This window comes from Melopsittacus undulatus, chromosome 9 (assembly GCF_012275295.1).
Source record: "Melopsittacus undulatus isolate bMelUnd1 chromosome 9, bMelUnd1.mat.Z, whole genome shotgun sequence".
Classification (NCBI taxonomy): Eukaryota; Metazoa; Chordata; class Aves; order Psittaciformes; family Psittaculidae; genus Melopsittacus; species Melopsittacus undulatus.
This window is the reverse complement of record NC_047535.1, coordinates 25,046,852-25,326,738: the sequence shown is the minus strand read 5'-3', so window position 1 is coordinate 25,326,738 and position 279,887 is coordinate 25,046,852. Positions and strand designations below refer to the sequence as shown.

Below are 279,887 nucleotides of genomic sequence, written 5' to 3'. Positions count from 1 at the left end.
CCAGACCCACTGAGCTGTCTATGTGCATCACAGCACTGTTCCACGTGTGAGCAGCGTGTCCAAGCAATGACTTTAAAGCACATGTGCCCTGAGTTCCTCTGTAAATATGCACACTGTGCCCTCAGTATTCCTTTGTTTCACAGTAGCCCTGGAATCACACCAATGAAACGCTGTGTTTGCTTCTAGTATCCAGGGCATCAAAAGTGCATGTTAGAAAAGAACTTGTTTTCTGTTCAGTTTGATGCTCTTGCCAGCCCTGCAGAATCCAGACACATGAACTCTTTCTCACTGTCATCTCTGGTCTTGCTCATGAATAGGTAACTTCACACAGTTCATCACAAATTAAGGTTTTCACATTATCAGAATTTGTCTGATGCTGAAAGGAAAATATCAAATTCAGTAGAAGCTCAGCAGAACTGAGACCATGGAGTCAAGCATTAATACACGCACCCTCCACCTGAACTGAACTGAAACTTCCTAAAGCTTTCCTAGAAAGCTTAAGGACAAGGAGGATGCTGTCCATCAAAGTGATCTCTGAGGGATGAGAAATTCCACCTGGTCACGGACCACAGGCAGCCTTCATCCGGAATTTATAAAACCTACTGACTTACAGCTCATGTTTATGCCTTTGATTTTAAGCCAAATTATTCTGTTTTTCCTGACAACCCTTTTTGTTTTAGGTAGAAACCTTAATATGACAATGTGACATGTATTTAACTAAAGGGCAGATTTAATTAATCCAAGGTAGGTTTAGGAGCAGAGCAGATCACACTCTGTAGCTCTTATTATTTCATCAGCCAACTTAATCTCAAATAACAATACTGGCAGCTCCTTACTGCATCTGTTTTCGTCTATTTATTTATTTTTAATCACAAGCACTTGTGGTTTATACCCTCTTCTGCCAAGCAAATCATAAATACACTGGAAAGTCATTTCAAATCCTTCCTTACCAATCTTTTCTCTCACTGTTCCCATTTTGCCACTGACTTCCTCCTTCCTCTCTAAAAAGCTTCAGCAAAACTCAAACCCCAGCAACAGAACTGAACGTTTTCCAGACAGTCTTTCAGAGCAAGAGGCAGGGAGTCTTCTTCACCTCACGAGCCTGCTGTCATGGAGCTGGCATTACACATGCACAGGGTTCTCTGCTGAGACTGGCCTCCAAGCAATGCAACATTATCACCTGGCAATGCTGAAGGACACACCAAGGTCAAAAGAAAAGAAGAAGAACCCAAACCAAATAGCACCAGTGAAGCATTCTCTGCCCAGAAACTTCACTTTAGACAAACAGTTTTAAAAGCTGGACAGAAATACAACGCATTGGATGTTATCAATGCAATTATGCCCTCTGAGATGAATTTGCGATGCTTAATTGTTTAAAATGAAAGAAGCAGTTTAGATAAAACAGAAAATGACATCACTCAACTAAATCTTTTAATACCATCAGCCTCAACTATAAAATCCATCCTTTTAAGCAGAGCATACTGAGGATTAAGCTGACACACTGAAATGATTCCTGAGAATACGCTGGTTGAACAGAAATCTAAATTGCTTATATGTAAATCCAGCAAAAATACCTCAACAACTAAGATTTGCAACCTTAGACACTAATGGAATTTGATATCATGTCACAGCTTTTTGATAGCCCAGAGCTAATGACTCAGTGCCCTTGTGCATGTGCTGCTTTATGATCTCACGTTGAGATAACAGGATTTAAAGGAAAAACATCTCAGTAATGATGAAGCAAACTGTTGAGGTAAAGTTCCCTAGAAATGACAGTCAGGTACAAATAGCTTCCCTCCACTCCTCACAGCCTTTCAACACTCTGCCATGACCTCAGCTCAGCAAACCAAATGGCTGGTAATGACAGGCCCCTCTCCAGCCTCACACCTCTGCTGTTCCTCACACCAAACATACAGACACTAGAGTCCCCTTTTAACTGCTTAGATGGTACAAAAATGCCAATTGAGAACTAAACACCACTGTCTTACTATTTTCACTGTAGCAATTCCCAAATCAAATGGTCCCCATCAGTGAGAATGACATGGTGCCAGCTGGGTTTCACAAACCAATCTGCAGGGGAAACGGAGAGGGAAGGGAAAGCTGCCTTGGTGCTGACATCTGGTTGGCATGCTACTTGGTGCTCTGCCACAGCTCTCCCACTGTCTTAAAAGGGAAGTCTTAAAAGTGGAAAGAGTTTCTTTTATCCCATTTTCCTGTGCAATCTTCCAGCACCAAAGCAGAAGTAGGGGCTGCCTCAATAAAGTCTAGGTTCAGCATTTAGCACAATATCATCCTAACCTTCCATTCCCTGTAGTTTTTAGACATTATTTACAATGTCAGAATTCCCTTCCCCCTCCTCCCTCCCTCCCTCCCAACAAAGTACAACACAAGCAATTCCAGCAGTTGTCTTCTCAGGATGTGGAGCTTTGTACAACATTCTTTGAAATATTTTGGTGTGATTTTTACCTCATTTTGGGATCACCCACCACTAGTGTCCCTGTTTAGAAGCCATTCTAAGCTTCTCACAAAAGCTAGCACAGAGTTTTGCACACATGAAGATTAAAATAACGTGCAGCCCATCTTCAGTATTGCAGGACTATTCCTGTGAAACAAACAAACAGAATTCAGTATTTCTGCTCCGTTACACCTAGTACCATACAGCAGCATGAGCTTTTGGGACATGCAGTCCCTGAAAGTGTTCATACACCATGTAGATGAGGCCCTCAGTGACATGGGTTAGTGGTGGCCTTAGCAATGCTGGGGAACAGTTGACTTAATGATCTTAAAGGTCTTTTCCAACCTAGTTGATTCTATGCTTCTATTCTACAAAAGGTACTCTCAACTCTTCCAGGATGGCAGAGTCCAGCCCTGGCAGCCATGCAATGCACAAAATCAATATATGGCTTAGAAGGAATTGTAAGAATATCTACTGAGCATTTAAATTAACAAAAGTCACAAAATTCCCCCAGGGACCAATAACAAGCTAACGTTTCCATGTGTCCTTTGCAGAGTTCCTAGCAGAAGGCTCTTTGGCTCAGATCACCAGAACTACGTAGATGCCCAAGCTCTCTACTGGAATCAAGGAGAATTTGGAAACTACCTACTTTTGTGGATCTAAATCTTAGGAATCCTGTGGAAGTAAAATTCATCTGGTTGCTTACATGGCAGTGATCCCTGTATAGAACGACTGACACTAGCAAGGTACACCTTTGCCCTGTATTTGATACAGTGCTTTGGTGTCAGTTCATTTCAGATTTGATTTACAAAGCCACCATGAGATTCTACTTTAGGAACCATTCCCTCCCAGATTCCCACCTGGACAGTGGAGTTCAGTGAGGACTTTGGGGAGCCAAGGCTGGAGTACCTCATCTCAGGAGCATGATCCCCTGACATTTCATATTACTCAAGCTTGTTGCATTTTCTAGGCTCACTAGAAAAAGACAAGTATTTATTCTGACATTTTCTAGCAGGCAAGAAAGTAACAGGGCCAATGCCATGGGCTAGGTAAGTATTTCAATCTAGCATGAGGTCATCTTGCTTTACATCCACTATATGCACAGCCAGAGCTAATTGGTGATGTGCTCAGTGCTCCATCACAAGCTCTACCAGCAGTGTTTGGCATATGGATACTGTTCACAGCCTCTTCTTCCATCTCCTATGCCTGTGTATTGAGGCAAAGCACCTGTGTTTTGGCAGATGCATTTAAAACTGGGCATGAATTTCCACAGCACTGTTAAAGTTACCTGGCAATAAAGCTAGCCTGAGCAAATACCTTCTCTGGCTCTTCCAACATTTGCAAGGGAGACTCTGGCAGAGTGACACCATCCTTCTACTTGGTTCTTACCAGATCTTGAGACCAGACTTTGTTAAGGAGCTCTGTCTCCTCTGTTAATTGCAGCCATTAGAAGGGCTTGTTCCAAAGTACATCACCCCACCTTTGGATGGGAGGGAGCTCCTTCTCTCATTACACCAGTTCATTCCAGACTCTGCAGAGCTCAGCCCAGCAACTCAGCCTTTTGCATTTGAGCGATCAGAATTTTCCCTGGTGCATTTTTGCATTGTATTCACTCTGGGGATCCGTGATTTGTATGATTTCCAGATGACCGCGGTCCTTTACCACACTAATACCTCAGCTGAGTGCATCCTATGTAGTGAGAAAGGCACTTGTTTGGGAAAAGAAATGCAGAAGGAAATTGCTTTGGCAAAAGATTCTCCGTCTCATTTCTAAAAGGAGCAGCTGAAATCAGGGCTGTAAGTATCCCTGCTCCCTCCTCTTGCCCAGCTGTTCTTTCTCTGCACAGGTTGCTCACCTCATGTTGCTAAGCAACATGCTTGTCTCACATACTTTGCATCCCAGTGCAGAAGAAAAGAGGTCAAAAAAAGATGCTGCAAGGACAAAATGATGCTGACAAGTAGGGAGCATAAACTTTTTCCTCTCCTCCATCCCTTTTCTCTCATGCTCAATGTCTTTCATGCTGCATTAAATCTCATCTTGCCGCTCTCCACCAAAGCAAGCAGCACAATCCCTGGTAACCGGAGCATATTCCCAGGATGACTATTAAAAAGAAAGCAGAAGGAAGGAGATCAGCTCATGAACCATATTCTTTTCTGCTGAAAACTATTGAGATTTTCTCTGAACAAATAGCAGGACTCCCAAAGTACTGTTAACAAATACTTAAATCTTGCACATGCCACAGGAATCTAGGAGAGGTTATAGACACAGATCATTACGTATTGTGCAACAATGTAAAATCCATTTTCCTTACATCTCTTATTATCAATGGTTTTAAAATTTGACCATAAAGCATAACTCCCCCCAGGCAGCAATTATTTCTAATGCAAGGTCTCCGCGGTTCCTGAACTCTTTTTTTCTCCCATTCACCTACACACACTTTGAACACTTGGAAGAGATGATAAAAAGAAAACTGACTTCAGCTATTCTATGAATCTGAAGGTAGCATTCCCATATGCTGCCCTGCTCCTGTGCAGTCCAGTGAGTAGAGACCAATCTCACAGGACTGTGTTTTGAAACTAACCAAAGTTTACCCCCTTATACATAGACACATGCTTGTTCTAGGCAAACCCCCTTCCTCTGGCAGATCAAGTACAATGTTTTGCTTTCCTTTAGCAATACTGATTCCCACTCTTTTTGGTCTACAGCTTACAGCACTTCCCGTGAACCATCATAGCATCAAACTTCCATTAAACAGACCACAAATGCAATATAGAAGTGCGCTTCAGTTCATGCCTTCGTTTGCAGTACTAATCCATTAGCAGAACACGATTCCTGGACTCAGACCAACAGTGGTAAACTGATCCCACCTTGGAAATAGATTGAAACATGGGTCTGGTTCTGAGCCTCAGTTTACCATCAGTACAATAGATGAAAATAGTCCTTTGCTTCTGCACTTTATCTATTTAAATATACAGTGCTCAGCAGAGTGGATGACTTTTGCTGCTACAACAGCTACACTTCAAAGAGATAACACATATTTGCCATCCAAACTACCTATAAAACAGCCAAACTTGGTGACAAGATTTTGCCAAATCAAAACCAAGATTCAAAAGACCCAAAGATTTTATTACAGAATGAAACCAACCGAGCATACTCCCGAAAAAAAAGCATCAAAGACAAATTTATCTAATTCCAGCTGTAATTTTCTAATGCAACTGGAAGATTTTCACATCTTCTGAAAATTCCAGGCTGAGGCACTCGTGGTTGAATGAAACATTTTGCTCGGCTCTATGTTACTTTCTGAAGAAAGAGCACAGCACAGCAATGGCAGTCGATACATCAGTACCCCAGCAGTTTCACAACCTGAATGTGTGTGATACTACAGCGATCAGACACGATTAGTAATGCAGCATTCAAAACAAATACATGTCCCCCACTCTGTTCCCTTCCCTATGGCCTAGCATGACCATGGTACACTTTCTATCAGTCAATCACCCTTGTTTCCTCCTGCAACTTAACTGTAAAAGCTGTCTTTCCCAAGGTAAGGAAAGACCCTAAAAAAATTATGAAGGGGTGGGAAGTCTCCCCCATGGCCATCAGTACATACCTTCTCCAGCCAGAACGTGTGAGTCCCTGCTCCTGAGTAAGGATCCTATGGGCTGAAGCTGTCTGGAGTTCACCTTTCCCAACTTCACTTTGCCTCACAGGTTTCTTCAGTCAAAAGTTCCTCTAAGGCAAGGCCCAAGACCAGGTATCTAATTCCACTCTGTCTGTGCACTGGCTGCCATACAAGCCATAAATGGATTTACAGTTCATGAGACCTACAGCTACTGCTGTGTTCCAAGAGACTTCAGTTAGTTTTCTCATAAGCATTCCTCTATGGCGAGACAGGTTTCTATCTTGTAACATGGTGGCATCTTCACGTCAAAACAGAGTAAATATAACCTGTACTGACTCGCAGTATTAAAAATAAAAATACATATATAAGTAAGAGGAAATAAGGTTGTGCAGAAAATACACAACTGTGACTGAATTATAGGAGACACTTGATTTGCTGAGTAACACGAACAATGGGGAAAACAGAAACAGGATAACATTTAGGGTGCTTTGCCCACAGTCATAAAAGTAATATATTCTGTTTCCAGTTCTAGCTCCTGGTCTCAGCCTGCAGGCCCAGAAAAACATTTAGCTATATAGTAGTCATTGTTCTTCACTACCACACTATTTTGTTTCATCTGCTCATTCACTGAGAGAGTAACACAAATCTCACCTAAGAGGACAGCCATAGGCGTTCAGTTCTGACACACTAGTGGTTAAAATGGATGTTTGCAGGAAAAATGTGTTTTCACAGCTAGTCTTTCAAAATAGCAGTGCAATCCATCGTGCGATCCTGTTAGAATGCTCTTCAAAAGCATCAAAAGAGCTCAGTGGAGAGCCAAGACCTTTAGAGCTAATTTAAGGTGATTAGAGGATTAGTGGGTTTAGGTTGACAGAACTGTGAAATACAAAAAGCAGATTTTGAGGAGGCAAAAAAATATCTGAAAACTATTGGCCATATGCATGTAACAGAAAATGGAAATCTCTCTGAACTGCTCTGGAAATTCTTGGAGAGGGCTGTTCCTCACACACACCTCTCACTAGCAAGGAAAGAAATGCAGACGGCAGCACAACTGTTCACTGCTGAATTCCTGAGGAAAGGCACTCCTATAGCATCTAACCCCTAAGAGATTTTTCTGTAAGGCTGCACCTTCAGTAAGAGCCATATTGAAAATTAATGATCCAAAAGGATGCAAGCATGTCTGCTGACACCATCCACATCACAAGACAGTCGTACATACCAAAGAGGTCAAGCCCGAAGGTGTCTTCCACTTTGTATCCTATACAAAAAAAGACCATTGAAGGAAGGCCCTGTACTTACATCTGAAGTTGCCTTCTCTCTAATCAATTCAGTCCATTTCAGCCATATCTTGCCTAGCAAAACACCTACTGTGCTCCAAATTTGAAATCTTTGAAGCCAAGAGTTCTTGTAGCCAACCATCAACAGCTGCTGGTTAAAAGCCAGGAAGCCCAAAAGAAACAGAAGAAAACTAGTACCAGCCAAGCCTTCCAAACCCAGGCCTGCATTTTCACTTCTGGAAACAGCAGTGGAGAACAAAGCAGGATGTCCTCAGGGGTGCAGCAGGAGCCCCCAAATGCAGGGGTGTGAGGAGGTGTGCTAGCAGCAGCACATCACCCTCTCATTAGCAAGAGCCTCAGCACTTGTGGGCAACACCAGAAGACTGAAGACAAGAGTGGAAAAGGTATCTAAAATCCTCAATTTTTTATAAGGGAAAAAAGCAGTAGCAGGTCAAAGTCTATTGTGCAGTACATGCAGGTCTGGGTACTGCATAATGCTATAAACGTGCTATTTGGATGTTAAACTTACAGCCCATTTTAGCTGTAACCAGTTCTGTTTCCAAAGACAAACTCCTGAGAAGCTCCCAATGACTTGGCTTCAGTGTGTGCTTGAGCCCAGAACCTTCCTGTGTGCTGGATGCACCCCCAGAGCGTGAGCAGTAGGTCAAGGGAGGGGATCCTGCCCCTCTGCTCTGCTTTGGGGAGACACCCCCTGCAGCCCTGATCCAGCTCTGGGGCAGCAGCAAAAGAGGGATGTGGAGCTGTTGGAGCGAGGCCAGAGGAGGCCATGGAGATGCTGTGAGGGCTGGAGCAGCTCTGCTCTGGAGCCAGGCTGAGAGAGCTGGGCTGGGGCAGCCTGGACAAGAGAAGGTTCCTGAAGGGGAGACCTGAGAGCAGCTCCAGTGCCTAAAGGGGACTTATTAGAAAGATGGATTCAGTTTTCAGTAGGGTCTGTTTTGATGGGACAAGGGAAATTGTGTTAAACTGACAGAGAGTAGATTTAGCCTAGATATAAGGAAGACATTTTTTATACTCTGGGTGATCAAATACTGGCACAGGGTGCCCAGAGAAGCTGTGGCTGCCCCATCCCTGGCAGTGTTCAAGGCCAGGTTGGACACAGGGGCTTGGAGCAAGCTGCTCTAGCGGAAGGTGTCCCTGCCCATGGCAAGGTTGGAGCTGGATGAGCTTTAAGGTCCCTTCCAACCACAACCATTCTATGACGATTCTATTTTACTGTTGTGTCTATTAGTGGATTTACTCCATTACAGAGAGACACAGAGAGTGTGTGTATGTAAAAAAGACATGTATAGTTTCCTAAGGACTGTCAAGCAGTGAATGTAGACAAAGCAGAAGTGTCACAAGAAGTGTTGTTAACAAAAGAAGGCCCAGACATAAAACAGGGAAGGTAAAAATGCTCTAAAAATGACTAAGGTTTGGAAGGCTGGCCTAGACAATTAACAGTCAAAATACTCACAGGCCTTTGATGTACTGGCCTGCAGGGTTTAAGACTCTCTTTCAGCTCTCACCTTCTTATCTTCCCTGTACTTACGTTCTAGTGAGTTCCAGCAGTGTGGGGGACTGCTATGCAGCTTTTCAGTCCCTTGGCCTACAGCCAGGCAGTACTGAGCAAGGCAAGGAAAACCTTCGGAACAAAATCTGGTAACAATCAGCACAAGCTCCAAACATTAGTATATTTTCCTCCCAAGAGAACATGTTAAATTAGAGCTTTCATTATTCCAGTGAGGGATGTCACAGCCCAGTTGAGGCTGGGCGATGGTGGTGAAGCATCTAATGGGCAAGGATTGCCCTTTCATTCACTGGTGACACTTTATTTAACACCAGCTATTAGTATATGACAGCATTTTCTATCAAGGGTGTCTTAAAAAGGTCAGAGTCTATTACTGCAACTTGTATATATGAAGACAGGCTCATCCCTTAAGCAACACTAATATCCTACTACTTCCAGCCAGCTTACTCCAAGTACAGCTTTATTCTGCCAAGATGGAGGCAGAAGCACCAGCCACCAGCAGTCAGACACAGAGAAGATGATTTCAACAGCATTTTCTTCTTCCTTTCATCACCTCTTCTGTAAATAAACATTCACAACTACAGCACATCTCCTGCTTCCAGAACAGGTCCTGTCAAGGCCTAGCAAGGCCAGGCAAACTGTTTTTTTTAGAGCTGTTGGTTATAATACCATCTCTTCTTATGTAAAGAATTATTGAATGGCTCCTGATTTTGCTTGTTATACTGATCTGAAAAGTCTTTAGGTACCTAATTCCCAACCTAAAGGTTGTGTACTCTGTGTTCTTTTCATCTCATTAACTATGAGTTGTTCAGCTGATCCTTTGAAATCCCACTGGATTAGTCTTGTTGTCTTGGTGGAATGCTGCTTTTCAAACAGCAACTTGGAATACCCAAAGATCGTTGAAATTAGTCGTGGTTTAGGACTATTATTCATACTAAAGTTAACAAAACATAACTGGGATTGAATGCCAAGTATGTTTTTAATATGCAAATCAGAACACTGTAGAACAGAAACTGAGCTCAACCCTTTCATGGCCACAAATACCCACCAAGTTTTTCACTTTCAATTAAAACATTTCATTTGTCAATAAACTTTATGAAAACTTCGTCTGACATTTCCCATATTCTTCTGTGAACTCCAGAGCAGCTTTTTTTCAGCTCATTCCCATCCATTTATTTCAGTTTCTCGCTTTGATGAGGTCCCATTGAGAAAAGATGATTTTATACACAAAATGGATTAGCCAAGACATTGTGGGCTTTGTTAATAACTAGAGAGCAACTGGAAAATGAAGAGCTTGCTAAAGCAAAATAAAGCACTTCAATGTTGATATGGACAAATCTGCAATTGACTTCCATATATACTGTAGGTAAATGTATTATACTGCAGGGCTGAGGACACTCAATTTATGGCACAGCTAATTGTATCTATTTCCCAACAGCATCACTACAAAGCTTGTTTTCCTCCTTTAACCCAGCCCTCAAAGCAGGCATCCGTAAAATGGCACAGGTGAAGCAGCTGTGAGTGCAGATGTGGCAGCTTTCCCTCTTCAGAGGCAGTGATGAATCGAGATAGGCTCGCACAATCTCTGACACTGCAGCACAAAAACCACGATCTGGACACCAGAGGTCCTGCTGTGCTTGACAGTGCCATGCAGGAATGTTACCCTCTCCATCTTGCAGGAGAAAAAGGGCCAGTGCTTGCCCTTGAAGCAGCTTCATTTTTATCACTGCAGAAATAGGTGAGGACCTATAGGAAACTAAACCAAACATGTAACAAACAAGCATTAAGCATACTTGTTAATTAGAAAGACTGCTGCACAAGCCTGTTGTACACGCTGTCAAGTTCATCAAGTAGCTGACAAATTTAGAGTTGAAAAAGCAACCCACTATAAAGGACTGGATGGGGCTTGGAGCAACCCATTCTAGTGGAAGGTGTCCCTGCTCATGGTAGAGGTTGGAACTGGATAAGCTCTAAGGTCCCTTCCAACTCAATCCAGTCTGGGCTTCTATGGTAAGATTCTATGACCACTTCTCATGACACAGTGGCACTACACAACCAGAGCAGTGTGCTGACGGGAGGCATGCTCTAGGAAACTAAAATTCAGAGGCAGATGTTTTCTTTTTGTCCAAATATACCTTGGTGTGAACCCTTTCAGTCAGCACAGGAAGGGCTCTGAAGTTCCGTACCAGCTCAACAACACATCAAGAAAGTGGCATGTGTCACTTTGAAGGGAGACTCTGGGAGAAGGGCTGGGACTTGAACAAGCAGCAGCAGGGAAGCTTCAGGAAAGGCAGGCTTGACAGCACTTCACTTCTTCTGATTGTTCTGCCCTCCTCTGTCAATGACACATACGCAGACACTGACAGCAACAAAACCCACCAGGGAACAAACTGCCTGCTCTACTCTGAAAAGGCGTTACACTGGTAAAACAGCAGCTGCACCAACAGGTGAAAATGAGCCCTATTTGCCACATTAAAGCTCTAATTTAATTTAGCAGAAAATCACTTGCCAATCAAGCAAACGTATCAAGAGCATTTTCCCTTGTGTCTGGCCACGTCCAGAAACCACAGCTACTTTGTTTGCCATGCACTACTTTAACACAGTACCAGTGAAAAACAAAACACACTTTCCACTGCTACAGTATTTGCCCCTTAAGACTTATTTTGCATTTTCTATTTAGGCCTGGTCTTCCCTGGTCATAATAATAATCCTGATAAGCACCTTCACTACAAACTTGCTGCATGTCTTCTTGTAAGACACAAACTTTGCTCTTTACAACTTCAGGTATTTCATTTCAAGCAGTGCTCATCTGAAAAGACCTCAATTTGCATGACCCAGGAGCACAGCATGCTGTGAAAGGCTGCCACTACCACTGTCCTCAGCTCATGATTAAGAAATGCTTTTTGAACTAAGGGCTCACAAAGGCCTCCTGCAGCTTCCCAGGTTTCAGACAAACCTTTGACACCATACAAAGTCTGATGCCCATACGCGTATACAACATTCAAACCAGTGATATCCCTAAAATAACTTGCCAGATGCAAGCTGTAGAGAGATTATTTGGCAGAATTACTAGTAAATAATGATTTTATAAGTATTTATATTTTAAATAAATGTATTTTAAATATCAGTCCTCAACTGTATTATTCTGCTTTGTGTGATACCTTGCCTTCCAACTCTCTTTTGTACTGCTTTTGTTTAGCTCGATGCTGGAAGTTGACCTTTTATTACAATGAGAAACAAGGTCTTGGGCAAGGGAAGTACAAAAGAAATGGACCAGAGTAAAATATGATGGATTGCTTGAGTTATAACATTAAACTGCTATTGCAGGCATTATTCCTCATAAAGCACTCTCTTAAACTTTCTCCATGTAAAAGCAGCCTTTACATGTCATAGCATTATATTCCCTGACAATTTACACATTCTAAAACACAACTCCAACCTGAGTCTTATAAAGGATGGTTTAATTCCTCCAGAGAAACTGTGAAAGTATTAAACTCTACCTCAAATACGTGCTATGCCCTCCCTCCATGGCCCCAGAAAAACAACCCAGAGCTACATGTCCCAGATGTGCTTGCATGAGGTTTAGCTACAAAGGGGCCACTGCAAAGTGGGTACTGCTGAATGCTACTAACTCTCCAAAGAAAATCCAATCAGGTGATTCAACCAGTGGATTTGTTTAGGAACCAGTGAATAAAACCATCCTGGCTGTAGCTGTCCCTCCACACTGCCTCCCAGGGGTTACAGAAGCACTGCGCCAGACAGCATTGTTCAGATGGCTTACGCATGACTTCATTCCCTTGAGATGTCATTTCACAAAACTAGCAGGAGAGGTCCAAGCTGGCAGGAGCACCCACAGAGAAGATTGTATGGCAATGTCCCAATGGAACATCCAATTCCTTCATACACTGATCCAAACACTACAGGGGAGCAGGGGCAAGTCCTACTCCTGCAAGTTCCATCAGCCAAGTGCATCAATATGTGCTGAACGAAGCAGTAACAGTCTTCACTAACTATGCAGAAACAGTAAGTTAGGCACCATCTTTTATGCTTTGCTAAACTGTGACCAGGCAGGACAGAAAGTACATCACTATTATGCATAGCATATTAGGAAATTTCCTGCAGGCAATCCAGAAAAATCTAAGGAGTATTCAAGGGGAGCATCCCCCAAGTCAGACCCTGAAAAAGCCATTTTAATCATGCTAAAAAACTTACTATGTTCATAGAGGAGCTCTATGAATAGGATTCTCCAGAGGACTCTGCTCCATTCCCTTCGAAGGATTTAACAGAAATGAATCTGGAGTCTTCTTGTAGGATCACAACAGCTCCCTTTATAGCCAGCAGAATTTATCACCTGGGAGCCTTTGAGTTCAAGAAGCAGGTCTCTAGCAAATCCAGCCTTGCAAGAATGAATCTTCTTGATCTCAGGAGAGACAGCTTAATAATGCATCCATTTGTGTGTGTACAAGAATCCAATAATTACTACCACCAATTACTCAGTTCTATGCTCACTGATCAGAATCCTCCCTCAAAGACTTTGCCATCCAGATGTGAAACTGCACTTTTCCTTTTGATGCCACATAGAATTTTGCACTATTAGGCCAGCCTGTTTTTCTGAACAACTCTGGCTGCTTTGTCTTGCTCCCATGATAGAAATATTTCTGGGAGCTGGTGTACACAGGTAATAGGTTTTTTTCCAGGGACTCTTCTTGTAGGGCCATTGGAGTAAGTTGCAGTTTGTAGAGTGCCAATCCACCACAATGCCATTGCTTTCTCACCCTTCTGAGGAGCCATTTCAGCCATCACTGGATGACATCCATTCCTGCACTGGGGTGATACCAGCTTTCTAACAATTCTCAGCCTTATTAAGCAACAGGCTTCTAAAACCCCATAGCTGTGACAGGTATCATTTACACTCAGGAGCAGTGCAATGATTTATGAACTGTGGAAGGTAACTGCAGCATCATAATTGCTCTTCCTCTAAATTTGCTCAGAACAATGAAGACACTAATGGTCTCATTAACCTAATATTTCCTTAATGCCTATATTATGTTTTTGGCAGACCATGCTTCATTACTTACTCAATTGACCTCTCTTTCTTTCACAAACAAATAGCTTCTTGCTTGCCATCATGTTACCAGTGCTTGGGGTAAATACTGAGATGAGACAAGAAGGGAAACCACTGTTGAACCACAGGGAAAAGAAGTTCTAGTGAAGTGTTCAAAACCCCCAGAAAGTTAGAGACTCAGAATAAGACAAAAATTGGACCCATTTTTTCTGGGTCACTGTTCAAACAACTTTCCCTAATTATATTCTAATTTGTGTGTGAGTGTCTCCCTTTCTACATACAAAGAGGCACTCATATATATAAAACTAAAGTGTGCTCACAGGTAGGCATAAATGAGAATATCCATTCCGAAGTTTTAAGAGATTCAACTAACACCATAAACAAGCAAGAGACATAAAATGGCCTGGAAATCACTTTTGGGAAATAACAAGCTAGCTGACTGCTCACTACAGGTACAACTCCACAGAGAGTAAAATAAGTGATTTACAGACACTGAATTATCAGCTGATGCCAGAACTGGTAGTTTAGGTAAAATCTTTCAAAGCTCTAATTCATTCTCAGATGATGCTCAGTCAGGAAGTTTTCCCTGATACTGAAAAACCAAAGTGCAAAGCTCACCAGCAGCTAAATGAATAACAGTTTATACTCCAAATCAGACTGATAATATGTGAACCTCTGCAGAAAGCCCAAGTGCTGACATAATAAAAGTTGTTTCATCCATCATGATTTAAGGATTTGATGAAAGTAAGGATTTTTAGGGAGAGGTACAGTTTTGGTTGGGTTTAGACCAATAACATTGGGATGAAGAAAAATGCTTATTTTGTTCACATAAAAGCTTTCTTCAAGAGTGAAGAAGTTTTCAAAGTTAGATGCAAGTTGAGAATGCTTGCTGAACTTCCTAACAGCCAAAACAATTAACTCTCTTCTTCTAAAACAAACCTCTTCTTTTCCTACTAAAGAGAAGAGGTACATGTTCAAGGCCAGGTTGGATGAAGCCTTGGGTGCCATGGTTTAGTGTGAGGTGTCCCTGTCCGTGGCAGGGGGGTTGGAACTGGATGATCTTAAGGTCCTTTCCAACCCTAACTATTCTACGTTTCTAGGTAATGCACCAGTGCCACCAGGAGCCACCAAAAAAATTTCTCCTCTACTCTGCTTATAAAGCCAGGAAAACAACAACATCTCATTTACGTTAGATCCTTTGGGGCTACTGCAGGAAGCCCAAAGGGCTGAGGTGCTCTGCAACACCTCGCTCTGCTCCTCACTCCTAGGCATGCTGTACCAGTTCAGGGACTTTTTCTTCTTTTAGTGCTATTCAATGGATAGATTCTTTTAATCTATTACTTTTACATGGTCTTCCAAATTCCACATCGTTCTAGACATGTCTCAGGCTATTTCCATCTGTTTTCTGGATAGCTTTGGATTCTGACAAGTTCTGGCATAGAGAAGAAATTTATTCCCTCTAATCTTCTAAATTTTCCTGAAGCAATTACTTCCAAAGGCGTTCAGATGTCTGCCTCTATCTTTGGTGAACTCTTAGCTTATTAAGGTAGAAATGCACATGAGCTGCTGTCAGGGAACAGTAAAGTTGAGCCAGACCAGAGTCTATCGTAGCTGCTGAATTGTTTTGTCAATTGTATACATTACTTCCATCGGCCTCCTGTGTGACTTTACCATGTAAAGTAATGCTACAGTTGAGGCTTTAGAGCTCTGATTAGATTTATTCTTTTCAAGTGCTAAATAATTTTGCTGCTCACTGTATATTGTTTAAGCTGTGGCATTAACAGCCGTCTTATGCTATAAATTTGGCTTCCAGTAATCCGCAGCAGAGTCATGCAAAGTACAGACTGGATGTACCTACTCTTTTCCTCATATGAAGGCAATGGCAATGCCAAAACAGAAGTGAGATAATGTGGATAATGTAAATACAGATTGAACATGTGTTAACTGTGAAAGATGTCCCTTGATACACAGCCCTGGTGAAAACCATCCCTGACTTATCACAATGTCGCAGCATTAATGGCAGCAGATATTGTCAAAGCTCCTTAATGTCTACAACGTTCATGGCAAGACTCCTTTCGCCATTCAAAAGGTCTTGATTATGCTTCTCAAAGGAAAACAAAACTGCTCTACAAACATTCTGTACGGAACCACAGCCTGTTTTGTTCCCTAAGCTTCACCTGACTCTTTCCTTCCCCCCTTCTGCTCCTCCAAGATCCCCCCTGTGACCTTTCAGGTTTTTGCGCAAATGCACTTTATGAAATCTAGAGAGTTTAATTCTACCTACATCCTCTTTTATATTATTAGCTGTAAAGACTGAACTTAACGCTGCAAAGCACCACAATCAAAGCTGTGTGCAGTAGTCACTCCTGGAATGACATGAATCTATGCTTGTCAACAGACAAAGTATGGAGGCATCTGGGGAGAAAAAAGACCAAGAATTAAACTCCAACTAAGAAAGCAGAATATGCAAAAAGAGCAAGACATCTGCTTGCAGCCAAGACAGAACAATCATGAGCAATCTTCTATGAGAGAGAGATAAGCAGAAGGCAAGAAAAGAGGATTATATTGCCCCACTAGATCTTAACATCACCTTGGAATAAGTCATTGTAACCTAAGAAGCAAATACTATATTCCAGCTGACTGATAAATCCTGGTTTGCTTTGATAAGGAAGACGTGACACTGCAGCATCTGTTTCTTGAAGAAAACTGCTAAACTAATAAAGTTACAAAAAGCCACCGTATGATTTTTCACTAGCTGAGTGAGCTATGGAGTGATGCAGTAGTGCTGCTGCAGTGCCTGCTTTTGGGTAACAGAGAAGGAAACCACTTTGAGTATACTAGTGCTGCACACAAATGCATACTGCTTGTCTCCAAATGGGAGCAAAAAGCAAATTCATATCCAAAGGGATGTTTTTTCTGTGCTATATTGCTACCAAAAATGCATGTAGAGTACTTCTTTGCAAGATAAGGTTCATGTTCCTTACTGGTGAACAATCTACTGCGCAGCAGGTCTACAGTGTGAGAAAAAATCCACACCAGTAGTATCTTAAAATGGATAGTTCTCACAAACTGCACTCTGCAGTCTTCATCCATGAAAAATCCAACTGATAGTGCTCCTGTGGGGTGTAACAAGAGATGGCTGGAGGCTTGAATGGCTCAGCTGAAGAAGCAAGGTGAGATCTGGTTAGTGATGACTTCACGCCAATTCTGAAGCATTGTGGACATGTATCAAATAGCCTGGCTAACATCTCACAACACTGATGCATCTTGTTGCAGTACACCCCCTACAGAGCTAACAGCACACTATTGCTGTATTAGACTGGGTTATCTGTGAAGAAGTTGTTGCCTGTCATGTTTATCAGTGATAGACAAGCATACCTGTACATGCTTGGAATTAACATAGCAGCACAGGGCAGATTAATCAGGGATTTGGGGTTTCAGCTGGGAGAGAGAGGTTGCCCTCACTGGAGTTGGTTAGACTTTGCTGTTCTGTACAGATGTTAATGTTATTTGGCTCTAATGAAGCAGACCTCTGGCACTAAGGGGAGCAGATTCCAATGTGCTCCTGGACTTGTCAGTGGTAATTCAAAACCCCAAAAATTCAGGAAAACTGTATTCTGCTTTCTGATCTCCCACCTGCACAGGTTCTACTAATCCATTTCCACCTTGTGTTCCGTGTCTATTAAGCAAGAGTAATTCTTACCCACTGGTGAACAGTAAAGTTTAATTAACATTTATAAACTGCTGCCTAATACTCATGTGGAATTAAACAGAGAAAGAATGAATATTGAAGAAAACGCAACTCAGAACAAAGCTGAATGGAAAATGTAGGGCATACAGACATGGATCTCATTTTCCGCTTATGTGCGGAACAGTTTGAGGTACATTTTTAACCTTCCATTCGTGTAGAGGAGGAAAAATAGCACAAAACTTTAAATAAATACCAGTTTTTAAAATAGGTATGTGTGAGACCAGCTGGCATATTATCCAACAGGGAATACAGTGGCCCTCTTTACTTTGTGGTGTCACTTCTCCATCTCCTGCTTCCATATCACCATATTTTTTGTTTCTTGTCCCCACAGTCTGTATTGACATATCTGCTTGACCAGCTCAGAAAGCTTTGCCAAAGTCCACCACATTCCAGAGGGTAGGGCTAAATGGGTTTGACTGCTTCTGGTGACCTCATATGAGGAACATGCACAGTGACTAACCAGTGTTCCTAGATTTGAAGCATGAGCCTGTCAGGATTGATACAAGCTACAAAAATCAAAGGAACTAAATGGGGGATGCAAGTTGCTAACTGTTGCTTAGCAACACTACACTGATGTCACACAAATCATGACCTTAGCAACAGAGTCAACACCATTCACACTGCTATCTGCAAACACATCATCTGGTGTGGCAGAGTACAAAATAACCCAATCCACAACTAGTTTATGCTGGCTTGAACATGCACTACAGATGCTTGAACACCACTCGTGGGCAAAGAGCATGTCTGCCTCCTGATAAGCTCTAGGAATGCACATGGTAATTAAAGGAATAATCTTCTTTAATAAATTATGACCTTAAAGAAACAAACAGTGGCAGAAGTGAAATAATTAGGCCATGACTCAATCAGATTTGCATGCCAGATATTAGAATTCTATTGAGAAGGCAATTTGGACTAGGGAGACAATAAATTGTTTTATCTCCTCATGCATCAAGCCTACTTTTTTTTCTGTTTCTCATGCAACATTTATATTCCATAATTTTCTCCTTTAATTACATTTATGAACATAGTAAGTTAGAGCACAAACATTTTTTCTGTCCTTTCAAAAGAATTCCATGGTCCTTCACTAAATAGCAAAACTCAGCTTTTGAGATATAAAATCCAAACTAAGTTTCTCAGTATGATGACAAAAGCTTAAATATTTCCTATCAAATGTTATACATATCTATATTCAACTTTTTTGAACAAACATTAAATCACATTAAGTTTTGCCTTTTTTCCCTTTAACTGAGAAGAATTATTTCACTTAATGTCAGCTTCTTATGTGGTGTGAAAAAGAGAACAGAAAGCCAGAAAGGTCTTGTATTGCAGACCTCTGAGTGTGGAAAGCACTTGAGAAAGCTGCTTGCTCAAGGCACCCCCCAACAAGAGTGTTCTTTCCACTAGGCTAAAGCAATTCAAGGATGCTGCTGTGTAGACCTTAACACAATAAGCTACAGAAGATTCCTGAATACAAAATGCTCTCCACCTCTGGGTTTGCTAAATCAAACCCTTAACTTTCTCCTCCACATCCTTCAGAGATCCAGACAAAACCTGGAAATCTGGTCTCTTCCCACCTGCTTGCTCCCACTCCTAGTAATAATAACAAAGAATTCCTGATTTCCTGAACACTAAAAAACTAAGGCCAAGCCATTGGCCTACACTAAGCCGAAGCTTCAGCCTAGCCATCTGCAGCCAAAAAGCTTACAGCAACAATAATTGGTCTTCCATCCTTCTTCTACAAGTCCTCCTGATTACACAGATAGTAGCATACCTGATTGAAGAGTTTAGTCATGGAACTTAAACGATCCCTTCTAATCTTGGATTTTTTCCTAGTTTTGCAGCCTATGTAGAATCCAATAATAAAGTCCTCTGATAAATGCTTCCTTAGATATTTACTTCTTGAACTTTAACACTGACCCAGCACGACTCTTCCCTGGTACCTACTTCAGCCAAGTAAAAGAAGTCAAATAAGAATGTCTCACATTAAGCACGTAGCAGAAGTCAACTATTTAGTTGACATAATAGATAAAAGTTCAAATTGGAGTAGCTGGTCCCTAGCTGGAACACAAGCTTCAGCAGATACTAATGACAAAATGGCCATATTGGAGTAGTGGTAGCTTGAGTCTGCCAAATGGAAAAGGCAGCTCAGGAAAAAAAGGAGCTATCCATGACAGCGCTGCAAGAGGAAAAATACTGTAAGCTTGAATGGCTATTTCAAGTAACATCATTATTTCAGCATAATAGTTTAAGGGACTTTCATGGAGCCTACTGCTAAAAGGACACATTAACATTTGCCAGCAGATCCTCAAAGTACCACAGGAGACTATGTTACACCAAGATAAGTCATGTTAAATGCCATAACTGTGGTTAGAACAAAGAATGCTAGTCCTCAAGAAAATCAACACTTATGTTCCACAGCACTGTGACAAGAGGTCAAAACTCCACCTGTGCTCAAGACAAGAAACTGATTTGATGAGACACACTGTGTCTCCTTTACTGGAGAATCAGCCCATTCCCAAGGGTCTGCCAAACTGATCTGAGAAAAAAAATCCACATCAGTAAAATAAAACTACCTCTTTCCCTACCTTCCAGTCCAGAAGTCATCAGTTATCTGAGGGCATGGTGCAAGGACCTCCATCCAGCCAGAGAGACAATCCACACCAGTGAGTCACCAATTCCTTTTCTCCCTCTGCACATGAAATGAAAACAAAATCTTACCCATTTCTGCAGGATACACCTTCCCAGGATAAACAGGGGAAAAAGAACAGAAGAGTGTTGCCAGTACCAACAGGTCTACAGTGGCTAACACAGTACCTGGTGGTCTGCAGAAAGTTCAGGCTTCTGAAATCAGGATTCTAATAAAAAGAACCCTCTAACTTGAAACAAGGTTTAGCTTCAAGCTACTGATGTGGAGAGTGCTTGAAAATCTATTTTGAGCATATCTTCATGGCTTAAATACAGGAATAAGTTAAACAATATTATAATTTTAGTAAGAATCTTAGTATTGATTCTCAAGTCATGACACTTGGAGTTGGAATCTGTTAGGCTATTTTTACTGTTCATACAGAAAGGAAGCCTGAATGCGCCCTGAAAAGCACCTAAAAGACCTAAGTACTTTTATGGGTAACTCCTGTACCCTCAGGAAATCTGCTCATACTAACAGTTCTGGCTCTTCATAAATCTCAGGAAGTGAAGCCTGCTGACAGCGTTATTCTTGGGCCTGGCTTCCTACTGATGACATCTCTTTTCTGACTCCACTGCCCAGCTGAGCTGCCTGCTGAACTGTGATTTACTGCTCTCTAGTCTGTGGCTCAATCATATTAAATCATCACTGTCACCTTTCATGTCACCCTGTGCTTATTGTCATGAGAGCTGATATTACCACTGAAGGTCTGGCACACCTTCTTATAACTTCAAGAGTTCTTCAACGCTCTGATTGGTTTTCCTTCCCTACCTTTTCATTACTTCTTCTTACAGCTTAGATTCTGCACATAGTCTAAGCAGCCTTACTGCATTTACTATCACATCACTGGAAGGTATTCTGCTCTCACAAGTATATTGAAACAGGTAGAAGCAAGTATGGTGAGGAATTTACCCAAAAGTACTACTGATATTACACAGGGTGCTGCCACAAGACTGAAAGTATGGACAGCCTCTTGTCTTGCCAGTCAACTTCTAAATGACATAAGAACAAACTCTGAAGGACTGTAGTCTCTGATCAAATTTAAATAGATTGTTGTGATAAATACTGGAGGCAGTGATAGGACTTTAAATCATCAAACCATCAAAGCTATCTAAAAATAACCAACTGCAGCTTGCAGCCACTTGATTCCAATTTATACTTTAAACAACTGAGGGTTCAATTATTTCCAGGTTGCATGTCTGATTTCCTGCGTTTTATACACTGGGACATTTTATGCCGTAAAAAAGGAACTTTGCCCATCTCTCACTTCTTTGAAGGGCCAGTCAAAGGAGTGCTTCAGATGTTTAAAACTACCAAAGTGATGGCTTGCTCTGCTGCAGTAGGCAGAGATTTTTGGGAAAGGTTGCAGAAAAGAAGGATTCTTACATTCTCTGCAACCTACCATTTTTTGATACAACCGTACAATGGCTCAGCTCTGCAGTGGGAAGTGCTGGGCTTTGAAAACATCATGACAGATGTCTAGTTCTGCTTAAACAGCTCCAGCAGTTTAAAGTGAAGATAGGCTGTAGCCGAAATGCCTGCCTGTGACTTAGAACACCCACTACTGTCCCCTGCAGCTCTTTTGAGCCCTAAGACACATCTACAGTAACATGCCATAGAAGCACTGGGTTAACAATGAATAATACGTAAGCACGCACATGAATAAAAGCAATCTTATCAGTTCATAGGCTATGTCCCAAGTGCCCTAAGCCACCATCAACTAATCCTATTGAGGAAAAAAAAAACAATCGTACCTCATATACAAAAGTTCCACAACTTGTAAATCAGTTTGTCCACTACTTGCTTTCCAAGAAAGAAACTCTTCAGCTAGCCTGTCTCTGCAGATCCAGCAAGGTGCTCTTTGCATTTCCCCCACAACTACAGTGGTTGTTATCAGAAAGCACATGGCACACAGACATAGCAGCATGCCAGCAGAGAACAGGGATGTAACAGGTGGAATGTGAGGCATTCCAAAGGCTTTCCATGCTCTGTATTGCAAATGATGCATCCTATAGGTACTGCTTTACATTCTTTTTAGCAACAGTGTCTGGTTTTCTGATCACATTGCTGATTCCCAACAGTCATGTTTTCCATGCTAGCATGTTTCTCACCTGTCATTACCAGAGAGGAGAACTTGCTCTTCTCAGTTGCCTGTCCTTGAACAGGGATGGGAGCCACAGCCTCATCAGGAATTCAGCTGAAGAAATGAACATTTCTCTTATCAGGGCTCCTGGCAGCTACTGATAAGCTGTCTTTTTCCTCTTGTCTACAGCACAGCTCTTAATTTTGCATTATATTTTCCCTGCACTATCAAGTACAAAACAAGAACTTTTTGAGCTTTCAGCTGTGCTTTTGGCATCGTATTAGCACACTTGCCTTTTACCTCTCCAAATATCAGGTGAGTACAGTAGAATTCAGAGTGTAAACTTCATGCAAAGGAAAAAACCTTCCTCCTTCCTTGCAACTGGCTCCTCATGTCAATATTTAGATCCTTAGGGACCTCCTTTTGTCACATTCAGAAGTATCCTATTTAAACACTTATTGGTGGGATATGAAGCCTTTCTGTCACCCTAGGATTTTCACAGGCAGAGAAAAAGTAAGTGACTGAAGGTTACCTAGATCTTAACAGCTTCAGAGCAATCACTGTTGTACTGGTGACTCTCCTCCCTGCTCCTGCAGGTTTTTAAAGCTACCAGATTGAGGTAGGCACTTACTCATGTTCAGTAAAGAAGCTGCTTCAAGTCCCACTAAAACGTTGCAACCCTTTCCTACAGACCTTTAAGTCAAACTTTCTGTATAGATGCTTTTCTACACTTCAGCAGTTCTGCAACAACTTCTACCTCTTCCAATTCTCTTTTTCCTGAAATATAGCACAGTGTGTCTGTTGCAACATTAAAGTCAGAACACTTCCCTAGAGTGGTATACCCATCATTGCCCTATACCTTCCCAATTTGTTATCATTTCACCGACTCTGCTCTTCCCTTTGCATGCATAACTCACACTAATGTCATATGTCACATTGCACAGCCAAGGTTGTGTACACTTAGTATCTGCACAAATAAGAAATGCACCAAAAAGGCACTGAATCAGGACACAGCTGCAGGGCCAGCATAGATGTTTTTCAAAACCACTATTCTGTCAGAGACTGAAGGAACATCAAGGAGATGGCTCACATTAACAGCAATGGACAAGCTATTTTCTAGCAGCTCCTTAAGTCATCCATCATTGGCCTGGCATGTCATAACTAAATCAGAACTGATCCTATGAAGATTTTGAGCCTTCTGAACTATTATAATCTTTAACATGTGTAAACTGCAAACTGCACGTAGAATAGTAAGTGTTGGGGCTGGGATTCTTTGTTAAAGGTGCAGGTGAATAAATACAACCCAAGAGTATGCTTGGAATAGAAGACCTCTAAGTACTGGCAAATGTGGCTTCGCCTTCAGCTGCACCTGCCTTTATATATTCAAAATATACCTTGGTTTGATGAGTCATTCCCAAAAGCTTTACCCCAAGGAAAAACAGTCTTCCAAGAACTCTGAATTCTGACATGAACTCCTAGAAATTACATCTTCAGGAACTCTCCTTCTGGGAGCACTGGTGAGGGGATGACATTTGCAGTAACTCTGGCCCATAAGCAACAGCAAGAACAGAGCAGCGAGGAACTGATTTCTGTCTCTAGACCAGCAGGCATGCTGCAAGCAAGCAAAAAGACTAAAATATTTGTCAGATCCTTCACTTCATCTTTAAGTCTTTAAAAATTCCAGTTATCAATTGTGCAACGCCTACATCTGCGTAAACCTGTGTTAACGACTTAGGATATTAGTACCTACATAGAGCTCATTAGCTCCACAAAGGGTAGCAGTCTGTTAGCACTGTGTCACACACTGAGATCATGCACTTCAGAAGAGGCTGATTAACAGAGGAGATACAGTTGGGTTTAGAGACTGGTAAATCACAGACTGGTTGTTTAGTTTATTGCCTCATTCAAGACATTCAAACAATTAGAATATATGACACAATTAGAATATATGACACAGCTGTGCTGAATTATGTCTACTTTTGTAGTGTCTGACAATTACAATACTCCACCAAAGAATGCAACAGTGATTTCTGTGTGATACTGCTGAAACAGACTCACCTCAGAATAAAATGTTCACTGCCCAGATTGACTGAAATAGGTATGTGCTGCCCAAAGGAAATTTCAGACTCTACTGCAAATATAGAGTATATAAAATGAACATCTACAGTAGAGAAAGATTCTTCCAAGCAGTTTGAAGCATGGATCTCCATCAGAAAAAAAGAAGAAAGAGAAGCAAGCAAAAATATAATACATTGTGTAATAATATAATGGTGTAAAATAGTATGCAAGAAGAGAACTCTCTCTTTATTCATAACTATGAATTGAAGATGCAAATGAAGAAAAAGGTATCTGAAAGGCAGAATCGGTTGCAAGACTAATCCTTCCTGAAGGCCTTTTTCCTGGTAATTTTCTGGGGTCTATTTCCCCTCCTCTAGAGCAACTCTTCCCCAGAAGCACATTTTTGGGGGAGAATATGAGATTTGAAACAGCTATATTTAATTTACAGAGGACCAAAAGTATTTATGCATCCTGGAAAGTGTGACACTTATTTGGACACAGGCGGTTTGTTTTCAGGTCCTTCTTCCCAAAAGCAGCATAAGTGCCCTGTAATCAAAAGCAGTCATAGAGAGGGGCTCAAATGCTTGCCTGGAAAAAGCAGTGATTGTTTTGCCTGCCTTTATGAAAAAGATTATGGTACAACCCCTTTAAAAATGTTTTCAACCCTGTTAAAAACAGTCTCCAGAAACAATATGTACAGTTGTTCCTATTGAAAAGTTAGAGATGTGTCAGAGAGAAAATTACTCGGGGTGGGGGGGATGACACAACAACCATTTCCCACTCAAGAAAGTCACCTTGACACATACAGACTTAACCACGCTGGCAGAGTTGCTTAATAACAGTTGTACATTCACTTGCAATGAGGGCTGCAACCCACTGTGGTGCAGTTAAAGAGAAATGAAGGGGCTGGAGAAATAGCACACCCAGGTTTTATGGATGGAAGCTGTGCAGTCATTTCCTATCAAGTCTTCACAAATGAAAAAAGCAAAGTAAAGGCCACATAACAATTCCCCCAGTACTTGTTGGGTGTTGATTTTCAAAGGTGTTTGGCTGTTCTTATGGTTTTGAGGCAAGATTCACCCTAGCAAGGGCAGTAAAAAAAGCCTAGGGGCATTGAGGAAGCTGCTCAAGCCCAGGCTCTGCTCCTATCCCTTATGACACATTTCAGATCTGCAGCTGAAAGCAGCAGTGAATGACAATGAAGGTGGTGATGGTGGAGACTGGAGAAAAGGCCAGAGCAGCAACTCCAAGACAGGACAAAACCAAATTGGCAAGACACTGGTAGGCACCAAGCACTTCAGGAATCTCACCACCTTCAGCAGGTATCCAAGTAGGAGTTGAGGGCTCTGGACCATAAGGCCCAGTGGTGTACATGTTCCGCTGTTGTACGCCAGCTGGTGACTGCTTCAGAACAAACACAAAACAGCCATGAATTTCAGGTACTAGAGACATCAGTCCCTGAACACTTACACACTGTCTTAGAGGGACTTGGAGCACTTCAGGATTATTATTGGACTAACATTCACCTGTCCTTATGTTTGCATGCCCCCTTTTTGCAGTAGTTGTCTCCAAAGGATCACACTGTACACAGTGAATACACCTGCAGGAGCTGTGTTTTCCTGGAAGCAAGCCAGGCAGATATGATCCAAAAAGGTAATGTTTCAGAATTATTATTTAGTTGCTCCTTCCAGTTCTAGTTCCCTCCAGACTGTAAAAGCAATGCTTATCTAAGCAGGCAGCAGGCAACTGCTCCAGACTATTCCTCTTCACCAATAGACTTGATTATCAAGTAGAGATCATCAGATGCTCTTTGTGAAGCATTCATCCCCATAGAAAAAAAAGCAAGCCCATCACAGCTGAAACATGCAAAGTTCAATCAAGTTCTTTGTTGCTGATGGCTTCAACAATAACATGGTCAAATCCAGGACCTACCTTTGCCTTTGAAGTAAGGATTCCAGTAACACTGACACAGAGTCATAAAGTCAGGCATGAGGGTAGTGAAATGCCAGTACCTTCCCGCATACCCCTGCAAAGGCACTTTCCAACACCAAAGTGGTTAAATTCAAACCCCTAATGAAGATACAGCCTGCCAAGACAGCATCCTACTCCCTGGGCTCTCTGTGGCTTATACAAAGTGGAATAGCATTAACAAGAGAGAATAGTCTGTCAGCTAAGCTGCTTCCTTGATGGCTGGGAGATACACATTGGTTGATATGCCCTCAGATAGAAGCAGGAACTCAATCCAGGTCTCCCACATTATGGAAAACATGAGCCAAGAGTTAAATTAGGCCAAAAATAAGGAAAAATAAATATATAAAAGATAGAGAAGGAGAGCTACAAAGTTTTGTACATGATACTTCAATTTGGCTTGTTCATTTCTTCCCTAGGTTCCTCCTCAGATTTAAATGGAAATGTCCATTTCAGGATTCCATTTTTTTCTCATTTCCCCCCTGCCTAATATTTTAAATGCAACCTTCCCCAAAAAAGTTAAAATCAACAATTCACACAGTATTCTTACAGCTGAAGGCCAATGCTGCTGGCGAGTGGGAATTGCACTGAGCCCAGAGGATGATGCAACACCAAAGCATTCCTGGATTACACATTACATCCTAAAAGCATTAATTTTATAGGCAGGAATGGTCCCATGGGGATGGAATATACCAACAACAGATCTGTATTCCACTGGCTTTTAGGAAGCTATATAAAGTGACTGTCAGACCCCACAAAACACAGAACAAACCCGAACTCCCCAAATAAAATGCCTAGTCAGATCACTTGCTTTTTAATGGTAACAATATCCCCCGACACAGGCTTTGCACCAAGTGCCGCATTGCATGGGACAATGGCTTGGAACAGGCAGACACAACATTCAGGTAAGGAGCATTGACACCTCTCTCCCACCAAAATGGACAGCCCACAAGTTCATTTGTATGACTGACACAAAGCATGTCTCACCACGCTTCAGCACACACTCTTTTGCAGCATCTCAGCATTCATCCTCCATCAGAGATTTTAATCAAGGGTGGCAGAGCTCCCAAGATATTACCCACATCCTTTCCAAGTGGCCCTACAAACACAACTATGCTGCCAGCTGAAAGATCAGGAAGTCTCCATTCAGCATGGACAAAGGAAGGAAATGAACTCACTACTACTCCTGGCATAGATGGGTTCATGTTTGAAGTCCAGAGCCATGATTAGTGACACCACTCTGCCCAGTTAGAACTAGCAGCCTGAGCTTTCCTCCCACAGGAGGTGGAGTTTCACTGGTTTCCCTGCATGTGACAAGAAAAGCAGAGTGAAGCAAGCTTTCCTTATGATGGGCAAGAGCCTTGCTGTTCAGACTTAAACAGCACTACCATATTTAAATAGAAAGGTGCAGATTCTCAGATAATATATTCTATCAGAGCTTCACTAGGTCCATAAAGTTGTGTCCCTTTATCCAAAATAACTACCTTCCCCAAACACTTTCAAGATCCTGAAAAAGATCAGGAGGAGGCAGGAACTGCTGGTGGAAACCGAGGTTTGACCCAGCATTACTCTAATGTACAGCAAAACAGAGCAGTTTCAGAGAGAAAATCAGTTCAGTAAGTTTTAATGCAAATTTGTCAAAAGGCAGTTACTGAAACATAATTCCCTGCTGCTTTATTCATCTAGGAAAGTCCAATAATTAGAAATGTTGTAAAACTAATTTGTCCTAATAATATTCTTGTACTATTGGCACAAATTACTTTTTTTATAAAGAAAGTTATCAACCAAATGAAATTAAAATACTTCCCCTAAAACAAGAAGATACACCAGATATTTTAACATATTGGTTTGCAACACGGAGCACAATTGCCAAGAGAAACATTCCCAAACATCTTCTGTTAAAGAGACATTATTTAATTAGTTATTCTACAAAGGCAGCTTTGGACCTGCCTGACCTCCAGTGTAGCAGAGACCATATACACCAACCAGTTACAGCCACGTAGAATCCCGCAGTTTTCATACCTGATACCTAATACATGTTTATCTGGATTCAGCTTCTATTCACTGACCTACACGTTCCTTCAGTAAAGAATCTTCACATCATCTCCTTGACATCACTGTAAATTCTTCTGTAAAATCACCCCTGTAAAACCAGAGTAAATTACTTATTAGCAATGAAATCCAGAGGTTTGGAGGTTTTAATGTACATGCATTATTCAAGTTAATGCATTCCAGGTGATCCTCGCTACTTCACCAGGCAAAGCTGAGCCTGAGAAATAAGCTATGCAGATTTTGGCAGGGTCGGAGCCATGCAATTCTCCAGTGGTAGAAGCAGAACACACATTTTCCATTCTCTTGCATGAAATGTAAATATCTTTAAGTTTTGTGCCTTGCTGAATAATAGCTCCATTTGGTATTTTTTATAAGGGAGTAGGAGAGCATGTGCAGGAGAAAAGACATGGACATTTGTGGATGTTTGTATCCTATAATCAAGCTACCACAGAATCAGAATCACAGAATGGTTTGGGTTGGAAAGGACTCTAAGATCATCCTGTTCCAGCTCCCTGCCATATGCAGGAACACCTCACACTAGACCATGTTGCCCAAGGTTGTGTCCAACCTGGCTTTGAACCCTGCCAGGGATGGGGCAGCCACAGCTTTGGGCAACCTGTTCCGGTGCCTCAGCACCCTCATAGGGAAGAATTTCTTCCTTAAATCCAAGCTGAACTTCCTCTGTTTCAGTTTAAACCCATACCGTGGGGAAGAAAATTAAAAACCTGAAGGAGCAGACCTCCTATAGGCACTTTTGGAAGCTGAAAGACTACTTGCAATGTCAGTGCTTGGGCAGCCAAAGCCTTTCAGTTCAGCATTAATCAGGTTATATTTTAATCAAGAAGAAATGAGTGACTAAAAAGTCTGAAAAGTAAGCAAAAGCAGTGGATTTAGAAGTAAAATTGTTTCATTAAAGTAAATTTTTAAGTGCGTTGGATGTGTTCGGGCATGAACTAGTTTTAGAGGGGTTTTGGTGAAGGCTTTATCCTAGGTGAAGCAGCTTGGCAAATAGAGACTGTATTGTTTTACAACTCCACTTATGATCACTTAATGAAAATTAACAATGTGCATTATTTTTAATTAATGTGCATAATTAATCTGCAAAATCTTTATTATTCTCAAGTTCAGGGTGGAATTAAACTGAAAGGTGGCTGATGGAATGAACTCGAGTATACACCATATCTGGACTACACTGCAGACACACCATGATTGTGAGCGGGGCTGGTTCAGCACCCTTGGGTAGGAGTAGTGTGTTTCATTGACAGAAAACATGCATTTGACATTGTACTTTTGCTTCTGTAAGAGTTCTGCACTGTACACCCAAACTCAGAGCAGAAATCAGAGCAGAAATTATGTAGAACAAGACAACATGAACACATCACAACAATTACAGCCCTAGGGACTGAAGAGCTATTTCAATGGGTGAAATTAGAGCTTGCAATAGATTAGTGCAACAAGTGCAAGGTCCTGCACCAGAGTCAGAGCAATCCCAAGCACAAATACAGGCTGGGGGAGACTGGATTGACAGCAGCCCAGAGGAGGACTTGCGGGCTGCTGGTCAATGACAAGCTCACCAAGACCCAGCAGTGAGCACTTGCAGCCCAGAACCAACTGTCTCCTGGGCTGCATCCCCAGTAGCATAACCAGCAGGTTAAGGGAGGGGATTCTCTTACAGTTCCCTGTTACTTAAGACCTAAAATATGATGGAATTAGATCTTCTTTATGTGTTTTTGAATTCCTTCACGGATTTGGAGAGTTGCTGGGACTCATAGATGACTCCACGTTAACTCTTCCAGTCCTGAAACACCTTTATAGCCTTTTATGTACTGCCTTATGAATTCTCTTCCATCAACTCACAGTAATTCAGATAGGTGGAAGCACCTTACACCATATTACAGATTAATCCACTTACACTTCTGTTCAAATACTATTCAATGATTGCAATGTATATATCAACTTCTCCACATTGTTAATTCTACTCTATTCCATTCTATTCCATTCCCTTCCATTTCTATTAACATTCCACTCCCCAGACGACTAACCATCCTTGCAAGTACTAAAGCCAACCACAGCTACCCTAATGTCATCTTTAGAATTACTTTTGTCTAGACTAGCTGCTCAGCTAAGCTGTACCATGGAGAGGGACTCTTCATCATGGACTGCAAATCATAGGACAAGGGGTATGGGTTTAAACTGAAACAGGGGAAGTTCAGCTTGGATTTAAGGAAGTTCTTTACTGTTAGGGTGATGAGGCACCAGCACAGGTTGCCCAAAGAAGCTGGGGCTGCCCCATCCGTGGCAGGGTTCAAGACCAGGTTGGACAGAACCTTGGGCAATATGGTCTTGTGTGAGGTGTTCCTGCATATGGCAGGGAGCTGGAACAGAATGATGTTAGAGTCCTATCCAATACTAACTATTCTATGATTCTATGTATATGCTAGTTCTATTAGATATAGTATACATATGCATTTATTTTCAGGAGTTATTAGATCTTTACTAGAGTTACTTGGTCACTGTCATTTGAAGTTGAATATCTCAGTTTTTTAAAACTACCCCCTTAAAAATTCCTATATCTGCTCAAAATGAAATTCTAAATTTAGAAGCCTGAGTAGTAACCCCAAACTCTGAATCCTACTCAGAATTATTGCATAGGCCAGAATCACTAGAGAAGACCAAAAATTTGTGCTGCGTTTTAATATCCACAACACTAGAGGACACATGACAATTGTTGGTTTGATATAAGAGTAAAATAAACCACAAACATTACACAATAGAAGTAATCTTGTTAGTGGGAAGTGTGCAATCATATGCATAGCATTGTCACATGGGTGAGCTGACCTGAATGACAGGCTTACTGGTATCTTTCTCCAGATGCAGGTACTAAATAACAGTCCTTCTCTCACTTTGACTGTATACATCAGTCAGATACACCATTCATAGAATCATAGAATTATGGAATAGTTAGGGTTGGAAAGGACCTTAAGATCATCCAGTTGAACCCCCCTGCCATGGGCAGGGACACCTCACACTAAACCATGGCACCCAAGGCTTCATCCAACCTGGCCTGGATCTGGCTGAGTCTGCAGAAAGATTCTGTCACAGAAAATGATGCAGCAGGAGGCATCAACAGGTCAATGACAGAGAATCCCAAAGCACTGCTACCTTCTTTGCCAGTTTCAGACACTTCCTTGTTGAACTCCTTCAATGCTTATAACATCCGCAGAGTTTTGCTCTCAGCCCAGGCTGAACGGCATTGTGTAACAGAGCAGTTTGGTATCACAGAGAATAGAGTGGTGGAAGAGATAAACATGAAAGGAACTACAAGCTAAGAAAGAGCCTTTGATATCCAGCAGGTTCTCAATTTTTTCTGAGCCAGAAATACTTAATAAGAGGAAACACATTTGCAAAAAACACTGTTACCCAATGCTCTCCATGCTGCATGATTATCTGAAGCAAATCATTGTCATTGATGAATTCAGACAGCGAAGATTGAATGCACTTAAATACACAATGTGAGAGCCATAGAAAGAGTTCAAGCAATGTTTGACTGGAGGAAATAGTCTCTAACATATCTTTAAATCTAGTTCTCCACTACAACTGTCATTTATCTTTGAGGTTCAGTGGCGTATGTGAAACTAGTTAGAGGATTCCCTCCAAGTCCCTAGTAGAAATAGAAGCTGTGTTAGGGTTTTTTTAAAACATCACTACAAGTCTTGAGCTTGTCTCAGCTTTCAGCAGAGCTCCATATGGCTCAATACTCCCACAGCTGCCAAGCAAAATACATTTCAGCAAATCCACTTGAACTTTGCATCAAAATGACTAGAACTTGGAAGCCTATGAGTAGTGCCTATGAAGGCTCATGTTCAAAAGGCAACACAAAATACCCTACAGAAGCTTTAGCAGTTGCGTATACATGAGAGATGCTAAAAGTATATTACATATCTCCAATTCACTGAACCAAGAGCAAAGAGGCAAACCAGGGCTAAGCCACCTGAGACTATGAAGCTTATGTTGGAATAGAGCTGAAATTCATCATTTTTATCCAGGAACTTTCCCTTTCAGAAGCCTCCAACACTTATTTTCTAATTAAATATGCACCATATCACTAGTCTCTTGCTCACGTGCCTTGGAAATGTCCATCTCTTCTTCTGAAGACTACAAAATCTACAGGGTACAAAACTGCTAAAACACTCGTAAACAGAAGAATTCAAGCAGAAAGAAGGTGGATCCTAAACACAGAAACTGTGGGAGCACAAGACTAAGATACACAACAGACATCACAGACATCTTGCTCATTACATATCGTTGTCAGTGGAAGCAAGGAAGTAGACAGACAGCTGTACACCTTCCTTTTCTTGCTGTGGAATACACCTGTCCATCTGGATCCACAGAAGCCCTGATGCCAGGCGAGATGCTGTTTGCCTCACCCTCGCAGAAAGGCAAAGTCTTCCCTCAGGCATTTGGAAGGAATAAAATACACTGAGTAGAAGGAGCAATTAGATACATCTGTTGAGTGTTTGCCTCTCGCTTTGTGCTAAATGGGAAAACGCTGCTCGCATTTGTAAAGCTGTAACACTTGTCCCATTTCAAATGTCTTTTCTTTTGCCAAGTGAACTCTCAAAAATTAGATATTATTGTAGAAAGCACTGCCTAATGAGCCAGTGTCATTTAGAATATTCAGATTTATATTACTACCATCCAGTTTCAAGCCCTAAAAGTGCCATTAATAGGCTTCAGAAATACATGGGATGGTCACAAGGACAATAGACCTGGGTTACAGCTGTTCTTGCAGCTGCCATAAGCTTCACATGCTCCAGAGATGACAGTGATTGATAGTCAAATTGCATTGCCAGTACTTTTCTGTGTCAGGCTCATTATTAGACACAATGCCTTGGTTGCTCTTGGGAATTTGCTTCATTTAGCTGTTCCCAAGATGGATCCTCCCATCCCCATCAAGTAAGTTCACACAGTAGAATAAGATCACAAATACATACCAGAAATAAACACTTGATGCAGTATGAACAATACAACCAATAATATTTGATAACAAATGAAGAAAATATTATAAGATGCAACCACTTACTTAAAGAATCTATTTTAAGGGTTGCCAAACTTCTCATGAGTCACCTTTTTGCATTGCTGTGATTTCACCTTTTAAAGAAGACTTCTATTATATTCATATTATAATTAACAGTGGACTTTTTGGTAATAGATTCTTACATTCACACGCATATTCCAAATATCCTTAGTCAATGCTTCTTGTTTTACATAGAAATGAACCAAAATTCTGTTCCCACACCACCAGTCAAGATGAGGAACAAATACAGACTCCAGCCAAACTGAGCTTCTACACGCAGCAGCACACCTCAGAACCTGGTCAAAGAAATACAACATTTTCACAGACTCCTCCATTCAGATCCTTCCATGTGTACAGTCCTAGAGACTGTGGTTGGTATTTACAGATCACTAGTTTCTGATTGTTTGTAACATTAGAAAAGCATCACAATGCAGCTGTGACCTCACTTGGACTATTGTGTGCAGTTCTGGTGTCCTCAACATAAAAAGGACATGGAACTGTTAGAACAAGTCCAGAGGAGGCCACGAGGATGATCAGGGGACTGGAGCACCTCCTGTATGAAGACAGGCTGAGAAAGTTGGGGCTGTTCAACCTGGAGAAGAGAAGGCTGCGTGGAGACCTCAGAGCAGCCTTCCAGTATCTGAAGGGGGCCTGCAGGGATGCTGGGGAGGGACTGTTCATTAGGGAGTGTAGTGATAGGACAAGGGGTAACGGGTTGAAACTTAAACAGCAGAGGTTTAGACTTGATATAAGGAAGAAATTCTTTCCTGTTAGGGTGGTGAGGCAGTGGAATGGATTGCCCAGGGAAGCTGTGAATGCTCCATCCCTGGCAGTGTTCAAGACCAGGTTGGACAGAGCCTTGGGTGATATGGTTTAGTGTGAGGTGTCCCTGCCCATGGCAGGGGGTTGGAACTAGATGATCTTGAGGTCCTTTCCAATCCTAACTATTCTATGATTCTATGATTCTAAATACAATGGGAATAGCAAGCAGCGACACCTACAGAGATTTCCTGATTCAATATTTCCATTCTCAAGGATTCAGTCAACTGTTTAGTAAATCCTTCATTCTGTTTTTCTTGACTGGAATCAAGAAAACTAAGCTTTTGCCTAAGAAGACATCTTTAGAACTAAAGTCTCAGTTTTGTTGCTTGTTTCTTTTCTTCTTCGAGAACAGAGATCAGAACAAGTTAACCCTGAAGAAGCAGCAATTTTCCCCCAATCACCAAGTCTTTACAAGTATTTGGAGTTACAAAGCAAATGTTTGACAGAACCCATGACATGTTTTTAGTTGCTTTAATGGTAAATGGCCATAGGAAAGTTACTCAAGTCTGGGGAAGTGACCTGCAGTTGTTGCACTGCTCTGGAGCAGAAAGCCCAGCACTGCCATGCACACCATGAACTGTTCAAGCTTTCCTTCGTGATGATCAGGAAGTCTGGAACCTTTATTTCCCATACCAACAACACTGCCCAGGTGAGAAGCCAGTGTCAGAAGCTCAGACTGAGAAGGCAGATGCTCCTTATCTCTCTGGGGAAAAGCGTAGTGGGCAGAAGAACTTGTAAAAGGACACAGCACTACCACAAGCCCTAGTTCAGTGAGGAAAATTACCTGATCCTGTCTCTTCCTTTGCTCCATCTCATCTAGCATTACGAACATGTTTGCCAGTGCTCTGCTTCCTCTACCTCAGGCTTTTCGTGCCTGTAGCCAAAATGCAATTATAGCTGAGATACATGGCCAAGAAGAAAAAAAGGGAGAAAAATAAGGAAAGGTCTCTGTTATATCTCTGCCGCAAGGAGGGGACCCACACAGGCTGCACTAACCTGACCTTAACAGTGACACTTCATACCACAGCAAGCAAGATTTAAACAGAATCATAATCTAGAAATACCATAGCACTTTGATCTGGACATGCACAAAATGAAACAGATTAAAACAAAGCCAAAGGAATAACATTCTTCTGCTGTCCATTAGCAAAACTATAATTAGAGCTTTAGAAGTAGTCTGCTCTTCCTCACTTGGTAATTGCTGTTATCTTTGAACATCCTATTGAAATGTCTTCAAAAGTTTCCCTTTGCAGTGTGAATGCAAGCAAACTTTAAATGGAAACATAAAAGGATCAAATTGCCCACCAAGTAAACAACCTATGAGATTTTACCAAATACGTTCGAGCTGCGCAGGATGCAGATGTAGATGTATGTGGATTAATATGAGAAATTTCTAGATACAGCATCTGCAGCCACTTAAAACATTTCTTAAACAGAAGACAGAACTCGAATTCAGTGTTACCATCCTTCATGCTGTATCTTTTCTTCCTTTCATTTTCTCCTGTTCCAAACACTCTCATTTCAAACACAGATGTTGCATTGGTATTATAGCAGGTAGCAAACAGAACTTGGAACACTTGCCCTTGCTGCTCTCAGTGCCCTGCTCACTGCCTCAGTAACTGTGCCACAGTTGGGAGAGGCAAAGGAAAGCAGCCCCTGGCACATGTGTGTTGAATCATGCTCACTACAGATGGAGGCTTAAGCTAATTTAGCTATCCAAACCTCCCTATCTCTCCCAAGACTCATAATTCAGACATATTTGAGCATCTTATTGCAAGGATGTGAAAAGACCCTGGCATTAAGTCAGTATTTTAAAGGAAGTTATAAGTTCACCAAACATCAAGGTGCTGTAACTTCTCTGTGAGAAGAGTGGTACAATTATTTTATGTAGACAGAATAGTATATTTCCCTCCATGGAAGTCAGATTTCCAAATGAGTTCATTTTTTACTTGTTTACCCTATTTTACTTGAATCCACATTCAACAGGAGATTGTAGCATCAAAGGACTTTTTCTCTGACAAGTTCTAGGCAACTAGCTTGACATGGACAACAATGAATCACCTAAAGCATACAGAGCATGTTCTCCTACAGATTACTCTTAGCAGCCAGACAACATGGGTCTGTTTTATCTAGTACTTGTTTCATTCCTCTGTATTTCTGCCACCAACCTGAATCTATGTTACATGGCACTACCTCCATTGCTGTCTCTCTGTGTGCACTAGCACTTCTGTGGAAGTCCAGTGCAGATGCCAGCTTCAGATCACATCTACTCTTGGCAGCTTGCTCTCTTTCCATGTTTAGATATAGTGACAAAAAGAAGTGTTCCTGTACTTAAGCATTCTTCAAGACTCTACTACACTCAGGGAGGGGGGACAGAAAATCTGCTGTTTGTGTGAATGAAAGAGAAAAGATACTTCCACTTTAGAGGAAGAAACTATGGCTAAATTGGAACCAAACACCCCAGATACTGAATATGTTTCCATCAAACTGGTTGATGTCTCTGTCAGGTTACACATTACTAAACATTTGTTACCATCAGGACTGAGGAAAACAGAATGGCAGAAAACCCATTTACAGAAAGGAAAGAAAGACAATCAACAAAAGAGAAACTCTAACGTGCTGCTGGTGGTTTGTGTCTCCCAAAGCAGCTCTGGATACATCTTGTCAAGCAAAATACAGTACAGAGGAATGGGAAGATGTACTGAAGGGACAGAGTGCTTGGGGAAGAAGAGGCTGCACAGGGTAGCTCCAATGCCCTATTCCATAAGTTCTTCCTGGAAGCCCGTAGCTTTTCTGGGTTCTACTCTACTGCAGACAGCACTAGAAGGTAGGAACACCCAAGTGAGCTTTAAAGGAGGACATGATTCTATGATTAGTATCAATGCCCTACAGTACCACAGAACAATGATCCCTGTTGGAATGCAACCTCAGAAGGCAGTCTGTAAGCTGTTACAAACACCTTACAGATCTGGCCCTTCTCAAAAAGTATGAGCTAAGTGAGAATTTATTCCATGAAACACTTTTATAGCACATAAACATCAGGCAGAAGTGTCTGGATGTTGGCCAATTGAAGCAGAGCAAGCTTGGCTTCTGAGAAACAGGATAAGAAGCACAGTCCTATCAAGTATCAAATGCACTCAGCATAGTCAAGCACTAGGCAGAGGATGTGCATGCTGCCAACTCAAGACTTGAGAGCTTTCAATGGTAAAAACATCCGAAAATTAAAGTGAAGTTTGCAGGTAAAGGTCAGGAATAAAATGCCATAAGATTCAAAGCATCAAGTAAGGAAGAAATAGCCCAGTGTTTCCTTCCCAAGTACGTTTTGGCCTCCCAGAGCACTAGACCGGATTTTAAATGTCTGTAAGTGGCAATTATGTGCATACAAAGGCTTAGACAGTCATTCCAGAGAGCTCTGGAAAACCTGCCAAGTTTCATGTCTGGAGATTCTTGAAAACTCAGAGGCTGCAGAATGATCTTCACAGATGTTCTGCATCTCTTTTCCTCCATGACAATCAAGTACATTACTCTTCAAATATGCACAGATTCTAGATGCTCCATCCCTGGCAGTGTTCAAGGCCAGGTTGGATGAAGCCCTGGGTGACATGGTTTAGTGTGAGGTGTCCCGGTCCATGGCAGGGGGATTGGAACTGGATGATCTTAAGGTCCTTTCCAACCTTAACTGTTCCATGATTCTGTGATTCTATGATTCTTCACATGTACCCATTGTGCCCACTGCCCCAGTTTACAATCTCTATGTCCTTTCCTTTTTGATTTTTAAATTATCTCCATTCTCACTGAGATAATTTCCATTCCTCAATGACTACAATCACAATCTGAAGCGACCTGTTCTAAGACAGCAGGAAAACAAAGTGGGGGGAAAAGAAAGCAAAGGCACATTTTTCTCCCCATTACATTCTAAGCCATTCAATAGAAGTCAATTCAGCGAGCAGAAACAGAAAGGGGAAGCAACATGCCTCATTTGCCACCATCTTTGCAGTAGGTCAGCATGACTCAGAAACACAACTCTATCTCTGAACCACCATTTCCAAGCTCTCTGTTCAGCAGCACATCCTCCAGCTCAAAGTTTATAACAGTTAGAGTTTATACATGGTGAAGACAAAGGAGTCTTGGAAAAGTAAAGATGCATTTACACTGCTGCATTATGCTGCATTTACACTGCAGTGTAAACCCTAAAACCCTTTGAGCATTTACATCAAGGGAGAATGAAATTCCATCCTTGATTAAACAAGATTAGCCTTAAATTAATTAGACAATAATGACTTCAATGCAGAACAAGGCTCTCAGTGCTTTATGTGGCAGCTAAGCAACACCAGCTCCATGGTTCGCACTCTGCTGTACATAGAGCAGCCCACTGCGACTGATGGAATCAGGACTTCCCCAGTAGATCTCTATGCAACTGCAGCAGTATTTCCTGGGACAGGATACCTGTCCAGTATTCCACCTTTGTGAGCCACATAGGATGACTTCCATGTCAGCTTTGGAAATAAAACAAATACATCTCATTACTAGCTGTAAGTAGTAGGCACTTGGTTAGGGCACTGGTAGAAAGGTCTCTCTTTAGAAAAATGGCCTATGAAGTAACCATGAATTAACCCCTCCATCTAGTGAGCCAGTGAGCAACATGTCCTCTTCCCCCTCACCTCTTCCTTCATGTCAAATCTCCTCCAGTTTATCATGCAAAGGAGCACTGCTCCAGATAGAGTAACAGACCTTTGCATTCTGTCTCCACTGCAATCAGCTTTTTCATTCCACACTGACCCTTTTCTAATGAATCAAACAAAATGAGCTCCCAAGCAACTACTGACTTGGCACAAAGCCCAGTAATAATCCACATAGATTCTGCGTGATGGCAGAGAAGGACTTTTCTAAGGTTCTGACATGCTTTTTCTACACCACAGTATGACCAAAACCCAAGTGAAATGAGGTATTTACACAAAATGTGATAGAGCTATAACTCCTCTCTGCAAGAGTTTCAGTTAAAAACCAACCAAATAGAAACCCCCAACCAAACCAAATCAAACCAAACCCTCCACCTCCCCAAAAATCCACACAAGTTCATGGAAGAAGTCTTTCAAATGAGGAGACCTCTGTATCTTATTTACTTCATTCTTACATTCTTCTCTAGGCATTTGCCACTGGCCTCTGTTGAAAATACAGTATTAAGTTAAATAGTCCCTTTGTCTCATGCAATGAAATATGCTCTAAGTTCTAGCCATAAATTACACATTAAAAACTTAAGCAGGAATAGTTCTATTAACCAGTATTTGTTTCACTCAATAAATCAATCTTTTCTGACAACCAGCACTTGCAACCTTGCATGACACAAAAGAGTGGTTTAGGATATAACACACTTATGTGATTTGAGGCGTAAATGTTGTAGAAAAACTCCTATATACTGATGACCAGATTTCTTGTTATAGCAAGAGTCAGGTATGGTCAAGTGGACACTGAGATTTGAGCTTTCCACATTGTTAAACTCAGAGAACTATCTTTAACCAACACTGAGGTAAAGCAACTGAGTCAAAATAAAAAAAAAGTACATTATTTGCACACACAGAGCGCATAATATATAATATATAATATATGCATTCAAGAAGACATTACTACTGTTCCTCAGCTTATTACTTGAACAAAGAGCTGTTACATATTCTCTGATCTGGTTACATTATTTGATTTCAAATTCCCATAGTTGGCCGAATCCCTACCTGGATTACAAAGTGCAATGTACAGCACTGCTTGCAGCTGAACAGAGCAGCCAGAGATGTTTCCAGTGTCTCAGTTTCCCTTTTAACACTAAGAAACCACCTCACCAATGTCATCTTCCCAATTACAATTCAGGTGCTGGTATATAGTTATATCATAGTTGATGTCATTTACAACCTGTTGCTTCTTTTTGACAGCTTGATATGTTTTAAAATACATACCAAGTCTTACATTCATAATCTTAGAAGGTGCTTCTTAAAAGAGCTGGGATACAGTGGAAGCTATTGAATTCTCATAGACATGAAATGATTTACATACACCCCCTACAGCATTTATCACATTGAAGTTCAGAGCCCAAGAGGTTTCTAAGCTCTATTGGAATAATAATAATAAACAGAGCAAAGAAATTCGGTTCACAGTTTAATACAATGTAATATTTTTCTCCTTTTCAGATTCCAGAAAGCCACATACCCAAAGGAAGATGTGTACCTCCTCTGCCAGCAGAAGAGGGTATCAGCGTCCTCTGATACGGTTAGGTTTTCTGGTCAAACATTGCCATCCAGTGGCAGGAAGAACGGTGGTGTCAATGCCAGCTACAAATCCTGCCCATTTTCTCAGTGCCATCTGGTCCCACAACGACACGGGCAAATGAACAACTTGATTTCCTTTCCTGCTACAACATACACTCCTACTTTTACATGAGAGAACAGAAAGATGATGCAGTATAAAACCTCCTCGCTAGAAGCACTTCCTCAGAGCAAACACTGAGTTGAAAGGCTTAAATTATCCCTTGTTTTTTAACCTCAGGTAGTACTTTCCTGCTACTAGACTGACACTTAAAGTAGCTTAGAGCCTGTCCAGGCTTACACTCCAGGCTGGAATCGGAAATGAACACTTGACCACTGGAAGCAGACTGAGAAACCCTCCTCAGTTCTTCACAAGTTTTCCATGGAGAGATCAGCCTCAACCTGACGGACTGGGAAGAACAACCCTGAAATTTAGCTGCTCTGAAACATTCACAACTCCACTCCTGAGCTCCTGCCAAGCACATTAGCCCTGTTCTTCCCCTTGGGACCTGTCTTTTCATACTGTTTACACCCTGAGAAAACAAGGGTCTGCAGGAAACAGCTTGCTGAGCTGTGAGCAGCTCTGGTCAGAGTCCTTGCATAGGTGCTTTTAGCACTTCACCCATTTTCCCCTCTGTACTCTGTAGCACTAGACTAGAGGGTAGATTAGGTTAGACCTTAGGCAGTTCTTCCCTGTGAGGGTGCTGAGGCACTGGCACAGGGTGCACAGAGAAGCTGTGGCTGCCCCATCCCTGGCAGTGTTCAAGGCCAGGTTGGACACAGGGCCTTGGAGCAAGCTGTTCTAGTGGAAGGTGTCCCTGACAGGGGTTGGAGCTGGATGAGCTTTAAGGTCCCTTCAATCCAAACCACTCTCTGATTCTATGATTGCTTTCCTCTGGGTGAGGTTCTACAGTTCAACTACTTCTCAGCTCCTCTCACAGCTCACCCATTTCCCAGCTGTCACTGGAATAACAAGTCTAGTCCAGGTTCTTTTCCCCTACAGGAAATCTTCATTTGAAACATCTGATTAGAGAAACTCAAAACAGTTTGTTAAAAAAGCCCCACACAAACAACCCCAAGAAACCATAAGGAAAGATTTGCAGGAGGATACAGCCGCATCTTGCTGCTACATTGTCAGGAAAAGGATTCAGGACTGTTAATCAGAAACTCTGTGTGTGTGTGTGAATAAAACCCATGAGCTGCAGAACTCCCCGAAGCTCTGCAAGAGTTACTGACCTTTTACCAAAATCCTCTAATGATTCTAATCGTCATTCTTAAGAAAATATCACAGAAGAATTTGCATCTCATCTCTCCCAACAGGGCTCCCAGTCACAGGGATGCACTCAAAACCATTCTGAGGAATGGCCAAGCTGGAACACTTGTTCCAAACGTTAAATCTCTCACTCTGGTTTGGTTTTTCCCTTTTGGAATAGTGAGATCCACCATTTCAATCCAAGTTAAGCTTAATGGCTAGTTCGTCTTTGCAAGCGTACAGCTCTTGTTTAACAAACTGAATGCAGTTTAGAATCTTTAGACACATCAAATTATTTATTATTGTCATTATATTAAAAAAGTGCTTATTAGAGCAGATGGAGGGCTTATTGCTTCAGTAGGATAAGACTAAATTCCTTCTATATCACAATAAATTTAGTGGGGCATTTTAGGTCTAAAATAAACAGTGGTTGGTTTTCCTTAGAAGGAAACTCCTTTAGAAATAGCTGAAAGAATAAGAAGTGTTCAGTTTAAGCAGTAAGGTTTGGGTATGTATGAAACCTCTATATACATTGCACATCCTAACCCCATGTGATTTTTACTTGGTTGTTACTTTAGTTCACAAGGAAAAAAGGGTCATTATAAATGGAACTGGAATTCATAACTGAATTCATAATTTAAACTGCAGGTCGAAGGAGGTGACCCTGTCCCAGCTCTGCTCTCGTGAGACCCCACCTGGAGTACTGTGTGCAGTTCTGGTGTCCTCAGCATTAGAAGGACATGGAACTGTTGGAACAAGTCCAGAGGAGGCCATGAGGATGATCAGGGGACTGGAGCACCTCCTGTATGAAGACAGGCTGAGAAAGTTGGGGCTGTTCAGCCTGGAGAAGAGAAGCTGTGTGAAGACCTCAGAGCAGCCTTCCAGTGTCTGAAGGGGGCCTATAAGGATGTCAGAGAGGTATTCAGGGACTACAGCAATAGGACAAGGGGTGATGGGTTCAAACTAAAACGGAAAGTTCAGGTTAGATACAAGGAACAGGTTCTTTCCTGTGAGGGTGGTGAGGCACTGGAACAGGTTGCCCAAAGAAGTGGTGAATGCTCCATTCTTGTCAGTGTTTAAAGTCAGGCTGAACACAGCCTTGGGTGACATGGTCTAGTGTGAGGCATGCCTGCCCATGGCAGGGGTTGGAATTGGGTGAGCTTAAGTCCTTTCCAACCCAAACCATTCTGTGATTCTAATTCCACAGATAGCACATATTCTCCTGTATTATTGGTAGTCTTTAGCCATAGCATGGAACCCTCGTTTCACAGTCATTTATCAAAAGGTATGTAGAAAAATGCCATTCAAATAGCAATCTAAATGTACATGTTCAAGGACCAAACACAGTGAAAAGTAGGTTTGTGCATTAGAATGAAATCTAATTTCTTAGAACAATGTTGGCAGAGGCAGGTGCCGCCCTGGCAAAGTTCCCACATGTTGCAGAGCCTCGAGTGAGATAACTGATTTAGCACACACACAGAAAAATAGAACTTTCATTTTGGGGAAGGCAGAGGGAGGGGAGAAAAAGAAACAGGTGAAGATGAATTATTGCTTCCCCAAAACTGCCTTTCTTTCACAGCTACTTGTATATAGAGTCCAGCGGCTTCATACATCTGGAGCCCACAACAGCAACTACACCACTCAAAATTCCTAGATCTCCATGGGTTTCACCAAATCAGGCAGTTCCACTAATGCAGAAAAATGTGCAGGATGCAGGGCCAGCAGATGGGTCAAGCTTTGGAACAAGTTCCACGTAGACTTGGAAGATAGAAGAGTAGGTTTAATCAAGCTGATGAGGTGACTTAAAGGATGATGTAAAATCAGCCAGTCAGTGAGACATTTCATTTGGTTTTCCACAGTTTCAGACCCACTAAACACACGTTGGTATGGATAGCCTAAAAATACCCTGTCTAGAAGGTTGATGAGTTGCTTTATTGGTTGGTTGGGTTGGGTTTGGTGTAGGGTTTTTGCCAGCGGAAGCTGCTATCTCCTTCTAATCCATAAAACTCATGCAAAAGTTGCATGAACACCAAATAGAGAGCATCAGGTACTGTGGAAATTGCTAGGTTTAATGCCATCAGTAACACTTGAAAGTTAAGCAAACAATGAGTTTACCCTAAATTCTACACTCCTCATTTATCGTCAAATGTTTTTGAGCAAAATCTCGTCATTTCTGTTTGTTTATTCAAGTCTAAGAGCTTGAAAATTACAATAAGCCCTCAGCTGAACCTCATTCATTTCTGAACTTCATGCATTTCTGTAACATTTACAGGCTTCCCTACAATATTTGTTACTGAGGTATTTATGCACCTCAGGAGAATGAGAGATTTGTTTTCTTACCTCCACAGCATTGCAAGAATGCTGATATATCTTTGCAGATGGGGAAGGTCACAAATCCCTGATTTGGCTGGGAAGGATGCCCAGGCCTCCAGTCTCTCCTCACGCAGTACTAAGAACAAGGTTGCTACGTGCCTTCCATTTTAGTTTTAAGGATCCAAAGTATCTGTCAGTGATATTCTATGATTCTGTGTTTAAAGAATGGGTATATTTTGCTTCCTTTTTTTGCTTACACTTTTTCCTAAGGTAAAAGTCATTGAGTAGTCTGACCAATCCAGCTTTAAGACCTGTGTAAATTTTACTGCCATTTGAAGTTCCAGGCAAAGGTAACAGATTGCACTGAATTGAGTGTTGCACAAACATGAGCATTATCCAGGAAAATTATCATCTTGGAGTATGCCAACGTGAGCAATAAATAGAACAAAGATGAGGCGCAGGAAGGGAATGAACAAATAAAGGCAGTGTTTTATACTGCCATTCTACCTTACACAATAGCCAAATCTACGTATTGTAGCTTAGGATGCCCTCATGCAATTTAGGACTTCAGCTTGCAGGATTCTTCTAGCCCAATGGTTTGGCTGAGCCAGAGTCCACTGGTGCTAAAAGGAAGCACTTCCCTTCATTGTGATCAGGTGTCATCAGGGCTAGAAGTTGGCAACCTACAACTTGATCAGATTTCAACACTACAGACTGTACTTAGCAAACCAGCAGCCCCTCAGTCTAATATTAGTAACCACATTGATCTTTGGTGGATTTTTAAGACATGAAGACTTCTACAGCATCTAAAGGTATAGCAGCTTGTTCTAAGTACCAGATCGAGGTGGAATAAAAATACAATGATTGTTTAGGAGAAAAAAAACAACTTCCCACATTTCACTTCTTTCTTTTATTAAAGGAAGACAGAATCAGACAGCCTTCAGAGAGAGGAATTCCTAACAGGTTTTCAGAATTCTTTAGCATAGTTTTTAGGTAAAAGACATGAATGCTAACAAGGGAAAGGACCCTTCAGCTTCCCTACACAGGCACATCCAATAAAATACACTTCAGAAAATTGTCAGTGCTTAAAAAAGAAAACCTTAAGAAAAGCCAAGCATCAAGAGCATTTCTTATGCTCCAGAACTTAGAAAGAGAAGAAATGGAGTAGTAATTACAGAACTGAGCACACAGAAAAAGCAGAATGTGCTTGCAGAACTTGAAGAGGAAGGCAGTTAAAAACGGGGGAAACATGGGGAAGAGCTCTCCAGGACTTAGATCATCAGCTATGATCATTAAGATACAACTTTTACAGGCATCAGATGAGCAGTTCAAAATACTGAGGGCAGCTGCGAATGATCAACCCTATATTTATTATGCATGGCCTGCGATCAGATTATCATATCAATCAACCATAATTGAAATTTTCAGTATTAGAACAATGTAATTGTTATTTTGCAATTCAAGAAGGGCACTGCTGCCTGCATAACAACTAACCAACTACTTGGTGTGACTACTACTTGAGCTGTTTAACCTTCATGAGTACCAGACAAAAACAATCACACTGCACTGGGGGAAGCAGTCAGTGCACTGGAGCATAGGGCTGCCTGCTCAGAAAAAACTCAACACCCTGGAGAATGGGCTGATGGAAACCTTATGAAGTCAAGAAACATCAATGCAGAGTCCTGTACCTGGAATGAAAGAGCATCACACGATGGCAAGTGCTGGAGGCCAGCTGCCTCAATGGCAACTTAGCAGAAAAGGATCTGGGACCCATCAGATGATAAGTCGAATATAAGGCAGCACCATGTCTTTGAGGCAAAAAGGGTTCACCACATGCTATTCAGTATTAGCAAGAGAGCAGCTAGCAGAAGAAGTGAAGAGATTCTTCACTTCCTCCTACACAAATAACACCACAATGAGTCTAGTGGAGTACCACTACACATAAGATGCTGAGTAAGGCCTTAAGATGACTGAGGAGCTGCAGAAAATGCTAAAGAGAAGCTAACGGCAGACCTGCCTCAGAATTGCTCTACAAAAGGGTAAGAGGCAACAAAACCAAGGTGCAGCAAAGGAAACTTTAATCACACATAAGGAAAAATATTCTTCATAATGGGAGTGTTCAAACACTGGAATAAGCTGCCAGAGCTATAGCAGGATTTTGTCGTCAAAGATACTCAAACTTGACTGGGCAAGAACCTGAGCTAATTTCAAAGTCAGATCCAAATTTTACACTGGCCCCGTTTTGAGTAAGGGATGGGACCAAATGACCAGTTGAGATCCCTTCCAACCTGAACTATTATATCAATCTACAGTATATCTCTCTCACATTCCCTGTTAGAACTCAAGGCCTTAACTGCTCAATGGCAGCACTCTTCAGCACAGCTTAGAAGCTCATTATCCGCAAAGCTGGAACAGCTTTGAAAAAAAGAAGCTTTTCACAGCTTCCCAGAATGAGAGGGAAATGGCCTACCTTATCAGTGTGATTTAACTTCATATTGCACTTAGATCAATTAGATTGCGGATGATGAATGCACTACATCATCTTGGTGTAAAACACAGAAGCACATCTGAAGCCATCAGGAAAAAAGCAGAGAATTTCTCAGGCACTGGTCAAACTTCTGGCATGCCAGGAGCAAGCTGAAACAGTACGGAATAAACCTTCAGCTAGGCATTTATGGTAAAATTATTGGAAGTAGCACAGGAAGGGAGGTGGCAGAATAAGTATCAATGTAAGTTTCAAACTTAAGAGTACATGGTTTTAGACAGGTGATCTTTGTGACTGGAAAATAGGATTATAAATAGCAATATATTCACAGAGTCCTCGAATGGGTTGGGTTGGAAGGGACCTTAAAGGTCATCTAGCTCCAATCCCCTGCCATGCACAGGGACACATTTTTCTGTGATGAATAACAACTTAATGGATTCATTCCTTCAGCATTTTTGTTGCAGACTAAAAGCTCAACTAAAGAAGGTGTCTCGGTAAAATCCTCACAGGGACAAAGATCCGGGGGGGGGGGGGGGGGGGGGGTTTCACATAGGTAGTACTATGTACTACATAACTAAGAACCATCAATCTGTTCATTGATGTTATCAAGGGGAAAAGGAACTTTGTGCCTCTCCATCAGGATTTTGCACAAGTCTCACCATGTTGGTATCCTCACAATGAGAACAGAGCCTTACTGTTCTTGGCTCAATTCAGAAAAGACAACTCTTGCTCTAACCTCAGGAAATGGGTCGGTGGAAACCTTCAAGAGACCTTTAAAAGGGCCCTTCCAACCTCAATGATTCCATGATTTTGTGATCTTAAATGAACATCAACTGCTGTTCTAAACTAGCCAGAGAAGTCATATCTTCTGTTCATTTTTCTTTCACATGAGGGATTATTACATGATAGGGCAGAGCATTTCCAGGAAAAGAAACCAACAAAACCCCCCAAAACCACTTCCTGGTATTAGAATTGCATGTGATGCGCATACAAGCAGCAAGTGTCTTTTGCTCTCCAACAAACCAGATTCCTGGACAAAGCTAAAGGGAAAACTCAAGGCCAGCAGAAGATAGTTCAAAAGGCCCTTATTTTATGGAAGTAGAAGAAGTCTCTAAGTCACAAGTTAAGCCCAAAATGTAGCTGGAAATTCAAGTGAACTATCTGCAAATAGTTCCTAAAGACAGAGCAACCCTGTTCTATTCTTTTAATACAAGCGCATAGCTAATAGAACTAGTGCTGATGTTTTCCAAATAATCCAATTCTGAGTAACCATGAACACCAGAAAACACGGACAGAAAAGAAAAAGAGGGCATGTAGCTACATTAAACATTCTGTTTTTCCCAAAAATATTTCCTAGGACAAACAGAAGGAAAATAAAGTTCTTAATTTTTATCAACCAGCATTTATCTCCTCTTCATGGTTTTCCACACCATAAATCAGATTATTCCATCCTTATTCCTGCCATGAAAATACTGGTTTTAACTGTAAGCACTCCCAGCTGAAGGCCCTAATCAGAATTCATAGCAGCAGGACCTGCATTCATGGTTTCACACTGTGGAAGGAGTTTCAAAGGTGATGAACCTTACTCTTTCTACCTCCTTGGCTCTTGATCCTGTGGTGGCTGTATGAGCAGTTCAGATTTCCACATGTACCCCGCTATAAGGGATGTCTGTCACCCAGGGAGGTCTCTATTCTGCAGCACTTCAGGTTAGGAGGTAAAGCAGATGGGGGATGAAGCAGCAGCAAGGTGAAAACGTGCTATATCCATACGTATGTTTCCACCTTAACTTCCCAACAGTAAGAAACAAACATGTAATTCCTCATCTAAGATCTGAACTGCCTGTCTTATTGTCGTGGTTTAAAACCAAACTCCGCACAGCTCGTTCACTCACTCCCCCCCTCGCTCCCCCAACTCCCGGAGAGTTAGGAAGGAGAATCCAAAGAATGTAGCCCCCACGGGTTGAGATAAGCACAGTTTAATAGCTAAGGTATAACATAAATCACTACTGCTACTACTACTACAAACAATAATGATAAAGCCAATAACAAGTGAAGAGAATACAACACCTCACCAGCCACCGACCCATAACTCACCCCACCCTGCCCGACCGAGCACCGACCAATACCTCCTCCATCCCCCAAGAGCTCCAGCCCTTCCGGGTCTCTCCCGGTTACATCCTGGGTATCACGTGCTATGGTATGGAATACCTCTTTGGCTAGCCTGGGTCAGGTGTCCTGTCTCTCCTTCCTCCCGGCCTCCCTCCTCCCTGGCAGAGCATGAGCTCAGAAAAGGCCTTGGACAAACCAAACTTTTGAGCAGTAACTCAAAACATACTTGCTATCAGCAACCGTTCTCAGCCCGAAAGTCAAAACACAGCACTGCACCAGCTACCAAGAAGGAGAAATATGACTGCTACTGCTCAAACCAGGACACTTATCTAAAAAGGATTTTATTTCTAAATCCTTTTCCTCACACACTTATTTTAATACATATTTTCAAGTTAGAGCCATGTTTTAAACACTCCTGTAAGTATGTATGCATATACACATTTAATGCAGTATTCTACTTTGAAAAAGTCAGTACATGAGTGAAAATGAGAATCCCCTTCCCACCTGCATAGTGCTTATGCTGGATTTAGACAGTAACAGTTCCTCTAATAAATTGATTATGAGGCTCCAGCTTCTAAAGAAACAAGCTAAACCCTATCTTTGCAACTTCCCAATGTATTTTGTGCTCTGTTTCAAGTAGCGCCTGTGTTAAACATTTATATTCTTGTCTACAAAACCTATGCCTGGCTAATGTAATTCTGTCAACAAGACAACTATGTATTATGTTCTAGTTACAGTGAGAGAATCTCTGCCATTGGTTCTGCAGCATCATTCTTATTTAATGTACTCCTGAGAACCTAACTCATCTTCGTGTTATGTCCCAGAAGAGAGTGTTATTCTTTCTTTTCAACTAGGAGCTCCCTATTACCCTTTTTCAGATACTTTCCGTGGGATCAATATGTTTTGCTGAGATTAGAAATAATAAGTCACTAAATGAGAAATAATAAATAGAAGAGAGAATGCTTTGCATCACACTTAAGGAACAGATAGACAGGCAGAGTTGATGGCATCTGCAAGGAAAACCATTTTCTTTATTGGAGGGATCAAAGTGCAGTCCCCAGGCCACTAAAGCCTGCAGAACAATGGGACAGGCAGGAGAAATTCCCATGCTAAACAAACCCTCATTTGCAGCACATCACCATACAGAAGTGTGTTAAGCCACAAACACCTGTGGATCTGTGATCAGAGAACAAGGGTGTCTCCCCAGGCAGTTATTGCAGCCTCAGACAGAAGCAAGATGTGTTCCCACACTCAACAAGCCTGACAGGAGTTTAGGGTTCTGGTGAAAGCATTTATCCAGTGGGTAAGCAAAGTGTCATCTTCAAGAGGTTCTGTCCCAGCTTGAGGAAAACCAGTAGCTGAGAAGTTGGTTCCCATTTGAGTTCCATCTAGCTACAGACTGACAGAGAGCTTTGAGGCGGCAGGTTTTCAGAAGGGAGACAGGCTGCTCTTGGACAGTGTTTATCCCACACTGCTACCCCACTTCAAAGTCTGAACAAGACTAACAAACAACCATCCCTCCCATTCTACCATGTTAGATAGCGGCAGTTTTTTCTGCATCCTTCCAACTTGTTTCTATGCTATTTACTTGAGGCTGAGGATCTCTTCTCCTTCAGGACCGTCACAATCACAATCCAAACTCAGAGGCTCAGTGAATTAAGTTTAGTTCCTGGCTTCTCTTGTAAGGTATTCTAGTCTAATTAGATTTTAGCTTTCATTTAGAGTGTTCATTTACCACACTCTGTGCCTCACTTACTAACAGCCACAAGCATCTCTTCACTGGAAACTACTATTTTTCTAGAACTACTTTACTGGAAAACAGTTTTACTCTTGCCTTTTCTTCTAAAGCTGCTCCCTGTTAGACAATGCTTCCACATCCCCAGCCCCCCGTCTGCAAAAGCCAACACGTTATTTTTATTCAGCATTACAACATAGTTCCATTTCCCATCCAGACTGCAGGAATCATCCTGAAAATAAGGTAATGGGGCACAAAGCCAAATGCACTGACTTTATTTCCTCACCAAAGTCAATAGCATTGCGGAGACTACAAGCACCTCCTGTCAATGCCATTAGTAAGGAGATCAACACCTATCAGGACAAACAAGCCATTCCTTGCTCTCATGAATCAGAAACCGAGTTTTCTGTAACTTTAATCCTTGGGTAATTCTTTTACATTCCACTTACATTAACTAAAAATATTTGTAAAATGACAAATCAAACAAGTACCTCCTTCGGGTTATGTTGCAATTTATGTCTAAATGTTAAATTTGGTCAATTTCTTCTTTTTTTCAGAATACTTCTGGTATTACAAAAAGTCAGCCCCCAAGGCAATTGAGATAGCCTGACTGGAGCAGTATAATTGTTTCAATACATATCTCATTCCAACTAACTCTAAATACAAGATGCAATCCAGTTGTAAAGCTGCACACTTCCCCTCTGGTAGGCTGCATCCCCAGAGGGTGAGCAGGAGGTCAAGGGAGGAATTCTGCCCCTCTGCTGTGCTCTGGGGAGACCTCCCCTGCAACCCTGACCCAGCTCTGGGGCAGCAGCACAAGAGGGACGTGGAGCTGTTGGAGCGAGGCCAGAGGAGGCCATGGAGATGCTGCGAGGGCTGGAGCAGCTCTGCTCTGGAGCCAGGCTGAGAGAGCTGGGCTGGGGCAGCCTGGACAAGAGAAGGTTCCTGAAGGGGGCACCTGAGAGCAGCTCCAGTGCCTAAAGGGGCTGCAGGAAACCTGGAGAGGGGCTTGGGACAAGGGCCTGTGGGGACAGGCCAAGGGGAATGGCTTTAACCTGTCAGAACAGGGGAGACTGAGATGAGCTCTTAGGCAGAAGCTCTTCCCTGTGAGGGTGCTGAGGCGCTGGCACAGGGTGCCCAGAGAAGCTGTGGCTGCCCCATCCCTGGCAGTGTTCAAGGCCAGGTTGGACACAGGGGCTTGGAGCAAGCTGCTCTAGTGGAAGGTGTCCCTGCCTGTGGCAGGGGTTGGAACTGGATGAGCTTTAAGGTGCCTTCAACCCAAACCATCCTGTGATTCTTTTCACTTGTTCATGTACAACAGCCTGCCAGCTAGGGCACTAGCTCGCCCTTGGAGCATAGCCCCGAGTCCTTGCTCTGCCTGTTACACACATACTAGCAATCCTATACATATTAAGTGTTTAAATCAAATTATCTCAGATCACAACTACCACAGTAATCATAGGCAACCACCCACAGCATATGCTTTATATCACATCAACACTGATCTAAAAGAAAACTAAAAATGGTGGGAGAGACATCACTGCTCCAAGTCTGACACTGGTAAATAGCTATTAATTCAGGAAGCCAAGTGACTTCTGTGACATCCTGATAAAGACACACCATTGCTCAGTCCCTGTCTCCTGGAGAACACAGCACCTTTACTTTCCTTTTCCTGCTCTTCCTGGCAAACATCTTTGGATGTTTACCCTCACTAAAAACAATGAAGTAAAGCATATTAAAGTATATACTACTGTTAATATGATTAATACAGATAAGTAGAAGGAAAGAAAGAAAGCAAACAACAAACTAACTGAAGCAGTGCCAGGCAGCACCTCCTACACATATTAAGGTGATTTGCTATATACTCAACACTGACAGAGATGGAACAGTGCCTGAGGCCACCTCCTGTAGCACAATTACCTCTAATGCAGCAAAATTACTCCAAGTTGATCACTTAAGATACCCAAGTGGACAGCACTATAATGCTTGCTAGACTGTTAGGAACTTTCAGTGGCATCCAAATAAAGGACACTTTAGAATTCCTGATACTGTAACTCCTAGGATGAGGACCTATAGGCTCCTTCCTGTCACAGCTTTGTGATATCTTCAATGTAAACAGTTAGTAGGAAACAATGTGGACCTGTAGGCAATTACTCAAACAGCTCCTGTACTTACAACAGTTTGGTTTCTAGAATTCTTCAAATGAACAGATATTATGTACATACTTCCCCTCTTTGAACAACAGCCTCTCTCAACACTCTGGAGAGATAAAGAGCAAACCTACTTCCCTTGTCAAAAACTAACAGAGATAGATGAATCTTTGGCTCCTCAACCAAACCAGACAAGGACCCAAGAGAAGAGGTTCTGCAAATGCAATTTGGTCTTACATTAACTGAACTTGCTTATTTATTGTAAAGCTTCTGGATCCCACCCCCACCTAAGTGTAAACTTAGAGAAAAAGGGATAAGCCATGTGAATCTGCATGTTTGTCTCTGGATAGCATGCCAACTTTTTCTTTCATTAGCTTTCCCATTCGCACTTGCTGCTTTAGCCCATGATACTCCATATGCTCAGCTTTTTATTATCAACATTGTGTAGGAACAGAATTGTGTGCAGCGGCCTCTGTGTACACACTGGCTGCCCTCTCACATGCTGCCAGTGTAGCAGACCTCCAACAAACAATAGAGAGGTGGATTCATGCACTGGTTTCTAGCTCTAACCCTTCACCAAGGCCCAGGGTATGTGGAGGTTACAGCAGCAGATGCGTAACAGTCCTGCACATTCTGCAGGTTCCCTTTGCTTGACTCGAACTAGCAGTGGCATGCAGAATATATTGTGGACAGCCTGTTACTCCCTTTTGCTACCACGTTTTGGTTGTTCACTTTACCAAAGTCTTCATCCACTCTTCCTTATGGATTTGTTTCTGCATTAAAGCTGCTCATTACAGAGATTAAAATGACCAGATTAATATTTAAAACTATATCTATCTTCAGCTGTACAAATTCTAGCTAAAGCCATCCAAGCCATGCTACTCTGCTTTCTGAATCAGAGAGTGTGCTGCAGCTAATTCACATCAGAAGAACTCTAAATATGTGAGCAATAAGGAGTTAAAATGCCCCCTTCTCCCAGCAGTGGACATCGGGCTTTGAGCAGAAGAGGCAGAGCTTGCAATATCAAAGCCATAACACTAATACTTGTTAAAGCAGCTCTACCTGGAGTGAGTACCTGCCACCCCGAAGATACAGGCAAGGGACACAGGGCTAATCTAGAGGAAGTAACTGGGGAAGAGCATCACATTCAAATACAATACCAAGGCCATATTAATTCTCCAGATGGAAACATACACTGCAGGCAACTGTGTGCCTGCAGCCCTGTGCCACACAAGACCAGGGAGTTCCCACAGACCACTAAAGCAAGAGAGCAATTTAGTTCTATTTATGCATTCATACAATTTCTTTATCTTAGCCTTGCTGTGTGCAACACAGTTATACTCCACAAACTGCTTAAAACCAAAAGATTTCCCCTGTTTGATTTGGAATCCAAGCCAAGAGCATGCCAACACCTTTGGCATTTGCTTCGCTGCCTGGACAGCCTTTATGGGGAAGAGATGGCAACACTGAATGGCTTCCCACAACTGCACAGGCCAGAATCGAACACTGTCAGCATATCAGAATGGTGGAAACAGAAGGCATACAGTCAGTAGAATGTTAGAGAGATGCTGTTCAATGTTTGTCTTCCACCCACTGTGAGAATACGAGTTCCTATCTGCAGGCTCAGGTAATGAGAAAGCTGTAATTTTTCTTTGCTCTTTCATCCCTTTTTATTTATGTACTCTTTCAATAGGGCACATCTGTCATGTTCTGATGAACTAGTTACAAGTTGTAAAGTAACTCTGAAAGTTTAATGAATCTTCAAACATTAGTCAAAACACACATTATTTCTACTCCTTGATCTTTTCTGTAGTTTTTGTTTTCTCTGCTTCTAAAAACACATTTTCTTTCTTTCAGTTCCCTCTGTGATTTGGATTGTGGAAAATAAATTACTAAGGAAATAAAGATAAAAAACCCAGCAGCAGAGCAGTCACACTAACTCACCACAAAAAGAAAGCTGCATTCAGGCTTTGAATGATATTCCCTCCACTTTGCAGAAAAAACAGCTAAGGTTTCAGTTCTTTCAAGTGAAGTAATTTCAGTGCATTTTCTACATTGAAACAGATCCACCATTTGAGCCACTAATGTAGATCTTAATAGCAGTTAGTTACTCTGAAGCTCATTAGGATACCAGCTCTGTATCCCCTATTCCCACATGAGTTTCTTCCCACAATATCTACTAATTTTAATGAAAATTTGTTTTGCGACTGTAAATGAAGCAATTCCCTACTTCAGGTCAGAAAATTTCTACCTCTGGTTTTCATATCATTAGTGAGACACAACAGTCAAACTAGTGACCCATTATCAAAATACACTCATCTACTGGAGGTTGCTCCATCTAGTGGCTGCTTGCACTGGGTTTAGTTTTACCCACTGCCTTGAGTTTCAGCTTGCATGCATCACTTTCTAACCCAAAGACCTACCTTGGGAAGCTAGATGCTGAATGCTGTGGAGAAACGTGGTATGTAAGAGCCAAAAAAGCACACTGGAAACAGCAAACATAATTACTGAAGGAAAGAGATGTGTAATCACAGAGCAATTAGCTGGCAATCAGCTTGGAACTGGGAAAGCAAACACCTCCTCCAGGGTAGGAGTCTTGCAGGTGTTACAGACTAGGAAATGCCCAAAGGAAAAACCCAGAGGATGCTGACCACTTACCAGCCTGGACAGCAGGCAGAGATTCAAAACATCTATCAGTCACTGTGAGACAGATTTTAGCAGACCTTTCAGAAGGTGTTTTGCAGAACTCTGCTCAAATGCAGCTGGCAGCAGTAGTCTTCCAAAGAGACATGGTGAAGACCAGCCCATAGTAACACTTCTTCCCACTGACCAGTGCTGCTGGCTTTAGGAAGGAGGGGCATTTACAATCACACTGCAACTCTTAGTCTGCTGTTGTGTGCACACCCCATATTGCTCTTTCACTTCAGTAAATACAAAACACCCCTCCATTCAGCCCACAATCTGGTCAACAAGAAACACAAGAGTGAAATGAAACAGCCTGGTTGAGAGGATGCCTAATAAAAGTCAGCACCGACTACATACCTCTGATCGGAATAAGAAGAAACGTAGCAAGAAGCAGAAGAAACTCTAGAGATTCACCAAATTGAGGAGTGGAATTCCATGCCAAAACCAAGATAAAAGCAGTCCAAATAATCTGAAAATCCTGAGAGGTCTAAAATCCAAGACTTTGCTGGTATTTACAGCTCAGAAGTGTGTCTTGGGATGATAGATGAGGGCTAAAACTGAAAATTTATATTTTTAGTTACAGAGCATGTTTTCATGCATTCTTCCCATGATTTTACTACAGTTTTGTTGGTTTTAAAAGACCTATTACCTCATTTTAAAGGTTTTTAACTTTATAAAGTATATCCCTACAAGTTATTCCATCGTACGGTGTTTAATAAGGGACGTTTAAGGGTGTTTAAGGGGACGGCACACTTGTGGAAAACGTGGTTCTCTCAGAAAAGCCTAAATAAGGTATTTTCCATTAAAAATTACAGAGAAAATCACTGACACACCTGACTTGTCAAGGTGACCACAGTGGATCACAGTGCCCTTCCTTAGTACCTAACCACTGGAAACAGGGGCTCTGAGAAACTGTGGAATCACCATTCCTGGAGTTCTTCAGCACATAACTCCTCCAGACGCTGATCAACCCAATCCAGGTTGGTCCTGCAGTGAGTGGGACTATTCTTTAGTAAGATGATCACCAAAGGTTTCCTCCAACCAAAGTTATTCTATGGTAAAAATCTGTAAATGCTTGTGGGCATAAGAAGGCAACAAAAAGTGTTATACACATTCTACAAAGCCCAAACATGAAAAATGCAAACAAAAGTTACCTTGCAAATTGGTAACTGATACCTTGCTAAAAGGATAAAAAGGTTACTTTGGTCTCAAACTATGATAAGGACTGGTTTTACCTCTAAATTTTACTCAGAATAGTACAGAAATAGCCTGCAAAAAAAAAGAATTAGTAAAAAAAACCAACCCAACCCCAAACCAGTCAATAGCTCACAGTCTATTAAAAGCTCTCATTTTCTGCTCTCACTTTGTGATTCTGCCACCAGGAGCACACATCCAACTTTAAGACTTGTTCTCCAAGATACTACAACCTAAAACCACTCCATAAATGATGTGGAACTCGTACATCTGCAAAAGCACATGTTAAAACCACTATACATTCTGTATCTGTGCGAGAATTGGATAAAAGTGAAAATATAATTAGGAGACAATAATCAAGAGCATGAAGAATAAGTGAGACAAGTCACTATAGGCAAATAGTTAAATACATTGAAAAGAAATGTGAGCCATGTTTACTAACTTGCAACCACAATTTCATCCACATAAGAGTTGCTTATTATTCTGCATACTGAACTTAGGGAGAAATTGAAACAAGATAAATAGGATACTATGGAGGGGAAAAACAGTGGAAGAATGAATACACCATTGATTAAAATGCATGCAGAAATAAAAACATGATTACATTCCTCTGACATGCAGCACTGTGTGCAGTTCTCATGTCCTCAACATAGGAAGAACATGGAGGTTTTGGAGCAAGTCCAGAGGAGGCCATGAGGATGATCAGGGGCTGGAGCACCTCCTGTATGAAGACAGGCTGAGAAAGTTGGGCTGTTCAGCCTGGAGAAGAGAAGGCTGCGTGGAGACCTCATAGCAGCCTTCCAGTGTCTGAATGGGGCTGCAAGGATGCTGGAGAGGGACTCTTCATTAGGGACTGAAGCAATAGGACAAGGGGTAATGGGTTCAAACTGAAACAGAGGAAGTTCAGGTTAAATATAAGGAAGTTCTTTCCTGTGAGGGTGGTGAGGTGCTAGCACAGGTTCCCAAAGAAGGCAAATGCTCCATCTCTGGCAGTGTTGAAGGCCAGGTTATACAGAGCCTTGGGTGACATGGTCTGATGTGAGGTGTCCCTGTTCTAGATGGCTACTTTAATGCACATGAAACCAGAGATGGCATCTTTTTGGTGCACCACATCATTGCCCTGAAGTTAGCAATATTGTACCTGTTAGCTGGCAATTTAAACATAGGCCCCCCTTGAATCCATAGGTAAGAAATGGATTCACACTCTCAAGCACAGACAGTGCAGGAAGTTAGCAAGCAAATTCTACCTAATTTTTTTGCCCAGTGAGCTTTTTGCCTGAGTCAAGGGCACCACCATCATCTGACAGAGCTCTTCCTATAGCATCACCCCACTAGCCCCTTCACTTCTTATTCCACACACATCACAGCATGTGATTTTGTAACTTCCCCTCCGTTATTTTGTGATAGCAGAATTTCATTACACCATCTCTGTTCAATTGGGAAAGCAGAGTAAAGTGCTTTAAATGTGAGAGAGAAAGTGGTTCCTCAATACACACAAGCAAAACAGCTTCAGAATTTTATTTCCCTCAGAGTACTAGCTCCAGTATCCCATGAAGGAATGCTCTGAGGCTTTGGAGAAATATCCTGCAGGAAACACAACCAGCCCCTGTCCCTTCCTACTGAAAAGATGTTAGGAGAGTGTGCAGACATCACAAATAAGTGAGCTCTCCTATCAGGTCCATATAATTAACTACATATTCATTCCTGAAGATATAATTCAGAATTAATGTGTGTACATGTATATATAATCTCATACTGTACTCACACACGCATCCATTACATGCTGAACTTCCTGAAGTAAGGACTATCTTGCAGCATCCAAGATGACAAGCTTTGCAGAAACTTCTTCAGAAAGAAAAGTGGGGAGGGGGAGGAAGCAACCGCATGGTCCTTTCATCCCTAAAACTCTATCTCTTGAGAAAACAATTCAGTTTCTCTTACTGAATTCAGTGAACAAAACTGGACTCAAGTTTCACCTCCTCCAAGTTCCTTCAGGAACTAAACTAATTTCCTTTCCTCTTAATACTGGCACACTGCTAGTGAAAACAGTTGGACTTTCCTCTGCTGTGGTTTAACCTCTGCTGGAAACTGAAGTACCAGGCAGCTGCCTGCTCACCCCACACACACCCCCTGGGATGGGGAGGGTAATTGGGAAGCAGGTAAATCCTGTGGGCTGAGATAAGAACAGTTTGATAACTGAACTAAGATAATATAATTGTAATGAAAACAGAAACAACATTTTGTGGTCTGGAATACCCCTCTGGCCAGTTCAGGTCCCTTTGGCTCTGCTCCCTCCCAGCCCCTCCTCACTAGCAGGGCCTGGGGCAGTGACGAGTCCTTGGTTAGGTCAGCTCTTCTGAGCAACAATGCAAACATCAGTGTGTTACCAGCATTATTCCCAAACTAAACCCAAACCACAGCACTGTACCAGCTACTAGCAGGAAAACTGACTGTATCTCAGTCGAAACCAGGACAATTGGCTAGCTCATATCCATCCACAGAGACAAGTGGGCCAGCACCAATCTGCATGTGTTGGTAAAATTAATGGAGAATTACCTACATTAAGAGTTATGGTGTGCAGGGAATAAATAACATTTCTGTTGCCAATTACGCTAACATAAAGCCAATGTTCAATTGATATGCATCAGAAATAAAGAAATACAGGAGGAAACAGCATTCTGAAGCACAGCATTTCTGGAAAAGTGTTTTCAGCAGAGCCAAGTGTTAAAAGCTCCAAAGCGGAGATGCAGATGACTTCCTGCCAGTGTGTCAGATCAGCTCTTCCCAGAAGCATTATTAAGAATACAAACAACCCAGCAACCCACCCCTCCGCTTGTTTACAGTCTTTACAAAAACTACAACAAGAAATGCATTGGATCATCACAGATTTAAAGAATAAAGTTTGGTGCAAGTTTAGCTTTCTCCTGTGGAAGCTTCCACAATGCATCCATGGTTTGGAAACTGATTTTTCTTGTATCTTCTGAAGCAGCCTGAAAAAACCCTAACTTCATCTCTATTGCTAAAGCAGAGTACATAACCTGTATGTGCATCTCTACATACATGTATGGGAAAATGGAAATATTTTCATTAGGAAATGACTTGCCATCAATCAGATAGGATCTTTTAGTTTTGGATGATGTCCCTTAACAACAGAAAAGATGAAGGGTTTGGAAGAAAGAGGTTCAGTCCCTCCACTTCCTATCCTCAAGTGTTCCACATGGCGAAGTTGAGAATGAGTTGAAAGATACCAAAGACACTAATGACAATGACATTTTTTTTCCAGCTTCCTGAACAGGCTTGTTCTGTGAGTCCAATTGCATGTCAGACACCATCATGATTTGTAAGCCAACAGTGTTCCCTGGCTCCCAGCTACCCCCAAACTATGCAGAGAGGTTTAAGACTGTTTGAAATAGGGAGTTCATGATGAAAGTATGGTTTTGAGCACCATATTTTAATACTTAGCCGCATAATAAGACAACCTCACACACATATATTTTTAGCTTTCTATTTCTCTCTGTTCAATTTGGATTTACAAAAAACCTCTTTGTTTTCTGAAAGGGACTTACTGCCTGCTCACCAGAAAAAAAAAATTAATGTTACCCAAGTTATTTTTTCACTTTAATAACTTATTTGTTGTCATGGATTCCAGTATTTCTTTTTCTACTTGAGAAGCAGTGACCTTGAACAAGCATATTACCAGAATTCTTTATTTATTGATCTATTTTCACCAAATATTCACCACTTCCCATTGAACACATCCTACTACAGCTGATGTGTGGAATTCAGCTTACCACTGTCTTTCAAAGAAAGTTTATGAAGTGCTTATATTACAGTTGTGACCTCAACATACAGAATGGGATCAGTTTCCAAATGTCATGATAATATTACGGTAGCTTTTGCTTAAAACTGAGAGTCCAACTTTTCTTACAGAAACGTGAAGATAAACTATGATGGATCTGCAATGTGTCTCTGAATTAGTCTAACATTTGAGTATAGTATATGTTTGAGTATAACTTTATTCCAATGGAAAAATAATCTTTTCATATTTAAATTTGATCGTATTATAACACGTTTTAGTGTCTTGCACCATAATCTCTTTTTGATAAGTGCGTGAACATTTGGTTTCTTCACAAAATTCCCACTAGGAGAGATGTGCAACACTTGAGGAACCTGCCCAGAAAGGTGGAATCTCTGTCCCTGAAACAAGACTTCCAAGCCTTGGCTAAGCAAGGTCATGACAGATCAGATCCAGGAATGGCATTAGTCCCACTTGGACAGGAGACCGGACTAAATGGCCTCTAGATGTTCCTTCTAACCAACATTTCTACAAGTTTCCTTTGCCTCAACTGTATAGGTCACAGAAAGCAAATACATTTCTGATTCTGGTACAGAGAGACTAGGGTGTGATAGCTCAGATAAACTGACATCTACTACCCACTGGGAGGTGGATGATCAAGTATAGGGAATGGGCAGACTTTTTGGCCTCTCACAGGCTTGGAATGTCTGTGAGTCTTCCTGCTGGCTGAATACAAAACCTCTGCCCTTTAGCAAAGTACTTTCTCCCTTCTCTAGACCCAAAGGAGCTTTAAAATGTCACCACTCCCTTTCATCTTCTGGTTTTCCTCACCTGGTTATGGCTGACACATATTCAACCCTCGTAGCATGATACAGCCCTCTTGAGGACTAGAATCCTGTTTCTTATCTAGACTGTTTTACCTTTACTGCTCAGTTTCTCTAACAGTTTTGCTTTATCCTGTTCCAGAATAAATCATCCACTGTAAGCATAAAGGAACACTGAGCATGTTTATAAAATAGAATTCATTTCCCTCTTTATCATAAGTGCCTGTCACAATCTACAAGACAAAAATCAGGCAGTTTCACAGTCACAGCAGCCAGTTTCTCACATCATCATAGGTGATGTTGCCTATTTTGAGATTTCCAGGGAAATCATCCCAAAGCACAGACCTTTGAGACTGTAAGGGAAGTTTCTGACAGTACTCTTAGGAATTTCAAGTTAAACTTTCTGATGCAAATGTGCTTGGCCTAAAGCTGAAAACCTGACCACCCAAATGAACAGGTAGGATAATGGTTTACACTTCCACAAAAAAATTCCTGTATGTACCCAGCACGTTGAAACCATAATGGGAACCATATTTCTATCCCAGTGCTCTCTTTAGCAGAACCCAGCACTCTTAAGACTGTCCAAAAATAGATAAATCTTAACTACAGCATGATTAGCAAAGAGAATAGTCTCAGTTCTAGCTATATCTTTTCTATTTTATTCCCCTGTTACTCAGAATACTAAAGCCCCAACTGCACTATTCAGAAATCAAGCCACAGACATAACAGTGCATATTCCTTGGGGCACTCAGTGTTGTAAAACTAAGAGTGATCTTTCACAGGCAAAGCTGGTTGTTACCCTTGCATAAGGGCAAGCTACAGGATACATTACACCTATATTAACTGGTCACACAGACAATAAGTGAAAAATTGCCCTGTATTAAACACTCCACATCTATATAACAATTTCATTTTTAGTTATTTCCTCCTTTACATATGTGGAGAAAGTTATGCACAGATCAGTTGAGTATTCTGTACACAGTGGTGATACATAACGCTGCTGAGAATGAAAAGCCATCTCATGGTCATTCCACTTCATGTGACTGGAACACAGTGAATCTCCTCCAGACTTCTTCAACTTACTTCACAACAGTGAAGTTAAAATTTGGTCAGTATGTCTGGTGTTGAATTTCAGAAGGGGTAAACTTCACATTGTCTAAACCAGAAGTGAAAAGGTACAACAGGTACCTCAGCTACACAACAGGTCCTAAATTTTATTCCTTGGTCATGCAGTAGGTTTTTAAGACATTATTAGCTTGTTGAAAGCTACATGCATCAGTGACTACTAACATAATAGCAAGGAGTTAGTGACAAAGTGTAGACCACCTTTACATAATATCCTTTTAACTATCAGAATGATAGTTGTCATTATCCAGGCAAGAAGAAACCCTCACTATTACCCTAGGTACTTCTGGTAGCAACTCGGTATTAGAGATATTAATAAAAAATGTTCTGATTTAGTATCACTTAGAACATTTCTGAATTGTGACAAGATCATTTACACTGCATGTGTGCACAAGGTCTGCAAAATAAGATTACAATAAAATAAGTAGCAGTAAAAGGGGATAATGAGGGATAATAGAAAGTTTCTGACATTTTGCAGAAGGAAAGAGAGTTATTCCTACAATGCAGACAGCATTTAATGGGAAAACAAACCTTGACATATTACTGGATTTGCCAGAATGATATTCAAATCTGTGGTGGTACAGGGGATACTGTCATCTGTAAAGATATTCTGTGAGCACTATTAGAAGCAACAGGTTTTAAGCAGAGAATAGATTACTACTTTCAATATTATCTGCTAAACTGTTAATGTTCTTCTGAATGTATTTTGTTCTCTTAACAAAGATCAAATTATCTGTAGCATCACTGTTGTCTTGTTAATAATGAATTTCTAAAACCCAAGAAGAGATGCACAGGAGCTCAAAGCATGTGACAACCAGTGTTCCCAGTACATGACACTGTCGGTGGAAGGCACAGTTCCCCTGAGAGAGAGGGTCTCTTCTCCTGAGTGAGATCAGGACTGGAGAGGGGGGATGGCTCTGCTCACACATACCTGAGGCTTGAAAACAGCCCAGAGAACTGTTATCTTAGAGTTTTATACTGACATCACTGTCATGCACTTTTATTCCACAGAGCTCACTATCCTTGTTCTCAGTTTAACTACCTTGTTAGCTCAACCTTTATTTATGTGAAGTATAACCCTAGTAAAGACATTTTCCTACATTAGCAAATTGAGTTCATTCTTTCCAGGGAAGCATTGAGCCAAATTACCATGAGATATAATCACGAAATACAATAAAATGCAGTGAAATACAGTGACTGTGTTCCAGCCAAATTACCATGAAATACAATCATGAGATAACTCCCCAGATATGAGGCCAGTGGGAAAATAAGAGAATCCTGAATTTCCCTGAGAAGCAGGTCAAAAGATAAAGTATCAAACCTGGAAGTAAGTACATTCAGAGGCCAAGTATTTCCAGAATTATAAAAGCAAGGACTGGTTTAATTTACTTAGGTAGTACCTAATGTCATATTTAACATCTCTAGAAGCCACAGCTAGAGCTTTCCCTTATTTGTGCCTGCATTTTAATCCAGCTGCAAAGTCTGCCTGCTCCTCTTTAGTAAATTTGAACTTGATTAACTTCAGTCAGAGGTGAAAATTCACAGATACAATACTAAGCTTTTATGGACATCTTTAGTGAAGTTTAGGTTATGAGTAGAGAAGATACTCAAATTACCATTCTCACTGAGGGAAAGACTGCAGAATATGGTCATAGAATCACAGAATTCCAGACTGGTTTGGGTTGGAAGGGACCTCAAAGCTGATCCAGTTCCAACCCCCTGCCAAGAGCAGGTACACCTTCCAATAGAGCAGGTTGCTCCAAGCCCCTGTGTCCAACCTGGCTTTGAACACTGCCAGGGATGGGGCAAATGGTCAGAAGTTTCTAGTTTGGGCTGGTCTAAGCATGAGCATTAACTAGATGTTAGCATGTATATAAAGATATCGTGTCTACCTCTTGCCGAGGTAACAGGCATGAGCCTGAAAGAGCCTTCACCTCTTGCAGAACCCTCTTCCAGTGTAAAGCCTCTCAGCATGATTCAGGTGTTGGCCAACACCAGCATAGAGAAGGTTCTTGACCAGGATTGCTCTGACCACCTGGAGGACCAAAGGACTGCATGAGAGGGTGATTTAAACAAGATCCAAGCATACATTTAATAAATTGTCTTTATCATTATTAGAATTGATTACTGAACACTTTATTCAAGAGCAGAAAGATGGCCTTATTAGCATCAGGAAAATAGCTTATGACTATAACACTTCTGCACTGATAGAGGTGCATGTTTTGGGAAAGGATATTATTCCCCTAGCCTGAGGGCAGGAATATGGGGATTTCCCCATTTTCCTGTCAGCCATGGAGGGGTGACTGGGAGGGGTGTGGGGGGGGGGAGAGAGGGAATCGTGCAAAGAGATGCAGATTTGCTGTATTCTTTGCCAGTTTTATAGACAACACGGTTACTAAGTGCCCAACAATGCTGTTTGTAAAAACATCATGGCACAAATCCTTTATGACTCATGTAAGATACAACAAAATATTCCTTTTGAATCCGCACGAGGTTTTCTGCAGCATATTTCTAGACATTTAAAAAAGAGGGGGGAAGGGGAAAGCACAACTTTAAATAAAGGAGTCAAAATTGGTAAGTTAGTTGCTTCCCTTTCTAAAAACCCAACCCCTGTGTGCATGTTTAATACAAAGCAGATGTAGTGGACCTACAGAAGTTACAAATAAACAGTTTGGCTAAGACAGGCCAAGATGAGATTGCAATGATGATCCATTGTAGATCTCAAATCTACATTTAAGATTTGCCAGGTCTTCAACTAGTTTTGTAAGACGGCTCCACTACAAAAAACTGCCCCGTACCAAGCTACTTCAGAACACATGCTCGTTCCCAGAGCCAGAGTGATACCCCTACGGCTAAAGCCAAGTGCTGGGGTGATCGCAGGCTGGGATTTGACTTCTGGTGTTAAAGGATGTGAATCTGAATTTACACAGAATCTGAATTCAGATTCACACCTTAAAGGATGTGAATCTGAAGCCTCCTGGTGTTACCTCGGATAACACCGCCCCAGCGCTCAGGGCAGCTCCACCACTACCATCATAGGTAATCACTGCGCTGGGTCCAGCGCCAAGCAGAGCCGTAGCAGAAGAGTAGCGGCGGCTGCCGCGGCCTGCGGGGATGTGGTGGGTCGGAACGGGGCGGGACAGCCCCGCCCGGCACAGCCCCGGGACCCGATTGCCAGCTGGAGGCAACCAGCTGAAGGCGCGAAGCTGAGGAGCACCGAGGAGCGCGGCTGCCGCTGTCCGAGCGGGCCCTACACCGCTGCCCTCCCATCAGCCCCGGCTGCCCGAGCCCCTGGAAGCCGGTCCCCGTCCTCCTCCTCGCTTTGCCGGTGAGTGAACGAGACCCGCGGGGGCGGGCGGGGAATGAGGAGCGAGCGGTGGGTCCGACGGCTCCGCACCCGACTCGTTCCAGCTGCTAACAGCGGGGAACGCCGCTTGCTCCCTCGGCACCACCGCGCTGCACAGGAACCGGGGCTCCGGCGAGCACAGCCCGACCGCACAAAACCCACCACGTTTTGCTTCAGTTTAGACCTAAAAGGTGCAGCAGCGCCGTGCAGCCAGCCCCCGAGCGCCGAGGTGATGCTCGGATGCAGCAGGAAGGGATACAGATGGATAAAGTCCAGATTCTGCATTATACTTAATGGTCACACTCACCACTTGACTGAAGGAGGTTAGGGTGAGTTTCTGTCTACCAAATGGCAAAATGCTTCTGCACTCACTTTAAGCATCCTTCTTTTAACAATTTATAAGTAGCCATAAAAGAGTATGAGGCTGAGGAAAGGAGGGAGGCCAGGGTCATTCTTTGTTAGAAAGAAGAAATAGTGACTTCATTGAAGAAGAGGAAGATTTGTCTGAACATTAATCCTTATCCCTTTCTGAAGGCAATTGTACTTTGCAGGTGGGGAGAAATCCCAGCTGCATTCACTGCCATACAGGAATTGGACTTTTATTTATTTAAGAAAAGCCACAGCACATCCTAAGGGGGTGAGTGGGAATGGGGGCTATGGCATATATAACATGCTCTAAACCCATACCATAGGCAATTCTTGAAGTAGTCTTCCCAGCAGTTCCCTCACAGATAGCAAGCAGGGATGATGGAGAGGAGCCAGGCTTCCTAGATAAACTGCTTCTAAACTGCTCACTTCAAGGCACCAGCCTCAATGTGTAAGAAACCTTGTGCTTCCCCAGTTCATCTTAACCCTGTTTAATTCAACGAGCAACACTAACACTGCCTGGAGAAAGACAGGAGGTTGCTTAAGTTGTAGATAGATAGACAGATAGATAGAAAGAAAAAAAGGAAGACTTTGGGCATTCAATGGGTTATTGCTAAAAGATGAAGGAGCTCATCATATTTCTACAGAAAGGCTGCCAGATGTTTGCAGAGACAGACAACTCAATCTGTATTCCAAATTAGAGACAAAAAACAATGGTCTTCACATTAACATATCTGGTTGCAGCAAGTGAGCTGCAACCAAACAGGGTTTACTTTTATTAATAGTTCAAGGAGGCAGCAAGTCCTCACAAACCATGGGATTTCTAAACTTGTGCATTTTTGTGGGGATGTCTTTTGTATAGCTTAAAAACACATTAAATTCAGTTGGGTTGAAATTCAAGTTCATTTTGGTAAATCCCTGAAGAAACTTTGTATTAATCAGCACTTGGGTAACTTTTGAGGGGTGGGAGGGAAGAAGATTCACAGTATGAATCTGATTTTGTTTGACCCTGAAGGATTCAGTCTGGTTTGTATGATGTTCAAAACACTACTATGTGGTCTTTTCTCTGCTCCCCCCCCCTTTTTTCAATAGTTCCTAATACATATTACAAAGGCATTTCCTATTATAAATTGCAATATTAGTATGATCATGAACTACTTTGTGCTTATCAGACCATGCTAACTCTGAGGTAAGAGGAGTCCTAGGATTTTTTCCCTTTTTTTGAAGAATAGTAATATTGGATTCTTCAACACATGTACGAAGGGCTAAAGAAAGATAACATCTTAAAGGATGTGAATCTGAGCTTGAGAAATCCATCTTTGATAAAGTTCAATTACCTTTGTTGTAAGGTCAGAAGTTTTCTGGAAGTTCTCTCTACATCCAGCATTTCCTCTGAATTCAAAGAAGTTATCCATAGGTGTGTTCATCAGGCTTCCCAAATGGTTAACTTATTCTCTATCAGACAGTGAAGCTCCCTTTATCATAAGATCATAGAATCACAGAATGGGTTGGGTTGGAAAGGACCTTAAGCTCATCCAGTTCCAACCCTCTGCCATGGGCAGGGACACCTCACACCAGACCATGTCATCCAAGGCTGTGTCCAGCCTGGCCTTGAACACTGCCAGGGATGGAGCATTTACCACTTCCTTGGGCACCTGTTCCAGTGCCTCACCACCCTCACAGTAAAGAACTTCTCCCTTGTATCTAACCTGAACTTTCCCTGTTTCAGTTTGAACCCATCACCACTTATCATATTGCTACAGTCCCTCTATTGGAAACCATCAAACTGCATAGCAGATACAGCAGTGGGGTTTGCAACCTCAGCCTTTAAAGGACTGACAACTCTTGCTTACGTACATTATTCTGTGGCTAGTGATTCTCCAGTAGTGACTCACCAAGTCACTTGGGAACAAGCAGACTGATCTCCATATTTGAATGATGGGTTGAGTTACATTTTTAAATGCATTTCTGATGCACAAAGATTACAAGCAGCTAGTTTTACAGTTCAGCAAGTGTTGGACTAAGTAGTTACCCAAAGTGGAATCCAAAAAACTCTGAGGATGTTTTGCTATCCCTGTATGAAAGATGTCCTGGTGTAGAGAGCTGAATTAATGGATTCCAATAACAGAATAGATCCCCAGTGAAAAAGCACCACTGCAGCTACTCAGCTTTAAAGGCACCACAACACTGGAAAATTCCACACATTTGTAACAGATTTTACACCTAGTAGTTTTGATTACTACATCGAGGTAAAAAGATGTTTTCATCTATAAAAGCAGTTATTTAATAGATCTAATGTATAGCAAAGATCTCTTTTTACAAATAGTAATGGAGCAGAGAAGGTAAGACTTCTGCAGCACTGCACCATGTAGTGACAATAGCACTTAAGTACTGGTTTGTTAAGAGATCACACTGATAATGAACTAGATGCTGCTGATGATGTTTAGGATAGCAGGGAAAATTAATATCATCTCTGGGAGCCTTAGGATTTGAGTCCTGATGGGTTCCGCACCATCAAAATGTGGGGGGGGGGGGGGAATAATCCAGGCAGAAATACTACCACAGAAACAAGACTGAGGTTTTTGTCATGGAAAACCTAACATTTAGTACAACTTAGAACAGAAAACTGAGCCACTGGAACAAGAGTTTAACAGAAGTCTGAGCTTACATTTTGAAGGCAGGAACAGTCTTTGGAACGTGTCCATCTTTTGTTAGCTCTTTTGGGTTTAATGCTCAAATACAGACCCAGTGTTTAAGATAGTTGCTCAAAAATGCCAGCCAGAGGAAAAAAACCAAAAACAACCCAACCGTATCTATGTCCTGATAATGTTAAGACACAGACTTAAAAAAGACTTTTTTCAGAAAAAAAGTACATAGTTGTCATAGTACAATCGTATCTAGAAAATGGTTCAAAATTGTTTAATAAGTACTTGATTATACTGCTGATTATACTGCTGAACATCAACAGTATACATGAACAACAACTTCAACTTAGGAAGGTTCTGTATTAGTATATAGAAATGAAAATGAGTGATCAGAAGACAACAACGTCATATAGCTGGGGAGGTCGGATAGGACAGGATACCAGTGTAAAATAGAAACACCCAGCAGACAATAGGTTTCCAAGTCTCATTGCACACATCCACCACTTGAAAGATACACTTTCAAGCTCTCCTAGTTTAGGTGACATGACTGGTAGTTCAAACTTGGTATTTCAGATCTCTGCCTACTAATATTGACTCTATTTAGGACACTGAATATAAAACCACTCTCTGGTCCAGGTCTGTATTCCTCAGCATGATTAGAGCTGTCAATGATGCATATTCAATAAGAATTTAACTTAAAAAAATATAGAAAAAAAACCAAAACCATAAACTTTCAGGGGCTGGGACTGCACAGTTTTGCTGACGATTCTTCAGGTAGGCTTAATTTTAAACTTTAAGACATCAAAGAGAGAAGTTTACCTGCTTGCCTAGGATTAGGAGATTCCAGTGGAAATCTAGGTGCATACAGCTACTTTCCCAAATTGTTTTCAGAGTGTTCCTAAAGAAACAAGAAACAGCAGGGAAGTTACTGCATCCACTAGTTCTGCTGACACTGAGCCTGCAACTGTATTCCCGTAAATTCAGGCTCTTGAGATTATGAATCATGTGCAGACGTTTTTCTCTTCTTAAATAAGAAGTAGTGTTTCCCTAGCCAAGATTCTGTCTGCAGTTGAATGCCAGGGGATATTTAATATTTTTTCCTGATATAATATTTTTTCCTGTAGTTTCTATATTAATCATACAGGCCAGCTATTAAGCTTCCCTGCCCCCAGAAGAAAGGGCCAAGGAGGGATTAGGAAAGACTTGGTAAAGCTCAGGAAGCTACAGTAGAGGACTGAAAAAAGAGAACACCATGGCTTTGGCACAGAGCAGGACATATTGAAATGCACAGGAAAATACACCTTCTAATAGTATCCTTTGCTTTTCATGCCTGCTTTCAGCTCTTGATTCATGTCTCCAGGAGTTACAAAACATGGTTGAATATGCATCAGTACTGGAACAATGGAAATTCAAATAAGAAGAATGTGATTTGGGGTATGCAAACTCCAGAGCAAAAATATCAAAGCCATAGACACTCTGTCCTTCGTTGTGCATGGAAAAAGTGATGCTCTCAAAGGTCAATTCTCAGCCTAAAAAAAACCAACGTTAAGAATCCAGAACAATGTCATGGATTAGTAGATACTGTGAGAGCTTGCAGACCTTTGTAATTCACCTAGGCTTTCAACACTACCTGTGAGTTCTACAGAGAAGAACAGAAAAGAGATGACATGCAGTGAAATCAACACCATAAATACAGCAGGGAAAAACAATTTCAAAGGAACTTTTGCATAAACAGCATGTAAAATCTGAGAGTATTAATGATAAACTGTTTATAGGTAAGGACATACCTAGAGTAAGACTGCATGGCAAAAATGGTCATTATTCCTTAAAAAAGGAAACAGTATTAAAAATATCTTTGCCCTTCACTACTACCCCCTAGCCTTTGACTACTTCTCTGTGTTTCAGGAGAGTGGTCAGGCTCCTAACCCCTCTACACCAAATCAAGCTTCGCAAGACTCTATTCAGTTTTGGTGTTTAGCTTCCCAGCTTGGCATGGCCCCTTCATAATTCAAATATTATTTGGCATGAAGCTGTTTATCATCTCTGCAAATTCATTAGGACATGCATGCCTATACAAGTCAGTGCTACTTCTGCCACTATGTTCTGTTCACACAAGGATTTCACTACACAGGAAAGCATTCTGAATGCACATTAAGATTCATTTCTTGGCTATATACCTTCCATAGTAAAGGCAACTGTCTTTTCTGAGCAGGTATTTGATATTTTGCTGTCTATTGCAAATTACTAGTTACGTGAACACGTCCTTAGACTAAAATATTGGTATTTTGGATTCAGTTTCTGGCTTTGACAGATTGTCACTGCTCTGATCATAATTTTCAGCAGAAATTATGCTCTGATACCCCTTCTGATCAGCTCCTCCTTAGATTTTGCGGGATTTTTTTTGTATATTGTAAACAATACCTACTACATATACCTCTGGGCTCACACATGCTCAGCATCATATATGAACCATACAGTAAAAGCTGTATTTGTTGTCATCCGAGATGATCAAATAATCAGCTTCATGATGACAACAAAAAAGCAGAACACAGAGGAACGCAAGGCAAACACCAGACCCAGAATGGTGTTCACAGGACAGACTGCCCTGTCTCAAGGAAAGGAGCTTTGACTGCACCCTGGTTACACTACTGAGAGCAAGAACCTCACAGGAGTACTTCTATGATCCATCTTTGCTTGAGAACTGGTCCTTACAGTGCGAGTCTAAGTTTTGAAACCGACGTCATGTTTGGCAATGCCCAAGAACAGAAATGTAATACCAGGTGGACAGATGCAAAGTCGCTATCATCTTCAGCTCAGTAACGGGGTGGATTAGATTTGTTTCACAATGTTTCTTTTACAAGGCATTTCTCCATATAGACAAGTCATAAGCAAGTAGTTAGTCATGCTTTTCATGTCAAATGGCTTCAAATCAGTATCCCTGTATTCAGTTGTGCCTGTGTAGGCATAACTGAAGTTAAACATCTCAAACTTTCAATCATTTGAGTGTGAAACTGCATTTGTACCATAAGGTCATAAGCCTTCATATTTTACAGAAATAACTTGCTTTTGACAGGTTATCTTGTTTGTCCAGTTCCCCTGCAGTGATGTATAATTGAACTTATTAAGTCAGAAAGTGACTGTCTACCCTGCCACGCCACAGACATGCAGTAATAGACTTTCAGACTAATTGCATTCCTCCCATGCATGTGAAGCACATCATGCTATCTTAATGTGTAAATCTAACAGCAACGCATACACTTAGTAGCTACCCAAGGATATGAGTGCAAAGTGAGTGGAAGATCAGTGAGTGGAGAGAGGATCCAGCACCGTATTCTTAATCCAACAGGGAGAACAGTACACCAATAAGGCAGAAGGAGGGTGAAGGTCAGAGCACCAGAGACAGAAGGGTCTTTTCACAACCACACTCCAGCATCTTAATCAAGATTTGAGCATAGCCAGCGCAACGAGACTCAGGTTCAAGCACTCAATTTCCTCACAAAATTCAGTGCTTGTTATAAAAAGCTAAGGACTCAGGATACATGGATGCAAATAAGGAGAGCATGAATGGATATAATGCTTTGTGTTATTCATACTAAAACTTTAGACCACCACAGCTTTCTGAAATAAACCTTTTGCTAGCAGAGAGCTAAAACTGTAGATCTTTTCATCCCCACTAAAGCCAGGACCCTCAGCCAAATAAAAGCATAAAGATCAGGAAAATCCGTGCTGACAGCAGTGTGTAGCCTGCAAATGTGACTGATGCATGTGGCTATAGAAGCAATTGCTAAAACTCTGTAAAAACTAAGCCCTGAAAATATGCAGTATAATCACATCAAGCACCATCTACAAGCCCCAAGCAGAACTTTCACTTACATCTGAAAACCTTTCAGCCTGTCCAAACATTTGTTTTACTTGAATTAAGCTTCATTTACAAAACCAGATCTAACATTTCCTCAGATTAATAAAACCAGAAATATTTATCTTCAATCCTGACAGCCTATACACTAATATCCAACAATATAAATAAAAAATAGCAATAGCACAGTAGAATCACTGACTGAAAATATCCTTACACAAGCAAGCTTCAAATTCTGTATACCATACAGTTTTAGTAATACTTTTTTTCTCCTTGAAAGACTTCACAATGTTACTTAAAATCTTCAAGTTCCCTTCACAATAGGCTCTGCATTCTATCATAGAATCATAGAATAGTCAGGATTGGAAGGACCTCAACATCATCTAGTCCCAGCCCCCCTGCCATGGGCAGGGATACTTCCCAAGGCTCTGTCTAACACCTTGAAGACCACCAGGGATGGAGCATTCACAACTTCCCTGGGCAACGCATTCCAGTACCTCACCACCCTAACAGTAAAGAATTTCTTCCTTATATCCAATCTAAACTTTCCCTGTTTAAGTTTTAACCCATTACCCCTTGTCCTATCACTACAGTCCCTAATGAATAGTCCCTCCCCAGCATCCCTATAGGCCCCCTTCAGATACTGGAAGGCTGCTATGAGGTCTCCACGCAGCCTTCTCTTCTCCAGGCTGAACAGCCCCAGCTTTCTCAGCCTGTCTTCATATGGGAGGTGCTCCAGTCCCCTGATCATTCTCGTGGCCCTCCTCTGGACTTGTTCCAACAGTTCCTAAGCATTAGAAGACCATTCACAGTGTCCTGCCCATTCAAAGCAAGGATTTCAAGAGGCCTTCAGTTAAATTTAAAATTAGTTACCATTTGCACTCCCAGAGATAATTGAATAAATATGTCTTAGGAATGATGATGTGACCACTTTACTCCTTTCATTCTGCTTTGTTCTTGCTCTGAAATGATACAGCCTGTTCACCACGCTGTTAGGACAAGTGACTGAACAGGAGGAGAAAAAGAAATGCAATAATCATATAGGATTGGACCATACACTCTCTTTGGAAGTGGAAGTGTGGAGAAGGCTTCAGAAACAAGCTGCCTGCTTTCACTCTCCCCAGAACAGTACTTTCGCCAATCACTACTGGCACACTGGAGACCTGAACTGTTTCCCAGGGCACCCAGCTCCTGAAATTAGTATGCAGATCATCACTACAGCAACGCAGACAGCAATTTTCTCTCTGCAGACTAGTCTGTGAAGTAGATTTCAGCACATCTGCAGTAGTGTCTATTAGCTACATTAGTTCTGACCTCATTTTTCCCCAAGACAGCATTTACATCAAGAACCACTAAAAATTCTCTAATACCAAATGCATGCAATACAAGTTCATGCAAAACTAGACAGCCAGATGTCTAAATCTGCTGGTTAAGAGTTTCTTCTCACAAAGGAAAAATCATAATAGAAATAAGGAATAAAAGTATTTATAAGTCAGGATGTTCAATATGTTTACACAGTAAAGGATTCATTTATAACTCTCACTGCCTGTACAATAAGTATGTGAGTGGAAGAGGCCAATTCAGTAAGATTGCCAAAATTTGACAGGCCAGACACTAAAGCTTCAGATTATGTAGTTTAATAGGTTTCTTAAGTGCAACACAGTCAACAGAGGTCATCTGAAATCAAATCCTACCTTCTGCCTTGACCTTAGTCTGATGAACGAGAACTCTGTTCTAGCTTAGCCTTTGCCTGTTGTAGCTGTGGTTTCTTTAAAACCTATCCATAAGAGATATACCAACATCTGTTTCTAGAGACTTAACTCCCACTTAGTCAGGGCTTAATAGGTTGCACCTGCACTAATGAGTCAGGAAGGCATCCACTTGGCATCTCTCAGGAGATTCTTCTTCCTGGGAAGAATTCTCACTATGATACAATAATAAACAAGTCTTGATTGCTGATTTTCCTTGTAGAAAAAGCTCTTTACAGATAGTAAAAATTAAAGAAGACATTTCCTGGTGAGATCAGGTTTTAGAAATTCCAAAGAGCTACCCAAGTCCTTACACTGATTGTTTTCATTAAAATCTGCTCTGTATTAGTGCACTTTGGTTCAATGAAATGAAAGTGAAACTGTCCAAATGTTGCAACACATTTATTCAGTACTACTGCAGTTCCTCTGCTGGGAACTGAGTTACAGATGAGGAGTTAAACCAGTAGCTCCTGAACTGGGGTACATATACCACAGTCTACAGCCACTACAAAATGGTGTGTGCCTCAACAAAGAACAAGAAGTTGCTATTGCAAATAGTGCTCTCAGGATGACTAAATGCTGCTCATACTTTGTACCATCAACTACTAATGATGATGGTAGGAAGCTTAAGAAAAAAAACCCTGTGGATTATAATCTTTCTTAAAGCACAGAAGAGGTGATCAGTGAATTCCATGATATGGAGCAAGGCTTATTATTTTCTAGTTATCTTCCTGTGGACAAAGTTGTGGTAAAATGTGCTAATTCTACCAAAGAGTGGCAGTGGTGTAACAGTCAATGTAAGTTTAGTGGGCAAGACTGTGACAGAAGGGCCAGAGCTCCAAATACAGAGCAATATTAGAGGGTACTGACCAATAATGTAACATTTCTGCAACTAAATCAAACTTCTCTGCATGCTCTTTTGTGTGCTGTCACTCTTACTTCTTAGGAGAAGCTTACTGTTTTCTCTTGTACCACACTGCAGGCATGGAGACGCTTTCCACTTAAGAGTGGCTTATTTTCTCATGAACGTACTCAAACCATAAATTACTCTGAGCTTAACAAAACTGTGTTTGGTGAGAGAATAATTATAAAGTCATCATTGCAAAAGATCATATGTGAAAACCATAAATCTTTCAGCAGAGAAAATGTAGTGTTACTGTAAAGCTTCAATATCCTAATCCGGTCTCAAGATCTACCCACTTTAGACAAGAACAAACGGTTCTTGCCAGGCCATTCCAGTGATTAATACTGTAGATCATAGAATCACAGAATGCTTTGGGTTGGAAAGGACCTTAAGATCATCCAGTTCCAACCCCCTGCCATGGGCAGGGACACCTCACACTAAACCATGGCACCCAAGGCTCTGTCCAGCCTGGCCTTGAACACTGCCAGGGATGGAGTGCCGCGGAACGGACTCAGTCAGAGATCAATGTGATCAGACAAAAAGCCATTTATTGCAAAGCATTAACTCCTTATATACCATTGCTTACACACACCTACAACAATTTGGCATATCATGATTGGATACTTGTCTTGAAGACCCTTAGTGACTAACACATAATTAGGGTTTGCTATGTGTTTAGTCCCAGCTCCTCTTATTTCCAATTCACTCCCCACTTTAATACAGCAAACAGCAACAGCAAGCGTGTGGGAATGACACAGCCTCTCAAAGCTATGGTAGGACACTTCTTGCATACATTTCTTGGGCAGCTGAACAACTAGCAGACTTCAGCCTAAAAGACCCTATATTTATATACATTTGAGAGACTGCAAGATGCATATTAATGCTGAAAGATCCTATTGTTTTCCCTGAACTTTTATTAGTTTGTATTTGAAATAAAGTAGGCCTGCCATCTTTAAATATTTGAAATCTGTGGGTAGGAAGAGATCACTTATTATGTGTAACTGAACAACTGCCTACCAGTGAAAACAGGCACTGGCTGTGGCCTTAGAAGTTGTTTGAGACTTTATCAGCTAAAGATGTGTACTGACTGGAGTCTTTATTGCTTAGAATGCATTGTCACTTGACATATTTGAAGTCCCTTCCAACCCAAACCATTCCATGATCCTTTGATATGGTACCCTATTATGGGTGGATAATTAAACCCAACCGCTCTATGCTCAGCCTATTAGATGCAATCTGTAAATAATGACTGGTTTGTTGAAAACTATTTAGTACAAAACACGTTAATTTGCTTTATATAAACATATTTTAAATTGGTTTGCTAATATGTATTTTATGTTATGGCTCATGATAGCTATTTGATCACTGAATAACAGACTGGTTTGGAGGTACCTTAAAGCTCATCCAGCTCTAACCCCTGCCACAGGCAGGGACACCTTCCACTGGAGCAGCTTGCTCCAAGCCCCTGTGTCCAACCTGGCCTTGATCACTGCCAGAGATGGGGCAGCCACAGCTTCTCTGGGCACCCTGTGCCAGCGCCTCAGCAACCTCACAGGGAAGAGCTTCTGCCTAGGAGCTCACCTCAATCTCTCCTCCAGCAGGTTAAAGCCATTACCACTTCAATGAGATATAATAAGGTAAAACAGCAAGAACGGAAATTCCTTCTCCGGATTCTGTGGTCAGAATTATACGAAGGCCCATGAAACACCTCTGCAAACCATTGTGGATTGGTTCATGGAGCTTGCTCCAGTGCTTTTCACAGAACACAAATTAAAATGTTGTAAAACCATGTTATCTGGGAGAGCCCTAAAAGGGACAGTGCTGAGCATAAGCACAGATTAATTATTTTATTTTAGTACCACAGTGATTGAGCACATTTCTTTTCTTTTTTACAGTTGTGGAAATAAAAGTCACAAAGCACTTATTTTCATCCAGGAGAGTAAACCAAGACTGAATTCCCAAGGCCTGGGCATCTTCTCTGATTTTCATTCTGTGTTCCTGTGGAAAAGATGTCAAAAAACACTACAGACAACTCAACTATCAGTCAACCAGCTGTTCTAGGTGTGTTCCTGGGAAGCATTTCACTCATCACTATTGTTATGAATATATTAGTACTATGTGCTGTGAAAACTGAAAGGAAGCTGCAAACCGTTGGCAATTTATACATTGTCAGCCTCTCTATTGCAGATCTGATTGTTGGTTCAGCTGTTATGCCCCTGAACATTGTTTATCTCCTCAATTCTCAGTGGATTCTAGGCTTATCAGCCTGTTTGTTCTGGCTGTCAATGGATTATGTGGCCAGTACTGCATCCATTTTCAATCTCTTCATATTGTGCATTGATCGTTATCGTTCAGTTCAGCAACCACTGAAATATCTCAGGTATAGAACAAAAAGGAGAGCTTCAGTAATGATTTTGGGGGTTTGGTTGCTCTCTTTCATGTGGGTCATCCCAATCCTAGGATGGCATGTTTTTGCTAACCATGGGAAAAGGAAAGTAACCGAAACCAAGTGTGAAACTGAATTCTCGGAAGTCACCTGGTTTAAAGTGTTGACAGCCATTGTGAACTTCTACATACCCTCTATCATGATGTTGTGGTTCTACTATAAAATATTCAGAGCTGTTAGAAAACACTGTCAACACCGAGAGCTCATCAATGGATCACATCAGCCTGTCTCAGAAAAAAACTCCAAACATCATTGTAAGATGGACAAGCAAAACGTTTGCATTCAAAATCAAATCTTAGATGAGAACAGCCCTCCAAAACACAAACAAATCTCCCCTCAGCCTGAAAATATGGGGGCAGAGCTTCAGTTCAGTGATCCTGACAAGTCTTCAAAGACATTCGTTGGCAAGAGTAATAGGAGAATCCTTAAATGGGGCTGTTTCCCTCTCACCACTGCCCAGTCTGAGTCAGGCCAAGATAAAGCAGGAAAGAAGCATGTGTGTGTAACAGAAGAGAACAAAACTGAAGAGGAGACTTGCTCACAAGACAGTGACTTAAGTGATGCATCAGACAGCCAGACTTTCACTGATGAGGTACCTAACGGAGAGGGCTCCAATCCTAACCATGAAAGAGCTGGCAGTCCTCAGGAAAAGACGGAGAACAGGGATTTCAAAGGACTGTCTTACCTGAGGAAAACCTGGCAAAGTCTGCATGCCCATTCCAAAACACACACTCAAGGACTGCATGTGAACAGGGAGAGAAAAGCAGCTAAGCAGTTAGGGGTCATAATGGCAGCCTTTATGTTGTGCTGGATTCCCTATTTTGTATTGTTTATGGTAATAGCTTTCCATGGGCATGAAAGATTTTCAAAGTTACACATGTTCACTATATGGCTTGGCTATGTGAACTCCACCTTGAACCCATTCTTGTATCCTCTTTGTAATCAGAATTTCAAGAAGACATTCAAAAAGATCTTTCACATTCACTGATATTGGTCTCATTTTTGTCAGCTTAAAAGCAGCTAAAGATTTCAACCAACCAAAATGTTCCAGTTTGAAAGACAAACACAATGGGCAACAAACACGACTTTGGAAAACTGCAGTTGATAAACAAGTGTTAGTAAAAGTGGGAAGTGTGCATTGAACAGCTCTACACATTTGAAGAGGAACTAATTCACATCAGGAATATGAAAAACTCAGGGGCTATCTCGGAACTGATACACTGCTTACAACTTGATATTACCTCTTTTGTCATGTAGAACAAAAACAATATACAAATAGAGATCTTCAGTGACTAAATTTTCAGCTACAGCAAAAGAAGATATCATGTTTCTGCAGTTGAACAAATATCTTTTCTCTTTAAACTTAACTAAACACGGGAACATTGCTTGTGAAGTGAAATGTGCACGTAGAGGTACTTTGCATAGTCTAAGAAAGAAGCTTCAGCTGTTTAAAAAAATCTAATCTATTTATTTATAGCTTCAATCAAATCATCAACTTTTTTGAAATGTCAAGTCATCCTGTAACCTACTGCACCTCTAATACTGTGCTTGCTTCATCTAGACTTGTACATGTTAACTTCACTGAAACAAAAACAAACTGGGTTTTACATCCTGGATATTTTGCTAAGACTTTCCGACTCAACCCAGTCTCACTGTTTATTCAGGAAAGGTATGCTGCTGTTTCTAGACTCACAGAATATAGCTGATTGTAGACAACATGTATTTTCTTCTTCCTATAAGCTGGCAATTAACCTAGGTGTGCAATGGCACTACTAATCCATATACCCTTATCTTGTAGTAGGCAAACTCTAATTATTATAATGAGACAAACTCATGAGCAACAACTCAAGCTTGCAAAACCGAAAATAAAACACATGAACTGTGTTTATCTTTTCTATCCTTTATAATTAATTGCATTTTATGAATCATGCTATAAATGCTGTAACATTTCAGGAGAAACTCGCAAAAATAGAATATATTGGAAGTGATCTCAGGAAGCTGTGTAAGTACAACCTACAGCTCAAAGTTGGGCTGGCTTTGACATTATGTCATGTTGCGCAGGTCCACAACTTGAACAACAAGTATCTGTAAAACCAGCTTCATTGAGCTCAATGTAGAAATAATGTCCTTATGCTCATTTTGTTGTGCCGATGAATTCATCACCTGTTGAATACTATTTTGGTTCTGAAATTGCTCAGTTAGCGTAACAACAAAGTCCTGATGTAACTGGGACTCCTTCAACTGAGTACTGTCAAGATTTTGGTGGGATGGGTTGAAGGGATGTTCTATGTAGTATCTTCATTCTCACAAATTTTGGATATAATATACTAACTAAATGCAAAGTATTATCCTCTGTCAATTTTGTCTGAAATTAAACAGTTGTATTTAAAGTATTAAATGTTAAATGGAGCCCTAATATATTTGCATATCAATAAATTGGAAACATGTTAAAGGAAGAAACTGCAGTCCTTTTTAATGTATCATACAAGGTTCCAAGATTAGCTGACTTTGGTTTCAAGTACCATGCAGGAAAAACTGCAATTAGGGAACTCAAATCTAGGAGGAAAAATAAAGAGACAGAATATAGAGGCAGCAAAATTCATTCCAGAATTAAAACTTTGCTACTGGAAAAGCTGCATCTGCTCAAATAGCAAAATACCCCTTATTTTGGACTACAAAGCAGCATCTTTTGAAACATATGCTCTAATCCAATGGCCTTTCACAAGCAATTGCTCAGATTCACAGCCATTTTTTCTACTGTGATAGCAACAGCAACTCCAGCCATAATGCACGGTAATTTAAGTGATCCCAGAGGAAATAAGTCAGCTCCAGTTATTAGTGTAGACAATAACAGTCTCACAATAAAACAATAAATAAGACAATAAAACAATCTCACCCATGGGTTACCAGGGTTACCAAGAAGTCTTATCTTTTCTGACTTTAACATGTATTAATACACGAAATGGCAACTTAAACAAAATCAGTGAAAATTGGTTTAAAAATTTATGATTATAAGAAAGACTACCTCTGGTACAACTGAAACACAGAACCACTAAACCTGAGCAAATAAAGCTGCATGAATATTTTGTAATTTCCCTTCACTTTTATCCATAATCATATTCTGTGTTAATAATAAAGACAGAGTAAGTTGTGATCATGGACTTTTCTGATGTGATATTTATAACAATAAAATAGGAAAATGGGATACTGTCTATTTGAAATTTCCAATTGAACAACATCAAAGTACATAACAGGGTTTATCAGTTTATTTTACTGAATAGACAATTCCAATGGCTCTGGATGTAAGAGAAGCAGAGGAAAGCAAACTAGGGTAAAGTATGGAGAACACTACCACCACGTGAGGCCAAGCCTCCTGACAATACTCCAGGCGTGGTTTCCTGTAAAATATTTCCAATGCTTGCCAGTGAACAAACAAAGTCACAGGACACACACAGTTAGGAGAACATAATAAATTCCTTGAGATTTCTTGGACTGCAGCTCTACTTTGATTAAGGTGTGGTGAGAACAACCAACTGTTCTGGAGTTCAAGGATTCCGAGTTGAAAGAAACACAACACAATAAAGAATAATAACTAGTTTATTAATACAGTAAAGAATATCTCTGATGTTTGGTTATCTTACCAACCCCAAGGACCATGTAATGATGATCAGGAAACCAGCTCCGAGAAACATCATCACAGTGCAAGGTGACAGGCTTAACCTTAATGGGCATCCCTGTGGAGACCACATTGACCTGAATGGTATGAGATTCTGCCTCTCCACAATGCATGAGGCTCAGGCTTTTATGCTAACAAAAATGCACACTCATTCTGACACAGGGGGCCAGCCTACATTGGAAGAAGTGGCTAGCAGTATTTAGAAAGCTCTCCAAGGGTTGGGACTTTTCCAGGAAGTTCTAAAGCAGAACTTTCCAGGAAAGAACCAAAGCTGGACTTTCCGGAGAGCAGCCGAAGCAGGACTCTCCAGGGAGGAGCCAAAGTGGACAAACAGTAGTCTTCTGTCTTTCTGTGTTTCACCATGGACCATTATCTACTGTCCCTGACACACCAGCCTAGCTTTTGAGAGGCAGAAAAACACATTCTCACTTTTTTTTTTTGTGTCAATGGTGACATCTAGTGGATAATGGCAAGAATTCTGAGCTTCTGCATCAAATACCGTGTATTACGGAGGTCTATTAAATGAGCGGTGCAATTAGCAAATACATCCCACTATCTAATCCATGTTTCTTTTCCCACATTATTTTCAGGAAATGCAGCACTCGATAAAGGAAACATTAGCGTAGGTGCACATTTTGGCTTCATTCCGTCAGCTAAGCTCCATTACATTCTTTGTGAGACCACTCTGTGATGCACTTTGTGATAGCACAATAAATGAAAATGGCTGAAAGATTCACTTTAAAAATGTATTTCTAATCTTAAAATATTAATATAGAAGCACCAGAGACGTGAGTGAAAAGTTCTAGAGAAGATCCCACATTCTGCAGATTGCTGTTATCTTCCCACTGCTTACCAAGCATGCTGGAGTATGAGCCTTCTAACTTAGCGGGGGTAGCTTAAGTTCCCAAAAAGGAGGAGTAAGAATAAACCTGAAAGTTTCAGTACATGCATTCCACCAGAATGAGAATTACTTCATTTGCAAATGTCACGTTAATTCTACGCATACATATTCATTTCTTGTTTATTCATGAAGTAAAATGACAAAAGAATTTATTTTCATCAGATTATTTGTATATTGAAGATTAGAAGACAAAAAGAACTATCAGTGTTAACACATTGTGAGAAATAGCTCATAAAAATAGTTTACAGGCCTGATACCAAGTTCCAAATTAGCTTTAAAAATCATACGTACCTGACACCGAAATAAGGCGTCTCTACATGGTCACTTTACAATCATATAGGAAAATAAAGAGTCAAATGTGAGATGCACACCCTACACATGCACAGACACACAAGCACACACACTAGGCTGCTACAAAACCGTGATCTGAGATCTGCAGCAGTTAAAAAGTGTAAGAGCTCCTACTGAAACAATGTATGGTTGTGTATGCTCACAGTTTAAAACCACATTGACACATGGCAAGTCTAATTATGTTCCCATTTTTAACAATAACTGTATCCGTTATGATTTTATGCTGTCTACCTAAATATCTTGGGTTTAAACTTAGGTATGTTTCCACTAAACTATTCCTTACAAGAAACACACAGTACCCACTGCTGCCCATGTTATTAAATTGAATGCCTTGAGTAAAGTCAAATGCCTTTTGTTGTGATCTGGCAGAACTTAATTTTCCAAACCAACACAGACCTAGGACCTGACCTCAGGTCTCCTGCCTGGCAATCTAATTTCCTCCTCACCACACACGCATTATACTTCAACTCTGTTCTTCAAGGGGTAATAACTGTTTCTCTGTATCATATCAAAATGCTCAAAGGAGAGGCACTGTGCCAGAGAAATGAGCGATGACAGAACAGTTCTGCCAGGTTCTGCTTGTATCCTGTGGTCTTGTTCTTCAAAAATGGTGTGTAAAATTCACTTAAATCCTAAAAAGGAAAGCAATCTATGAACCTAAATAAGTATTATTTTTATCAAACTTTTAATAGAAGCTAAATGAAACAGTTCTGAGAAGTTATCTTATCCCAGACATGTTCAGTCCATATTCCCTAAGAATGGTTGAGTTTGAATCTGCTTCTATTTTATTCTAATCTTCAATACCAGGAATATTTTCCCTCTCTGTAAAATTTTGCTTGGGGAAATTGAAAGTCCTACCTATGGAATTATATGCCAAAACCATCAACAGTATGTTTCTTGATTTTAGAGAGCCTGCCTTCTAGTTGATTGCTGTTCTCATGTTTATTGCAGACACTTTTATTTGCTTGAAGGAAGATGTCACAAGGTAAACCATACCTACAACAGTCAACTCCAGCATAAATCTCAATGACCACTGGGCTTTGGTGGTGCCCATCAGGGCCCCTCCTTAGCTTTGTTATAGCCACTTTCCAGAGGATCCCAGGCACAGAGAGATCTTTGACTGGGATGCCTCTTTCTTTTATATCTTAAGACTTCACTGTGGTGTGCTCATATGTATACATCAGCAGTTTCATGTGTTTATCTCAAGGTCATTTCCCAGGTCAGCTAGCCTGTGTAAAAATGACAGTCCATGACTGCAAGCCTATTAGGTGTATCGCCCATACTCCCGAAACTACAACTGTCGTGCAGAAATCTAGGTCTGATTTCAGGTATGACATGTCTAGTTGAGATACTACACGGATGTGGGATCGTAGAAGAGCATCCCTCTGCCCTGTATTGGTATTATTTCTCATGACCAATGTTATGAGCTGACAGCTGTTTCATAAACCACATTATAAAACTTGAACCAAAGACTGAATCTAAGCTAGGGTATAGTCCGGTGGAGACTGGGGTAACGACATTACAGCTATTGCGATGGAATGCCATCAGCATTCACTTTATATTTAATGTAAAAAGATACTAAAAGACCCTAAAAAGTGACATACTAAAATATTTCCCAGCCTTGGGGAAATAAACTGCAGAACTGAGTTATAAAGTGTCCAAGAGAGCAAAGGTACTACCAATAGTCATTAAGTAGCATGCAGTATGAGGAACTGCAGAATCTGAGTATGCAATTCAGTTAGAGTCAAGGTACAGCATCTCTAGAAAGCTTCCCAAGTTTTTTTCCAGTTTATTTATGAAATTCCTGGAAAGCTTAGTTGGCTCATTCTCCACAGGAAGTCCTCTACCCAAACATCAGGTATAAATATGTGTATTTAGCAGCACAGATTTCCTCCAGTGCTGCCAGAACAGTTGGATTTATATGACCTTACCCGTGGTCATCTGGCTGCTCATGGTGGCTCTTCCTCCAATGCTTACTCCCAATTTTGCTGGCCCTTTCTGCAATCTGGGTGCTACTGCAGCCTTCTGTGCTCCAAAACAAAGGCAGCTCTGGCAAATTTGTTTTCCCTGACAGATAACTGACATGAACTGCCTAAAGAGGAGATGCTTGTTCTGTAGAAAACACACTTTGTATTCTGGATATGTGAAAATGGATATGGACTGATCAAGACTTTAGGTTGGAAGGGGCCTCTTGATGCCATGTAGTCCAACCTCCAGCTCAGAGCACGGATAGCTTCAAAGTTGGATCATGTTATTCAGGGGCTCGTGCAGTCAAGTCCCCAAGGATGGGGATTACAAAGTCTCTGTGGGAACTGATTCCCACGCTTAAGCAGCCACATTCGGCAGATTTTTCTCTACATGTTCATTTGGAATTTTCCTTGTTTTGATATCCACCCTTTTCCTTCCCACTTTTTGCTGTGCATCTCTAAGAACAATCTGCCTGTTTTCTCCACTTCAAGCTACTCAAGACCCTCTTCGGCCCCGACTTCTCCACACGAAGCAAACCTGGCTTCCCCAGTCCCTCATATATACACTACAACCCCTAGACAGCGTTAGTGACCCTTGGCTGGCCTCCACGAGTCTGTGTTCCCTCTCTTTTACCAAGGAGGTTGAGGGAAGACACGGAACCGGGCACCTCGCTCCAGGTGCAGCTGCATGGCTGCTGAGGAGCAGGAAACGGCCACAGCCGACCTGCCACCGGCTTTCCGCTCACAGCTCATTCTCACAGAGGATCCCTGAGCAATCTCTCCCTAGGACAGCAGTGCGGTACACAACCCACAGCTCCCCGCGCAGGGAAAGGCAGGTTTTACAACACACCGCACCCCGTGTCCCTCGCGGAGCGGCCCTCGCCCGCTTGTCACACGCGGCTGCAGCTGTGGAGACGGGAGGGGACGGGCTGAGGTAACGTTGAGGTAACGTTGAGGTAACGTTGAGGTAACGTTGAGGTAACGCCGGCGCGCATCAACGTGCAGGCCGCTCCTCCACAGAACTCGATCTCTCCGCTAAGACAGTCCAGCCCCGGGCACTACGGACGGAGACGGGAGAGCCCCGCCCCGAGCTGAGCGAACCCTCCCATGACGCCTGCGTGCCGCCAGCCGCCGGTCCCCCGTGCTTGCCCTCTCCTCCATCACGTGGCCGAGGTAGAGTGACGTCACTTCTCCGTGCCAGCAAGCAATGCCGGAAGTGTGGAGCGGGCAGCCGGTGAGCGGATTGTGTGTGTGCTATGAGGGTGCTGTACCCAGCCTAGACCTGCCCGACTTCGGGCTCCCGTTTCACCCCCGCGCCCCTCGAGGTCGGTGTGTCCCGGGGGTCTCGGGCCGCTGGGACTATCCCCTGCCGGCTCCCGGGTGTGAGCTGCGGCTTCAGTCAGGAGCAAATGGGCGGGCAGGGGCCGCGGCGGTGTGAGGGCTGAGAGGCGGCGGGGCTGCGCTGAGGCGGGGGCTCGCGGGGCGGGTCATCCCCAGAGCCGCTGGCGGCCCCTGTCTGTCAGTGTGGTTGTGAGAAATAGGGGAGACTGCCCCGAAAACGGGCTTGGTGACGGACACCAGCCAAGAAGCAGCTCTGTGGAGATGTAGCGGTAGGAAATAGTGATTTACTTTGTCACCGAGATCCAGAGGAGTTCTTCAAAATGGTGAAGACGGGACCACAGAGTCGAAAGTTCCGTAGAAAAGCTGTAGATTTTAGGGAATTACGTGAATTTGGTGTAAAACCTGTAACTTCATGACAGTTTTAAATGCCGTAGAGCTGCTAATCGTACTTTTTACCACAGGTTAATTATGTCTGTCAAGGGGAAGACAAATATTCGAAGTCCTGGCATGTTTTTCATTTAACATGTTTCTCCATTAGATCAATTTTAAGTGCTTGCATGCTTCCGAGCAAGTGCTGGAACTTGGACACGGGGTAGTGCAGTCCTGCTCTGGGTTATCTGCGCTGCTCACATGTGTTAAATGTGCTCCCAGTGAGAGAACTGAGAAGTGCCTGAGGAGCTGTGGTCAGTCTGGTCACTTCAGGCACTCAAAGCTGGGTCCTTCTGAAACTCGAGGTTTGTTCCCTGTATAAAATGTTGGTGGTTTTGTTTTTTCTTTTTTTTTTTTAGTCTTTATAGTTGTAGTCTCCTAATGACCATTAGTACTGTTTGAGGCTGAATGGGTTCCTTCATGCAAGTTCTACAACATGTATACATTTAATCTACAGGATTCTAAATTTTACTACATAAATTTACCTTAGCTTACTGATCTTGCATTAAGAAAGCATGTGAGTATTAACATTAAAGTACATTAGAGAGTCTTCTCAAAAGTGCTAGCACATCAGAGGTGATTTTATGTGCTTCTCTGCATGTGCATAGCATAGTGAGGCCCGCTGGTTTCATTTCTTCAGTTTTACAATAACTCTTTAGGTGCACCATTAATGAAAATAACAGGGTGTTAAAATTTATTCCCCGTGGATGCTTTTAGGCACGTATTTTCAGTGTCTGTTATGTCGGTGCTGTCAGCTGGCTGCTTGCTGTGTAAAGTGACAATACACACAAGTGTTGGGTATGTCATGTACTTACTTGGGGTCAGGGGAGAAGCAAAATGAAAGCTTTATCTACTTGAAAAGTTGAAAAAAAGACGAGTAAACTTTCAGTTAGAATAGAGCTTGTCTTGGCAAGGAAACGAACAACTTTGTGTTCCTTTTTGTTATTAATTTTCTTAATAAGTCTTGAATAATACTTTCCCAAGCTTCTGATAAAAAGGGGAGAGGGATGTTAATGGCTTAATGTTGAGTAGGTGGCTACTGAACCTTCCAATGGAAATTTCAGTGTGAAAGCCGTGGTATCAAGTACTGTGTAATATGACTGTTACTGGTATGATCTATACAACAAACAATTGTTTGCCTGGCTTATGCTAAGCTTTCTGTGGCATTTAGTTGCAAACAAAATTTTGTAAGGCTTAAGACCCATGTTGTAGTGAAAGTTAAATGTTTGCTACTACTGCTACATCTTACACACAGAAAAGAGTTTAAAGTTCACATTACCACCAATTCCAGCAGCTCTTAGAAATTAAGAAAATAAAAAAAAAGTGTGGGGAGACAATAAAATGCTGTATTTACAACATGCCAGTTAAGGCAAGGGTCATGAAAAAAACGAACCATTCAGCTTCCACTATGAAAAATATGGAAAACTTCAAGCCTGTGTCCAAAACTCCACATTCCACAACTTACCATCAAGTAAGGAAAGCATTTATGGTAGAAGGAGGAGATGAGCTGTATAAACTGAACATAAAAGGCATAGCTGGGTTACACTGTTAAGGAAGTATTGCTTAAGGAAAAGCATAACTGTCTTTCAGAGAAGAGCTAGTGATTTGGCAGTTATTAAGAAGTTCAGCCCACCTCTTGTTCCCTTCCTCATGTTCCAAAACCCATGAAATAAAAGCATGTAAGTTCTTGTTTTGTTGCATAAGTTATTTCACAGGACAATAAAATTGAACTGTTCAAGCTTCAGAACAGTAAAACTGTAGTGCAATATTTAGTTTGCTCTTTGCTAGCTGTAAGACTTCTCTTGGGCTCAGTTTCCCTTTGCTAGCTTTGCTTGTTAATTTGTAGAGACTTTAATAAGAATGTTCAATTCTCACTACAGGCTGAGAGTGAAGACCTAGCAAAATGAAATGTTAGTATCCTAAATAATAGGAGAATTCATGGAATGTCTGTCAGGAAATCAAATCCTTCTATGCAGCTTGGCCAAACAGAACATATACTTGCCTTTCATAATTTTACACACAAGAAATTGGAAGGACTTTGCTTCATCCTTTGAAATGACCTCAGATCAATGATTTTAAAAAATTAACTTAGACATTGAAAGGAGTAAGGCTTTCTACACTTTAACTCAATAAAATGTATTAAAATGAAGCTTTGAGTAGTTGTGAGTAATACAGTCAATTGAGTAATACTTACCAGGTGTATCTTCTCTTATAGCACTCCGTTTAACAGTAGTCATTAACTAAAATCATGGCAGCTGCCAGTAGTGAGGTGCACCAGCCTGGAGAGCCTGCAATCTCAAAGCTGCAGTTTGCTCCCTTCAGTAGTGCCTTGGATGCAGGATTCTGGCATGAGCTAACCCAGAAGAAACTCAATGAGTATCGACTGGATGAGACCCCTAAAGTTATCAAAGGATACTATTACAATGGTAGGTAGAAACAGAACATCCTGCTTAGTAGTTTGGGTTTCTTCTGTCGTTCTTCTAAGTATTTGATATTTTGCTTCCAAGCATTAGATTTTTTGCTGAAAAGTTAGAAAACACAGCTGGGTGAGCTGTGAATTGTGATGTGTCTGTGGGTAATTTATAACTAACAAAAAGAGGGAAATTTAGGTATTTCAGTTTAAAAGAAGCTTGTTACTGCTTTTTGTTTAGGTGATCCTTTGGGTTTGCCAGCTCGCTTGACACTGGAGTTTAGTGCCTTTGATATGTAAGTACGTACCATGGTTTACCTTAATTTGTACATGAAGACACTAATATAACTAAGATAGGAACAGATTTGGTTTATATTGGTAGATTCTAAAGTTGTAAATCACTGAAATGGCTTTCTCTGCTTTGCTTGGCAAGGATCCTGGGAGCCTAGAGAGGCTTTGTGCATTTTGCATAATTTCTCATGAGATATTCCATTAATTGTTATATAAAAGCTTTTAGGTACAATACTGAAAGTGTATGCAGCAAAGAGATTGGAAGAAAGCTGTGACATTGGAACAGGAATTTCAGGTTAAGAGAAAATGGATGATACCATGATATTTGAACTCTCAGATGTTATGATGAACATCAAATTATGAAAGGTCAACTTATGTCGTGTTTAATTACGCCTCCTGTTGTAATTTTCTGTACTTCTGTTTCTGTACTCTCGGCAGTCACTTTAGACAATTATGAAGAGTTCCTTTTCAGCTTTCTAAAGTTTGGAAACTGCATCAGGAGTATTTATTATGTAACTTTAACATTTGCTGTATTTGAGTTTCAGCAGTGGTCAAAAATATATTGGGTTAGGAGAATGGTGTTAAAGGGGTCAATGAAATCAATCAGATCTATAAGTTAAGGGAATATTTCAGGGGTTTAACCTAATTTACATTCAAAAAGGGAGGGAAAATACATACTGTATTTGCAATCAGCTTCTTCCGCTGATGATGTTACAAACTATAAAAGCTACTCAATTTTTGTCTGCTTTAGGCTTCCTCTGGTATGTTTTTTAGCCATAAATTTTTTACTGAGCAGCTCTTTATATGAGTAAAATACACCTAAAGTTAAGTCCTGATTTTTTTTTCTTAGTGAAAAATCCCATTTGTCATGGATAGTTTATATTTGATGAGAATTTTAAAATCTTCAATCTGTGATTTAATGCCACCTTGTTTAGAGAAAATATAGATGCCTGATGTATTTTTTAAGTCATAATGTAGATTTGTATTTGCCTGGGTTATTATACCAAACCATGTTCAATAAAGCATTATGGTCATAAAAATGCTTTCATTAGAGCTGTTGTTTACTTTTGCTACCGTACCCCATTATTTGATAATGTCAGGGCAACTTTACACTGTGAAGTAGCTACTACCACTGATAGGTTTTTTCTTTTATTCAGGAATGCTTCAACACCAGCACATTGCTGTCCTGCTTTAGGAACATTGTATAATACCAATACTTTTGAGACTTTCAAATCCTGTGATAAGAAGTTGCTTCTGGAAAAAGAAGCAAATGAGGTAAGATTAAAACTCAAATGAACTGGTAAAAAGGACTTGGAAATAAGCAGTGAAGTGCTTTATAGTTTCTGTGCCAAATATCGGAGATATTTTCCATGCTCACTCAGGATTTAACTTATTCTGGAGGGAGTAGTTTGATGTTTGTTTTTCACTGATCTTTTACAAGAGAGTAGAAAGTAGTTAATTATTCTTGGAGACTTCATTCAGTGTTCTACTAGGCCACATTTTAAGTTAAAGGGTGCCATTTGAATTCTGGAGAGCATGCTTTTAGCATTTGTTTTGACACGCAGAAACCAGCAAATGCTCAGTTTAAACTTTAGATTACTGTAGTACATCTGTGTAACAAAGTAATAGGGAAGCTCCAGAAGAGCAGAAAGACTGAGCTAAAGCAAGGAAAAGGTGGCTGTCAAAGGAAGGGACTAGCCTGCTTGCACTGTAACCAAATTAAATGTCATGGCTTGGTGAGACATGAAAGTCAAACTAAGGCAGTATTTTTTCACGCTGAGACACTTTGCTTTGACCAGTCCTTGATTCCTGTGATTAGATTAAATAACTTCTTGTCTCACCAACGTAAAATGTACTGCCTTTAAAGGCAGCTGGAAGAGTTAAAGATTTCAGCAACTGTTCTCATCCTACTTCTGCTTTGTTTCTCTGCCCTTTTTCTTCTGTCTTGTCCCCACAATCACTACAGATATGGGAATCAATAAAATCTGGAGCTGCTCTGGAAAACCCTATGCTCTTGAACAGGTTCCTGCTGCTGACATTCGCAGTGAGTAAAGCTAACACATCTCATACTGAGAGCATTGTAGTGGAAATGATGAAATAGGTTTGTCTGAAATGCTGTGTTAGTATTAGCATATTAATGTTATCAGGATCATTCTCAGACATCTTAAAATGTCTGAAAGCATTTTAAAAAACCCTAAAAAGCCATTCTTGTGTACAGATACAGAATATTTTAGGATGAATCCTTTAAAAAATGCTGGTGCCATCTCAATGTTTCCTACAAATGTATAAGACTATCTGATGACCTTAGAGTTGTTAGTAAAAGTAGAACAGCTGTTTTATGTTTAACAACTTGAAAGTTTCAATCAATAATGCTCCAGGTGACAAAACTTGAGGTAGCTTATGCACATTGTCTGTTTAAGTCTGAAATAAAAACAGAGAAGGGGAAGTCTTCTAGTATTTTTTTTATTGCTTTCTAAAGTCATGACACAGTGCCTTATGAAGTGTGGAGAACTGTGGTTAATATGGTTAGTATCATCAGCCGTCAGTGTTATGATCAGTATTTGAAACCAGTATTTACTGTGATTGATGTATTTATTGTCTAATTTTTCCCTTTTATTTTTTTTTTCCCTAGGATTTAAAGAAGTACCACTTTTATTACTGGTTTTGCTACCCTGCTCTCTGCTTTCCTGATGGAATTCATGTAGTTCAGAAACCAGTGTGTCTTGGTAACAGATTTCCTTTAAATCAGGTATACTACATGTTGTGCGTCTGTAACACTAAGCAGTTTTCTGGGCTGTAAAACTTAATATTTTTGTTAGCACATACTGAATTAACTTGAGAATCTAATTTCTTTTAAAATCTTCACTTTTTTTAATTTCCATGTAGTATTTTTATTCACCTATTTTTACATTATTATATAAAATCTCTCAGCTTAAAATCCCTTCAGCTGTATTGATTTGTGGCATACAAATTCTTGAAGAGGAGGTTTTGTATATTCTCATTTTTATATACAGCTTATCGAATATATGGGTTTTGAAACTCATCTTTTTAAGAAACTTTATTAAAAGAGCATCCCCCATTAGAGCTAAATCATGAACAATTACAAGATTGTTAATAAAACACATAGTTGGACAAGAAAAAGAAGTGGATAATGGAGTATTACTTCTTTCTAGGAGAAAAGTTAGCAAATTTTTGCCGTTTCTTTCATATTACAGTGCAGAAGGATGAAAAAAAGGCTTGTTTTGCCTTGTTTGCTCACATATGCCTTTTTGCTTTGCATAACTGTGAATGTCTTTCTAATGGCATAATAATCAATAAGAAACAGTTTGGGATTTCTCAGTGAAAACTACTTAGTTCCCTTCTTCTCAGAAGACCCTCATTAATTCTGTAGTAATAAGTAGTGCAGAAATACCTGGCATGATCCAAAGAGAGTTTCAACGAAACACTGAAAATACATATAATAAATCAAGTGAGTCTCAGTCCCTGTGCTAGTAGAGGGGTAGAGGGTCAGATTTACCTTCTTATAAAGCTACTGTGGTTATCAGAATAAGTTTTTTACGTTAATGCAATTTCTATTGGTAGATCAGTTAGCAGCAGTGATAATGCTCTGGTTTAAATTTGCATTGACATATGCTTTTTTAGCAGCTGAATTTTTGATCTCAGGTATTGTGGTCATAATGGGCTTTACAGCTTCTGTATCAGCTGCATTCTAAGATGGAGTGAGCTACCCTTCCCTGATCACAGAATCCTTGGATAGTCAGGGTTGGAAAGGACCTTAAAGATCATCTGGTTCCTTCCACTGCTAAAACACTGTGGTTCTGCATAAGATGGTTAAAACTGTTAATTACAGGTGGCTTTTTGCTTTTAGATTCAAGCACTTCAGAAAGCCTATGATGAACTTTGCCAGAAAGAGGGGGTTACAGCCTTGCCTTATTTTTTAATAAAGCATCATGACAATTCTGTTGAGATATCTCTACTGAAAAACTGGGATGGTTTCTTCCAAGACCAAGAGGGAAAGGTAATGAGAAATTTATGTCCTTTTCTAACCTAAAAATGTTTAATTTACAAATGGTTTGAAAAAGCTGTGGCAAACACTTGGCTGAAATCTAGTGTCACAATGTTTTAAACATTTGCAAATACATGAAAGATGCGTGTGAGCCTTCTCTGTCCAGCAGTTTTATATTAAAAAGGCCAGATAAGTTGTACTGTGAACTGAATATATCCATATATCCATATATATGAATATGGATAGATGAATTCTCATTTAGAGCAATTTTATTTGCAGGTGACAGTTGGAGTTTATGATCCATGTAACTTAGCCCAATATCCAGGATGGCCACTGAGAAATTTCCTGATCCTGGCAGCCTACAAATGGTATTTATTTAATTTTTTCCCACAAAGATTGTTTATGGTTGACATCAAATTAGCATTGCTCCCCCCCATGGTGCTTTACTGGTATCACCCACCAGAGATTTAACTTTCAACATTTTAACTTACCTTTGGTGATGTTGATTTTGCATATTATTCTGTTCTTTACTTCTGACATTCACAAGTTCCTGTTATTCCTAACCCTGACATTCATGCATTTACCTGGAAATGTTTCAGACCCTGCGGTCCCTTATACCTGTTTCAAACAATGGCACAATATCAAGAATGAGAAGGATCTTGCCTGGGTCATGGCAGAGTATGTCATGTCACCTGATGTGTGCTCTAGTGCTTCAATGCTTTTGATTCTGCTAAATGCTGTTTATTTGGCAGCATTGTAAAAATGATAGAGGGCAGTCAGTGACATTTTTAGAGCTATGTCACAACAAACTAGTCATTTTCACATCCTCAGCAATTGTTTTCTTAATTCCTGATAGGAAAACCAGTGTTCCAGTACTAACAGAAAAAACTTATTCAGAATCTGCAGAGTCTCTGTGAAACAGTGAAAAAGAAGTCCCTTTCCTATTGAAGAAGTTGCATGCATCTCTATATTTTCTTTTTTAATGGTAGGGGCAGCTTTTTCCAGTCATTTGAAGTTCTCTGCTTCAGAGATAGGACCATGCAAGGGGTGAGAGATATAACACACAGCATTATATTTGAAATAAAACTTCCAGAGAGAGCCCTTGGCCCGGGTAAGCCACTTAAAAAAATTCTTTCAGTTGTTTTTTCTCCCTCCTCAATCACTGTGAAGATGGAAAAAATAAATGAATACTAAGTCATTGCTTATGCTGAGGTATTTTAAATGGATTTGAAATGGTTTGAATTTCTATTAAGTATCTCTAAAGGAAATAATTTATTCTTAAAAACCCACCATATTGTAGTAATTTTTTCCTCCTTCAATTGTGTTCCTATTTTACAAAAGAAGTCAAGTCTTTCTGGTGTCATATGAAACACAAACTCAGGCAATTAGCAAGTAGTTTCTTTCTTGTCAAATTTGTATGCAGTCCCTCAACTAGAGAAAATGCATATGCTAGTGAATTTGTACTGCAGACTTTCTGTACATGGCTAAAATGGTAGAAGCCTGCTATAGCATGCAATTGTTAGTCCAATCCCATAGTGATGTAGGCAGATGTATTTTAAAGCAATGAACTTGTAACATTAGAAAATAATCCCAAACTTAATTTATGGATACAGGGCAGCATCACAAAACTCCTCTGCCTCATTCAAGAAGTTGTGAATGCTTTACATTATTTAGTTATTATAGAGTTATTATATAATATTAAATAATTATTATAGAATTAGGGTATATAATTCTATACTGAATTTACAGATGGGGCTTAGGGAACATGAAGATGATTGATCTTGGCAAAATTTATGAAGTTCCTAATGCTGATCTTCCTTGGTTTTAAACATAGCAGTGTGTTTGACATTAAATATCCAGAGGCTTGATGAGGCGTTTGACATTAAATATTTAGAGGCTTGATGAGGAATGATGCCATCTCTGTCCAAGGTTTGAAGCAAGCTGGACAGGCAAAAGTAGCACATTTGGCACCTGAACATAAAGCACTTATCCAAGAAGCAATGCTCTCAGCTGATACAAGGCAGCAAAATATGTATTGTAACATATACTAGGTGTTAAGATACAGATTATTTACTTACAGGTTCAGAATTTGTGGAATTTTTTTCCAACAGGGTTAACAAAAAAAAATATTTTTTTTTTCCCTATCCTGTGATATTAACATTTCAAATTTCTTCCTCCCCCCCCCCTTTTTTTTTAATATGTCAAATTAGATTGTCCAAAAGCTGTTGGATGGGAGAAAAACCAAAAGGGAGGGATGGGTCCAAGGATGGTGAATCTCAGTGAATGCATGGATCCAAAAAGGTTTGTTCATTATCTTTTATATTCCTGTAGTGTTCCTTACTTGGGTTTAAGCCATTAGCAAGTTGAAATGTGAAATGCAAGGACTATTTGTCTCTGTTAGGTAATAATCTACAGGAACACATAAACTCTCTATTGTTTTGATAGCCCTATTGGGGAAAAAGGCTTTAATAGGGCAGAGTGCTCTGAATGCAGCAGAAATGTTTGCAGTTTTTGACTCTAGCTCAAAATTTCAAGTGCATTATATTTAAACTGGAGTGGATATAGGTCACAGTGTTACAGGCCTGTGTGTTTCATTGAATTCTATAACCTGCAGATTATTAATCAAAGTAAGCATGGAGAAAAGTTCAGCCTGTGTCAGAGTGTAACAGGAAAGAGCTCAGGAAACATGACAGTAATTTTTATCATTTTTCACATAATCTAGGGTAAATGGCTTGAAAAGTCTAAGCTATACAGCCTCTTGGCTCATCTGCTTTCACTGACTTTGAAAAACTGCAGGAGCATGGTGATCTAATGATTTAGGTTACCATAGTTCACTTATCAAAGTCAGACATTTTGGTCTTGCAGTTGTGGCAATTCATAGTACATTCATAGACGTTAGAGAAGGTTCATATGAGGGCTCTTAATTCTTTAAGTAAATGTAATGTGACCTTTATTTCTGTGTATGCTCGCTTCTCTTAATTCCCATGGAGACATGTTGGTAATATGCCAACCTTGGCAACTGCAATCTTAAATCCTTATTAAACAAACAGTTTACTGCACACTGCAGATTTTCTTTATGATGTATAAAGGAAAGAAACCATCAGGAATCTAAGAACTGTGATGACCTGACTTGAGAGTTTTAACACCCTGTCTTCTGATGATATAAAAACCTGACACTAGGCTGAGCATGGATTTCCTATTTCCTTTTCCTTCTAAATTTTCCCCACAGAAGATTGCACACTTTTTTTAGGGATTAGTGTAATATTTAATGTTAAGGACAGATGTAACTGAATACAGAAACCAGATAATTTAAAAAACAAACAGAAGTTTATGGACAAATGGTCTGTGTCTTATCACTCAGCTTAACGGGAATCTTGGCCAAGGCGCTATTTTTATTTTCATGCTTGCATCAGTTTTTTTACCAAAATTTGAGGTTTGTATTGTTACGTTTTTGAGAAGCCCTTACAAGCATGTTCCAATTCCTAAGGAAGTATCTGGCTTTAGTAGACTTCTACACCAAGCCCAGAGTAGCCAGCTGGCACACTCCTGTATGCCCTAGCTTTTGAAAGAGAATGTTTTCTTAGCAGAATTTCCTAGTTAATAACCATCTTGTCAAATGTCTGCAAACTGGTTGGTTTGTTTGTTTGTTTTTAAGCTTCTGCTGTCTTTCTACTCTTGTTTCAGTAGTGATTTACTCCTCTGTTTTAAAGCAGTGTAGTCACAGCTTTTATAAGCAAAGTTCATTAGCAGTGTTCTGCTGACACCTTGTTTACAAGGAACCATTTGTGTATTTACATAAAATTGATGTTTGGCATCTTCTCTTTGCATGTTTTTCCAGTTTAGCTGATAGCCAGAATGGTTAATTTTTTATGGGTAGGACCCTCATGTGTCACAAGAACAAGCAGTGTAAAAAATGCCTTTTCCTCATCTCCTTTACGTATACCTTGTTATTATATGGGAGTATGCTTCTGGGAGTTTGGTTTTTTATATTACCTATATACTGAATTGTTGAATTCTTTCCTTAAAAAAAAGAAGGTATTGAACTTGTTGAGATGGAATAGAAGTAATTGCTTTGTTGCGGAAAGACAAAAACAGTCAGAAGTGTGTTGCTTTTTTTCATGATATAGGTTAGCAGAATCATCAGTGGATCTGAATTTGAAATTGATGTGCTGGAGGTTGGTGCCTACTCTTGATTTGGAAAAAATTGTGTCTGCCAAGTGTCTGCTGCTAGGAGCCGGTACACTAGGTTGTAGTGTTGCAAGGACCTTGATGGTAAGTCCCGAGTTAATCTTAAAACCAATCTGCTGTTTCTCATAAATTCTATATGATTTTTGGGGTTTTTTTTTAGCAGCTGCAATGGAATGTAAGACAAAAGTTGAATTCCTTTGTATTAAAATAGACAAAATTGATATTAGTTGATACTACTAATTGCAGGGAAGAGGTGAGATCTGTAGCTGATAGAAGTAAGTTCTGATAGTAGTAGAATAGTAGATAGTAAGAGAATCTTAACAGAATAGTATTCTGCTTTAAATTTACATTAAAAAGATTGAAAAAGAAATTCTGGAACAAATTAATGAGCAAATTCACAGTGCAGCACTTGTAAATATCAGCACAGTTACTTACTACTTTTCTATGAGGTTTTGAAGGATTACTGTTAAATAACATATTCATACAGACCAAATTTTCTGTTCTTTCAGTGCAGGAACAAGGTTGCTTCTGTGAGTAGATTCAAAAGCTTTTGTAGCTTGATCTTTCTTAGAAAAATTGGACAAAACTCTTCCCGAGTTCCTGGCATTACTCAAAAGTATACCCAAAAGCCCATCATACTTATTGTCATTTATATTACTTTCTTGTTTAGGGTTGGGGAGTCAGGAAGATTACATTTGTGGACAACGCAAAGATCTCTTATTCCAACCCAGTACGACAGCCACTGTATGAGTTTGAAGATTGTCTTAGTGGAGGGAAGGCCAAGGCACTTGCAGCAGCAGACAGATTACAGAAAATCTTCCCAGGAGTGGTAAGATTATTACTTAAAATGTGTTAACATCTTCCTTGGAGGAGAACCAGTGAGTTTAAATGACTACTCCAAATTCTAGTAATTAAGCATTATTACAAGTGGAAAAATATCTGTTAGATGTTATTGAGACAATGTTGTAACAGTGGAATATAATTAAGGATCATCTGAATAATCTTGTAGCTTGCCAATGGTGAAGTAAACTTTTCCCTGTCTGGTATGTCCTAAGGAACTTTCAGTAATGGCAGCTTTTAATGCCATGTTCTCTGTTTCTGCTCTTAAATGTGAGTTTAGACCCATTAGTTATCTATTATGGGAGCAGGTCTTGAGGGCAGTAATAATGGTTGAGATTTCCTTTTATCTTTTACACTTATTTCCATTCTTGTTGGAGTTTTTGTTCTGCATTAGAGGCAAATATCTTAATCTTTAACTTCCAGAAAAGGGAAGTACTTTGTAGCAGCCTGGAGAAGTGTTGGCCTTTGACCAAAGTACTCTTCATTTGGGGAGTAACAACTTACTATCAAAATCAAGTAGCTGAAAGGGAACAAGACAAGATGTTGTTTTAGAAGCTTTCGATGAAAAACCCATCAATAGCAGCCTTGTCCTCTGACTCCAGGGTTGTGCATCATATGAACATTAGCCAGTGTGCATGTTCAAACACACCTGGTTTTCAGTGCTGAAAAAAGTAGATTAAAAAAATCCAACCTTGCAAATATTTACAGTTCTCTACATTTCAGTCTTTGGGGAAAGAATTGATCTGGCCTGCAATTTCTCTATCATGAAGAAAATTTGTTATGTTCATTTGACATACATGTGATAGAAGCAGGTCAGTGGTTTATAGCTTTTGTTTTGGACTTGAGGCTTGGAACTGATAGCTGTAGTTGCTCAGCTGGCAAACCGTATCTTAATGGTTCAGTGTAGTAAGAATGAGTTATGTATACTTACAGTGCAACTCTGTAAGTAAGAGTTATGAACAGTGGGATATAGATTGTTATTGTTGATGATGATCAGTGCTGTGAACAGCTTCACAGAATATAATTTCTAAACAATTTCAGGTTCATTTAGTTTGACCCAAGGATTGCTCTGTGCATTTGTTCTGTTTTCTTCTGTTGATCTTATGATTGTCATTATTATTAAAACAGTGTTAATACTAAGTAGTAATTCAATGAATATTTGAATATCAGTGATCCCTGGTACGTAAAAATACTAAACATTTCACTTTCAGAACTGTATACAAAGAAATCAGAAGAGGCTCTCCGAAAGTTCCTTTAATTGTATTTACCCTTACTGCACTGTAGAGTATCTGTCACTTGGAAATTATTAACTATAGAAATCCTAAATAGCAGTATAAGTACAGAAAAGAAAGCATCTGTGTGGTATGACCCAGAGCACTAACATGATGCTAACTAGGATTTATCACATGATTTTTTGCTTTTTGAGCCGGAGAAAATGAAAACAGGGCTATTAAGAAAGAGTAGTTTTAACTGAAAGAAATAAAAGCTGTTTGTGAAATCCTGAATGATAGTTTTGCATGTGTAAAGATCAGAAATTGGTGTCAGGAGTTTTCCTGTTAGAAATAACCAAGGCAAAAAAAGACCAGGCTGTGCTCTGGCATCTTGAGATTGGGATGAAGCTTAAAACGGTAGTTAGGTATAACCTGCAGAAGAGTTTCCAGTAGTACGGGGAACCAGTAACAATGGTTTAGTGAGTCTATATCAATTAGTGTTAGGGCATTTGATATACATAGGAAAAACCCCAATGTTAATAGCATATACAACATGCAACCCACACTGTACATAAGGAATTTTTCCTTTACCGTACACCTCAAATATTCTGCATCCCCCACTGCTTTCTTAGCAGTGTTATGCATTCTGTTATTTTCTTATGCTGTGCATGGGTCACATCTGATCAGCCTTCAGTGGTACTTAAACTTAGTTTCATAGCTTTGTGCACAAACGAGGAGAAAGCTATTGTGCAGACCCCATGTACTCTTATGATAGACTGTTTCTGAAGAATTTTCAGTGAAAGTTCTGCAGTAACTCATAGAGAATAGGTCTCATGTTTGACCATCAGTAAATATGCAGAGAAAGAACATCTTAGCATTAAAAACAATTAATGGGGCTTAACAGTAAAAACTGTGTCAAGCAGTTAATATCATGCTGACAGCATGCGAGAGGGGTGAGATTAAGGCAGCAGGCCAAGCACAGGAGCTGATAGTCTCTAATTAGTCTGGGTAAAGCCTTAGTGCTTTGTGACCATTTGGACAGTGAAGCTGCTGTAACTGGAAATTCTTATAACCCAGCTGACTTTGCTAGACTTCTCAAACTGCAGCTGTATCTGCACTGCAGACTGCACTACTGTTCCTTACCAAACCCCATACTCAGCAGTGGAAATGCCTTTGAATAAAATGATGAGTTGTACTGCATTTTGAACCTGCTTCTTACTATCTTACTAAAGAAGTAGCCAGAGCTGTCTCTTGCTGCTTGGAAACCCACACAGTCCTTTAAGACTCTGGGAATCCAAGCAGCAGTGCTGGTTCTGAAGGAGTTTCTGAGTATTTGGGTTTGTATTTCTGTGCAATTCACTGGCAGTCTAATTTCCTTACTCTGATTTCAGTATGAATAGTATTTTGCACACAAAATGCAGTTTTTCCTCATTGACTTTGCAATGCTGACTGCTCAGTGTGAATTCTTCTTTATTGTTTCTAATTTTACATCCTTTCTAGTTGGAAGAGCAACCACCTCATCATCGCAAACAAAACAAGGAGGAATGCTTTGGCAAGGAGCTTTGATTTGTTTCTTTCCACTTCTAAGAATATCATTAGCTATAGCTTAGAGTTTTACAATAAAAAAGAAGGGAGGACTTGGAGATAGCAGTATTCATGGATTCACAGCCTTTCACTGCAAGTAGGTAATGCACAGACTAATTTAGGTAGCTGCTGTGTAATTTAACTTTATTGTGTCACACAATCATTTCCTGAAGTATTCAGACAGGGAACTCCAGTGTATTCAGCATTTTATCATCTGTTGTTCTGTACCATATTGTGGGCACTTTTTGTAGCTGTTTCCAGTGGAACAATTTACTGATGGCATCTTCATTTTCTGTGCACCTACTGCCTATGGCAGAAATGTGACCAGGTTCGTATGTTAAAATCCATTGAGCACAGATACCTTCAAAGTGACGTGAGCCATGGTTTAACCAAAATGCAGAAAGTGAATAGAAATGTGAATAAAAATGAGAGAGATGGCAGCATCGTAAATTGCAATTTCTTGATGTCTGTGTGCTTTAAACAAGAGCACTGGAGTTTGGAGCACAGCTTTGGTCAGCTGTCAGTCAAGTGGTGAAAAGTTCATCATCTTTTATGAGTTTGCACATGTCAACATACAAGCCCTTTCTTAATAGAAACATGATTCTAATACTTTATAGGGTGATAACTAAGTATTTTGGTTTGGGTAATTTAAAATCATTTATTAGTATGAAGGTTCTGGTTGTAAAAGTGTACCTCAGCTGCTTTTGGTAGTGAGTGGTATTTTTTTTTCGTGAGACAGTTACTTGAATAAAATGGAAGCCATTAACATTACTAGATGTGTGTATTGCTACAGCTACAGACCCTGGATAGTTCTGAATTCTGGGAAGATGTTAGTATTTTACATACCTTGTTACCATATTTCTATGCAAACAGTGTTCAACTTACTTGTTTACTTATTTTGTGGAGCAAAAATCCCCAACAGTGTCAGTTATACTGATCTGATCAGTCAGCACTTGTTTGCAGTACAGGAGCTTGGTAAGTTTATCCGTAAATATACTTCTCAAATACAGCATGGATTAAGTTTTGTGTTTCTGCCACAGGTTTTTGGAGGAGATGATGACAATGAAGGTAAAACCTCCCCCAGCAATTACCCAGTGTCTGTGCTGCTGACACAGAGCTGTCCCCAGTGGAAAACAGTGGAGCTGCCTTGTTAACAGCATACTAGATCACTGTGGGCTTCACATTTTTCCCCTTGGAGGTGGGGGGAAGCAGGGGGAGGGGGGAAAGATGCATCCTTTGGTATGGTTAGTGCAGACCTTACCTAGATTTATTTCTCCAAGCTGCTCTGTTTCTCTTTATCATCAGGGATATTTATGATGTTCAGAATGTATACTTTACCCTTGTGGTTGTTGGGCTCACCTGGATTTAGGAGTTGTGCATGTAATTGGTCAATTCAAAAGCACATTCCACCAATCCTCCTTTCCTCTCTTCCCATGTAATGTAATGTATGGTTCACCTAGCTTTTAAATTTTGGCATTTAAATTCTTAGTTGCTCCCTGCACAGTGAGAATCAGGGAGACTTTGGCAAGGCAAGGCCTGTGCTTCTGTAACATGCATGAAAGATCCGTTATTCTCTTATAGCAGATGGCTGACAGATTGTGTTAACGTATTTCCAAGTGAGCGAGTTGATTGGTTTGTATGTGCATTGTGTATGTGCTTATTTGGCTCTTCAGCCATTTTCTGCTCAATATGCCTTGGCCAAATACAGTTAGAAGAAGCATATGTTTCTGCAACAGGAGCAAGTTCTTTCAGCATCTGCATAGTGCAAGCCTCCAGACATCCAAGCACTGGAGTAACAAGTCTCATAAGTGATTTTTTCCTAAATCAAATTCACATATGGTGGGTCAAATTACATGAAGATAATTCCAGACTATTGTTGTTCTCATAAAGAATTTGAAACAAAGAGAAGAATGTGTGATACTTTGCATCTGTCTTACAGTAATTGAATGAATATGCAGTATCAGAAATGTCAACAGGCTATAGCTTATATTGTGTATGAAGTGGCTGCATAGATTAGTCCAGGACAAAGGTTTTAGATAAGTTTAATAGCATGATCATAATAATACGTAAGATGCTTGCTTTTGTAATTGTAGTGGTGTTAGTAAGCTCTGGGATTAGGAGCAGTCAGCTATCTCCTTGGGATTTGCCAGACTTAATAAGCCTCTCTGAGAGCCTGGGCTTGTTAGTTCAGGCACCAAGCTCCCCAGACATGGTTAATCTGCTCTCATGGCCCAAGTTAGTGTGTTTGCATTGAGCTGCTTTGCTCTGGATAAATAGAGCTGAGAGTGACACTTCCTCAGAAACTTTAGCATTGTACTTTAATGCACAGCACTGATATGCAGGTGAAAAGAATAAATACACCATTCTGCCAAACAGCAGTTTAGTCTGTACTCCCCAGTTTTGTATGGAACATTATAATAATTCTGTTCAGTCACAAGGTTATGTTTTTAATGTGATGTTTTCTGTCTGTCTCCATCTAGATTTCAGAAGGCTACCACATGAGCATCCCTATGCCTGGCCACCCAGTGAATTTTTCTGAAGTAACAATGGCACAGGCTCGGAAGGATGTGGCTAAACTTGAAGAGCTTATTGATGCTCATGATGTTGTTTTCCTACTAATGGACACTAGAGAGAGTCGATGGCTTCCTGCTGTCATTGCAGCCAGCAAGAGGAAGGTATTGTACTATACCTTGCTAATATCCTTGTCAATGTGTTTTAACTTGTGCATATCAACTGGCTGTGTCTACCTAAAAGAACTTAATGGGGTATTAAAATATTTGGCCAATCTTTTGTGATTGTGCAGAATGTTTTTCTTGTTTTCTATAGCCTCAAAGACTCTGTAGATGACAAAAAGAGAGTGTTGGGAAGAGAAAATAGAAACTTTTGTATCGCAGAATGATACGAGTTGCAGGAGACCTCTGGAGGAGATCCGGTCCTATTCCCTGTTCAAAATAGGGCAAATTTACAGCATGTTGCCAGGGTCTTGTCTAGTCCGTGTCTTTTGAGCATCTCCAAGGGTACATGTTTCACAGTAATATTAAGAGAAATAATTTCATAATAAGAGAATCATACTAAGGAGGTCTAAAGATATTAATGGTTGACTGATAGGGGGTGTGAGTTGTAGAAACTTATCTGAAACCATGTTTTCAAGTTAGATCTCAGAGTGTAAAATGAGAAAGAGAATTCTGAACTTTAGAAGTATGCTAACACTTTCCTGGTTCAAAGTTAACTGTTGTTTTTTTTTCTCATTGCCTTACTGGAAAACACACTGTTGTGCTGAGCAAATGCATCAAAACTCTGGCCATGACTCTTACCCAGGTAGTGTTGAATGCTTCAGCTGTTCCTGTAGCCTGGAAGTTACATCCTCATGTTGCAAACAAAGAAAAATTGAGAGAGCTACAGTACATCAAGTTAAGATGGTGAATTCTTGTATTAAAAGAAGTGTGCAAAGCTTTATGGCTCATACTCTGTATATGAGATCAGTAAGACTGTAAGCATAAATGTTTCTGTAGTCAAAATGTTTAAAAGATCTTTTGTGGTCATTACATAGACCTGGTCATATGAACCAGATTGAGAAATAAAGCATAAGATAAACAAAACTTTTCCAGGAGAGTAACAAAAGCATATGGGAGATTTGGGGGCTTTTTCCCCTTGTTCTGCAGATCTTACTGAGGATTAGATATGAATAACAGAGCCTTGACTTCTGTGTGAATGCTGTTCTTGAAGACGGTGTGGCATCCAGACTTCTCCTGTGAAAAGAACATGGTGAATCACACTGGATTCTGGAAGCATCATCTTTCTTCGAATGAATGCTGTGTTGACAATATTCTTATGCTGAAGTATCCAACTAAATGATCCTGAACACTTAATTCCCTTGCTACCAGGATCTAGATTTTAGTAAAACATCTCAAGTCATCCTGATATTTCTTAATTGGAGTTGTGCAGTTTCATGTTTGCTCAGTTAAAATAGCACAAAATCAGAAAATGCAAGTATTAAGCTTTTAACATGTTGTTTTAACCACAGTGCACATCCTGTGTTTTGGGACATAAATGTAATGGTGTCTGTAGCAATTTATTAAGTTTTGAACTTAACACAAGAGTAAAACACAACCTACACATGACAGCTGGTCAGTGTTGTTACCAGATCTTTGCATTTCCTGACTTCTCTGATATTTCAGCTATGACAACTGTTGTTTCCTAATAGTTGTTAGTTGGTTGTGGTTTCTTTTGCTTGTGTTTATTTCCAAAACAGTTGTACAGTAGAAAGGGGAGAGAGTGCAGGTTTGTGGTATTTGCAAACTAGTTTTATCATACATTCCCAGTATGTTCCCCTTTCTCGTGAAGTTTATGTACAGATGAGTTTAATTAGATTTCCTCTTACAGTCCTTTCCAACCCAAACTGTTCTATGATTCTACGGTTCTACTTAGGACAGAGGAAAGAATAAGCTACAAGGTTGAAAATGAATATGCAGAAATTATTTGAGATGCCAAGAATGATGATGAAACTCACAAGCTTACTTGTCAACATGGCTAATTTTTGACAGCTTCCCTCAGATTCCCCCTTTTCAAGAATTCCTGGCTGTAAGAATGAAAAATTACAACCTTGCTGGGCTAAAATTTCCATTCAAAGTATCTGCATATGAAGCAGTATCATGCCTTCCTTCATGTTTTACTGGTGGCCATCACTAATATGTAATTGATTTTGTGTTTTCCTGTATTTAAAGCCTTGCCTGTATACTTAGTTTAAGATTAAATCTTAGTTTAAATCTGTTAGTTTAAGTACTGGTTCATGATATCATGGTCATAAACTTCAGATTACTCTAAGCATTTGTCACAAACTGCAGAGAAAGGGAAAAAATGACAGTCTAATTGTTCATTGCAGCTGCTTCTGCTTCCCATGTGACTAAACAGATGCATGTGAAGACCATAAGTAATCATTAATCGCTTTCCTCACTGAGCAGAGGTTTTCTGGGGTAGCAGACTTGGATTTAATTGCTTTGTCACACAGGAGTGTTTAATCAGTTATAGTTTAGATTATGGTGAACTGAAAAGACTACATATAGAGTTTCAAATGACATGAGAACTTGTTATTGATAGCCACTGTTGTACTTTAATGCCACCTGGAATATCTGAGCACTTAGAGGATCATGTAAGTGATGATACAGAATATGCAGCACCTTGAAAATAAATTCTGAGCTGGAATGAGAAGAGGTTTTTCCAATAATATTAATTGTTATATGAATATTTGACCAAATTTGAACATATGGATGTTAGCAGCTTCAGTAATTTCCCTGAGACACTGTGTGTGAGTTGATCTGAACCCCGCTTCAGATGTAAACTGCATAGGTCTGTATAACAATTGGAGGAAGTTGTTGGTTTGTATCATGTTTCCCTGACAGGCACAGAAAAAGGTAGCGGTTTGTGGAATTGTGAAATAGACTTTTGTTGTGTTTTTGATTCTTCTAAATGCTTGATGGATGGAATTTTGCACCTCTTGGCCAATCTGTTGGTCATGGCTATGGTGGTGGCTAGGCAGCTAAGAGGTTGTTCACCCATCTACAGCATGTGGGTTTTTTTTTGACATTTACAGTAAATAAAACCTTGAGGCCTTTTTTCCCTTCCTGTTTTAGCTCACTTAAAATCTGTTGTTCTCTTTCTTTTTGTTCACAGTTGGTCATCAATGCAGCATTGGGATTTGACACATTTGTTGTTATGAGACATGGACTAAAGAAACCAAAACAGTCGGAATCTGGTGTTGCATGTTTCAACAACACTGCTGGTTCTTCGGATCTTTTGGGGTCATCACTCTTTTCAAATATCCCTGGCTATAAACTGGGTTGCTACTTCTGCAATGATGTTGTGGCACCAGGGGATGTGAGTAGAACCCTATGCAAATGGTGATTATATATCTCTCTTGTTGTAACTTGTTGGGTTTTTCTTTTTATCACTTTTAAATGGTGTTTCATGAAATGCTTTGGTGTATGTTGATGTACACAGGATTAAGAAATAGCTCATCTTTTATTTGGAAGATCAAAGGCACATAACTGAAGGTGTTTTGTGTAGCAGGGTGGCTGGTTACTTTTGAGTTACTTTTTTCTTTCCTTTAGAGCTGTCTGTCTTTGTAGTCCACCAGGGATCGAACACTGGACCAGCAGTGCACAGTCAGTCGGCCTGGGTTAGCCATGGTAGCTGGAGCGCTTGCAGTGGAGTTAATGGTCTCTGTTTTGCAGCATCCAGAAGGGTGAGTCATTTCTGATTGGTGTTCAAAAGGTGTTCTCTGAGAAATAATGTCTATTTAATAAAATTCTTTTGGGAGAAGGAGGAAGTACATATTGAGTAGAACAATTCTGTAAGGTGTAATGTTAGCCTGTAAGTTAATGTAATGAATAGGTCATTGTATCTGCTGTATTAGTGTAACTTAAAAGTGTTTGGGAGGACTGATTCATCAAATTTTAAGTTCTTATCTTAGAAACCTGCAGTTTTCTCTCTTTTTAAGTTTAAAAGTAGGAAAGTTCTGCAACTGTTTCAAAAGAAGAAAGTATTCCTGTAGGTGGATCTTGGCCTTCCTTTGCTCAAGACAGTGTTTGAGTGTAATGAGGAGCTATCCAAACTCCGCATATCACTCTGAAGGTCTTCAAGATAATCCTAATATTGTGAAATCTTATTTAAAATTAAGTGGATGTGATGCAGAAATTACTCTGAAACTCTGCAACCTGAAATTTAGGCTTGTTTTCTGTCTTTAAAATCTGTGAAAGAAAAGGTGAGTTAGAAATTGGATATGAGTATGTTACAAGTGTCTGAGGACATCTGAAAGGGGGTTTTATATTCCTGTGCTGAATCTTAGTTACTATGAAACAAACTTTCCAGATAGGTTCCCTTCCAGATTCTAAACTGTAAGCTGTAAAAAATGTCTTGGAGCTTACTGGAAATTCTGACTATGTTGTCTTGTTCTAATTTTCCTGCTTGGATTTTTGGCAGGGGTTATGCTGTGGCCAGCAGCAGTGACGATAGAATGAATGAGCCACCTACTTCTCTTGGACTTGTTCCTCATCAGGTAAATAATTTGAGAGTAAATCCTTTCATTTAAAAGCTGGGAACTGATACATAGCAAACATCACAGATTTTTCCTCCTTACCAGAAACGTGCTGCATGCTGCTTTCATTCCCCGAAGGACTGACTTTCCATATTCATTGGAAAATATAGATACAAAAATGAAATAAATCAATCACACAAGGTAGTTGTGCTCCTGTTGTTGTCTCTCTTACCTGTGGGCGCAGAATTCCTGCTACCTACTTAGCAGGAATTAGTTTGGAGCAAGCAGCATGTGAATAAGGCAACCTCATGCTTGTCTGTTCCCCCTCAGAGCTGACAATATATACATCTCCAGGTTATTTTTGCTCACTTTTTAAATCTCCTCTGACTGAAAAAACCCAAAAATGGACTCCAGCCAGCTCACAAGAATTACAGTTGTCCAAAATATTCACTATTTCTGTTGCTACAACCACAGCCTTTATTCTTCTACTCAAGCCAAACTCTAGTTATAAATATGGTAAGGATACAGTTTTTCAAATTGCTGGATAGACTTGGGTTTATTTGTTACACTGGTGCAGGCCTTCAAAAAACTGCCTGCTGATCTTATCCCTATGATCCTTTTTCCTGTGATACTACCATTTGAAGTATTCTGTGCCTCTTTCTTTGTGTTGCTGAGTGACTCTGCTTGGATGGTGCCATTGTATAAATAAGTCATTTATTGGTTTCTCTGTGATATTTTTATATTCCATTGGTTTTGTTGTGTTGGGGTTGTTTTTATTTTTGCACCAAGAATTAAATACCTATTCAGAAAAAGTGAAAGCTACCAATATGTTTTCTTTGCAACATCCAGCTAATCACAGGCTCTACATAAAATTAGTCTAATTGTGTTCATAATGTTAGGTAGTAACTAATATTTACACAAGGCTCACCTGATGCAGTGGGGTCCCCCTGGGTTTTCTGTCTCTCCAGTAATTCTGGAGTGTCTCCAGTTCTTTCTTAGGTGTGTGTCTCCCATACCCTGCAAGTTTTTCTCCTTGTTACTGTGGGCAGGATTGGTTGGGAATATCCAGTTCTTGAGATACCCTCAGTGTGAGGCTTTTGTCCTTGTTGGCACTCGCAGTTTTCTCACCTGGAAGATTCTTGACTCTTCCCATCTTTGGCACTCATTGATAACTTTAACAATGACTGACAGGTTACTTAGTTATAATAGAGTGAACTCCCTTATCCTGTAGGTTTATCTGGTTTTTATTACTTATCTCTTTATTATTAGTTAAAATGCTAATGCTGTTGTGAGCCAAGCCCACCCTTTGAAAACTGCTGCAGCATATCTGAGGGAGATTTTTTTTGACCTTTCATATCTCAATAAGAAGAAAAAGCCAGCTCTAAATCTTGTTCATTTGCTTTATTTCAATATGGTGACTGTGCTCCAGACCTATGGAAAACAGATCTGTAATTTGAACTTTCTCTTAAAAAGTGATAGTGAAGAAGTTGCTCCCCCCCACCCCAAAACTAGAAATGTTACATCAGATAGGAATATTTTTAATTAAAAAAAAAAAATCCCAGTAACTTTAGAGTTTTCTGTTTCTACTGGAAAAATAATGATCTCATCATCAGGACATACATGTACTCTGAGAATGTTAACTGTCCAGTCAGTCCTGTCTGGTTTGTTTTATACCTCCATAATATTCTACCTGCATTACTGTTCTGGTTTGGGCTATGCTTTACAATATGATCCATATCAAATATGTATTTTAATCAGAAAACTTTTCATTGAAGAATGACTCCTGTCAAGCCTTGACTCTGTTTTAACGTATACGTTTAGTGACTATTATCAATATCTTCTCTTCTAGATATTCTAATACAAATATGAATAAAAATAGACATTTTTCTTTCTCAAATACCATGGCATCTAACCCATTTATAAAAGGGTTAAATGTCACAGTTTTGCTGGTTTCTCCTAGGAATCACCCCTGTGTTTAACTTTACATCACGGCTTTTGATTTTGATTGAACTTTGCAATCGGAAAGGTCAAACTCCAGGTGGTGCTGTGCCTCTATTAATGTTTAAATAACATTACATTTAGATAGTTGGGCCATTTGTATCCAGAAAAACAGCAATATATGTTGAGTGTAACTTGACTGCAGGTGTTATTTGGAGTCACTATCAGAACAGCATTAACCCAGATATAGATGTCCCTGTTGAAAGACGTCTGTTTGTTGAAAGTATGTCTCCAATTCATGTCAAATTTTGTTTTTTATGGTGGTAAAAAAATTGTAATTTGTTTCATCTTCCAGATCCGTGGTTTTTTATCAAGGTTTGATAATGTTCTTCCAGTCAGCCTGGCCTTTGATAAGTGCACAGCCTGTTCTACAAAAGTAAGTCTAAGTTTGCACTTTATTTTTTTTATTATTACTGAATGATGTTGCTCTAGGTCAGTCATAGGGTGTTGAGGAGTGCTTTGTATTTGACATTTTCTCTCCCTTAAGGCTTGGAATATGTGTTCTCACTTCAGCTGAAGTTCTTTTGCCCTCATACCTTTCTCTTTTAGCTGTCTTCTGAATTTCTTTGGCATCACCTATATATGCTATATGCTATATCCACATAATAATCAGTCAGCTGAAGAAGCCAAGCAGAGCTTAGAACCAACACATTTGTGAGAAGTGTATCACATAAATACAGTCAGTATCTTGTAGCTTTGTAGGAAGGAACAAAATTAGTATCATTTCAAGTTGGTTAAGAAATGGTGTCTGTTATCCAGTGTATAAATATATCCTTTTTAGTACCATTACAAATACGCGAAGTTACATAAATTTCTGGTTTATGAGACAAAAGAAGCACATAAAGAGCACTTCAGAAAAATAAATTACTTCCATAACATTTTTTTATTGAAAAGCCTGTTTCATTTTGACACTAGTGTTGACAGTCCTGAGTCACCTAATAGCTTTACAGCTGTTGCCTGGATCTGAGCTGTCCTGCCAGAACACTGGGGACTTGGACTTGGAGACCCATAGCCCACTAATGGATCTGTGTGAGGCCTCTTCAGTCTTGTATTGTTTTCCTGTACTATGGCTTTGAAAAGACTTTTCTGGCAAATTTTCTCTGTAGTGGGAGTTCAAGAAGTTTTGACTGGGATCACTCAGTGTGAAGATGCAAAGGGTTTGACTCATGATTTGGACTGCTTGGGAGTGCCATTAGTTTAGTTCATTTTGATGTACCTTGAGAGTTACTGCAAGATGTTCTTTCAGTTCCTTTCACTGCACTTGTCCTTTCAAAGAGCTACAAAAAGCTCTCGAGGCACTAGAATTTGTTCTTTAGAGGACTTGCACCACTTCTTTTTCTGCAGAATTGCTTTAATTTCTCTGTGCCATCTGGGTACATTTGACAAGTTTTGAAGGACTATTAACGTCCATTTTCTCCTCCAAAGTTGAAGCACTAGGCTTAAAATTGCTGTTATTTTTAGAAACATGTATTTACCCTCTTGAACAGCTGAAAGCTCAGCAGTAGCTAAAACTTTCTGATGATGGAGCCTGAGAAGTTAAACTGCTAGAATAAGATTTTTTTATCATCTCTAGTTAGAATGTACTGATATATAAAATCAGTAAAACCATACGTCTATGTAAACAAATTCAATGCAGGTATCAGTTCTTTGTGAGCAAATCATTTCCTCTTGGAGGTCATTTTCCAGAGAGCCCTGTTTTACATAAACAGACTTGATGATTTAATAAAAACTGCCTTGGATTTTAGCAGCTGTGCTATTCCCAGAGAGATCACTTTTCATGTGGTTTTGGTATTCAATTACTTCTGTGCTGAAAAGGTTGCTTCATCAGCACACGTATTTCCTTACAGTAGAAACACGGCCTCTGTTTACTTTGCTAACTTTGTATTTATTAGCATAAGACTTTGTCACCCTGTATTATCTGCAAATCTGATGCTGATACTTTGAAATGACAAATCCAATTACAGTTTAACTGTAGTCTTTATGTTGGTTGTTTTGTTGCTGCTGTTGGTTTTATTTTGAATGCATTGATTTAACATAATTTCATCCTGATCTATGTCAGATTTACTGTAGATCTAAACTTTTAGCATAGAAGTGGCTTTTCTGACATGATTGAATTTGCTGGTACCTTATCTGTTTTCCTCTTTCTTATGTCAGCATTCTCCTTCTTGTCACTGTAACTCTTAAAATAATGAATTAGGAATTTAAGAAGAATCCTGTATATCCTTACGCCATCCAGTACAGCTGGATGACTTGAGGGAAGCCGCTAATGATCTGCATGCTTAGAGAATAGATTCCATTTCATTTTGACTCACAGTCATGACTTCATTTCTCTGTTTTTGAAGCTGAAGAGCCCAGATGTCCAAGCAGGCAGCTATTCCTTACACAGAATTGTCTTAAACAGGCTGCATGCCAGAGAAGCTTCCTGCAGGCAATTGTTCAGGAATTTTGGGATGGTCGCAGCAGTAGGAAACCAGTCTATTTTTGGTCTGGGCCTGATTTTCGTTGTATGATTTCCCCCTCTGTCTTATTCTGGTTCTGCACAAGCACGTGCTAGAATGGAAAGTATCCCTTTTTAGAGCAAACAGCACTGCACTGCACTGCCCTGGCAGTTGAGTAGTGGGTCTTAGGAGCAGTGTAAGCTCTTCTGATGGGAGAGTCCAAGTTCTATAGTATAGATCTTTATTTGTAGTAACTGTTTTCCTTACAGAATCTGCCAGTTAAGCTGTCTGATTGGTTCTGATCCTCTGCTACCTGATCCTTGCAGGCAACTTGTTAATGCCCTAAAACATGAATATTAAAGTATGTATCTATCTTAATGCAAAACTGCTAGTGTTTAGATTTTAGTGAGAGTAATGAAAATTTTCCTATTACTGTTCCCCATTCTCTTTGTGTGTCATGGAATGAACCAGGAAAGCTCGTAGGTTTGGAGTTTAATGTCAGAAGATTACTGCTGCTTAGCCACTTGGATATGCAGCTGCCCATTCTGTTTCTACGTATTGCTCGCAGACTGTTTCTTCCAGAGGCCAGCTTGAATGTCCATGTGCTAGAAGATAGCTTATTTGCCTCAAAGAGATTTCTCTCCTTCCCCTACTAAATTTGTTCTGACATGTAATTATCTCCACTATCAAAACAATAAAGCAGGAGACACTACGATCAGGAATGGCATTCTAGGCACTATGTTACAGTTTCTGTTTTCAGTCAGGATATTTCCCTACCCTTGCAGATGTTTTCCCTTTTTAACATCCCAGGAATATGTTAAACACTTTTGCTGTGACATTTACTACGTGCCTGTGTTGCGTAAATTATTCATAATTATTTCAGTTTGGAAATCTATAATCATGTAGACATAACAGTGCTTTTATTGTTCTCATCTGGTAACTGCTTTGCATGCATTTTTGCTTTAAATGGTTCTAATTGGTTATGATAGTAATCTGCACTGTTCAGTAACTTCTTTCAGTTGGGATAACTTTTATTCCAGCAAAACCCTTCGTATTTGCCCTACCTGCATTGAGAAAGGACTTTCATAGTTGCATTCTCCCAGTAACAGCATATTACACGATCTATCAAGGAAATTCTTTTATCTTTTTACATTATACACTTCTCAATTCAAGCATGTGTTGATATTAGAGAGGTGTGAATCATGGGGGTGAGAGGAAAGCCTTAGTCTTTCCTGTACTGAACCAAGTGAACTCTTGCACAGCTTGCAGAAATGATGGAGGAAATGGGGTAAATGTTTGTCCTTCAGGAATGAATGCTGCAAAAATGTAAAAGAATGTTTAAAAAGAGTTATTTATGTAACTGTGCTGTAACATTCAGGCTATGTAATTGAGTTGACTTACAACTTCCCTTATTTCCTGAATTTGCATATGTTAAAATTAGACACCTCTATGTACAGTGCAGCATCTGTATTAATATTGGATAGATTCATTCAGACTTAAAGAATGCATCATTAATATACTGAGACATATTTTCAGCATACTGAGTTAAATATAATGCTTTTCTTAAGGTGGCAGAGAAATTTGTTTTATAAGTGACTTACAGAATGTATCACTTTGGTTTTCCTCTTTGAAAGAAATGCCCCGTTAGGTGGGGGTAGCAGAAGGTGCCATTATCTCGCCCATAACGTTGTCAGTCTCAGGCAGACTTCTCTGGATATAAATTTTAATTCAGTAGAGAATTTAAATAACATATTTTCAAAATGAGTTATGGTGAGCGTGGTTTTATTGGTGGCTGCCTGAAAGATAGAACCATAAGATCACAGAATGATTTGGGTTGGAAAGGACCTTAAGATCATCCACTTCCAACCCTCTGCCGTGGGCAGGGACACCTCACCCTAGCCCATGTTGCCCAGGGCTCTGTCCAACCTGGCATTGAACAGTGGGACAAAGAATGGTTAATGAAGTCCATCCTAAATAGAACTATTATCTGTACTAAAAGGAAAAGTAAAAAGGCATACACAGTACAGTTTCTGTACCATCAGTAAAATTAATTTTCACATTTTTAAGTGTAAGAGACGGGGTTTGAGGGGAAGAAGAAACCTGCCATTGTTAAAAACAGTGACTGATGTTTCTGACAGGTTGTATTTCTGTGCCATTTAAATTAAATTCTGTGGCTCTTAGAGGTTTTTTGGTTTTGTTTCCCAGTATTTCTTCTTTCTTAAATTTTAACTACAGTTAATTAATTTTAACTACAGTTTAGTAAAAGACTATCAATCAGTAAGAAAGAGATGGCTTCACCACAAGTTTCTAGTATTGACATGGTCAATATCTAACTTCGTCTAGAATACCATTTTTACTTCTTCTAATGGCAGCCTTATGCTGCCTTGTCATCTCTGTGAAGCTGTTGCACAATTCATTCTGTGTCAGTAAAAACCAAAACTAAAATGCTCTGCCTTAAAATACTGCTGACAGACTCTCACGTAAGACTTGCAAAACCAAAGGTGGTAAATACTGAAGTGGGTAAAAGTAGGAGCATACAGTATATGCGGTGATGGTGTGGTGATGATGTTCATCCTACCACTGCTCAGTGTTCAAATCTCACCAGTTCAAATCTCATCCTGGAGATTTCTTTCTGGAACTCCAAAGGCCAGTTGTTGAGATGAATATATGAGGTTTTTGCTTACTTGCAACCTGAGCCCTTCTATTCCCTTATTTATTGTTCAGCTATTCCAAGGATTTGGTGTATATTCCTCGCAGAACACACAGACATAATGTGCTTCATGTCTGCCTTGTAGGCTTCGAGATTTTTATTTGGAAGCTGAGGAAGCACTTTAAGTAAATAAAAGAAAAAAAAAGCCCACATGTGTCTGGCTGGAACTTATCCTATTCTTTAATACTAGTGACCAGTATAAGAGTTGTTTAATGTGTTGATGTATTTAGTGCAATAATTGAGAAAAAAGTATTTGTTCCAATCACTTCCATGCAAAGAAGGTTAATGGTCTGAGTATATATATGTAAGAAAAACTTGAACCAATGTGAAAAATCAAGTCTAAATCACATGAATGCAAATTTTCAGGCCAGAATATGGTCCAAAGAATTCATTTGTCAAAATCATCAGTACAGATAAATACTTCGCATTGATACAGTGCAGCACTGTGTGCAGTACACAGTTTCAGCCATAATTCTATCTCTACACATTAAAAAAGAATGCCAACATGCAACAGTGAGAAATTAGAACTCTGTCAGTATTCCACTCTTCAATGGTCAGGTCTTGTAAGAGTTATCTCATGGAATTGGGTGAGGATGTGGGAGTCCCATTATTTCCCCCCCTAATTTTTATGCAAATAGATTTTGTTTTATTATAATCTCATATTCAAATCATGCTAAAATGTTGAATTGTGGTATTTAAATGATATATAGTTTACATGGGTTTGAGTTACACTTTTAATCTTGTGATTCCCATCTCAGGGATGGCTACTACATATTTTCTCGGATATTTTTTTAGAGCCTTCCTATTTTTAAATGTTACAGTTTTTTTCTTGGGTGCTCTTCTGCATTCTTCTCATTGCAGTCTTTGACAGGAGTCTCTCTACATCTATTTCTCTTTTATTTGATTAAACTTGACCAATTTTCAGCCTCACTTTATTGGGCAACTGTTCTTTTGTTTGCAAATGCCCATGTAGGCATTTTTGGAGAGTGTAAGTTTAACCTTTATTCAGTCTTTCCACATTTTAACAGTGGTGCCTGTATCTGTGTCTTTGCAGAAGTGCTTCTGGTTATGAAATTGGAAAAAAAAATGAAATTGAGTTAAAGATGGTAAAATAACTGAAACTGATGAAATCCATTAAATAGGTGTGGTTTGGGGGAAAATGCTGCTTTTCTTCCAGTGCTGTTTTGCATAGGTATTGTAGCATAATAAAAACTTCTCTCTAAAATAGTCTACAAAATCTGGATTTTTGAGCTAGAGATCTGGATTTAGGAGCTATTGAGCAGCTGCAATTTCTGCTGAAGGCACTGATGGGTTTGGGTGCTTAGTGTCTGGCAGATCTTGCCTTATTGTTGAAGCACTGATAGCAGGGGACAGCTGATGGCAGGATGGAATAAATGACTTCCTATGGAGTACCCAGTTGTTAACTGGCTTTTTGCTTGCTGGAGTCAACGCATCAGAGGTGGGCCACTCCAGTCTGTATAGATCATGCTGTGGAGACAGCCAAAATGGTACTGAGTGTGAGACAGCGGCTTTTCTGTGAGAACTTTAGGGAGTGGGGAAGTGTCCTCGCTTCACTCCCAGCACTGGGGATTGTCTGTGGAAAAGGGTGCTGTTTCTGACTCGTACTTCAAGGCAGAACTGAGTGTTCAGCACATGGGTAACCAACATGATCCAGCCACAACTTGTCAGTAACCTCCAACGTGACAGGGGAGAAAACATGGCTTTCTGCAGTTGCTATACAATAGAGAGTGACTAATGCCAGGATGAACTGGAGCCAAGAATGTTGTAACTGCCGATGAGCTAATCAGCATAAATTTTGGACAGGAAGCAGAATGAGGATAAATAAAGTTGTAAATATTCGTCCAGTGTAAAATGTGGAGAGAGCAAGAGATGGCTGTTAGGTGACGGAAGGATGTACCCGTGTATGGAGAGGTCAAGACAGATGATCTAATGATACTGTCTACTTGAAACTCTTCTGTTGCTGTATTCCCAGTATCTAAACTAGAGATGTTTATTTTCTTCTACTCTTAATCCTTATCCCCTGCCTTAACTTCTATTTACTAATGCTTTGAGGTGGGGAATGCCTTAAACTGTACACCGTCCAGTAGAAAGCCCTTATATTGACTGTAATCTGAAGATGTCATTTTGTTTGAAATTCGTTGGGAGAAATATTTTAGAAAAGGAAGAGTGGCAAAAATGAAGCTCTCAGTTCTGTCTGTAGTGTTAGTCTGTCACATCAGGGAAAATGGTTACTTGTGTACGCAGCACATCAAGGTTCTTGCAGAACAGCGCAGGATGCATGCCTGAGAAGACCATGCTTAAATTTACATCTCTTAAATTTCTAAGGACTCTTCTTTCCTCCTTTTCATGAGTCAAAAGAAGAAACTGGAAAGACCCAAGCTAAAAAATCTTATTGAGTCCTTTTAGTGAGTTAATAATCCCTTTTCTGTCCATTGCAACTCGGAATCAATGTAAGCAATAGCAACAAACAAAGCACATCTGTATCACTACATTCCTGCTCTAAATTAAGCCAGTAGCTGGTTTTGTTTCTTAAATGAATTTTCAGCTTTTTGTACTGGGATTGCTGAAGGTTTTATACTGATTTGCTTTAATTTTAATGCTGATTATCTGGGAAGGCATGGAGACAGTTGTGTCTGCAGAGGGTGTTTTATTATTTGGACATAAGCCAAAAATTTGGACAAGGCCTTTCTTGACTTGTGTTTTGTAACCTTGCAGCGTTTTCAGAACAGCCTTCTTCAGCATGCACCTGCAATACAGCCTGCCTCACACCTTTGCTTTATGATCTTGTTCTTTATCATGTCTGAATGCACAATTCTGAATGACCATTCATAGACACATTTTAGATAATTGGAGTATTGTCAAAAGATGAAGTGTCTTAAAAGTCATTTTTGTGTTCATGTAGCATTATCAGACTTCTCTGTGCCAATGTCATGAACAGAGTCCCTGAGAAATCAGTGCTCTTCAGGAAAGGTCTGTTGCGTGCTTTTGCATAAGTGTATTACAGGATCACCTTATTAGTCTTTTATAACTTTTTAGGACCAAATGGTCATAAAAATCAAGAAATGAATGAAAAGGCAAAAGTCTAGGAGCTGAGGATTTTCTTAAGGAAACCAGAGTTATGGGTCTCATGATAAAATTGGGAACACGAGCAGTGCTGCCTGTGCAACTGCCTACACCTAAGATCACAGTGGCTCATGTGCCTCATCATGTTCTCACTTAGAAGGATCCTTCACAGCATTGTAGTCTTTCACTAAACTTCCTGTTTGAATAGCAGATACATTGAGCTTTGAAGAGTTGAACTGGCAAGGCTTTTACATGTCTTCTTTTGTTTCCAAACAGCTGTTGAAACTGAAATTGTTCTTTCCAACATGCTAACACCCACAGTAGTCTGTTCATTGTGCAATGCTTGTGATAACTGCATAGTTAGCAGTGTGCAGTAATATATCTAGGCATGTAAAATTCCTGAATAGAATATTGAATCTGGTGGAGTTTCTGACTCTGAAATGTTTAGTGAAGGTCTGTCCCCTTATGGGGAAGCCAGGGTGGGAAGGGCAAATGAGCTGTCCTTTTGGAGTGGAAAGTGCTTAAAGCCAGGAAGAGCATAAAACACAGCAGCTGCATTGTTCTGGCAGCAGGATATACCCATGTGTCTTCTCTAGTGTAATCAATAAGTCTGGTAGCAGAAATTTCTTATTTTCCTGGAAAGTAAACACCACTGTTTGGAGCTCTGCAGAAGCTAACTGCTTAGAAAACAAAAAATCTAACTCAAATGGAAGTACTGGGAAAAGATTAAAATCTCTGTGACAGAAATGAGGCATAAAAAGTGAGCCAGTTTCACATCAGTGCCCAGGTTCTCAGGATTTGGAGTTTGAGGTTTGTATATTGACTTAACCAGAAATTAACTTTTATGCTATAAAGCAATCCTGGAGCCAGAGTCTTTTTCTGAATGTCTTCCTACCCAGCAATTGAGACTTCTTTGTGCAGAATGCTGTTAAAAAGAATATAACACCAGGGCCACACATCTGTTTCTTGTTTCAAAACAAGTTCTTTTACTCTGAGCCTCTTTTTCTTTTTTCCTTCTGCCATGAGACTTGTTTTATTTTCCTTCAGTAAACAGACAAGAATAAAGATTGCTAATGAAATGGGTTACTGTGTATCACTTACACAAAGAGCTTTAGCAAGACATTAATTTGTCCCTGTTGTGATAATGTACATCCACAGATTCATTTTTTCCATTAAAATGCCATCATGCAAAGAATTGCTTGTAGCTCTGGCTCTGTAAAATGGAGACTGGAACTGAGCTTAGAGCATCAACCTGAGAGGAGATTTACATGTGTTAGGCGAGAGAGCGTTTGTCACAGAGGCAGTGTTTGTCACAGACATGAAATACAGAAAGCAAGTTTACTCTGGAATTCCCCTGCTAAGCTCTAAAAAGTGACCCACAGGTGAGAAAAAGATTAGTTCCTTCATCAGCCTGCATTGCTCCAACTTGCCTTGCTAGGCAGAAGAATTATGTCCTCCTAAATCATTTTGTTGCTGTTGTGCAGTTTTTTCTGCTTGAGAAAATCAACTGCTGCCTAGTGACATGTTGCTGAATGCTGCTCAGTGACACTCAGAAACAGTTTATGAGGGTCTTTTGTTACCCCTGAGGTCAGATAGTAACTGACCTGGAGTACAATCATAAGAAAAGTCATAACATCTCTCAAGTAGTTTTCTCCTGTAAAAGCTGCCATTCAGAATGATCCCATTGATACCAGGTGTGGTATTCACAGCAAAGAGAACTAAGAACTGAAAAAGCAAACTCCTGCCAAACACGGGCCTTTACGTTTTGCTGGGCATGATAAAATAGGAGAAAATTTCCTTTCCACACAGCAACAATTGGGCACTTACTAAATCTGAAAGCATTCTTTAGCAATGTTTTGTGCCAGTTTGATGTCTAGCCTGGCTTTATTCCTGATGACCTGCAGAGTATTCCTGTATAGTCTTCTGGTGCAGGAATTTGAGAGAAGTTTTATTTTGCTGCTTTCTTTTGCCTTTGTGAGGTATGTCCAGTGGCTACTAAACAAATAGGTGCCATGTTACTTTTATCAGAGGACAGTTGTTACTGAGTTTGTGTAGTACAAGTTCTAGGTGGGCAAGTCAATGGTGTTTATCCCTTTATGGTATTCATTGAAAAATTTTAATCGTTGCAATAGGAAACAAAGTCCCTGAGGGTGACAAAACATTCTTTCAATTGCTGCCTGTATTAGAAGGAACATATGATTGAGCAATGCACTCAATATCCACCGTTTTCCTCTTTTTGTTCCGATTTCTACACTGGCCATTTATATCCCACTCAGCTACCACCAGGCTCAGTTAGTCTGCAATACATAGGGTTTGTGGATTTTTTGTCCAGTGACCCACGCACCTCATCAAAAATTAAAAAAGAAAAAAAAGGTAAGGAAAAATAAAAAGACTTAAAAACCACACAGGAGCATATCTTTGGGTTTTTCATCCCGAGATAAACACACCAAGACAAGCTCATCTGACTGCTCACAGTGCAATGTAGAGAACTGGGCAACTTCAGCATTCCATCTGAGATAAGAGGTTTAGACTGGATATAGGGAAGAAATTATTTACTGTTAGGATGGTGAGGTACTGGAATGGGTTGCCCAGGGACGTTGTGAATGCTCCATCCTTGGCAGTGTTCAGGCCAGGTTGGATGAAGCCTTGGGTGATATGGTTTAGTGTGAGGGGGGTTGTAACTAGATGATCTTAAGGTCCTTTTCAACCCTAACTATTCTATGATTCTATGATTCTGTATTAAGACACTTAATGGTAGATTTCCTAGTCTTTTCCATGCTAATCACAATAGAAAGGGCACTTGGATTTAATAACAGTTCTTCCAGGTGATTCATTCACACCTAATGCTGGACATTATGAATGTCAGTGTGGTGCTGCAATCTGTTTTGTGTGAGCATGTAAGTATTTATTTGGCTGTGGCAAGGTATAAGGTTAAGCATATCTCTGGAATAGACTAGGGCAGTTTACACAGAACACCCTGGCACAATGAAGTAATATACTCGCTGAGGAAGCAATACTTGAGAATTTAGTTTAGTTAGTTGAGCAACAAAATCGAACAGATTTGAAGACTATTTGATAAGTGTCTCACATGTAGTAAGGTTGTACTCTGTTCCCTGCTCTCATCATAACGTTTGCATATCCCATATTTTTTACCTCTGGGAAGAGAGATAAAATTCTTGTCCCTGCATTTCTTTGATACGCTGCAATACTGTAGAATAAGGCCACAGTTTCAATATACTGTGAACTACAATGCGGCCTACATCACTCCAGAGATGTCTCATAAGCTCCCTATTGTGGTTCCAACAAATAAAAGCAATAGCAACACGTTTGCTGATGCAGATAGCTTTGAGGACTGTATACAAGCAGGGCTGTGAACATCATCCAGGTTTGTCAGGTGATGTCTGAATGTGGTGTTTCAGATGGAGCACATCTGGTTGCTTTATTAGAGTTTTGAAGCAGTATAGTCATTAAATGTATGTGTATATCCACAGTGCAATTTTGCTACATAATGGAATGGAGGACTTATCTCAGATGGAATGCTGAAGTTGCCCAGTTCTCTACATTGCACTGTGAGCAGTCAGATGAGCTTGTCTTGGTGTGTTTATCTCAGGATGAAAAACCCAAAGATATGCTCCTGTGTGGTTTTTAAGTCTTTTTATTTTTTCCTTACCTTTTTTTTCTTTTTTAATTTTTGATGAGGTGCGTGGGTCACTGGACAAAAAATCCACAAACCCTATGTATTGCAGACTAACTGAGCCTGGTGGTAGCTGAGTGGGATATAAATGGCCAGTGTAGAAATCGGAACAAAAAGAGGAAAACGGTGGATATTGAGTGCATTGCTCGATCATATGTTCCTTCCACTTTCTTGCTACCTGCTTTCACAAAACTTGCAGACTCATCTTTGATGTTTATCTTCTCTTTCCTCAATCTCCATCACACTTGATTGAAATCTAATGGTAATGTTTTATCAAAATGGGCAATGGGTTCAGCCTTAAACAGGAGGAGTTCAGGTTAGATACAAGGAAGAAGTTTTTTGCTGTGAGGGTGCTGATGCGCTGAAACAGGCTGTCCAAAGAAGTGGTAAATGCTCCATCCCAGACAGCATTCAAGGACAGTTTGGACAGAGCTGTGGGTGACATGGTCTAGTGTGAGGTGTTCCTGCCCATGGCAAGGGGTTTGGAACTGGATGATATTAAGGTGCTTTCCAACCTAAACCATTCTATGATTCTATGAAATCAGCCTGTGAAAGAGTCATTTAAGCTATGTCTATATGCAATAAAATTTGTCATGGTTAGGGGTTTGAGAGGAGCATAAGTTAAAACCTTCCTCGCAATTCTTGTGCTAGTCTATAAGATTCTCACAGTGAAAAATAGGGAAAATCAGAGTAGGAAAATAAAAAGGCCTTTAAGATACAGTGGTCTCAGAACCATAAATCTCTCGAGATTGGGAGGATGTTGGACTTGGACACTTACTCAGAGAACTTTTCGTCTGTCCCAGCATGGTTCTTTCGCTTAACTGATGCACTGGAACAGTCTTTTACTGTGTTTTGTGAAACTCGAATGCTCCTTTCATGACTTTGCAGCTAAGTTTTTCTACTTCCCATGTTGTCTGTCTTGTTACAAGCTTAAAAATATGTTTAAACCAGAAAACCTTAAACCTCACTTCTCTTCCCTCATACCTTCTCCTTTCACCACCTTAGAAATTGAGTTGGTAGAAGTGGTAGATCTTTTCTCCATAATTTTTACCTGTTTACAATATGAAATCATTTTCTAAGTATCCAGAAAGATTGGACTTTTATTTTGTAAGCAAAATACGATGATGATGAATCACATTCAGGACTTTAAAACCTTTTTCTGTTTGTTTCTTTTACAGGTCCTTGACCAGTATGAACAACAAGGGTTTAATTTCCTAGCTAAAGTTTTTAATTCTTCACATTCCTTCTTAGAAGACTTGACGGGTCTGACATTATTACACCAGGAGACACAGGCTGCTGAGGTAAGAAAATGCAATTAGGATAATAAGAATAAAGAGATGGCAGTAAAGTGCGCTTGGTTTTATGCTCAGCTGTATAACCATGTGATTAAATGAATCACTGATAGCATCAGCAGTGGTGCTTGATTTACAGGATGATTTACACAAGCCACGTGGATAATCCATCCAGTAAGATAAGATGTGTCCTTTTGATGTTATAGAGTAAGGAATATTGTTGGATGTGAGAGATCATTCTTTTTCTAAGAACAGATGATGTGATGCAGGTTGACAGCCAGTTAGAAATGTGCAGCACTATTGTTATTACTCATTTTATTGTTGTCCCATTTTGTGAAATACAGAAATATTTTAAGTAACAGTTGTTGCTTGACAGTTCTGAATGTGTATCAGGAGAGGTCCTGTCTGTTAGTCTGTTCCTGTGGCAGTGTAAGCTGCAGCTTGTGTAAGCATTACAAGTATATAGGTACTGATTGTAGGTAGCCACAGTCTTTACACAGGTTCCTACACAGGTTAGATATTATCTTCAATTAGTTTAACTTATTATGTCTGAGTTGTCAAGAATTGCTTTTAAATAAACTAAGTGAACCTATGCTATATGTTGTAAGGAAGTCAGGAATCTTTTCATTTCAATCTGAAATGTTATTATTATGCTGCCTGATGGATTATTATATGGGGAAAGCAATGCTGTTTATTTCTCTACTCACAGAGGTTGTAATGTGAAATGAAATTGGGGTATGTTTCTCTCTCATGGGTGATAACCCTGTGTAAAGACATATGATACTGAGTTTGTCCCATAAAAAATGAAACAGGAATCTGCCTTACTATGGTATTTGAGCAGTGATGTGTAATCCTTCCTCTGTCTGCAAATGTCTGTGCTGTTCTACATCTGTAATTGAATTTTGGTGGAGTCATATCACGTGGAAGTTTCTGAAGTTGGCTTTGAACTCTTTTTGACTCTTCTGTTATGTTCTGCCCCTGCTGACTCTGAAAGAGGTGGTTTTGTTGTCCTCCACTCTGCATTATCTGGGGCAGTTTTTAAAACTGAGGTGCGTAAGAGAGTGCTTTCAGTATGTTTTCTGCTGAACTATTCCTGTCTTTTGAGCTCATTTTTCTCATGGAGGGCAGATTGTGTCATTTATATTGCTGAGTTTTAGAACTGTGAAATGGTTTTTCAGGTTTCTGGCTGCTTTTGAGCTGCTGTTGGCAGAATATATTCTCTAAAATGGAGATATTAGGTTTATGAAGAGCAGTGCTCTTGAGGTTGGTTTAGGATATTCTTGATTTCTGGATTTCTAAAAACAGCAACAAAATTAGTGAGAGAGGTATGGCCCATTTTTATGGCTCCACTTGTGATCGTTCTGTTGAGAAGTTACTTGCCTCTCTGCACTCAGACTCTTCAAAGAGATTTTGTGGATCATTGTTGGGTTTCATGACCATCAAAATGGCTCCTAATAACTGAAGATTTTCCTTTCCTCCTAGCTAGGAAAATTTGACCAGTGCCATTGCTCCACTGTAAAGAAAATGGACTTGTAAAATTACATGTCACCCAACCTTAAATTTGCCACAGCAGCATCATAATTATATTGCAAGTTCTGCATATGAAATAAGTGGGTTTAAGTACCTGGTAGGGAAAACTGATCTGAAGCTACTCAATCTTCTTTTCTTAAAGGGATCACTCCTAAAATGTCAGTTCATTGAGAGTGTTTAACAGCATGCTTGCTTAGAATATTTTGTTGTGGTCAGAAAAACAGGAGGTTTTGTCATACTGGTCTTATACTTCAGCATATTGCATGTAAAGTTAAATCACACACTTAACCTTCCTGTTTTTTTTAATTCACCTAACAAATGCTTAGCTGCCTTCATGGTGTGTGTACAGGAGGGCTCTAATGAGCTAAATACTAAACTAATTCTATAAAATAGCTTCTGAGTTACTTAAAAAGAGAGTGGGTAAGTCATGCATGTTCTGGAGGAGTGGCTTGACTACATTAAATAGAATTGGTTTGGATGGCCTGAAGCTTCCATGAAAACCTTCCCTCTCTGCATGCTTTGTGCTTGCCCGGATCAAAGCAATACAATTTGCAGTAAGATATGGAAGACTTTCCACTTACTGAATATCCTTTTTGCTTACATTGTTCAATTTCCTGTCCCAGAGCTGAGCTGTTGACCTAAGTGTTAATGCCATCCTGACATCCTTGACCGTAGCTTTTTAAAATGACTGATAAGAACAGAATTATAACTCAGTGTGCAACCAGAGTAGGAATCATAACACTGATTTAGGTTGTGGTTTAAAATTCATTCCAATTACAGAGCTTTAGTCAATAGAGCACCTATTTTTTTAGCATAAAATGCATCAGGAAATTACAAATGCTCTACATGACTTACTTAGCATGACAATTTACTTAGTAAATAATAAAATTAGCAAGTGTTCCTATTCAACCTTGAAATGACAGTAAATTTCAGGCATCTGCTTTTTCCACATCTGGCTTTAATTTAGGTTCTATTCTTGGGTTTTTTTAATACCAGTTAGATACTTATGTACAGCTTCAGCAAGATGCTCTGGTGACATGCATGGCTGTGAAGGCCAATAGGAGCTGTGGGAAACTCCCAGATCAGCACTTAGACCTTGTTTCCACTGGATGCAGTTCATTTTGGGATCTGGCCAAGCTCACATAAAAGCTGCACTCTTGTTTTCCAGAAAGGAATAAGGAGACAAAGCTAACTAAAACCTTTTCACTTTATGGTAGTATATGCTAGTGCTGGTGAAACAAGTATTCCAGAAGAAAATAAAATATTCTGATGTTTGTAGATGTGGCACTTAAAGACATGGGTTAGTGGTGGACTTAGCAGTGATGGGTAAACAGTTGAACTTGATGATCTTAAGGGTCTTTTCCAGCCTAAATAATTCTATGATTCTGTGATACTGTTCACTGTGTAGTTGAGTTTAATAACAGGGCTTAAAATAGAGAAAGCCTATGGATCTCTCTAATTGTTAGTCAGAAATTGGAGGCATTGATTCGGAGGCAGAACAACAACTAACTGCATTACTACCAGCTCAGAACTTGGCTGGGCTGCCCAGAAATGGGTGCATATCATAGTGCATCTCTAAAACCAACGGGTTTGCTTGTCACATACACCAGACTTAACCCTGCAAAGTGTATTGGGTTTTGCTGGTTTGGAGAGCTCTTTTTATTTAACCTAGTCTAAAATTACAGGTTTCCCGATACACACTCGACTGCTCTGTGTTAACGATTGGTTTGTACCAACGAGGCACACTTCTGGAAGTGAAAGGTGACACATTAGTAAAACCCATGATCAAGATAATTCCATAGTTGTGGAAGAACCATTCCCATTTGTAAGATTTTGTAAGAACCTCACTTCTTTAAGGATACTCATTTTATGGTCACCCTTTTTCTTCAGAAACAACTGACAGTGTTCTTCCAGGCCCAGTTAAGCAAAGTAACTGAGCTTATCCTTATTTGAACATATGTAAGTGCTCTTGAAATCACTGGGAGTGAAGCACCTATTGACAGATATTGGTAGAAGGAGCAATAACAACAGTGAAGAGAGATTTTTACATGAGTTTGCTGTAGTGTGTGTAATTGAATTTCTATACAAGACATTTTCAAAAATGAACATAATTTCTCTCTTAAGAAGACCCAAGTATAAATGTACTTTCTTACTTATTCCTAAATTACTTGATGCTTTAGGAAGCTTTACTATATTCTATGCTTTATTGGGATGAAAGAAAACCATAAAATGCATAAATACATGTTTTATGACTGATTAAAACACAAGAAGTGGCAGAACTTTTGCAATCTTAAGAGGATCATAAAGAATTCTGCAAAATAATCAAATCCAGACCAGAGTTCATGTTTCTGAATGTGATTATAAAGGTCAGCTAGCTGTGATTGTAGAGTCTGAATGGGATTATAAGGCTCAGGAGGTCATGATGTCTATGTTATTTCTCTTTAGTAATTTTATACTTAAAGTTCTTTTGTTTCTTACAAAGTATCTCTAGTTTATGACAAGTTCTTATGGTCAGCGAATGAACTCTGCTTGGTATTTGCAGAATCCCCTTGCTGTGCTGGTGTTCTGTATCCCAAATGATTCAGATTAGAATTCCTATCCTATAGAAGGGTAGGATTAATTTTTAAAACAACACAAAAGCAAACCCTAAATCACGCCACGAAAATCCTTTGAGCTCTTTGAATAAGAGAAAACATAGAAAATCCTTTTTTATTCAGATTCTGCTCTTGAAGTTTGTGCCTGACCATTTGTACAGCCATTTTCTTGGGGAACAGAGTTTAGCTGTATAATAGGTAGCCGGTATTAAAAGTGCACTTTGTGCTTCTCCAGACTGGGAAGAAAATTAAGGGTTTCCAACGTGCTTTGCTCTGAAAAATAACCTTATTTCTGATTCTGCATGATATTGTGCAGCATATGTGATTCTGAAACAATAACATACAAAATAAAAGCAAAAATAAAATCCCTAAACAAAACAGAAAATCCCAACTTCAGCAATGCTAGAACAGTCAATCCTGTAACTCCAGCATTTGTTTCTGGTAGTGGGCCAAGCAGGATGCAGGATTGAAATTTGCTTGATGTTAATGAAAACTCCCTACAAACTGATGGGTAGACCCGAATTAGTATTTGAGACTTTGCTGTGTCTTTGAGCAGTTTTGTTTTCCTTCATGTTCTTAATCTGGTGTGTTTCAGGAGAAATTCACTATGACATATTCAGGCCTGCCCTGGAATCTTTTTCCTAAGAGCTTAAGAGATTAATCTGGTTTCTTTCAGGAGCCGGGTTGTTTCTTTCTTTTTGAGTTTTCTCATGATATCCATTAGTGTCATCATTTTCCTTCATTCATCAAACAGTATTTCCCAGAGCCTCAAATAATGGTAATTTTTTTCTGCAAATGAATTACTGGTGAACATGGTCCAGATGAAAAACGAGTCTCTGTTATGGTAGTTTTTTTAATGTATGCAAATTTCAATGCATTCTGGTTATTATGCTTTGCTGTTACATGCCTAAAATAGATTATGTCCTTCATGCAGTGCTTAGCTGAATCTGTGGTATTTCTGCTCTTGAAATTTTGCCAAGGAGAGGTGATTGTTACATCAACACAAAACAGTTCAAACTGAGTTTTATAGCCTTTGAACACACGCAGGAGTGGTCGTTTTACTGATACCTTATGCTGCTCTTTGAAGCATGTAGAAATATCTGTGAAGTGTTTCCTCTGTTTTCATGGAATCATAGAATCCCAGACTGGTTTGGGTTGAAAGGGACCTTAAAGCTCATCCAGTTCCAACCCCTGCCACAGGCAGGGACACCTTCCACTGGAGCAGCTTGCTCCAAGCCCCTGTGTCCAACCTGGCATTCAACACGGCCAGGGATGGGGCAGCCACAGCTTCTCTGGGCACCCTGTGCCAGTGCCTCAGTACCCTCATATTTTGTACCATAACGTGATCTCTTTGTCTTTCCCCAGATAACTTTCCTGGTGACTTCACTTAGTATAACTAATAATGCTCAATGCTGTTCCCAGGACTTACATCATCAGCCTGTGTGCTCAAATACCTGTGTTTCATGTTGGTTTTGATTAAATAATTATTTGTCCCTTCAGGACAGGAGGGGCCTTTTGCAGTCATTCTACTTGAAGCCAAGGGAAAGAAGAAGGACAGTTAATGGTAGGGTTGTACGGAATGGAAAGATTTCTTTGTGTACAGGAATGCTTCAAGGCAGGTCTCAAGGTTGAGGGCCTGCCAGTCTTCTGAGCTGAGAGTCCTGTAAGACCAGAGCATAGCCTGTTGTAGTTCCAAATATATTTGCATAATTCAACCCTCATTAATGTGTGAACTCCAAAGAGATTTGAAAAGTGGGGACAACAATAGAAACACTACCCATATCACTTCAAATTATTAAATCTGTGTTGTCATGACATGCTTTTTGAGCCTGTCTCAAAAATAGGAAACCACTTTCTAAATTACTTACAAATTTTGACTTGGAAATGCTGGCTGTAAAAGGTGCTTCTGATGAGCTGTGTAAGTTGATAGATACATTAAACTTATGTGGTTATTAGTAAAATGAAATGAAACTCTTCAAATTCAAATGTAAGAATACTTGGGACAGAGAAAATAATGAATATTCAGTGTAAATACATATATAAAACATACATAATATATATAAAATATTAAAATAAAATATATATTTAAGTATATATTTATATTTTATTTAAGCATATATATTTTATTTAAGCTGCTTTGGTATCAAGCTGGGGGTTTTTACTTGAAATTTCAAATATTAGCCTAAAATCCCTGCAAGAAAGGGAATGATGGCATTTGGGTGAGCAACAGGTCATTTTTTTTTTCATGTGTTAAACTGTGAATTACTGTCATAGTGCCAAAACATTGATAGAGTTTAAATCTATCTCTATATAAAATTGCACAGTAAATCTTACATAGCTGTAAAATGGAAAGTCCTGCTGTGAATAAATAAATCAGGTTTTATGTGAGGGGAAAATGCTATGCAACAAATAGCTGTAAGAAAATCAGTCTTAGGACTATAGCAGCTTTCCAGCTGCTATGAAACTGCTGTAGCACTAATATTTAGTCTGTTTTATTCAGAACGCCTGTGCAGCTTCTGAGTGCTGGCTTGTGTAGGTAATACCTCTGGAGTGTTTGTCCTCTTTACAAACAGTACTGATTAGTGCAGGTTAGTACTGTTCAGTAGCAGACATTCCCTACCTAGAGGGCTCAAAGTGTCTGTGCTTTCTCATATCTCCTGTCTTAACAATTCCAGCACCTTAAGTACAGCTGCAAAGGTACACTAGTTTTCCTTTTTATTCTAATTGCTCTCATGAGATCAGGATCTAAAAGAGGTGAAAACGATGCTTTGTTTTGTGCCATGATGGTAAATGATATTAAATTATACTTTAAGATTTTAGAATGTTTTAATGATGAACACAGCACCCAGAGTTTTCAAGTGAACTGCTGTACTGAAGCTGTAGAATCTGAAACATGGGTTTGTTGATGTCTTTAGAAACTTATCATGCCTCTAAAGCATTTAGTGTTCTTAATTATATTTTTTACTATTGCCTTCTATGGAGCAGAAGGAGATGTACCCCTGGTTTTTTTCATCAGGATCCACCACAATGAATTAGTGTTAATATGACTGAACAGGTTCAATATTCTGGCCTAATTTCTTTGCCAGTATCTGACATTACAGGGTGAAGAAGTTACAAATTACTTCTGTGACTGAAGTGGCTAATCTAGTGAATAGGGACTTGGTACATCTAAAGCATCTCAGCAATCTGGGGGTGCCCTGCTATGGCACTGAGGGCTTCAGCAATTTGAAGGTTGTGAAGGGTTCAGAGAAATGATTAACAACACTTACTAAGCAGTTAATAAGGAAGCCACGAGAATGCAGATGTCACATGGACTGAAACCCACTTAGACAGAAGTGCTGCATAGTTGCTTGCATTATGTTTTGGTGTAATTCTCCATGTTTCTGTTTCACCTGCCCTGTGTATAGCTAAGGGAATACTGTCTAGAGCATTTTGACTGCTCTGTCAGTCAAAACACTCTACTAATCCAGGCACAAAATGTAATCCTGTATGATCTAAAGAAAAGTGATCAAACAAGTTAAAAAAATCAGCTAAGTTGATCATGGGGGTAGTTTGCAAAGTGCTTTTCTTCCTTCTGTGTAACAATTATCCAGAGTTTTAAGGTAAATGCTGAATGACCATGCCTAAAAACTGATACAGGATTACTGAAGTGGTGTATCCCTTCAAAACAGTGCAGTCATGAGCATTTAATTTCTTGTGAATTCTGGCCTGATCTTCTAGGAGTCTCATACCTCGAAATTCATAGGGAGTTACACACTGAGATCCTCAAACCTTTCTTCATAATTGGATCTCAGTTGGGGGGGACTTGTGGCCTGTTCTCTCCTTGTGCTGTATTTTGACTTCTCTGTGTCTAGAAGAGGACTACTACTTTACAAAACTAACCATTCGTTTGAGAGGTATTTGTTACCTGGCTATTAAGAGCCCCTGCTGACAGTCTGTTGGGCTAGGCCCCAGTTTCAAATGAGGTGTGTCATTACTAAAACAATATTTGGCAGATTGAGTATATGACCCGCATTCTCTCTTTTTTTCTTTTTTTGGGGGAGAGGAGCAATTCTCTTCTAGAAAAATTTTCGAACCATGTTGGCTCCTTTAAAGGAAAAATCTCCATTAAAGAAGGGAGAAGAAAATAATTTGGGGATTAAATCTTCCCCATTCCAATCTATTTTGTTTCAATGAAGAATGGACTGTTCAAGATGCATTCTGTTATTCTCATATGAAGAATTAGACATAACCCAGCCAAACATGCTGATAAACTTTGTTTTATAATTAAGAACATAAATTACGCCATGTATATCTTGGTGCAAGTGAACGGTTGCAGAGTATGTGGGCCCTGGTAGATCATTCAAGTAAAAAAAGAAACGAAGTTTGCTGCTGGACAAATTACTACCAGATGCAGATTTCAATAAACACATACTGCTGCAGCCTTACCCAAAGGTGCTATGAATTCCTTGAGGCAAGTCTGCCTCTGTATTCACTAAACTGCTGAATGTTTGACTGTTAATTGAGTGACTGTATTATGTATGAAGACATTCCATCTCCCACCCCTTCCCCAGTTGTTAATGTACTCTCTTCATCCTGTAGACCATTAAGTGTTATTTGCAAGAGTATGCAGCTGTTAACAGTATTTGCATTCTTCTGGCAATCAGTATTTCCTCTGGAAATGCCTCTCAAACATCTCTGAAGGCATTTGTGTTATGAGTTGTGCAAGAAAGCTTGTGCTGTCAGTTATCACATATACCAAGCACACTGGTATTTCATTATTGCCAGCATGTCATTTTGACTGCAAGACTTTCTGTACAAATAGCAGTAGCTTTTTTGTCCAGCTTTGTTGGTTTTCCTGTAAACATAGGTAGAACTAGTAACTGGTAAAAAATGAAGTTGATATCAATGCAAAGAATTGTCCAAAAATCATGTAGTTTTACCACAGCTTCTCTTTAATGCCAGTGATTGCTAATCCACAGTCAAAATCGGGGCAAGTAAGCATTGCAAATTTTAATAACAAAAACATTAGGACCTGTTCCTATCCTCTGTGGAAATCCCCTTGGTAAACTACTGCTCAGCTTAGATTGTCACAATGTCTTAGGGTTTCTTTCTTTCTGATGTATGGGATAATTTTACCAGCAGGAGTGTTTCAAGATTTACATCCATATTACTACTGTAATGCAAATGTTGTTGTCTAAAATTGATGCTAATCTTGCAGAGGTTCATAAACCGGGCAAATTTGAAGCCTTTCAAGTTAGCGCCAGCCTAGCTCTTACTGCCCTGAGTTTTCTTTCTGTTTGATTCTGGCTATGTCGCTGGCATTTCCACTTCAGTGAATATCTCTATAAAGTGTTGGTATTTCCTTTGCTTTGCTTAAGTTCAGGTTCTCCTGAAGTTCCCTTTCTACAACATCTTTTTCTTGAACACTTCATAACTTTGCTTTTAGCTGAAATCTGCTGTGCAACAGTCTTGGTTTTATGGAATAGGCTAGAGTCCTGGAAAGACCACCTGACAGCTTGGGAGTGATAAAATTAATGACCAATTCCATAGTTAAAACCCAGATTTGGTTCCAAGATGAGTCTGTTTGTTTCTGAGAAGATAAGGATTGGTTATCTTACCACTTCAGTGATAATTTTTCCTTAGCAATGACATCCCTTTGTTGATATAAGGGCAAACTGATGGAAAGTCATCTCCTTGTAAATGAAAGATGTCTGACCAGATAAGAGATGTCAGAATAGTCTATAGCATTATTCATACAATTAAAATGTTACCCGTAGAAAAACAATTTTTAAGTTTGAGTACATAATATTTTGGTATTTCGAGAAAAAATGCTTTAGGATGAACTTCTGTTTTCTTGAGCTTTCAACCTTTAAAACCCCCACTCTATTCATTAAATACCTGCTCCAAATGAGTGAGGAGTTGTCGCATTCACTAGGTATTGAGTCTGGAACACTGGACCTGAACTTCACATGTGATACTTCATAAAGCAAGAGCAGCTTGTGAGTTACTGAATTTATTTTTATATACAGGAAAACTTCTCTCTTTCTAAGGAGTGCTGGTGATTTCTAGTGTTTTAACTGTTACACAGCAACCTTAAAATAATGCAGTTTTACTGGATAAATAGTAGTGGCATTGATAAGAGGTCCTTGACATCCAAGAATATACTCTTAAAAATTAGGTTGAGTTGCAAGCCTTGACATGAGTAAGAATATCTATGAAGCAAATCTTACTAGTTTTGTCTTTAACTTTCTCAAGTCATTGGCACTTTGGCACTGAAGGCAGGAGGGCTCATATGTGCTCTATTTAAGTACTTACTATACATGAATAAATTTCTGTCATTTTATAGCACTGAATCAAACCTATCTGACAATGAATTTCATGCCCTGCAAGTTAAGTGTGAAATTACAGCATCAAATTGAAAGAGACCTTTAAGATCATCAGGTCCAACTGTCAATCTGGCACTGCCAAGTCCACCACTAAACCATGTCCCACATCTGCATGTGAAGAGATAGTCAATCATGACACCTGCCTACTATTGACTTTACTTGACTAAAGGGCAAGTTTAATCTCTTTATCAATGAGGGAGGAGCCAGGGGAAACTTGACAGCAGAGTGAGATCCCAAAAACATGTGCTATGAATGAATGCTTCTCAGTGTGCAAGCACGGTGCTATTTGCTGGATTCCACAAGGAATACATAGTTAAGGAAAAGATACAATCTGTGATTTAGATGGAACTGAGTACTAAGATGCTTATTTATTTTGTTGTAACTCAAGTAGAAAGAAAAGTCACAGAAATAGAGAAGGGATGCACAAGGAAACCTGTAAAGAATTAAGTAATTACTTTCTAACCTCTCCAGGGAATAGGGGTTAAGAGATACAGTTTTAAAAGTGTTTATGTTGTTGAAAAGTTTATTTATCTAGTGTCTGCTGAGACAGTGCGCCAACAACAGCAAACTCCAATGCAAGTTAAAAAGAAAAAGAGAAATCTACTACTGGAAGAGAATCTGAAGGCATAACAAAACTATTTAAAATCATTACAGTGCCACAGCTGGTTTTGCTAACGTTTCTTGGTTATTTTAGAAAAAGAATAGTCTAAGTTTTAACTCCCTCTGTCTTCTCACTTTGAGTAACTGTAGTATATGGAGTCTGCCCTCCTATGACTCATTCTTCCCACAAATACTATTTCTTTGAATAGCCCTTGTAAAAACATGCATGTCGTATTAGTTGTCTTAGTTGGCAGTTGTGTAGACTTTTTTCTTCCTGGGTGAGTGATTTATATGTACTAATCTCTGGATCTGCTTCTGCCACACATGATGCATACCAAAACAGTGTTAATTCCGTACCTATGATCACTGTGCTCGCATGTTTGAAAGAACAGAGCTGGCTGGTAGAGTATATCAGTCTCTTTCTCCATAGGCAGTGGCCTTACATCTAATAAATTCTGGTATGTTGTGTGTGTTTTCAGGGTTTAGATAGTCGTGAAGTTGAGGCTTGATTTTAATTTGTAGTAGAATTTTAAAAGATAATGAACCAAGAAGGAACAAATGCAAGCTGTTATTTCCAGCCTCCAAAAGAAACCTCTTTACATGATTTTGGCTTGCTACAAGAAATAGTAGAAAGAAATACGGAAGCTAAATGACTGAGACTTATTCCGATAAAGAATTAAAGAGCATCTGTTGTAGCTTTCATATGTGAATGACTGCTGGGTGGTCTATTTTAATGTTATCATTATAGGCAGCCCTGGCAATATTCTAAAGACCAGCCACAACTGTAGGCTTTCTTGCTGCTATCACAGCAGTACTTCACATTTTCTCAGATGGCACAATGGGACAGGGAAGCTCCTGTGAAAGAATTCCATACTGAATTACATACACTCTGTGGGTTTGTCCAACTGTGCTGGTGTGCATTTGTGACATGTGTGGTTATCAATATGGTCAGCATCCTCTCCAGCTGTCTTTGGTTCCCCATGGAGGGATGAATTAACTGAGGATAGTTTTGGCTTGAGTCCAGACTGTAAACCCCATGCCTTTAGATGGGTAATGAGATACTTGAAATCCTGCCATTCTTGGAATTACGGGGTTTGTGTTGGTTGGGACTACTTTATTGAGATTTCTGCTTTCTGGATTTAATCTGGTGTTTAGTATTTGGATCAAATTGCTTAATGCATTTAATATGTAATTTAATATTGCTTAATGTGTGTTTAATATATAGTTTTATGCTTGCTGATTATATTTGGATTACTTAACAAAGTAAAATCTTGGTTAGAGCTGAAACATGTTGATGAAGTTCAATGAGCTGACTGAATTTTCTTGTAATACAGTAGAAATTGGAGATTTGGGAGAAGGAGGTAATCCTTGCTGTTAAATATGCTTTTAGTTAAATTGGGGCATAAAGCTCACAAACATGATATTTCCATCAACTCAAGCAAGGTTGGTCATAAAAAAAAATCTTTTTACAATGTAGCATTAATAACATCCTTATATGTAATAGCTGGTGGAGAATGCTGCGTGAGTTTTCAGGACAGTACTGGAAAAAGGTAAGTCTCTTTGGAAAACCGTGCTAGGATTTCGGCTCACTTCTGAAAGATAAAACTTTCTTTTCATAGAGAAATTTCTGCACTGAAGAATGACTATTGTGATCATTGAATCTTTTGCTTTCAACAGAAAATGGTGTTCCTAGCAGATTCATTGAATCTGCTCTCTTCCATTCATCAATTCCATGATTTTTCTGTATTCTCTTTGGTTTAAAAGCAAAAGGAAAGAATTTGTGGCACAGGAAACTGCATATAGAATGAACTGCCTATTTAGAAATGTTTTTTCAATGTAAAAGGATGAGGTAATGGAGTAAAACATAACCAGAAAGCTGTGATGTTTGACTCAGGTATCAAAACCAGCTTCATAGTCTTGGTCTTTATTACACTTCCTTTAAAATGGTTGAGGGGCTCTGGTTAGCATATCTGTTTCAGGAAGAGTATCAAGAGTACTCTGATTTCATATTTAAATATGGGATCTGATTAATACTTCAGGCATTCAAGAGAGCTATAACATTAAGACTGTTGTTACTATAGTGAGATGCTATTACAGACATCACAAGACCTGTTGTACAGAGAAACGTGATTACTTTGGATTAAAGAAATTGCCACGAGGCTTGAAGGATTTATACGTGCTGCTGCTTTGGGTTATATGTAACTTCATTATTTTGTTGAAAATACTTAGATCTAGAATTCATGAAGTGCAATAGGTGATGAAATGAATCAACAGATTTGACAGCATTTATCTAATGCTGAGTGAATGAAGAGTTTTGTTGTAGTATTCTTTTAAGTCTCCAAATTGCTAGATAATTTACAGAAAGTAATGTGCACATAGAAATGAAACTAATATTCTAACTGGAGCAACATGCATCAGCGTTGACACTGTGCAGACATCAATTTAAGCCTATTTCTTAAATGGGTTATTGTATGCATGCACGTGAGAGAGGAAATGGCCTCTTTTTCTGTGTGTTTTTTTCTGTGTTTGTGGAGGAGGTGTTGGTGGGCTGGATCTTTGAGACAAAGCATGGTGAGGTCAGTGTTAGCAAAAATGACAGGAGGAGGCACAAGGATGAGTGACAACGATGCCAATGCACTGGTCCTGTGTGTCCTAGAAAGGCGAGAACCAAGTGCCATTGGAAATCTGGGCTGTGCTGTCCTGCGGACAAAGGGTTGGCAGCTGTTGTAGTTTGAAAGAGGTCTGGAGCTTGCTGAAGTGCTTGGTAGGCTGAGTGAGATAGTTTTAAACGTCCTGAGGTTATGGGGGGGATAGAGTTGTTCAGAAGAACAGAGATTAAAAGCCTCAGGCAAAGCAGAAGTGAGGAAATGTGGCTTTAGAAACAGAGGACTTAAAATTTGCTCTTTTTCTGCAGCATCCTGGACACTTAGTCACAGTGTATTTAGAAGAGACAAGGAGATCTAAATTGATAACGGCACTGGGGTGTACTGCAATGTCTCTTTTTTATGTGAATTTAGAGTTCAGTGAATGCATATCATGTCAATTTGATTGTTCCATTAATCTCAGTTATATCAAATTGGCTGCAATGAAACATTGGTTTCATTAACCCCACTCAGAGACTATTGTGACATCTATTACTCTAGACAGCTGTATTCCATTCCATTCTATGGAGTACTGCAGAGATGTTTCAAAACCATTATTATTTTAGCAGCTGGTTAATTACAAATTCTTTATTGGGTTGTTAGAGTTAGCTGAGCAGTCACCGTTTGCTCTTGTTACCATGATGCAGCGTTTGTGTTATGTGCATTAATGTGTTAATAAATCTGAATGAGAAATGAGCAATAACCAATGATGAAAGGCTTTTAAGTTTTGAAACAGCCTTACAACATTTGTTTCTTACAAGCAGTGCTATAAAAAGAAAATATGTAATGGCTGAAATTGGTTTTGAGTTGCATTTTACTCTCCCTCTATAATGTGACTCAGGAATTTAGTTATGTAAAAATATGACTAAATTGCTTATGCCTTTGAGGTAAAAACCTGGATGGAATCCAGGGTGAGATTGGATTTCAGTAAACTGGAAAAGTTCTTTCCCAGTCTTTTTAACTTTGAATTTGGGACAAATCTACATCAAAAGCTGGAATAGGCTCCTCATCTCAGTATTCCACGATCAGGTGGGTTTTTTTTCTCTTCAAATAGTGTCCAATTGCTAAATTAAGCTGTCAGCATTAATAAATCATTCCTCTGCAGATTAAAACCTATAATTTTTCATCTGTGTTGTTTTGTGCCTTTGGAAGTATAGCTTTTAGGGCTGTGGAGTGAATCCCTGGGTAGACAGAGCAAAGAGAGGGTAAAACAGCACCCATGTGCATGCTGTATGATTTGTTAGGGTGACATGCTTAACATATGCCAGAGCATTTGAAAGTGAGGTATGAACTCCTGTTAACAATACGCTATTTGGGCTATTTCTCTTATGTAATGAGAAGTCAAGTGCGGTTCCTGTCACAGCCTCCTCGCATGAGTGGTTTGTTTAAGCAGTCTGATACCGTGTGCAGTGCAGGAGGTTTGAGGCACAGCAGCACAGTGCCTGTGTCTGCACTCACAGGAGCTGTGAGCAGGTAGGGAAGCACAAAGGAGGATCCTGCAGAACTGTGTGAGCACTGTCTCAAAACCAGACCAACCCACTGACCAGCCTGGTGTTGGAACTGCATGTGCCTTGCCAGTTAAAGAGTGTGGAAAGTGTTGCCTTTTCTCAAGTGCCACTCGCTGACTTGCAAAATCTGTGTTCCAAAATGCATTGGGATATATCAACTTTTGATGTCTTGTTCCATGATGTACAGGGCATTCCAGAATCAAAATCTTAAACTGCCAGCAGCCCATTGGTTCTCTGTGTCTTCAGAGTCTGAGGACAGAAGGGAAGAACAGAAATGGTCTCCTACCAGTATTATATGTTAATATAGGCAATTAGGGAAAATCTGTTAGTCCACACAATGCAACAGCTGGAATTCATCTTGCCTTGCAAGCTTTCAGCTAGTTTTCCCACTGTATCCCACCCAAAGGTATTTTAAAACTGTTTAAAGGAAGACAGCTCTTACTCTCCCTTGTGCTTATGCTGACTTAGCCACAGATGTTGTTACTATGTAAGCCACTATTATTATTCATTTCTCTTCAATGCTTTCCTGATTTCTCTTTTGCTGTGATGACTGTTTTGTTGTTGGGAGATGGAACTATTTCATTCATGGGCCACAAATGTCTTCTTTTAAGTACTGAAAACATCCTTCCACTGTGTTTTTCCAGTTTACTATAAAATGCTCCAGTCCTATTCCAATAAAGTTTTGTTTCAACCTTCAATTCCCTGCCTATGGCAGGGGGTTGGAACTGGATGATCTTAAGGTCCTTTCCAACCCTAAGTGTTCTATGATTCTACTTTTTCACCCATTTCCGAGGTCATCTGTAATGTCTCTGTTTGATTCACACCTCTTTGCCTTAGCTTTGATTGTCTGCTTTGTATCATTGGCATGTTTTATTTGTGTGCATCTGCTTGATTTAAGTTATCTTTTCAACTTCAGATTTACAGATTTTCTTTCACAATAATCTGAGTACATCAGTGATGTGGCATTTATCTGTGCAAACACTTCTATTTTCAGCAACTACTAGACAGCTTCACTGGTTTGCATTAGCAATACCATGAAACCATTAACTGGTTTATATAATTTATTTTGCTTAGTCTTCAGATACTTAAATTTGTTCTTTACAAAGACCAGTATGTAAGGTCAGGATCAAGTACTGCATTGGTGTGTCATTTGTTTCTTTTGATTATTCTCTGTGTAAATGGCATGTGTGCTTTTGTTTGCATGCACATGGCAGAATCGCCGTGCCTTTGTGTTAATCCTTTTTCCCCTATGAAATCAATGTAGTCGTCTGGTTGATTTCTCATTCTTCCTGTCCAGACAGGCATCTTGCAATAGTTGTATTCCGTTGAGCAATAAGAAATTGTCCATACCTGTTTTTCTTGACTGTTAAGTGTCAGGTGTAATTTAACAGTCGTTTGGGGGAAATACTCTTTCAGTCCATTGCCCCTTGTCACCAACTTCTTCACCGATGGGACAGTACTGTTCTAATACACAGCTGTGCCAGTTCCTGTTACTTCTCAGGTTTGGCAATTAAACATCAAAGATACAGTTAAAACACAAACAGTTATATAGACAAATCTTTCTATTTTCTTTTTTAATTTATTTTTGCTCCTTCCTGCCCAAGGCTGGTATTTGATCTAATGTAATTTCATGGATTCCTAAGGAAAATTAAGGCTATCCACATATCGATACCTTATATATATATACACCTTACCAGATCTGCCTTAAATGCAAAGCAACCTCTGTCTTTTTTCTTTTTGATGTTTTTATGCATTGTCAAAAATAGGTGTCTGCTTTCACTCATAGTGAGGTCTAACATAAGTCAGTCCATCCAGTTCTGGTCCATACACTTTCTGTCAAGATTCTATATTAGGGCTTTCTATATTTTTAATTGAAGTTTGTTGGTGGTTGTTGATTTTTTGGTTTTGGGTTGGTTTTGTTGTTGTTGGTTTTGTGGGGTTTTTTGTTTGATTTTTTTTTTTAATTTTATTTTATATTTTGTGTGAATCTCCTAAACAATTCTATTATTTCACCAGAATTCCATTAAATGAGTGGAGCACATGAAAAAGCTGGACTGAATGCAGTCTTATTGCTGTTTTCTGGTGCCTAAAGGGGCCAACAATAAATCTGGAGAGGGACTTTATACAGAGGACTGTAGTGATAGGATAAGGGGAATGGCTTTAACCTGCCAGAGGGGAGACTGAGATGAGCTCTTAGCCAGAAGCTCTTCCCTGTGAGGGTGCTGAGGCGCTGGCACAGGGTGCCCAGAGAAGCTGTGGCTGCCCCATCCCTGGCAGTGTTCAAGGCCAGGTTGGACACAGGGGCTTGGAGCAGCTGCTCCAGTGGAAGGTGTCCCTGTCTGTGGCAGGGGTTAGAGCTGGATGAGCTTTAAGGTGCCTTCAACCCAAACCAGGCTGGGATTCTGTGATAAATGTGTTGTTTTGCCATTATGAAGTCTTTTGTATTAGAAGTGTTTTCAGCCTCTTCAGTCACATGCGGTGTTGTTCGTTACAAGCTGGAGCATGTTGATATTCCTGTCTATGTTTTCACCCCCACACACAAAGAGGAGAAGAAGCCTCTTCTCTTTCAGACTGCTTGTATGTTCAGCTCGGATCTCTCTGTACTCTCATACCCTCAACAGAACAGCCAAGCAGCTGAAATACTGGGGAGAAGTTTGCAGTATTATTCTCACATAAGTGTAGTTTTTATCTCTGGCAGTTGAGTATCTCTTTACAGAAAAATACTGGAAGTTCTTGGAATTACAGAGCTATCACATTGCTAGCCAAATTTTCCCTGGCTAAGCTGCCAGTTGATCTGAGTTTTATGTGGTGGTTTTTCTGATGAGAACTACTGTTTGCCCTGTGATACTCAAGACTTATTTCAGTTGGGGATCAACATTACATTGTTTGCAGAGTTAGAATGTGAATTCTCAGTTATGGAAGTCTGATCAGATCATAGCTGGTTGCTCATCTTGGAATTTTGCGATTTAATTCAATTAAATGCCAGTATATTAGTAATTTTAGCAGAATGTTCTAATCCAAAATGAAAATCAGATGTTATTCAAGGAAATAGGGAAGTCCAGACAATGGGTATTGTATTTAGGTTACCAGACTTGTGTTCTTTAGCTTTTCTAATTTTCATTGTTTACATTGTAGGCAAGTCTTTGCTCATTTTAAGGAACAAAACTATTAGTTTAAAACTTTTTTTTTCTTTTAATTCGTATCCAAAAATATTTCTCTGGCGTTGTATAAAAAATCGGGTCCTCTGGAAATTCATTGCCCTCATGAATGGATTCCTGGTGAGCGAGGAATTTTTATGACTCCCTTAAAAAACAATTGCAAGCATTCCACAAATAAACAATGCATTGATTTGGGGGCCATTTTTATGAGTATTTTATAATAATTTGTTCTCCAGTGTTTATTTCAGTATGGTATTTTGTAATTCTTAACTTCATTATACCAAGAATTCTCTTGTAGCAGCAGAGAGAGTAGAGCTTTGGAGCATGAGGCAATGTGATTCCAATTAGCAAGTGCAGATGCGGGACCAAGTATGACATTACTGCATGGTTTTCCATGGCTCTGGAGGAAGAGCCAGAACAGTGCAGTTACATAGACCAGCTGCTGTCTTCTTTCTGCATTTTGCAATTATTTTGGCAATTTTGATCTTTTTTCCTCAACTATTTTTTCCCATTAATATATTTCACATGTGATTTTGGTTTTGTTTTCTTGCTTCTTTCAGGGCTGGTTTTGATGAATAATCAATCATCATAATAGTTAATGAGTACTGGCTTTTTCTGTCCTGTGCATAAACTGTGGCAAGTGATAGTTCATCTTTTGCTGGCTCAATAAACCAGTGCACCATTAACATGACAGCAGCAGCTTGTGATACAGCAGAAACCCTAACGTTGCTGATACTGCAAAAGAGTTTTGCTTGAAAACTTGGGGGTAAAGGGGAATTGCCATGATAGGATTGTTCATTGCCCCAAGGGAATGCTGCATGCCCAAGGAAGCTGGCCTTGTTGATTTTGGACAAGATTTACTTTCTACTGCTCCATCTGCAGATAATCTGGGAGATCCTGTTATCCCCAGAAGTACAATGTTTAATTCAGATCATGTTTGGTTACTGCAGTATCTTTTCTGACGTTGATTCATGTCAGTAATACTTAGTTCACCCTGAGTGAGCTGTAACATGTAGAAATGGAAACGTCTTCTGCAGCCAGTATGAACCTGCTGCCTGGGCTTTCAGGCTGACGTTTCAGCCTTAGTTTCCACTCTTCTGTCAAACCTGTGTCCATCACTTCTTTTCTCAGCAGGTTTTTCTCAAGGCCTGTAATGTGTTGGGTAGAACCGAGAACTACAGAAATGTTACAGTGCTACGCTGCCCTGGGCATGCAAGTAGACTGTGTTCTGTGGCTGGGAGCAGGAGCTGGGTTAACAGAGATGACTAAAGCTGCCTTCTGTATCGGCACATGAGTAACAGAAGTTTAAAGCATAAATATGGACATCTGTACAGAGCCCTAGACTGATCACATTTTGTAAGATCTTTTTCACTTAAGGGAGCCTGGCAGACTTTCAAAGGTTACTGCTGTCAGCAAATTAGAAAATGCAGACATACAAATCAGAGATAGAGTGATCTCCTTCCAACTAAAACTATCTTAACCAAGAGCAAAAAGTCACTCTGTCAAAAACCAGATTGTGTCTTGGTTGTGCAGAACAGCACAGCGATAGCATCAGAGTGCAGATAGGGCAGATCATGCTCTGGAGCTCCCAGGGCTGAGAAAGGGTACAGGATGCAGCACTACTCTGTAGACACTGGGATTTGCTCACTGTCAGTGTTACAAAGATCCTCACAAGGATTCCTTGTTGTTTGGTCTGAATCAGTGCTCCTAACTTGTAACTGTGCCAGGCTGGTTTATGTCATGGTTCAGTACTGACTTGGCCTCAGCAAAAAGATCAAAGCAGTGAGGGTGTAAGCATCAGAGTAAGAACAAGTAGGTGTACAAAATGGGTTCTTGTTGAATGTTTTGAAGAGGGTAAAACATTGGTGGTTTTGTGTAAGTTCTGGCTTGACTAGAGTCCGTGATTTCTACTTCATCCACAAACTTTACAGAGGTTTTATTTCGTCAGCATAAAAAACCTTTCCAAAAGATAAAAATTTTCATTATAGAGGAGCAGTGAGATCATCTTCATTGCATACTTCTCCACTCTGGTGTTTGGATAAAACTCACAGGGGCAGAAAGAGGGTCATTAAAAACCAACACCTCTTGCTGTTATATTGCTCTATTAAAAATGATATTTTTAAGTTTCAGTTGCTAAAGTATAACTATAGTTGTAGAGATTTAGAAATACCTACCTATTTACTGGCTAGAAATGCCCTTGATCTCAGATGATGCTGCTCCGACTCAGCAGATGCAAAGCTGTCATAGCCGTACAGTAAGCAGCCTGTTGGCACCCACCAGTGACACATCTGTAATGATGAACAGTCCCTTCATAGTGGGCTTTATGCACAACAGGAGATCTCACATCCTCTCTGCTGACTGGGAGAGGCATCAGGGAAAGCTGGTATTACAAAGTAGGGTGTCAGCAGTTCCAAGTGAACTAGGGGAGAGGAGAGCAAATTGAAACTTGGAGGTAATCTAGATTAGTAATACAGTACTGAAACCAAGAGCCTTTGCACATTTCTGTTGCAGCAGCTGTAGTTTATTTAGCTGTATCTTAAAACTATGCGTATACTGATCTGAACTAATTTGCAATTCCTTTTGCAAACCCCTCTAAAGTATTTCTACCATAACTCTCCAGATATTTTCCCAGTTAAACACTGGCAAGTAGATTTCTTGCTGCTAAACTGTTGGGCACTTCTGTAGAGAAGCAAGTGGGTAAATGAAGTATCTCAGAGAAAGCAACATGCTCATGTTGCATTTTCCTCAAAGCTCTTCACAACACAAAGTGAATGTGCAATCTCTGTTTGAAATAATTAGCACTGGGGGATTTTGGTACTTTTATGTTGCATTAGCTTTTGATCAAAATTTCCCTGCACTGCCTTGTTTAATTCTGGCCATCTGGATTAAAAGGTTCTCTTAATCTTAAATACAGATTGTAACTCTTTCTTTTGGAGTGCGCGGCCATAAAATTATGGCAGCTTTCCAGCTTTCTTCATTAAAGCTCTTTTTATTACGGTTTTTGGGCCATTAAATGATTGTTATGCACAATGAGTACTTGATTATAATTTGCTGAAGCTGGGAATTGGTTACAGCAGTAATCTAGTTCTGTAATTAAAAGAGGGCATGTTTATACCTGCTAAGATCTTCTGCAAGCTGTGAAAGGGAGGGAAAAAACAGAGTTGAAAGGCAACAGTTTCTGCTAATAAGGCATTTAAGCATTCTAATCTGGCAGTGTTTTGTGCTGTATTGCGGAAGCGTGACTTTCTGCATAATAACTTCATCTGAACCAGAAGTTGAGGTGGTGACAGAGATAAAAGTATAGCTTCATTTGTAGTAAATCTTCTCCCATCTTTTATTTTTGTTTTCAGTTTAGAAAGGAATGTGCATTTCTAGCAGAAAAGGAGCAGTCGGGATCCTTGGATCCTATCCAGGGTTTGGTTCTGCTAATGTATGTTTTTTGTCGGGGAGTTTAACAGTGCTTGTGTTGTTTTTTCACCTGTAAGGTTTTGAAAAATTGCTAGGTTGAAATGTTTTTTAAAGTATTTTCTTATTGGATGGGGGAGAAGGTGATTTACTTCTGTGTTTTGGCTGTTGTGGAGTTGACAGAAATGTCAGCTTGTCTTAGCTGCATGGTTGAACGGGTAGGGACAAGAAATAGCATAAAATAGATGCTGATGAGTTTGATTGATTCTTAGCAGTCCCTTATTGATAATTAGAAGTATACATGTGATAACTATAATGAACTTTGGAAAATATTTCCTTAGAACAGTGAAGTTATGTGGCAGCTTTGCAACACTTCCCTGAGTTGTGGTTACCCCATCACCAACCACTTGGGTGACATGGTCTAGTGTGAGGTGTCCCTGCCCATGGCAGGGGGCTGGAGCTGGATGATCTTGAAGTCCTTTCCAATCCAAACCATTCTGTGATTCTGTCTGCACCTGGAAAACTTCTCTGGGAACTGAATCTGTGGAAGTTTGGTGAGATGAAGCTGCTTAATGAAATAATTTCATTTAAAATTTTACAGGTGTGTACTTGGCTGAGAGCAATTTTCTACCACAGCTGAGAACTGGAGACATGCAAACAGTGCGTGCAACAAATTCCTGTCTTGAGATTAACTACTAGTCTGCAGTGTGTCAGAACTTTGCTTCTAATACATTCTTTCTCTTGCTCTCTCATATTAAGGAAATACAATGTGCCTTATGGGCTGAAATAGATTATGTTGTAGGCTGTGGGCTAAGCAAGATGGAATAAAAAGTAATGAAAGCTGCAGAATTAAAGTTCCCACAAAATCTAATCAGAGTTGTTGGTGATGTAATCAGGAGTTTTAGTCTTGCTAAACAAGCAGGGAATACAGACTGGAATGCAAACAGTACTTCATGCTGTTCTGTCTTCACTCAGTGTAGTGAACCCCAGTGTTCCAACTACCAAAGCAAGTGAACTGTGCAAGTCTTTTGAGGGTAATTTAAGTACCTTGGAAATTCAGAGTTACCTGAAGTATCCCTTGTCCTTTCAGACAAAGCTTTTCCTTTTCATGATTTTTTTAAAGCATTTGTTGATTTTGGAGAAGGTAAAAGACATTTCCTGTGAATCTCATTTTCTCAATGGCAAGCCCTTGCACTTCCCTTGCCAGAGCTTGTTTCATATGTATTCTGTCCAGTTTTCTTTTCACATATGTGAAATAACGATTTGGCAAGTGGTAAACAGAATCTATACAGCAAAGAAAAAAAGACCTGTCTTTGGGTTTTTTTTAGAAGAAATTATTTTTGTATGAAATAATCCTTTCATTGAAGTAAATAATTAAAGTTAAAATAAATAAGATCTTATAAGAGATTGCACAGTAATTATGTAACTTTTAAGAAACAAGAGTTCAGGGTAATGAAGTATTTTCATTTTACTAGGTTTTTCTTGGAGAAGTCTAGTATCATGTGATGATATACCACAGTGTGTGAGAGAAGCTTGCTGGTACAAAATCCAAACAATACAAAGTCATTTCCAAAGACCAGATGTTTATCAGTTCCCCCTTATAGAAGGGAGCAGAAAAGGTTCTTATGTGAAGTTTGTCGACTGGACCTGCAGTCTAACTTCACAGTAGGCTTTCAAATGGACTGACTGAGCACTCGTGTATGACCCAGAAAGGATTTCCTTTTGAAGAAAGAAAATTGCTTATATGGCTGTGCATAGTCAATAACCAGAGCATTACCCATTATAGCTGTGAGAAAAACTAGCTAGAGGTATTTCTGTTTCAATAAATATTTGCTATGGCTTTGGTTCACTATGGCCCACCCATGGAAAGCTTCTTTAGTCTTGTACATTGAGATTTAGTGCACCCTGGGAATTTAGAGTAATGGTGAGCAGACTTCCTATCTCCTCTTTCCTAACCCTCTTCCCTTTGCTGTGTTTTTAAGAGGTATTAGGGGTATAGGACAGAGGGAAATTCCTTTTGTTTAAGACAGTAGTTAAAGTCTACAATAAAGTCATGTGAACTAAGTTTTGCCAAGAAGAGCGTAGTTAGTAGGCCAGCGCTTACATCTCTATACTGTGACACTGGTTTCTCAGGTCTGCCTAATTTTTGTCTATGTCTCTCTTTGCTAAGTTCTCTGGAACAAGTGCTGTATTTCAGTTCATTATTGTTCTGTACAAGACAGGGTGGGATTCTGGACTTTCTGAAACACAAATTAGCATACAGCCAATCTGATCAAAAACAAAAATCCAAAATCTCTTCCTAATACATATTCCCTAGAGTTCAACCTCCTAAGAAGAGAAAGATCTTGGAGAATGACAAGGATATCTGTTGCTGGGGGGTTTGTAATTAGATTAATTTTAAGGTCCCTTCTAACCCCAACCACTCTGTGATTCTATGTGTGTTACTTCAACACTGCCAGGGATGGAGCAGCCACAGCTTCTCTGGGCACCCTGTGCCAGGCAGGGCCTTTCCACCCTTCATAGGGAAGAATAGTTACCCTGTTGAATGTGGTGCTTGTGGAAGTTAGCCACAAGAAAGGAAGAAAGCAAAACCTAGTTTACAAAAAGAAGAGAAAGACAAAACTAAATGCTGATGTTTATTTCTTCTCTGATGGCTCTAGTAACAAAACAGAAAACTTCTCACATTGAAAGCGCATGTTCTTACCTGAGCATGTGTTCTTTCACCATTTATTTCTCTAGTCCAGCAAAAAGAGACATATTTTACCAGTGAGCTTATTTAGCATCTATTGCAGCTTTGCTCTGTTTTTTGTGCCTGATTATAAATGCATATCTACCTGATTTGACATGGACAGTTATATTCTGACAATAACATAACCAAAAAAATCATGGTAAATTAAAGGGTATTTTGATTCATTTTAGTTCTGAAATGTAGATGTCAATGTATAATTTTAGCAAGTAGCAGAAGTCTTTTCATACTGATGCACAGGATCTTGTTGCTAATAGAATGATGTTAAGGTCACTCCTGTGCAAATATTATGTGGGTTTGGGAGGGTCTTGTGCACAAAGGCTTCTGCCACCAACCCTGTTCTCTGACTAGGGATGACAGAGAGACTGTGGCTGTCGTGGTGTATTGACAATGTAGTTAGGGGTTTGGGCATAGTTTTTTCATGATTGTAACTTTAAAATGCTAATTTTTATTCCTGCAGTTCTTTCCATAGTGCAGACAGGGTTCCCTGTTCCTGTTATTTGTATTTAGTTTAGGTATTTGTGTTAACATTAAATGCTTAAATTAGAATTCAGCAGTATTTAGTAGTATTCCTCTTTGATGTCGTAAGTTACAGTTAGTGTCATTACTGTGCAGTTATTGTCCCATTTTAAGGGCTGTGTTTTAACAGTTTAAAACAATACACAGTTTTTTGTAGATATCTTTACAAACTACAGCTCTGTATGATTTGGTCTGTTGAAGTGGGAAGGGAGTTAGAGTAGATTACACTTGAAATATTTCTGTGATGCTTACAGTAGTGCTGTGTGTTTTGGAGATGAAGGATTCATTGGAGAAGTGAAGCCTCTGGGGTATTTCTCAATATCTGTCAGAATTTTCACATGCAGTGATCTTCTCTGAGATCTTAAACTCCTTGAACTTACCAAATGCTAGTGAACGGCTTTGGGTTATAAATATAATTAACATAGCTGAATCTTGACAGAAATTCACATATTCAGTTTCTGAAAACTCTTGCTTGTGTAGCTGATTTCTCCAGCTATCCTTAGGAATTTCTCTTGGGAAAATAACAGGAATTCAAACTTAGTAAACAAGTGTGTGAGTATTCCAAAGTTTGATTCCTAATTACATAGCCTTACACTTGACATTTCATCAGTTACCACGTCCCAAGTGTAATGGGTTTCACAGTGTTCTCACATTCCCCTCTGCACGGGCAGAGGAAGAAGTCATTTAAAAAAGAAGTATCCCTTCAGCAAATGGCCCCCCTGTATTGCCAGTTCTCCTTTAGGCCATCAGTTGATGCTGCTCCTTCTGGAGCTCTGTCACATTTAGCTGACTAGCAGAGAAAAGAAGCTTAAGCAATGAAGATGTAGGTGATAAATCAACTTCTTATTTATGCTTTGTTGTGTTTTGTTGCTAAGGAAGGGATTGAAAAGATCACAATATAAAAGTTGCATTGGAATTGGCTTGCATCTGTTTTTCTCTGTTCAAAAGTCAAATTTCATTGAATTGTATCAAAGTACTCATCTTCAGATATTTTGAATTGTGGGATAAAAATAGCACTAAGTGGGGATTTGGACAGTGGCTTCTGTACACACTTCGCTCCCAAGCTATGCTAATGTGTAGGGCTGTGTCTGACATTTTTTGCTGCTGTTATTTGAAGGGAGGTTTTGTTTTTAGTACTTCAGCCAAACTGATAGGGCTTCATGTTTGTGGAGTGTTGTATCACGATTTAAACAATGTATTGTGAGTCTTCAGAAATGTTAGGTAAATAATCCGAACCTGGAAGCAGCAGGTTATCTTGCCCTCTGAGTTGATACAAGAGACTTAGCATTTTCTGAGTGCTGGTGTTGTTATTCATCAAATATTTGAGTAAGAGAGAAAAGGGGAGGGATTTGGCTCACCCTCACAGATGTCTTCCAGCTCTTCAACAAAACAGTAGCCCTTGCTTGTCTTTGTTTCCATGGGTGCATAAGAGTCATAAGAAAGCAATTTAAAAAAATCAACCAAGTATGGACATGGAACTGGAAAGTAAACTCACTTATGAGACTTGCAATGGTGTTATGAGGAATCATCATAGCTGTATCTGGCTAGTGTCCGCGGAGCAGCCATAGTGTTGGATTCACGCTTCCCTCCCTTTTCCTTTCCACTGCATGCTTTTGGGTGTGTGCATTTAGACTGCTGGGATGCCATCAAGGCTCGTACTGGGTTGGCTTGGCTTTTTAGTTAGCTGGCTACCAAGCCATGGACCAGAATTGTAGCTGTGGCAGGATGGTCCTTGAGAATGTGCTACAAAGATGGAATTCTTTGTTGGAGAGGTCATTTCTATTTTGCATGCAGGCAACTGTAGAGGTACTTCTCCGGCTGTGTGCAGATACAACCCTCTGAATTATATAAAATGCTGCCCAAAATCTAGCATATTAGAATGTATTTGCACATGAAAACTCAAGTGTCTGGTGTATTTTGTGTTTCAAAAATGAAGAGGTAAAACTTTCTTTGAGAAGGCTCAGTAAGTACTGGGTTTGAGAAGTATTTATGCTTTCTTCCTTTGTTTTATTTGTCTTAAATAGAAAACTATTTAGCAATCAGGGAATAGCTCTTTACTATGTACAAGCTGTCTTCTGGGAGATTTTCCCAATTAAATGTGCTGGGTATTTTAATATTTGGAGCAGAAAGAATCAAGTATTGTTTGGCTTTAAAGATAGGCTTTTCCTGCTTGGAGGAAAATAATCTTAAATTGAGAGTATGTCTTGGCTTGTTTGGACTTGTGAGTCTCAAGTAATAAAACAAGCTCTTAACTGTTTGTTTTGCCTGAACTTTTCCTCCTAGTCAAAAAAGTAAGATTATACCTGTCCATTGTTTCATTTACTGTAGTATTGTCATGGGATTGTTTATAGGGAAGTCACATCTTTGAATAGGTATTGAAACCTGGTTTCTAATTAAGATCAAGGTTAACTTAAAGGAAAGGGGCCCTTTGCAAAGCAGCTCTGATTATAAGCGATAAGACTTGGTTTGTATGAAGCTGGACAAAACCCATTTTGCTGTTTTGAAGAAAAAGCCTTTAGTGACAAACGTTTGTAATTTGGCAAAGCAATAGTCTTGCCTGTTGTCTGCTCAACAAGAAGGAGGTGAGGTGTCCAGATTTTTCCCTTAAATTAGCAATGCAAACAGAGGTCTGGATACTGAGAGACTTTTTCAGAGAATCCTGGGTAGTAGGATTGGTTTGAAGTGATGACAGCTGTCACCTAGGAGGTACTGGGTGCTTGTATGCAAGAGATAGATGTTTGTGGGTTTAGCCTTGATTTCTGTCTTGATGTGTCAAAAGAAGTTGCAGAGCTTGTAACTGGTTCCTTATCAGGTGTGAGTAACTCCTGAGGATGAGCACAGTGACCTTAGGCCAGGCTGAGGAGAAGGATTAAGGTGGGATGAGTTCCCTTTACGGTTATGTGCAAACTGGTTTTGCAACACTGAATAAATAAGCATATTATGTTTCCACAGGCACCCACAAATGACTGCTCAGGAGGTACAGAGTTGGTTGGGGTTGACCCAAGGAAAGCCAGTTTTCTCTGCTTGGTTACTCTGGCAGATCTGCCTGTCTTTACATCACACATTGCCATACTTCATCAGCCACCTGCCTCCATCTTGGTGCATGTTCCTTAGTGGGGCGTGGGGGGGGGGGGCAGACTTTTCAAGATCTTCTTGCCCTCTTCAAGTACCCGAGGGGTACAGAGTAATGGAGCCAGATTGTTCCTGGAAGCCCATGGTGGCAGGACAGTTGTAGCATGGGAAAGTCTGCTTTGATACGAGGAAAAAGATTGTGTGGTTTATTTTATCATGAGTGTGGTCAAATACTGGACCAGGGACAAAAGAGAATGTGAGATCTTCATTCTTGGAGATACTTGAAACTGAACTGGGCAAGACCTGGGTCTAGTTTCCCTCACCTTGCTTGGTGTGGGCATTGCAGTAAATGACCTCCAGGTGCCCCAACTTAGTTTTTTCTATAATTCTAAGCAAATGTATAATAATTCTTGTAGAAGAACATGTATTGTGCTTAAATCTGTCATTGAGCTCAGGTCTTGTCTCTTGCCAAGCCTACGCTTCTGAAAGCTGCAGTCACACCATTTGAGCTACACTATTCATATTGACCTCAAGTGTTCAGCCATGCTGCTTAGTTAGCAGAAACTATAGTTGCTCTTGATTGTATTGCTTGATTAATTTTTTTATATCATTTTTATAAAAATCATTAGAAAACCTTTTCATTCATGGGTTTGAATGGAGTTGATGGCATGGAAGGGTAAATGGGTTTGCTGCAGTAGAAAACAAGAGCTAATTGTGCAGATCGCTAAATGTTCAGAGACTTTTCACCTTGCTTGGCTTTAAATGTGCTATTAGGAGACAAGTACTATTATTATCCACGTCAGTTATTCATGAATACTGCTTCTGAAATTGAGCACTGTGTTGACACGTGAAAAAAAGGTCACTTTTTGCTAAACTTCAGCTTGACAATTATGAGAACTTTCTCTGGCCTGACAGACCTGCTGTTTTCCCCTGTAGCAAAGCTGCTCTTTCTGTTTTGTCAGGACACGCAGTTTGGGAAAATAATTGCTGTTCCAAATTTAAAAGAAGTCCTGCTGGACAGCATTGTTCCAATGTCTTTGTATTTGGAGGAGTAACTCATGCTCCTCCTCGTGGTTTCCACTGCTAGGAAAAGACCAAAAATGATTTTGATCCTTGCATTTGCTCATTAGTAGAATATATTCTCTGTCAGAATGAGACTTCTGTTTGGGCGTGATAGGACTGCCCTGTGCAGTCTGTGGAAGCAGAGCTGACCATAACCATTCTGTTCAGGCTTGTCATCAATGTAAGTTAATAACTATGGCCCATAAACCTGGGTTTTGCAAAGTTCTGCCTTAAAAATGATTGTGCTAGACCACATTATCACTGAATTTAGACAGGTTGTTCCCACGTTGCTGCTTTTTGTCCAGAGACACAGTGTTGCTTGTAACTGTGCTGAACAAGTCTAAACGATGTTGAGATTGTGTTTAGTAATAAACATACAAAACCAGTTTTGAACAAGTCAAAAATCTTCCACGGAAGCCAAAGGCAGTTTTGCTCTTGACTTACCTATAAAGTACCAGGGTTCAAGCTTTCCTTGATCCGTTTGAAAGCTGACTCAGCCTTTGTGATTTGAAGATAACCTGAGAAGAGTATCTTGACTGAATGGTGGCAGTTTTGGTGAACTCAGTAGCTGCATAAATTCACAAGCTCCACTGTGATCCATGCAACCAGTTTTTCATCCAAATTGTGTGCAAGGGAAGTCATCCACTTCAAACCAGGTATTAAGCTGTGCTGAGAAACCACTAAAAAGTTCATCATGTAATGTCTATAGCTGCAGTAAAAACTTCAGTGATTTATTATACACACTTGTGAATTTTGTGGCGTGGAAGCAGATTGTTCTGATGCACTGTATCTTGTAGAATACATTTCAGGCTGTGCACTTAACACAGTACTTATTGGTGCACTGATTGAAAATGTGGCAGTATACATTGATCCTCTAAGGGATTAATGCACAACATTGTTTGAAAGTGTAGTATGCTGTTATGCAGTACTGAGAAGTCAGTTCAATTGCTTTATGATTTGGGAACATTTTTAAGTTTCCCTTCCAGAGTCTCACAACATGAGTAAGTGAAAATTGGTTCTAGCTATGCCTGCTGGAAATAGAATATAAATTAGAATGCCCTCTAGATTAACTGGGAATGAAGCTTTAAAAAATGCTATTGGGTTTAAACTAGGCAAGACTTGTTTAAGCTGTACTTTTTTAAATCACCCAAGAAGCAGTGAAAAAAAGAAAGCATGGAAAATGTGGCCTAACACATTAGTTTTTTATGGCACTGTATGAAATGACATTCAGTTTACTTGGAAGACTTGTATTTGATACTCAGTTTGTATATCTAAATGCAGTGTGTACACATGCATTAATTTAAGTGTTGTAACTTCTTTAGAATCAAGTAGGATGGTGAAAGACTCCTAACTTTCTGAACTAGTTTTCAGTGTTTTACAGTGTTGTGTCTTGTGCTCTAGAAATACGTAAGTCTTAAAGCCAGTGTTAAAATCCATTTTTTGTGTTTTCTGTGGTCTTGCTTAACCTAGCAGTGGATACACTGTTTTGTAGAAATAAATAGAATTTACTTCAGCTACTTCTAACTGTTTGCCTTGGGCTACTAAATGAACTTTTCCATTCTCTGAATAGTTATCCTAACAAGATGTCCCTCTGTTTCCTGTCCATAATTCTTGCCTGTCTGTGTGGATTGAACTATGTGACTTCACATTAAAATGGAGTGATGTGTGTTCCTTCCCAATCACAAGACATATCGCTCTATTCCAGGAAGCACCACCCACTATTGTTCCCAAAACTTAGCAAATCTTATGTCCATTAGGTAATTTAATTGCGATACAGCAATGAAAACCAGAAGTTCTTTTGCTCCCCACAAAAACTGCAATATGTTTTTTATAATATATGTGCAAATTACCCTCCCCAAAAAAATTAAAATATTAATCTATTTATCATTGTTAGAAGTAGGCACAAAAATACATTTCAGAATTCTATAGAAATTTTAACATTGATATCTCCACATGGAATATTTGGTTATTCTTGCTGTGTGGCTGGCTGTTAAGGTATTCATAGACAGGATAAATGCACAGTTGTTACTTTAAGTTAGCAGTTCCTTATTAACACAGCTATCTCTGCAGCTTTTCAGAATGTTTTCTTACTAAACATCAATCTAGAGATTGGGGGTTTTTTTGGGTTTTATTTCAGACCATTTTACACCTCTCTATTTTTACATTTTACGGAAAGAATTGAATTTGTTTTTTTTCCCCAAATAAAAAGCCATGTCAAAATGGAAGAGATTTTAAGATTAATTAAATATTAAGAGTAGAGAATGCATGCTGGTCTTTGTCCGTGTAATGGAGAGAGCAAAATGTAGAAATGGATGTTACACGATACTATGAGCTTCCAAAAGTGTAGAAATTGAAATTCTGGAGAATTTATGGATGTAATAATCTAGCAAGATATAAACAAGATTACAAGGAGTGCTGGACTTTTATTAACCTTTTAAAAACATGTTCATGCAAGACTTCTAAGAACTAGGAAGTGGTAGCACTGTGGATCTGCTTTCAGTTATCTCTTCACCTATGTACGGTGCAATTGAGTCTGAGGAATGGTTGCTGCCTTTTGTCTTCTTCCTGGAAGCCTTCAGATATCCTTAGACCTCAACTTGTAATTCTGTATGTGATTGTAAAAACTTTGAAATTAGGAAATTATCGTAGTAGGTTTATACTAAAAATGTAGGAACATGATGATAACAAGCGACAGTCTTATTTTCCACTTTGATTGTTACTTACTACTTTTAGAAAGTAGTGGTGGTAATAACCTCAACATTGGGTTGGGGGTTTTTGGCTCCGTGTTCTTCATTGAAGCAATAGAATTAATTTTTGAAAACTAAACATTATAGCTTATCTTGAAAAGGATTCTTTTCTCAAGGGGAAAACTTTGGTAAGTTCATGAACTTCTTCCAACAGTAGGATTAAGATCTTGATGTGCCGCATTTATCAAAGACATTATTCCATTAGCAAAGATGAAAAAGAAAATGTGAAGAGTGTTTCAGTGCTGCTAAGTCTTTACAAGCTCCTGATTCAAGTGCTTGCGTTAACAAGAGTATTGTATAATGAAATCTGTAGAACATGTTGCAGCGCTGTATTCCTTCTGCCAAGGAGCATCATTGTGCATTTCAGCTGAAAAGATATGCCAAATACTGAGATGAGTCTGTGAGTCTGAAAATAAGTATTTTGATTGGCCATGGCTTTGAAATGTATTTCAATTGATTTTATTAAGATTGGCATTCTTCCAAAACTGCTGAACAAACACTTTGGGATCTGATCCTTCATCATTAAATACATGCCAAAATTCCAGTCGACTTCAAAGAGAGCAGAATTAAGATATTAGGCACCAAATGACATATTCTGATTTTATCTCCTAAACAGGAGGGTCATGCATGATATTTTCTTTGAAAGACACAAAAAAGCACCTGAGAGACGTGGCAGTTTGGTACATGAGTCCTCTGCCTTCAAATCGGCACGGAAGGTGAGTTTGCTCAGGGAAGGCAGCCCGATGTTAAGGATATCCCTCATTAGGCATATTGTTAAACCATCAAGTGCTACTAGCTTGGGTGTAACAAGTAAACTTCTTCAGTGTTCCAGTTGTCCAGCTTACTGCTCACTTCTCTTTTTAAACCCTTGTGGTGTTTCTCAGTCTCGAGTTTGTGATGTGGGCAGTCAGCTTGTGGTCATGTAGCTCTGGCAGTCTAAGGAATAAGCACAGAAAGGTTTGTAGAGAAGGTAATATATTAGATGTACTAACATAGTTGGAAAAGCAGAAGAATCTTTCTATGTAGAACATCTACATGCAAAGGAAGAGCTGCAAACTTCAGGCTGTCTGAATGGAGACCATAGAATGGTCAGGCCTCCACGAGGAATGTGAGCTCAGAGATGGTTTGATGTGATAGAGGGAGATGGATGATTTTATGAAAATTGTTTTATTGGTGATAATTGGATGCTTATCATGTTCCAGAGAGCGTTGGGTGCTTTTTATTTTTTCTTAAGACTATTGGCTGTTATACATTTTCTAGATTTTTAGATGAAAATAAGCTGCCTAAATATGGCTCTTTATTAACTTCCTCCTAAATTCTCAGCATTTCCTATCCCTTCCTGTGTCTAACTTTCTCTTCTGAATCAATGATGCATTATTCCAAGCCACGCTCCAGGTTTTGTAGTTGCACTGGTTTAGAAGAACATTATTTTTGCTTCTTCGTGTTACTGATCACAACTTGGTTAGTATATGGAATCTGTAAAAAATCATCCATTTAATAATCATGGCTTGGAGAAAAAAGTGCAGATAGTAGACACTTTATTGGTTGATACTGTATTCAAAATACTTTGAAGGCAGAGATGTACCAACAGATAGGCCAGAATATTCCATCTGCAGGAAGGCTATGGCCAAGAGGACAGCTGGTACCAGCAGCGAGGCTTTGTAGGGTGCTCTGATTTCATCCAGAAGGCAGGGCACAGGGCCTCAGCATCAGCTCAGGAAACAGATTTCTGGTTAGCTTGAATGTATCTCAGCAAATGATGGCATCATGACAGCAGAGTCCTGTAGTGCTTCTGTACCATAATTATTTAATACCAATAAGCACTGGAGAGAGTTACAAGTAACACCAATTTTCATGTTTACTTTCTGCTGACAGTTGTTTGATTACCAGGTCATGGAATCCTCACTTGAGACCTCACTTGGATTATTGTGTGCAGTTCTGGTATCCTCAACATAAAAAGGACATGGAACTGTTGGAACAAGTCCAGAGGAGGCCACGAGGATGATCAGGGGACTGGAGCACCTCCTATATGAAGACAGGCTGAGAAAGCTGGGGCTGTTCAGCCTGGAGAAGGCTGAGTTGAGACCTCATAGCAGCCTTCCGATATCTGAAGGGGGCCTGTAAGGGTGTCAGAGAGGTACTTGGGGACTGTAGTAATAGGACAAGGGGTAACGGGTTAAAACTTAAACAGGGAAAGTTTAGATTGGATATAAGGAAGAAGTTCTTTACTGTTAGGGTGGTGAGGCACTGGAATGAGTTGTCCAGGGAAGTTGTGAATGCTCCATCCCTGGCAGTGTTCAAGGCCAGGTTGGATGAAGCCTTGGGTGACATGGTTTAGTGTGAGGTGTCCCTGCCCATGGAAGGGGGGTTGAAACTAGATGATCTTAAGGTCCTTTCCAACCCAAACCATTCTGTGATTCTATGAGTCATACATTTGATATAGTGCAGTAGAGTAGGACAGTGTCTTTTGAAGACAGTCCAGCATTTGCACTAAGGTGTTAACCTGAGCCTGCAGTTTGCTATTAGGAGGAACTGATGGAGACTGCTAACTGGTGATAACGTCTTACTGTGGCAAATGGTAGTCAGGGTATAAGAACATTCGTGGGGATTAGCGTTTGGGTTTTGCTGGTTTAAGTTTTTATGTTGGTTTTTTTTTTTATCCAGAAGCCTCGGTATGGATTATTGAAAACTATTAATGTAACAAAACTTAACTCCAGCAATTACCTCTTTTTCCTACATGTTTAGGAGAAGGCCTCATATTAGTAAAGACAGTTGAGATGGACTCAATAATCTGTGCTAGACAAGTTTGTTTTCACACATTTCAAAGTCAGACTATACAGATACCTGTGGGGAGAATGTTCCTAGCATCTGAAGACCCTGATTATAGGTAAGGGTTTCTGCTTTTTGATGGCTGGTTTCTTTCTAGGTAAACAGACAAACAAAAAACTCTTTCCCTTTGAGCAAGAGAAGGGAATTTCATTCAGCTGTGAAAGCAGCTGATTTGCTTTGGGGCAAGATGTGTGGAGACACAGAGATCCAGAAAGGAGAAGCACGAGGGAATCAAATAATTGAAACTGCCAAATAAAAGTTTATAAGTAAAGTATGTGGAAACCTGCTGTACTAAAATCAAATTTAAGGTTGCTGCATGCTCTGTAGTGTCTTAAAGGGCTCAGCAAGCTGACTTACTGGTTTTGCGTTCAGTTTTCTTCCAGGCATTGCACTGTGACAGCACTTTTTTGCCATGTTCCATAAGTTACACACAGCCTGTGAGTCTGAAGTATAGAATTGTAAATTGAAGATGTTTTGGCTGTATTTGTTAGACCATTTTCTGCTCATATAAAGTGAATGACAGCATGAATCAAAAGTCAAAAATTCAGATTGACATTGGAGTGTTGTGAACTGCCTTTGAATGTTGCAAATGCCTGAAACACAATCTCTATTGAGCTTTATGTTTCCAACTATAAATATTCCTTCTTCTTCAAGATGAAATAAGGAACTGTTTAGACTTTCTATTCTGGCTCTTGGGAAACACTTGTGTCCATCTTGCGTATCATTTTAATTCTATATGTGATAAGTCTTATTTGGCTGTAGTTGGATATTCTTAAGTACTAATAATAAGCCACTACAGTCTGATTGGGTTGTATGCCTATTGTCCCTAATTCAAATTTAGATGCTGTCAAAAATGAGTAATCTACTTCTGAAACTGAATAGTTGTTCGCATTAACTCTGTGGGAGAAAAAATCTCCTTACCTTATGTGCGTAGGTCAGCATAAAACACAGCATTTTGGGTTTGTCTCCAGAAATTCTTTGTTTCCCTGTTGGTTGTTTCTTGTCACTGTTGCAAGGAAAAAAAAAAGAAGGAAGCACTGATTAAGTAAGCCTTTAAAGTATATCAAAGACATAGAACTGTTCCCAATGACATTTCTTCATCTCTGTGTAGCAAGAATAATTACAGTGAATTTGATTTATAATGACTGCCAGAGCAACAATTCTGAGTCTAGTCAGCATACAGAAAGTAAAAAATATGGTTGGATAAGTCTGGGCTTTCACTGGAGAGAAAAGTTCTGTTCTTACTTGCCCAGCGTTAACTACAGAGCTTTTTCTCGTGCCCCCTTTCTATTATTGCTTCCTCCCCCCACTTCTGTAGCCATAAGCACTTTGTCATGTTGACACTGGCAGGCAAACTGTCTTGCTCTGAATATGAAAGAACTACTTTTATCATTTCTAATATGCAGCCTAGGGCCAAAACAGACAAAGCAATTTTAAAGGACTAGGTTCCGAAGGAGGCTGGAATTCCCATTGTACAACCCTTGAGAATAAGACTTCAGTAACCAACTCTGAAGTGGTTATTTATCATAATGACAACTGTTTGTCCAGACTTAAGTCAGCTGAGTTCCACACTGATGGTAACCAACTTGTTGCCATTAAGCCTTAAAAACCAAGTGATTTGTTATGATCAGGAGACATCTGTATTGTTTATTCAGGTTCTTAAACTTCAAAAATCATTTTACTCCATATTTCTCAAGTTGGGCTGGACCGTTGTTTGAACACTTCCAAAGGAAAACCTAATTCTTCAGGCAAATGTAACCTTGATCCTGATGAAGCCTGCTTTCTCTCAGAGAGTTATTTGCTGTGGCACTGCTACCTTTTGGCATCCAGGGTTTTGTCTTTTCCCAAGTCCCATCAGACACGGCCCCTACAGACCACATCAGCTTTGCCTGGTGTTTTACGTTTGTATTGTCTTAAGGAATTCTTTCCTTCCGGCACTTCTTTGTCCTTTATATTGTCAGTCACCATAAGTTTTTTGATGTCTCCCCATCCATGTATCTTGTGACCAGCTTGACTTAAAAAGAATTTTACTTTATATCTATCACTCGCTACTGCAGTCAGCATTCTGACACCTTTCTTTTACTGCAGAATGCTTCCAGTCTGTAGTGATGTTAGAGATCCAGTTAATACCTTTTTCATCTCAGTTTACATAAAACACTTCTAATAAGTCTCCTTTAACTTGTTTTTCATAAAGCCATCACCAGTAATCAGACGACTTAAATAGGTGTTTTCTTCATTCTCCCTGCTGCCTGATTTCTTCTGTTTAGGTGCTGCCCTTTCTTGAGATGCATCAGATTTGCCTTTTTAGTATGGATCATAAATCAAGGTGACACCAGCATTTTCTCAAAGTAACAAAGACTACCTGTGTTAATGTAAGCATACCATAGTGTGTGAATAACTGTACACCTAATAACTGTATCACTTTTGTGACACTCTCCTGCTCATCTAGTGTTCTTTGAGCCCAGTTCACAAGCAGGAAGAAGTGCAATAATTATCCCATTCCCCATTGACTTTTAATAAACCTTGACAGACTGCATAATACTCTGTAAGTTTTTATGGTACTTCCAATCTTTGTACTTGAACTCTTGTAATTGGAATAACTTGGAATTTGTTCTGCCTTCTGAATGATCTGTTGGGGTTTGATTTCTTTCTTCTTGTTTGCAGCAGTGGCATAATGTAAAAACAAATTCCCCTAAATGAAGTACGTGAGGTGCCTGCCCTGCTTTGTACATGGTCTCCAGATGAGTTTCAGTTTTCCTTTGTGTGGGAAAAGTACTGGTCTAGAGATAAATCCCTTTGTGATTGGCTGTTGTAAGTAAAGCAAACAGCAATTATTCCTAAACTTCTGTCATGGATGTTATCACTGCCCCAGATTAGAACTTGACTGCAGCTTGGATTCTTCAAAGGAGGTACATCATTTCTTTCATTGAACCTGATCTTTTAGGGCTTTTTCCTTGTGAAAACCAAATCCTACTCAGTTATTTAATGGGACATAGAAGCCTAGACATGGTTTTCTGTTCTGAAGAGTTGAAGTTTAAAATAAGTTTAAACTATTTATTAAATTTATTTGTATTTATTAATTCAGAATTTGTTAAAATACATACAAATAGCATAAGCTACCACCTGATAGCGTACTTTTATCATCAGCAAGGCTGAAGATTTTTCCAGAATACAAAGTTAAGGTGAAGGGAAGAGTATCTATTTCCATACAAGTATAACATTTCCTCCTGGTTCCCTGCTGGCCTTTCTCTATACTCAACAAAAGCAATATACCTTTGGGCTCAGGGAGCCATGCCATACCCAAGATGAGACAGATCCAAATACAGGAAGATTTGTAGGCTAGCTGGTATGTGGTTTTGTTTAATATTTAGCTGGTTGCCTGGACCTTAACACAGTCTTGTGGGGCAAGATTGACCTACATTGAAAAGGTCATGGAGCTGCTCTTTACAGAACTGGCAGTTCACGTGTCATTTCATAATCCATGTGTAGAAGCATCTTAAACATCTGCCTTCTGATAATGCAGTATAGGTAAAAGAGAAGGTATGTGTTGAAAATGGAGGTACTGCTGCCAAAGCAGGAAAACAGTGTTTGGCTGTTGATAGAGCACAAAACCACACCTCCTTACATAGTTTGCATGAGATCTGCCTCAGTGCGGTTTTAAAAACCTTCTTGTGTCATAAAACGTGTTCAGGAGGTGAATGGCTTTTTGCTGTTTTGAAACATGGATTAAAAAACTTGCTAGAGTATCTTAGGAAGAATCCTGTGTCGCCTGCCCCATCCTTTGAGAAATGAAGAAACAAATTTGAAGTCACCTACCCATTTCAGCTGCTGCCTCTTGTATTTGCCATGCTGAAGTTCCCTCTTTGTTTTAAATATGTTACTGTTATCCTCAGTGGGCACTGAAACTGGTTTTGAAATTTCACTGAGGCATACTTAGACTCTTACAAAATCCCTCCCAGACATTAATGCGTGTTGGCACTGCATATCTGCTGGGACTCCACACTGTTTCTTTGATTGCTCACTTGTGAGCTCCTATTCAGAGATGACTTGTCTGCTAGCCAGGTGTGTGGCCAACCTGTGTAAAGGTGTCCGTACACCTCCTGTTCTGGCTGGATGAAAGCACATTGAAAACAAGCTTCAAGAACTGATTGACCTATGTGGAAACAGACTGCAGAGATGTGTTGTAATATCCTTCCCACTTCAGCAGACATGACTAAACAGACTTTGTCTGCTCTGAACAATTAAGATGTTTGCCAGTGTGTGCAGGGCCCCATGCAAGTTCCAGCTTGTTCCCAGCTAGTAGAGGAGATTTTCAGTTTATGCAAAAATATTTTAGCTGCCCATGTTCTCTTCATTTTAGGGCTCACTGAAGAACTTTAACTTTCCATGGAACACCTTAGTCTTTGCCACTTCCAGTCTTTGAATTTTTCTAGTTTTTCTGATTCCCTGGAAGCAGTACTTACCATAGCCAAAAAGCAAACCTTGCTTGATAGGAAAACAAAGGAAGAAAACCCAGTTATGTTTATTCCTGACCACAACAGTTTTCCTGTCATCATGACTCACAAAAAGAGTCTGAGAATCTCTGCTCAGAATGTTGCTTTAATGTGCTGGCTCTTGAATGTAAGCTTAGAGTTCTCAAGTGATGTCCCCAGGATGCAAATGAACTAAGGACTTATGTCAGGGCAACTTTTTGCTGTTAAATGAGACAAGAAACAGGAAAGTCACTAATAACAGCCCAGAATCTACTGAGTTTAAAGTACCTCATGCTCCTCAGAGGAACCATCGCAGGAAAGGAAGCATGCAGATCAAACCTGAGATATGATTGTTAATGGCTCGGGGTTTTTTTCAATCCCTCAGTATTGTTGGTTAGTGGTATGGAATTTTTTCTGTTGTTGAAATTTTAATTGAGCAGTATTACAACAAAGACAAAGGAATACAAAAGTTTCCATGAGGAGCTACTTCCTTACATCACCAAAGTCACTCAGAGCAACAGTGTTTAGAGATCAAATTAGCAGGAAATGACTACATCAGTCTATGACAGCTAATCTTTTCATCTTTTGGAACTAGAGAACAGTTCCATGACTTTCAGCAGTATCATTCTAAAGCATGCATTTGTAAAAAGTATAGTTTATCTGTTCTGTATTAAAAGAATTAGTCAGAATTTGGTTAAAACTTTGCTACCCAAGTGTTCCAGCTGGAAACAGAGCCTCACCATAGTGCATGCTGAGCAGCATGTGAAAAAGAAGTGTTGTCCCCTCTTTCCCTTAGAGATCCCTCCTCCCATCCCAACAGCAAGCTTTTGAAGTATGTAAGATACAGTTAAGATGCTAAACACATTAGAGAATTTAATTCAAGTCATCCAAGTAACATAATAATGTTGATGCAACTTGAATTGTACCACGCAGCTACCAGTTATTTGCTATACTGGAGATCCATAGAACGTGCGACTGAAAGGGAGCTCCAGAGGTCATCCCATCCGGCTTTCTCCTCAGTGCAAGGCTGTACCTGTGAGCAGCTTGTCTCAGTGCTTAACCACTGTCATCAGCGGTTCTTCCTGGTGGCCAGGCAGAGCACCTGTTGTAGCAGCTTGTGCCCATTGCCTTTTCTTCTTTCTGTACGTGCTACTCTGAGGAATCTGTTACCTGATTCCACAAGTGATTATTGCCTGCAACAGAGAGTATCTAACACAGTGAACTTTCCCTATATTTTTTGATAAAACTTTATTTTCAGTGCTAAAAGCTAGTTTAAATCAAATTTGGGCAAAATAAATATTAAAAATTATTTTCATTAAGGGTTTCCTTCTGAACTTTGCTGTTGGATACAGTAACTGGATGGAGTTATCGAATTGATATTTTGTCTTAGAGAAAGAAGGAATTGCTTTTTGAAAGAAAATAATTTAGGTGAAATACATGTGACTAGGAAGATTGTTGCTATTTCTTCAAAACTTGCCTTATCTGAAGAGTGATTTATACATAGGGCAGTGATTTATAAAAATCACCAATTCAGTGAGCTTATTCCATCAGTTGTAGCTATGTATATCTGGAATAATTTCTAAAGGCTGGCTGTGCCTTTATAGTTTTGTTGACTGTATAGTCTTACCAGCGGAAGAAGAAGCTCATGACTTAGAAGACAAAGGAAAACTTCGCTTTCTCTTTACAATGAAACTAAACCATGGCCTGTTATATTAAATATTGAGTAGAAGGGCAATGAAGAAAATAGTTCCTGCTTTTAATATCCTGTGTTAATTCCCCCCAAAATGAAATTGCTGTCTTTAGCTTGACAGTGTATTCACAAATTCTACTTCAACAGCAAAATTTTACTGAAGCCTGGCACTTACTTGCTTCTTTTGTTTCCTGAATGGGATTAATTCTTTTATATACTGCTTTCTGGAATCATAGAATCATAGAATAGTTAGAGTTGGAAAGGACCTTAAAATCAGCTAGCTCCAACCCCCCTGCCATGGGCAGGGACACCTCACACTAAACCATATCACCCAAGGCTTCATCCAACCTGGCCTTGAACACTGCCAGGGATGGAGCATTATCAGAGAACAAGCTAACAACTTCTTATTGTATGATTCTCATTACAGATTTATCCCCTGTGGATAGGTCTGTGTGGGAGAAAGCCCCATAGGAACTGATAAAATAAATGAGTGGACAAAGAAGCTTCCCTTATGGGCAGAATGACATGCAATCTGTGACTTGAGATAGGAAGTGGCTCGAGCTATACTGTGAAATAACACCCAGTTAAAGAGTTTGTGATACAGGGAGATGTATTGCCAGCAGACACATATACGCAAAGATTTGTAGCTGGAGTAACAGACCTACCTAAGTAGTAGATCTATGCTTTGAATGGGATTAATTTAATGAGCATAGTCTCAGAACATTGAGAAGACTGGGGAAATTCAAGGCATGAGGTGATGTGGGCTTTAACAAGGGCCTCTGGACAAATAGGAGTATGTTAAAGAAAAAATTGTCTGTGTAGCTCAAAGAAAGGCAGACTCTTAATATCCAGGATGGTTTGAATTACTGAGAGGAGAAAAAATGAGAGGATATCAACGGCAGGCATGACTGGTGCTTAACAAACACTTCGCTGCTCACAATTAGGAAGAAACCAGACATTTATGTCATTTGAAACTCCTTTTCTCTTGTGTTGGTATTTTTGTAGTGTCTTAGACCACAACCTAGGTACGATTCAGATTTAGCTCCTTAGGAAGTGTTTTCTGTTACCCATAATCAAAAACAAAATGGGGACAAACATCCATCTCTGATGTAGAGGAAATCAAACCTTGGTTCTTATGAGGAAAAAGAACTGTTTCTATAGATTAGCAATTCATTTGTTTATCACACTAGAAGAGAAATATTAGAATTACATAAGATCTTTTAAATAGATGTTATTATAAAGTAGCAGACACTCAAAAAGGTTAATCTAAGAGAGGGGTTGGCCTTAAAGAAAACACAATGTAGTACCACTTTACTGAGCTCATAGTGAGGATGCTTTGGAAGAATACTACTCCCAGGAAAACTGTACCTTGTATTCTGTGTTTTCTGGAGGCTTGTTTGGGATTTTTTGTTTGGGCTTTGGTTATTTTTAAGTCTTCTGCATTGCACACAGGTAAATGCAGCACTGGCATTTTGTAAGAATATTCCATGAAGCCAAAAAAAACATAACGAAACTTTGGTGTTAAGTCAAAAAGGATGAATATGAGATTATTATATATGGAGTCGCAAGCCAGAATGCAGCTTGTCAAGTGAGCAGCAGAAGCATACTGGTTTACACAATACAAGATTCATATTTAGGCACCAGAATCATATGTTGCCAAAGTAAAGAGATGATCAAAATAGTTCTTGTAAGGTGTTTATTTTGGATAAAATCCCTTGCCTGCCCGAGTCCCACACTGTAGTTATTCAGCACAATCTTATGTTTGTAAAATTTAGACCCAAGCATTTAAATTAATATTATGAGAGTGCTCCTCAGAGTATTTTTTCCCTAGTTTAAAAAGAGGAGTTGCAAACAATGCATAAATGTTTCATTTATTTATGGAATACCTCCTGTGTTTTGGTTTATATCAAGTCTTCAGTTTTCCACTATGCAATATTTATACCATAGAACCACAGAATGGTTTGGGCAGGAGGGGATCTTAAAGCTCATCCAGTTCCAACCCACTGCCTCAGGCAGGGACACTTTCCACTAGAGCAGGTTGCTCAAAGCCACATCCAGCCTGGCCTTGTCACAGACTCCTTTTAATTTCTAGTTATTATCCGTTCTGTAAGGAATTGAAGAGCTTTATAAACTGAGCGAGATGAATCGTTTTATTCACTACTGAAAAGAAAACCATTTTTTGAAGTGTGATGTGATCCAAATTGCTTATAAATGAATGTGACCTCAGTTCTGAATATTGTCTGAGGAGGTGTCGTGCATCTCCTGTTGCCAAGCTGCTGCTTGCCCCTGCTCCTCCTGGCACAGGTTGATGAGTGCAGCGTGAGGATGTGGCTCCTGCAACCTGCTGGAATCACAGCAGGAGAGGATATCTCTGCAGATCCTGCTGGATTGTCTGTTTGAATGAAAGCACCAAGTGTTATATTGTATATTCCAGTTTTTTTTGGGGGGGGAAGAGGAGGTGAGGAAGTGAAAGCAAATGATGTTTCAGATAGTATAAATTTAATGCCACAAAGATGGAAAGTTTGTTTCCATAGTGTGGCAGATATAGTGCTTGTTTTAAAATTATTAATTAATTTTATGAAACATTCATTTTACAGCCTTGGTTTATATTCCCATTTTGAAAACATACTAGCTATATTTGCTGCCATGCAGTCAGACTTTATAAAGTAGCTTCTCACTCTCTCGTTCACAGTTGGATTAACATGTTCTTTCCACAGTCCCCATTGATCCCATAAACTCAGTGTAATTGCAATCATATAATAGGCAAAAAGATCAAAGTAATCCCACACGGGGGGAAAGAGCATTCTGAGCCAAAACAAGCTGTTTGGCTTGTAAGCAATTGGAAGTCTTCTCTATAGCACATCTGCAATGTACTCTGCATTCCAGAGCTCTCTAGCGTGGCATGCTGCAGGCTTCATGTGACTGTTGATGCTGCAGGAATGCTGCAGCAGCGCTTTGCCAAGCTCTGCCAGACCAGATAGACTTGGAATGAAAAGATGGGGTTGTACCAGATAGATGACATCTTGGGCACTGTGTTTCTTTCTCTCCTTTTCCAGAGCACCATGTTACAAATAATGGAATGCAATAGAGTGGACCGGATTTTGAATTGGTGAACAAGGCGCTGTGCACTCAAAGTAACAAATCATTCCATGTGATCATGCCATCTTGTAACAGTTTTGTGCCCTCAGGCTGCAGTAAGGCTCACCTCCCATCAAGAGTTTATTAAAACATTGCTTTCCCACTGACGTCTGGGAATGAAGGAACCAACAGGAGAGAAAGTGGGTTTCCACTTTGTTAAAGCATGTCCAGTAGAGCAGATAAAGAAAGGGAAATGAGAGTTAAATAAGGAGATTTGAGAGCTAGGGCACATATGAGTTTTCACAAAAGATCTGTTATTCCAGCAGATGTTGAAACTATGTGGTCAGAAAATCAAAAGCAGTTTGGAAGAGGGTTACAACATCCCAAGAGTCATGCAAGACCCTCCTAGCATGAAATCTCTGCACAGTATCATGAGAATTCTTGTTTGTTCAGTTGTTTCTGTATTGATGAAAGTTATAAATATAAATCTGACAGTTGTAGGAGTTTTCAGCTGAAATTGGGTCATACATGTAGTTTCAGAACTGTTTCCTGAGTCATTACATAGGTTTTGCAGTGAACTTGAGGCTACCTCTATTATTTGTAAGGTTGTGTAATATATGGGCATAGGGAATACTTCAAAAGTGGGGCAATGTGCTTGGAAACATCTGTGCTTGCTGGGGCACCTTATGCTTCTTCATGTTCATTTTCTGTCCATTAGAAACACCAGTGGTGCAGTAGAACTAAACCATAAACATGATCTGCCTGTTGTATTCCTAAAACATCTATGCCTTTAGTATCTCAATATTTTACTAGCTGTGCTTTTGTACCAAGGCTTGCAATTTTCTGGGTAATATTTATTTTTGTTCTATTTGATGAACATAATGGGAGAAGTGACACGATGGATTTTAATAATAGTCGTGGGGAAAACTGCATGTCAGATTTTAATATAGATGCACTTGTCTTCTCTAAGCTGTTGAACTATAAAATGTGAAATCTGATTATTGCAGTATCATTTATGTGTTTAATACTGGAAACCATCTTCCTTTATTCATTTAGCTTCAGCTGCTATCCTCAGAAATTATTCTGGTTTCTAACTGTATGAAAAGCAATTTTTCCTGCATAAGAGGAGAGAAGAGAAAGTTTTCCATAACTTCTTGATGCCTCCTCCACAAACCAGAAGTGTTGTGTACACACCACATGTATCTCCATGGAAGCGATGATGATATTAGTGAGGTCACTGGATAAAGCAAAATGTTAACGAATTAAGATTTTGATTGCTTTTCAAGTTTTCTATCACTTATGTGTTATAGGCAGAGCACTAGAGGAAATATGTTTGTACTAAAGTTGTGCATGTAAGATGACATAACTGCACGTATTATTTTTTCTGCCAAGTAGTATTTTCTGATAATGGGAATGGATCTCAAAAGCATCCATATTATTGATATCAGCATTATTTCAAATAATGCATATTCTGTTTGTCTGTGCCAACCACGCTTTGTGAAGATGGAATTTGGTTGATTAAACAAGAAAATACTGTAGGTGTAGGCCTGAAACATGACTGAGTTAGGTGACCTTCCATTACTTTTTGTTGTTGTGGGATTCTGTCTCATTTGAAAAGGTTCTCTGCACTTCCATCATGCAGTGCAGCTTAAAGGATTTCTGGGGACTTTTTTTGTTACTTGTAGAAATCGGGGGTGTGTTAAAAACCGGGGGAGATTTTTGCAGTTCTGAAGGGTCTTTGTAACATTTGGCAGTCTCCTTTCCTGATATGACAAAAGTCTTGGTTCCTTTTTCCACCCCAAACCTCTGTCTCTGTGAAGAGTGATGAGACTTTGAGATCTTCACACAGGCAGTCAGAATGCACATGTGTGTCTCCTGTCTGACCACCAGCTGGTTATGGGCTGTGTTTCTGTTGAATATAAGGGTTATCAGAACTGTACCTTTATCATTTAGCATCTTCAAGCTGTTGAAAAGAGACTGGCAGTAGAGGAGTCCTGGCAGGTAGGTCTTGCTGTCACCCATGCTTAAAGAAGCGCTGAGGATGGTAATGACAGTGGGCCTATTTATGTTATGCGATGGGTAAGGGTTAGTTTGACAAAGATGTGACCCTCTCTTGGAGCACTGAATGTACCTGAAGTATCATGTTTGATAATCTCTTCATTGTTTCTGATTTTTTATCAATTGAATAGCTTGTGTAGCTCAACTGGTGCTCTTTTTTCATGAGTAACTATGAAAGGTTTGATTCTTTGTGACCCCAAAGCTAATGTACAGGTTAGACAGCAGTTCTGCATCACCTGTGAATTAAAAAGATGTAGTGGAACATGGCGAGCTCTTCATTACAGCAAAACAAAGTGTGTGGTTGAAATGGCATAGTCTCAAATGGTGTTAATTATTCTGAGAAATCCATTTAGGTGCCTCATCCAGGTTTTTTGTACAGGGCTGTGAAACCTTTGAAAATAAATGTGCATTTGCATCTGTACTGTGATTTTTCTGCAGGATTTAGAAATGTAATAAATATAGACTTACACATATCTTTATTTTTAATGTGAACTTTGGACACGTCAAAGGAGGAGGATGATACAAGAATTAGAATATATAATTTATATACTGTGTTTTCATGTTTTCATTTTCATTTAAGTCAAAGGGTTTATATCAGATCTAATCATTACTGTGACAGTATTTTTATTAATGTGGCTTCATTCAAACACTCCTTCTGTTAAATAGTCACCTTTTGGCAGCTGCAGAATGAAGTTCAAAATCCTACACAAAACAGGATAATGGCAATCATCAGGCCTGCTTGGTGGGGGGTGGTTGTTTTCACACTTGTTTGTTTTCGGTTTTTAAGAGCGTGAGGAAAAGACTTAATGGTAGAAACTCTCCTCTTTAGCTATGTGTCAGCCAGCATCTCCACTGCTGTGCCCTGAAAAGTGGCCTTTTCAGCTCCAATCCCTTTGAGAGGGGGAGAGAAATTGGTTTTGTATTTGCTTGCTTCTCTGCTTTGTTATTTTCCCTCATAAAACAAGAAACAATGGAAGGAAATGTGTTGGAGGCATTCTTACACCAAAAAAAAACCCTAGTATGCATTTTCTTTGTTTCTTTTATTGTATTGTTTCATTAACTTAGTCGTGTAAAAAAAATCCTTTTTGAATGTTTTCATAAAATATTCTGACAAATACTTAGGAAAATGCTATAAAACCAGAATGGACTAATTACTTTCCAATGCTACTATTTGTAGATTTGTTTGGAACTTCTTACTAGAGGATACTAAAAAGGGTTTCTAACTACTAAGTTTATAATGTAAACAAACATTTTCTGTACTGTATTTGGTTGGGGTTTTCTTCTGTTTTGTTCTCAAGTATATCTTTTGAAGTATTTGGAATAGAGAATGCTCTGGTTTCAGGTGTGCGAGCCAGCTAAGCTGACTTTGCATGTTGACCAACTGGTGCAGTAATAGGTCAGGTGTGGGTAGGGACAAAGAAAGTGTAAAACCCATCTTGGAAGAAGATATCTTCAGAAAAGACTGTGATCTAGAACACTAGGTGCTGTAAAGAGGATACAAGAGTTGAATGAGCAGTAAAGGGACAGAAAATCAAATTCAGGACACCTACAGCTTGATGAAATGGAGGACATCAGAGAAAGGAAGAAGAAATGTCCTGAAAGGTCCTGGCAGGATTCTTAATCGTACTGTAATTGGCAAGATCAAAATCAGCAGCATGATTTTGAGAGGGGTAATGCTTGTGTTTTGTATGAAAAGTGGGGCCTTTCAAGAGAAGTAGTATATATTTATTCAAGAGAATGGCATACAAGAACTCTAAGAATAGTGGTTGCTGTTGGTTGAGATCAAAATGAGAGTGCATCATGACCATAACCTTTCAGGCTGTGGTTATGGGCTGAAAATACAGTTTTGGAAAGACTATAAAGGGAAAACAATCATTAGTAAGGGACACCATCACTGGGGAAAAAAGGACAGAGTTGATGGATTTTATTGTAAAATAGTAAACCATTCAGACCGGAAAGGCTGTGAAGGCAACGACAGAAAAAATGAACTTTTTGGAGGTCCTAGAGATGCCAGGAATTCATCAGCCATGCCAGCTAGCTAGGTTAAGACTGTTGTGTACAGGGATCTGGAAAAATTATCCATGATTTTCTCTACCTGCGACTCAAAGCAGCTAGAAGAAAGAAATACGGGTTTTGTAATCCTTGGCTTTAATTATTATTTTTTTAAGGTTAATTTCTATTTGTGTTTAAGTTTGTAACTTCTGTGTCAGGTAAGAAGTGTCTGATAGTTAAGTCTTTAGATTATGTCCAAAACTGACTTTAGCTAAAGTTTGATTACAGACAGTTAGCAGCTGTTTCTGAAGGGAATTGCTGGGGGGGAACCACTGCAGTCACTGTATAAGCTCTTGCCACTGGGAGCAAGAGTGGATCCTTGTTGATATGCATCCCCTTCTTTTCTTAGACAGCAAAGAAAATACTTCACTGCAGAGTGCACTATGCAGGCTCTGACATGCATCCAGATATAAATTATGAACAAAGTTACGTGCTCTTGTTAGTGTATAATAGTGTTCTGTTGGTTGTTCATTTATGGCTTTTTCCTGTGGGAAAGGGGGATGGGGAAAGAATTGTTGCATACACAAAATGCTTGAAGTGTTTTGGTTTCAGTAAGATGAAGGGTAGTACTTACTGTACATCAAGTACCCAAGATGAAAGGAGGGTGCTGAACTTTGTAATTATCCCTCAATCTATACCATGAAGACTGAAAACGTTGCATGTTAGAACTTGCAAGTATATAATGAATTTTAAGTTGCAGTTTATTTTCTGTTGCCATTCCTGAAAGGTACAGACAGTGGAATGAGAAGAATACTGAAATACAGAAATCTGAAGTCACACAAGGTGTATTAATGCAGCCTCCTATGTCCAGTTCATTACTAGTACAAGTATATTTATACACACACATTTTGTATTTAAGTTGCCAAAATTTCTGATGTATTGCCTCAGTGGTAGAGCATAGGACAAAAAAATGTTTAAGCTAATAAACATCAAAAAGCTTACATTTTCTAGCTATAACATAATTTGATCACTTTAAATTTAAACATATGCTTTAATGTATTCTTTTTATCTCTTGTTTAGATTTCTTAAGTGTACGTTTCTAAATCAGATGTGATATTTCCTAATAATAAATACGTAATAATGTGGCTGCCTCATTCCTGGCAGTGTTCAAGGCCAGGTTGGATGGGGCTTGAGGCAACCTGCTCTAGTGGAAGGTGTCCCTGCCCGTGGCAGGGGGTTGGAACTGGATGAGCTTCCAACACAAACTAGTCTGGGATCCTGTGATAAGCCTGAATTGATCAGGAAGCCATGTATTCTCATGGGATACTCAGCTGTGCCATTTCATATATGTAATGTCTCATTTTCAGCCCTTTCCTCTGTCTGTGGAATTTTACTCTTCACTTACTCTTCACCATATTTGGAGCATTTATAACATAGTGAATACTGTGGCTTGCGTAACAAAACTGTTCCAGGTTTTTCTAAGCAGAGTGTTTTGGTACCCATGTATGTAAATTTATCTCAGTTTTGTGTAGAAAATAGTATGTGTGGGGGTTGTTTGTTTGTTTGTTTTGTCTCTCTTAATGAGTTTGCCCTTTTTTGAGGCAAACCTTGTTAGATCTAGCTGGCAAGAAACTTCTAAGAACCCCCTAAGGATATATTGGATATACTGCAGGTTTATTTAGAAGATAAAACAGTAGTTACCTGTTTGAATTACATATGTTAGTTCTGAGATGCAAAGCCACTACCAGCTTCAGGAGGTGAACACAATTTTGGAACCATTCCCATGGAAGTTAAATTTCAAGTACCAGGTCTTACTGTTGTATGAAGGAAATGCAAAACTCTCTGTTCAATAGGGTTTCTTGAATGTGCAGTGTGGAACTGTGCAAAGTCAATCAGTGGGAACTTGTGAACAGTTAACACACAGGGCTTTTCTCCCTATTCTTCCTATTGTATAAGAAAATAATAGTTGTACTTTCAAGGAAACAAGTGTGGGAATTCTTCTCTCTTACACTGAGTAGACATAATTTGTATCTGGAATTTTAAGAACCTGTACAAAGAAGTATGTATTTGCAGATAAACTGTCAAGGTTTGTCCAGACCAGGTTGGTTTTTACAGCTGGTTTATCTTCCTGTTTTATGACTGCTCTTGTCATTGCCTAAGCTGCATTTAGGTTTGCCTCACCCAGGTGTGCTACCGAACAGGAGAAAAGTGAAAACAAATTCCCAATTCACAGCTTGGCTTGGATATCAGATTCTTGTTGTGACAGTCATTTTAGATATTGTCTTTCATGGCTTTTTCAGTATTTCATGATTCCTCCTCTTCAGAGTTTCACTGCTTTGGAGTAATATCCAAAATTTATGTAGTCAGAGGCTGTGTAGTTTAAATGTTTTTCCATGAAGATGTGTATTCCTCTGAAGTAAGAGTATGATGTATTATAATTTAGCAGTTGGTATTGACATTTATCACAACTTCTTTTATACAATATCACAAAGCTTGTTTTCAATAATATGCACTTGTTAGCTTTTGCATTGAATTATTCCTCTTGTTTCATGTTCCCCTCTCCATTTATTAAAGTACTACTGCCTTGTTCTTTATAAACCTTAGTAAGATTTGACTCACAGCGCTGTGCCCCATCCCTGGCAGTGTTCAAGGCCTGGTTGGACACAGGGGCTTGGAGCAAGCTGCTCTAGTGGAAGGTGTCCTGTGGCAGGGGTTTGGAACTGGATCAGCTTAAGGTCCCTTCCAGCCCAAACCATTCTAGGATTCTGTGGGTGTGACTGCTCTGATCATTAGATGAAGTATAAACTGTGTTACAAAACTGTCTGTTCTCCTGGAAATAAAATAATAGCATTTAAAACATTTACAAGTAACTCTTCTCAGTGCAGGATGTTTGCATAGTGGTTTAATACATGTGAACCTGAGTTTCAGTTTTGTTGCATGCATCTTTATGTTAAAAGCCTCCTAAAAAAACATAAGCTTTAGATAAGAGAGAATATAATAGTCGTTCTCTCTCTCCACTTTCATCCCTTGCTAACAGTGCTGTAATTCCTGAATGACCTTGTAGGTGCTGCTGCTAGTGTGCAATGGGCCAGGCTGGGAATCTCCGCATTCCCTGAGGCCCTCCATGGCTGCCTGTCCTGGCTGTCAAGGCCGCATGCAGGGAGCTGCTTTCTTCTCTTTAGGTTCACCAGACAGAAATGGCAGTGCCGTGGGAGCTGCACTTTGTGTTGTGTGGGGCGTTAGGGTGATGCAAGCACTGCCCCTAAAACGTGTAAGGCAAAAGGGCTCTCTGAGCACTGTGGGAATTCTGGAGCAGCCAGCCAGTTCCTGGCTGGAAGTGCTTTCCTCACACAGACTTGCTGATGTAACAGGCAGGCTCACAGCCTCTCTCTGTCAAGAGCAAACAGCAGAAGGGAGAGTGTACAAGTGTACTTGCCTCCTCACCCATACTGGGACAGAGGGTGGGAAAGCACAGAGCAGAGGAGCTGGGTGCGCTCCTGGTGTGTCTGTTCAGTGGGTAAAGGAGGCACTTTCAGGGCTGCTGGTTGGCTTTTTTCAGTTTTGCCTTTGAATCCCTTCATGGTGCATTTTTAAAGGTATTTCTTCTGCTGCTTTGCCAGAGGTGTGCTTGTAAGCACTGCAAACTATGGGCTTTGCTTTCAACAGTGGGAGTGGGCTGGACAAAGAAGGATTATTGGCCTCAACTTTTGATTTCTTGCTTTCTGCCAGCTTGAATCATACCATAAACTCTATTTAAAGATTTGGGGGTTTGTATTTATTTTCCACATCCTTGACCCGGACTGGTGAGCTGGACTTGTTTGCCTTGGCAAGCTCCAAGCCGCTCATCTAGGGCAGGATGAAAACTTTTTTTTTCCCTTTTGTAAACAAACTGTTCCTTCAGTATTTTCCATGAGGATTTGCACCATTTTGCAACGCTTCTAGGAACTGAGAAAACGTAACCATTCCGAGTTTTCGTTTTACACAGCTTGTAGGACTGTACAGAAATGTTTTACTTGAGATGTTCCCCCAGGTTGGATCTGAGGAGCTTTTTTCTGGAATGTTTTCAAATTCCAGAAATACATGTTTTCTGGAAGGGGTTTATTAAAGCTATAGGTCAGTAGTCCTTGTTGCCTGTGTAGAAACGGGGTTATTTGTATTTATTTGTCTAACGAGTGCAAGTGTGAAGGTTGCTGCAGTGTACGAGACATAGAAAATACTGCTTTGTGCCCAGAAGCATTTACAGTTGAAATAACCATTCACATTCTGTATTTCTTCAGATATATTTTAGTGGTCAGGATGTGAAATGAGAGGATAACTTAGTAGGCCATTCCGTGCCAACACACAAATTATGTTCTGGAGCACATGAACTCAATGTCGTTCCCCCCAGGGACAAAGGACTGATGCCATTCCTGGCACTTCAGGAGCAAATGCTGAAATGTATGTTAAAAAATACCCCCAAATGAATGGTGTATAGGTTGTTAACAAACAAAATACTAAATTTTATCTAAAGCTCCACTGGTGCTAGTCAGCAGTCCACAAAACGTTATTCATTCTCCCTTTTAAATAGTAATACTAATTTTCTAAGAGGATGTTAATAGCATCTTTAAACTCCAGAAATGAAAATTAACAGTTCCTTTTTTGTTGCAGATCTGGGATATGAGTGATGATGAAACAGTCTGAGAATCAGCTGAATAAATGGAAGATGACCTGCTTTGGACTGGAGCCTGCCTTTTATCTGTTACATGACAAGCTAACGATTGCTTAACCATTCTGACAGCTACAGATACAAACAAATAGAATCCACATTTTGACATTAATTCCTTCACCTGCAAAGCAGTCTGTTATGGATCTAAGTCTCCACAGTTTTATTATGTAAATAACTAAAGCAATGTGGTTATGTTTAAACCTCATTGTCTTTTTTTTTTGTCCTTTTTTTTTTTCTTTTTAGCTTCTAAATATGGCTTACATGTAAAATGTGCTGCTTAAGCAAACTTCGGTGTTCTACTTGCCCCAGTTTTTAGTTTTTGCTTCTCAATGGACATGTCCACGCAACATGTCTAAATGTCTTTTTTCATCTTTCCCAGATTTGTGCCCTTTTAGTTGGAATTTATAGTTAACAGATTAAGAATATTTTGCTATTTGGAGTTAAACTGCATCTTTAAGGAAAGGAGGAGTAGGTAAGAACCTACACCTAATGCCTATACAACATTGCTTGCTCTTTCAAAGCACATATTTATAGTGCAATTGATTGTTCTTACCTTTGACAAGGGAGTTGTTGTTCTCTGTAGAGATCTCATAATTTCATGCTATGGAAACAATGTGGTTTGACTTATTTTCAGACAGGAAAGACTAAAATGCATTGGTACCCTGATCAGGCTCCCCTAAAGTTCAGAGAGAAGGCTCAGTTACATAGCAAAAGTTGCTTTGGGGGATAGATCATTGATTCAGTCAAAACTCATAGAGAAATGCTTAACTGAAATAAGAAATTAGTTCTTTGACTTTGCTGTTCTTGGATGCTGCTGGTCAGCACTTCACAGGTATTACAAAAGAGCAATTCTGATATTCTTTTTTGTTGGATTTTCAGTGTTTGCAGCATCAGGAATGGCTTCAGGGGTTGTGGCTGTACTTTGAGAATCCTTGCATTGAAAAGATAACTTGAGAAATACCCAAATGCATTATAACAAAATTGAAAGTGAATCTGTTGGGTTTTGTCTTGGAATATGTTTTAAAGAGTATTATGATATCCCCTTTATAGCTTTCTGTTTCTCGGAAAAAAAATGCAAACTACTGTATCTGCAAGCAGTCTTTATTTCCTGTATATGTTATGAAAATTAGTTGGTCAGTCCAGTTATTTGTAGTACCTTCCTTAACATAAGCTCTGAATATTTGGTAGAGATAATGCCACAGCTTCTCTCTTTTGCCACATTAGAAGAAGTTCTGTCAGGTCTCATTTGCCTAAAACAAGGATATCTGCAACTCCCATGTTCCAGTCATGAAAGAAGATTTTTTGAAACATGCTGATGTCTGCATCAAGTATCTAAAATAGCTATTATTTGTATTTATTGTAACTATCATATTCATTCTATTTATGTGATTTCTTAAGAAGCCTTAAGGGAATGTTGTGTTTAACTAACTTCATTGTAATATAAAAATATATATTAATGAAATATATTTTTTGAAAGATTCATAATGAAAGGAAACTGTTCGTTTGGTGGTCAGGCACTGAACAATAAGACTGATGATGTGCTATGACCATTTGAAAGCAGTTTGTTAATGTACATAATTAGTTACGAGCACAAATTACTTCCATTTTGTTAGCCATGCCATAGTCCAACAGGAATCATGAATCAGTACTTGGTAGTTCAAAGGGAATGATGGGTATTTTTATCTCTTGGAGTGTGAAAATCCTTTGCAGTTTTTGATTATCTAAAACTTGAAATTGAGACATCTTTCCAAAAACTGATGAACATTAATAATTTCTTAAACAGCTGAAACTGTGCTTGTCATGTTGAACTCCCACTGTAGCTTTACGCTGAAAGTATCTAACTGCACAAGGATACAAGATAGAAAGGTTCAAAACTCAGGGTTAATGTAATGTTTCCTTACCTCTGTAATTTCAGTAACACAACTCTCTCAGGCTGAGTGGTTTCCTGTACATATGCTTCCCAGATGTCTCTGATGCTCAGAAACACTTCAGTTGGACTTGGAATAACTTCCGTTGTCTAACTATAATGTTGTTTTCTTTCTCCTTGCAGGCCAGAATTGTTCTTACTTTTCTTTTAAGCGATTTCTAGGCATCTACTGAGTGAGAAATCATGAGAATCCATTGAAATGAATGAATGCACATTAAAATACTATTAACAGATAAAGATATTTATTTACTGCCTTGTGTGCACTAATGCAGACTGTCAGCACAGTCCACAGCTCCAGTTATTGCTGTTTGATGGGAGAAGCTAATCTTTTCTTCATGAAAGAAGTAGGAGTTAAATTTGATTCATGCTGCCATGTCCTCCTAGGCATCAGTGAAGAGCCCAAATTCTAACTTCCATTGTAGAACCCAAATAAACCTAATGTTTTGGGAAGAGGGCAATGAACAGCCTCAGAGAAATCTACTCATCTTCCTCAACTATCCAGCACGAGTGTAATGGCACTGTATGGCTGTGTGGGTGGGACTGTAGCTCACAGAAGGCAACTGTAACACCTGCATGTCACATCTGAGGGCATTTAATAATCTCAGAAGATCACAGAGAGCTGTTGACATCGTTTTTGTGCTCAGTGTTACAGACACTCATGAAATGATAGTCTCTGTTTGCTTCACACTTCTACTAACTAGAATATTTCTTCATGTCATCCCTCCCTTCACTGTGTCTGCTGGTTGGGGACCAGAATTTGTTATGGAGTAGTACTGCAGTTAAGAGACTGAAGAACTTGAGATTTTGTGTGAGAGTTTTCTTATTTAAAGCCCTCACTTGCTCTCTATCCATGCTTTCACAGTCTGCTGTGGAAGGCCTCTTTCCTAGCGTCATGGATTGTCGGTTGGGATTAAATTTCACTCAGGGCATTCCCTTTCTATTGTGTAAACTGTCTTAGTGCTATTAAAGTCGGCAGAATTGTAGCCACTAGGTGATTCAGCCCACACGGGACTATTACATGGAGCATGGGGCTAGTTTGAATCTTAAGCCTTCAGTGCTGGGCTTTATAAGGGAGAAAGGGCACAAATTTGAAAATTACGCTTACATCCATGAAATTGCGCTTGGATGGCCGAGACAGGTTGGTTGAGAAAATCACTGAGGAATGGAACCATAGGATCTATATTCTGAGGAAGCTGGTAAGTCCAAAGATCTAAAGGGAGATGGTGCTTCAGCAGAAGTCAACGGCACAATAGTTAGTTTGGCACATCAAAGGCAACTGTAGTGATTGCTCCAGCCCTTAAATCATTAAGCTTCAGCCTGGAAAAACATTTTTCCTTTCCCTGTGTTCTGTATGGCTTTGGTGTCGTGTCCTGTGACATAAACTAAAATTTCTTTTTTTGTCACATTTGATATTCTTATTTCACTTCCCGTATCATGTTCTTTCTAATTCTGCTTATATAAGATTCAGCTTCTCACCTTAAATATGTGCAAGAGAAATATTATCAAAATTGAGTATTTTTATACATAAGCATTTTCTTTTAGTTTCTCACCTGTGCTCTCATAGAAAAGTCTTATGAAATGGGTTTTATGTATTTCTGAACTTTACACTGTGCATGTAGAATAATCATATCATAGCACTTGTTTCTGCCTCTTAATGAACAAATTCCTTCTAAATGAATGTTAAATAGTCTAATTGGAATTGCTAATAGAATCATTTAGGTAGGAAAAGATCCTTAAGGTTAACCCAGCACTGCCGAGTCCACCAGTAGCTGCTTCACCATTGCATACTCTGGGACAGCGTTGGGCCATGAAGAGTTCACCCAGCTCCCAACTTTCCTTTGAGTTTCCTTCCTGTTTTTCCAGCCAAATCAATAAAAACGGTGAGATTGCCGAGATGTGACTGAGAATAGACTTTGGTATGTAGGATTCTCATTAATGCCAGTAATGTGTGAAAAGATCACTAAGTTTCTGATGCCAGCTTTCCTGCTGTTGATCAACAACAACTCTGCCTTACAGAATCATTAAGAGCCATGACAGAAGCCATGAGGATATATTTATATACTTTCTTTTCAAAGTAAAATCGTATCTTCAGAGTTCAAGGAGAATTCTGACTCTCTGTTCTTACGGGAATAGGAAGGATAGTTAACATTCCTGTAAAAAATAAATATGTTGCAAGCTAACACATAACCGGCCTTCCCTGTCATTGTGCCAGCTGTGAGAGGCCAGCAGCGCAAATAGCCATTCCTGTACTGCAGACCCCATGGATCTGGGGTTGGCTGTGCTGGGATTTTGCATTAAGAGTACACAAAAGCTGAAGAGAGCATGAGCAGCTAGATGGGCATTTTTCCTTGCTACTTTTCCTGTTTTTTTTATACTAATGTAATGCTTTCCTTAGAAGCAAATGAGCATTTATACTCCAAAGAGAGCCATTAAAGAAGTATTTGTAATATAGTAAACTGTAGTAAACTTCCAAAGAAACGTAGTCTGGAAGATGGCCCGAGCCTGTTAGCATTTTTTTCTTTCCTGAATCTTTTGACATGGCTTAATTAATTCCTCTTCTTTTTCTTATTTTTTTTTTAATTTTCAGTGCAGATGTTGTGCTCATGCATATCCTGCCAAAATGAAACTTCCCATCATGAGAGTCTTGTGCACCTTCTGTCTTTCGGAGCACCTGGACTCACTGTTTTTAAAGACAGAAATACCACATTAGAAGGTCTTGGGACTGTCACAGCAGTGTGTAAATTCCTAACTTATAAACCCCTACCTACCTATCCCATGCTCAGCTCCAGCTCTCTTTCCCTTTTGCAGCTGCCTGGACCTTCTCCAGAAACCTAACAGTGGTTAAAAATACTGTGGCCCCACACAGGTTATACATATATGTGTATATATATACATATATATGTTGCAGTTATACCCTCTGTATTACCACCTCAGCTATCCAGTGTAATAATTTTAATTTTCTTGTCTGTGCAGCACTTGACAGGTTTTGCAGTAAAAAACCCTAACAATTTGTTGATAGTGTTGTCTCATTTTATTGATACCCTTCCGTTCACTCCTGCTGGTAACAGTGGCTCTTCGTAGTGAGCAGTGATTGACAGACAGGACAGAACAGAGGACTTCGTGCTTTACAAAAAATGTCTGGAAATTGGATCTATGTACTTGGCAAAGGATATCCATGGTTTTCATTCTCAGTTATCCTGGATCAAAGAAATCGGTCTGCGTTCTGTTGAGGTATTCTTGGCTATTGTTGTATAAAGTTAACCAGAATAGGCTATGCTTGTGCCAGTTTATAGCCGCTTTTCTCATAAGTACAGTAGCTGAGACTCAGCAACTCCTGTTCTTCCACCAGCCAGTCCACTGGGGTTTTGTCCAGGTTGTAGTGAAGTCTTTGGAGTGAGTCACTTGAGGATTATATTAACCTGGCCAAGGAAACTGGCAATGCAGGAGGGAAACTGAACCTCCTCCCAAAAGAATTAATAGCATTAAGCTCAAGTAGCAATGATGTTAAGTACCTTAAAGTATTCTGTATCTTAGGGCAGCAGTATTTTCACCTAATTTCCCAGCACAGGTGATCTCACCCAGGATAAGGATGCAGATGAGTACTCCAGCCACATGTAATTTCAAGTTCCGGTTGTTGCCCTCAATACCTGACAACATTATCTGCCTGTTGCAACCTCACCATAGCAATATTTTCCAGATCTGGTGGAATTATTTTGGGCAGTCTGAAAAGATCTTCAGAACCCCTCGGTTGTTTGCTGGATCTTTGCAAACAAAATAGCATGGTTTCTTTCTGTTTAATCAGGCCAGGGCTCCCTTGCCATTGTAGCTCCTTGCCAATGCTGCTTTGGACTTGGGAATAAAAAGGGACAATCAGGAGTCCTAAAAACAAGTGTGTTATGTTTCCTGACTGGCATGGAGTACACACTGTCTTTCCATCTGCTGTAGCTGTCTAAATGCCTGTTTCCTCTTGATCTTTGAATACATGTTTGTATAGGACATTGACATAAAGTACAATGGACTTTGTCTCTGGAACTGAAGGTCATACGCACATGTGCGTTTCATTTAAAATGCTGAAAATTTTGCATTACTTCTTAACAGAATGTTTTAGTAAGCTAACAGGAAAAGACAGCAGCACACATAGTGTTGTACTGCTGCAAATCAAAAGCACTGGCTTTTTAAAATTGCTCTTTGTAACTTCTTTCCCATACAGTCACTTTCTGTTCTTACATTCTTTGGCTGTGGATTGCTGCTTCAGTAGTTCTTGAGTATCCAAAAATTTAGGCTTGTGTGTAACTTCAGCTTGCTTTTTTGGCACCAGGACATTTGATTTTTTGCAAGATCTCAGCAGAATGATTCATTGTTTGATTTCTTAGTGAAATACTACTGTGCACTGCGTAACTAACAAAGGAGAGGCATTAGTCTGGTTCCCTTCACACCAAGGAGGTCAATAGTGTTTCCCTCAATATCCCTTTTGATCTAATGTGTGCCCCCTCCACAGGACGTGCAGTTGATGCTTCCTGCACAGGAGCTGCTGCACTGGCAATGCAAGCTGGCATCTCATTTCTGCAATGATTGTACAATCTAAATCAAAACCAGTATGGGCTAAAACTGCGTGAAGAAACACTGCTTGGATTGTTTCCATGTCCTGTCAGTGGGCTGGGAAGAAAGGCCAGGGCTGTGGAATTTCCAGGCCTGGTCCACTCCACAGAGTGCCTTTGAGCTCCAGCGTTTGCCAGTTAGTAAATTGGTGTCTCTTCTCCCTGTGTTTTTCTCTCCCTATGAATATCTCCTTCCCACCCCAGTGCTCAGTGCCTCCCTGTAAAGGAGAGATGCTGATGGACATGCACATTCATCTGTCTTCTTTCAGACTGGCGTAAGAGGCAGGGAACTCTGTAATGTAGGTGTGATTTTGCTGGGAGTTTTTGCTTTGCCTGTGTTTTTATTTTCATTTCATGCTTCCAAACCTCTTCCAGACTTCCATACTTTCATAGAGTAATGCTGTAGGTGTTCCCACTTCCTCAGGAACCTGTGACTCAGGCAGGGCAGAAATGAGATGACATCAGCGGGTGTTTGAATTGCCCATTTCCTAAACAGGGGCTGTTGGCTTTTCTTTTAGTACTTGCAGCTTTGTTTTCTCATGAGGGGGAAGGGGCTGAGGGGGTTTAATGACCTAAGGCAGCCTGGCCATTGTGAGTAACCACACTGGGTGTGTTCTGTCCCTTCAGATCACTGATGCTGATGTTGACTTAAAGCAGGAGATCCACATTTCTACACAAGCTATTTATGAATGAAAGAATTGTGATTAGGCCTTTGTAGAGGTTCTGTTGTTATAATGCATTCTTAATTCGCTCCTGGTCTGGAGGAAGGAGGTGGGGCAGCATGGCGGAAGGAAAAGGTCTGAGCATAATTTTCCATTATTACTTTGGAAGTAATACAAAGAAAAGAAATGTGTTTTCCTGCTACTTGGCAGTTTTAATGGATCTCCCTCACTGCTCTCAACAGTGTGTGTTTGCGCCATAGCAGGTTCTTGGTAGATTTCAGTATTTCCTTTCCTGCAACTGATACCTTTCAGTGATAATGCTGTATAAATATAGGGGAGAAATAGGAGGAGCCAGATTGAAGTTGGCTCCTCTGCAGTGCCTCCAAAGGCAGCAGGAGCAGGGGATGGGTCAGGGAGCCATGGGAGGGGGGACAAGCAGCGGCTGCAGCTGCCTTTCTTCCATGGACAACCCCCAGTGATGTCACTGCAGAAGCTGGCTGTTAAACTGCTGCTAATTCCTGCCCAGGAATTCTTGCCATCGGTGGAATGTGACAAGTTGGGTGTCTGTCCAGGTCATTTATTCATTGTGTTCACAGACAGGCTATCAGAGTATTACAGTGATGTAGTATTGTCATGAGCAGAGGAGTGCTGCCATTTTGTTTAAATAGAAGCAGTTTTGGAACTATAGAAATTAGTGTAGCAGAGATTTTAGGTATGTCTTTTGGTTGTGCTCGGATTGTAGAGTTCTCACTCAGCAGGCAGTGCCATGGGGGTTCTATGTGAAAGGAAAACTTAAGGTCATCCATGTATTCTGGGAGGTGATATCAGTAATGGTCTGTCTCCCAGTTAAGGTTCAGCTTCCTTTGGTTCCTTCCTTTTCTACGTTACCTTTGTGCAGGGGTCCTGCATGCTTCTGTTGGAGTATCTCAGACTCTTCCAGTGGCTGTTAGGGCCATAGTTGTGTGTTGTTACTGGTACTGAGTTGGGAATGCTTTGAGACAATTACTGAGTCACACAAACCTAAAGACAATTTTCCACTAATTAAGCTAATGAACTAATTAAAAGTTTACTCTTGTATGTTGCTTGTGTGCAGCTAGGAATGAGTGAGCTATACCTGATCTGCCCCTGAGCCCTGCAGGGCAGCAGCTGATGGTGCAGTACATAGCTAGATCATTCTCACCCACTGCCTGACACTCTCTGTCACTGATGCTCTCAGCAATCCTGGGTAAGATGTTTCCATTACTTGCTAACGGCATTTTATTGGAGTTCACTAGTGCTGAGCACTACAAACTTGACATAGGCTTCTTTGTTAACCACACTCTGGTTTGACAGGGAGAAACAGGGAGCAAGTCAACTAGTGTGTGTGCAGTGTTCCCCTGTTGCTGCAGATACTCTCATTTCATTTCCAGCCGTTACAATATCTGCCACTTAATTTAGCTTCCTATTGTTAGTATCTGGAAATGTCATTAAGAGATTCTGGTAGATAATGTCAAGATACGCAATGCTGAAAAATCAGGTAGGAATAGCTAATAACAACATGAGATACTGGAAACGAATGTGGTTTAAATGTCACTTGAGTGTTGGGAGGGGGCTGATATTCATGCCACAAGGACGTGCAGGAGAACATTGTTTCAGAGTATGACCAGATTATGTTTTCTTAGTGATTTTGTTGCTATAGTAGTCAGTGATTGTGGCTTCAGAAATTTCAAAGCTAAAATGTGATGTTCCAGCTTTCACAGATTGGAGACGGATGCAATTAATTATTATTAATTTAAAAAACACTGCTTATTTAAAGCAGCTTTGTCCTCTATGTGGTACTCATAGACATGGGAAGGTGGATTGAGGCAGAACATATGGGCTGTACCACAGAAGGTCCAGTGAGGCCAAAGAAAGTCACTTCATCTCCACCTCCCATCCTCTGTCTAAGCATGCTTTGGTGGAGCCTCTTCTGCTGAGTAAGTGCATAGTATAGCAAGACCAACCTTGATTGAGTCAGCTAGGCATTGGCACAGGACACATACAGAGATCATACAGGTGTATCTCATCTCTAGCATTGTCTTTTAATACCTTTTAATCAGCCTGGACAGAAGTGAAATTCATCTGCCTTGATTTTTGGATGCCCATCTTTGAATGCTCTAAACCAGACTGATGGTGTCTTAAACTGGGTTTTGGAATTCTAAAAGAAAAAAAAAATCTTAAGCATGTATTTTAAAAACTTTACTTGTGTAGAAGAGGATCAAATAAATGTGTTAACTTTTAAATGCTTGCTGTTTCAGTTCTGCTCTTTCTTGCATGGATGTGCTGGATAATATGCTTACCAGGATAAAAGAGCTTTGTTATTCTCATGGAAAAGAAGCACAGAAGTTAGTGGAGTGCACTTCTTAAAATAAGTTTCTGGTTTTGAGACTTGTGTTGGTTGTGACCAGTCTGACTGGGGCACACTTCGCTGTTTGTTTCACAGCATGTGCATGCTGCTCCCAAAGGGACTCGGGTCCACACTCAGCTTGGGTTGTTAGCACCACTGGAAATCAGGGTAGCAATATAGCAATCCGGTCTGAAAGTGGCTAGAAATCGTATCAGTTGTGTTCTCCAAGGCCTGCGCTGCCATTTCACGTTTCTGTCCCCTAGAACTAAAGGTTTGGATTCATTTGCAGGAGGAAGGTGTGCATTGACTTCAGTATTGGAACAGAAAAATGAAGAAGCAAGAAGCAAGTAAGAATTGGGCTTGATTTTGGGTTTTTTTTAATGTACTTAGTTACCAAGCATTTCTGATTAGATCTCACCCTGGAGTGGAAATGTTCTCCAGGGGAGAAAAAACCCTTTCCTTGTCCATTTCTGGAGAGAATTGCAGAGAACTGGTCCTGAACCAAGTACAAGGTGTAAATAAGCTGCCAGGACCTGCGGTTTGTTGGACTATAGAGTGGTGTTAGTGATGTTGGTGTGCTTTACTGGGCTTTCACAGTTCAGGCATTGGCTGTTTCCTCCAGTGAAACTTTCCACAAAAAGAAATATAAAACTTCAGTTATGAGAGAAGAGCAAATGAGCTGAGATCCTGTGAAATCACTGCCCCAAATCTCTGTTGTAATGAAGCTCCAGCAATTTCTTCTGTCCTACCATGCTAGTATTTTCTGTTCTTCCCCTGTTTCCATTCTAGATGGGAGAGGGTATGAAGGGCAGAAGAAAAGCAGAAATGCCAGAAGCAGAGGAACGTGGAAGAAAGCTGGGACACAGCTATCAAGAGATTGGCTTCCTATTGGAGGCTTTAGGAGGAGTGGATCAGGGACCCCAGTCTGGCAGCTTTCCCATCAGAGGTATTGTCACTGTCGTGGAATAACTTACATTCCTCCTAAGAGCTTCAGTTTGTTTCCATGCATATTGACAGGTCTTGGCCCTTCTGCTGGTCAGGGCCAGTCCATCTATGGGAAGTTCTGAGGTTTAGCATCAGTTTTCTTGTGTGTTGGGGCTTCCTCTAGGGTTGCTCAAGCTATAGGGTTTCAGAGCTTACTAAGGGAGCAGAGGATAGCCAGACACTTCCCTCTTCTCCCTTTCTCTGTTGCAGAAATTGCTACTTCTCTTTTGTCATCCAACTTTTCTAGTGCTCTCAGGAAGGAGAGGAGCATTCTTAATGTGCACCTGCAGAGGAGTTAGACCAATACACTTGCTTAAGCAGCCTTAAACACCATCCTATGTGGAAGTTCTTGACGTGTTTTGGTTTGAGGTTGTAGTGTAGCTGATTCCCACATCAGGGCTGCAGAGCTCAGCAGTGGAGGCTTCCTGAGGAGAGACTCTTTACTGTTCTCCAGTCTGACCAGTTGGGTAGATTACAGCTTTCTCAGCTCTCAAAATGTTGTTGCTGGTCTCCCAACCCTGGGGGTTTTGTTTTGTGTTCCTTCAGTTCCCAAGAATCTGGTTTATTTTTTCTTTAATTTAATAATGAGCACATCTGTTTTGTGGCTGTGTAGAAAGACTTGGAAATGTGAAGCTAAAGGGCTCAAGAACAGAATTATTCCCAAATGTAATTATTTATAATAATCTGATTTTAATTTGGCTTCTGAATATTCAAGTGGAATATTTTCTCATGAATTCAGGTTGTTCTGTGGACACAGAGCAGGGTTGTGGTGAGGTACTGGTGCTACCACCGTAACGTTTTTCACTAAGTTATAGGCAAAATACCTGCATGGCAGAGAAGGCTTCCTTGTCCATGCAACTCTTTGATTCATGTTCTGTTTGTTATACCTTGGTATCTGTGGAGGGCAAGCAGCCAGCAAATCAGCTGAGATTTGTGCAAGTAATACAAAAGCGATGGCCTGGATCCTTTCTGTAGTATTATAGAGGCAGAAGAAACAGTTTGGAATGGCTGTGGAGTAGTGTAAAGAAGTCCCCAAGTCCAAGTGCTGTTGATTCTCTAGTAGCAAGAGCACATAGTTGGTGTCAGTATACCAGCATTAGATGTTACATTCTGGGCAGCAGATCAAATTGGATGCACTCACAGTTTTCTTGTTGAGCTCTGGAGATCTGCATTCTGAGTATAAATTTCATTGCTATTAATGGCTCAAAGGAAGGACTTACGCTTTAGAAGAAGTCAGTTCAAGGAAAGCTCTGCACAGTTGCAGCTTTTGGAGCCTTGGGCAGATGTCACTGTTGCAGTCTGGCAAGTTACTTTGGTTTTTCGGCAGCCCCAAGGCACTTTGTGCCAGGTTACTGCAGCTGCAGCAGCCACAGTGGTGTGAAGAGGCTGTGATGCTGTACCTCAGCTGGGTACCTCTGGTGCAGGTGGAGGGAAGGGGACAGCAGCAGATCCAGGGATTGGTGTGTGAGAAGATGCAGGGATTGGTGTGTGAGCTGGGTTGGCTGTGCTGGTAAAATTAACACTTCCCTTAGGGGAAAATGCATCTGGGAGGATGTCACAGGAGGACAGAGGGGAGGGAAAGATGGGATCTGTCAGGGACAGCTGTGAAAGAAACCAGCTTTTCATATAAATAAGAGAATATTTCCTCCTGCCTTCATTAGCCTCTCTTTCTTTAATGATGTGTTATTGGTAGATCTGCTGCTATTGACTTGGATCCTCAGCCTTTGCCCAGTCCTTTTCACATTTCCTGTGAGAGCTGGTAGGGCCAAACTGCACCCAGAGTTCAGCTGTAGCAAGGCAGAGCAGGAGGAGATCCCACACTCCTCTGTCTGCATTTCCAAGCAGAAATGGTTGTATTTGTGGGATTAATCACTAAAGTGTCAGCGTTTGATTTAGTACTGCTGATCTTGCATCATCCTGAAAGGTCACCCCTTGACTCACATTACAGGCTACATTTGTAAGCCTGGCAATAACAAAAGCATTATTTTTGTGGTGTGAGGAAATCTACTATTGCCATGAAAATCTTTAGAACAAGAGCCCTGAATCCCACCATGTTCTATGGGTGCTGCTTTGCAGGACTTGTATTCTTCATTTCCTCACCTGAAAACTCAGCAGTTGAGCTGATGCCATTCCATTGTATTGGCTGGGGAAAATGAAGGCTAAGTTAACGAACACATGAAATGACAGGAGTGGTTCAAAACACCTTTCACTAGAGCCTGGTCCAAGCCCCTGTGTCCAACCTGGCCTTGAACACTGCCAGGGATGGGGCAGCCACAGCTTCTCTGGACACCCTGTGCCAGCGCCTCAGCATCCTCACAGGGAAGAACTGTCGTCATTTGTTTGGTATCTGTTCCCATTTATTTTTCCCAGTGCCTCCATGGGCAGGGGTCAGGTTGGGGCAGCAGGTTCTCCCTGGGGTCGTTTCTTGCCCATTGAAATCATGTCCTTGTTGTAATTCCTTTTGAGAGCAGGTTGTTGGTGCTGTGAAGAGGTTGGGGCGAAGCGCCTGTTCCACAGGGCAGGAGCTGCGGTGGGCAGGCAGTGATGTCCATGGCTGCTGGTGCACATTGGGAGTGTCAGAGATGAGACCTCAGCTCTTTGCTGCTCTGTTCCCTTGGGTTTGTTTTCACAGTAGTGGTGTTTGTGTCACAGACCCAGAGGCTGCAGCAGCCACAGTGTCAGTGAGCGCCCTGAGAAGATGTTTGATGAGTGAAAGTAACATCAGGTTAATAAAGGGATTTATAAACACAGTGGAGGTAAGGGGAAGGGACTTCACTGCTGCTGTAAACCACACAACAAATGCTGCCTTACCTGTGGTACCACTTGAAAACACGCCTTTGCTCCTCAAGAAGTTAAGTCTGAGGATTTCTGGAGCTTTCTCAGAAACCCAAGAACTTGTCACTTGGAAGGAAAAAGAAAAGGGAAAAGGAAACGGGCAAAGGAAAGGCGAAGCCATTGCTTTCATCTCTCTAGCATCGTTAGCTCTTTCCATTATTGTCATCCCCACTTCCCCCTCCAACCAACCAACCCAACCCAACATTTCTGGGTGAAAGGCTGGGTTTAGGCTGAGAACTGAGCCAACAGTCTTTAGATAAGCAGCTTTTTGACTATTAAATGTAGCAGGCACGGGGCTGACACAACCTCATGTTGGCAGCTGCCTTCATGTCTGCCTTTGTGATGGAGAGAAGACAGATGTTCTCCTTGGCACATAAGAAAGCCGCTGCTCAGCAAAATGAAATGTGAAATCAGAGTGAACAGTGCAGCAGAGAGCAGTGACTGGCCAGTCTGCAAGCTGGGACAGCCTGATGTGAATGTCATGAGGTAGGTTCTTACTGGGAGTCAGCAACTGCTTTGTCCTTATTTAGAAGCTGTAGGGAAAGGAATACTGCTTTTTCCAAGTCTGTTAAGATCTTGATGCATGGCACTGAGTACCCACTGAGACTAATCCCAGGCCAATGGGTAGAGGTCCTTAAGTGACAGAGCAATTGGCAGCTATAGAGCCCCTGTAGCACATGGTGGTCTGAGGGATTGGGTTCCTGTGACCTGAGTTTTCTATTTAATGTTCCTTGTGCATTCTGTTGTCAGGTGAGTCTGGGGGCTGCCTCCATCATGATAGGATCCACTTCTAGCACCAGAAGCAAGAGCCACCTAGGAAGAGCTCATCCTGGGAAGAGCCTGGCATTCTGCAGTCCCTCTCTGTCCTGTGGCAGAGTAAGTCCGTGTTCACTGGTGTGGAAGCTCCAAAGAGAGGGAAAACCCTGTGGGTGAGGTAGATGGAGTCAGCAAAGAGCTGAGGGCTCTGCTTGTGGCAGGGGTCCCATGGGCACAATGCAGAGGGCTGGGCCCTGCTCTGCTCAGCACGTCCCTTCCCCTCCGCGTGGTTCTCTGTGAATGCTCAGGTGTGACAGGCAGAAGTGAGCACATTCAAACCTCACCAGTTGGTCCCGAATGGCCATGGGCACACGCTGGGCACATGCATCCCCCGCTCAGAACTGGTTTAGGGAAGGTTGACTTCACTACAGTCACAAAGGTTTGAAGGCTGAGCACCAGGGGGAAGGCCTCGTACCTGCATGGTTTCACTCCTGGCTTTGCCATGGGTCAGAGGTGAGTGAGATCTGCCCAGGTCTGCTGCTCCCTTTGGAGGCTTGTGCCCTGCTGTGGAGAAGAAGCCCCTCAACGCATTGGATGTCACTCGTTGTGCGGAGTGGTGCCTGCGAGAGCCTCCCAGTGCCTCTCTTGGGTGGAACAGCCCTAGGAAAGCCCTGGGACAGAGCACTCCCTTGCACAGACCAGAGGCCTGCTGCCTTCTGTGCTGTGACAGGAGAGCAGCAAGGGGAAACGGGAGAGCTTTGTCTGAAGAGCAAGGCAGCTGCTGTGGAGCTATATGTAACTGCAGTTCAAAACCAAGCAAATGATCTGTTCTGGCTCTTGTACACAGGACATGCACTTGAGAGAGCTGCGCCACAGAGAGGTGCAGCATGTTCCCATTGAAGGAGAGCTTTAACAATTATTAGATCAGTATATATTAGTTATTAGTGTATTTTCTGTTGTTGGCCCTTCAGGATAAAGTGTGCTTCACCACTGTCTGCTGAGGGAAGAGCTGGAGACACTGTGTTAGTGTACTTGGAGCTGTATCCATGCCAGAGGAAGGGGAAGCTCCTGTGTCAGGAGGATGCAGACTGGTTTCTCACTTCACTCTTCCTCAAGAAGGATCTAAAGACAGTGGTCCTGCACCAGCGATGGGGGGCCAGCACCAGTGAGTGCAGCCCTGGCACAACCTGCATCTAAACCACTCCTGACATGTGGTGCCAGGGTATCACATTGAGCAACACAACACAGGGGTGTGGGGGTTGGCTCCATTCCTGCAGCCCTCATGGATGAGTCGTGGGCTCCCAGCACTGCTGCTGCACAAAGAAGGGCTGCAGGAGCATTTGTGTGCTGTCGCCATGGGCTGCTTTGATCTCCCAGGGGGACCTGGTTTGTTCCACACTGGCCCCAGCACAGCCTGTGGAGCAGGATGTCATGCTGGTGTAGGACGGCTCCATCTCTGGTGTTGAGCTAGTTACACCTTCGAGTGTTGTGAACAGTCCAGTTGTAAGGCCCAACAGGTCAGCTGCACTGTGTCAGTGTAGCTGCCTTACAAGCAGTTCCATGCAGGGTTTGCTGCAGCAGGAATCTTAACATCCATTGGACACCAGTGCACCTCACTACTGGTACCTGTTGCCTGTGAGCTCCCCTCACTGCTGCCTGCTGCTGTGGTTGGAAAGGGGATAAATGTGCAAGTTCCCAGCAACCCCAAAGGGTGAGCAAAATCCCCTGGGAAGGTTCCCTATGGTCAGGTACTAGCAGCACTGTTGGTGCTAAACACATCTGTTGGTACAGATTTAGCAAGTACAGACAGCAGTGCTGCCAGTGTGCGGCACACAGATGTACACTCCTGTTGCATCAAACCATCACTGTCTGCTCCCTGTGTCTGTGTGTGAAGTTCATGTTCACAGCTAAAATGGCTTGAAATACATAGAAACTGCACCCATGAGAGGTCACTCGCTGAATGACGCAGAAAGATGCAAACTCCATCCCCGGCATATTTGGGATGTCAGGTGTGGTTTCTAAAACTAAACTTCTGCTTTGAATGGAATTAACACAAATAATGTGGTCTGTGTGTATGTGTAGGGGCGAGGTTATGGATGCACAGTGGGAAGTTACCTTTTGGTTAGGTCACAGGAGAAGATAAGCCATGGCAAATAGTGTAGGATTCAGTAATCATGTGAAACATGTGTATAGGGTCCAGTTTCTCTAGGCCATGGTGCCACCCTTTGTGTAACATTACTGCTAATGAGAAAGATTATGTGGTAGAAAAATGTCTGTATTTTAACCTTTATCCCATAGAAAACAGAGCAGGGTAAGTTACTGACCTGATGAAAAGCAGCCATGCTGCTGGTCTTGCTTCACATAGGCCCCAAAATCTTGATGCAGGGATGCTTTTTCCTAACAGGAAGCCAGCTCCCATCAGGAAGCAGACTGGGAGGCTCTGTCACCAGCCTCCCTCCCAAGGGCTCTTAAAGTGTGTATTTAGCTGCTTTCCATGGACATGGGGAGAGGGCTGTGTCTCAGCTGTGTTAAACTCATCATGCTGGATGTGTCCTAATGGGACCTCCTAAACCCAGCCACTGACTGGAACAGTCTCACCAGTTCCAGGGACACTGAAACCTGTTACCCCTATCTGGCTTTTAAAACCATTCAGGCGCTTCCACTACAACAGTTTACTTTGTGGCTCCTTGGTTTTAGGGTCTCCTCCCTCTAATTCCAGAGACTCCTCTCCAACATTCAGCTGAAGCTCTGACGGCTTGTGCACAGTTCACCAAACTTCCTCAAAATCAGATAACCAGATTTTTAAGGGTTTTGTTTTTAAGGATTAACCCTTTCCAGTCAAATGAATGAATGGAAAACACCCACTGGAAGCACTGCTGGCCTGAAGCACAGGCCCCTGCATTTCTACATTGGACATACAGCTGCCTTCAGCAGGGAGGAGCTCCTGTCCTCAGGTCAGAGCCTGAAGAGGGACACAAGATGAGGACACTGGTGTCTGATAAGCGGTGCAGGAACCGCACCAGGGATGGGTTCCCTGGTCCCTGACCCCCCCAGCCCATGTCCTGCAGGGAGGCAGCAGGACACAGAGCGTGCTCCCAAGCCATGTGCCCCCAGCACAGACGCTGACGCGCGGTGATTTAAGAGCACTTTTATTGTTCTTTAAGGCTACTTTTAAGTACAAAAAAAAAAACCAAAACAAAAAACAAAAACCAACAGCTGTCTTCCCGCCCCATTCCCAGTGGGATGTGGCCGCGGGAGACGTATTTTACACATTTACAAACACAGAGTCTGCCAAACGCAGCTGTAGGTGACCCGGCTCAATGAGGGAACCACCACCATGCACAGTGGCCAGTTCAGTTTAGTTTCCTTCCACCTCCCCCCCCCCCCCCTTTGGCTTTCAGGACATTATTGTGTCTAATCCATGTTTTACCGGACATATCACATTACATCTTTATTGCCCTCAAATCCATTTACCTATCGCAGATAAGTAAATGTAACCTTGTAAAACAGCTATTATTGAAAATATTAGCTTTAGAAACATTTGTGTTTACAAAGAAATATAGGAGTCACATTTTCCACAGAGTCCATCTACAGCATTAGTATTTAATGTTACGATGCTCAGTAGCCTGTAGCAATAACAAACTAGTGGCTATTAATGCTAATGCAGTGTTCTCATAGAATAACTGTGTTCCTGCACTTTTACTGTATTACAGACAAATCTACAACAAAAAAAAAAGATCAACTTTTTTCTCCAAACAAACGAAAAAAAAGAATGATTACAATAAAGGAAAGGGAAAAATTAAATAGCTACATATCATTAACAAATTAATTGTTCCTCAAAAAATACCTACAAATTCTCTGTACATTCTTTACGCACAGCGTAACGATGGTCTTAAAGTTACCTATATAAAAAAGTGTTCTTTTAACAATCTTCCTACAGAGAGTAGGGTACTGAATGCCAAAGCAAGGAAGCGTTGACTACCCAGTAGGATGGTAGTGAAATGTGTCAAACTGGGGGCTTAGGTGGTGGGGGTTTCATTTGTTAAAGAGAATTGAGCAGCCACCTTCTCAACCAGAGCAACAGCCAATCTCCCCATCCTTCCAAATTAAATAGCTTAACTTTAAAAAAGAGAACAAAACACAGAAGTAAAAGCCACAATGGACCCAATACTGTAACATAGTCCATAATACATCACATGTAGTTCATCTTCCAGCTAATTCTAACTTTCTACACTGAACCAATTGTTTCAGGTAACCCAGTATAAAAACAAAGCCCTAGTTGCAACTGTACTGGGAAGATGGAATGTCTGGGGGAGAGCAGTTACACTTAACAAGAAGAAAAGCTCTGTACTAGCCCAGCTGTGGGTTTACGCCTGCCTCTATCGCCTAATTTCTAGTTAGTAGCTATTAATATAGCAAATGATAATAAACGCAGTAATACCTGTATAAAGTTCTCTACTGGAGGAATGTATGCTGCAACTTGGCATAGGCTTATGGATAAGCTTAAAAAAACTAAAGATCATATTTCACAAACTGTAACAATCTGTTGTCCAGCCAAGATAAGTCACGGTAACAGTTTCTGCAGCTGGTTCAAGGTGGATTACACAGACTTGGGGTCAGGAAGCAAATCCCTGGTAAGCAGACAGGAACAATGACTCGGTCATGCGCAAAGCTGTAGCATCCTGTACCACGCACCATCTATCTCTGACTGCGTCGTCTGAGGCCTGGCCTGAGGCTGTCCTCTTTGCTGGCTGCTACTAAAGTGAATATCAAATACAAATATCATAGAGTACAACTGTACCAGCAGTAAGTATATCTAGGATTGTTACTGACAAAAATAAACTAATTCTGAAGAAAAGCTAATAAGTATTATGATTCTTACTGTCTATACATTAATAGATACCAGCTATTTTTCATAAAACATGCATCGTTAAGCACTATTGAACCCTCCAACCTCAGCTCTACTCTAGCAAACTGCAGTGTTTAGGAAAAAATGCCCGTGTTCTGTAAATTATGCAGTCCAGTTGCAAGCACTAAGCACCTGAAATCTAAAGAGAGAAAGACCTATAACCTGTATGAGACTTCCCCTTCCAAAGCTGTTTTAAGGAAAAAAAATAAAAATCAAACTGATAGAAATGTCATCCTTAAACCCTTTTTTCAGCAGTTTGCCCTCAAAATATTAGCATCTTCCAGAAAGTTGCTATGCAACTTCAGTCCTCCTCCAATAGTGCAAATCATACATGACAGTTCTTTTCAAGTATATACATACAACGTTACTTCACAGAGGGAAAAATAACCAAAACAAAACAAAAAACCCCAAAGCAATGTAAGCAAACCAGACAAATTCTAGTTTCAAGAAGCTAATAAAAGCAAAAAGCACTTGGGTCAACCAACTACGCGTGATGGCTTTTGTGGATTTGCGTGCATTAGTTTTTTTAAGGGGCAGCAGATTTGCATCAGAGGTTTCTTTGGTAATTGAGGCAGGAAAAAAAGGATGCTACATCAGATGAATCTTTATGAAATAGTTCCTGCTATTGTCTTTAAGGGCACCCTTTTACAAACAAAAAGTGAGTACACAAAAACGTGTGTCAAAAACTAACCTCCCTTCCCCAACACTACCTTAAGCACTGTTCAAAGCTCAGTCAAACCATGCAAATTCACAAGTGTCACGGTCCTCTCCTCAGGAGACCACCGAGGGCGAGTGATTATGATTGACCATGTGAGAGGAGGGGGAAGCCTGGCCCCGCCGTGACGCGGACTCGGGGCTGCTCGAGACGCCGTCCTTCGCAGCTTTGATCTGCAGCCACGTATCCCCAAGTGCTTTGGCAAAGTGGTCATCGACTGATCCCGTGATGGACACAGAGTTTGCCACTGGCTCAGGCTCCTTGTAATTCTTGCCAAGGCTTCGGCGGAAGTGCTCTTCCACCACCGGGTCGCAGGCAGTGGTAGCTGCACAGGGAAAGGAGGCAGAGAGTGTGTTATTTCAGGGCAGAATCCTGGCATTGCTCCTGTTTTCCTCAGCACAGAGCAAGACATCACAGCAGTACAGAGCTGTTAGTGAATGGGGGGAGTACATGGAAGGGGTTAAAATGAAGAAAAGTAATAAATGGAGTTAAATATCTTTGTATTTCTGCAACCTGCAGCTGTTAAGCATTTTATATACGAGTTTAGGTCTTCCTCAGGCTAGTATCAACTACAGCTCTCACTCTATGGAAACACTCTCCCAAACAATCCCATAGAAGTCATATTTAGATTTACTTAAATAGAATAAAAGATGGAAGCAGTTCTTTAAAATCAGCTCCCAAGCCTGCTGATACCAGTTGGATGTGAGGAGACCTCATTCTAAATTACAGTGTGCCAAATGCTGATTTCAGGATATCATCTTCCTCTACATACTTTGTGCTGGGAGCCGGTCTGAAAGCTGACTGATTCACTACCTCTGCATTAGGTACTGCAAGCATTAAAACAGCACCATAGTATTGCAAGAGAAACAACCTTAAAAACCAGGTTTTGTGCAACAGTAGTAGTTAATTCTTCAGGCTCAGTGCGAGAGAGCTGCAGTTTTATGCTTTAGAAACATTATCTGTGTCTACATGAGATCTATCTTTAAAATCCCCTTTAAACCGGCAGGATCCATGTGACTGCCCTTAGTGCCACAGGCAGGCTCGACTAATCTCAAAATTCACTGGAGTATTGGCACCAAGACCTGTTCAAGTGACACGACACAAGTATTTTCTGACAAGGTTCACCACTGCTGCAGAGCCCATGTAAATACAGCTGGGGTGCGAAGGGGGAGCTCGCCCTGGACAAGTACCAGCAAACTTGGGTCCTCTCAGGTCCTTCACACCAGTGGTTCCTGTGAGGGTGAAACATCTCCTCCAGGGTCCTGTTTCAGCTGTTAATTCCAGTTTTCAACAATACACGGATCTTCTTTGAATAACAACTCCCCCCCCAGAGGAATTCCAGGGTCCTACCTCTGTCTTGCTGGTGCACAGGAGGCAGAAAGGCGACGCTCCCTGCTTGGAAGCAGCTGCCCTCCACAGCAATGTGTGCTACCCACATAGACAGAGGTGGAGGGCATTTGTTTCAGAAGAGTATTTGTACCTTCAGGAAGAGGTTTTTGTGACTGCAGCTGAATCTGCTGACTCCTGAAGGAGTGGAGAAACTGCAGCACCTCAAATGAGAGTGTGGCTGGACCTGCTGTCCATTAGACAGTAACTAAGGATTTACTTGTTTGTTTAAAGCAGCTTTTCAGAACAAGAAGAAAGAACCCCTCTCTCCCTCATTCTACACTGGTACTTCCACTGTGGCACAGGACTGGTGGCTACAAAGCCTGCAGAGAGGGGGCTGTTGTTTTGCCTCCTTTTGTCCCTGGTTGTTAACACATCAGTGCCTACACAGGGCAGAGGGTAACAAGGCTGTGCCGCTCTGCCAGGGTGCGAGGGGCAGCGCAGGGTGCACACTTACTGCTGGCGGGCCTCCGGTACGAGGGCACGGCGGAGGCACAGCCGCTGTGCGCGATGGGGCAGTGGGACAGGTTGCAGTTGCGGTTGTTGGCAGAAGCGCAGGTGATCACCGAGGGACGGTTCTGAGGGGGACAAGAGAGAAACTGTCAGTCACTGTCAGCCAAAGCTGTAGCAGCAGCAGTTCACTGCAGCGGCACTTGAGAGTGCAGGCACAGAACAGAATCCCAGCAGTGAAATAACCCATAACCCATCCAATTCAGTAAAGAGTATTACACCCCAAAATACTTCCTGATGAAAAAAAACACTACAGTGCATTTCCACCATGCTTCCTAGATATTTAAGTGGCAAGCAGCCATACAGAAAAAGTGCAGTGTAAAAGCAAATCATTAAAAGCACTGAAGTGATTTTACAGCAACTGTTTCAACTTCACAGACAACATTACATATGCAGAACTAAATGTCAACACAGCAAACACTTGTTCCATTCTGGTGCCACAGACCCTCGTGATCCCAGGACTCAACCAGGCTTTACACATGTTGCAGGTATTTGCCTCCTTAGTGTTACTCAGTTTTTGATGGTACCATTTTTCCTTCAGGAGCTCACTCTTCCCAGCCTGGCTGATCCTGTACTCCCTACTCTGGGCACAAAATATAAGCCCATAAGATTAAATTATAAAGAGTACCTGAGCAAGTCTTGACCACAAATACTTTCCTGTTGTACTTAATCTGCTTTTCTAGTGCTGCTGAATACATCACCCTTCTTCATTCTCAACACATGCAAATTCCCCAAAGTGTTCATCCCATAACCTGAATTCCGCAATGGATACTCTGTACAGTGTAATCATAAAACACTCCTTATACTTGTTCCCTACGTACATGTTGCATTGAAACAAGGCCTAAGGAGGAGGAACATCAGTTTTTCAAGTGGCTGAAGGGAAATGGAGGAGATTAGAGTATTTTTGCTTTGCCTCTTCAGTATATTTGATGATGCAAGGAGTCCATTTTGCTCCAGCCAATGCAAGTTAACTGGTAAGTGTCTAAAGGATTAACTGAACTGCTGTAATTAACACAGTTTTATTTCCTGTCCATTTTAAAAACCCATGCAGCAAACCCACAAGAATCACTGCTTTACCTACCACCACATACAGTCAATGAGGAAGGAAAGAGTTTTCATTGTGTAGTGGTACTTTAGTATACAGAGTAAGAGCAAGGCCAAAGTGAGAGTTTGGAAGGGAAGGTTTAACACTGTCTGCAAACAACAGGCATGATGCTACTCATATCTTACTGCACTGCAGCAAAGTACAAAAAGTAAATGAAGAATTACTTGATTTTTCTGGAAGCATTTATTTTCTTTATAGTGACCAAGACTTTGTGCATCTATGAAGCAAGTTTTGAGAACTGTATATACGCTGCTCTCTTCTGTAGTATTTTGGACATCCAAGAGGTGGGAAGTAGAGCCAGAGTCAGGCAGCAAACAAGGATGCACGTTTGGAAGCAAGCAAGGATCCCAGTACCACAGAGGATCTGCATGGCAGGGTAAGGCATGTGTAGTTCTGTGTGTACAGGTGCACTGAGCAGACTGCACATTTAGTTGAGAATACTGAGAAAAGCTGAGAATTTAGTGACAGTGACTACAGCAGCTGAAACACAAAGGTATTTTTCCCACCTCTTTATTAGAAACAGAGTAAGATGAAAATCACATTGGACATATTAAGGTGTAAAAAAATAAATAAATCCAAACCCAACAAAAGAACAAATTGTCAAACCTGGGTTTCTGTTGGGTTTTCCAGTGCACTTTTTGCTCTGGAGGATTTCTACAATGTGCTCTTAGCAAGGTCTAGCCTCAACATCCAATCTTCCAAGAAAACAGATTGTAACCTCCATCAAAATGTCAAAGATAACAAGAGAGAGGAAGCTGGTAACAGGCACCAGGAATGGGCCCAAGTCAAACACCCCAAGAGGCTGGTGTCAGAGGTGGTGGCTGCTCTGACTGCCAGGACACTGCCAAAGGGCACCAGTGTCGTCAGTGGTAGTGAGGCCCTTCCTCCCCTGTCATCACCCAACACTGAGAGTAAAGAGGAGCTGTTCTGCACAGAACAATAGCTCTGCAACCTGCCTGCCAAATAATGCAAGAGAGCAGCTACACTAGTGCAGAGCTCGGCCTTTTGGCAATGCAGAATGGAAGAGACAAGTGTACTCAGGCAACCACCATGAAAACCCACAGAGCGGATATAAAGTACACAGCTCCGGTGAAGAGCAGCCCTCATACATTGTGTATGAAAAATCCCTGCCACTGAAACATCATCTGCTGCAAATGTTTACCCTTTTTGCAGGGCATCACAGCAGGGGAGGGAGGAAGGCAGGAAGGAAGAGCTTGGGCTAGTTTGATTTCTCAACACTGCAGCTCATCACAACTCAATTGTCTTGCTTTGTCTCTCCACTTGGGATAAAAGCAAGAAACTATTGACAGAAGGAAACTATTACTGTCTAACCTGCATAGAGATAGCTCATCTTCAGCAGTTCTGAAGAAAACAAACACAACATACAAGATGGCAAGCCAAAAACCAAACAACCAGCCAGAACCAAACCAGAACACTGCAGCATATGGAAATAAATGATAATAAAAAATAATTACTTTGCTTCAGGAAAAGTCATTGTGGAAGAGCAATACTACATTGCTCTGAGCAACACAATGTATGCTTATGGCTGGCTAAACCAACTAAGGTCATTCCAGCTTCTTTCACCTGGAAAATTCAGTGACAAATTCTCTGTGACGCCCTTTCCATCTCAAAACTCTTCTTCAGCAGCCCCAAGAGGAGATCGAATTAATACCTGCTTTACCTGCAAACTGCATCAGTTACTGCCTAGCAAGTACTGGAGCTCTGTTCAACCACAGGACTAGATGATCTTTCGAGGTCGCTTCCAACCCTTGGGATTCTGTGATTCACAAGCTTAGCAGAGCATCAGAGGATGGCGTGTCAATGTGTGTCACTGACACACCAGGGATTTATTCACATCAATCACAATGAGCTGGGACATTCATTCTGCATTTTTTAAATACTTTTTGCATGAAGAATAGCACTGCCTACCTACTGGAACTCACAACATGTTCTGCTTACACCTGCACAGTCCCCATTGTGTCTACAGCAAGGATTCGTACAATCACCCACAGCTTCTTGTCAACTAGAAGCCAGTACCTGCTGCCGTTCCACAGAAGTCAGTGTAGGTGTGATGCCAACTGTCCGGGTTGCATCCATGCTGTTTTTGGTCAGTGCTAGAGGTTGATCCATGGTCAAGCTTGGGATTGAGGCATACATGTGATTGGCATGAAGGCTCATCGTTGGGGCAGCAGCCCTCTCTATGGGGCTGCGACTCCTCTCTCTGTGCTCCTTCCGGAAATCTCCATTGGCAGTCTTGTTTCTAAGGCAGGAAAGAAAAACAAGGTCAAAGGACTCACAATGGTTACAAGCTACAGTGAGATAGACAACACTGAATCCCTTCAAGAGGCAGGAGGCAATGTGTTCTGCTGGGCCTGTGGGAAGTGAGAGAACCCCTCTGAGAGGTACCCCTGCTCTATCCAGCCAATGGGTTGCATCTGCAGGCTCTGGCAGCCAACAGTTTTCTTCAGCCTAGAATTCATTCAGATCCTTAGCTAAAAGCACTGAGTTTAAGTAACACCTCTGTTAAGATCAGACACCTCCTCATTTCACACACTGTTAATCCCACTCTGGCTCCTGACACTGCAATATTCCCTAAGCATTACTAAAGCCCATGAAAAGTCTGTTTTCCTCAAAAGCCATGGCTGTGAGCAAAACGCAGTGAGTCACAGCAGGAAGCAGGATTTTCACAGCAGAAAAGGAAGGAAAAGCTAAACTGCCCTTTTCCCAGAATCAATGAATTAAAACATTCTTTAAAAAGAGTCATTTCAAACTACTACTGAACAATAAATCTCAGTAAATGTCCTCGCATCGTTAGCCTATCACTTACTGCAATTAAAATAATACTGATTTGGGGCTTATGTGTGAGACATTTCAGTTTCCACATATGAAAGGCAAACCACTGAGCCACAGACTTACAGCACTGCGAGGGGTTCACGTGCTGCAGCACCCAGTGCCTCAGTGTCACAGGGCAAACCTGGTCCATCTTTCACACAGGAAAGCACTGGAGGGGAAGGCTGCTTCTATCCAACACACAATTCTGTCTTCAGAAGGTTCTTGAAGCGTCCAGTGGGTAAAATCCAAGGTATTTTCCCCACTTTTTAAGCATATGTTAATATGCAGGAGCAATCTTTAAAAATGCTCTGATGAGCATTAGGCAGAGAGAGAAAAGGAACAGAGAAACGTTTTCTGTAGTACTAGAAATGAAGATCTATGAAGAGTATTCAATGGTGAAGTAAACTACAACTCCAAGAAGCCCCTGCCTATTGCAACGTCAGAGAAAGCATCAAGAAGGCAGGCTGACAGCTGAAGGGAAAAAGAACAGAAGCCAAAGCCCTGCCAGCAGAGGGAAATGAGGAACCCCAAAGCTTACTCCAAAATGCTATAGGAAAAACCTGCAGGAGTGCCCCAGGAGCTGAGGTGCTCACTGAGTTGCACAGCATTTGTTTAAGCACCTCTGGAGAGCACATCCAAAGCATCCTGTGGCAATGGATTCTTCCATTTAAACTACACACTTGTTGAGTACCTCTTCATCACAGGCTGGTTTTGTTTCTTTTAACCTGAAATCTACTGACGTGACCTGCTACCACCTAGTTCTTGTATTAGGAGAGGCAAAGCCATGGCTCCCTGCTGATCACATCCCTCCCGAGTCCATTTGTCCAACAACCTTTTTTCTCCCAGGTAACACTTCCTTCAGGTACAAACTGTTCCCACACCTTTGTCATCCCTATGGCCCCACTTGTGTTAGAGCTAGAGAAGCTCGCTCTACGACCTCAATCCTTCTTGAGGTGAACGTCCAGATCTTTGCTGCATTCAGGAACAGGACCTTTGCTGAACTAATCCTCAGCTTGCTCAGGAGTCACCTGGTTGTACAGAGATCTGCTGCTGCTGCCTGAACCAAAACCCAATTAGCACGGTAGAAGGTACGGTTAATACAATGCCAGGCAACCAGTGACTTCAGGACACAGCTTATTCCCTCTGCCAAAATTCCTTGATGTGCTTAGGAGGGAACAGTCAACAGAATAACACAATATGTAACCGTTCAGATCCCCCAGCTCTGCCTCCCTTGTTCCTCTTAACTCATCACAAACCAGGAGCTGCTGATCAGCAGAATCGACCATAAAGCCTAACCTTTAAAGTTTCACAGCTGGTGCTCAAGAGGTTCTCTGAACATCATGTGTTTCCTGAATCCTCCTTTGCCGGCCAGATTCAGACACAAAAGAGCAGCACACAAACCACCAGGAAATACATTCTCACAGTGCTACATTTCCCTCTCCGGCCAGCGCTGGTCCCATTTCAATTCACAAGACTGCTCTGCAGTATCAGCATTCACAAGAAAGACGTTTAGAATTGCAGCGCTCTGAGCTAATGACTGATGCAAATGTGTGACTTGAGGCAGCACAACAGACTCTATATTTAAAGTACAGTAGCCTCATCTAGAGTTACAGCACTGAGGCAGCCACTGAGCACAACAGCATCATCCATCACCACCCCTGAGGAAGCAAGGATGGACTTCACAAACAGTGTGCCTTTGCTGGCTGGTTTGTACCTGGACAACAGCCATTAGATAGCCTGGGAAATAGCAATATGAAAAGACATGGCTAAAATCATTGTTCAAGCGATAAAGGCAACACTGTGTAGAGGGGGACTCCCTCTCCTTGCTGCAGTGCAGTTATCTTTGGTGGCTGCAAGCCAAAATCTTACTGTTCAACTAAATTTATCTGGTCTGCTACAACTGAAATAGCCATTTGGAGGCTGCAAACCCACATACAGCTCCAGCAGATTCCTGCTTCTCACTGCCTCAATGGAAAAAGAGTAACCCCTTCTCATAATGACTGTATTTTGGTTTAATAAGCACAAGCTGGTTTTTCAAAGGAAAAAAACTTGGTTTCCTCCACCCAAAAATGCTTGTAAATTGAAGCAAAAAATGTAGCCACACCAGCTGCTTGGTTTTTTTCTTTAGAACTGGGGATTTCAGCAACTCACGGCTGCATTTCCGGGGGGGGGGGGGGGGGGGGGGGGGGGGGGGGGAAAGCAGTGCTGTCACGTGACCAGCCATGACCAAACCTCCTGAAAGTCCCAAGCAAAAGGCATTTTCCAGTTCACACAACAGCACCTATTTCACTCCTCCTTCCTTCACACAAACAGCCCCAGCCCCACGGGTCCGTGAACCTGGAGGTTTTGCTGGGAAAAAAAACAAAGCAAAGCAAACCAAAACAAAAAAAACAAACAAAAAAACAAACAAAAAAAAACCCCCAAAAAACTCTTCTGCAAAGGTTTCTTGGAAGCAAGGACCGGGAAGGTGGGAGATGGGCTCAGCCTGAGGCCAGGCAGCCCAGCCCAGCACAGTGACCTTCCCGAAAGATACCCAGCATTAGGAAGCTCTCTCAGCAATCTCAGCACACTACAACACCCCAGCCCCTTCTGCAGGCACGTAATTCCCTCTGCCCAAATTAGAACAGCTCCTCTTCCGGGCAGGGCACTGTTCATACCCCGCTCCTCAGTCCATCTACCTTCAACTACACAGTCTGGGCAACAAGTGGGAAACACCTGAAGCTTCAATTCCACATCAGACTGTATTTTCCCTGAGCCCAGCTGAAAATGCTGCAGCACGGTGTGGAACAGTAACATGATAGCTCTGCCCTTGTGAAAACACACCAGCGCTTCTGAGTCCCTCCTATTGAAATATAAATAGCGAATCCTACAGGCATCTGACTCTACTCGTAAAACAATTGGGCAGAAAATTATTCATAGAGTAGTTATCAGTCTCACATTAGTAAATAATTTCAGTTTAAAATACAACTTCAGAAACATTTTTAGATTAGAAACTGAAGGTTTGCTACATTAATATTATTATTATTACCAAACTTGAGAGAGGCCATTTTTGTTTTGATCTTAGCTGCTTTGCCTGAAGGGGCAATCAAAACTGCCTGTTTGAAGAGAACTGTATTTCACCAAAGTCAGTTAGCTTAACAAATCCCCCCGCACTGAACAAGGGCAGAGATGCGTCTCTTAGCTCAAACATAAGAGCAGAAAATTACAAAGAAGGATTTCTGACTATGTTTGAAAAATAACTTAAAAATACATGCTACAAATAAATCCAGCTGTCCAAACAGCATTACCATCCCCCAGCTCCACGCTGATCATTATGTGTGACTCCGGACTCCATCTCCCGTGGTGAATATGTCAGTGCACTCAATTCACAGTGGTGAGAGCCACCGAGCCCAGGCACTGGGACCCTGTCACCTCAGCCATGCCTACCACCCCTCCTTCCCTGCTGACAGGGGCAGGCAAGCTGCTTGCAGGCTTATTCTAGTAAAATTCTACACCATTCCAACCTTAAATTCTTTTCTCCAGCATTTGAAAAACAGACATTGTTTTCCATGTCTCTCCCCAATGAATCATAACCAAGGCTCCAGCACTTACCAAGCATCATGTGCTCAGATGGATGTCATACCAAAACCACACACATCCTGACTGAGAGCTGAAAGTCTCCTGCAGTGGGGTTCTAAATACCGTTTGTTAATTGAAAGGCATGTTTGAGCCTCCTCGGGAGCCAGTTCAAAGGTAGCTCAAAAGCATTGTTCTGAGGATTTTGTTTTTGCTGTACAACCTCTGAATGTGGTTGTTCTGCTCTCTGGCACAGAGTGGCGGTAATTCACACTCATCCTACAGGAACAGGCTCACTCTGCCAGCTGCTGAAGGAAAAGGGAAAGAAAGAGGCCCACTGAAGGGGACAGTTTTGCCTGCACTCACTTCCAGCCTGCAGATCCTTAAGGAACAGATGCCAAAAGTATTACTGTACCTCCAAGTGAAGAAATCACAGACGTTTCACACTCCCTTTGGCAGAAATAGAGCTCTAACTTGGAATGGTTGTACTGTAGGAGTGTGTTTCACTCACAGAAAGAACAAGTATCCACTTACAGTGCTTTTAATTACCATGTTAGATGTTTTCTTTAAACATACACAGTGCACAATACTGCTTAAGAGCAAACTTTCATCTCTGTAGCCTAATTCAAATACAGTTTAAGTATTTTCATCATCTTTCTAATGTACCTATTCTAACATATTTTACTTTATTTATTCACAAACTCTTAGGTCTGAAAGAAGACAGCTGCTTTTGTTACAGACTACTTAAGGATTTATAACCCACCACTATAAAACATCTTCTCCACATTATGGGGATCATTTCCTGCAAAAGTATCTACTTGTATACATAGATTTCTGTTACTGTGAGGTGGGAATACAAGCATTTAAGGTCATATTTCAAAATATATATATCCAAAGAGAAAAATCCTTACCCAGGATTAAGTAACTCAAATTCACTACAAAATCTCAAACAAAACCTGCACGTATTAGCAGTTTGCTCTTTCACTGTCAGACAATTATCTGAAGGACTCGTAACATGAAAAAGAAAACCTTCCTAACAGCCCAATACACTCTTCAAACCACATCTACTTTGAATGGCTACCACCTAAATACACAACCCTTTCTCCATTCCATTTTACTAGCTGTACACTTCCCTGTTACTTTGAGTAGCTTTTTCCTTTTACACCTTAGTACTCCATCCCAAACAGCTTTCAAGTAGGCAACTTGCAAGAGATTTTTGTCTTTGCAAGAATCACTTCTGCCCCACCTGATTTCTCAGGTTTCCTGAGAAGGATAACACCCTTCCCTTTTTGCCACTGCTGTGACTTAAGCATTATTTGTACAGCATATTCCCCCCTGCAGGAAATCTTTTGGACAAACTGAAGATCGTGTTCAGACCAATGTTCAGATAAAGCTGACAACTGATCTCCCACTAATGCCCTTCTCCAGGCAGCTATGCCTCCTGCATTGGTTCTGGAGGAGCCCAGAACAGCAGTTTGTTAGCCAGCTGGCTACAAAGCCTTCTTCAAGTGAGGTCTGTAGCTGGCAAATCCTCCTCTTCTCCCCTTTTCAAGTGTGGTTAACAAGGGAACAGGCAGGTGGCAAAGTCTTCACTTCCTGCCTCGGGCTAGAAACAGCTCAGCAAAGGCACCCAGAGCAGGATTCTGAGCACTGCCTCGAAGCTTCTCCAGCCACCAATAATTACACTTAACTCTTCCCAGAAAAGAGCTTTTGTTCTTCAGAAACTTTAAGCCTGAGCATCAGGCCGGCTGTGGAGCACTAAGCATCATAATTCACACCAGTTCCTTCAGAGCCCTAAGTACATGTGCACCAACTGTACCTATTCTCCCCTGCCCTCCCCACTCCTCTCTAGCCAGAATCCTTAAGAATTTTCAATTCACAAAGATTTTCCTCCAGCTCAGTGATACAGCCAATGGAAACACCTTTGACATGAGAAGTCAAAGTAAAACCATTGAGAACAAACGAACAAGAAAGAGGGTAACATTACATACAAACAAACCTAGGTCGGACTTTCTTACACTTCTGTCACCAAAGCCAGATTTTCCAAGGTAAAATCCTGGACCAGGTAGTTACTTGTTAACATAAGCCACCAGGAGGGCAGATTTCACAGAGGAAAAAAAAATCAAATTACTACTAAGCTGTGAAATGCATAAAGGAGCGTCCCACTGCTGCCTGCCTGCACCAAGCAAACACACTCAGACATGGAAGAGCTCCCCTTCCTGAAGACTTAATAGTCTCAAGTATGAAAGAACGCAAGAGAAACCACATGATGTCAGACCTTAGTCAAAAGCCAAAGCCACAAAACTGAAATCTAAATCTAATGTACAGTAAAATCAATTAACACAATCTCAGATCCTACTTATTTTTCTCACAGGGTGTTTTTTTAGTGTTTGGCTGTCTCTGCTCCAGCACTCACAGGGTTGTTTTAAAAGGTAGCACGGGTTGCTTTATAATGGTAATCACTCATTCTGTCCCTAAGGAAAACTCTGGGATTAATTAAATGAAACATTATGTCACTGCTGGAACACATGCGTGTACAATCCAGAAGCAACGGCAAAGTGACCTCCCTGCAACAGGTACAGACTGCAGGTTAGCTGGTAAATCAGACCCTCCAAGTCAACTTAAAACCTCTGCTCTCCCATCACCTTCTCTGCCCTGCACTTCCACTGCCTGCTGGCCCACTTCCTACTCCTGTGGTTCAGCTCTCATTCTGTGAGGTAGATCTGATGGCTTATTTTAATTCACCTGAGTATTTTGAAGAGGTTTTACGTGAGGCCATACCTGAGATGGAAATAACTCGATTTTAACATGTAGTAAATACGTGGGAAAGATGTGAAACCCTGAGTGATCTCACTAATTCTGCTGAGGCAGCTGGAAATATGAAATAGCCTGTTAGGGAAAAAAAAAAATAAATCACTAATGGCTCAAAAGTGGAGCTAGAAGAAGAGAAAGCTCCAGCATTTCAGTATTACCACAGTAACAAGTGACCTGGTGCAACTGGACACTGCAGTAATTATATGAAGTTTCCTAAAATGCACCCTGATTTCTAAAGGGTAAACATAAGCCCATTTCATCCCTTCAAAGTTGTGTTTAACTGTATCTGGGTGGACACCAAGCTCAGTACAACTCCCATCAGCTCTGATTTAGTTTTCAAGGACTGAAGACAAGAAATATTCAGGCTCCTGCCAGTTGCATTAGGCGAAGAGAAGAAACCTTCTGGTCCTCTGACCTGCAATGCGTCACCACTGGCCTCCCTCTTCTGCCTATTGACTAAGAGCAGGAACAGCACCCATCTTGGAAAGGAGACAGAAGTAACCAAATGCTAAAGATCTGCCTCCTACCTGTAATTCTCAAAAGAGCAACAGTGCCCTTTGGAAAACCTGCACAACACACTAGAAAAACACAGACTTGAAGAACCCTTTCTACCAACTGTGAAAACCAAAAGGCAGGAGATGTGAGTGTTTCAGCTGCAGCAGAGGATGTGGTCTGCCTTTTTAGAAGGTGTTGGTGCTACTGTTCCAGAGAGCTCCTTTCTTGGGAGAGAGTTTCAGTAAAACTGTAAAACTCAGACATGTCAGCACACACCAGAAAGTCATTGCTATGGCTGCCAGTTAGGACCCAGAACTAAGGCTTCATTTCTATCTCAAAGGTAAACTGTGCAGAAGTCAACATCATATCTGGGCACTTGAAGGCACAAAAGTCTTATTCTGAGAAAGTCAAATGAAGCCAGTGAAACAGAGCAGAGCCTGCCAATGTCCACATCTGGAGAGCAAGTAAGGCTACTGCCTATACTCAAACAAACAGAACATCATCTAGAACTGCAACTCACGGCTGGAATGGAAACTAAATGTATCCCTACAGAAGCATGAACTGTTTCAAGTATGAAAGGCACTTGGAATGGCTTGGAGGGGAAAAACATCCCAGAAAGGCAAATGATACCAAAAATGAGGTTAAAGGGACACTCCAAACTTTCCCTAAAGTTTCTAACAAGGAGGAAAACCTGACAGTACAAGGGAAGAGCAGAGTCTTCCATGAAGGCAGCTGGAAGGTCAGGGGGGTTACTGGAAAGATTCAGATGCAGCTGTAAGATGATTAATCTGTACCTAACTGCAGTGCCCACCCAAACACCTCTGGCACACATTTCCTCTTCCATTCTACCAATTCGTGTGCTAGGTCATGTGCAGCTTTTGTAATTCAGCCATATTAACATCCTTTTGAAGTCAAACTTGGCACATGTAGCAAACCTTTTCTACTGAGTCACTGCAAAATATTTATGGTCACACAGAGAAAACTATGGGCCAGTGTCAGGAGAAAGCTTGTACATAAAATCGAGACAGCAGCAGGGCATGTCCTAGTGGAACAAGATTCACCACGTACATGTGTGCTCAATATCGCCAGGGGACATCAGGCTGTTTTGTAGGGTCTTGGAAAAGTTGAAGGAGGTGAAACTCAATGGTGAAACTGTGCAGAACTGTTTCAGGAAATAAACAATGGCTGTTACATCTTCTCAATGTATTTTCTGCATTATCCCTTACGGTATTTTCCACGGTATTTGGAAAAATACTTTCATTCCTCACTCAGTGCTTGACATAGAACTATTTTCTGTTATAGCAAGTACCAGCTTCAGTCAATCTGAGACCACAAAGTTCTCATGAGTTTATTTAGTTCACTCACCTAAAAGACTGCATCAAGTAGAATCTTATGCTAGAGGAGCTGATGAATCACTTTCTTCGAATAGATCATGTGGGAAAGTAAGAATAGCACGTTTATTACTAAGAGCTTTAACAACACAAGCCAGTCTCTGGAAACAAGGTCACAGTGCTGGAATTAACTGTGTCAGATTGTCAGGAGATGGGATGATAGAGCTTTTTTTTCCAGCTTCAATGGTTCTTATGAGAAAGAACCACCCAGGGAAAAGGGCCTGGATCGTGAAAGCTTACAAACGATGCTCTCTATCCACCCAATACACGATGTAACATTAACTGATTTCTTTTCATGGGCTGTTTTATAAAAGAAAGGTTTCACTAAAAGTGTATTGGAACTGTTTGTAATTGCTAATACGATCTGAATTACCTAAACCCCTGGAAGCACTATAAATACAGTAACAGCTTCATTATATCTTGTACAACTATTCATACAAATAGAGTAAAGCAGCTCCTTTCAAGAGCTGATAAACCAAACTGACCACAACAGCAGCAGGTTTGAAAGCACACTTTGGAGTTAACATGCCCAAGTTAACCACTGAATTCTGCAATCCGCAGTATCCCCTCAGAGCAACTTCTTGTTTAAGGGAGACTCCAATCAGGAAAGCAAATCACAAGCAAAAGTGTTTGAGGGGCTTTAATTCCCCTTCTTTTTAAAGTCCTGATTTATGACTCCTAAAAGTTACTAATTAAAAACAGATTCATAAAGCATCATTTCTTATGGTTCAGACAGCAGCTCCAACACACACACACACACCACAAACAGCTCTGAGAGACAAGGCCTTTTAGGACAGGACTTTTACAGGAACATATGACTCAACCTTAACTTGACTGCAGTATGCAACCGCTCCATTACCTACAGGAACTGCAGATCTGTGCCACGTTAAAGACTACACGGAGCAGTAACTGCAGTGCAGACGTCTCCCCAGATGTTTCGGGAGTTTTTTCTCATGGCTAAACCAAACTCATCCCACCCCCTCTTTCTTTCCAATCGGGCATTCTGTGCTCCAGCCGCACAACACGAGGGATGAAACCCTGTTAACTGATGGTCAGATCCTGCTTTCTGCAGGGTGGCCATACTGCACAATGGAAATGTCAACTTTATGTTTCGTGTCGAGCTCTGCCAGTGTTGGCAGAGCTCGACACGAAACATAAAGGTGACTCCACTTAGGTACAGCTAGAAATAGCCAGAGGAATACTTTTCACCTTTCAACACTGAGAAATAATGCCATTTGTCCAGAGTCAGCACTCAGCAATGCTGCAGGAATGAGTTAAAGCCAGCTGGGTGTTTGTGTAGTGCATTACAACATGAGAGAAAATGAAAGGAGACTGCCCAGGCCAGAACTTTCAGTCTGGGGAAAAAACTTACTTATTCAATCAGAAATTAATGTAATGTTTTCTTCCAAATCTTACCCTTACAGAGCCATTGTCTATAGCAACCGTGTCCATAACATTATAATTCTCAAGAGCGCAACTTTCTAGTAAATGGTACATCTGTCAAACTGCAGGAAACATCTGGGAAAATGGTTAAATGAGAAGTGAGATTAAACCCTGGTTTCCATATGGTTAGGATATACATCTAGAATGTGCCTCTAAATGTTATTGGTTCTTTTCTCTTGCTTAGCAATCAGACTTTGGATTGGTGTTCAACGTTGGAGCTAGCTAACAAACCCCTGCTGCTGGCAAGAGGGACACCTGAGCTAACATCGCCTGACTTTTCAAGTACTCACATACCCATATTCTGACAGATACCAGTCCTTCCCAAAGGACCCTAAGCTATCCATCAACCTGTAGCCCTGAAACTGCTCCTAACAACCAGTTCACATGTGTTTGCCTACCCCCTCCTGAGCTAAAAGGGACTGGAGTGCTTTCTGAAATTCTCCCTTGGATGAGAACTTCTGCAAAGTCGGTGATACATTCGCTCTTTCAAGCCTGCCTCTGAAGATTCAGTTTAATGTATATGTGTTGGAAACAAGAGTATTTGTGTGGTGCATGATCTCCATTAATAAACAAGAAAATGTATCTGATTTGATCCAGTATCCAAGCAATATATACACGGAAAGAAGAAAACATGGGAAAAGCAGTTCCAACCCTGCTCCTCCGCCCAGTCATCAACAGGAAGCACTGCAACAGCTCCACAGACAATGGGGAGGACTTCAGCTTTACCAGGACTGCTTTGCAAACACCAGGTTAATCCTAAAACACTACAAAGGCATATTTGTGCCAAGAGAACTAAGTGAAGATGCATGCAAGCAAATGAGAGACCTTTTGGGTATTCAGAGCTCTGTGTGTTGGGGTTTTCTTTTTAGCCAATTCCAATTTGTCACAATAAAAAGGCAGTGTAAACATGTTTCTTGATCCCCCAGGAAGCTTGGAACCCAAAAAGCAGCAGTTACAGCAAAGAGCTATCAGAAAACTGCCACATTACCTCTGCAACCCAGTTCTAAATCCTTCTGAGCCCCTGCCTGGAGCTGGAGCCAGCCTCCACCACACCAGGGACCTGGTGTTCGGCAAGACACTTCCACCTGGCATCTCAGCCAGGGTCAGGGAGAATGGAAGGAGGAGGGGGACAGAGTCCTCCAGATCTTAACTCAAAATTCCTTGTTTTGAGCCACTGCAAGCTTGAAGAGGACAGAGCTGACCCTGCTCTGAGCAGGAAGTTGGATGAAAGGGCCTCCTGAAGCCTGTTCTAACCTGAATTACCCCATGGTCTTCAAGTCCAGGGAACTCTGCACAGAGCTTAGGGCAGATTTTTTAAAAAGGATGTCAGGATAATTTCTATGATGGTGTCATTAAAGCAAGCAAACTCCATTGAATAGTCATGGTAAAAGCTTTATTATATACAGCAGCTTCCAAACTCCAGGAATCAAGCTCAGCTTTATTGATCAGATTTGCCAAGACTGTTCACTGTAATAAAAGTGAAGACACAACCCAGAATGTGTATCAGAAGTGTCTGGGTCTGATATACAGGTGCCTTTAAAACTAAACATCATCTTACACGATACACATTGAACTACCTTTATGATGTGTAGACCTTGCTTTTATTACAAGAAAAAGCCAAATTATTTAGCTTTGGACAAGGGCCTGTATGGACAGGCCAAGGGGAATGGCTTTAACCTGCCAGAACAGGAGAGACTGAGGTGAGCTCTCAGGCAGAAGCTCTTTCCTGTGAGGGTGCTGAGGTGCTGGCACAGGGTGCCCAGAGAAGCTGTGGCTGCCCCATCCCTGGCAGGGATTGGAGCTGGATGAACTCGTAAGGTTCCTTCCAAACCAAACCATTCTGAGAGTCCATGTTTCTATGCTATTAGCTTTAACTGTCCCGAGCTAAGAGCAGTTAAGAGCTGTGTATTTGCTACTCCCTACTCGAAACCAGAGCAGCTAAGCCAGCCCAGTGCCATTCCTCCACAACACCCAGCCCGGCGCTGCTCCCCGGGGGCCCCGGGCAGGACTCTAAGGGCCGCGGACCGGCCGATATCAGCCCGCAGCCCTTTGTCTGCAGCTCCACGGAGCAAAGGGGAAAACGCCTCCGGCCGAGCGACGGCAACGGCCCTCGCTTAAAGGCACAGCACTCCCGCGGTCGGTACCGGTACAGCCGCACGGAAAGCGCCCGAATTCCTGTACAAATCACCCACGGGCTGCTCTTCTGTAAACCGAGGAGACTTTAGGGAAGTTACACACATTAAAAGAAAGGCATGTTTCAACTCGAGGCTTACAATAAGCTCGCTGCTTCTTTACAAAGCACCAGAAAATAAAAGGTATGGTAAAAAAAGCACATTTTACTTCAACAAGACTATATTTTAGCCAGTACATTTTAAATAAAACATTCGCGGGACACACAAGAAAGTATACAATGCAAATAAAGCAGTTTCATATGACAACAGCTGGGGTATAAGCTGGGGTGGAAGCATTCCTTTTCACAGGTAAGGAGCTATGGATGTAATCTCTATGGCCATGAAAACACAGAAGCTGTATAAAGAGTCTGTATGCTGCTGTAAGGAGGGCAGGCAGTCTCACATACTGACTTTTTAAAAGTCATCCACAAGTCTCAAGGGTATTTTATTATCCTACAGCTGAGAATTATCTCCCCTGAAAAAATAGATTGATAAGTTGTTCTCTGCACAGGAATTCCATGACATACTTTACAAACACAGGACTGCCAGGCCATTTGATTCACTCTGCTCCAGAAACTGTAGGCCAGTAGTTCTGTTTTCCATGACAGAAGTAAACATACCCCAGAACAAATCAAAAACAACACACTGGGGAGTTACACCTGAGCCATATCTATCTCTACTCGTTCTGTTCCCAAGCTAAAGGCTGGCATCACTGGATTGCTCATCATGCTTCCAAAGCACTGAAATGGCTTTATTCCCACTGAGATGCTAGGGCGCTGGTACCTAAGAGTTAACATCCAATTGCTAACAAAAGGTTCTACCATTTACAATGAACCACAGCACGCAGTTTAGTGTTCAATGACGTTCCAACCACAATGTGCTGGTGGACAATTAATATAAAACTGCTTCACAATTCTATCAACATCACCACAGACCCAAATGTTTGAACAGGAGCTACTTGCAGTGACAAAACCTTGTGTCTTCCAAATGAAAAAGATTTGCTCACCTGGACATTTAACCACCACTAAATGGCAAAGAAGTAGCCCTAGCACTGACGGGGGCAGCTGTGCCCAGTTTATGTGGCACCAACTCATTCATCCTATGCTTTCAGGGACTTTATCCTGGAAAGTTAAAAATGCAGACTCCAAACTTCACCTTTACAGTCCGAATCACACAAAATGCCTTTGCTACCAGTGAAGGTATTGTGCCATCTCCACATCTCTTATGGAGCTGGGTCTCTAAACTGAATGTTGTCACACTTATGCTTCTAAACCTCCAAGTCCCTGCAGTGGTGCTCCCATTATTCTGTTCCATTAAGTATTTATTTCCCCAAATCTACTGCCTTGTCTTCAGCGTAAACAAGTCAAGCTTCTACAATACACTTCCCATGCCCAACACACATTTTTAGGACAGCTGCACACAGTTTGAGCAATTCATTTCTATTGTTAAGCCAGAACATCCTAATCCGAAAAGGAGGGAAAATATGAAAACCATTCGAATAAATAACCTCATTAGAGGTGGTGGCAGGGAAGTGGGAGTAAAATTCAGAGAACATACATGAACTTTCCTTGTATCTGAAATCCATTGACATTCAGTTATTTCAGCTTCATCACAGAAGTCTGAGGTTTTGCAACATTCAGTCGAAAGTGTATTTTCATATGGCCAGATCACACTTACAAAATAAAGCAGAAAAAAGATGGCCTCATATATGCCATTTCAGATTAGGATTCATGTGCAGGTTTAACTGAAATCAGTTACATCCCATCACATGAACACTGGGCAGACAACCAGTGCTTCTTATTAAAAGAAGAAAAGATGCACATTACATATATAAAAATCACAAAATCTACTGAGTAAAAACATTCCACACTGGAAAAGATCAGAGAGCTTTCAAATACACTTGAGGGAATCACATAAAGTAACTAACTGCCCCTATCTTTCATGTTTGAACCTCAGTTGCACATGAGGCATTATTTTTATGACCGCCACTGTATAAAGTGGTATAATGTACGTAACTGCCAGCTGTGTTTGATGATGTCATCAGCAATTGGGTTTTAAAGAAAATAACACCTTTTCCCACAATCCAAACACACCAATTCAAAAATGTCATAGATTTCTTTGTCATGTATGTATGCCAGAGAAATGCAGCACAGTTCTTTCCAATACCGGCATTCTCAGCTCCAGAGAAAGGCTATAAATAGTTAAGTTTTTAGGAGAAAGAACAAGGTATGCTGTAAATGAGAAGTCTCCCCTCTGCTTGTGAGCTTCTATTGTTTTGCATTACTTCAGTGCTGGATTCCTGATTTGTAACAAATTCCAAGACTGCAGACTACAGGCCCAGCCTCTGACTAACACTGTGGTGATTTATTTGAGGCTAAATACCTCTGTCCGCATCTTATGACTGAACACAACAGTCCACAGCAGCATGGAATGCAAGGAATGCCGAGGCTGCAGGAGCTGAGGCAGCAGGGAAAGGCACACAGCTATCAGGCAGCCCTGGACTGCTGAACTGCTCCAATCACTTCCTCCAGTCAAGAATGAAAGGAATTCTCTAAGCCTGTACTTCATGCCAACCAGACTTGCATTCCCAGGAATGAGAACAGAGCAAGAATGGCATTTGATGATTACCCAACACATGCACCTAACTCATCTACACCTTACCTGTAGGAAAAATTCCACATCTGACTGTCAGAGCTGAGGCACGATCCTTTAAGTAATGTTTAGCAACAACTGCAGTTACCCAGCTGTCAAGGCAGACTACAGAGCAGCTGGCTCACAATCCTGGCCTCGAAAAAATGCAAAGCACTTCTGTTTCTCCTCCTCCTGCCTCACCACCCCCACCAGCAGAGAGTGCAGAGCTCAGAATCAGGGGAAATGAAAGGAGCAGATTACGCAGAACAAATGAACAATACTTTAGAAATCGCGAGGTCAATACGTATGTTTTACTATAAATAGTTAAGCTGAGCTAATTCCTGTTACCTCATGCTGTATGAAAACAAAAGAAAACAAGATGATCCACCTAATCACACCAGCCTTTGTGCAGATCTTCCAGACAGACTGGAACAAAGGAAAAACCTAGCCCAAAGTTTTGGATGTAGTATGATTTTAGCACACACAAAGATGAAGAGGATAGCATTACATTCTGTGAAGCAGAGGAAACAGAAGCCAGACACTTACAGATGTGGGTTGAACATTCGACTCATTTTAGAAACGTGGTCATTTTCACAGTCTAGCTCATCGTCCCCTTGGTCCATGCTGAGCTTTCTCTTGTTGGGGCTGATAGGAGGAGGGCCTGTTCGATGGTTGGTTAGAACGGAGGACACTGGAAGGGACTGCATTCTGGGCTCACCTCTTAGGGCTGCTTCACCTGCAGGAAGAAGACAAGTGAGAATGAACACACCAGGGAGAAGAGAGATAAAACAATATGCTCTCTGAAAACATTCTTGCACAGAACTCTCCCAGACAGATGTCAGGTCTGCAGAGGCACAGCTGTAAGTTAAATAAAGTATCATAAACCATACTCCAATGTTTTCTGCTGGAATAAACAGTTCACAAAAGGTAGTAAGAGAGAGGTCAACTCACCCCAGATAATCTGAAAGGTTGAGCTAATGCAGCTTTCCAACAGCAGTTTTATTCAGAAGAATTTCTTCTTACAAGCTGCAACTCCAACACTGAACTTTCATTACCTCATTCTGCAAAGCATGACTGTTCGCACTGAAAAAAGCTTTGTTCCTTTTCTTATGGTGGTGGTTATAAATTCCAGGGCTACAGATCATGCTGATGCCAAATATTCAAGATCTAAAACTGAATAAATGTTTAAATGATTCCTTTTGTGAAACGCTGTCCAAACCAAGCTTCTCTGGTATATAATTGTGCAAGGTAAAAACTTGGGAGAAAACTGGAACTTGCTGATGTAGATTTTTAAGTTTGTCCTTAAAACATCCTGCTCTACACTTTTAAGCTATGTTTGGAGCACTGAACAGAACAGCACTATTCTTCTGCATAAGAATGACAACATTTTACTATAAGAATGCTAATGGTTCAACTAGGCAGTACTGGTGGTAGAGTACTGGTGAGATTATAAATTGTATATAAATCTACACTGACCAGAAAGTGCCATTCACAGCATGCAGGAGCTGTGTATGAACAATTCCAGAACTGATACAATGAGCTTGCACATAAACACATCCCATCTCATTACTAAGCACACAGGACTTTTCCCATTTCAATTAAGTGTCTCACTAAAGCACAATGCTGCTTCACCAGCAGCTATGGACTTAACTGCAACTCACATCCTTACAGCCACAGGTCATATTTAGACCTCATGGGGATCCAAAGATGTTAAAACAACACTTTTGGGACTTCATAAGGGAGTTGGAGAGGAGCTGAATTAACCAGGCTTACCTGTTCTGGTAATTTCCCTGAAATAGCCACTTTTGCTAGAGTTTAGAATTTGTATTTTTCCTACACTGCCAGACACATTTTGTTTTCTACATGGCCGTAATTTCCAGAACTAAAATTAGGATCAAGTGAACTCCACCTGCAGTACCTGACAATGGAAATCTTTGTATGCCACCACACATTTTCACATCATCGCCATGACAGATCATTTATAAAATGCTGCCCTAATTCCACACACGACAAACAGTGTTTTGTTGGAAAAGGAACGAGTGAGGAGAAAACCTCCTGAATGTTTACCAGTAAAAATAAGCATTTTGCCAGTTTAGTCAGTATAATATAAACTAGCAAATATACATGGATCTGTAATACACTACGATTCATGATTTCTATTAAAGACTCTGGCACCAAATCTAAATAGGAACTTTCCATCTCAGCTTTAAATAGTAAAAACTGTGCTCTACTGCAAATGCTCCGAGACAGACATCCAGCCCCTCTCCTGTTCCTAACACCCAAAGCATTACATGGGAAGCCCCACAACTGCCCCACTGTCACAGGAGAAGCTTTAGGCAAAAAAGACCTCTCATGAAATAATCTTTGTATCAGTAAAGCTTCTGAATATTGTCTTCAGCCTTTATATTCTGCCAGGAGAAACCTCCACCTACATAGTGCTCTTACTCTAAACTTCAGATGTAAACCACATCATACCAGTTTCTCTCTAGTGACAAACAGCTCTCACTTCTACCCTTGACAAAAATAAGTTAGTTAATACCAAAGTCAAAAGATAAAACTTTTCATCAGTTACGGTTCATGGTACTTTCATCCCACCTGTATGCAAGCACACTTCTCTCTGCAGGACCTTGAATCACTTCTGAACACTCAAACACAAAATGTAATGGAATATAGGAATCACAAATTCCTTGCAGACACTTAACTCTCAACTGGCTTCTGAGCAACTCCTCATGGGAACACATGCCGTTTAAATACCCATATAAAGCTAACACTGGTGGTTACAGAGACAAAAGAACTTTACATGCTGCTAGAAACCTTTCCTTTTCTCAGGAGCCTGATTCTATACAGCTGCCTCAAGGGGGGGGAGGGGTGCATGTGTGTGTGTGTCTCCTTAAAAAAAATATAAAATAAATTAAAAATACACATTCATCTTACTCTATGTATGGTAATACCACCGTCTATGGATATTCCTCTGGGAAGATTCTGACCGGACACAAGAGGAAAGTTTTTCACAAAGAGAACAATCAGCCATTGGAATCATCTCCCCAGGGAAGTGGTGGGTTCCTCAAAGTTGAACACTTTTAAGACTGGGCTGGACAGGCTGCTGGCCTACCTAGTCTAGGTCATGCTGTGCCTAGAAAGGCCGAGCCAGATGATCCTTGAGGCCCCTTCCACGCTGGGATTCTATGATTCTGTATTAATCCTCAGATTGAGTACAAACTCTGGAAAAAGTGCTATCGCTATTTTATGTTAGAATTAAAGAAATCCATTTGAAAGAAATCTAATAAAGAAAGAAATGGCTTCAAATTAAAGCCTGTCCAATTTGGTAATACACTGTCCTCATTGTATGGAAACGTAATTATGCAGGGGGATACCAGTGCCTTCAGGTAACCACACCAAATTATCCAGTGTTTCCACAGCACCACAGGGCCATTTGGCCACAATTAATCTAATTAACAAAGCTTCAAACAGATGGCAGTGGTGAGCAGGCAGGAGCAGCAAGAGCTCTTACATCCTCAATCTCTTACAGAACAGGCAAGAAGAACTGAGCACCTCCTCATGAGAGGATACAAGTGGCCAGTGTTCAGCATCTTGTACAGCCCACCCAGCAGACAAGCAGAGAACAATACCAAACAAGAGAGTCCAGATGACAGGGCAAGATCAAGAGGAAAAATATCTCTGTGTTGTTTATGGGGATAAACTGCACATTTGTATACTGTATTTGTACTGCACCATGAGTTTTCATGTGGCCTGTATGTTTGATTAAGGCTAAAACTGCTTTTTATTTAAATAAAAAGGCAACTTCTCTCCCCCACTACTTTCCTGCTTACCAAACTTGAATTTAAACCAGAGAGGGGGAAACCACAGCAGAGCCTACCACACAGAATGCTGCTTTACTGACTCCATTTGTCTCCTCCAACTGACCACACTCCATGGTAACCAGACTCTCATCATACAGCTGGCAAGACAACGCTCTGATAAAACAACTGTGTTTTATAAAATTCCCCAAGTCCAAACTCCAGGCTTCAAAATTCATTACTGTGATGGCTTGAGTCTGCACTGCAACTGAAAGCAGAGATAGCAAACACATTTATTGTGCCCCTCTCAATACTTCTCTTTGTTTCAGTGTGCAGCTGGTGTAAGGCACTCCAGATCTGCTGCTTTCAGATACTTCTACTTACAACTATTCATACTGGCCTCTTTTCCCCCCCCCCCTCTCTTTTCTATTAAAACTGTTAGGCAACATGATAAAGCACAGACAAGCTAAACAAAGATATCAACGTGACGTAGCGTCTGCCTATATAGCAATACTGCAATAGTGCACTCAGTCGACAGAAGTCCATGCAGTCAGTGAGAATGTTCTTTATTTTAAGCACTCAGGAGCCTACACGCCTGATGTGAAAGGGATTCACATCAACACGTGCAAACTAAACGTTTATAAAAGCAGCACAGCTCTTTTCAGACCCATACACCACCAGGATAGTGCTCTGTAAACAGTGGGTCTTCCATACTGTTTGCGTTTCTCTTGCACTGCAGTCAGCAATATCTGCGTCCCTCCCGAAACGTTCACACACTACAAACATCACAACAGCAAAAGTCATGTTTTGACAAGTGTGGATTTGATAGCAGGACACCAGAGAAGGCTCAGAATATGTCTGAGAACTCCAGGAGTTACCAAAGACTGGGGGGAAATAAAAATATACACCACTTTGGCAGCAAGCTCGCTTCCTCTCTGACCCAGCAACTCAGTATGGGCTGCACTAAGACAAGGCTACCATATTCTACTCCCCCTCCCAATTTCCTCTCCCCGCTGGCTACTATTAGTGCCTAAAATCCGAGCACTAATCACAATCCAGAAACAAAAGACTTCATCTTTCCAGATGAAGACTGACATGAAACAGACCTTAAGACAGATCAAACTAGAACTCCCTGAAAGAGCATTCCAGCACTGCCCTTGCCGATTTTACTTCACCATTCTGCATCTGACAAAGGGATTTGTCCTCCAGAGTAAACTCATGACACATTTACAAACTTTAAAGAAAAAATTTTTGCTTGTGGTGTCTGTCAACAGGGTACTTAACTTTAAAGTCTTGGATTAAATTACCCTGACCTCAGGTCACTCCATTAGCTAATAAAGTCATGGGCACCAGAGTTTAACAGACTTTAATTAATGTGCACTGCACCTTTAATTAACTTTTCCAATACCTCCATGCAGACACAGGCTCATTAGAAACAGGAGGTGCCTCGTGTTCTTAGGGCCAGACATTCCAGGAATTAATAGCACATGAAGATGTTCAAGGGCATTTTCTCGGCAGGTTCAAGATCAAAATTGAACTCTCACAACACACAAAACATTAATGCTGAAAAGCTGCATATCTGTGAAAAGGATGCTATAAAATGGAATGCCTTTTATTTTCTATTCCTATTTGCTAACAGTTATGAGGAGATTAAACTGCAAATAGATTGGAATGAATTTATGAACTATTGCATGTTTTCTTCCATTAGCTCAAACACAGAATTCAGTCTGAGCCAACACAATTGAGATAAATGGCATAAAATTTCCAATTCATGCACAAAAAGCACATGATTTCAGATATCAAGTACCAAGCACGGAAGTCGCCACAAGTTACTCAATTCTACAAGTCATCAAAACAAGCTATCAAAACAAAAGAATCATAATAGAGCACCAGAGAATTAATCCGCTTGTCAGCTGCCTAGTTTGAGTATTAGTTCACATCATACTGTCTGTTGTAAGAGGACCGATACCCTTGAAACTGGTAAACTCCCTAGAAATTAAATCTGCGTGAAATAGACTACAGACAGCCTTAAGAGTATGTAATTTGAGGCAGATTTACTTCACTTACTTGCCCAAAGACAATTAATTAATTCAGACTCCCCAGTGATAAATCTCTGGTTCACGATGAAAGATACCCTAAGAAGCAGCGGCCAAACATTTATGTAGATACTGAACATATCTACAACCCTCACTCAAAGTCCCTTATGTAAATCCATCATTTCGTACCACTGCTTTATTTCTAACAAAGACCTGAGCTTAAATAAAATGTAATTCTGGGAATCAGTCCCCAAACACTGCAGACAAAGTCACAGTAGCCTGTATTTCCTTTAGAACACATAAAACAGCCTACCTGGAGATTATAATAAAGCAGAAAACTAGAGGAACAACAGAAAATTAAATATTGATGGGAAGAGCCTAATCATAAAACACAGCTATGAATCAGGCCTTGCAAATATTTATTATAAGTGATAGATTTCTTTCATCGGCCAGCTTAGTGATTCACTTATCTCACTGACTTTCTTGCAAGATGACAAAAAGCTAATTTAGGAAACCAAAAAGTCACATACACACATACAGAAAACTTGGCAAAAGCCTGCTCTCCTCTGTTTACAAAATATATGAAAAGCACTCCTGGAACCAAGCTCTGGCTACCACTGTGCAGACACATGGATGCCAGAAAATCCATGGCCAAACCCAAAATCCAGTGATTAAATTGACTGTTCTGCTCTGGCTCCTCCATCTGACCCTGCCTGCCAACAAGGGACACATTATGCTTGACATGGCAAGAAGAACATAAAACAGTGACCTCTGCATTCAATCACCTCCACCCACTTTTTCCTCCTCTTCCTTTCAAAGGCCTGCACACAGGAAGGAGCCAGAGTTTAGGGACAGCGATACCGCTTGCAGAGCTTGCTTGAGGATCCTTCCAAAAATCACATATTGTTAATCAGAGCTGAGCAGCACAGCTGAAAGATTTCAACTTAATATTCTTGAAAATGCTAATTGTGACAGGCAGAACACATCAAAATTGCTTCCCCAAACCTAACTGTATTTACTCCTTCAACTGTACTGTGAAACACTTTCCTCTTGAATTCTTTCTTATCATACTAGCATAACTGCACGAAATAGCACATTCATACTCTCTCCAGCATCCACTGACTTACATGTATAACTGCTTCAGTTCTACAAACTACTTGATAAAATGTAAGTAAAAGTCTCTGCTGACCACTTAAAACTATGATTGAAATAAATTCTCTTCACCCTACTACCCAGATACCAACTGAAAGAGTAGCCTTTTCAAGTAGGCCAGAAACTGATGACATGGAAAGAAGAAGGGCAGCAGACAATGCCACAAAAAGAACAGCATGGAATAAAATTAAATTCTTTGGTCTAGCAAACCTCATTGTTTCCAGCATGTGTTATATCACCAGCAGCATGTGTCTTAACACGGCACTGCTCTTGGGCCACCCAGCCCTGCCCAGGGACATGGGCTTCCATGTGCAAGAGATACCTAAAGTACTTACAGAAGAATGGAGTGTCCTAGACATGTACATCATCACTCACTGGCTGGCCTTGTCCTGTGATTGCATGTGCTCAGATATGCACAATCCTCCTTCAGGTAAAAGCCACAACAGTCAACATACCAGTACATAAAAAGGGAACTGTTAAAAAAGCATCAACTGACAGCACTGAGTTAGGTTCTTCAGAACTGACAACACCTGCCTGAGTAAGCTGATGGACATACAACTGCTTTACTCCTCAGACTAATAGCACTTCCTACGTAGAAGGTTACAGATGACTTATTTGGTGAAGAACAGCATGACTCAACAAGGGCATCCCAAACAAAGCGAGAGCATAAAAGAGAAAGGAAGACAAAGGGAGAAGCATAATTTACATGTTCTGCAGGAAACAGTGATTTTCACATTCTTCTATCTGCTTTGAGAACATGGCATTCCTATTTACTGGGCAGCAAAAAGACAGATGATCCAGTCAGCTCCCAGGAAAAACATTCAGCATTGTTAAGTACTAGAAGGAGTCCTGGTGTATCTCTACAACATACTCCATCTACAGTAACACTGAAACTTAACCATTTAAGTTTCTTCAGTGGCAGGTCATGTTTTCTCCTCCATGCAGCTGAACTCTTAAAGGCTCTAGGCAGGTGCCTGCAGCACAGACCCATGAAGAGAGGTTAAGTCCCACCAGTCTTGGTGCCTCAAGATAAGACACTCTTCACCTCATAACCTGACTGGAATGCTGCTGAGACACACACTTGAGAAAGCAGGAAACAAACACCACAGAGGTGGCTACAGGAATTCCTAACACAGACAGTAATTCCAGGATATGTAATTAAAACTACCACCATGCAAAGTTTAAATAAGAAACACAGAATCCAGCTTCCTTTAATTTATTTGTGAAACTATTATAATGATATTCTCTTAAATTACTGGATTTTAGAAGTTCCCAAATAAAAAGAGTCACTTTTATCAGTGTGATGTGCTTTTATTAAAAATGTAAAAACACTATCAATAAAGACCTGTGAATTAAATATGACTGAGTCAGTAAGTTGGAGATGCTGCTTTCCAGAACAATGGTGGTTTCCAGATCTAGGTGCTCTTTCTTTTGTCACCCAGCTAAATGACTTACTGTGTTACATGAAAGCTAAACTGATCAAAGGCCTTCTGTCTTTTAGCTGAAACAGTCAAAGCTCACAGACCTGCCCTCTATTTCAAAAGTAAACCAAAGTCACAGCAAGGTCATAGCACAAAAAAAATGTTAGACTGGGTGCTTAAGCAATATTTCAACATACTAAATGATACAACCATGTATTTTCATGCAACAGGAAAGAGACAAATAGGAAATTCAGTTTGTGAAAGCTCAAATTTGAGTAACTCTTCCCAAGCAGACAGAAAATATTTGCTACCCTCCTTCTGAGGCTTCTTTGATAGTTTCTGTCAGTGGACAGCAATGTAGATAGAAGGTGGTCTGGAACACCACCTTCTGCTCTGCCTGGCTGGTATCTCATGGATATGAACCTATGACATAAACTCTGTAAGAGTTTAATTGCTCTGGGTAATCAATGCCCCTTGTGGAGACGAGCACAGTCAGCATGTTCTACGGCAAACATGCTTAAAACACTGATTCTGAGATGTTTGTTTGTAACAGGGTCATAATACAATGAAATCAAATAAATTTTACAGTTTCTTTCATAAGGGTTTGAAGCAAAAGGTGCTATGCAGAGGTAAAAAAATTAAAAAAATGTTCCACTTACTTAAATTGAAGCCTATTTTTAGATATACTGAAAGCTTTTACCTTAGTCTACTAGAAACATGCTCCAAACACCTTTTCTGACATTATTCTCCCATGCTACATGTGGAAAATTTCAGAGCATCAAGAAACTGAGCTTTCTACAAGAGCTGTGAAATGTGACATTGCACTTTCAAGCAATGTTGCTTTTATTCCCATCTTATTTTTCCCCAAAGTTCCCTACTTGAAAGGTAGAAGGCCCTCAAGAGAAAGGATGTAAGTTCTGTATTTTTTCAAATACAAACACAAAAGCAAATATACTCAAAATGCTAGTAAAAGATGTACACACATGGGGGGTTCCCTTTGGAATGGATTTGGAATGAAGTAGGGTCACTGTTCAGAGCACTGTACTGTGTGCAGGTCCTGCAAAGCTTAGTGCTGTGTTCCCTGACTGGATTCCTATTAGGAGCACACAAGTAGCCTCAAGATGTGAAGTTAGAAACATAACCCAAGGACAGTAACAAGCAAAACCATCTCAGCTACTGTATCTTCCCCACATGGCATGCAGCCAAACAGCAGAAACTGTGGCCACAGGGCAGGAGGAGATGGCATTGGAGACAAGCCTTCATCATCACACGCACATGGACACATGACTAGGAGCTGCTGCCTCTTTCACTGTCACCAACATGATGCCCTCATAAACCAAGGTGAAATGAGCAAATGCCATTTGGCCTAAGGAATGCCAGAAAAACTTCAATCCCAGTTTAGGTTTTCTGCTACCTGACTGCAGCCTGTCTGAAATGGACTCACAGTATTTAAGAACACAGAGCCCCTTCAACCAAGATGGGCTTTACTGAAGACTTTAATCCACAGAGTGTCAGAACAATTCCAACCCATCTCCCACAAAGAATCCATTGTAAAGAACAACACCCCTTTGTCCTTCAAAATGGGCTCCAAAATCCCTTCCACAGAGGGAAAGCAAGAGAGCAGTAACAACTGTGCAGTCAAGCACTCTGAATCCAACAGCAAGCTACACGAGCCATTCAGATGAAAACAAGATAGTCTTTTGATTATGCTATTTACATAGAAAAAGAGGAGGATGTGTCAGCTTGCCAACTCCTTGCGTGCAGGGTTTTACTGTAACTGATGGCAGTAGGCTGAGGTATGACCCAGCCAGTGCCTCAGCCAGTAGAAGAGAATGAATTCAAGCTCATCCTAAGCACTACAAAGTTGGATGACGCAGATCCTTCAGCCCACTGGATTTGTGTTAATGTACATAAAAATATCACCACTGTTGCCCAAAGGATTGTCCTTCCAAAACAAACAGGTACATGCCACCACTCAGGAAAAAGAGAAAACTAATTCTGTGCCTCTGACACAGGAGGTTTTTAATCCAGGGTCCGTGATGTGCAATTGAGGTAAGTGATTTTCTTGGGAAAACAACTGGCTATGAAGAGATTCACAGAAAAATGTCAGGTAACCACAGAGTGCAAGAGCTTGAAAGTCCTTCTTCCCCTAGAAGATTCAGTTGTGGAAGACTTGGTACCAGAGAACATTATTAATTCTTCCTCAAGAGGACTGAAGATAATGGATTTGAGTTAATGCTCCTATCCACTCCAACAGTCAGCACTCCTATCCAGTAACTTAGATAGCCAGAGGTTGTCAGATTCAGAGAGATAAAAGGGAGCATCTAACATCCCACAGTGCTAAGGGATAGATGAAAGCATGGTCTAAGTCATAGCTGGACTGTTTATTTCACAAGAAGGAGGTGGTTTACAGGGCCAAGTTGCAGGGTCACTTAAAATACGTGTTCTGTCCAAGGGGAACAAGGCTGGAAAGCTAGAGGGAGGGATTGTGTTTGCTCCCAAGAAATGACATGCTGCCTGGATAGCCTTTCTCACAGTTTTCTGGGCACTGAGGGCAGGTTTTCCAGAACTCCTGGAAGAGCAAGGAATAAGCAGAAATTCGTATTTCTGAACATATCTTGACAGTCACGAGATTGGAATGGGTGAGCAGTACCAAAGGTACACTCCACTTTTCAAAGCCCTTTAATTAGGGCTTTGTCTTCCTCCCCCCTATACCAGTGAGTCTTTAGATGAATCTCTCCTTTGATTAACTTATCTCCAGGCTCCTTGTTTGTTCATTTCTAAGCTGCAGAAGAACTCATTCCTGACCAAACACAGAACAGACATGGAAGTGTGGATGGATTGATAAAACCAAGGTAACAAAAAAAATGACAGTTGTATGTCTGTGACCCACCATTCACAGGATACTAGCTCCACACGATTAAATCTCTCACTACATTACAATGATATCACTCTTTAGTTAAATATCTGATAAGTCCTTCCACATTTTACCTGAATGATGTACACGCAACATTTCTGCAGATCTCTACCCCCATCACACATTAAAGATGTTCCACCCCATAATTAAGCAGGCATTCTATTAAATACCACTGTGAAGTTCTGAATGACAGCGAACACCACCTCAGGGCAGTGAGATACTGTGTTAATTAAAAAGGTTTGGAAGCACGGCTTTAGGTCAGAAATGGGTTATCAGCATGCCTGAGTGACATGACCACAGTTGGACTGCTATTTAATTGAAGTTTCTTACCCCAGCTCATCTTCTGAAGAGAATATAAAATTAACCACCAGCATAAGTGGGCACATTCCTTGTATGCAACTCAACAGGCCCCAAATATAAAAGAACAGGCCTGCAAAGGTCCTGTGGCTCAAACAGGGGAACTTAAAACTCTTTCACCCTGCTATCCTTTGTAGGACCTCATTCCTTGTACCAGCACAACAGACCCAACTACTTCCACCAAATTTCACCACCTCAACTTGGAACAGGTCCACTGTAGGTCAGAACTAGAGTCACAACAGGTTTTAGCCCAAAAGCTCAACAACTGCTGACCGAAGAGCATCTACGTCATGTATCCTCAGTTCAAGTGTCACAGTTTCTAATCTGCTAAACTCATTAATTACAGTATTTTTTTGCACATCTCAAAACAAATAGGTAAAAAAAAACTTTCTGCTCATTTACAGAGCACAGTGAGGTTTAACAGCTACAGCAATTTAGTGAAGTTGAGGCATTCTGAATGCTGCTTTCTGCTTTATCCCTTATTTCTGTGAAATTAACTCATTCCAACTATTTTTTGCCTCTAACATTCACTACTGGAGGTAGGTTTCTGTGAGGACTAGGATTCTACATAGAGAACTTATATATATAAACTTATATATACACACATACACACATAATTACATCACAATGAGTATTAAAATGTTTGTTGCCATACTTGCTTCTAAATGGACTCATTGAGAAACACTTGAAAACAAATAGGGTACTGTTCAATTTACTGTACTACAAAGAAAACCTCAATACCTCCACAGACCAGCCAGTAAGGCAATATCAAGTATCTCAAAGTTGTCACTGTCAAGAAATTAGGACTTCTAAGGATTTTTAAGGGAAGATAATTTTTTTGGCAGTTGAGCTGAGTTAGACATTGATAAGGAAGCTTTTTGAAACTAGCCAAGAATCTGTAACGATCACCGCTAATGCTGGAATTCCTGGTTCTAACCCCTTTGGTAAATAGCTCAGCATGATGCCTACAGCAAGACAAGAGCAAAGTGTTCACCTCTTGTAACTGCAGCCACTGGTTTTAGAGGATTCAGCAGGAAAAGTGTGCACATCAGCAGTCTCCCAGCCGGCTCTAGAAGATTTCATTTACAGCAACCACAGAGCGACTGCTACAGCTCTCCGAGATGCCACAGCATAAGAAGTGAAGGGTGGGGGTTAAACAAGCAGCAATGCACACCAGATGTCTGAGAAGGACATCTAAGAGATCCAGAGCACAAGGAAGCATATTAAAAAAAGAAAAAAATCCCCTTCAATGCCATAAATATTTATACTAAATCCAAGAAACTGGCTGGGTTCAAACTTGTCCTGCATGAATCATACAGCACTTCCCTTACCCCTTCTTCATTTAACGTGTTCTGTATAAAACCACCACAAAGGAGGTGCCATAGTTATGTTAACTTCTTTTTCTATATGCTAAGAGTACTTCTTGTAGAGCTCCTTTAGAACAGATTACTTTCCAAAAAACATAAACAGAACAACTAAATAGTCTTATTTTACTTGGCTAGCTCTGACATGGCATTTACTACTCTTCCCAGATAATTCAGATTCATGGTAATAGTTTCCTTATGACTGGACAACTTCTATTTTCTTCATTTGGCCATTTCACTACAATTAGCAAAGAAAACAACCTCAGTCAATTTAGCATGCTGGAGCCAAGAAACAATAGTTTTCTGAACGCTTCTGCTCTGAAAGTGTCAAAAGCTGCTGATTTTACAGATATCTGAGTTTACTTTCAGAAGTGAGACATACTAAACACGAACAATAACAAGACTGTAAGTACAATACTATCTCTAATGCCATTTGTAAAATAAGTCAATACTCATGCCCAAAAAGACAGCAGCTATTCCAAAAGTTCCACTTAGCAGCTTTGATTTTCACTCTTCTTAAAGCAAAAGCTTGCTGGGTTATCGTTACTTGCTGTTACGGTTAAAACAAAACCTAAAAAATATTTTGATACTGAGTTATATTCCCGTGAAGCAGTACCATTCCTGTCCTGGAGAAAAAACAAAAGAAAGCCTCATCTACTAAATCTCTCTCACTTCTCACTACAACCTATTTCTGTATGCTAAATGATAAATATTAAGCCTTGCAAACCAGGGAGGTGCAACACTCAGTGGTTTCCATGTCTGTCCTCTCCAATGGGTTTCCATGAAAAACTGATTTTTAAACACAACTGGTTCCAAACTTTTCATGGGAGAGCAAATATATTTCCTGGAACCTGCTAGCAACGTTTGGAAGAACAGGAGGAAAGTTCTACACTACAATGCTTGATTCTCTAGAGTTGACAAGGAACACTCCAAAATGATGAGAAGTGAAAAAGAGCATGTCTTAAAATAATGAAAGATAGACTCTTGCAGCAGAGGTACATTTCTCATTAAGGCATACTTTCTTTCCTTCTTCTATGCCCCAAAAGCTGTAACATTCCACTTTATCCCAGATATTATCTACCTACATCCATGTACACCACAGTGTGGATTATCTTTTTCCTTCAATGACAAAAATGAGGCACAGTGTCACATCACATTATTGGAGGGAAAAGCTGAGCTGCACCATGCACTACTACTGTAACAAGTTCTTGTTTTTAACACTAGCAACAATAAAACTAAAAAGTGAAGAAAATCCCAAAGTGTTACTTTAAGAACTCTGCTACCAGCCAGAGGCAAATGAAACATTCCACACTCCTTTCACACTTTTGTCCCCCATTCTCCTTTTACTGTTCACCCCAGATTGTCCAGACTTACATTCCTATTAAAACTAGGCACCCAAAGATCTTTGATGAAGACTTCCCAAGTACCTCATTGAAGTTTCTGGGTGACTTATTCTCTGGCTAGAACCAATGCTATGGTGCTCCTAGGAACACTGTTACTTCACCCTCACTGAGGTTATACAAGAAAAAGCTGTTTGGAGCTCTGTCCTAATTACTAAAAAGCTCCAAACTTGCCTTACTTTCCAATCAGTGCCAAACTACTACTAATGTTGAGAATAAAACTCTTCTAACTCCATCCACCCGTAACATGAGGTTTACAAGTTGACAGAGATAAACCTAATTAAGAGTCCAACTGCCTGTTGGAAACCACATGTGTGCTGGATGATCCATGGCCTCTCTTTCTGTCCCACCAAGGCTCCAGAGGTACATGCTGGTCCTCAGAAGCGACATGCACCACTACATCGACTGGTGGAGACAGGCATGAGAATGCCTGCTCACTCTTAAAAGGCTGTTAGATGAAGCACCAAGGGCAATTAAAACTGTGGACTGTGGCACTCACAGCGTGTAGGTTACTGCACCCCCAGCCTTGGCACAGTGCTCACACACCAAATTATAGCAGTGCTGCAGCACACAGCCAGTTATTCCCCAAAGCACATGGCTGTTACCAAAAGAGAAGGGAACAATGGCTCCGTGTGTCCAGCAATCATTCCATGCTGATTTGTAAAGTAATTTTCAGGGAGATGATACAAACTGCATGATGAAGGAAAAATTGGCTGGCTTTAAGAAAGAAATTAAAACCAAAAGCACTCCTGATTCTTTAACACTGAAAAAGTATAACAGCATTTTTGTAAACACTCCTCCAGAACCTTGTATTCATCACTACCTCATACTATTATCAGTGAAAAATTATAGGCTCTGTCCTGATGGATTATTGTTCATGTAAACAACTTTGCTAAATTGCTTGGCACACCGTCTGCATGCAGCATGCTAAAACTCTGGAGTCTATTCATCCAAAATCCAGTATAAAGGCCCATCTGTATTAATCCTCAAGCAGAAATTAATAGACAACTATTTTCATGCAAAGCAGATACTTTAAAAAAAAAAGGCAAGCCAAATACATATGGATGAACTTTTTCATTCATAATTTTAGATGGCACACAATGAAGACTGTTGTTTAAGCTTTATTTTTTCCCCTAACAGTTCTCCATACAATGCAGTGCATTGTTCAAACTCTAGAGCAATTTAAGCTTTTTCAATGTCTCCTAAAATCCCTGGATTTATATCCAAAGAGACCTGGCACTGTAACAAATTTGACTTGTGAGTAACAAGTTACAGCCTTTAACCAAATCGCTCATTAACAGAGAATTTAACTTAGTGCTACAAACCTCACTGGTGCTGCCTATCTTATCTATTGAAAGTTGTGGGATAACTCACTATTACATCTGGGGTTTTAATTTCCTTGTTTGAGCTCTCAGCACAAATGCTCAACCAGCAGCAAGGATGAGGAGAGCAACACAACTCCAGGGGGAAAAAAATGCTTCAGTATGACATAAATCTATCTTGCCTCTGATGAATGAGGAAGATAAACTGAATTTTGATGTCAGTAACTAAAGAGGATATGCCCAACTTCATGCTCAGAGGAAATGAGTAAGAAAAGCCCAACTGCGAAGCTGGAGCTCTTTGTTTTTTCCTGTAGATAAAAGACATTGAAAAAGCAAACCCCACAGAACGTTCTATAAATGGGGAACATTATGTAGGTGCAACTTCATTTACATGACTTTGAACAGAAATTTTACACTGCATTACAAGTAAGAACACATAATTCACCATGAAGGAGATTTTTATCCCATGTATTATTCCACTAATTCTTAATAGGACAGTAGTGTTAAAGTAGATTTATATATTTAGAAACTAAACTAAACTCTGGAGCAAATGGGAGAAAGTGATGTTATAAAACCTGGAGTAAAACGCAAGGTCAGCAAAGAAAACTGGTGGAAACTATTCTTCAGAACTTAAAACGCATCACGTTTCATTAAAAGTAAGTGAAGTTTACAGAACCTACTTCAGGCTCCTCGTTTGGTATCAAACATCACAACTGGCTTTTGAGGAAGATAGGCATATATTCAAACTGCCTTGCAGTGTGCTAAGGTGACAGTTAGCTATGTAAGCTCGGTGCTGAAGCCAACTAATGTTCCATTGTTAGAGGAAGTCAATGAAGTAATTATGTAATGCCACTAACTAATGTAAGGTGTCCTGAAAGCAAGAAGGGGTGGGTTTTCCATCAATCTGGATCCAATTTTCTTCATTAAATTAAAAAAAAAATAAAAAGAAATCCAGCCTTCTCTGTCCAGAGAATTCTCTGTAACTATTTTGTGTGCTCCAAGTCTCATAACAGGCCTGGGGGATTTCTTAGCATCTTATTGCATTTCTTTATACCTTTCCCAGCACAGCAGTTCAGGCCTTGAGAATGTAGTAATAACACAAAGCATTTGAAAATGGGAGTGAGAGGAAGAAAGACAGAAATCTGCCTTCCAAACCCATCTGTACACTCCCTTAGATAAACAACTAAATGGAACAGATCTTCTACTTGGAGACTGCACCTTCCCAAACATATTCTATGGGAAATGAGAAGCTGAAACTTGCTAGACTGCCCCAGCACCAGTCAAAGAGCAGGATCACCTGTGATTTGTTTTGTTTAACTGAGCCCTCCTGCCATTACCTCACACACAAAGCTCTCTGAAAAAGAATATTAACCTAAAGTTAAGTGAGTTTCCATTGCAAAACAAGATGCAGATGTTCCACCTCTGAATACATCCAGACTACAGACTTGTATAGAATGGTTCTGCTTCGTGGCCTTTGCACCTTGGTGAGGACAGCAGTCTCCCAAGAGTTTTCAGATGTTTCTGAGCTCATTAGGGAGAAAACAACATGAAAGCACTACTATTAAACTGGCCATTGTTGATAACTGGCAGCAAATGTTTAGTAGGAGGGTATCAGATGTATTCATGCTAAAAATCAACATCCAGAGGACAAGTCAACAATTCTCTATTTCTTCTTCTCTTTCTTACTGCACTAAGTATCTTACAGTAAATTACTTGAAATAGTTGTTCATTGCCAATGCAACTGTCATTTTCCCACTGGCAAAGACTAAACATTCTCATTTGAATGATTTAAAATTTTCTTTCACTGGAGGGGCAGACAAAACTCAAATGGTCTTTTTTATGCAACTTGGTAAAAAAAAGCACCGTGTTGTTATCATTTTCCTCCAAAAGCATCTATCAGACTTGAGATTATCACAGGGCATCACCAGGAGCTCAAAACCAGTAATGAAATTAAGAGAACACTCAAAAGGACACCAACTATTGGTATGAAACAAACAACTCTAAGGAAACTAACCTGTGATTCAAAATTCTGGACACTCTTCCAGAAAGCTCTCTCACCCCATCTCTGGTTCTAACGCTTTTGTTGGCTGTGGCTCTTTATTATATGAGCGTGAAGAAGATCCATCATATTACAGAATACAGAAGTGCTGAGCCTAGACGACACCTCTGGAGACCATCTAGTCCAAACCTCCTGCTCAAAGCCAAGCTCAACTAGGACAGGTTGCTCAGGGCCGTTTCCAGTCAGGTTGCAAACATCTCCAAAGGTGGAGATTCTAGAACCTCTCTAGGCAACCCGTGCCAGGGTGAGACTAACCTCACAGTGTTGAGGTAACTCCAACTAAGGCTGAAGGCAAACTTCAGTTAAGGTTCCACATTACAAGGCAGTCAGCTCCATCTGCAAGATGCCATTATTTCTTAACAGCTAAGGAGAACTTCTAGATCAACTATTCTCACCAGCCTCAACAAATGGACACTTTTCCTTTCCATAGAGCAGATAAACAGCACTGTCAATAAAGGTTCCCACACTTAATGGAACGTGGTCATGAATGATGCTACTTAGGAACAGCTGAGGTTTCTTGCACCTACCAATCAAGGAAGACTCACCAAGAGCTGGCATTAACCGGGTAACCTGAAGCTTACACATAACAAATTGCTATCCGTAACTCTTGCTGGGTGAGAAAAAGCAGGGCTTGTCATGGGACACAAATTATATTCTTCTACTCCATGTTGAACCAAAGGGCTGCCAAATGCACATGATGGAAGAACCTTTCCTACTTCTTACATACCAATACATCTCTTATCTATAAACTGCAGCTACAAATTAATGGCATACAGTTCCAGTGGCTTGTGGCAGAGGCGAAAGATTAAAACCACTACTAAATCTCCTAAACTGAGGAGCCAGTTATCTCAATAAGCAAAAGCAAGTGTTTGGAAAGAAAATCTAAAGGAATAAGGAACCCATCTCATTTACTTCCCATGGCATATAGGCCCATAATTCCTTACTCTGAAATTTCAAACCTATTTTCGCATCATACAATGTATTTGTATCTTATCCTACATCTGCAAAAGTACTTTTCAGGAAGACACCTATTTATAAGTAGTTCAAGTATGACCTTCAATAAATCCTCATTAATTGAGTTTGAAAGGGCACTTTGTTGTCAGGATAGTTACTACAGCAGCAGTGTCTTTGAAAAGACAAGATCCATCACTGCTGACACAACTCACTTCTAAAATAAATACTATGGTAGAGGCATGGAAGATCTGTAGGCATCTCCAAAACACTCTTTGAGTTCAGTGCAGATGTTGCCAGTGTTTATACTTTTTAAACCACTGGGATATAAACACCTCACTATAAACACCACTGAAGTTTTGCTTTTCTTTTCTTCATTTTGTGTGTTTATTTTAGTGTTAAAAATGTTAACTTCCAGAATAAGGAAAATAGCAACAGATGTTCAAGCTAAACAAAGACTGTTACAGTAGAGTGTATTCCTTAAGCTGTTCTTTTGCCTTTGAGCTATTAAAGCTAAGATCTGGTTAAGTAACAATTATTGGAAAAGAGGGTAGGGGAAAAAGCAACTGGAAAAAACCTTCCATAAATATCAGGCAGAATTATAATGAGTTGAACTAATGAGCCAAAACTACAGTTTTTCTGCCTTAGTCAACAAAACACTCAGGAATATGTACCATGTAAACAGAATTTTATGCAAAACTTCAAGGTTTACATCAACAGTTGTCAGCTGCTTCCAAAGAAAACACTGGTTACTGCAGAGAGCCATGAAAAAGTTAAAGGACCCTGAAAGCTGTTTTCCCTCTTCCTCTCCCCCTTTCTTAACTAGTTTTCCTGTTGTAATTAAAAAAGCCCAGGATAAGAAAGAGCTTGGAAATGGAACTCTATTGAATCACAGCTCTGTATTATTCAGTACTAATGGGCAAGCTCAAGCTTTTGTAAAACAGCTTTATTCAAGCAAATATATACATATTTGTGCAAGAAAGAAAAGGAAAAGAAGGGAGAAAATGGAACAGAGATGTGAACAGGGAGCCCCTGCACTTCCCAAAGGACAGCTATGTGGCCATGCTAGTCTAATGATGGAAAAGATGGTGTTTTCCAAAGTGAGGTTCAGCTCCCTGCCTTCCAGCCTAGGCTCTTTCTGAAGGGTGTGAACAGATAGCTCCCAGTCCTATGCACACCCCTTCTTGTTTCTTCCCTGACAACTACAGCAAGTTTATTTTCCAGATGAATGCGGAAAATGTGCCTGCTGAATCAGAAGATTTCTGCAATGCTTGTGTGTGGCTACAGCAAAAACAGCCCTACTGCCAAGCTGAATTAGCTCAATGGTGCCTTTCTTTCCAGTCAAAGCCAAGCCATAACCACTTCTTCAAACTGCACGTAGATAAAAGTCCACTCCAGTAAGAGTTTCACTCCTTTACCTCAAGCAACTTCCAAGCAGGACTGTTAATGCTAACAAGAGGAAGAACAAACCTTAGCTGAAGACAACAGACGTAAGATTCAGAGTGCAGGGAAGAGCAGAAAACCTGCGTTTTCCAACTCGTTGTGTAATTCTTTCCCGGGGGAGAGGAGCGTGGGGCGGTTCTCGGGGGGCGGAGGAGGGGCGGCCTCTCGCCGGGGCTCTGCGAGGCGTGCGGGGAAGGAGAAGCCGAACAATGGGCGGCTCTGTGCTGCCGCCGGCGCCTCGCCAGCCCCGGGGCCAGCCCGCGGGACCCGGCCGGGCTCCAGCGCCGGGCCTCAGGACCCCGCTGCGGGCAGCGCCCCGGGCCCACCCGCCGCGGAACCGCCTCTGGAACCAGAGCGGGCCGGGTGACGGGGATTGACGCCGCGTAACTCGCACCCGCCTGACGAAGTACTTCGGCTGCAGCTGCAGGCGCTGCCGCAAAGCCCCTGCCTGCCGCGGCAGCAGCGCGGCCCGTTGAACCGGCCAAACGGACCGTGTCTGCGAGAAAACGGGACCTGACAGTAAAAATGCTCTTACGAACACCTTCCGCCGCCCCCCTCCCCCCCCCAAAAAAAGGGAGTTAAAAAGAACTAAACCCCTTTCTCCAAACCAAGCTTTAGCAGCTCAGACTGCGAGGTGCCCCCGACCGTCCGCGATTCCCTTTCCAGAGCAAAAATCGCGGTTTCGAACAGGACCCGCACCGACAAAAGGCGCTCGGCGGCGCTGAACCATTACCTTCGTAGCACAGAATGCCGATGTTGTTGTTCATCTTGTCCAAGTACTGGTAGTTCAACAGGTCCATCTTCATAAACAGCATTTATCGTGCTGGCAGAACGGACCAGCGCGCTCGCTGCCTCCGGGGCTCGGGGAGGGGGCGGCCGGGACGCGCCCGGCTTCCAGCGGTACCAGCGCGGGGCGCAGCCTCCCGCGGACCGGCAGCGGGGGTGGGGTGCGGGGGGAGCGCGGAGGGGTTACAGCGCACACACGGTCCCTGCCGAGCTCCGGGGAATTAACACGGTCTGTGTGCTTCCATAGGGAACGTGTTGCGGCTGGAGCAGTAGCGCAGAGGGAGCGCGGGGAGGAGAGGCTCGAGAGGACGCCGAGGACAAAGGCGCGGTCCCGCCCGCGGCCCGCCGCGCGCTGCCTGCCTGCCTGCCTGCGCGGACACGCGGGCTGCGCGCACCCTGCCGCGCATGCGCAGAGCGCGCCGGGCGGCTGGGGGGAGGAGGGCGGCCTGCGCCGGGCAGAAGCGCATCGGGGGCGGCTCCGTGAGCAGAGGCCAGTCGGTCGGGGTGAAATCAGCTCTAGTGCGCGTTTACTTCATTTCCTGGCGTGGCCTCAGGCAAGCCCAGTGCTAGTGCAGTGAAAAGAACAATTTTACATGGTGGTAGCAGAACAGCAGCTCTGGTGCGACAAAGACAACTAAAGCTGGAGAAATGAGGTGTGGGAGGCATGCACTGCACACACGTACTGCCACACAGGTCAACCAGGACACAGGCACGGTGAAGTTCTTAGAGCCAGTTAAACATCTTGCACTTCTAACAACTGCTGAAGCTCCAGTTTCAAAGGCACCTATGATGGGGAGTTCTTCCCTGTGAGGGTGCTGAGGCGCTGGCACAGGGTGCCCAGAGAAGCTGTGGCTGCCCAATCCCTGGCAGTGTTCAAGGCCAGGTTGGACACAGGGGCTTGGAGCAACCTGCTCCAGTGGAAGATGTCCCTGCCCGTGGCAGGGGTTAGAGCTGGATGAGCTTTGAAGTCCCTTCCGACACAAACCAGTCTGTGAATGTTGCAGGAGTTGCTCTCCCCCTCAGGTTGTGGCTGCCCTTTTGCAGCCCAGACCTCAGCCACAAAGGCTTATCATAAGGGGGCAGAACACCTGCACAGGTAATAAACATGTGCTCACTTGATGGGCATCACTTTGCATTTCCTGTGGCTGATCAGCACCTGAAGCTTGAGTTGATAAGAGAATAAATACTAGGACAGTTTGGTGTAAGGCAGCAGAGAGCAAGTAAAGAAAAGAAAAAGCCCAACTAATAGAGTCCTGATGTTCCCCCTGCCTCCCTCTGCCCGCTTGGCTCAGAACACATCCTGCCCTTCTGGGATGAGGAGTTCTAACAGGACACACAGGACCAGAAAGTCATTCAGAACCAGAAACAAACTTCCATTTCCAGCTGAGAATTTCTCCCCTCTGTTAGAAAAGGAGACTGTCATGGAATAGAATCACAGAATAGTTTGGGTTACTTTACAGAGGCAACTTGCGGAGCAACATTTTGTCAAGACAGTGAGAAGTACTGTTTGAATGCTCTGGGTATTTCAGCGAGACCAGACACCTTACACTGATAAACAGGAATAAAAGAAATTATCGCCAGGGATGATTCCCTAGAACCCAAATAAGTTTTTTCCTTGCTTGAGATACAAAAAAGTAGTCCTACCCACAAGCTTCAGTTGCAGAAGAAAGCCCAACAGAGCTGAATTCAATACAGCAGTCAACAAATCCCCTGACTGGAATTCTGCACTGCTGGGAAGATGAAGATCAACATGAAGGCCTTTTATTGATTTTTTTATATGCAGCAAGGGCACCCTCCTAATCGGAAGTGCTTCATTGGAAGAGACTTCAACATGGTGTAAGAAATTATGGGTCCTCTTCATTAACAGTACATTTCTTGGATTGTACCTAATAAAAAGGTTGCAGTTCCTTTTCTGCCTCACAAGGATTTGTCACCACAAAAGCTGCACCACACATCTCCAGCCCAAAGGAGTGTGTGCTGTTCTGTAGGAAGGGAAATGTCTTTAATAAAGAGCATTACAATTTTTAAGCAGGGGGACTAGAAGTTTTATATAGCAGATCATGTTGTGCCTACTCAGAGATAGTTTATGCTAATGCTTCAGATTAATGAGCCATTTCATAAAGGCATCAAGAGAGGCCTAAGTCCTTTAAGATATAAACTGCAACAAAAATCCATACCTACAATAACAAAATAGCAGCATGTTTCTTACTCCAGTATGACAAAGCTTTTGGGGAAAAGTATTTCTGATATGTACAGTTTTTACTATAGAGAGCATCACTGAAATCACTTAATACAACACATTTAATAGATTCTTGGGAAGGATAAGAAGAGCTAAGAATTTATTTTTTTTCCAATTTAAAATACTTTACTATTTTCTCCAGAAAATGCAGCTGATGAGGAAGAAATTAATATTCTGAACTTATTTAGAGCAGTGGTCTACAAGAGAGGGCTTGCATACAGCGTGTTAGCTACAGAAGGGCATTACAGTTCAAAGTCCAGTGTGAATTCCCCTCTGTATTCAAAGATACATAATTCTCAGTCTGTCTGGAAAAGCAAGGTTGGGATTGCCTACAGCTCCCTGACTACTCAGCAGTGCTGTGCAGACGCTAATGAAGAAGTTAACTCTTCTTCGTTAGAATAGCCGACACTGGTCTACAGGTTTTTAGAAAACAGTGATCTCACTTTAATATGTGAATGGCTTTCAGCAGTGCAGGACACACAATGATTAACATTGTCAAATGTTGTGTAATGAGCTTAGATGCTTCAGATTAAATAATAATAAACTGGTACCAAACCCTGGGAACTTTATGAATTTCTAAATTAAAGTATCTATACTGAAAGGCAATGCCTAGTGAAAGAACAGGGGGAGAAATCACACAAGGAAATGTATCTCAAGCATTCTAAAACAACAATCCATTCATAAGAAATCATTCTTTGAAAGAAAACAGCTACATTAACCAGCAAGACAACCTTAAATATTGACTTAAATATGGGTCACCATAAAGTACTCTGTTCTTGACAGCAAAGAATTCCCAACTGTGTGATTCAGACTGCTGTCCATCAAACACTTCACCACTGTGAGATACCATTCACTGAACTGGAAGCAATAATTGATGCATCAGCAGGTTAAATGCAATATAGATGGAAAAAACACCTATTAACATCACTCCAAGGCCTTTGTTAGTTCATTCTGTTCTACATATTGACAGTTGCAAACAGTTACGTGCTGTAGTATCTCTGCTTCATATTAGCTAGAATACTTCTTACAGGACTGCACACACTTTTCTTCTGTAAGGCAGATAAATACCATTATCTATGAACAAAATGTTTGAAACACTGAACTTTTAACACAACAGCATCCCCTAGAGGTAGCTGAAAACCCACACGTGTCCTGAGTCACTCTCGAGGTCACACTGAAGTACCTTGGATTTGATTCTCATCATCCTATAAAGCAGATGAGATCAACCTCTTAAAGCTCTAACGCACTTTAATACAGAAAGCAAATCCAGTCTTCACACACAAATGTCTTATCACAGAAGTATTCCGAGGCAAGGAAAGCAAATGAGGAAAAAAATAACCAAACAAACAAATAAAAGGAACTTCTAAAGAACAGGTCAATCACCACTGTCAAAACTAGGAGGCTAAATACATATTTTTGACAGGACAAAGGATAATGGGTTCAACTGTCAACAGGGGAGGTTCAGGTTAGGCCTTAGGCAGAAGCTCTTCCCTGTGAGGGTGCTGAGGCACTGGCACAGGGTGCCCAGAGAAGCTGTGGCTGCCCCATCCCTGGCAGTGTTCAAGGCCAGGTTGGATACAGGGGCTTGGAGCAACCTGCTTTAGTGGAAGGTGTCCCTGCCTGTGGCAGGGGTTGGAGCTGAATGAGCTGTAAGGTCCCTTCCAACACAAACCAGTCTGTTCACAGCATGACACCAGCTGAGAATCCACACCATAAAAGAACAATATTCAAGCTGTTCACTTGGACACAACTGACATTTTAACCTTGATCATCAGCACGACACTATTTCTACAGTGATCAATTTTGCAATGTAGAAAAAAAAAAACCAACCCAAAACAGTCTTTATAGAGGTGAGACACACTCTGATGTAGAACAACATCCAGTATTGCTCAGTATAATTCCTTTTTTGAATGGACAGAAATATGTGTTGCAGCTCCTGAGATCAGAGAGGTATTTATGATACACTGCCTTTTAGCTGATACCTCACCATTCTCCAAGGAGGAGGTGGAGGAGTAAAGCAGGAGTACTTAACTACAAGTTTTACTACTTTTCTTCAGCCAAAACATGAGCAAACTGTAGTTAACAGCTGCTAGGTGGCGATGTGCCTGAAGGGAAAACATTGCTGTTGGTTTTCCACACACCCAACTGCACAATTGCCGCACTTACCACCTCGGGTTTTATTGTTTCAGTTAGAATATATTTCACAGGTTAAAAGTACAGGAAAAGTCTCATTTAATCAAGATGGGGTGTTTGCTTTTAAATGCGTTCAGATATGGTAAGGAATACAGTTAAAATGTATTAAACACAAAGGATGCTCAGAGGTGCATGATAAGGAAAATGACATTTCTAGTTTTTTACAAGCAGCCATCTCAAGATCTTTGATCACAAATTACCTTCTCTTTTTCACAGCCCTAGAAAATAAATCAATAAAAGCAATCCCTACCAGGAAGAACATCTCTGAATGAAAAGCAATGGATTCCTTCTTGTTTTACCAGCCCTCTGCTAGCCAAAGGTTGCAACAATATGCCAGAAATTATAGAACATGTTTTTATTATTACCAGTGGACTTCCTTAGGCCTGACAGTAAGTTGTAGCAAAAGAATTTGTATGTTCTCTTTCATTTTTGTCATACCCTAATTTAGGCAATCCTGCTTAGAAAACAGTCATATCTAGCAAGGAAATCTGTTTATGAGTGTGCATGTGTACTTGTCTGCATCCATCATAAGCCACTGGGTCACTCAAGATAGGAAGCTCTCTACTGCCTGAAGGACCAAGCCAGCAGACATCCTGCTCTCAGCTCCCTGATGGCCTAGTAAGAATAGAACTGCCAGGGAAACAAAAAAACCTAGTGATGCCCAAAACTATCTTGAGTTGCAAGCCTCCTAGAGTGGCTGATACTGGCTTGTCTGCTCTGGGGGCTGGATGTTTTTATGTATTTTTTAAACATTTAGATGTCCTGCAGTTCTTAGTCTCTATTAGTCACTTTTTTGAAGACATTTAAAAAATGTATTTACCTTGTGAATGTACATACAAAATTCAGGTCACTTATTTGTAAATATTTAGCCATTTATAAGCAGCCATTTCACATCAGATCAAATACCTCCAAGACATTTATCAACTCAAAAAGCTTTCAGTTAGTTAAAGCCTGCTCTCATCAGCAACAGCCTGCTCCCTCTGTTCTCCAGTATCCCTTCATCACCTCCAGAAAGCTATTTGTCTCCTACTCCAAAACTAAATGCACTCTTCTACTGTGCCATAGACTGTTTATATGAAGGAAGTGAGGCAAGGGCAACAGGACAATAAAAACAAGAATAAAGGCAGGGACACAGACAAGCCAGCACTGCAGCCTGCACTTGGGTTTAGTAGCTGGTTGGGCTTTTTTGGCAATAGCTACATTTAGCTCTCTGGGTCAAACTAAAATAGGCCAGAAGTTGGTGTTTGATGGCTCTGCCAGCAGCTGCTGCCCTAGCAGGTACTTCTTGTCTCCAGAAAGCAGCAGACAGCAATTTAGGATGTAGCACACTTTGCTTCCATCAGCTGGATCATGCTGACCCAGGACTTGAACTACATCCTTTGATTACCTTCTGTTCCCTCACTGTGGCACAAAGCTGTAACTCCTGGTTATTTCAAAGCTCAGAGTGTGTGTAAGATTTTTTTAATGAATGGTGAGCAGGGGCATGCAGAGTACACATTCTGCTGATCCAGTTACAAATAAAAACTATTCCGCAGTTGCTAAGGACTGCGGGGCAGTGGAGGTGATGTACCAGGTGGTCCTTCCAAGTATCTTCCAAGTTCTACAAGGTGAAAAGAAGTGTTCAATGGCACCTGATTTGTCTTGACTGCATTCTTTGCCTGCTTACATGAACTGAACAGCAGGCTGGGAAGATCAGGTTTACCAGGAATACTTTTCATTCCTCAGTAGTACTTTGCAGTTTGTAATTCGTTGGTGTTTTCCTCTTTGTTCTCTTCAGCTGGGCTGAGAACACTTAAAAAATGCAGCTAGAGTACATAACCGATAAATCTAGTTTATCTAGGCTGAAAAATTGTTGTTTGCTAATTAAAATCTTGATAATCTTCCCTGTTATTTGCATACTAATTTAAATTTCTGAAGGATTGATGATATAATCACAAATGTAATTTATCTTAAACTACAAAGAGTCTCAAACACAGTCAAAGCCTCTAGGTGCACACAGTGAACTGTTAACTCTGCTGTGCCTGAACACTGTGTAAACAGGGCAAAGATTTTATATTTTTCCAATATGAGAAATGAGAAGAAAAAGAAAAGTAAGAAAAGAGAGTGTATTAAAGAAATAAAGCCAATTCTAAGTCAGCCTGCTTGGTGCTCCAGCATCTAAAACAGTTCTTACTTTGAGAAGTTGTGAGCCAGACCATATTTAGAGGGTAGATTTCAGAATTACCATGCATACCCCTCAGCTTTGGGAAGAAGCAAATCCAGTTTCAAGAAACCACTAATTACAGGGTTTAGAAATAAAGCAAAGAGCTTAAAGATTGCTAAAGTCTTTGAAAAGTTTTCCCCTTCATAACTCAGTTGGCGATGCATAAAATGTACTCACAGGACCTAATTCAAGTTCCATGTCAATGTATGGGCACCTACTTCAGTGTGCAGAGTTGACCTTGCTTACATAAAGACTGAGTATCATAGGCCACACAGGTGACAACCATGTGAGATAAAACCATGAATCCCAACACTGTCTTGCTAAGAACCACTTAGTAAAACCAAGTACAGCTTTTGTTATAGAAGAAATTAATTTTAGCTTTTAAACATTAATTACTTATCCTCAATGTTAGGAGAGAAATGTTAATAAGTACCTATTACAGCACCCAATTTTATAACTTGCAACCTACTACTTCATTAAGTTAAAATGAAATCTCATTCAAGTTCTAATACTGTCCTTCCAGCTGAGGGTCTTACTCTCTACAGTTTTAGCAGTATTTGACCTTAATAAATTATTTTACTACACTACAAAACCCCACCACCCTAAACACACATTCACTTATTACCAATTGCTGCGCTCACAAAACTCCAGCCACCCATAGCACTGCACCCTTGTTCAAGATGCTGACAGGATCTGTTGTCCCCTAAATCCACTAGAAGAGAAAAGAACCACCACATTCAGCTACTGAAGCGTTGCCCTTGCATTGCTTAAAGTAGCAGTACAAGAAAAAATATTTTAACTGCGTATCTGTACACATCATATGTGTGCATGTGTGTAGTATGTGACGCGCATGTACAATGTGAAAATGGTATTGATTCTGCTAGAGAGTGTATTTAATCGTTACAGAGAAAGCCTGTACAAAGTCACAGGTCTCAGAGAAACAACACCACTGTCTACGCAGGTCTGAGGGAAAACCTTTCAGAAGGGGTCAGCCCTCCAAAAACACAAACATCGGCTCCAAAAGTTCATGCTCTCAAGCCTTGACAAGTACTGACAGTGAATGCTGTGACAGTACTAGGAAGGTGAAACCCTACTCTTTCCCAGTGGATCAAAGTTACCATTTCCAGTTCTAGGAGAACACAAGGGAAGACATTTTTCCTTCCAGAAAAGTAATTTTTAGTCCCAAAATCAAACCTAGAGGCCGCTGAAAATTCTCCATAAAAACTGCTTTTCAATGGAAGCAGCATGAGCTTTTCCTACTGTGCTACTACAAGACCAGTAATATACCATCGTCTTCCAAAGTGCTGGAGAAGAGCAGAGTCCTCAATATAATGGAGTCTACATAGTCTGAGAGGGTAAAAAGGGCATTATTTTGGGACAGGACTGACAGCTAAAGAGGAAGGGGTCCTTATAGTCCCAGTATCTCCTTCTGATAAACACTCCATTGTAAAGGAAATTCATTGTAAATAGATCCTAGCTGCCACGCAAGGAAAAATTAAAACATGAGCTGTAGGGGGTGAGCTAAGCTAATGACACAAATCACGTTCTTTGCCAAAATTCTGTGCTTCCTGCTTCCAGAAGGTAGAGAAATTGAACTGTCATATGAAAATGATTGCTCAGGATGGGTCAGGAGAGTGAAACAAGGAGTCATATCATTGGTCTGAACTGCTGGTCTGTTGAAATGACGATAAATGAACAGGCAAATAGGCACAACATGTATCAACAAGCATTTAAACCATGCACGGAAGTATGGTACTCTATCCCCAAAAATCAAAGCTCTCAGTTTGCAACCTTAATATTCAGCACAGCTTAGTTTATGTCAGTGTTGGCAATTGGTCTAAAAGCATGACTCCAACAGGAGGGAGCAGCCCGGACTAAACTGCTTGGTGAGCTACATGGCACCCAGAGTGGACCCATGTACCAGGCTGAATGCTGGGTTTGCTGCTATTCTTAGCTGAGGTGGGATTTGTTTTAAAAGAAGTAGCAAAAAAGGTTAAAAAAACCCAAACACCAGCCCCAAACCTCCTCCAAATAAAATAAAAAACATTTAAAAAGCCAAAACCCCTGAGCTGGGGATGTTCTACTTCTTCCATTGCAAGTCTCAGCTCGTTTCTTTCAGGATGAATAGTGTTACATATGCTTTTTAACATACACAAATGCTTACAGAGTGTCACAATGGTTGTAAAAATCCAACACAAGTTAAAAAAAGCCAGGAAGAAGATTTTTGGGGGTTACCCTGGTGTGCCACCCATCCACAACTGCAGCTCATGATCCCACTTGGTTGCCTCGCAGGCTAAATTCCCACAGGACCTCATCTCATTTTGTGTAAAGAAAGATTTACTGGCTCTGGTCCTGAATAATGATTAGATTGAATCATACCAAAGAGGTGTTGTAAAGATTAATTAAAGGTTTATGAAGCTTTGTGGCAATTCAGCGATTAGTGCCATATAAAAAACTGTAAGGAACTGAGAAGTCCTGCCTGTTGAGCTTTGTTTGAATAGTGGGCACAAATGAAGATTAGGCTCCACACTAAGCAATCTGGAAAAAAAACTACCCAAGTATCACACAGCTCTTTCAGTAAGCACGGTCCCTCTTAGTAAGCAAGACTAATGCCGTATGTAAAAGTAGCTTATGATAAGGACTGCTCTACACCATGGATTCTTAACAGAAAAGCTGAGTCTTCAAAAATCAAAATTCAAAGCTTTAACACAGTATTTCAGTAGGAGTTCCCTAATGGGGCAAGTCAAAAAAGAAGAGAACCACCCAAGCACTATCCCCATTATGGCAGAAAACCAGTACCCATACAGGTATTAACTACTGGCTGAACTACTTCTATCTGCCAAACAGGCAAAATGCTCACAAGAGCCTTCTGTGGTGTCCCCTTCTCAGCCCACGGTATTGCCCTCAGGCTGGTTTGTGACCGCTGATGCCAGCCTCACTCCTCTCCTGTAGCTAGTCCTATCACCCGAGCCTTGGACTCCCATGTTCATTGTCAGTACTCCTTTACTAGTATCTGCTTGTCCCAGACTCTTGCCCAACCAGCCCAAATTGCCATGTTCTCCTGCCAGCATCCATTCCTGCCTTCCCACACACGCCTTCCGCACAGACACCTCACCTGGGCCCGCTTCCCCCCTCTCTGCCCTGGTCTCACACCTCAGAAGGTCAGTACTGGAGATGCTCAAGCCAGGCAGCTCCTCCTGTGCAGTGCCAGGCCCTGAGCAGGGGCTAACACTGCCATTCCTCCTCTGCCCTGAGCCCTGTGGCTGGGCAGCTTCGCTCACCTGCAGCATGTTCAGGGTAGGCAGAAAGAGCCAGAACAGGGCCAACAGCACAGGGGTGCTCATTAAACACACTTTTACATGGGCAGGAGAAAGTACACAGAGGTCAGTCTTCAAACCCCTCCTCTGGAACAACACGTCACTAGAGTTAATGGGGTTTTAAATAGGGACAAAGAAATATCCAATTATTTTTCTATCTTAACTTACTTTTGGAAAAAGGCAGCTCATTCTGAATGAAGTTGCAGGATATATACGAGGATATACACAAGGAGCACCTCCCATATGAAGACAGGCTGAGAAAGCTGGGGCTGTTCAGCCTGGAGAAGAGAAGGCTGCATGGAGACCTCATAGCAGCCTTCCAGTATCTGAAGAGGGCCTATAGGGATGCTGGGGAGGGACTATTCATTAGGGACTGTAGTGATAGGACAAGGGGTAATGGGTTAAAACTTAAACAGGGGAGGTTTAGATTGGATATAAGGAAGAAATTCTGTATAAGGAAGAAATACTGTTAGGGTGGTGAGGTACTGGAATGGGTTGCCCAGGGAGGTTGTGAATGCTCCATCCCTGGCAGTATTCAAGGCCAGGTTGGATGAAGCCTTGGGAGATATGGTTTAGTGTGAGGTGTCCCTGCCCACGGCAGGGGGGTTGGAACTGAATGATCTAAAGGTCCTTTTCAACCCTAACTATTCTATGATTCTATGAAATGTACATCCATGTATATGTACACACATGTACCTATAATGACTTCTAAAAAACAGGCTCATCTTAATCCATACCATTATTGCCTCAGCTGATGAAAATAGAGCTGACGTGAAATACGTTTCCCCATGCATGCTATTTGCTTAAGTGAAAATAAACAGCCAAAGTAATAAACCCTTAGCAATACACAGCTTAAAGAGAACTGATAACCCATTTTGCTTAGGTTTGGAAATGCTCTATTTCATTTATGGCAGACTTTTTTCAAGGAGATACTCTACTAAATTGTTCCATGTTCTCAGAAGTGTTTTAAAATATGCTTTTGAGAGCGCTACTCAGTGGAATAAGGACAACAAGTGTTAGAACTGCTTAAAACAAGAAAAAACTCAAGTTATTCTCAATTTTTCAATCTATGTGTTCATAAATCAAATCCTCCATGAAATGATATTAAAATCCCCTAGCAAAGAAAGGAAAGCAAATATTACCAACAAAATTAATCCTACAGACTATAGTGGAAGAGGATTAGTGAAACAATTCACTGCATCTCCTGTAAGTCAGAATGTATTTGTCACACCAAGTAATAAACCCCTGCAACGTCTATGCACATGGCATAGCCTACAAAGTACATGACAACTATATGCAACTAAAAGAGAGATGCATAAACCCCAGGAAACAGTCTCCATTTCCCAGCAGCTTATCTGAGTCCTTCCTCTGACAGTTGTTTTGGGTGTGGGTTTAAACATCTAAGGGGCAAAGCTGTATCTAAAGAACAAAAGCAATCCAAAAGAGAGCCCCCTCACAGAGACAAACTGTGCTCCAGCTGTCTGCTGCTGAGCTGCGGAACCAGCCCCAGCTTCAGCTCACAACACGTTTCCCTTGGCTGGGATGCTGCTCCACCAAAGGAGCTGACGGCACTTAGGGAGCCAGCTCTAGGGCAGGGCGAGAGCACACCGCTACAGCTGGAGAGAGCAGCTAAACCCTGCTCCTCCACAGTGATATCACACGCTCCTGTCCACACTTGCAGTCACATGAAATGCAAAGCACCAGGTATGTAGATGAATAACAATTTAAACCCACAGCGCTGCAACTAACAAAGATTTCCAACTATTTCATACATCTGCCTGAAGACAAATCGAGTTAAGCGGAGATACAACAGTGCTCGGGTCAACACAACAAAATCCTGATGTGCTCAGAACAGTGTTTAAAGTTTCATATTTCCAAATGTAACAATAGACTGCACAGAGTGAGTGAAATAAGGAAAAACCAGAAGCAGCTAGCTTTGCCCTTTTCTCCCCCGTGTTGTTTATGTTGCAATTCCATAATATTGTAAGTTTTGCAATACCGATGTTTTCGTTAAAGCCCCATTTCTCCCAAGGGCATCTGAAGACATTGCATACAATTTATTTTTTTTAATCTGTTAATTCTAACAGATAAACAAAGACTCACGTAAATTATGCCTCAAAGTGAGTCCTAAAGCTCAGAACTAGAAAGCAGTGACTCCCAACCCAAGTTCTCACACTTTTGAAAGCCAATCTTCCAGTGCTGAAATGCTTGGGTTTGGCAGAACACAGAACTAAAGAACAGTGTAGATGGATAAAGACTGTAAAAATACGTTTTCTTAGATGTCTCATCAAATGCACTCAATCATTTAGATCTGTCCGGTCTCAGGACAAATTCACCGTCTTCATCTTTCTCTGAGGTCAGACATTCAGACACCCATAGCACAAAATTGAAGAAATTACCATATGGAAATGTTTGTGGCGGGTTCTCAGAGGGCATTTTCCATTTACTTTCCCCACAGAGAAGAAGAAATGCAACTAAACTGAACTGAAGCCATTGCGATCAGGACTTTAATTTTAAAATGTTTAATAAAAAGGTTAATTTTCTACCATCTAATACAGACAACATAAGAGAAATATTATGCAGATAGAATTTCTATCTCCAAGGAACTTTGAAAACCCAAATACATTCAGTTTCCTCCTGAGGCAAGTATCACACCTCTATTGCAGCTGGAGAAATCAAGGCAGGAAGATGAGATTCACCTGAAGGCACAGAAGCTAGTCAGTTCCTGACTCTGTGATGGGCCAAAGACCACACCTTGCTTTCATCCACTCTAGTAATTAAAAATAAAAGAATCTGTGGTCTGTATATTCTTTTCAGGCAGAACCTGTCTGACCTGTTAATTTACTGACAATGTATTTAAAAAGTCACAAGACAGCCAGTGGGGAACCTGCATTAAAAGAATCCTGGTGCTACCTGTTTCTTGCAGAATCCCTACTTACTCTGGACTGTGCTCATTCTGCAAGCCATTCTCTCTAACTTTGGATGACACTGTGCCAGATTCTTGTTCCAAGGAGGGAATGCCTTCACTAAACATTACTTACAAGAGGGGAAAGAAATTAATTCAGTCATTTGGAAACAAACCAAAAGGGTTTACAAGAAACCTGGAGAGGGGCTTTGGACAAGGGCCCATAGGGACAGGACAAAGGGAATGGCTTTAACCTGCCAGAACAGGGGAGACTGAGATGAGCTCTTAGGCAGAAGCTCTGCCCTGTGAGGGTGCTGAGGCGCTGGCACAGGGTGCCCAGAGAAGCTGTGGCTGCCCCATCCCTGGCAGTGTTCAAGGCCAGGTTGGACACAGGGGCTTGGAGCAAGCTGCTGCAGTGGAAGGTGTCTGTGTGCATGGCAGGGGTTGGAACTTGATGAGCTTTAAGGGCCCTTCCAACCCAAACCAGTCTGGGATTCTGTGATTCTATGAAAAAAATACAGAACTGTATTACTCCTCCTTCTCTGATCAAGACAGAATTAAGCTTATAAAAAGAAATTTCAGAGTGGTAGAAATTCACAGAAAATGTACTGTTGCAGTTCAGATTCTTCCAGGAATCACAAGGGAGAAGATGGGATCTCCTCACAAGTAAGCACAGTATGCATTTACCATCTACAAAGTCAACTAGATTCATAAAAGCAAGTGAAGGCAGCTCATTCTTGCCTGTAAGTCCTGTTCTGCAAGCCTACACTGCATCAACTAACCCCTGCTGTGGACAGCCCTTGGGAAGCTGCTTGAATTACGTATCTCCTGACACTCTTGTATTCTGCTTGTGAACCTTCACACATCTGGGTGAGCACTATCTAGTTCTTAACTAACCAGAGAAAGCACTATTCTGACTTTCGTCTCTGAAAGACATCCTTTCACATTGTCTTTGCATTTAAATTGGGCTATGTCTAACTCTGCCAGGATCAAACACAAGGAAGCTAGTAACAATGAGCCTCCATATCCACATACATTGCACTAAGTAGAATGTCACAATACAGCTCATGGGAATAAGCACTGGCAAGACTACAGGCTCAGTACAAAATCTGCAGTACAGATGATCCCAACATCAAAGTTCACCTTACAGACTTATCAACAGCATTCAGCTACAAAGGGAAACATACCATCAGACTTACATCAGATATCCATACCAACATAACTTTCCATGTGTACTCATCACTTCCTAAGAGAAAAGTACCTTCATGGGGTATCCCGAGGAACAGAAACAGGGTGCTGTCAGTTTTCCTAAATGAATAATCCTCCCAACACAAAAGCCATGAAATGCTTTATATTTTGTCAGACCACAGCAGATACACAAGTAAATTCATGTCATCAGTATTATAAAGCAGACCAACTGTTGGTACAAAACAAGACTAAGACATTATTCCCTGACAAAACTGTGGTCTGATTTTTATTTCTACTTAAATTTGTAATTTTGAAAGAAGAGAAATCCATCTCTCACAAGCTGTATACCTTGTCTACATTGCTCCATTGTTCTCTGAACACAGACGTCTACCTGCAGAACATGAATTACAAAGTTTAGCACAACTTTCACAAACTACTAGTTACACTCCATTTCCACTGTGGTCGCTATTCTCAAATTGCTCTTATTTACTGATAAGCAGCAATAGATTCATTTTTGTACACCACTTTCTGCTAAGGTTTTCCATGTGCTTAAAGACAGAACGCTCAAAGCTCTTATGGCTTCAGCAGAGTTGGTAAAACTGTCCATGCCGATTGAAACTTCTCTTCAGTTAGGCTAACAGAAGTGATAGCCATCACATTAGAGAATAATACTTGAGCAACAGGTTTCTGTGTTACAGGATTTGTGCTAAGTACTCCCAGATAGACTAACTGAGGTTAAAGCCTGCTTGATTTGGGTTTCCTCTGCTTGCTTGAAGGTGGAATATGAGTCAGGAATGCCTGTGCAGTGAAGACAGTCCCAAGGAAACTCATTAGCCACACCAGCCTGTACAGTAGTTGGCTTGGAATTAAGTATCAGGAATACTATTTGAGCACTGTCAGAGGTTATTCTATATCAATTCATTTGCAAAGTTTTGAGGGAAAAAAATTACTATTAAAAAGTGATACAACTCAGTTAATGGTGTTGTAGAACAAACATTCAAAATAAACCGCATCTTTGGATGCCTGTTCAAGAGCTTGTGCAATGCTGTTTACCATAGACTCAGCAAGACAGCGATTCCAGATAAACACCTCTGGGCTTGGAGTGGCAGTAGATGACAGCGAGGCCTCCCAAATGAAGCAAGCACATACAAAATGTAACAAAACCATGAAACTCTCTTCATGCATTTACATGTATACCCCTCTAAGATTCCAGCATAAAAGTTTATTCTTGCCGTGATTCAATTCAACTGCACGAAGCCCTATTGAATCAATTCAAATGGTTGTACATTGATGTAGCCACAACTGGTTGTTAGCCACAGGAGTAAACTCTGAACTGACACAACTTTGTCATCATCAGGGTCTGCACCAGCTCCACAAAGTTTGGGTTTGTATTGGCTTTCAAGTAAAACTGATATAACTATTCAGTACACAGCCCAAAACTGAGAACGAACTGGGAGGAGGTATGACACCAGTATCTGACTGCTTGAATAAATTCTGATTTACATATTAAATCAAATCAGATTCTGTTGCAGTTTAGGAGAATCTCGCTTTCCTCAGTGTGCATAGTGGGAAGGAGTCAGGAAAAAAACACCACCTCTGGCAGTAGGGCTCACTTGGCCTTGAAGAATAAAAAGCAGAAAACTACTCAGTACCATTTTTGGGGGACAGGCATCTCTGACCCCCTGTTGGGAAAGAGCCCAAACCAATCGTTGTGCAAGGCAGGGATTCCTGGGAGAGGAGGAGGCACAACCCTCACATTCACTCCTTTTCCCTGAAACATCTCTTCATGAAGAAACACACGGATCTGTCATGCAAACGGTGACCAACACTTGTCTGAAGTTTAGCCTTAAGGCTGCGGCCACTTGGCCAATTCTTGTTACAAGTATGATACTTTACAGGTTCTCTTCACAGTTGTAATCTAAGTTAAGAACAAATCTTGACATTGCAGTTATGTGTGCACTACATGCACAGTGGGAAACAGCTTCAAGAACAGTGATGATTCTTAAATACAGTGAGCTACCAAATCTGTTTGCAATCTGGAATCTATAAAGCAAGGAAATTGGAGTCCACATCTCAAATCCAGCAGAAACTGAACAATCACCATGCTGCACTGTGTTAATTCTATTCCTCACATTTGTCTAACACTGCACCAGTGAAGTTAGAGACTGTTGCAATGATTTAAACTGTAACAGGCTCAATACCTACTTCACAGTGACAAAACCAAACCCAATAATCTGAAAAACAAAGCCATCAGCTAAAATATGACTGTAGTAGACTAAGAAATAACGTTGCAGCTCTTAAGGGATCTTTTAAGTCGTTAATACCTTTCTTCTACCCCCTAACCTCCATCCTAATTCCCTAGAGAATCCCCTATGCTTTTCCAGTTTTCTACTCATACAGCTACTTGAGACTGACCTGGATATTATGCCTTATAAATATGTATACACCTAAATTCTTATGAAGTATAGGCTACAACAACACACCACTGCAAAGAAATTGTGCTACATGTGCCAAGAATGTTCTAACACAGGACAGCCTCATCATTCCTTCACCCCACTTTACTACATTTCTCACCACATCTTTCATTCCCTGTTAGCAACGTACCTTCAAAACACCAACCACCAAACTTACTATGTGTTGGTTAAAGCTGATGACACAAGACCTCTACCTCAGTGTTCTAGGAACACCTTCTCAACAGAAGCCAAGCATCTTCAAATTATTTCTATTTCAGCTAAGTGCAAAAGAAACATGAAAAAAAGGCATTAAATATTTTACCTATTTTATTACTTTGATACAATTAATTTCACTTCAAATTCTTGACATTAATCTCAGTTACTTCACAAATGACACTACGTGGATTTCCTTAGGGCCATACAAACACCAACAGCATAAGGACACTAATCTACATTGAACATTTAATTACAGAGTTAGCCCATGTAACTTCATTCCAACAATAAATTGTACCTTCATTTTCAGCCTGTGATCTACTACCTGCACACACAAAGAATAGAAAAATACCCACACAGTACTGCCTCCACAATGGCAGGTAGAAAGAAAGCAAAGAGAAAGACCTCAGAGAACGTGGAGGATTAATTCTGGGGAAGAATCTCATACACTTGTCACAAATACCAGAGCTTATTTTCACATTTTGCAGAACACAAAGCAATTGTTGAAGGGACTATGAATGAATGCAGCTCTCACAGATGCACACCTCATGTGAGGAATCACGTAAAGAATACTGACATGTGTGTGATCTCCAACACGCACAGTGCCCGCAGCCACCTGGCCATCGGGTTAGCCGCAGCTCAGCTGAGTACACTTGGGATCCTGGCACATCCTTCTGGTGATGAGGGACACCCACAAGCACACATCTTCCCAGTACCTGCCAGGATTAAACCTGTTATAAACCATTGACCAATATGCACTCGTTTGTCTGGATTTGCAGCAATTGTAGTTCAGAAACAGCTGGAGTTGCCCGAGTGTGAGCACGCAATCATTACTGTTTTCACAATCTCAGGCTGAATGCACAGACATATTTCACTGTCACACTTGTACACAGACAAACAGGAATCCTCTAAAAGCTGTTCCTGGGTTACAATAAACAACAAATCCTTCTTGCTCTATTTAATCTTGCCTTTTTTTAATGAATACAGGTATGTGCTTTCCTTCATATGTTTGCATTTAAGCATTGGCTTAATAAAGTGAAATAAAGCACACCTCAAGCCAAAATACTACTCTCAGTAACATAACTCCAGAAACTACCTTCTCAAAACCAATACATAACTAATCTAAGAAAAAAGAGGAAATCAAGAAATCATTACAGAGGAGGGATTAGCATACACTCTTTGTGAACCTTCCATATCTGCCACATCTTTTCATTAAATAATGGTTAATTAAAAGACAAGGTCTTTAGAAAAGAAAAAGGCAACTTTGAAATCTTACCAGTAGCACTGGAAAATATGATCTATTAAACTAGCTAAGCAAGATTAAGATACAAAAAGTGGAAAGAGGGATAGCTGGAGCTGGCTCTAAAGAAAGGCAATGAAGGCCAGAGATTTATAGCAATAAAGCTGCAACTGCAGCACACAGATGTTTTCACATGAACCAAACAGACCAAAGTGGGCAAGTTTCAGTTAAAGCCTAGTGCATGTACTAAAATTATTCTGTTTAAAAGAACACAAAAGGCTATTTCTGTATGACTACCGTTTATAATTTCTCTCTTTTACAAAGCAACAAATATATATCTAAGGCAAACTTAATTCCAGTGTTTTAGAAGTATTATAACCTTTTACAATACTGTTGTAGTTGATGGACAGAAATACTCTTGTAATGCTGTGTAGTGTTTTGGGGATCTTTCAATGAATATGTCATTAAGTTTAAAATCAGAACAGAAGGGGAAAAAGTCAGAGGAGAGCAATAAATCTCTCTTCACTGTTCTGTTTGCTAAATAAGAAGCATTTCTCCTTTTAAGCTTATGGATGACAGAAGTTTCTGTAGTGACATTGTTTATAGCTGCACAGAAGATCTGTAGCCAGAATATGCTAACACAAGCAACTGATTTCTGGTTCAGCAGCAAAAGGGGGGGGGGGGGGGGAGGGGGAAATCAAAAGCAAGTAACTTCGATGTTTGCTTCCTGGGGGAGAAATATGTTCTCTTCAGCCTGAAACAAAGCATTTCTTGCTTTTCTTTCTTGCCTTTTGTCTTTTTCTGAAGCAGAACAACAGGCATGAGTTAGTAAAGCAGAGTGTGATAACTGACTGTATCCTCCTTTTATTTTATACACCATTAATTAGGACACTCATCTTGGCCTCGAAAATTCGTGTTCAGATCCCTCCTCCTCCAGGTCCAAATTTGAATGGCATACCAAAAGAATAGTCTGGGCTCCCCAGCAAAAGAAAATACCAAACATATGCTTATTAACTGAGAGCTTGCTTATTTCTGTTAACAACAGACCTGTAAATATTCCATGATCATTTCACTAAAGACTGTATAACTGAAAAAGGAGTAAAGATTGTTTAGGGCCACCTCAATTTCAGCACTGCACTGCTGCTGAAACAATTGACTTGACCACATTAACACTATTTTAACATACTGTGCTACAGAGGCAAGAAGGAAGTTGTAAAGCACATGGATAAAGTGCTGAAATAAGTACCTACAAAAACAACTAAAGGAGGAAAAGCAGATAAGCAACAGTAAGTATATCAAAACATTCAGAAAGAATCTGGATTTAACTCCTTTCCTATTACTAATGCTGCCCCATACAAACAGTAGATTTTCATGCACAACACTGACATTGCAAAGCTTGTTCTGATTCTCTGTGCTCTTAAAGATGTGGAAAGAACACCCTGGGAGAGTACCCTGCGGTACTCCTAATTAATGAACTAATTCTTTTATAATGAAATAAGCCAAAAAAGATTTACCACATGAAGAACGGCCAGATTTTCACATGCAGTATATTCTGCCTACCTATAAAAACCAGTTCATTTATGGAGTTTCAGTCACTACCAGAAAACTTTACAGACAAAGCCTCACGACTGAGTAATTTCCCTGCATTGTTTCAAAATTCAGGATATAACAAATATCTGTTTTTGCAAAGTAGGCAAGTTGAGCACAAAGTACCAAGCATAGCATTTTGGAGACTCCCAACCATTGAGAAGCACATGCATTGTGAAGTTCCATGTGGTAGTGTATGCACTATCATGCATGTATGATATTTGGTCAGCTGCAATTTTCAGAGCAATGGCTGGTATCCGATGACAAATTCCATTCTGGGAAGAAGACTCATCCACCTCCGTTTGCCAAACAGCATTTATAGAGTGGTTCTGTAAGCATCATTTCCTTGGAGGTAATGCCACCAATCACTGCAAGCATTTTAGCACCAATTAGCTAAGAAGGATTCAGAAAAAAAAGCCACATTGTGTGGCTGACATTGCTCAGGAGCTCTGAGTAGCCTGTTTCTTGAGCTAGCACAGCTTGGGCAGAAACATCTGGTATGCTGAAGGATGCTACAACATGTTTACAAACTGTAGGCAGCTGAACCTCTTGCAAATTTGGGGGTTTAAAATGTTTAGACGCTTTTGTTCCTGAAGGCATTACCATCCCTCCACTGCCCATGCTAATGGCGCTCTACTGCCACTAAAACACATCTAGGCGCCAAGCAGACAATTGCCCCATTTTCCAGCCTATTTAACAAGCTGAAAACATAACTCTACTCATTCTTTACTTCTTTGCCACAATAAGCTTTGAGAAAAAAAAAAAAGGACAAAGCTTTCTGGAGGTACGAATAACTTATTTATTAAAAAACAATCCAATGCAACCCACCAGTTATCCTATTGAATACTCCTAGTTTCAAGAAAACCCTAAAATTGAGGGAATGGCCCTGATACCATTTATAGGAAGCTTCCCTGTGAAATACTAAGTAATACAAAAAGCTAAAGATTTTTGAAAGACAAAAAAGCAGAGGGTCAGGAATTAAACTTTTTGGGTATTTTACTAAAAACCACATTAACTGATATTTTAACCAGAGCGGATAGGAATATTTTCCGATCTGTGTGGTTGATAAATTTAAAAGTAGAACAGTAGGCATGTTATTACTCTCAGTTTTATTATTTAAAGCTTTTGGTATTCACACAGCAACAACAGATGCTTCAGGCTGCATCTCAGTCATTGAACCACATATGTTTTTCTATCACATTATTACTAAACTGAAGCATCACACTTCCAGACTTTTCCCCCTTTCAAGAAAAAATACATAATTATTTATGCCAGATATTCCACCCCAAAACTAACAGGACTCCCCCTCTTCCCTCCCACTGATCAAAAACTATGTAAATGACTGACAAATCTACTTTCAACACCTCTCATAGCTGTCGAGAGATTACAAATGTAGATTTTTGCTGATACTGCTGATTAGAAAGTCTTTTTTCCTCCAAAAAACTGAAGGTTTTTGTTTGCTAGACACCAGAGATAAGCTCTGACCACAAGTACAGTTGCTAATTCATAAAAACTATTAAATTACTTAGCTGCACATTGATTTCTGCAATTAAAGAATTCAGTTTATTAAACTGAGTTGCAGAACAGCAGAGTCAAACCATACTCCTAATTTTCAAGGCCTAAGTATTTGTGTGCATCAAACACCTGTGCCTTTTCTGAATCAACAGACATGTTCATCCAATCACTAACCTGGTAGAAAAAAAAAAACCCAATCAGCATTTTGATCTGCCATAGAAGAAGACACAACATCCACATGGCAAGTCCACTCATTTCCATGTGGGGAATTCACGACAAAGCACTTCTTACCCTGCAAGCAGCACATTAAGGTAAAAGTCTCCTGAAGAAGAGTCAAGTTCTGAAAGAAAGTTGCATTGGGCTGGTTGATAAGAGACATCCAAGAGCTGACAAACCCCGATGAAGAATCCCCAGACTTTGAAAGCACTGAATAACAGCATTCAATCAAAATACTGCTACTACAGTCATGTTATTCCTCCCAGTTGTACCCGGGATGGGGTGAACTTGTGAGCAGAAAACGAACAAGGACTGTGACATGATACTGCTCTTTCACTTCTGAAGCAGAAGCAGGGGGAGGGGGGACCCAACAACAACAAAAACACAGTCCCAAGAAATCCCCAACACCTCAAATGAAACTGATTGTTGAGACTTTGTACTGGCTGCATTCACACAGCAAGTTCTCTGCAGTTCCTCACTTTGCGTCAGTCAAAACAAACGTTTTCAGAGCTGATTTAAGTGTTCGCACTGTAGGATGGAAGCTATTTAAACTTCTGCAAACATTGATATTAAAACATACCTTAAGCTCGCAGCCCATAATTTGCTATCAATTTACAAAACAAACAGCAGTGCTGCAGGTGAAAAGTCCTTGTGATGCCAGAAATATTTCATCATTAGTATCTTTAACAGAAACACCCAAGTGTAATTCTACTATAAATATTGATTGTTTTGTATTTAAAGACAATCAGGTTACAGAGTCATCATCCACTCCAAGAGTGTTAAAAACTAATCAGTTGTTCTTAACACAGCCTTAAAGTGACATGCTTTTAGGATCAGCTAGCCAAAATATCTAACCATTGCATATTTATTAATTATAAGATGGTAGCCAGGACAGATTCATTCCCTCACTGAACTGACTGATATGAATGAAGAACAGTAAAAACTGATTTGTAGGGCTTGTCTACATGAGGATTTTATTACAAAGGGGATTAGGGCATGGGTTTTAAAGCACAATAATTCTTCTGTACTAGAAATATCAACTGTATGGTCTAGCTTAATTATCTGAAGTGGATTAAACTAAACCACATAAAAGAAACTGCTGCCAAATGATAACAGTGTTCACAGGCAAAAAGTGTGGAACAGCAATTGCAGGCTTCCATTCACACAAAGGATGACGCATGCAACTGATGGTACATGTGTAAGAAGCATAGCTTGATCAAAGATCACCTTTTTAAGTCCTGTATCAGTTTTTCAAAACATAAATCAAGACTCAACAGGTATGGATTTGGTACAATGTATCTGAATTCAAAACTATTACCTAGGACTTTAATGTGCCATTTATTAGCTGTTTCCAAACCTTTCATTTCCTTGTGGAAGTACATTTTCCTCCGTTTGCCAAAAGCAGACTTTTCACTATATTATCCCAAGAGAGTGAGAAACATGTTTCTCTCATTCATTCTCATATTCTTAAACTGGAGTTGTATACTGGAGGGAAGTGTAAGTTAAGCATTACTATAAAGTCAGCACAGACTGCATACACAGTGCTATAAACTTCTGCAAGTGCAAATCCTTCTTAAGCATTTTCCTTCACTATTTTCTCAATAACAAGATTATGCTTTTAAAATACTTGATAACTGGAAGACCAGTTCCCAAACCCCTTATTTTCATGTGAGAGAAATACAAAATTATAATTTTCCAGTTTTAAACATTTGCTGTTCAACACAATTATGGGAAGTAAAACTGTACCTTCAGTAATTTTTTGTCTTTACTTAAAGACTACCAGCTTATACTGTGGTCTTACAGACAAAATAGTTGCACATTACCTAGTCTGGCACTGAACAGCTGCTCCTAAACAGCACAGATGTCTTCAATCCTTTCCCCTTACTTGACAAATAAGCAATTAGTGACAAGCCTTTAAGATGACTGGCTAATAATTATACCACTATATGCTTCCCTTCCACTCAAACAGAAGACCAAGCTTGGACAGTAAGTAACCAATGAACTCCATTAGGAAATATCTTTATCCTCTCCCATCAGGGGACACAGAAATACAGACAGGACCACAGAATTCCAGAAGCAGCAAGCCAGGCACCTTACTGGAAAGCTCAAGGGTAATTGCTAAACTCAAGAGTAAAAATAACTTCAAACTGTTAGTACCCACTTTGTAACACAGAGTGAGGTCTGGCTGGCACTGTTTCCACAAAAGCTGACACAAAAGAAGTGTAAGTTCAGTGACCAGTCTCATTTCTTCCTCTTAGCAGTTTTTTGTACTCCAGCATTCTTGGTGTGCAATATGCACAACAAAAGGACAAACTCAGAGACAGCACCAGTTAGAAGCTGCAGAGTGGCATAAATCTAATTAAGTCTAAGTGGTAAGACTAAAGGAACATAAATTAGAACCAGATACAGATCAGCTTCCTCACATGCAAGTTGCACTGACTCAGACTTCCTCTGGATTCTCTAAATCCAGCCCAGCATTCCTACCCTGTGGAATTCAAACTAGAGTCTTAGGCAAGTTAACCAGAAAGAATGCATCTAAGCTAAATGGAGAATACATATTCAAAATGCATTAAGTAAATGTATTGAAAAGAAAGTATGTTAAACTTTTGCCTTTTCTACAAATGTTAGCTTGTAAGAGAAACACTCCAGGCCAGAGAAGCTCCTGAAGGACTTTGCCTGTTGTTCATTTTACTAGTAACAGTAAGTAACTAGCAGACAACCAAGTCATCCTATTACAGTGGGATCTGTAAAACTGGTATGCATCCCATACTGCGGTGAACATGAAAGAACACCAAAACCCAACACCCATTATAAACCAAAGAGCCATGAAATGAAACCTTCATTTTTACAAACCTCTGGAAGAGTGTGCTACTATTACCTTGGTTAAGGTCCCTTCCAACCCTAACCTATGATACTACGAACATACACACAAATTCCAGCCCTTGCCCAAATACACCCTGCATGTTTACTTGGCAGTTATTTTAGAAGGTTCAATAGCAACATTTGAGGCAATTACTTTTCAAAAAATATATAAAGAATAAAGGAACAAAAACCAAACGAAAAGCTGAACTCATCTTAAAAGGTGATTTTATGCATAGAAGCTACACACAAAAGCAGTCTGAAATTCAAACTAGCATTTTTGTAGTCAGCATCTATACAGATTGATATCCAAGATACATACACTTCTTGAGTGCTTACACTACTTGGACAAAAAATGACCAAAGACATTTATTACTAAACATGCAGAAAACAATCTGATCTACAAAGTAGTACTGCAATTTGTCTGACCTGAAAACACTATTCTAACATTAGTTAACCCATCTTAAACACTTAACGTTAAAAGTAGTGATTGGCATCCTGAGTCTCTTTAGCTGGAGCTGACATAATTTGCTATGTTAAAATCCTGTACTCACCTTTTGCTGGCTGGGAAAGGAAAATTAAGTGCTCATTACTGATAACAGTCCACTTCTAAGTTTTTATGAGCTGAAAAGGAATCTTTGCCCACCCAGTTATGTGTTCTTAAACAAGAACAGGTCTACCAGACATTATTAAGGAGCATGAGTTCTCAAATCATCTCCAGTTCAACACCAGTTCCATTATAACTTTCTGTTCACTAACAAAGCAAATGCAATTGGGAAAAGAGAGCACCTTTATACAAGTCATTAAGTACATTTTCCAAACACAGGAATGATTCTCTCTTGTGTACTAATTTAATTGCCATGTATTGGCTTTGGACCAGAGGAAGACAACCTTTGAAGGGCTTCTGAAGACATTTTTCTACCTGTCTTGGATTCAGATGGATGCACAGTTGGATGAAGACAGCATCTAGGCTGATACACAGTATAAACATAAAGCATCTGGTTTCAACAAAGCAGAGAACTAAATTTCAGACTTACGTTTCTCATCATCAGCATGTACTAGAGATGCTGCTCTCGACAAAACATCCAATGGAGTCTCCATTCCTCTCTGGATCCTGGAAAATTCAGAGCCAAAGTTTCAAAGAGTAAACTTACTGAGTCCTTACTACAAAACAACATCCTAGGTAGTATGCCACTTGTTCATAGCACACACACACCAGATTTTACAGAAGGAAGTAGTCATGAGCAAGAGCACAACAGCAGAAAGAATAAAAAATGCAGGTTTCTGCTGCTTTTTTCATGTTATACTACCACATGATTTGTTAAAATGAAGTCATTGCTGAAAACAAGGAACACTGGAATTAGCTTTCCCACCAACTACTCCTCCAAAACAAATCAGAAGACCAAATTCTCAAGTATTTGGATGAAGCTGGTGATTGTTGCTTATTTGGTTGCAGAAAGGTAATGTGCTATATGCTATAGGCAATATTCCCTCCCACATGCCAGCCTTCCATGCCAGTAAATAGCTACTTGGAACAATATCAAGAGATGCAACTCATCTGAAGTGAAGATGACAGCTGGCCTGACTGCCTACATGAGCGTAAGGCTGCTTTAGACCATAGTATTCAATGGACTTGCACTCCATACTCTGCTAAGCCAAAGTAAAATAATCCAAAGCTTATAAGCCATTAAGACATTTTCTTACCCAAGAACATACAAAGACCGTGTGTGTGTATCTGTAAAACCACAGAAAACTAACTTGTATAATCACAATCACACCTCAAAACTTTTCCCCATTTCTCTTCCCTTACAACACGTAATTCCCATACATGAAAATGAACCCCATTTCTGTGGTTTCTGACTTTCAGCCTGGGAATAATGCTGATAACACTAGCACTGCAACAGCTACTAAGAAGGAGAAAAATGACCGCTACTGCTAAACCCAGGACAGACTGTTAAGAGTTTTATTGGGTTTTACCCCTGCAAAACTAGCATGCTGGTCTGACATAAGAACTGCTTACTGGAACTGACTTTACAGTATGAGCTTAAAAATAAAAAGGTAGCGGCAACTACTAAATCTCAAACACATGTATATGGACATAACAACACGCATATGTTTGGGAAGCAATTCCCTTGACTTAGCACTATAAATAATAAACCTCCCTATCCTCCCTCCCTCAGCCTAAATAATGTCAAAGACTTGAAAACTAAAAAGGATTTTTGAAGCATAACAGAAAGTATTTTGAAAGTATTTTTAAAAATGAAAACCTCTATTTTCAATAAAAAAATAAATCCAGTCTTGTTTGCCCAGAGCTGTGCAAGTGGAAGAGACGTACTTAAAATAACAAAGTGTAGCACTTGAGGATTAAAACATGCATCTCCCTCCCTGTCAGAATCAGCTTTTGCTCAAGAACAGTATTTTAACCCAACTTATAAAATCAACTATTTCATTTAAAGACAGCATGTGTGGGCAAGAGGTTTTAGGAAACAAGATCTTAGATTCTTATTTAACCAAGTCTGTCTTCATTAAACATATCTTCATACAATAGTTGATGTTCCAAACCAAAGCAGAAACTTGGAAGAGAGCGTTCACTAAAGAAGCCTTCAGCATCATTCCACTTTGATCCCTTTAACCTTGATGATTGGTTTCTTTCCTGTGTTTTGTCTTTGTGGAGTCTAAAATAGCACCACTTTATTTCTCGCCAGGCTGTCAATTACCAACCCTTTCACACAGATTCCTCTATCAGAGTGAAAACTCTGTTGGAAAAATTATCAGAATATGTCTGATCGGATCAGACATATGATCAGATGATGCAGCTGCGCCAAACCAAAAGCTAACTCATGATTTAGTAATAACCAACTCTGTCCTAACTTTCAAAGGCAGCAATACGCAGGTTTTGGTCAACTCTGTAGAAAAACCCTCTTGATAAAGAACAATACAAAGGATAGTAATATGTCTCACTGGAAATAAATTGCTGCTTTAAGATTTCCAGGACTTTTCAAATAATGGGAGTAGCAGATGCCCAATCCCTTTCCGGAACATGCTCCTAGTAAGAGAATTAGCTAGTGTCAGAAATCCACACTGAGAGAAGGAAACAGGAACCAAGTCTTAATTCTGTCCAGGAAATTAGACCCTTTAAAAACTATTTCACTAAAACTGGCCCTAACAGTGTTTTGTAGCTTTGCATATTGTTAAAGATCACATCATGAGAGAGCTGCAGAAGTACTTCCCTAACAGTTAAGGTCTTGTGAAGAATGCTGTGTTCATTCAAGAGTTTCCTTGAAGCCACACTGTTCATCAAGAGGTCTGCAAATTCCAGGGAGCCATACCACATGTACTGTGACTTTTAAACATGCTGAACACATTTACAGTTATGAAAATCACCTTCAAGGAGCTATCAACTTCTGGTTTATTTTTCAAATAATATGAAATATCTTTCTCTCTAAATTCACAAGCCAGGGATAACGGTTCAGGAAAGAAATGAAGGTTGCCTACGAGAATGAGAGAGGAGGAATCTTTTCTTAGTTCGCAGCTTAAAACCCTAATTCCATCGTGGCAAAGACAGTGACTGCTACAGCTACTCCATGGCAGCCTTCAGAGAACAGGCTGGTCACCCTCAGAAGGCCTCATGCTTCAGAGATGAAAGAGTAGCTCAATTTCCAGGATTCTGACAAAAAAACCCCAACATACTCATGATGAAAGGCAGCTAATTCTCTGTGAGACACAGAAAACTGTCTGTACAGCAGAAACCAACAAAGATCTAAACTGGAATTTACTAGCACCCCTGACTGGGTAAAAACCCAGCTCTCCAGCCTATGTGCAAGTATATTGCTCTACACTAGAAAGGGAAAACAAGTGACTAGCAAAGAACAAGAACACAAACTAAACCTCCTCTGGATAGCTCCAATTTAAATCCTGTAGGAACAGACTCGTAAGTTTCTCACTTGTTACAAAATCTTAACTGTTAGAGACACAAAAGTACTTTTACAAGCATTCAAAATAGCGTTATCCACTGTAATTTCAAATACCAATTTAATATCTTAATCCTTTTATTTATCAGTTACTGCTTCCACTCAACATCCCCCTAATTTGTCATCTCACCTACACTGCAAGGAAGAAACATCCTGAAAACACAGCAAAGACATGGAACATCAAATCACAGAGACACAACATCTGAGACACAGGTAAGTTACTAAACACTGATGCGCTGCAGGTTTTTTATGCAACACTTGAAGAACATAACACCCATTAGTGGAATGAAACAGCACATTACTCTCCCTCTCCTTTTCAATCTTTTGCACATTCCATGCACATATGGAATACTCTCAGCTCTGAGAATGCCAGGTAACGTTTTTTGGGGGGGGGGTTGTTTGTTTGTTTTTTTTTTTTAAGACTATGGAGAAACTAAATCTTTTTAAAATTAACAGTTAAGTGACTTCATGGGTTGTATAGCACCTTCCAAGCACCAGGGAAAGCATGCGGGCAAAACCCCTCAAGTTGCTTGTTTGAAGCTTCAGTAAACAGGCAGTGGAGAAACAGCATCAGAGACTAACTGCAGACTGAACGACGAGGCATTTATTTAATCCCACAAAGTTATTATTCCCAGTGGGGTATGACAGGGAAGATTTGAAATAAAGAGAAGATCTTTCTATTTGATTAACAAAAGAAAGGGGGAAGAGCAAAGGGACAGATAAGATTTGACATAACCTTGAAGATTCTGTTTGCAGCAGCAATCTCTGTGATGGAGATATGATGCGGTTTGTGTAACAGATGTTAACTAGTAACTGAAATAACACTTTAGATGACAGAAACAAGGAAAAAGTTGGGCAATGAGAACAAAAGACCTGTATGAAAGACATGCTGTGCAGATAAGAAAATCAGAAGAGTTTATATGTCATTTGGACACAAAGATCTAAAAAGAGGTCAAAGTCATAAAGATACTTGGATTACAGGTCTGACTGACAGAATAGCAGCATGGCCCACAGCCATTGCTAACACGTTAATAAGAACCATCTGAAAGCAGACACTAGTAAGAGCTCTCTCAAGCTTGGCAAGTGTGAACTAGAGATAGATATCTACGTGATGCCAAGGAGAGAGAAAGGCTGAACTCTTCAATGATGTAGAGAAAAGTATGGTACTTACATTCATATCCCTGGTGAAATTGCAGAGATAAGGTTGGAGGGAGAAGTGGATTAATAAACAAAGCCCATTATAACAATCAGAAAGTGAGAGAGGAACAACAAGACACTCAAGAAACAACCAAGATTGAGGACTTCAGTGTAGATAAACAAAAGTATTGGGAAAACAAGATTAACTGAAGATCAGTGTCAAAGATCAGCTCACATCCAGGAAGATACGGGCATGGTACTTCCCTGTCCAGTTCAGAACCAGAAGCACCTAGAGAAAGAGTCTCCAGCTGACTGAAGTAGAAGAAAGCTAAGCTGAAGAGGAAAGCCAGTCAAAATTTATCAGCACAATCAATAAGACTACAGAATAAGGGAAGATAAAGCAGAAGCTTGATGCAAACTAGGTCAACATCTAATTTTTTACGACAGGAGAGAGTAAAGCATATTTGTACAGTGAATGAGAGTAATAATAAGCACATTGTATTCAATGTGTCCTCAACAGCCACAACACATTAAAATTCCTTCAACCATGCTTAAATCAGAGCTTCTCCCTGCAGGTACATAAAACCTGTGGAGATACCTGTGTGAAATGCCAACCCTAAGTGTGACTGGCATGTAGCACAGATCATCCTTCTGCATTTAAACTCCCAATCTTCAGAGTGAATTCATGCTACTCTGCCAAAGAATCCTCAGAATACCCTTTTCGGTGGGTTTTTTTTTTTATGTATTTATTCAGTACTTTGGTGGTTGGGTTTGTTCTTTTTCTCCCCATGCTTGTTTTTCATCTGGAAAATGTGTTTGAACAGGCAACTCTTCAAGCAGAAACAGCTTCCCTATTTAACTTATCACACAGAAAATTAAAAGCTTAAAGCAACGCTTTGGCATTTTACTTTGTGTTTTTTGTTTGCTTGTTGCATAAATCCTCCTTACCAAAGTAACATTCTAAAAAGAATGCTATTAGCAGTGGTATTCGAATTAGATGCTAACAAACGTAAGAAATTAAAGGTGGAGAAGTCTAACCTGACCACATCTTGTACCTACAAGATTGCTCGGTCCATCCTCTGTTACACATTCTGTTGCAAACATATTATGAAACATATAACCAAAGAAAACTTCTGTTTTTCTTTCTGAACTGAAAATACCTCTTATTATAGAAAGCTGTCAAATGTAACCAAAAGCAATTTGCCTTCCCAGTGTCTCCATACTGTATTAGTTATCAAAGCTACACATATTTTAAAAAAAACACCTCCTTATGCTTTATAATGCGAACGTGCTTTTCAGTTAACACACCCCAAAGGCCCGTGTCAGTGATTTTCTATGCTGATTTAGCAACTCGATGTATTTTATACTACCCCACTATTCAATGCACCCCTTCCAGCACTTCTTGGTGCTCCTCACTTAGCACTGGCCTTACCCCTACTCTATGGTGGGTGTTAAAGCTAGTCGGTGGCATTCATCGCATTGAGATAAAGCAAGCTTAGAAACACAGCACCCAACACCCAAACGCCACCCCCATTCCCCACAGCGTGCCTCCAGGATGCTGGTGATCCAACAACTGCTTCAGCCCAGCAGTTTGCTTCAAAACCCAACGTACGTGCACAGCGCGGGCACACCCGAATTCCACCAGCATCCTAACGGGCCAGAGCTGCTTTATTTGTGACTGAAAGCAGCTCTTGTAACTGCTCCCCAAAAGCCTCGCAGCCTGATCCCAAATATCAAGATCATAACGGGGGTATCAAAGAGAGTGTAGGGAATTTATGCAAAACACACTTTACATTAGAAACACGCTCACGAGGCTGCAGATAGGAAAATATCAAATAAAGGCCAAGAAGTTCGTAGAAGAGCCTTAAAGTAAAAAGTTGACGCATCATTAAGGCGGGAGAGGCAGACTGCCGCCAGATCTAAGCGTAGCTAATAGCACTGCAAGAGAATTTCGCTCAGTTCTCACAACCTACACTTTGTTCCTCCCCCAGAACCGCTCCTCTAACAACTCCCTGCTGCACAGCTGGAGAAAATCTAATCAAACTACCCTGCAGGAGGAAGCCTGGGGATCCTGATCAACCAGTCTCCTCTGCGGTTTAACTTAAAAACCTCCATTAGTTCCGATAATCCCGAAGCACCAGCAGAGTAAAGCGGTAAGTAGCTGTCTGCACGGTTTGGTAGGCGTTCAGTGGGACGGTGGTTAAGCCGCTCTCAGGACAGAGGTGCACTGCTGCCATGTGCAGTAAGCTCGGCTCGGACAATTAATTACTACTGATTACAGCTGGGAACCATAAAGCCAGCCTGCCCGAGCAGACCGGAGCCGCGCTGCTCCGCAGTACATTAAGCAATCTCTACAGATGGGCACACTATACGCAAACGCCTGAGCAGTGCCCTGGGGCTAGCTCTGCGGTTCTCCACCGCAGGACCCTGTGCCCCCGGCGGGTGTTCCGTGCGCACAGCGCGCTCCGAGCAGGCCGAGGAGCGGGTTTAAGATGGCAGTCAGGGCTGCCCGCAGGTAACCGCGGGCTGTTCCCCGGCAGCTCCCCCGCGCCTCCCGCCGTTACCTGGGCAGCCCCGGACACCGCCGTCCCTTCCCCGGGGGCACCGGCCGGCAGCGCGGGAGAGCGGCGAACCCCCGCGGGAACGGGGCGACCCGAGTGCTGCCGACAGCGCGGCCGGGCCTGAGTGGGCTCTCTGAGGTAACTCCACACTCGCCACCCACCGCGGCCCTCTCACGGTGACGGCAGTTCCCGGACCAGCGCGGTTCCCGGCCCAGAGGCAGTCCCGCAGCGCTGGGGCTGCCCCAGCCGTGAGATCGCCGCGTCCCGCCTGACAGCGCCGGCGGGGCGATGCTCGCTCCCCTCAGCGGCCGGGCCCCGCGGCAGGAGCGAGGGACGCGCTCGGGGAGGGCGGCGGGGCCGCACCCGCGGGGCACCTGTCCCCTTCACTCCCGCCTCCAACGTCCCACCGGCGGCGGGGCTCGGCTCCGCGGGTCACTCACCAGGGTGCTCCCGGCCGGACGGCGAGCAGCTGCGGCGGCGTGCCTAGGGCGGGCGGCCGGGCCGGAGCGGGGCGCAGCACAGCACAGCGCTCTGGAGAGCTGGTTGTTTACTGCCGGGCCAGGGCCGGGGCCCCGGCGGCGAGGCGGAGCAGGCGCGGCGAGCCCCGGCGCCGCTCGCTGCACGGGCCCGGGGAGGAATCCCAGGAATGATGGAATTCTCCTCCTAGCAGGTGGGGAGAGCGCAGCGGCCCCATTGGCTGGGCCAGGCTATGAGGTCAGCATAATTAGGGTAATGAGCCGCTGACATCATAACCTCGCAGGTAGGGAGAACGCGGCGCGGGCGGCGAGCAGGAAGCGGGACCGCGGCAGCCAGGCCCCGCCCGGCAGGCGGAGGAGGAGCAGCGGCAGTGCCCGCCCCCGCGGGGCTGGCGCGGAGCAGGGCGGTCACAGCGCTGGCTCCCGGGCGTCAGAGCGATGGGGAGATTGGACGTGTTGTGATTGCTTTAATCTGCCAGAACAGGGGAGACTGAGATGAGCTCTTAGGCAGAAGCTCTTCCCTGTGAGGGTGCTGAGGCGCTGGCACAGGGTGCCCAGAGAAGCTGTGGCTGCCCCATCCCTGGCAGTGTTCAAGGCCAGGTTGGACACAGGGACTTGGAGCAAGCTGCTCCAGTGGAAGGTGGCCCTGCCTGTGGCAGGGATTGGAACTGGATGAGCTTTAAGGGCCCTTCCAACCCAAGCCAGTCTGGGATTCTGAGTGTGTTTGATATTTTCAGGACTCCCGGCAGTTTAGGTGCACATCTTAATAAAATATTTTGCCTGTTCTGAGTAATTTCATGATATTAAACCATCTGACAGCTTATACATATGAATGAGCCACTTTCAGAAGGATGATAGGCCAGAAGGGGCCCCGCCACAAAGCTCTGTAGGGTTGCTGGTCTGTGGTGGAACCCAAGAAGCGCACAGAACAATGAAAATACAAAGAGTTGCAGTAGAATTCTGCTCATGGTGTTTCTCTTGTTCAACTCCTCCTCCTTTCAGTGCAACAAATGTACACGCTACCATAATAAATGCATAGGTATATAAATGGCAGCACAACTGTCTCTTCTCCCAGGGGTAAAAAGTACCAAGACCCAGTAAGGTTTATTTTAGATTCCAAAACTTCAATTTCCATATGAAACAACGGAGGGAGTTCCCACCTTTGCCCAGAGGTGCAGCCAAGAAGCATGAGAGGCACACAGGAAGAAAATGGGAATGAGGCCATCAAAGGTCCAGATTCCAAAGAGGGTCTGTGCTGTCCACTTCCAACTTCAAAACCTATCAAAATCATGCAAGATTAACTGATACAGAAGCATTTTCACATCCTTGCAAGGACAGGTCATGAGATCTCAGGGCTGTCACACTCTAGCCAAAAGTGCATTCCAAACACTAAATGAAATCCAGATTTAGACTCAGCACACACAGTATATGGACTAGAAAGATTTCAGTTGCTACAAATCTGAAAGGCACATAGTCTAATAACAACCATAAACATTATTTTATACATTTCTTAAACTCTTCATTTATGACATTTTTAAATAGTACAATGTTCTTTTTTTAAAAGTTGATACTGTATTACCAGACTACTAAAGAATATTTCCATTACCAGCAAGCAGAATAGGAGTTTTATGACCTAATATTTGAAAAAATGGTAGTCAAAATAGTAATGTAAAAATACATTCTTGAATTCTTGGAAAAAAAAAACACAGACAAGAAAAATACTATGAAATACAGAAAACCAAACCACAGGCGCTGAGAAAAGATCTGAAGCAGACATTGGTACATATCAGGACAATGAATTGCTGCAAACTACTTGCAAACCTTTTAAATGTGTATCTTCAAGAAAAAAGCATACCCCTCCTGTTTGTAAGTGCTGGAAGAAGTAGGAAGAGTTTCTTTGTTTAAAGATATAGAGCTCCCGGACAAGGAGGAGCTTGAAAAAGGAGCGGTCAAAACAGCTTTTGATCCTTTGGATACACTATAGCAGCTCCCAGCCAGTGTTTTGGAGCAGGATATTTATTAAACAGCTGAAGAGTCTGAGGGAACATCGGCTTTCAGGGAACGGAGACCCTGTGCATTCCCATAGGAACCCCATCAGCACGGACAGACCACTCCACTACAGTTAGGTGGAACACTTGTTAACACAAGACGTAACAAAGTGGAAGTTGTCAGATGTTGGAAATCTTTGAGAACAACTCTTACCAGCTAACACACCATGAGAAAACCTTGCTGAAGCTGCTGAACTCAGCACATGCTAATGCTCAGCCAAGCTGCTCAAAAGGCAAACTCACAAATTTGCAAAGCAAACCCAGTCTTGTTTGATGAACTGTATTTTGGTTTGCCTTGGTATTAAAATTTGTTTTTCATTCTGCATTCACCTTACAACTGAATGATATCAAAGGCTCTTCACTGACTCAGATACCAGTGAAACTATACTTTGCTGAAACACGAACTGACCCAGATAGTTGAGGGTTTGTACCTGAACTAGGACACAAGTGCTTCACCCCAAGCCCACGAACCCCAGCAGAGCACCAAAGGACCAACTCAAATCCTAGGCCAGACTCCAGTTGCCACTCCTGCTCCATATGCCTTCATCACCGAGAAATGACATTGTTCATGCAGTCCAGCCAAGGCAACGGAAGAAGGAACCACTGTGTGAGGGAGCCAGGACTGAGTGACCACATCTCTCTGTACTAGCACCAGCAGTGGCTTCTGGTTCTCTGCTGTGGAGGATGGTCAATGAGCAAGGATTTCTTACCCCAAGTCTGTGTGACAGCCCACATCCCCTGGGCCCACTGAACATTGCAGAACAGCATGTCAGCACAGCTCCACAGAAAGACACCAAGATTTCACAAGCAACAAAAGCTGCTAGGTCATTTCTGGGTATATTTTGAGACATTTCTTTGAACACTTACCACTGTTTCACAACTTGTTTTATTATTTTCCTTTTTAACATAGAGGGGGGAAAAAAAGGTCTTACGTCAAGTGGAGTTGCAGTCTGTAGGGTGATCTGATAGCCTAGTTCTACAGACCCCACTCAACCATTAATCTTGTAATTATTATTGAAATGAAGCCTGACATCTGTTCCATGTCCAACTAAGAAAATAAAACATTTCCACTATAACAACAGCTGGTTAAACACGCCTTGGGCAAGCATCTCCCTACACATGGGCCACAGCAGCGATATGCCTCACTCTTGTGAAAAACTTCAGCATTAACTAGACATGGATCTCCATGTGGAAAGAGACTCACACATAATTTGTTGAAGTATTTTCAAGTGATTTCAGCTTGTGAGACTAGCAGCAGGGGCATGTTCTGTGTCCATCAACAAGACAAGTGTACAGCTACAAAGAGATGGGTCCTTTTTCTCTAGGTGCCCATCTCAGGAAGTAATGTGCCAGCTGGCAGTCACTGCATGTGAGAGAAGAATTTATCAGAGTTCTCCCAATTTCTTACTGCAACCTCATTTCTGCTTTTCTAACAACAGCAGCACAGATACTTGTGTTACAACACAAAGGAACACATAAAGTTACCTTAAGTCTGAAGAGAAGCCCAAGACACACTGAACTCTGCTCTGTGCCCAAAGCAAAAAATTTCCCAAAGCACATTATTTGTTACAGGCTTCATAAAGTGACATTGCTTCAATTACAACTCATATCTCTATCTATCCACATCTTGTTTTACCAGAATAGGTTGGATATACACCAAATGACAGCAGCTTTTAAAATCCTGTATCAAAATACATTTTATCATAAAAATTATGTAGCCTCACAAGCAAACATCTTTTCTTCAATGCTAATCCTGCTGAACTCTGAATCTCAAACTCTTCCCTGTAAAAAGCCACATTCATTTGCACTGCACCTCAAAGCTACCTTATATAAAAACACACCTGAATTCACATCACTGGCACATAAGGTTTGAAAAGACACTTTGCATTTTTTTGAAGATAGTTTATTATTTCATTAGACCATAACGTGTTAAACTGCAGTAATTCCAGACAGACAAGTTGATCCAAACTGTAAGTTGATGGAGATGGTTATTTATTACCTGCTTCAAGACAAAGCTTGCCCTCTCCATAATTGTCTGCCCCATCATCCAAAGGAAGATTAAAAGAGACAGTGTAATTTCAGTTGGAGCAGCGTCATAACAGCAGCATAATCTTCAAGCAAACAATGAGATACTTTCAAACAGAAATATGAACACCACTAACTCTGTTCTTTCGGAACATTTAACCACACTTATTTTTTGCTCACTTTGTTCCAGAGAAGAAGAAGATTCCACCCTATGGAGGTTCCCAGAAGATGAAGACAGACAAGATAGCTGAGCAAAAAACAAAAGGAAAAAAGGAGCATCGGATTAACAAATTAAAAGCCCCCTTTGGCCATAACCCACTGGCTTTCACTTGTTGCAGTTTTGTTAAACACCAAGCAAATGACCACAACTGGTTCACAGCAAAACTCCAAATAACAAACTCACTGTAAAAGAAAGGTCTGCCTAATCAGTGATGCATAGATGTAGGTAAATATTCAGAGCATTCCATTCATTATCCACTTCTTTTCTGATTCTGCCCATCTTGTTGTGCAGCAAATGCATATACCCTAGATTTAACTCCCTACTAGATTTGTATCCTAACTTTCACACAGAACAAGAGAAACCCGTGCAACTGGGATCATTAAAATCACAAACAGGCTGCAGTTCACGGTAAGACATGCAATTATTTTCAGAGTTTACCTAGTAACTCACTGTAAGCTGCAGAATTTACATACATTTCAAGGCTGTAAGAAAAGGGTATTTAGTCACCACAATTTCTTCTAAACCAAAGACACCAGCAGTGGGTTGCTGGACAAGAATAAAGTGCCTGTTTAAAGGAACTGGACACCAGAAGGCTGTGTAAAGCCCTTTTGAATATCCCAAACTGTCAGCTCAAAGATGCATCAGGGAATTACACTGGAAGGATCCAGTTTAGCCACATTTGTTGGATGAGACTATACTGTTTCTATAATGTGCCAACTTTATAGCTCTTACAGTCTGATACTAGGAATTACTAAGGACTTGAAGTTCTTACTGACTAACAACTTCTAGACTAAGGTCAGTTACCTCACCAGAACAAGCTGGCATCTCTGCAGGTCTCCATATGTGCTCTTCATCTCCAGATGTGCACTGTGATTTCAGAAGGGCTTGCAGAAGGCTGTAGGTGACCCCAGCACAGCCTCACTGCTGCAGTCCCTGCCTTTATGGGGGCCAGGAACCACATCACCACTTGGGCAGCTGCACTAATCCAAGTGTAACACCAGCCAGCCATCAGCTCAGCTCAGTCATGAAATCGGGAGGGTGGAAGGGTCTGGGGCTCTGGGAGGTTTTCTATTGTTTTTAATACAAACAACACAATTTCAGTTTTACGTTGGAAAAAGAATCCCACTGAAATTAGTCACAAACTAGAGAGGGAACAGAGGAGACACATCCTTAACAAAAAGTAAAGCAAAAGAAAGCAAATGCTTTATTTAAAAAGCACCTATGCAAGCACAACCTTTAAATATAATCCATTTTAAAATGTCATAAGAACTTAAAGCACAGTGATGTAGTTTCATCATCGACTGCTCTCTGTACAGACTCACTTTCAAACTGTCAAATTGCTACTGACTCAGTCAACTACTTGACAAAATGCAGGGTCAGAGTACAGCAGTGTGCAGAGTGTGCACAGCCTCATCCTTTAGGCTTTCTGCCCCATTACCAGACCTGGGAGGCAATGAGGGAACAAAAAGAAGACAAAAAAAGATTGGCTAGATTTTGTTGTGAAAATCATTTGGATTTAAATGGCTTTGCCCCAGCCTGTAATGCCAAAGCTCTGCCACAGCACCAGGAGAAAGACACTGGCAGGCTGCTTTCTATCAGCTCTTCCCCCTCCCGCACCACTGCTTGGAGCCTTCTAAGAAGCTACAAACTTCTTGGCTCTCACTGTTGTCTTGTACAGGGATGAGTCAGGCATTTCATCACTGCCTAAGAGCAAGACAACTCGAAGATGGCAACATTAAAAGAAAAAGCCAAAACCACAAACAAACCCCAGAAACACTGCCCCCTTCCCATGCTGCACATCTAATTTTAACAGAGGAGCTTTGGAGAAACCTTGGCAGGAGGCAGAGATTAAAAACATAACCCATGGTCTGGGAACAGAAGCTTTCAAATTTACCAAGTGCACCATAGAGCTAAAGAGCTTCCATGCAAGAGAAGTCAGACAAATGAGTTTAATAAAACCAAAACGAGATATCTAACCAAACTATTTACTCAGCTTGGTTAACTGAGTAGGGGAGGTATTAAACATCAGGCTGAAGTCATTCCAAGAAGGCCTCTAGGTACAACCAAGGCAAGTGAAGGAACCAAAAGACAACAGACATCTGATAACTTTTTAAGTTATTTTTTATCGTTATTTTTTAAAGACAGCCCCTTCTGGTTGCAAACTCCTCACAATCTGGTTCTACTCAAATTTAAAACCAGTAAAAGTCCTCCATAGCCATTACACTGGCATGAAGTTTCAGGCAGGTCAGAATATTGGTCTTTGCAGCTGCATGGCTTTCATTTTCTCAGGAACAGTATGTGCTTAGCTGTCAAAGCAGCCATCCACCATTAATGAAAAGGCCTGGGCAGCAGGTTGGATTCTGAAGGCTGAAATGCCATGTAAGTTCTGAGACTAAAGATGTAACTGAAATTCTGGGAAGTTTTCATGACCAGTTCCAGGATGTGTAGTCTGAAGCTTCCTGTTCCTGTACTAAAATCTAATCAATTTCTTGACATTTGTGATTTAACAAGTTTGAGTAAGAGGTCAAAACGTGCAAGAGTAAGAGACTCCCTAAAGCAGTCATTAAGTTCAGGATCAGTTAACAACTGCACTGTAGATTTTTATCTAGAAAAGCAGGTAAATAAGGTCACTACAAAAATGTACTAAACTACAGTATCAAAAGTGACAGGGCAGCTGTTCACTCAAAAATATACTCGAAAATAGCTTTACAAAGGTAACAGCTGTTCTTCCTGCAGTAGGCAGTACAAAGAAAATAAATTTTCCACACGTTCAGACTACGTGGCCAGCAGAAGTGAATTTGAAAATTAAGAATGCTTTGTCCTCTGTCAGCACCTTACCCATGAAAAACTATCACACACACTGACCTGACATCCTGACCTGCAAAGCATATTTCAATTTCAATTCTATTTTTAAAGTAATTGCTGGGAAAAGGCATGAGTCACCACCCTGCTTGGGTCCCCCTCGACTGGATAGGCACCAAGTGCTATGTTTACTCTACAGTTTCCCAAGTCAGAACAGGCTCTAGCATTACCACCTCCATGGATTTAAAGAACATGGACCCTACAGTTTGGTTCCATAAGTTCCATCAATACTGGCCACTTTCTCGATCCTTCTCTTCCCAGTTTGGCAAAGGTGTTTGTTGCAAACATGAGGAAGCTGTGGGATACTGTAAAGTCCAGCTCTGCAACAGAAAGGGATTGTGCTTTTTCAGCCAAACCTAGAGGCACCTCATTTATGGTAAGGCTGCAGCTGTTGCTCTCCATCTGTTCATCAAATTCACTGACACTGAAGGTCAACCAAATCGAAAGAGAAATTTCACTGAAGCACAGGTGAGAAACACAACCTCTACATTTGAAACTAAGTCTGGTGCATTCAATGGAGCTGATATTGAAGGGTCACATAGCAGCCATCTGGAGGAACTCAATGCTCAAATACTTGGAAAAAGGGGAAATGAGCAAGTGATAACGAACACACCTTACACATGTTGATGGAGGAAGTCAGCATCCTGGGTGGTAGTTTTATGCACTCCCCAGATCATAAGTTTAGTAGCAGCCAAATGGGTTGCTCACAATGGTAGGAGAGTTAATAAAGGGACACAATACTGAGATTAGACTGTAAATAGGAGTGGCAACCAGAATCTGTGGTTATGTATCCAGTCAAAACTTGATTTCCCATTCATCCTGTGTCATCTGGTTTATTCCCTCTGAAGGGTGAGATGAGTTACATACTCCACTGGCACTGCTGCCCTCAGAGCCAGGAAGGCCCATGCTGCTGACTCACCCACGGAAATCCTTAGTAGTTTGATTGGGTCCAGGCTCTTCATTACAAAGAAGCTTTTTAAGACATCAAGAAATAAATCATCTGCCTGGTTGCCTTTAATGAAAGCACTGTTACACAGGAAAAAAGGGGATGGAGCATGAAACAATATCCACAGTGGAACAGGCGGATCAGAAAAGAGGACTGTCTGAAGAACAGAATTAAAGACTTGAGAGTTAAGAAGAGAAACAATAAAACAATAAAGCAGTATGGAAATGAAGCAGGAAGGCATAAACAGGAAAAGTACAAATTGAATGAAAAGCTAAAGTGACTACTTGTTGTGAAAAGGACAAACACCTCATTACAACAAAGAGTTGGTAACATATTCCCATGTACTAACTTCCCGTGCAACAGTCACTAGTTGTTTTAGTGGACTACAGCTGTATGACCGTAAGAAATCATTTCCACATAGTGCCAAGGAACTTCAAAAGCAACTAACAAGTCTGAAATCAATCTCTCTTCTATTAAAAGTTTTACATAGCAAAACGCTGTAACAACTGCATGAAGTATTTTAGGTTAACAATAGAGAGTTCAGACCGTAAGCTGCTCCAGGCCATGATTCATTCATGGCGCTCTGCCAGAAAAATAAATACATTCAAGACCAATGGCCTCAAGGGGAAAGGTAGGCCACTCTTTAAAAAGCACAGAGATAAATGATTTACAGAACGCAGTTTAAGACTTCAGCCTATATGGATGATGAGGAAGGACTTTCTTAGGTCTCACAAAAGATTTACTGCGCAGACTTGAATGCTGGCAGCGTGTCAACAGATGGAGCAAACTAGAAACTATTAAACTGGGATTTGCAAAACTCTCTCCAAAGAGCAAGAAATGACCCATGATATTGCTATACACAAAACAAGTTCATAAAGCCAAATCAAGATATGCAATGGGTATTTCAGCCACGCAAGACAGACATGGCCAGTTCAGGTTACAAACTGTACAGAAACACCTGCAATGGGAAGGACCAGTCCACGGGCAGCATGACAGGCAGTTTAAAGGTTGGGAGGATTTGACGCCATGCAGCATCTGCTGCACATAAAAATGTTTAATTAGCTGCTAAACAGCAAGCAGTACAGTCCTGGGTTTCCTACAGGAACATTATTTCTTGAACAAATGCCCTTGCTTACTTGCAAGGTTCAGAATGAAGACAACTGTTTCACTATGGGAGATGAGGCCAACTCATTCTCACACATCAGACTGACTTGTAATTGACTTCTAATGTTCTGAACCACCATTTCAGTAGCAGGCACCTTCTGAAACACCAAAACCACTTCTAAATGTGTCTTATTTTAATATTCAGAACATGAACTACACTGCTAATGGCTTTGAAATGAAAGCTGTTCTTTTAAATGCTTCCCTAGAGTTAGAACTGCATTTCATCATATAAAGAAATTCTATGTTTAACTACTGCTCATCCCCAGACTTAGCAGTGAGGAATGGCAGAGGAGGAGAAATACCTAGCCTCTCAGGATGTGAGATGTCCCCATTGGATATTCTGTTTAAAACTCTGGTACACAGACATCTCCCAGGTACTCTGAATAAAAGGGAAAACAGCCACAGCTTCAGGGTAACAAGAACCACCAAAGGGAACAAGCTGTTAGTATTCAGCCTTCACTTACACTGCAGCCACATCCGAGGAGGAGCTCAGCTCAGATGTCTCAACCGTACTGAGACATCACACTATTTTATTTTCAACTTCTGTAGATTTAAGCCCAAGCTATATATTGCCATTGCTCTCAGAAAGGAATCGCAGACCTATTCAGTAACAGTAGTAACGTATCCATTTTAAGTCAAGCATGTGATTAAATGCTCTGTTAATAAGAATTCTCAACCAGATGTTGGGCAATCTTACGACACACGATCTCTCTCAACCAGTGCTTGAAGCAGTCATAATTTATGAGCCAGTGGTTTCACATCCTGTGGTGCTGTTATTTAACCAGATTTAAGAAGCCCCATCCCCTTTGTTAAAAACAGCACAGGTTGGTCAGGATGGTTTTGTTCAATGCTGTTCTTTCCCAGGAAGGCTCATTATGTAAAACTCCATTTAGCCGCACTATTACAGGAGGAGGGAATTAGCCTCTTAAAAGGTAAAAAGGTCTAGTTTTGCCACTGCCTACTTTTTGTAATTCATTTGGTCATATTGCTTACTCTGGGTAAGTTTTTGTTCCATCTGTGCACCACAGATGTCCTATTTTCTTTCAGCTTGTACATTTCTATGCAGCACCCAGGAAAGTCTGCATCCTTAAGGAAGTCTGGGAATTACAAAAACGCAATAGTTACATTTTCATTTACAGACATAAAGAGAAGATAAATGAGGCAAAACTTGGAGTAAGATTTCAGTTCTTAGCCTTCATTTTCGGGTAAATGTATTCAGAACATGGAACAGATTCCCAACAATCCAGCGTGCAGCAGCTGGCATATTTTAAAAAGCAACTGTATTTTTCTGCTGACAGGATTCACACACAGAGAAAATACAGTTTCACTCGGAG

General features: G+C 40.8%; 3 protein-coding genes across 7 annotated transcripts; 2 read left to right on the top strand and 1 right to left on the bottom strand.

Moving 5' to 3' along the window:
- The first annotated feature begins 77,255 nt into the window (after positions 1 to 77,255).
- Positions 77,256 to 78,695, top strand: HRH1 (histamine receptor H1). The gene has a single exon (XM_005149378.2). It carries the CDS (start codon positions 77,271 to 77,273, stop codon positions 78,693 to 78,695), a length of 1,425 nt encoding a protein of 474 aa, XP_005149435.1. The 5' UTR covers positions 77,256 to 77,270.
- Positions 78,696 to 85,789: 7,094 nt separating this feature from the next.
- ATG7 (autophagy related 7) lies at positions 85,790 to 186,382 on the top strand. 4 transcript variants are annotated; one of them, XR_004080605.2, is made up of 21 exons: positions 85,790 to 85,836; positions 88,588 to 88,798; positions 89,024 to 89,078; positions 90,231 to 90,348; positions 91,040 to 91,117; positions 91,706 to 91,822; positions 92,942 to 93,091; positions 93,359 to 93,447; positions 94,069 to 94,190; positions 95,290 to 95,380; positions 97,207 to 97,351; positions 97,938 to 98,096; positions 103,383 to 103,577; positions 106,573 to 106,776; positions 107,028 to 107,143; positions 107,881 to 107,956; positions 110,229 to 110,309; positions 123,038 to 123,160; positions 175,869 to 176,093; positions 185,768 to 185,825; positions 186,268 to 186,382. XR_004080605.2 is itself a non-coding variant. In XM_031049202.2 (19 exons), exons 2-19 carry the CDS (start codon positions 88,621 to 88,623, stop codon positions 175,899 to 175,901), a joined length of 2,130 nt encoding a protein of 709 aa, XP_030905062.2. In that variant the 5' UTR covers positions 85,790 to 85,836; positions 88,588 to 88,620; the 3' UTR covers positions 175,902 to 185,374. The 4 variants fall into 4 exon arrangements, 2 of the variants coding, with proteins under 2 accessions (XP_030905062.2, XP_030905063.2); XM_031049202.2 differs by lacking the exons at positions 185,768 to 185,825; positions 186,268 to 186,382 and having other exon boundaries at positions 175,869 to 185,374; XM_031049203.2 differs by lacking the exons at positions 85,790 to 85,836; positions 185,768 to 185,825; positions 186,268 to 186,382 and adding an exon at positions 86,619 to 86,677 and having other exon boundaries at positions 175,869 to 185,374.
- A 6,804-nt stretch (positions 186,383 to 193,186) lies between these two features.
- Positions 193,187 to 269,529, bottom strand: VGLL4 (vestigial like family member 4). 2 transcript variants are annotated; one of them, XM_034066088.1, is made up of 6 exons: positions 269,253 to 269,529; positions 262,181 to 262,257; positions 216,557 to 216,746; positions 200,716 to 200,938; positions 197,521 to 197,641; positions 195,494 to 196,002 (listed from the first exon to the last, which is right to left on the bottom strand). In XM_034066088.1, the coding sequence occupies exons 2-6, from the start codon at positions 262,242 to 262,244 to the stop codon at positions 195,734 to 195,736; spliced, it is 867 nt and encodes a 288-aa protein (XP_033921979.1). In that variant the 5' UTR covers positions 262,245 to 262,257; positions 269,253 to 269,529; the 3' UTR covers positions 195,494 to 195,733. The 2 variants fall into 2 exon arrangements, with proteins under 2 accessions (XP_033921978.1, XP_033921979.1); XM_034066087.1 differs by lacking the exons at positions 262,181 to 262,257; positions 269,253 to 269,529 and adding an exon at positions 236,963 to 237,107 and having other exon boundaries at positions 193,187 to 196,002.
- Between the last annotated feature and the right edge of the window lie 10,358 nt (positions 269,530 to 279,887).

What these genes read in the sequence shown, in the direction of transcription:
- HRH1 (XM_005149378.2), top strand. Translation starts at nt 77,271, where the DNA reads ATGTCAAAAAACACTACAGACAACTCAACTATCAGTCAACCAGCTGTT.
- ATG7 (XM_031049202.2), top strand. Translation starts at nt 88,621, where the DNA reads ATGGCAGCTGCCAGTAGTGAGGTGCACCAGCCTGGAGAGCCTGCAATC. An exon ending in TGGAAAAAGAAGCAAATGAG is followed by an intron (nt 90,349 to 91,039) that starts GTAAGATTAAAA and finishes CAATCACTACAG; the next exon opens with ATATGGGAATCAATAAAATC. An exon ending in GAATGCATGGATCCAAAAAG is followed by an intron (nt 95,381 to 97,206) that starts GTTTGTTCATTA and finishes TTCATGATATAG; the next exon opens with GTTAGCAGAATCATCAGTGG.
- VGLL4 (XM_034066087.1), bottom strand. Translation starts at nt 237,044, where the DNA reads ATGCTGTTTATGAAGATGGACCTGTTGAACTACCAGTACTTGGACAAG. An exon ending in CGGCATTCTGTGCTACGAAG is followed by an intron (nt 216,747 to 236,962) that starts GTAATGGTTCAG and finishes TTCTTCCTGCAG; the next exon opens with GTGAAGCAGCCCTAAGAGGT. An exon ending in CGAATGTTCAACCCACATCT is followed by an intron (nt 200,939 to 216,556) that starts GTAAGTGTCTGG and finishes TTCCTGCCTTAG; the next exon opens with AAACAAGACTGCCAATGGAG.